Consider the following 262,331-nt stretch of genomic DNA (forward strand, 5'->3'; position numbering starts at 1 on the left):
GACAAGGGACAGCCCCTGCAACAACTAAACTAGACAAAAGTACACTGTTTTTCTCTAACACCTGAAAAATCTATACAGGGAGAATAAACTACTAATCCAGCACTGTGCTATATATTGGCCAGAACTAGAGATCAAACACAGATTACTTTTTTTTTGAGGTCCAGGCTAATGTCTATTAAAAGGCATACTCTCCTTTCTTTTTAGGTTATATAATGGACTGCATGAACGCTCTCACATTCTTTCTAGCTTGCATTATTGAGAGGTGATTAAGTAATAGGACTATCCCTAGAAAACCATTTATTTTGATTAAGGTTTTAAATTGAGATATTACTGTCAGTAAAATACAAATATTTTTTTATTTTTAACTTGCTTTCTACAAGTGGCTGCACACCCCACCCCACCCCCCAGCATTTTAAGAGACAGCCTGTATTTGGTTGTCATATAACAGGACTTCCTTCTAAGAACTGAAATTATGCTCATTTTTTGCTTACAAGCTAATCAGAACAGCAGCAGACAATGTTTAATAATGATATTTATTATGACGTTTTGCTAAACAGCAGATGTGGGTTTGCTCAAGCTTGTAAATGTCAAGGAGCAGAGCACCTAGCAACCAGTTTGCAAGATATTTTCAGCATGCAGAGAAGGTTCATGGAGCCTGTTGACAGATGTACTTTCCTTAGTGCTCAATAACTGTCCCAGCTGCAGCCTCAGATAGGCTGTCTTCCTCACCTTTTTTTTTAATTAACAATCCACCTACTGCAGTATGATAGAAGAGGTGTGCTCCAACCAGATGTCTTCTATCTTGCCCAGGTCTCTGAAACCAGTTCAGAGACCTTTTATGTAGGGAGGGTAGTGGGCTAACAACTTTCAATGTTAAATCCTTGCATTTAACATTGAACTAAGATGGTCATCCAGTCAATTTTTCTGTCCAAAGGCAAGATTTGTAAACCCTGACAAGGGTTTCTTTCTAAAAACTTCCTGTGATTGAGATCCTGCCTGTTCTCTGAGCAGTCAGCTAAGAGAATCACTGTCCTTACTGGTAGGGAGACATTTGGGTTCTCCCTTTCCTCATAACTAACCTGAATTTTTCTTTGTGAAGACTTAAGCCTAATTGTTCCATCTTCTACTTACCATAGGTGTGGAGAACACGTAGGATTGCAAGAGCTGCTCTTGTGGTCCAGAGCAAAGGTCTGTCTAACACTGCAGTTTTCCTCCAACAGCAGTCACAGTAAGATGCCTGAGGAGGAGTAGAGCAGGATAAGCATACATGATAGTGTAATCTTACAAAAGTGTGGCCAGATGAATTTTGGCTCACAGGGTTTTCTGAGCCCGTTGTGGCTTACCTACTTAGTAACCTGTAGTGCATTGCTCTTCTAAGTTCTCAGTTGGATTATTTCTGTCCTTGCAACGGGTTTTTTACATTTTTGAATACTTTTATGTCTCGTCCTTTTTCAGATGACTCCTCTTCAGAGTGAACGCTCATTTCATCTTCCCTCATAGGTCATGGTTTCTAGACTTCTGATTGTTTTCTAGTTGATCTATGCCTTTCTTATGGCATAGTTTCTTACACTGGCCATATTATGTCAGCCAAGCCTTCACCCATGCTAAGTACCTTCTTTATGTCGCACTTATATCTTATTGATCTCATTATTACCATGATGTGTTTTCTGGGAAGCATGTTCTGTTACAGATAGCATAACTGGGATTTTTGGCTATGATTTAAACAGGATCTGTGACTTGCTTTTGAAGATGCTTCCATTCTTATTGAACTAAGTGGGACACAAAAGCACTCACTCTTCAGATGGCTATGTTTGAAATATGTAATGATGGAGAATATACATATCCCTCTGCTTCTGAGACCCATTCTCAAGGGTTTTTTAGCCACACATTCCAGCCTGTCCCTGCAAATTTGGAAGGGATGCTCTTCTTTTGCTTTTTATGTAAAAAGATGATCTCGTGCTTTCCCAACCTGCTGTCAGCTAAGTGGTATGTTCACTGCCCCTGCAAGTGGCATGTCCAACATGTGAGTGTTACTGTATGACAGTGCACTGCAGTGTATTTAGTATTGTGGCTAAAATAGGAGAAGGTAATCTGTAAAAACCCATCTCCTCTTCACATATTTATGTATTTTGTTGTGGGGGACATTCTGTGAGTCTCCAAATGAGTGAATCAATGTATACACAACAATACTTAAATGACTAACTCCTGCTTAGTTTCCTAAGCTTCCATTGAGTAAATAGCTGTTAGACTTCTGTGTTGTAATAGATAGAACCTTGAAAGTATCTTATAGATATGCTGCAATCATATGAGGGCTAACACTGAAAATCATACTTGCTTATGGACACTGGCCAAATAAAGATTTAAAGGGGAAATTCAAATGGCTGCAACATTGACAGAAAGGTAAGACTAGCTGAGTCCAAGGGAGCCCAAATATATGTTTGGGGCTGTTTTCCCTTTTGCCAAAGGAGCTCTGCTGTTCTTCACAGAAGTATTGAGAAGCAACACACAAAAGTTTGTGGCTTTCAGTGGTGCAATGATGGGAAGGATGGAGTGACAACAGGAAAAAGGCTTAGTCCTGGATGCTGTGCTGTGCTCTGTCCTTGTCAATGAGAGTATGTGAGATGTGGATGAGTCAGTAGGATTACTCTCATCTCTAAGCATTGTTCAGGACTGGGACAATGTTCAGTATCTCAAAGGACAGGTGTCTCACTGAGTATCTGTGTGATGGAGAAAGCTTTGTCTCTGAGAGGAATGCAGAGAGGTGAAAGCAGTCAGAACCAGGTGTCCTTGTTCTAAGCGGCTGCATAATTTAGTGGTTTGATGCCCATGCTGCTTTCTCAACAGCTGGCTGGTTTAAGGTGACATTTTTGTTTAGAGCTGTGTACAGATTGTCTGGTCATATGTATCTCAGAGGGAATTTTTTAAAGAAGGATTATGTTTGTGGAGGAAAAAAATGTTGCTGCCTTTTCAACCTCCTTCCTCTCCCTGCCCAAAAGAAATCAGCAGTCAGAAAACTCTGACTTGGTGTCAGTTAGAAAACATTGGCATTATTCTGAATGCCGACAAAATCTTGCTTCTCAGTGAGCTGCAGCATTTTCCTTCGCTGTTCCAAATCAGTTGGTAGGAAGGAGGTTAATAGATCTGACAATTTTGTGGGTCCTGGTCCTTAGCAAGTATTCTGTCCTGGCTTTTACAGCCGTCCCAGCAGCTGAGAGTCTGTCCCAGACGTTAGAAACTCTTTATCACCACTCCTTTCAATCCAAATCTTATTAGCTTTCATTTGCAGAGAGGTTGCCCTGACATGGCAAAGATCATGAGCTGTGTTTTTCAGATGCTGTTACTGCATAGCAGCTGAGTTGGCCAATGTAACTTTAATTTCCTTTTGGCATCCAGCCTGAGGGAACATGCAATGAGCAATTTCCTCAAACATAGTATCAGTAGGTAATTCATCTTGTTCTGAGCCAGCTACATGATCTAAGCAGGGGACAGTATGATTTTCAGCTTTGATACTCTGAAACAGGTATTGGAATATAAAATCAGCCTCAGTACTTAGATGCCTGTATTTCCCCAGGGGGCATTTCAAGTGATACAACTGGTTCCTTATCCTGATATTTTCTCAGAATTTCTTTATACTGCAGCTATCAGCAGGTTCTTTACAAAGTACTGTATAGTCTACCAAACCTCTGCAAATATTTTATTTCATGGTAAGGAGAGACAGTTTAGAAAACAAAACAAAACCAGGCAGGATGGTATTATATTTTCAAGTCTCTAGAATCAGCTCCTCCATTATTAATTGACCTCCTTAGTTTCTAATCTTGATCTCTATAAAACCACACTTATTTTTCTCAATATTTACTTCACTTGTCACTAAATTTTAGTGTTTTTATCTGATTCTTATCTTTACTTCTCTTTATCTTTCCATTTGCTAGATTGTTCTAATACCTCAGTTTTCCAAACCATTCCTCACCTGCTATTCTTCCCATTGATCTTTTTTTAAGCTGTGTAAGCATTACTTGTGATACCCTGGGTAGATTTTCAAGATTTTTCCTGAGCTGTAGATTTTTATACAGCCTCCCCCTCCACCTGCATCATTGTATGTCACAGTTCGCATGAATTCTTTTTCTGATACCTGTTACTATTATATTGCCATGTTCTTTGAGTTCAAATATAGGACTTGCTTTACGATAAGGAGTTTGCAGTAACTGCTACTGCTACTTAGCTGTTGTTCTCACCTCCTCCATCCATTTCTTTCCCTTTAGGTTGGATCTCTGGGGCTGAGACTTGCCCAGGTGAATCCTTGAACCTGTTATGTGTCAGGGACAAAAATGTAGGTCATTATAATAAAAAATCAGCTGGTTTAATCTGATTTCTGTTTTCATGACCAACAAGTGTTCAGTACATTGGTTCTCAGTCCCTCCCAGCTGGAGTATTTCGACTCTGTCCATAATGCACAGAATGTTTGTGATACAGAAACTTCAGTGTAGATTACTTGCCTCTTCCACCTCCTTTCTTTCTTCTCCACTGGTGGGTTCCCCTTTGTGGTGGTAGTTTATTGGGGGTTTTCTGCTCCTTTGTCACTGTTTGGGCACCCACCTGGCTTTGAGTTAGGACAAATTTCATTATCATTGTTTGCTTTGCATAAGTGCACTTTGCTTTTCTTGATAATTGGCCCTGATCATTAAAATCTTCCTCCTTCATGACTCCTGCTCTGCTCTTATCATATGTTAGGTCAGGTGGTGCCTTCAGTTCCTGGGTTTTTTTTTAAACAATTTTCTGAAGTCTTGTTTGGCTTCCCAAGCCCACCTGTGCAAACACTTTTTACAGAGAAAGGTGAGTTTAGAATTATTCTTTAGCCACCTTTAATCTGAATTAAATATGACTTATTGTCACCATGCTAGAATAAATCCCTGACAAATGCAGGGATGCACACTAACTTGATGGTCAGTCTATTCAGCATCACCTGTATTGTCCCTGGCCCCTACCAGACGTTTCAGATGAATTCTGATGCAGAATTGCATATTCATAAGTATCTTTTTAACCTCAGGCAGGTAATAGTTGAGTTGGTCTTTTTTTACTCCAGAATTTGTAAATGCAAATCTTTTTTAATGGGAAGTCTTAGTTCTCCACTGAATTAAATTGTTTTCCTTGAGTAATTTTATAGTGACTTGTAAAATGAAGTATCATCAAGCCATATATAAATATATTTGTACTTGTAGCAACAGCCAATGTATTGCCTTAATTTTTCAACAATGAATTTCTACTTAAGGAAGGTACGTTCTTTACCTTTCCTCCTTCCTTTGAAGCAGCTGACTTGATTCTTCCATATTTATTTTATACTCTGTGTACATTTCCCAATCCAGAGGTAAACCCACATCTTTCATTCATACCACTCTGTAAAATTTTTGCAAGATTCTAATTATTCTTCGTCACTGATTCAGAATGTTGTATATGTTTTTTGAGAAGGGATGTCTACGTTAACCAAGAGCTCAAGGTGGGGCAGGCAACTAATTTATATTCATTCCCTTTCTCCCATCATAATAGAATTTGTGGTTTATATTTTGCTTTATGTTTTCCTCTCTACCTACTATCAAGCCAGTTTTATTTGAGCAGTTCAGCTGCCCTTGGTTTGTGCTGTTCTCTTATTATTTTGGAAATGGCTCCAGCTATTTAGGAGTTGTTAATGATTTTGCTTCTTCAAAAGAGAGCATGAACTAAGTAAGCATGCAGATAAGGCTTCTCTCTATCTAGGTAGCTACTGACAATAACTGGCAGGCAGGGTGAAAGTAAACACAAAAAATCCAGCCCCTCTCTTTGGGTTAGAATTATTTCAGTAGCTGTGGCACCTCTTCAGGACAAGGGAAAACCTACCTCCCAGCAGGAGCCTAATCATAAGCGTGAGGGAATGGGGAGCAATAAGGGGTTTTGGCTGCTAACAGTTTCATTTAAATTCAGCTACTATTTTAAGTACAGAGTGTGAAACACTCTGATGGTACAAATTCTCTGAGGAGTGGAGCAACTGTGTTTATTTCTGTTGTTCCAACAGTCAGTTGTGAGCAAGAAGCAGTATCACATTGCTGCACCTTTTTTCTTTTTTTTTTTTTTTTTTAACAGAAACTACTTCTGGTCTACAGAACTTTCTTGACAAAGGCAGCACAGAGTTCTTCCATTGCTTTTGTTATTAATATCATGCTAAAGAGACCATATGCCTTACCTCTCTTTCTCTCAATTTCTGTGGTTTGACTTGTACGAGCACAAAAATACCAGAAGACATAAGTGTCACAAAAATAATTCAGGAAGCAGAAAAGATGAGGCTTGGGAAGCTTTCAGTCCTTTTTCCAATAGCCCAAACTTTGGACCCTTAGTTTAGTCTTTCAACATTTGAGGTTTGCACATCTGCTTGAGCTTGCCAGTCATCTTTGAATGTTTTCACATCATACTATATTACAAAGCTGTTGATATAAAGTGCATTTTGTAAAATGGTATTGAAAAACGATAGGATTCCATTAAGTAAATGATCAGAATTAAACCGATGACTAATGTTTAAACTGTGTTCCAAAATTAATTTTGAGCTCCAGGCAATAATTGCTCATTATTTTGAATCATACAGACCTCTGTTAATTTGTAGCCCTCAATGCTGGAGTGTGATTCAAGATCAAAGCTGCCCAACATGTGCTAGATGGAAATATATCATGCTAGTATGTATCTGTGGGACAGGGCGAGCCTTTTGTTTGCATCGTCATAGCTCTTAATAACTCAAATTTTTTGTGAAATGGATGAGAGATTAGGAGGAATGATGGAGAGAGGGAGCTTCTTTCAACACATCACTGAGTCAAAGCTTACCCCAGGTGAGGTTTGGTGGTTTTCACTTAAATGTATGCAAAACAATAATTTGTTAGCCCTTGGAATGATTTCTATCCCTTTGCTGCTGCATGTGCTTAAGGTAGAATAGGTACATGAGAAAGTGGGAAGAACAGATAGCTCTCATATGTGTGTTGCAAACTGAATGTCAGTGACAATGTCTGTGCCTTTAACCTCTTAGTTTATTACTGTAGCAGCAAGGAAACAAGAGACATCTGCCCTCTTGGATTCAGAAATATTCACATAATCCACCAACTGAGAGAAACTAGAAGGAAAATAAAAGTGGAAGTGAGGTCTTGCAGCCTCCAACTCCTACAGTATAATAGCAGCAGTGACACTAAGGGTCACTGTGGTACAGCGAGCAGTGGTCTCTTCAATTCAAAGAAACCCAAACTGGCCCATACTCTTTTCTCTTTTGCATGGTGCAGCATAGTCCTTCTGGAGGTTGTAGTCCTTCCTTCACCTTCCCAGTCAAGTCAGCCTGGAAATCGTTTCAAAGCTAAGCTTGCCACAGGAGATTTGCACATGGAAGTACTTCCTCATGGCATCAAACAACTTTGGTCCAAGCCAGTTAAAAATTGAAAGATCAGGTAGAGGAGAAGCAGTGATTTAAAAATAGCAATATCTCTCACAAAGTGTTACAGTGGGTCAGTATGTTTGATGGCTGTAAGAGTTTTAAGCTAAACAATGAGGAATCTCATTCCTTATGATCACAAAAAATTAGGTATAAGAATGTTTAAAGTGTATTCTAATAGTGCCCATCACTTTATGGTACGCAAGCTATATACTCTGTTGTATGCAAGCTGTGTGGCTGTGATAAGACTTTTACTGTCTTGGTTTGGGCTGCTTAATACAACACAATGAAAGGCTTGGGTTTTGTCTTAGATTTACCCAAGAGATTTCCAAACTGAACTGCCAAAATGTATTGAGCATAAACATCAGTACTGTAAATATTCTATATAAAACATGTAGAAAAAGTGCTCTTCAGAGGGGTTGAATGGGTGATCAATTCCTTTCTAACAAACAAAAACAACAACAAAAAAACCACAAACAAACAAACAAAAAACCCCAAACTCAACCAAACAAAAAAACCCCACCCCCAAACCTGTAAATTTAAATTTTCAAACTAGGGAAAGTTAAAATCTGATATTAAAGGATCATAGCCACAATATACACGCTGTAATACATCTTCATTGATCATCTACATGATATAAAGTTTGTAAATAAAGCAGTCACCCTACACCATCTCTGTCTACATGGGTTAGCTTAATTCAGCACTGCCTGTTTCATCTCTTCAGGAATATAGCAATACTCACTATGGGAGTGAATGATATTTCTTCTAAACCTTGTGTGTTGTGACTTCTGTTCAGGCTTTTCCCTGCAAGGTTTTTGATTTTTTTTTTTCCCTTCCCTCCTCATTGGTGCACAATTTGCTTAACACTTTTTTAATACCACTAATTTTGCTCTGTAAATTTTATTGCTCTCCAGCCATTTGGCTTTCTAGCAAGACCTTGTGTTGTGTGTTGATATTGCTCTTTTTTACTGCATTCCGTTTGGTAGAATTATTGTCAACAAGTTTTTCCTCATCCTTTCTCTTGCTGAGTTGAGAACTGTTTCAGAAAAGCTTAAGTTCTGTGGGGCAGTCCTCCTCCTCCCTGGTACACAGGCATGGGATGGTCTTCATATTTACCTTATTCATCCAGCTTGCATTAAACCCACCTAATATTTGCCTTGAATGACATTAGTTGTATTACTGCTTTTCATATTATTTGCCTTCTCTATTCTTGATATTTGCCCATGCTTTTTTTTTAGCTTTTTTTTTTCACAGTCTGTGCTTTTTCTGCTGTTCCCCTATGGTTGTTTCTTATTTGATTGTCTGTTGAATCAGAACAAGCCTGCCTGAGTGTAAAGAAGGTCTGTGCTATATGCACAGCTGCAAAAGAAACAGGCCATTCTTTTGTTATTGTACTTTTCTAGAAAAAAGTGAGCTTTGACAAAAAGAAAAATACTTCTTTTGAAGAATGTGGATTTTGTTTGAAAAGTCAAATTAACTGTCAAAAAAATCAAACTCGGTTATTTAAAAATTGATTTTTGGTGCTCTTTCTGGCAAAAGCTTTGTTTTTCTGGGATGTAAAGAAAATATTTTCTCTGTAAGCTTGCTGTGGGGATTGGTTCCTCATCACATGGGGCACTGTCTGTAGGTGAATGGACAGGATATTTCATACTTCCAAGAAAAGTTTGAAATTTTGCATAGTCTGTCTATCTGGGTGATAAGTGAGGGCCTGGGACTATTTCAGAATGTGAGATAGACCCTTAACAGCTGCAGACCTGTGCTTCCGGGGGTGCTGTTTCTGCTGTTTCCAAGGTTAGTGATCCAAGACAAGCTCCCATTCAAGTCTGTGGGTCAGATCCTGAGCTGATGGAAATGGGGGCATTTCAATGCAGACATCATCTTGGCCTGAGCTGATTCAGGCTTTTCGTCAAAGTTTTCCATTGAAACAGACTTATAAGATATATTAAACCCATGGCCTCTCATGTTGGATTGTAGAGTTGGGTGATAACTGCAGTACACAGCTTAACTCAAAAACAGTTTGAGTTTTTCCCCCCTTTGTGATTCAATTACTTTGAGAAGTGCGGCACAAACAATGTAACATCATAAGGAGAGGCTGCTCCTATAACTGTAGCTCCTTAACTGCAATTAAGATAACTGGCAAAAGGCAAATCTCAAAGGAGTGCTTAAAAAATGTGCATAACTCTACTGTGGGAGGTAAATGGAAAGAAACTCACCCATTTTCTGGTGAAAGGCTTGGTTTTATTGTTTCAGTGCAAACCTTGCAGCATTTCTGCACTGCATATGAATTTGATACAGATGTGCCCCATCTGTCTTCATGTTCAATTTAGGTGTTTTATTAGATGAGGAAAGACTGTTATAAAGGATGGGACAGCTTAAATGACTGATCTTGTTTGTTGTGAATCCACTGTAAAATATTTAGATATTTTCAGTGCAAAAGTCACAAAAGTTAGTACAATTTTATTGAATTCCAGATCACGTTCTCTGCTTAAACTTTGTGTCATGGTTTAGCTGGCAGCTCAGCCCCACACAGTCGCTCGCTCACTCCCCACCGGTAGATGGGGGAGAGAATCAGAAGGGTAACGCTCGTGGGTTGGGATAAGAACAGTTTAATAATGAAAATTAAAAGAAACAACAACAGAAATGCAATGTAAAGGAGAACAACGAGAGGTGCAAAGCCCCGGGGGAGGGGGGAAGGGGGGGGAGAGGGGGAACGAACTGCAGAAACAAACCACACATGCCGCAGCCGCTCGCTGTCCGATGCCCCTGAGCCGCCAACTGCCCCCCCCTTCATATACTGGTCATGGTGTCACATGGTATGGAATGAACCTGCCATTGGCCAGTCGGGGTCAGCCGCCCCCACCATGGCCCTGCCCCTCCCAGCGCCCCCCCCCCCCCCCCCCCCCCCCCCCCCCCCGCCACACGGCAGAGCGCGGGAAGCTGGAAAGGTAGCTGACCCCCACAGTGGGGAGAATTAACCCCTTCTCAGCCAAACCCAGCACACTTTGGAAAACAAACAAATCTGGAATTATTTTAGAGTTCTTAGCTCTTAGAGGCATTACACTTGCTCTTCCAAATTAGTCCAAATGTTCATCCAGCGTAGAAAATAGTCCAAAACCAGTAGCTACTTGGGAAACACACAGGAAAGGAGTATGTGAAACAGGATGTGCCTAAAATATCTCTCCGTATGTATTTCTTTTAGCTTTTGGTATTCTGCTGAATACTGTTATCCAGAGTGGGAGGCTGTGGCTGGACCATCCTGATGAATACCCACCAATGATGAATGAGTCTAATTTCTTCTTCAACCTATTTATAATTTAGTTTCCACAACATTCTGTTGTGGAGAGCTCTGGGATTAAACTATGCATTGATTTGGGAGAAAAAGATCTTGTTTGTTTTCAGCATGCTGCCAAGTAATTTTGAGTCTAAGCACAAGAAATGCAAGCCTCTTAAACCTCACAAAAACCATTTCACTCTTGGGCTGAATCTGCCATTCTGCTAATGCTAATGCTGAAGTTTCACATATGGTTTTGAAGGGCTCAAAACTAGAGGTTTCTCAGTAGTACCAGTAGTCCTGACGCCATCCACCTGAGGGTGTTGAGAGAGCTGGCTGACATCATCGCAAGGCCACTCTCCATAATCTTCGAGAAGTCGTGGAGAACAGGGGATGTCCCAGAGGACTGGAGGAAGGCAAATGTTACCCCTATCTACAAGAAGGGCTTGAGGGAGGATCTGGGTAACTATAGGCCCATCAGCCTAACTTCAATACCTGGGAAAGTTATGGAACGAATCCTCCTGGGGGCCATCACAAGTCAAATGAAGCACGTGATTGGGAAAAGCCAACATGGCTTCACTAAAGGCAGATCGTGCTTGACAAACCTGGTGGCCTTCTATGACAAAGTGACTTGCCTGGTTGACATGGGGCAGGCAGTGGACATAGTCTACCTGGACTTCTCCAAGGACTTTGATACGATCCCCACAGTCTCCTCCTGGAGAAATTAATGCGTTATGGCCTAGACAAGTGGTCTGTGCAGTGGGTGGGGAACTGGCTGACAGGCCGTACCCAAAGGGTGGTGATAAATAGCTCTTTCTCAAACTGGCAACCTGTCGCTAGTGGAGTCCCCCAGGGATTGATATTGGACCCAATGTTATTCAATATCTTATAAGTGATCTGGATAACGACATCAAGTGTAGCCTGATGAAGTCTGCTGATGACACCAAGTTGAGTGGGGAAGTAGACACTCCAGAAGGGAGAGCTGCTCTGCAGGGAGATCTGGATAGGCTGGAAGAGTGGGCTAGCAAGAACCTTATGAAGGTCAACAAGGACAAGTGTAAGGTCTTGCACCTGGGAAAACATAATCCGGGAGTGCAGCACAGACTGGGATCCACCTGGCTGGAGAGCAGCTCTGTGGAAAGGGACCTGGGGGTCCTGGTGGACAGAAAGCTCAACATGAGCAAAGAATGTGCTGCTGCAGCCAAGAAGGCCAACAGGATGCTGGATTGCATCAAAAAGGGCATCGCCAGCAGAGATAAAGAAGTCATCATCCCTCTCTACTCAGCGCTTGTCAGGCCACACCTGGAGTACTGTGTACAGTTCTGGTCCCCTCTATACAAAAAGGATGTGGACAGGCTGGAAGGGGTCCAGAGAAGGGCCACCAAGATGATCAAAGGACTGGGAAGCCTGGCATATGAGGATAGGCTGGGAGAACTGGGTTTGTTCAGCCTTGAGAAAAGGAGGCTCAAAGGGGATCTCATCACCACGTACCAGTACTTAAGGGGTAGCTACAAAGAAGATGGAGACTCCCTTTTCACAAGGAGTCACATGGAGAGGACAAGGGGGAATGGATACAAGTTGCTCTTGGGAAGATTCCGATTGGACATGAGAGGAAAATTTTTCACAATGAGGACAGTCAACTGTTGGAATAATCTCCCCAGGGAAGTGCTTGACTCGGCCACATTGGACACCTTTAAGAATCGTCTGGACAGGGTGCTGGGCCATCTTGTCTAGACTGTGCTCTTCCTAGAAAGGTTGGACTAGTTGATCCCTGAGGCCCCTTCCAACCTGAGATTCTGTGATTCTGTGATTCAGTAACTTGTGATATCTAAACGTAGGGCCTGCATCCATGCTTTAGATATTGTATTTGGTTTTGCTTTGACATTGTAAATATGCCTGCTTTTCTGAAGGAGAGTGCTCTTGCTCATGGAGGCAGAGAGATCCTGTGCTCTGTTGTGGCGTTCTTGAGGGAAATCTTTAGGAGATTGGTTGTGTGTCTGAAAATACCTGCACCAAATGGTAAAAAATAATTAAAGATTTCTAACAAGTCACATCATCCATTATGCAAGCATTGCTGTTTAATTTTGCATTATCTTTTCCTCTGCCAGTTTTGCCTTCCTTCCTCAAAAATATCTGCTCTTGTTTAAAAAAAAAAGTCAGGCCTCTCCTTCGGGTGCTGGCTGATAGATGGCACAGATTCTGCGTATCTGTGTGTTTATCTCTATGGAATGGTGGGTGATGGTGAAAAACAAAAGCATGTCTCAGGAAAAATTGCATGCAGTGGGTCATCGATGTATTCTTTATACACAGCCACTTGATTACAGTTGCTTCTGTAATATAGTATAATAAGGCAGAAAACGCAATTAGCAGTCCACCAGGAGCAGTGATGATGATCTTTGTGTACTGCTGGGGTGAACTTATATCAGGATTTAGTTAGGCTGGAGGCTACTGCATTTACTGGATGTTTTCCTTCAGTAGCAATAGATACTGGCTTTGTTCCTTTAAGGGGAGGAAACAATGTGAAAACCTAAAGAAAGCGTGACTGAAGGTTGTTAACAGCAGCAGAGGACAGATAGGCTCAATTCAGTTTGATTTTGCTTTGACAATTTACTTTATAATTACAGATCTTTTTAACCTAAAGCCCAAATGACTATAGGAATAGAGCAAATATGCTACTTAGAAAACCCCAAACACTGAACTTCACAGTAACTTGGGATTACTCCGTTCTGTTGTTTCTAGGTGCCCTTGAAGTCAGAAATCTCTAGTAAGGAACAATATATTCTTTTCTGTAAAGATATGTTTCTGTACTTAACTGTATCAAGACCTCAATTCAGGTAGTTCACACAGATGCAAGTATTTGCAATATTTGTTTTTCTACTTTCTTACTGATATTTTTCAATCAAGATTGTATTTTCTAAGCAAGAATTTATTCAGAGCACTGTCTTCCAAAATGATTTATTTTATTTCAAGAGATGGACAGGTCTCAGTATGACTGAAGAACTTTTCAGCCTGGAGTAGAGCTATATGTTTGGGAACAGTCGTGCTGGTGATTATTTTGGAAAGTCATGCAACTCTGTATTTTAAGAAGCAGGACAGTGTGTCTTGCTACTGAGCAGCAAGGTGTGTATGTTCTGAGCTGTCTCTCTGCTATTTGTTACTTGTCAGAGTTGTGCTATTTTGTCTTCCATAATAAGGGGATATAACAACAATCAGTCCTAGCACTCAAACTGGCTCCCCACTAACAGATTTCGTTGAGTTCATATGACCTTCTTGCTGGCTGCAGCATTGTCAAGACTGTATAAATCACAAAAGTTTTTGTTTCACAATAGGATGAGCAGTTCAACACAGAATGGAAAATTTCATTGTCTTGAGCAGGACCTCAGTGTTCACTGTGGAAGTACATCTATGGCTGATGTGGCATTTGCTGATCCACTGCCTGTTTCACCCTTGTCAGCTGTAGGGATTTGCACCTTCACAAAGGGAGAAGCCAAAAATATTTAATTTAGATATAGGTAGACAGAGGCTGGTAAAGAAGAATCATTATTGCCCCATTTCACCTTTGGAATGTGTGCAAGCCTGGTCCTCTCCCCCATGCGTAACTACGCAAATGTCCTGCTGCAGGACTGGGAATGAAACCTTGAATTAACTAGAAACTGACCCTTCCCCTTGCATCTTCAGTGTGCTGTTTTTACGCTCTGTGTGCCATTGTTCCCTGACAAACCCAAACCCAGCCTTCTTAGAAAAATGCAGGTATTGAGGCTCTAAGTTGAAAGTGTAAATTGTAAAATGCCAACATAAAGTTGCTTTTACAATTTTGATAGTTTGACAAAGTTGCAACTGTGGAAACAGCAGCTTATAATGGGAAATGTTGGTGAATTCTAGTTGTGGTAAGTATAAACTGGATTGTATATGGTCCCTAGTAAGAATAACAGTAATGGGATTAAAGAACAAATCTACAACGGTCTCTTTATGGTGACAGAAAAATCCTGCTGTCTTCATGAATTATGTTAGCCCAAAGAGTCCATGCGAGGACTAGAACACAGAAATGGCAATCTCATTTTGTTTTATGATATCTGTTACCTACAGCAGTGTTTGTAGCTCCTTTCTGACCCTTGCCAGAGAGACTAATACTTTTTGACATGCCTTGGAGTTTTCAGCATTGCTCAACTTGAGCTTTATTTAGTTAGGATTTTTTTTCTTTTTTTGGCAGTCAATGTTCCCTTGTTAAATTCCGAGCACTCTGGCACTCTCAGTTGTTTCAGTGTAATTTGTTCATGTTCACATTTTTTTTCCTCCATGGAAAATTAAAAGATGCTCTTACTAATGTATCCATTACTCTCTGGAATTGTGTCCAATAAACCTCCTCTCCCACTGGGACCCCTGGTTACAGCCACATCCAAGAGATGCTTACTTCAGTTTTATTGCTCTCTTGTAAAGCTATTCTGTGTTTCTGCAGGTAGGGCTCTCATTTGAGCTGCAGAAATATTGGTTGTGTTGTCCTTTTTGCTGAGTACCTTTGAAAGCATAGCAAAGACTTCTCATCCTCTCTAGCAGTATGCAAGCTGCTGCTACTTTCACACAATGGAGCTCCTCTTGTTGTAGACAGATTTATACACTCAAATTGTTACAGGACTTTGTTAGAGCTTCAACCTGTATTGGATCTGGTTCCTTTGTACATAAGCCTAAAAGAGCGAGCTGCAGGTGTCCTTCCTGTGGGATTTGGCAGCTTTGCAGGTTCCCTCCAAAACATGTAACTTCATACAAATATCAAAAGGAGTTGCCTTGGTAACGAAACCTCTGAGCCTTCATTTAATTTCAGAGGAGCAAAAGGTCATATGCCCAGTCAGCAGAGCTGTGTGTCAGGTACTAATGGTGGGGGGAGAGTTAGTAGGGCAAAAGGCACTTTTGTTTTTAAATGCCAAGAAAATTGAAAACCATGTGAGAAGCAAATGATAAATTTCCTTGTTGAAGATAATGGTCGAAGAAAGTGCTTTGCTTTTATGAGGGAAGAGGAGTCCATTTCCCAGGAAACTACCCTGTCTGCCCCTTTTTAATCTTGCTGTTATTACAGGTGATGTTATCATCAGTGTGGTCATGGGGACATACCCTCATGTCCCTAACAGCAAATGTAAGAGAGACAGCCTCAGACACCACCAGCCCACTGTAGCTCTAGGGAATTATGTTGAGACCAAGGAACAGTCACAAAAATTGGACCAGACCTTTGGCTGGTCTGGTTGGCACTGCTGCTCCACAAAACATGCTAAATCTACCCCACAGTTCAGCATGGAGAGGTGTAACCTCACTTCCATGAATTGTTTTCCTGCCTTATAGTGATTTACTTTGTGTATCAGATAGCAAGTGAGATTTAAAATCCTGCTCAATTAAACACAGCTGCTTGGAAGCTGAGCATATTGTTATCGCATAGAGCAAATACAGCAAATACTGAGGAGCTGGTGGTCATCTCTGCACTAATAGTGTGATAAAATGGGCGTCTCTTCCTTGTTATGGCACGGAATCCTCCTTGCAACTGCCTCTGTATGCAGAGAAGCTGCAGTGGCAAGCCAAGTGGACACTATAACTCTTTGAGGTTGGTCCACAGGGGTTGAGAGTGCTGAGCAACACCTTGCAAAGAGTGAAAAGCCCAGCTCTCTGCCATCCTTTTTTAGGCATTTTTCTGAAGTTCTGCTCTAGTCTGTATTGTTCTTCAGAGGAGAGTTAGTGAGAAGTGATTTGGGGGCTGTAACTAAACTGTATATGCACAGATAAACCAGCAAAGATTAGAGGAGAAGGGCTGTAAAGGGAAGAGTGCTCTGAATATCTCTTCTCAGTCTGCTGACCCACACCTACCTGTCTGGTCAAACTAGAGCATTGGCGTCACACTTCAATTGTTGTTCTTCAAAATCCAGGTAACTTATGTGTGCCTCCCTGCCTTGACCAGAGAAATCAGGAGAAATAGAAAGAGAGGAAAGGACAGACAGACTTGGAGCTATCTGTGTATCAGTATCTATGTATTTTGTTTGGCCATCAACTTGATATTGACATAGCCCTCAGCCCTTTGGCTCTGGTTCCTTATCATGTCTGTTGTCCTGCTTAACAAACAGAAGTGAGCGTGGTTACCATTTAATCTACCACTGTTCATCTGACACTGTTTCTGATGAGTCATTTCCTTCCTCATAATTTTCTGACTCTCCATATAGATTGCCAAGTATAAACACAGATTTTGAAGAAGGCAAGCAAACTTGAAACCACCTGTCGTGGTTTAGCCGGCAGCTCAGCCCCACACAGTCGCTCGCTCACTCCCCCACCGGTAGATGGGGGAGAGAATCAGAAGGGTAACGCTCATGGGTTGGGATAAGAACAGTTTAATAATGAAAATTAAAAGAAACAACAACAGAAATGCAATGTAAAGGAGAACAACGAGAGGTGCAAAGCCCCGGGGGAGGGGGGAAGGGGGGGGAGAGGGGGAACGAACTGCAGAAACAAACCACACACGCCGCAGCCGCTCGCCGTCCGATGCCCCTGAGCCGCCAACTGCCCCCCCCTTCATATACTAGTCATGGTGTCACATGGTATGGAATGAACCTGCCATTGGCCAGTCGGGGTCAGCCGCCCCCACCATGGCCCTGCCCCTCCCAGCCCACCCCCTGCCACGTGGCAGAGCGCGGGAAGCTGGAAAGGTAGCCGACCCCCACAGTGAGGAGAATTAACCCCTTCTCAGCACATTCTCCACCCCTTATTCCATACCATTTACACCATGCCCAGGTCCCATATGATGCAATACAACCGTACCAACCACCACCCCTCCCCTTCCCATCCTTTAACATAATACACAGACATCATTCCCTTAGTTCATGGACCTTCCCTGTAAAATGTCCATTAAAATGTCCATTGAGTTCACCCAGTCCATGACTCTGGGCTCCATCTGTTGTATCAGTCTTTCAGGGTGGGAGAGATGGTGTGTGGCGTTGGGTTGCTGCATACCGAGTCAGTCATCATTCCATCACTGCTGCACGGCTTGTTTCACAGTTTATCTTCCATGGGTTGGGAGGCTCGTACTCTGATATCATTGATACAACACAGAGGTGACACACAGTATTATATAGCAGTTCACATTGTGCCATTCAGTTCATTGACTGTTTTCGCCCAAAATCAAGTCCCCTTGAGGCACACATCGGATTTCTCCATCCTCCCGCATCACCCACCAAGTGCACCCAGGTCCTTGAGCAAAAGCAATCCCACGAATGGGTTTGCCTTTGCCGGAGGCAGGAAGAACCCCGACTGTTTTGCCCAGCATACTTTTTTGTGTGCACTACAGGGGCTCTATCCCCTTCCACAGTATGTAGGATTTCTGACTGGGCAGGGCCAGCTCGGTTGGCAGATCCCCTCGTGTTGACTAACCACGTGGCTTTTGCTAAATGTGTATCCCAGTGCTTGAATGTTCCATCCCTCCATTGCTCTCAGTGTAGTTTTTAACAGTCCATTGTACCGTTCAATTTTCCCAGAGGCTGGTGCGTGATAGGGGATGTGATACACCCACTCAATGCCGTGCTCTTTGGCCCAGGTGTCTATGAGGCTATTTTGGAAGTGAGTCCCATTGTCTGACTCAATTCTCTCTGGGGTGCCATGTCGCCACAGGACTTGTTTCTCAAGACCCAGGATAGTGTTCCAGGCAGTGGCGTGGGGGACAGGATATGTTTCCAGCCAGCCAGTCGTTGTTTCTACCATTGTAAGCACATGGCGCTTGCCTTGGCGGATCTGTGGGAGTGTGATATAGTCAATTTGCCAGGCCTCCCCATATTTATATTTCAGCCATCGTCCCCCATACCACAGAGGCTTTACCCGCTTCGCTTGCTTGATTGCAGCGCATGTGTCACATTCATGGATAACTGTGCAATAACATCCATGGTCAAGTCCACCCCTCGATCACGAGCCCACCTGTATGTTGCATCTCTCCCTTGGTGGCCTGAGGTGTCGTGGGCCCACCGAGCTAGAAATAGTTCACCCTTATGCTGCCAGTCCAGATCCACCTCAGCCACTTCAATTTTGGCAGCCTGATCTACCTGCTGGTTGTTCCCATGTTCTTCAGTGGCCCAACTCTTGGGGACGTGAGCATCCACATGCCGTACCTTTACAACCAGGTTCTCTACCTGGGCAGCAATATCTTGCCACAATGTGACGGCCCAGATGGGTTTGCCTCTGCGCTGCCAGTTGCTTTGCTTCCACTGCTGCAGCCAGCCCCACAGGGCATTTGCCACCATCCAGGAGTCAGTATAAAGATAGAACACTGGCCACTTTTCCCATTCAGCAATGTCTAAGGCCAGCTGGATGGCCTTTACCTCTGCAAACTGGCTCGATTCACCTTCTCCTTCAGCAGTTTCTGCTACTTGTCTTGTAGGACTCCATACAGCAGCCTTCCGTCTCCGATGGAAGGGGGGGGAAGGGGGGGGGGCGGGGGGAGAGGGGGAACGAACCGCAGAAACAAACCGCGTGCAACGCAGCCGCCTGACACCCCCGAGTCGCCAACTGCCCCCCCTTCATATACTGGTCATGGTGTCACATGGTATGGAATGAACATGCCATTGGCCAGTCGGGGTCAGCCGCCCCCACCATGGCCCTGCCCCTCCCAGCCCCCCCCCGCCACGCAGCAGAGCGAGGGAAGCTGGAAAGGTAGCCGACCCCCACAGTGAGGAGAATTAACCCCTTCTCAGCCAAAAACAGCACACCACCTTAAGAGCAGCCAGTTAAATTGTGGATAAGCCTGTGCTTAATAGTGTCCTCAACAAATAGGACATTGCTCACCACCTACCAGCTCTGTCACCATTATGTCATGGGTTGACAGAGTTTGTTGAATCTGCGCAGAGCATTTTATTAAAAAATATTTTATCATGAAACTGGCAGTTTTCTAGGTCATATTATCCCTGCCAGCTAAATGGCAAGATGAGAAACAGGTTTGATGAGAGAACAGGCAGAGAGTATCTGTCAGTGCTAACTGTTCTACAGGTGACTGGATGTTCATTCTCCTGACACTGGCTCTTGACTCAGCTGTGACATTTAAAATAGAGAACCAGAAAACCCTGCCTTAACCACTTTAAATACGGTATGAAGAGGATTGGAAGAAGGCAGTATGTTGTTGTGTTACTCTTGTATTAGAGCTAATGAGAAGAAGAGAGGCTCAGGTATTCCTGCTTGCTCAAAACCCTGATTTACTGCCCTACTAGCTGCTCTGCTCTGCCTCCCTTCTTGATATAACCATGACTGAAGAAACAAATTTCCCCTATGAAGAATGTGTGCAAGTGGTCTGCTGTGGTCATGAGGAACGGGGGAAGCTTTGCCGGGTTTCAGTTCTTCTGTAATTGGGAATAACAGCCTCCTGTGATTCCTTCTCTCACACTGTGGAAATCCACAACATTCTTGACTGTCTTTGCAGCTCAGGACAATCCTGCCTGTCAGGGTAGGTTATGCCTTTTCCTCTACAGCCATTGTGTGATCACTGCTAGCAACCCTGTGCACAAAACCCTTCCCGGCATGAACCACATGTGGCTTTGAGGAACTTACTCTGTTTGTATAGGTGTGGGATTTTCTGTAGCAATGTGAAAACTGGCATGCTGGGTGCTTTCACAGAGTCTTTGTAACCTCACTATGCCAAAGGAGGAATGAAAAAGGCACCTCAGAGTAACTGTGGGCTAGGCTCCCTTAACTGTGAAGTGAAAACCTGTTTGTACAGAGTAGGGTTTCAGATCACCAAGGCTTGCAAAGCCACCACACATTCTCATAATCAGGTTCAGGTTAAGTGGGAGACATCTAAAAAACACCTTTTTGGAGGTGATCATTATTTATAATCCATTAGGTGCTGTTGTCAAAACAGTCCTATTAGGCAGTTACTGTGCAGAAGAAGGGTTGCTTTCTGCTGCTTTGACACCTTGAACTACATGCAGTGCTGCTGTGTTTGGGGCATGAGAGACTTCTGCAAGGCTAGCTTGATGCCTTATTATTTCTTGTAAGTTCTAGATAAATGTGCTGAATCCTAATTACATTTTCTTTCATTTGTAAAAACAAGGAACAGGACAGTACGGTCTGCCTGGCTCTCAAACAGCAGTACCAGCACTATTTTAGTTCATAGTCACAAGGTTGGTTCCCCCCTCCCCTGTCCCCCTTCCCAATTTTTAATGAGACGAGCTTATATAGCACAAAATTGTACTTGGAAAGCATTTTAATTCAGCTTGATTGGAGTATCATAAAGATCTTAAGCTTATATATGTAGGCAGAACTGGAAGCAAAAATTATCCAGCAGCATTATCCGTTAATGTCTGTTTCTATTTTTGTCCTGAATTAATTTGCTTAGAATAATAGCTAAAGTCTTATGCAGTATATGGAGAAAGAAACACTGATGGTTCGGTTATCAGCCAAAGGAATAAATACATTTAATTTAATGGAAACTTTGTTAGATTAATTTGTTTAATGTCAAATCAATATTTTGTTTGTTTTTAGCTAGAAATAATTAAACAGGATTGATGGCTAACAACTTACCAATGGGCTAAAATAAACCATTGGCAGAATAGATGAGTTCACACTGAACAAAGAAGCGAAGTAACTGTTAAGTATCTTGCATATATGTAAAGATAAATGGTTATTCATCTTCTGAGGTATTCCGCTTTTCAGAGCTGAAAACTTTTAGAGAGGGCAGTAATTTAGGGTGAATATTCATGGTAGTAAGGACAAGGAACCTGAAGCCTCTTTTTTACAGCATGCATTGAAAAGAGTTTTTTGTGTTGCTTATGAAATATGTATACAGTTGGGGATATTGCATTATTATTGGGTTTCAGTATATTCACAGTCATCTTTTATTTTTCTTTCTGCAGAAAACCCTACACTTGATGTATGAAATTTAGGCAGGCTTGTAAAAGATTTTGAGCTAAATATCAGATTCTAGAAACTACAAAGTAAGATCTGTCTTCTAGTGCTTTTGGGTACATCTACATTGTCTCATAAAACAAGTGCTGTCTGTATGTGCACCTATAATAAGATCTTCAGTTTGGATTTTCATTGGTCAGGTGTATTATTTGATATTATGAAGATGAGCTGAAATTACTATCTTCTTTCCATCTGCATATCAAGCAGAGACCCATTTTTTATTATTTATCTAGCACATCTTCAGGTTATTTGATAATGCAGCTGCTGGTATTTGTTCCATGAAACCAATTGTTTTCTGAAGGTAAGTGCCATGAGGCCTTGTGCTGGTTGTTTTTTATAATGACAGTTTTCCTGTGAAAATAGCAGCATACATACTCAGGTTCATAAATGTATGCTATTCAGAGCTTTATACTATACAGTCATTTGCAAAGGAAAAAAAAATACCGAGCAAAGCTCTCCACAAGCAGTGGGTAGAGCTCATTCATGTAATGATATCACTTTGAAATGGATGCTACTGAAAAATGCATGGTGTGTAACTAGCTGCCATTTCCAAATGTCATAGAATTCTTTGCCCTTAGAGAGGGACAGCAAAAACTAGATCAGGTTAGCTTTAAATTTAATATGGCTTGCTCTAATGGTACACCCAGGCTTAGAGTTCAGAGAGAAGGAATGGATATTGATTCTGTAAGTCAGTTTTCTATTAATCTTGCAAGATTTTTAATAAACTGGGTAAATTGTTTAATATACATTTGCATATTTTTTAGCCTGTATCTTTTAGTAGGTTTTATTTTTCTTAATCTATTAATGAATAGCTACTGAAGTAATTGCAATAATGTGGGCACTGAATTTCATCTAAAATATATTAACTTTTTGTTTCATGTCAAGAAATGAGCCAGACTTAAAGGAGGTATATTTTGTGAGAAGTCATAAAAGGAGAGATATTAAAAGCTGACAGGGCATGTCAAGCGTGGGGGTGGGGTTGGCATGGAGGGGCCCAAGAATAAATACATGGGATCAGAGGAGGGAGATTGAAAGTAAATTAACCATCTAAATTACCCTTCTCATTTAATCTTTACACAAGTCCCCCATTCCACTGAAAATTTACTCCGTCATTAGAACATAAAATATAAATATCTTTATCTTGTTAAACAAAAACTATTTACAAATAAGCTGGACCTGGGCAGAGTTGAATCTTCCCACTGTTTTCTGCAGCACATCACCAAAATGTATTCCATGGCTTTTCCCTATAAAAGGTGCAGTTGCTTTGATTGTGTGTAACTCACATACGCTCCCATGAATAACATTAAACAAAGGCGTGCCACTTTCTGTTTGCCTTGGCATTCTCAACAAACTAATAAGAAGTATCAGTGGTATATATTTTTAGATAGATACAGAGACACAGATATGGATATAGATGCATGCAATAGCCTAATGTGCATTTTTTTTTTCTGGTGTCTGCGTACCAGAGGCATTTTCTTAATGAAAAATTAAGAAGATTCTGTTCTAAGAGATTTCCAATGGCTACGTAAGGCAATCTGAGCCAAGTGTTCATCTTAGTTTATCAGTACTAGGAGACAATATTATGTGATGTGTGGGCTTGGACAGTGTACTATTTCCTGGATAAAGGTTTATATTAAATAAAAACTGAGCCTTAGTTTCCCTTGGGGAATTTCAGGAGAGAGGCGAAGTGTTTCTAAATCTGCTAAATCCCTCACCTGAGGGACTGCAGATTGCTGCCTGGTTGCACTGAGCCTGCCTCAACAGACAGCATGAGTCGTCCTTTGCTTCTCTTGATTCCTTCACCTTGCTGAGTCAGTTCTTCCTATATTGAAGAAGAAATGAAAAATCCTAGTTTACAGGAGGATTTTTTTTTGTCCCTAGGTAGGCCTTATTTGGGGAAGAACTTCCTAAGTGGAAAACCTATTTGGAGATCTACCCATCCCTTTTCCTTCAGAAATTTCTCATAATATCGTTTGAAGAGACACTTCTTTTTTTTTTTGAATGGACCAAATCTGATGCCTGGATTGTATAGCTTGAGTAGGAATAGAATCTTTCATTTAGGTTGAATGTGCTTTAATGGGATATTTTATAGGTGATTGGGTCCTCTGTTTTAAATTTCAGTCCGAATTGTGGAATGGGCTTTGACCCATACTGCCCTGATCCCCGCTCAGTCAGGTCTGCTTTGGCTAACGCAGCAAGAAGGGAGACTACCTGTGGAATGACCCAACGTGCTAAGTGGACTCCCAAACAAATGTCATTTTGATAACATAATGCTTGTTTATAGCATGCTGTGCTTTTTAGTCTGGTTTGGGATCATGGTGCCAGCTTGTGAGCACACAAGGCATTTTTATCTAAGTTGATAGAGCAGACAAAGGACTAGGAAAGGAAGCAGGGAGGTAAAATGTCTTTTCCTCTACATGGACAGAGACAGGAGTAAAATCCCATAGTCCTGAATCCCAGCCCTGTCTTCTGTCTCAAGACCTCCTCTGCTGGAATCAGCTCCCTTGATATCCCAGATGTCATAAATTTCAAGTCTAATTGACTTTCTTGCTCATCCCCTCTCCTTTCTTGGGCTGGTCGAGGCACATAGCCCGTAGGTTAATTACTTCATCCTGACAAGTCAGTCATCAACTCCTGGGAGGAATGTGTGTAAGAAGGGAAACCGAAGTAGTCTTACTCTAACTTAAGGGCATTTCAGACTAGATTGGAAAAAGGCAGGAGAATGCTGCAGGAAGCATGTAGAAATGGTACCACTCAGCACCTTCCCCAGGGCAGAAACAGGGTACAAGAAAAATGTTGATTATATTTCTTTCTGAAGTAAAGGGAGATATGCTCCTGTATTTGGGGTTTGACAAGTTTTGGTTGAATCCAATATTTATATCTGTGAATTCTGGCTCTGTAGGGATGGTCCAGCAGCTGGGGTACAATGGGGTTAAAAGATGATGCTTTCTAGATGTTCAACTCCAGGACAGAGTAGCTCTTTCAACCTCGAAAGGTCGTCAAACTCAGTTTCAACCTCAAGGCCAAGGATCAAAATGTTTTGATATTTTCTGGTTGGGGAGAGTTAATCGGTGTCAGTACTACCAATTGTCTATTAGAGAGTGGGGACTCTGTGAGGCCCAAGGAGGAGTTTTACCTGGGGTCCTTCTGGATGTTTCCTGCAGTTGCTCGGTATGCTGTCCAGTTTCCTTTGTTTGGGCTGTAGGCTCCATGGGAGTGATTTCATTTTGGAAATGTTTGCATGTTGGTATTTACAGAGTGGGGTGGGACACACACCCCAAAACCCCAAACTTCTTTGGTCTTCCAACTTTGCGAGGAAGGTATTGGGGTTTTTTTTTGGTTTGGTTTGGTTTGGTTTTTTTTTTACTTCTGGCCAGCTATAACTGAGACTAGAGTTTAGCTTCTTCCCTCCCCAATGAGTCTCTGTACTTTCATGGCTTGGGGTTTTTGATTTCTAATTCTAAATCAACATTACTATTATGGGAGTAAAAATGTGGTGTAGCCAATCACATATATTGGCAGCTGTTATGTCAGTGGGTAATGCAAAAGCAAGGATAATTTCTAACTCACTGCAAATCACCTGAGGGCTAACAGTTTTGCTAGCATTTGGCTCTTCAAAAACTGTTGCCTTCAGTCTCTTTATACTGTCTGATGAAAAGTAACAAACTGGGAGTGCAAGCACATTCACATTCTCCACCATTAGTGGATGATGAATTAGGTGTCAGGTGAGGTTGTTTACTTGGGATGCAAAATGGAGGAAAACAACCCTATGAAAGGAGACAGTCCTTCAGGAGGAAGACAACGGATGAAGGAGCACAAAGCTGTCGTTAATTCTTTGGAAAATATTATTTGTCTGAGCTAGCTTTCTGTGACAGAAAAATTAGATTTAAGTCAGAATATAAAAACATACCAGATACTGGTAATTGGATAAATGGGGGGGGGGGAATCTATGAACAATTTTTTTCTTGTGGTGGAAGAGAGATCCATATAAACAAGGCCTAGTGTATTTCTACTACAAACGAACTTTCTATGGACTGAGACACAGTGAAGTCCATAGCTTATTTGGTAGTAGGAAGAGATCAAGGAAATATTAAATATGCTGCAGGGAGAGGCTTGGTAATGCAGGAATTTTCTTCTTCTAAAGCTGGATTGAAACAACTTTCATGTAAGTATTACAGCTGACCCATCTCTTCATGCAGAAAATGAAACCTTGAGCTCTCTGTGGATTAAACCTATGGAAGGTTATATATATATATAAGGTCTTGATGGTTTGCTATATTATTCTCTCTTCAAAGTCTAGCCTAGTAATTTATGTGTGGTCTAACTAAAAATACAGCCTAACTAAAAATACAGCCCTACTAAAATAAATATTAAAAGAATTTTTTTTCCCCTTCCAGAAGCTTTTTATTTTCCTTGGGTGCAACAATAGTCTTCATCTCTACTTTGATAATGATGTTGAGTTATGCTTTATTTAATGTTAAAAACTTTAATTGAGTTTTCCCTGAGCTGGTTGTGTATCACTGCTTAAAAAATAGTTGTTTATACAAGAACTAAAATTATTTTCTGACTGGTTGATTGGATCATTGCAATTATGTTAGATCCATTGTGTACACAGAGAGGTAAGTCTCACATTTGCTGGATACTGTTTTCAATGCATCAGCAATGAGTATATCTGGAAACATTTATTATTGCCAGGATAGTTTCCGAGAGCTGTGACTGATGGTTGAAAGTTGCTGAGCTGATTACCTGGAGCATTAATGTATTGCTGTCCCTTAGCCCAACCTTGGCGCTAAGCCAGAATGGTATTACTACTTCATAAGATAATCCTCTGATAGCAAAACATTTTGAATACAGATTGAGTAGCAGAGTAATGAGAGAAGCAGTCTGGGTCAGATCCTCAGCCATCATAAACTGGCCCCATTGGACCGTGGAGGTACGCTGCATTTTGATATTGTTCCTATGAGAGCTTCCCACTGGACAGGTGCAGGTGAGGAAAGCAGTTCTCTCAAAGTGTAGGCTACAGATAAAAAACAGCAAAAGGTTTCCCCTAATTATTTTTAGGCCACAGGCCTGGCAAGTCAAGCTGGTTTCTGCTGCTCCTGGGTACAAAAACTGCTGTTTGAGGTGTGTTGTGGCTTACCTGTAGCCAGCAACTAAGCACCACACAGCTGCTTGCTCACTCCCCCCACAGTGGGATGGGGGAGAGAATTGTAAAAGTGAGAAGACCCATGAGTTGAGATAAGCACAGTTTTATAATTAAAATAAAATAGTAGGAGTAATAATAATAATATACAAAGCAAATGATGAATGATACAATTGCTGACCACCCGCTGATCAATGCCCAGCCCACGCCCAAGCAGCAATCGCTGCTCCTCAGCCAGCTCCCCTCAGCTTATATCCTGAGGATGGTGTCATGGTATAGAATATCCCTTTGGCCAGTTGGGGTCAGCTGTTCCGGGTGTGCCCCCTCCCATCTTGTTGTGCACCTGGCAGAGCATAGGAAGCTGAAAAGTCCTTGACTAGTGTAAGCACTACTTAGCAACAACTAAAACATCAGTGTGTTATCAGCATTATTCTCATACTAAATCTGAAACACAGCACTGTACCAGCTACTAGGAAGAAAATTAACTTTAACCCAGTCAAAACCAGGACAAGGTGGGAGATAACTGTGGCTGCACCCCACCTCTCCAGTTCCCTCTGAAGCTGCCCACTAAGGCTCTATGTCTCTGCCCCAGCCCTTCCTCTTTTCTCTTACTAGTCAAGTCCTGTGACAGAAGTAGCCTTGCACAGCCTGGCCTTGGTGAACTTTCACCACATGATGAGAGGAAATCTAGATCCAAAGCTGGCTGCTTACGTAAATGAAGAAATGCAATAGCAGGCCTGGTTGAGACAGTGTGTCTAAACCCATGATGATCCCTATACAGCATGGACAGCTCTCCCACTTTTTTGGTTCCGTGGCTTTCTTTTCATAGCAGATGTGCTTTCAGTTATCTTTGAATCAACAACACAAGCTCAAAAGGCATTATGAATGATAGGGAGCTGCTACAACATATTTCTCCCTTATCCAAGGCAGTTGTGACATTTTCGTTAGCTGTAGACACAACAGAAAAGATATCAAAGGTTTTTACCATTCAGGAGATCAATTGTACCTCATGTGGGCCAGTATTGTGCTTTACTTAAGATCACCCAGGCAGAAAGTGAACAAAACCTGCTATGCTTGTTGCATGACCCTAACCCTAACAGAAACGGCTCTATCATATCAGGGCACCATTGATAAAGGGCTATGCAGACTAAAACTTGTCAAGAAAGATATAATCCTGTGAATATTAATCCATTTCACTCAGAGGCAAGAACCTCTGGTGCTTTGTAATTTTTAGAATAAAATAATTGAAATTCCATGGTGCAGGCTAAACAGGAAACCAATTTTCAAGCAGACTTTAGCAGTGAAAGAGATACTCATTTTCTTGTTTTTAATTTAGAGGTTGGGTAACTAGAAGAGAGGCAGAGAATGTAATTTTTTTTCCCCTGCAATTTTTATCCTTTGTAATTGAAATACACCTGGCTGTAGCCTATGTTTTCATAACTGCCAAGTAGGCAAAAATGGGATTTTTCAGAATGGATTAGAGGGACAAGGCCTGTTGAAAGGCACTTTGGGCAAATTGCACTGAGAACAAAGTACGTGCTGAACTCTTACTGCAAATTGAAAGGAGAAAGGCTTTTACTTCTATTTGTGCCAAAGAAAATCCTTCTTAGTGATATATTCAATCTTCAGGTCTCATTCACACAGAGCTGGGTGGGTTTTTCCTTTATGCATTGTGTTTTTACACCTACTTCTTCCAAAGGAAGACTCCTACATTGAAAAAGGGATGCACATTACTTGAGACTGCATCCAGCAAGGGACTTGGGTAATGAGAAGTTGGCCTGGCAGCCTCTGACACGCTCAGGTGGAACCCATGTCCTAGAAAGAGCTTGGTGTTTGAGAAGGAACTTTAATTCTATTCCAAACCAGATAATAAGATTTAAAAAGAGGTGGCATGAATTGCAAATCCGTTCCAGATCAAAAATAAAACATAAAAAGCTCTCTTATGGCACCCTTTCTTGGTAGCTATTTTTATTCTGTTGGGTTGAATGCTCTTTCCCTGCTACCCTGCTTAGTTATGTGCATTTTGCTTATGCTGACAAACCTGCAGATTTAGGATGAAAACAGTTTGCAGATGATTAAGGATGGTGTGCCTGGCAACTTCTTGCTAATCTCTCTTATTGTGCCCTTCATAAAAATGACAGTCATTGTACAAATCCCAGTTTAAATCAACACCTGCAAGTGCTAATCTCTGAAGAGGAAAATGTCAAATACCTCCTGCTGTGTGCAAGGACTCAAATTGTATGACATCAAACATTAATGGCTACCTAAATTGTTCACCTTTTTTCCTTTTCCAATGCTTTGTGCTTTCTTTTCTATCATTCCTTATGCCATTAACCATTCTCACATAAATGGTGTCTTAATGGTGGTAGGTGTCATGAGGAGACTTACAGAGCAGTGTTGTCACTTCTTGCCCTGTGGTGGAGCTGTCAGTGGTCCTAGTTCTCACCTAGGCATAATGTTGTGGACGCTGCCCTGAGCTCTGGAGTCAGCCTTCTTCCTTACTCATGGGGCCTCTTCTGAGAAATGTTTCAAAAAGCTCTGAGTGTTAGTTGCATATTTAAGTGCAACATAGCACTTGGGATGACCAGTGCTAGGAATCCTGGAGCCAAAATCAGTAGTAAGTTTAGTCTCTGTTTTGGGACTGTAAACCGAGAGTTGAACACTTAGAGTCAGCAACCTATCCCATGCCCATGAATGCTTTTCTTGCTGATTAATAGTAGGACACACTGGTTTTAAAAGCCTTTTCTTTGCTTAAAAGTGCCAGAGGGGAAAAGCAAATGAGTAAACTGTAAGACTGAAAAATTGCTTAGAAGCGAGAACACAGTGTGTTTCAAGGTAAAAAGGCCTTACCTGCCCACTCTGCATCTGTTCCATCTCTGCAGAAGTATGTGCTCTGTTTTTTAAATTAAAATTATTGGTTAGACCATATTAGCTCATAAAGCTATTTCAGCATGTAGAGAGAATTTCTGTTCACACCAACATCCTTGGTCCTCTTGAAAGACAAGTTGCTTGCAAACCTTAGTGCATTTGGGACCTTGATTCTAGAAAGTACTGGAAATCGTAGCTTTTTCCGTGATGGAGACTAACAAACTGGTAAGGACAGAAACTCTCTATATAATTTTTACAACTTTTAGCAATTTGATTTTTTTTAATAAGGTACATGCTTTAATTTTGTTTGTCATTGCGTTAGTTCTGTTGCTAAAATACCAAGCCAAATTTCAAAAATCCTTAGTCTCCTTTCATGCTATCGCAGCCCAAGGAAGAGCCAAGGAATACTGTGTCACTAGCATTGTCTAAGTGTCTAATTGTCATAGCACTAGATATGCCTAAGTGCACTGTTTCTTAGTTTCAGACAGCTGCTTCTGAAACGTGTTCTAGAAGCTCTTCAAATACAAGCAGCAGAGAGTGTCAGGCAGAAGCAGTTAGAGCTGGGGGATCCCTGTAATCTTAAGAAACAAATTAACAACGTATTAACAGATCAGAGCCTACAGCTGCAGTGGATGAAAGGCTTCCTAGGAACAGACACCTGAGTTTTAGTTGTGTTCCCTTAGCCATAGAACAGCATGAGAGAGGGATGACTGCTAGGGGCACAGTATTTCCACGTGGATGGCTGCAGATACCCCAGGAATGACTGTGTCTGTGGAACTGACCTTTATGGGGTTTTTGTGAGATAGGGAGACCTCCTCTTAGAGGAGAAGTTCTGTTCTTCTAAAGATTTTTCTGCGTGTTTTCCAGCAAAAGCTGCTTTCAACTGCCATCTCTGAGGAAGTGCCCTTGGAGTGTGCCTACTCACACTGATTTTTCTCCTGTAAAAATACAATCAGAAAGAATATCTAACAACCACCATCTTTTCACAGCTCTACAGCTGGGAGGACTGCCATTGTTCTGTCATTTCACAAAAAAGCTGTAGTTTCTTTCTGTTTTATGGCAACTTTTGGAAGCCAGGAGCAAATAAGTGTTAGAGAAATAGCACGTGCTTACGAGTAGTAAATTTGCACCTTTATACCTAATACTTCCAGTGCCAAATTCTGTTCACATAAACAGTCCTGCTGGGGAACACCAGGTTTGTGTGAAAGCATGCTTCAGGCTGCAGTCTGCTTTAGAGATGTTTACTACCAAATAAAAACAGTGCAGAACTGCAATCTGTTCTGCCTCCATTCCATTGGTGAGATTTCTGTTGACCTCCGGAGTTGTACTGTCTAAGGTTGAAGGCAGCACCTTTTCTTTTCCTGGGTGAGGCAATTTAGTTCATTTTAAGGGATGGAAGCATCTCACACCTCAACATTTTCATATTGCAACCAAGATTAAGTGTAATTCAAGCCACCTCTCAGGAATTTGCGTGGTGAATCTAGTACATGGATTCAACCTTATTGTGGCTCCAGGGAACTGCATGATAAATCAACAACTGTTCACTAACTGGATTTGTTTGCAGAGGCTTAAATGCATCCTGTAATGGTGCTGTACTGAAAAGGTGCTGTATTCCAGCCCTTACAAATGTGCAGAGACAGCACTAGCTGATTATTTAGAGAGCTGGTTTAAGGTGCTTTTCTAATATTTGACATAGTATCTTGCATAGATGTGGAGATTAATATTTAGGCTACTGGACACCGGTACCAGAAATGCAAACTCTTGCAGGGAAGCCACCTGGAAGGAGGCAGATAGAAGGCAGTGGGTTTGCCATGACAAAGAGAAGTACATCTAATTCACACATCCTCTCAGCTTTCGTATTTCCCATGCTGTTCTGTTTGGGCTTTGCACACATTTTGGCCCCACCTCTTCTATGTGTCACTTCTTTCATGCTGTCTTTCTTTTGTATATTGTCTTTGGTTTATCCATCTTTCACTTCTTTCCCTCCTCCATCCTCCTCTTCATTCTCATTGCCTTCTCACCTTGCCTTTCCTTTCCCTCAGTCTCATACGCTGTTTCTCTTCTGCCCTCTTACTTTGCCACTCTTCCTATGTTACTTCCATCTCTACGTTTTCCTGGCCAGCATGCAAGGGTCAACTGGTAGGGTGTAATAACCTCAGCTATATCCAAATGAGAACAGGGCTGCGGTTTCTTGAGTCGTCAAAACCATTGCATCCTCCATGTACCCCTTGACTCTGAGAAAGGAAATGTCCAGCACGTGGTTCCTCCTGCACTAACTGATCCAGGTAGTGTTGTGCAGGGCAGCTCAGAAGGGGAGCTGCAGCTCAGTTTCTTCTTCAGGGAGGCTCTGAGACTTCCATCCCTTCCCAGTGAGGCCCTTCAGGTACAACAAGGACCTGAACCGTGATATTCAGATCAAGGTCTCACTTAGGAGCACTTAGGTCTCCTGTACTGTTTTGTAGAGAATGTCAGGTCATGATGTACTCACTATATATTTGGGGATTTTTGCCCTTGGTCATCTTTGATCTACTCTAGTCGGAACTGGTTAAATTCATTACAGAAGGTACAGGTGCTATCCTGCCAGAGGGGTATGTACTACAGAACATGCCTTAGGAGCAAAGAGGTAGAACACTGTGTCAAAAACTCCCTGATTTGGAGTTTCTGTAGTTCAAAAAAATTCAGCCGCCGTGTTTAGCATTTGCTTAGCCTACAAAACTTAGTTATTATCTATCATGGGCTTGTAACTTATCCATTAGCTGCCAAGCCCTGCTGATAGACTTTTCAGAAATCTGTCACCCTTTGATAAACTGCTTAGTCTTAGCCTTTCTCACTGTGTAGTCACAGCAGATTGTAATAGGGAAATTGTGATGGGAAAAACCAAAGTGTAACAACTTTTTTGCAAACCCCCAAGGGGAAATGAAACTGCTATGCAGACTATTTCATGTGTATGTTTCTTGAAAATAATTTTCTTATATAAGCCCTGCCTTTTTATTTTATTTTAAAAGAAGTATTGGTACAAAGAACTGAGAGTGTTCTACCGGGTTAGCAATTCCAATGCCTTCCTGCTGAATGTATCACATTACAGCCTTTTTTATAAGTTTAGCAAGCTATATTTTAAAACCTATTTCCCAGCTATAAGACCTCATTCCTTTAACGCTCTTCTTTTAATGCTTAATCTTTTAATTTTCAGTGTAATCATGCTTCAGTATGGATTATTAATACTGATTTGTTCTTATAACAATACTATACCTGGTCTTAACTGTCCCTTCCTTGTCAGTGCTTTCCCCTAGATGTGTTTTCCATGATTCTGTAACTGTGATTTTCAGAGCAGCCGTATCCCTTCTGTTCTGTTCCTTTGGTTGAAAAAACCCGTCTGAACTTTGCAGCCTTTGGGCTGACTCTTGGTTCCTATAACTGTCCTCATTGGTTTGGTTTTTTTGTTGTTTGTTTGTTTGAAAATACCTGCAGCAGTTTCAATCTTTCTTGAATCCAAGTGACCAGAATTTTTCACGTTATTCCAGATATTCCTCAGTGCAACTCATCAAATTCTTGACTAAAGAGAGACCTTGCTTTTGTCAGAAATGTTAGGTAGTAATAATTACCAATGACTCTAAGCAGAAAGATAGCTAATAAATATTTCAATCTCAAATGCTCTTTCACTTTAACCTTGCAGCAAATACTGATTTTAAGACACATTTTCCTGTAGATGTGTTGAGTAGTTCCTATGATGTTATAATTATAACTTCTTTCCAGAAGGCTTTCCCCCTTCTAGCATTTGCCTGACTTTATTTTGTGCATTCATTAAAGAAATTCAGATCTGACATCTTAGCCAAATCCTTGAAGGTCAGGAAAACTGCAATAAGCCCATATGCAGGTAGCCACAAAGCCATCCTTCTCCTGCTGTCGTGAGGGCCAGCTCACAGCCCACTCCTGCTTTGATTTCCTCGTGACCTTTCATTTCAGTGCTCAGCCCTGTTGAGGCTGTCATGAGAGATGCTACAGAAATGAATGAAATAATTTCCTAAGCAAAGAAATGCCAGTCCTTAAACAGGCAGACAGGGAGGGTGAGGGATAAAAGACTAACAATGGTCTGTTCTTGAGAAGGAAATGCTAGTTCCTCTGCCAAAAGTTAGAGTCTCTGTAGACTCCAGTCAGTTGCTTCTGGAGGGAGCAAACGTGGGGCTTTGCACTTCCTCATAATCTTTCATGCAAATGTTCCAATACTCGGTGCCTGATTAAATTAGATATGCCTAATTTATATAAATACCCCTATTTTGTAGGTGAGTGCAACACTGGGAGTGGCAGACCTGAGAGGGAATTCAGTCTCTGAATTCATGTATTTGAACCACAGAGCTCACTTCCCTTTGAGGGCATGCTATCATCACGCACGTTTTCCTTTCTAAATCCTATTGTCAGCAGCAGCATCTATCGTGTATATGTGGGTAGTTTTATTAAGATGACTAATATATTAATAGCAATCACTGTTCATTTTAAAGATTATTATCAGACTACTTAATTATTCCCCAATGGCATAACGGGTACACTCAGCCCATGTCTATACAGCAGTCTCAAGCTGTGATAGTCACCTGTTAACCATGGTGATTCAATGTGTGATTTTTTCCAAAGTACATACAAATGAATGACATTGGTCCATCTGCACTGGGCTATTTCAAGAAGAAATGGTACTTGCAAGGTAGTAGGAGTGGAAATAAGATATTAATCAGTGGCTGGCATTTGCTGGATTGGATGAAACAGAAAAGAGAAAAAAACAAAACAAAAACAAACAAACAAAAAATAATCCTGGACCCTTCCTGAAGGAGGGGCTGTTTTCTGGCTGTACCTCTCAGTGAATTTGTTTCAGGAAAGAAAGGAGAGGAGGACGACAGTTGCATTAGGATGCCAGTGGTGTCTCTTGGCCAAGCAGCATACCAGCATTGTGCCATGCACTTCGGGCTGAAAGCTCAGCACACAGCTCTTCCTGCTCCCACTGGATGGTTCAGAAACTGACCTATAGACATTTTCTTGAGAGCTAGCATAAGGGAGGTTTGTTGATTTTATCGAAACTGATTTGGTTAAACTGCTAAAACTTTTTCCCTATTTTTTTTCCAGTTCGTATTCAAGGCCTTTGTAGGTTAAAGACAATAGTTACCATTAGTACTAAGCTGCTTTCATTCCAAAAGCTCAAGTGCTTTGCAAGGATGAGTAAGTGTTATCAATCTGATTGAACACACGCCCAATTACAAAGACCTGAAGCAGTTGTTGGAGAACCTAGTGAATGAAACTCAGGCTGTATGGGCTCAGAGACCAGGGAAAGCTTCCTTGACCCACTCCTGTGAAGCTGTCTCTTGCTTCTCAGAGCTGGAAGATGGCTGTGCATATGTTTATCAGAGTGAGAGGGCATATAAGGAGTATAGGTTGTTTTATAACAATTCTTGCACTTTTGGAAATTAACTCTGTAGTATTGAAAGTGAAAATAGCTATTTGTTCTTCAGAATGACTTGATTTTCTCTACTGAAAAGCACTCTGTCTTTGCCCTGAACTGGTTTAAAAGGAGCTGGAATGGCCATATATTTAGTATAAAACTGAATTATGTAACTGTTACAAGTCACCTCATTCCTAGGATAAAATCTGTTGAACATGAGCACTGTTGGTCATAGAGCTGTCCTGATTTCTTGGCGTTATCCGAGCTCAGGAAAATGGGAAGGGTCATTGCTGCTGACTTAATGAAATTGATTTGTTGAAACAGAGGCTTTTGACAAATCAGCTTGTCAAATCAGTAAAGCAGTGCCATCCAGGCCATTGAGTACATTTTATTAAAGGGTCTGTCTTGGAAAGGAAGAAAAAAATCCAGCAACGGAACTGAGGCTGTAGCTGTTAAGATAGTAAACATGTAGGGATTTCTTGTGAGGGGTTGAATGTCCTCACTTGTTTGTTAGCTCTTGAAAATGTAGATGTGGAAGGATCATGATTTCTTAGCTGGTGGCTGGGGTCCTCAGCTAAGAGAGAGGAGTTCTAGACTCTAGTCTCTTTTCCAAGACCTTGCTATATTTCTTATCAGTGATTCCTGAATATGAAATGCATGTCTGTGCTTTAGATTAATTACAGGCTAGGGGATTTCAGGACTGCATTTCTGAACAGGCCAAATTCTACCTCCTTGAAGTTTTAAACCCTCTTTGAGATATGGTACCATTGCATATCGGGTCATAATGATCAGGAAGAGGAAGTTGACGAGGCCTTCTACAGACAGCTGGAAGTAGCCTCACAATTGCAGGCCCTGGTTCTCATGGGGAGCTTCAACCACTCTGACATTTACTGGAAAAGCACACAGTGAGGTGCACACAATCCAGGAGTTTCCTGCAGAGCATTGAGGATAACTTTTTGACACAGGTGGTGTAGCAGTCAACAAGGTGAGATGTGCTGCTGGACCTTATACTAACAACCAAAGAAGGTCTAGTTAAGGCTGTGAGGGCTGAGGGTAGCCTTGGCTGCAGTGACCATGAAGTAGTAGAGTTCAGGATCCTGTGTGGTAGAAGTGGGGTGACAAGTAGGATTATAACCCTGGACTTCAGGAGAGCTAACCTTGGCCTCTTCAAAGACCTGCTTGGAAGAATACCATGGGTTAGGGCTCTAGAAGGTGGGGGGGTCCAAGAGAGCTATTCAATGTTCACATACCACTTCCTCCAACCTCAAGATCGGTGCACCTGTGTGAGGAAGAAATCAAGCAAAGGAGCCAGGAGACCTGCATGGATGAGCAAAGAGCTTCTAGAGAAACTCAAATGGAAAAAGGAGGTTCACAGTACGTGGAAAAAGGGGCTGGCCACTTGGGAGGAATACAGGAACATTGTCAGGGTGTGCAGAGATGTGATGAGGAAGGCCAAGGCCCACTTGGAACTAAATCTGGAGAGCGATGTCAAGGATAACAAGAAGGGCCTCTTCAAATACATCAGTAGTAAAAGACACAAACTGTGGGCCTGCTGCTGAATGAAGCGGGTGCCCTGGTGACACAGGATGCAGAGAAGGCAGAGTTACTGAATGCCTTCTTTGCTTCAGTCTTTACTGCCAAGGCTGGCCCTCAGGCATCCCAGCGCCCAGAGGTGAGAGAGAAAATCTGGAGAAAGACAGAATTCCCTTTGGTTGAGGGCAATTGGGTTAGAGATCATTTAGGCAGACTAGATCCTCACAACTCTATGGGCCCTGATGGGATGCACCCATGAGTGCTGAGAGAGAGCTAGCAGATGCTGTTGCTAAGCCCCTCTTCATTATCTTTTAAAGGTCATGGAGGACAGGAGAGGGGCCCAAGGACTGGGGGTAGCCGATGTCACTCCAGTCTTCAAAAAGGGCAAGAAGGAGGACCTGGGAAACCACAGGCCAGTCAGCCTCACCTCAATGAGCCTTAGGTACAATACATAGGGTTTAGTTACTAGAGTCAGAATGAGATTTCAGTAGTTTCCAAAACTGAATTAGATACACATTCTGCTTAGGTTGTTTCAATATGGAGTTTTGAGTTCTTGTATCACTTCCATGCTGTTAGAAAGCTTTATTCAGGTTTGGAGATAATAGAAATGTTCATGTTTTTTTACTCCTCTATTTCATGCTGTCACACTTTTCATTAATGGCTTTCACAGACAATTCAACAGGTTAAGTAAAAAAAATTTAAAATAATTTTTAAAGTTTTTTTCTCAAATTCCATGGGCCAATGAACAAACCTAGTAGTGCAGTGAATTGTCAAAAAGTCCTGGCTTTACAGCTGTTGTACAACACACAAACATTAGCTGTAACCAACTGTGCTGTCCCTGGTGAAAAGATTTGTGAAGGAAATTTGGAAAGGGGGAGCCACAGAGGGGGCTGGATTTGTTTTATAAACACTTCTGAGCGTGCTGAGGCTTTCGGATGGAGTAATTGAACATCTGGTTATGGACTATGTTCATTTCTATAGTAGCAAACAGAAAAGTTGATGACAAGGTTAGAATAAAATCTCTTACCATATAGAATCACTGAAGTGATTATTTACATATTTTTTACAGCATGGCTGGCATCACTTCAGTGAAACCTGCGTGTTTCACCAGCTGTTAGAATATTACCCATTCTGAGTAAAGAGCTCAGAAGAGAGGCACTGAAAGATTTAGAGCAATGCCACCTAGTGATAAAATATAATCTCCTGAAATAAGTAAATCTGAAGTAAGTAAAGGTTTTAAGATGTTTACTCCTTTACTGTGCTCTTTGGCAATTCCACTTATTGGCATTGAACTTGGATATCAAAAATGTCTTGAGGCATAGTTAGATCTTTTGCTTAGCACCAGCTTTTATTTGTAGGTATGGCTCGTATCTCACTGAGAGCAGCGGGCAGAGCTGACCAGGAGGAGCCCTCTCGCCTCACTTCTTTTCTCCTCTCTTACACCAGTTAGTGGCTGAATGATGATACCACTACTTAGCAGGAGGGAGTGGATCTGAATCTGACCATTTTTAGCCTTTGATGCCTGATACTGAATCATTTTTTCCCCCTCAACAGCTGCTTGAATAAGGTGACCATCTGTTCCTTATTAAAAAAAAATATCCTTTATTCAGTGCTTAATGTTCTGCAGCCTATATCAATTGAATATAGGGTGTACTTTGTCCCACATTTCATCAATAATCACACAGAGGAGCCTATACAAAGATACAATGGCATGATTTGGTAAGATCCGTGATTGTTGCATAGCAAATAGAACACTGCAGGGTTTTCTTTCCCTTTTCCAGTGTTAATTTTTTCTGGTTTTCATATTTCTTTTCATTTTTGTATTTCCTAGTAACACAAACAGTTATTCAATATCTATAATGCATTACTGTGACCCTTTAATAGCCAAAATTATTTGGGCTTTTCTATATTATATGTCTCCATAAGGAGATTGAATCAACACCTTTCCCACTGAGACTGATTTTGTCTTCTGATGTTCTTCCTGATGTTGGTGATCCTGCTGCTTAATTTACTCATGTAAGGTATCACCATGATTCAAAGGGATGGCTCCTGAGAGCAACCTGACCAGGATATGGCTAAAAGAACCTTCTAAAACAAACCTTTGGGCAAAACAGCAACTCATGTTTGGGGAGCCAGATGCTTTTTCTTTTTGATGTTTTTAAAATAATGGTCTGTGGCTCTGCCAAGACCAGTGTCCTATCATATATATTAGGTGAGATACATGTACAAAGGCAAACCTGTGGTAAAGCCCAGACCTTTTGTTTCCGTTCCCATATAAATTCCTTTGTCTTAAATTTGAAATTCTTGGTTTCAAATGAAGTGTCAGCCTCTCCTTTCTTTGGTATTGTTGTACTTTCTGCTCTGAAGTGAAATTCAAATGGAAAATTTGCTGAATCCCAAGTTCTCTCTTTGGGTGCTGATGCAGCTCTGCTCCCATTAGAGGTAAGCGTTGCAAAGAGCTAACAAATATTGAGAAGTATCTTGAAGGCCTACCCTCTGCATGTCCATCCGTCCCCATCACCCCACCCATCCCTTGAAGCCAGCATGGTAGTTCTGATGGAAAACATGTTCTCACTCCTTAAAATACGTCTGTGTAGCAAAGTAAAAACAAAACCAAAATCAGACCCAAATCAAACCCCCAGATAAGCTAAACTTCAATCTTGCCATACCAAGATGTTTACTGAAGACTTAAACTCTCACCTGCTCCTCATAGCTTCTTTATTTTCTACAAGTAAAATTAAGATGTAGTCAAACACCAGGTTTTTGCAGTGGTTTAGAAATGAGCTCTTGAGAAGATCACTGCACATGTTTTTGTAATAAGTATTATAGTTATCTCACAGCAAAAGTAATAACAGGTAGTGCATTTCTTTATGAAGAGAATGATGATATGAGAGCAGTGATGTGTTTTTCCTAATGATTTATTTGCTCATATTTTTTCCTTTTTTTCTTACACTGTCACAATTGACTTTTATTTTTCAGTTATGAATGTACAGTGGCTTTTTGGTGAATTATTTAGGAAGCCATGATACTGCTTACTGTGACAATATGTGTATATACACTTCATAATGATTTGGGAAAGGACAGCACTACAGAAAAGAAGGTGTAGGAATAGATGTGTTTGTTTTCATGCCAAAAATCTAGACAAATTTATTTCTGCCAGGGGAGAATTTCAAAGAAGAGATAGGCTTTGTCATCAATCTCCCACCGAATTTCAGTAGGCTTTGTATGGCCTGCCTGTTAGAAAATCCTCCATTTTTCTTTACAAAGAGGTTTATTGTTGTTGTCTACAGCCCAGCTCTTCTAAACATCAGACTGGAATGAGGTTTCGTTGTGCGAATGGTCTTAGTAATCATTATACAAGGTGCATGTGAGATGGAGGGGAAAATTTAAGTTTTCATTTCTCCCTATGCCTTTCCCATTGCTAACGTGTCTCCTCTGCACCAGCTGTGGCCTCTAGCAAACAGCTCTTTGAGGCATGATTGGTGACAGAAGGTTGGGCTGGTGGGTGGTGGCAGCTGCACTCAGTGCCACCATGTCGGGATGTGGCATGCTCTGACCCTCCCAATGCCCAAGCCAATATCTGCAGAAGACTATCTGCAGCATCCTCTGAGCTTTGTGCCCCAGTTTCTATCCTGTGCTAGCATCCCAGCTCCAGCACCTCCATACCAGGAGTGTGAGAAGGTCACTGGTTGCAAAGGGAAAGGTTTTTAGGCAGGGCCTGGGAATGAGAGCTGAATGTGACAAAATCTAAAGGTAGCTATGCAGAGATCCTGAAGGAAATGAGCCTTAACCAGAGGTAAATAGCTATTAACATAAAATTCTTATTCTAGCATGATACTTTAAGCTATTTTAGTGGTTTTCTTTTTTTTTTTTTAATAGTGAAAATTAAGACTTTTCTTCATTTGTGATAACATGAAGGAAAAACTGCTGGTCTGCAGCCTTTTCCAGGGAGGGGGGTGAACCACAGGCCTGTAAAATTGGTACAAGAAAGAGCACAGACAAATTCACCTCAGTCATGTACCAAGCTATTTAACTCTGACAGTACTTGGCAGCTGAATTACAAGAAAAGTGACCGAAGGAGCCCAGCAGATATGGTGGAGATTTTTTTTTCCTATCTTTGACTCTACTTTTCAATGGGCTGCAAGGCTTTAATATGAAATAGAAAATACAGAAATTTTGTAAATGCCATAAAAAGGATATTTATATAATGAAGTATTGAAATGTTTATTTTCCTCATTGTAATAAACTGCATTGTTAGTAGACAGCTGTTTTGTCCCATGTTCCAGCCAAACATTCACAATTAGTGCTATACCAAAGTTGAAGAGCTTACTATTAGTTGTGCCACACCTGTATGTTGTCGCCCATTTCTTTTTATCAGAGAGATGAACAATTATAAGGGCTTAGAAAGTTCAACAAACTGCAATTACTATTCTGTCTTCTCCACCTTCCCTAAGCCTTTCTGTAATTCATTTGGGATGCAGCTGGGAGCTTCCTGATGCAAACAGTTAGATTTGTTAGTAATTCATGAAAGTTTTATCACCCGTGTGGGTGGATTTCTTAGACACCATCTTGCTGGATCTTTTGATGTTCCCTTTTGAGCTCTGTTTTCAGCCTTTCTTCTGATGCATGATCTTTGTCCTTATTTCCACCTATCTAGCCATTCTCCTTTGCCCAGTGTTGTAGTTTAGCCCCAGTCAGCAAGCAAGCACCATGCAGCCACTTGCTCACTCCCCCCTGGTGGAGTGGGGGAGAGAATCGGAAGAGTAGAAGTGAGGAAACTCATGGGTTGAGATATAGACAATAGGATAATAGGTAAAGCAAAAGCTGCGCATGGAAGCAAAGCAAAACAAGGAATTAATTCACTCCTGCCCATGGGCTATGGTGTTCAGCCATCTCCAGGGAAGCAGGGCTCCATCATGTGTAACGGTTACTTGGGAAGACAAATGCCATAACTCCGATCGGCCCCCCCTTCCTTCTTTTCCCAGCTTTAATACTGAGCATGATGTTGTACAGTGTGGACTATCCCTTTGGTCAGTTCAGGTCAGTTGTCCCAGCTGTGCCCCCTCCCAGCTTGTTGTGCACCTGGCAGAGCATGGGGAGCTGAAAAAGTCCTTGACCAGTGTAAGCACCACTTAGCAACAACTAAAACTTCTCCACACTATCACCACTGTTTCCAGCACAAATCAACAACACAGCCCAATGCTAACTACTATGAAGAAAATTAACTCTATCCCAGCTGAAACCAGAACACCCAGTCATTCCCATGGTTCACAGACCTCTTTTTACCTTGACTTTCTTTTGCCCTTTTTCCTTAAGTCTGCTGCTGTTGTTGGGTTTTGATTTTGAATTTTTTTTTAACACTAGTATTTCCAGGTCTTGCTTATAAGCTTTCTTTCATACATTGTTTTCTTCTAAAATGTCACTAAGACCATCTGCTCCAAACTGACTCCACTGAGCAATTCTAGTTGTTTAATATTATTTGCACAGACCTCTTTCCCAGACAGATTCGGTCTTCAGCAAAGAACTCAGTAGCATAGAACCCTAACAAGCATGGTAAATGTGACAAGCTTATCCTTTTAATATAACGAACCACATATTTTCATTACTTTTAGTACCTCTCTGCCATGGCTGCCTAAGCTGAACATTTGTCTATGTGGCTATTAAGCAGTGGCTAAGAGTCAGATTCCAGAAACGACTTCAGCACAGGGGTAATCATGTTCCCATTTAGCAAACAGACACGTACATGATGTAGTCCCAGTGAAATACATGAGGCTTTAAGCATGGGCCTAAACTTAAACATATTCAAATGCTCAGTTAAACACTCTCTTCTTACAAGGACTTTATGTTTTCTGGCTTGTGAACATATATTTTATATTTAAGCCATTTTTCTCAGTCTATTTCAGTGTGCAAATTTGTAAAGTAAGCATGGGAGATTACTTTCACTGTTTATATCAACAGTTTTCACCTTCTGACTATCAGACACCATGTTGCTTACCAGCCCCTTGTGGTGGTGCAGCCCACCAGGCCACTCTGAGATCCCATGATGGGCCCTGTTGTGGTGTTATCTTGGCCATAATGACTTGGGCATCAGGCAGCCTCTGTTCACACCTGGGCTATCTGCTGACTGACTTGTGTATCGGCATTGTGGCCAGAATGTCAAATATTGACCAAAGCCAATCATCTCCATTGGGACTGTAGTGGGCTGTGTGACCCTGTATCTCTCCCTGGGCTGGGATGCCTCTCAGGGTAGATTTCATGAGGATTGAAGGATTGTCTGATGAAGATTTCGCGAGGACTCAAAGGTCTGATTTTGTGAGCTTCACCAGCCGTGGACTGATGAATGCCAGCACACAAAAGTGAGTAATTTATGAAACTCACAGAAAGGGAAATTTTATTCACAGGTTAACCTTGGAGGGGGTGTTTGTGTGTGTGTGCAATTTGACTACATATATATATATATATGAAAAATCTGTATTCACATAAACTGTTGACCAAGTCTGAGACTAAGATTGGACGTAGCTGCACCTAGACTTCTCTCTGAAAGGAGTTTAGAAAGCAAGGGGGTCTGTTCTGAACTTCAGTAGGACTCAGCAGAGGGGTCCTCCTTATCCCCTGCATCCACAATCCCTCTGAATCATTCTAACTCAAGTATATCTCACTGTTCCTTTGTGCACTTCTTCTATGTAAGTAATAGAGTGAACCTTGCTACTCCTGAATCTTTAACTAAGCTGGTATGTTGATTGTAAAAAATTCTGTCAAATTGCTGTATTAAATTGGCTGATGCTGTTAAGAATTATACAATCTAATACTGTGATCTATCTCAAAAATATTCATAGGTCTTGAATTGCTAACCAAAGCTGTGTAACAAGTCATATTCCTGTCAGTTCGGTATAGTTGGCAGGATACACAAGGTTGTATTCACAACAATTTGGTGTAGTCGGCCATATCACAGAATCACAGAATGGTAGGGCTTGGAAGGGACCTCTGCAGATTGTCTTGTCCAACCCCGCTGCTTGCGCAGGTACACCTACAGCAGGCTGCACAGGAACACGTCCATGTGGGTTCTGAATATTTCCAGAGAAGGAGACCCCACAACCTCTCTGGGCAGCCTGTTCCACTGCTCTGTCACCCTCACAGGAAAGAAGTTTGTCCTTATATTCAGGTAGAACTGTGTTCCAACTTGAGCTCATTGCCCCTTGTCCTGTCATTGGGCACCACCGAAAAGAGTCTAGTCCCATCCTCTTGACACCCACCCTTCAGATATTTATAAGCATTGACAAGATGCCCCCTCAGTCTCCTCTTCTCCAGACTGAACAAACCCAGGTCTCTCAGCCTTTCCTCATAAGGGAGATACTAGAGTCCCCTGATCATCTTTGTAGCTCTCCACTGGACTCTCTCCAGTAGTTCCCTGTCTTTCTTGAACTGGGGAGCCTGGAACTGGACACAGTACTCCAGATGTGGTCTCACTATGGCAGAGTAGAGGGGGAGAATAACCTCTCTCAATCTACTGGCCACACTCCTTTTAATGCAGCCCAGGATACCGTTGGCCTTCTTGGCCACAAAGGCACATTGCTGGCTCATGGTCAACCTGCTGTCCATCAGCACTCCCACGTCCTTCTCAATAGAGCTGCTTTCCAGTAGTTCAGCCCCCAGCCTGTACTGGTGCATGGGGTTGTTCCTCCCCAGGTGCAAGACTTTGCACTTGCTCTTGTTGATTTTCATCAGGTTCCCCTTGGCCCAGCTCTCCAGCCTGTCCAGGTCTCGTTGGATAGCAGCACAGCCTTCTGGTGTATCAGCCACTCCTCCCAGCTTGGTGTCATCAGCAAACTTGCTGAGGTTACACTCTGTCCCTTTATCTAGGTCATTGATGAATATATTAAACAGGACTGGACCCAGCACAGACCCCTGGGGAACACCATTAGTGACAGGCCTCCATCCAGACTCTGCTCCATTGATCATGACCCTCTGAGTTGTGTTGTTAAGCCAGTTCTCCGTCCACCTCACTGTCCACTCATCCAACCCACACTTCCTTAGCTTGCCTGTGAGGAGGATATGGGAGACAGTGTCGAATGCCTTATGGAAGTCAAGATAGACAACATCCACTGCTCTCCCTTCATTGACCCAGCCAGTCACGCCACCATAGAAGGCTATCAGGTTGGTCAAGCATGATCTTCCTTTGGTGAATCCATGTTGACTATTTCTGATAACCTTCTTTTCCTCTACATACCTGGAGATGACCTCCAGGATGAACTGCTCCATCACTTTTCCAGGGATGGAGGTGAGGCTAACTGGCCTATGGTTTCTCAGGTCCTCCTTCTTGCCCTTTTTGAAGATTGGAGTGACAAATCTGTATTTGCGACACCCTTCTGATGTTACTTATGTCTGGAGGTAATAAATGGAAGGAAACCAAAACGACTTAAGGAGGAAATTACACCTTTCCTTGTCCCATACATCCTCTTTGCTTGGCCCAGCTGGCCTCCAGTCAATGGACACTGAAAACCAATTGTTATACTATTCTTTACTATTTGCATTATCGTGTCACTAAATTAGTACATACCATTCCTGTTCACTCTGACACTTGGCAGTGTAACACTTGTATAGTTAAATGTGTGTTGAGAGGATTGTGCCTGCAACTTTAAGGCTAAGTAACTAGAAACTGGACTAAGCTTCCAGTCTTCAAGTGTCCTTTAAGCTTGAGAAGTCCCTGCAGTCCCACACAGTGATGGCATGAAATATTTCATCTTAGATCTTAATTCCTGTGCCTGGTAACTGCCAACCTTCCTAGGTTCACATATCTTGGATACAAAGTGGTGCCTGCTGTAGTCTTCTTTCTTTACTAACAGCATTTAACAGATATGGCAGATCAGGAGCCATGTGCCTGTAAATAATGCCGCCATTGTTAATACATTTGTAACACTAATAAAGCATAAATATAAATAATAGTATAAAGCAATGAAAATGTTCAGTCAAGTATTTTTAAATAGGGCAAATGATCCTGAAATCATCCAAGGCAGCTGTATACCAAGCTCTTTAATCTACAACCTCCACACAGAAACGCTGGTTTTGCTTGGCTTCATCAGTTGGCTACAGTTACTTGTACATCCATCTTTTCACCATTGTGCTCAAATGGCCCAGATATGTTTTATGAAAACCCTGTTTAAGACAGTCATGGCTGATATGGCAATCAGCCCAAAGAGGGGCAATGGTAGCTGTGCCCTCTCAGAACTCATTTACTGTGGTTTCTGCTTTGCTTTCTTCATACCTGTGCCACTCAGTATCAAAACAAAGCAATTTAAAGCTTGCTGTTACACACTATCATAAGGTGATCCACAGCAAGGCTAATAAATAGACATTCCTTTAGAGTGCTCATTCTGGAATCTTTCTGAAGTTACTTTTACTCTGTAGCTGAAGTGGGCCAACTCATAGCTGGGAGTTGGTCCACTCAACTGCCATGGCAGTTCCTGATAGCACTTCACTCTATTCTTTTCATACGGTACATTCAATTGCACAGGTTCTCTGGTGTTCTTGATATACTGAGAATATAAGGCTCTAGTTTTTGCTTTTCTTAAATTAGGTCTGTTCATACCTTGTCCTAGTAACTTCTAAACAAGATTGTAAAAAAATACTGTTTCACTTTTTCAGCTGTGGGCTTTTTAACATGCACCACATTCTTTCTTTATGAAATCTCCTTTCATGCCTTTTTAGTCCCATTTCTGTTGCTCTAAACACAGGGATTATCTTTAGGCCTGCTCCAGAGTCCACTTAAAGCATGGTCATATGCTCACTTCACGGCTTCAGAAAGATAGGTTTAAGGGAGATTCAGACTTGTGTAAAAGGATGCTCATGTGTTTTACTCTCTCACAACATGTGAAATTTGTTTACTGCAATATTCTGTTTCCAGCTCTTCAGAATGCTACTGCTAGTGCATCTGCTAGGGTAAACAATTAAAGGTGAAAGCAATTTAAATCTTGTACTTAGGACTCAGTTGACTTCACAGCGAGGAAATGAGTTCTTACAATTTCTCTGACATACTAGTCTCTCTTGGCATGGAAGCACCCTCTGCAGTCCCCAGGGAAAGAAACGCCTCCCGTAAATGTTAGTACTTTGTTGACCTCATACTGAATGCCAACTACTTGTTGTAAAATAATCATAGTAGTTTAGTGATTGTTTAAAGAAGTACCTAGCAATCCATTTGGGATCTGGAATTGTTAAACTAATTTTATATCACACTTTAAACACTGTTTAGTTTTGACTGGTAAAACTAGTAGCGTTGTTTATTTGCCTTCTGTTAGGTGAGCCAAAATTTATGGGGAACATTAGTCTTTTTTACTGGACCAACTAATGTAGTTGGAAAAAAAAAGCAGGTTTTTTGATCCATCATTTCTACAACAATCCTTGTGTCTGGGAGACCCTTGATATTGCAGGACATGTCAGTAGATAAACTTGATACAAAATCAAAATGGTCTTTATGAAACAGACTAAAAACTGATATAAATGCTAGGTTCTTAAAAATAGTTGCAAAATGGGAATCATTGCTGAAGCTGATTTGTTTCTGGAGAAGTTCCAGAGGACTGGGGCCAAGAAATTATCTCTAAGATCTTGCTAAATCCATGTAAATCCATCAATATAAATTCATTACTGATAAAGTTTGTAGGTTAAAGGAGGAGATTGTAAAATATAAAACAGTGGAGTGCTGAGTGATCTGGATTGTTTGGAAAGCCACATGCAAGTAAATTGTGTGCATTTCAATAATGTAGGGTAACGTATATCTAGGGACAACGATCGTTGACCATGCAGGATATAATAACTTGTCCCAGAGAGCGGCACTCCTGAAGAGGGCCTGTGGGAGATTAGAGGTGTACGAGTCAGCACCGTTACTCTGCTGCACATCAGGGACACTCGGTGGTAAGGGGACTGAACGAAATCCTTGGCTGGTGAAACACTGGGTACCCAGTAAGAATAGAAATGTGATGTAACATCTGTTTAGCACTGGCTTGACCTCTGCTGAAAAAATATCTGATGCAGCTATGGGTCACAATTCAAGGAGTAAAAAGATTTAATGGGAATGGTTGAAGGGATGGAAAATGAGGCTTACATAAAGAGACTCAAGGAGTGCCATGTAGAAGGCTTTGTCATCACAACCTTAAAGCTACCCTCTGGGGAGGAAACGTTCAGTAAAAGTTCAGTATTTTCATAGATAAATTAATAATAAAACAACACCTCACCTTATTTTAATAATAAAAACAACGCCTCAACAGCCAGTGCAGGACCAACCAGTATTTTAAAGAGAGGTAGAGTTACAACTTCTTACAAATGGCAGGCAATAATTTGAACATTTCCACAATGTCTGTAATAGATCAGTCTTGATTTTCAACTCAAGATTGGTACATTAAGAAGAAAAAGGACTGTGGACCAGAAGCAAGAATTAGTACAGATAAGCCCTACAGTTTACATAAAGCACTAGGCTAGAAATCCCAGTGATCCTGTCTGGCCTTAAACTTTTACAGTCATCAACCCTAATGACCATTTTTCTTTAAATGGCCTCTTTGAACTGAGTTTCCTTTTCTTGGTGTTATTCAGATCTGATTTTTTTAACATAGTCTTTCCTAACCTAATCCCTCTTTTTAAATATTTGTTTTTAAAAATCATCACTGTGTTTATTTTGGCTAGGGTAGAGCTAATTTTCTTCATATGTTTTGTATTTGTGTTGGGAACAGAGGTGATAACAGAAGGATGTTTTTGTTACTGCTAAGTAGTGCTCACACAGAGTCCAGGCCTTTCCTGCTCCTCACCCTATCCTACCAGCGAGCAAGCTGGGGGTGCACTAGGAGTTGGGAGACGACACAGCCAGGACAGCTGACCCCAACTGACCCAAGAGATATTCCGTACTGTATGATGTCATGCTTAGCAATAAAACTAGGGAGAAGGTTAAGAGGGGGGCCCCTGCTCAGGGACTGTCTGGGCATTGGTCAGATGGTGGTGAGCAATTGTTTTCATTTGCGTCACTTGTCTTTCTTAGGTTTATTTCTGTCTGTTGTTGTTGTTATTACTACTATTGTTATTATTATATTTCAGTTGTTAAACTGTTCTTATCCCAACCCACAAGTTTTCTCACTTTTACCCTTCCAATTCTCTTCCCCCATCCCACTGATGGGGGGAGGTGAGCAAGTGGCTGTGTGGCACTTAGTTACCAGCTGGGGTTAAACCACAACAATCACATGGACAAAACCAGCAAAGCTTGACACTGTGAGGTTTATAAGCTAGAGCCAGTTGGTGCTATCTCCTCAGCGTTGCAGTGTCGCTGCCATGTAGTTCTTCAGTGGCACCAATTTGCAGAGTGGTACTGTCAGCCTGCAGTCAGGCATGTCAGAAGATACGCCCTGACTGACTTAGTCACGCTCCTCACCCACAACCTGTGATGTGGTCCTAGTTTCAGAATGTGCACAGGATCCTGTGTTGCTGATTTGAGGGGGCCAGGAGGGCTGCTCCATTGCCTTATGTTCCTCTTTCTATGGACTGGCAACAAAATGGAAAGAGGCATGTCAACCAAGGGAAAAGACCTCTGGGGGGAAAAAAGGCTTATACATATTTTCACAGACAGGAGTCTGAAGTAGAGAAAATCCCTTTCCCCTGCTTCGTTTTTATTTTCCTCTAGTTTCTGATCCCTAGGAACAGCTATGGATGGAAACCAGCAGGGCCTCCATTGGTGGTCAAGCAGTCATTAGCAGTATTACTGACCCAAGAGTCTCATGGGCCCCAAGTCACCTGGAAACTGCTTTAATACTGGGAGATGTGAGGAGAGGTGTTGCTGAATATTGATGAAAACAAAAAACTTGGCTTTAAGAAATAACATTCAAAAGTGTTTTTAATAACTGTCTATGCTTAAAACAGGCATCTAAAAGCTGAATTCTATTGACATAGTCCCTTAATCAGGCTGCAAAGATGTTTTCCTTCTCTACTGTGCCATTTCTAATGTTTTACCTTTCCCTCATGTTTGATTTTTTTTTTCAACATCAGTCATTCATTTACAGCACTTCTGTTGATTTAAATGAGCTTTGGATCAGGCTCCAAGTTACAACTTCCCTTCTGTTTGAATAGGGATTTTCTTTTATCCAGAGGAAGGAAATCAATAATTTGTCATGACAAACCAATGCTCATTTGGATTCACAATCACGCGGTGAGCTCTTCTGTATTTTCTATAGCATTTTAGGATAATGGAAGGGTCTCACTTGTGAACTTTGCTATTCTCCTTTGTTTTCCCAGATCGATTTAAATTCTGTACTCCATTTTACTATTTGTAGAATGGATTACAGTAAATCTATCATTTTGTTTGTTTTAAAGTCAGTACTAACTTTCCATGCTTTCTGTGCCCCAAGTTTTTCCCAGGGGACCATTCAGGGATCCATCAAATCATTAACCTTTGTTATGACAAATTAACAAACACATCTGTAGGAACAAGCTAAACTTTACCTTGATTTAAGCTTGCATATTCTGTACCATTCGTTTCCATTGGGAGTTTTGCAGATAGCAGATTATTTTTTACAGAACAGAGTTCCTATCCCCTTAGGTGCTGTTACCTCTCTGAAATCCCACCAGCTCCCCATCCTTGGCTGTCTCATCACAGGCAACACCCAAGTGCTTTCCTGCCAGCGATTTCCCTGCAACCCCATGTTTGGGGATTGCTCAGGGACCCCACACCCCTGTGTGTCCCTGCATAGCTGAGCAACTTGGCAGTGCAGACTCATGGTCAGAGCAGCGTGGGGGGCCCTGGGCCTGAAGTTTTCCACCAGGGCTGCCTGACCACCTCCCTGGCCTCAGCTTCTGCAAAAAAAACAGGGTGGTGATGTGTTGCTGAGTGAGTGGCTGGTACAGGGTGCAAGCTAGAACAGGGTATGCAGGGGGTTCTCCCAGACACTTTGTGTTTGCTTGGCTCAAAAGAGGAGCCAGATGCTGGCCCCGGCTGTGTGGTTTTTGCCAAAGCGGTTAGCCCTCCTGACCCTACAGCCACGTGCGTGTTGGGTCCTGCTCGGAGGTGTCTGCCTCCACTCGCGCCCGCCCCGCCCCAGCCCCACGTGAAGAAGAGCTGGGGGGATTGCGGCAGGTCCAAGGGCGAGCCTTGGGGGGCTGCTCTTTGTGCTGAACTGGGGCTGGTGTATGGGTTTAATCTGGGGGGCACGGACTGTGCGAAGTGTGTTTGTGAGTGCGAGGCGTAGGTGGGGTGGTGTATGGAGAGGGGGGTGCGAGGGGTGTAGGGGAGGCGTTAGAGGTGTGCGGGGGTGTGTGTGTGCGTGTGAGAAGCGTGCTGCGGGGGGGGGGGCAGGGGCGATCCTTCTCGCCCATGATTGGCAGCGCGGCAGTCTCCCCTCCCGGCTGGTGCTTCCCCTCCGGCCACCGCTGAATGAGCGGCGAGGAGGGGCCGGGGATGCAGCGCCGGCCGTGCGCACACACCCGCGCTCCCTCAGGCGCACCCCGGCGCCCCGCAGCAGACCCGCGCACCCCGGCCAGGCCCCGCCACCCCGTTCCCCTCCTGCCTCTGCCGCTTTAATTTTTTTTTTTTAAATCTCCCCACCCCCCCCAATCTTTTGGGCGCTTCCCCGCCTCGCCCGACCGCCGGCGGCGGGCTGCCTCCGCGGGCGCGCAGCGCGGGGCCATGCCGGCGGGGCCGCCGCTGCTGTGGGGCGCCCTCCTCTTCCTCCTCCTGTTCTTCCTTGGCGGCCCAGCCCGGGGAACCGTCTACACCAACCATTTCTTGGTGGAGCTGCACGGCGGGGGCCAGGCGGAGGCCGAGCGGCTGGCGGCGGAGTACGGTTTCGGCGGGGTGCGGAAGGTAAGCGCCCCCGCGCAGGCTCGGGGTGCCGGGGAGGCGTGTGGTGGCGGGGGGGCGCGGTGCCCTTCACCTTGGGCTGAGGGCATGTGGCGTCCTCCCGTGAGCATCCCGGCGGCGCGGGGGTGGCCCCGGCACGGTCTTGCCGCCACTTACCTAGGCAGAAGGGACGGAGCGGGTTGCCCGGCTCTCCCCGCCTTAATCCTCCCTTCCTGAGGGGACCTTAGGAGTAGTGGTGCCAAAAGCCATTGTAAGTGCTCCTCAGCAGCGGCCGTGAAGGGTAATTTCCTTGGACTGGAAAGCAGAGGAGTTTCCCACATGGAAGCGTGGTGCTTTTTGACTTACGATGTAAACATCCTCCAATTGAGCTCCCATCCTGCCGGGTCGGGAGTTGGGGCTGCGCGCAGGAGCGGCCGGGGCCGCCCAGGGCTTCCCGTGCACGGCTGCAGTTGAAACTGCTCGGAGCACTTGAAAAAATAATTAAAGCCGCATCTCCACGGAGAAGCTTGCACGCAATTTAAATGGAAGATGTCATAGGGATTTTGACACTGAAGTTTGTGAGGCAGGTGGCTTCTTAATATCTCTGTTATTTTCACAGAGAAACGGGATGCCCCTAAGCTGAAGAAACTGCTTAATATTAAGCGCGATAAGCAATCAGTCCTTATGACTAATGAATGTAAGCTGGGAAAGTTTAAGTGTTATTGGAGGTTTTTTTCCTCTCCTGAGGTCCTAGGAAATCTGAGGTAGCCACAGTGGCAGGGAGTCTCTCCCCGGCTCCTGAGGAGCCCAGCTCCCCTAGAAATCTCTCCCATTCAAATAATAATTAGATCTCTAAATATTCTAGGGTACTGTCAGATCTGGGGTGAGGACAGAGAGAAACTAGTAGAATGCCCTGGTCAATATAATTCCTGGCAGACTTAATGCCCAAGCACCACTCGGCTTGGAGGAGCACAGAGGGAAAGCGAGCTGCGAGCATTGCTGCTGCTTGTTTGGGTTTTTTTCTTTCCCTGGTAGTTATGTAATGAAAGCCTGATCCCACTTCCAAGGAAATGAATGAGAATGGCACCCTGACCTTGGGTGAGTGAAATGTATTAAGACCTTGATTAAAAAAAACCTACCTCCCCCCAACCCCCCCAGAAAACCTATATGAAGTGAGACTCCCGTCCTTGGGCTGCCTTGTCCTTATTTCTCTAATTAGCCCCCACTGGAGTTGAGACAAGATCATGGTTGCTTTGACCTAGCCAACTCCTGCTGCTGCTGCTAAGATGTTTTTGTTCTGAGTTTACAGCCTTGTCCTGATAGTGACAGAGCTGGGCTGCTGATGCCCTTGGGAAAGGATCCATTGTGGGGATTAGGTCGTGTTACGTGAAACTTAGATATGGCTTTTTGGTCAACAGTTTCCCCTTTCTATTCCCCTCCTGTTTGCACTCCCTTTCTCCTATCCTGGGGATATCTGACTGATAAGGCCTTGCAAGGAGTGAAAGGTACTTCTCTGCATAGCTGAATTTCTTATTACTTTTGCTAGATGCTTTCAAATGATCCTGTGACCCACGTGGGGAAGAGACAGGAAGAGAGGGGATTTTGTAGTCTGAAGAAGTGCAGTGTCTGGGCTGTTAAAATCTTCCTCCCTTCTACCATGCCTCTCCCCAGAGTGCCTTGAGCACATTAGGAGACATACAGATTCTTCAGGGGTATCAGTCTTGTAGTTTCTCTCGGTAGAGAGCTGGAGGGAAGTCCCTCAGGTGTGTAAAAGAAGAGTACCTGCTTTCCAATACACGCTGCGGAGGTGCTGTCGCCTGTGGATGCGGGTGTCTCTAGGAATGAAGCCTAGCAGCTGTGGCGTGATGTGCGTGTGTGCTTGCAGGGTGGGGGGTTAGATGATGGCGGTGGCTCCTGTACTGAGCACGTGCTGTCCCAAGAGGTTTCTATGTTACATCATCCTGGTCCCTGAAAAGCTAGAGAGCGTCTCAACCCTCCTCCTCAAACGCCAGAGAAAATAGCACCCTACTATCTGCAAGGTGGTAATTTCAGGGAATAGGAAAAGTTCATAGGGTTTGGCATTTAGCTGTGTTTGTCAGAGAGGCTGATAGCAATCTCTGTTCTGCAGGGGAAGTATGTAACTGGGCTTGGGTGGCAAGTCAGGCATTAATAAAAGCTCGTGCCACCTACTCCAGTGTCTTTTCAGCATTGCTGAAGAGTCTCCTAATCTGTTTTGCTACCATCAGGCTTGTCTAGCGTCTCCACTTACGGTCTGCAGACGGTATCATGGCGATAACAACAGTGCAGAAAGTTGAACGTGGCCATGTGTTTGTATGAAAACAGAGCTGTTAGTGGTAAGCTCTCAGGGGAAAGCACCATGTGTAGATATGCTGTCTAATGAAATATTTAAAAAATACCAGGGAAAAACCAAATTATACCATGTGGAGAAGTGATCTTTGCATACTTCAACTACGTGTACTGTCTGGACAATATGAGTTATTTCTTATACCAAATTCAGTTACCTTTTCCCATATCAGAAAGAGCCATTGTCAGAAAATAAGCACCTTTATTTCAGTGCAGGTACTTTCCCAGTAGGAGCACAAGGGCAGATTCAGCTTTTTTCTGTGTGTGGATTTAAGACATGTGAGAGAGATTTCTTTTATGTATGCTGTGTATCACAGACCTCTTTTAACATTACTTTATAGAAGCTGATTTTTAAATCACGTATTCTTAATGCACAAGGTTTTTACTTAACAGTCTCTGAGCAAGTGCATGTTACATTTACTTAACAGATTTCTGTAGAAATAAAAGAGAAAATATTGCCTTGAAGATTAACGTTATAAACTGTGTGATGCGCTTTCTAATTAATTCTTTGGCCATGTTTCCTACCATCATTCTGAAACCACTACAAGACCTCAGGTGGGCTGAAAGATGTCCTTTAAATTCAGTGCTTGATGAATTGATGAAGAAGGGCTTGATACTTATGTAAACAGGTACATATAGGATCCTAACATGAGACAGAATCTCAAAAACACTGGCACATTTTTTGTTTAACCTTGCCTGAATTAATCCCGAACACAGACCTCTTTGCAACTCTGATTCTGTTCTTTAAATTTTTAATATTTGCAATTTTTCAATCCATTTGTACCTGCTAAAATTGATATTTATGTATTCCTAGTGAAACAGATACTGTGATAGAGCATATTCTATTCTTAATATGGTTAGCCATACCGACTTCGAACATTCAGGAGTCATGAGGTTGCCCCCCTAATAGCTACATGTTAAATTGTGAGAACTGTGAAAGGAACAACTTCCCTCCCCCCCGCTTTTTTTTTTTTTTGCTTCCTGCATGGTTGCTACCAGAATACATTTCTTAATGCATGCTGAAAAAAAGCTGCTTTCTGACCTTGCCTTCTAGCTTTTAATTAATTTCTAACAAGGGGAGTTGGAAGAAGCATTTGGAAAGGTCTCCTAATTGGAGATCATAGTTTAGACATCTCTCTTCATTTCATCAACAGCACTGAGACAATCTACAAAATGCCACCATAGCTAAATATTCCACTTCTGGTAGTGCTGAGGTAAAGGGTTTTAAACACTTGACATACAGTGGCCTCAGATTATTTTAAAATAAGAACCAAACAACGATTTCAAAACATGGAGAATTTTATGTGCCCCAAAGCTGGTGTCTTTTTCCCTTGATGATCACCTGATCACCTTTCCCTCTAAATCTTGTAAAACCCAGCATACCTCTCACAGCTGTGTCTTTTCTACTTCCCATTTTCCCATAGGAGGCTGCTGGTTGAGGACCAAGCTTTCTGGAGCTGGCCAGAATTTTCTGGATGAAATGTTGGGAGCTTTGGGTTTTTTTGCATTGCACAAATACAGCCTTATCAAAAGCAAAACTTAACAGATAAAGAAGCTATATTTCTTGCTGCAGCAGCCCGCTTCTCTGCATCTAGGCTGGGTGCCTGAGAGGTGCGAGTTGATGTGATGAAGGCAGACCAGGAAGTAGAATAATAGGTTTGCAGCCTTGGGAGCTCTTTGCAGGGATCTCCTCCAGGTATCCTGAAATTTCATCCTGGTGTCAGCACACTAAAGCTCTGAAAATCCCTTCCTGTGTAGATCAGCTCCTAAATCTGGAGAAGACATGTTTGCCTAGCGTGATATTTAAGGTGGGAGGCTATGCTGCTGCATGGCCAGAATGCACTGTGATGGTCGCACAGGATTCTGTGCATGTAAAAAATGCTGGCTACGAATGTGTGCCTGTATATATGTTTATATGCATGCATGTGTCCCTTTTTCCCTAATTACTGATGCATGGAGCAAAGAAGAAGAAAGGTGAATTCTTAGCCAGGCTCCTGGCTGACCCTGTGTGCATGTGTGTATATTAACCAGCCAATTTGTGCACATATATGATGGTCCATACTTTACAGATAAACATGCTTGTGTTGCCTTCACATGTACTGCTAACCCAAGCGCTCAAAGTGTTAGTTCTTACCAGGTGAAGGTAGCATGGAGGGTGCAGATATGCTCCAGTGTGGAAACAGATGCTGAAGCAATGGAGCATCCCATGCAAAGAGGAGGCAGAGCCCAGGCCTCACCACGTAGGCCCACTGTAGACCAAGGACTTAAGATCAAGCCTCAGACTGCAGTGTTTCTGTGTACTAATATGTGATTAATAATTAATTAGCTTTGTGGTTTATGCTGGCCTAGAGGAAAGGATGTTTGTTGCAAAAGTAATCCTTTATTATGGAAACAGAAAAACCTCTTGGAAATGGAAGGTACAATGTAAATTTTTTGAGGAAACCAAGAGCTTTCATTTCCTAGATTTCACTGTTGCAATTTTGTGTTACTAAGGTAAAAAAAAGTAAATTCCATGCAAACGCTGATTGTGCAACTGCTGAGATTTCAGTAGATCATCTCACCATAGCAGTGAACGCTTCAGTTTCCAAAAAAGAGTCTGAGCTGATGTGTTTAAATTAGGGGGAAGAAGCAATTAACTGGCAGGAAAAGTTTAATCCTGCTGTGGAAAGGCACACTGCTGAGTAGTGAGAGAGACTGCCCTTTTCCTGAAAAGCCCTGGAAGAAAGTAACTGGGGAGGTGCAGAGGGAGTAGCCATCTGTGTTTGGAGGGACTGTTGTCAGCTCCTCATGGGTAGAGTCCAGGCATATCACTGGGCACAGACGGGGAAGTCCCGTTTGCTCCTTTTTACACTTGGGAGAAATGTTAGTGGAATTAAATCAGAGCTTTCCTGTGGTAGTGGAGTTTGACACATATGCGGAAATATTGTGTTTCTTATGCTTTTTGATTTGGGCTTTTTTTAAAATTTTATTTTGCATTCTGCCTTGGATGCAGAAACAGCCTCTGTTACTTAAATGTACTCATTTATGTACGTGAAAGCTGTGAACTATCAACAAGAAGAATAATGTAAACCATAGGCTCAATTACATCCCTAACCCAGTTTCTGTAGAGCTCCTTCTCTACCAGAGACTCAAACTGACTGCTTGTTGGAGGTGAGTGTTCTGTTGGAGGTATAAAATAATTACCTTGTCAGGTGTTCATAGCATTTGTTATGTAAGTGTAAAACAAGAAGGTCAGACTCTCCTACTGTAGATCCCAGCTGTAATTGCTCTATTACTGTCTTCAATACATGATGTGGTTCTGTTTCTTGGCAAAACATGCACATTAAACCTTACCTTTACAGATATGTTTTGTTTTGTTTCTGAGCTACAGCTCAGTAAACAAAGATGTGAAATTCGGGCTATTTATAAATCTGCCTGCATTTATAATTTTTATTTATTTCATATCGCTTGAACTCATGTTTGAAATTGAACATGTAGAGACCCAGGAAATGTGCTGCAAGTAATTCTTTTTTTCACTTGTTTTTTTTTTTTGATGCTGCGACCGAACTGGGGATGTGCGGTTATTTTTTTGATTTAAATTCTCTTTAGTTTTGCCCTGTCAAGGAGAAAAATAGAAAACACATGAAGAATCAAATAGCATTTCCAGAGTGCTGTGATCCCAGCACACCAAAATCGACTAGCCTGCAGTCTAGCCCTGAGTTCCTGCCCAGTAAAAGCTTGGTGTGGTGTGGTGTGAAGGCACCAGAGCCAGCTTTCTGCTATGAGAAGTAGCTCCAGGCCTGAGGGGCTTAAGCAGCTGAGGAACATTAGTGCTTAAAGCTTCAGCTTCCCAGGTTATTTCCCTCCTTTGTACACCTCTGTGTAAAAGAATCATGATGGCATGTGGAGAACTCTGTGCTAAGCAAATGAGGTTCAGGATTTGTACTGGGAGAGACAGGATTAGGAAACGGATCTCTGGCTTTGTTTCCTTCACACCGAGTCTGCCACTTCCTTAGCTATTTCAAAGGTATCAGCACTAGATAAACAAAGATCACTAGTATGGTATCATTGTCCTGCTGTCAATTTGGGATCTCCTTCCTTCTGCCCAGATAGCTTTCTTGTAGATGACTTTCAGGCTATTTCTGGACTCTGCAACATATGGATATGTTCATATGTATGTGTTTGAACTTTGGTATCCTGTATGCTGTGGCTCTGTCTGGGGCCCTGTTTGAAGCTCTCATTCCTCTGAGTAGGGTTTTCACGTGTTGAGAGCAGTCTGAGAGACATTTGTAAGAGCCAATATGGATATCTGTTGCTATTACCTACACCAAGTTGAATTTGTCCCCAGACCTGAGGTTGCAGAGCTGTGCAGCAAAAGGATAACTGTTTTTGTAACAGTATCCTGCCTTAAAGACTTGGTTTTTGGTATCAGGCCAGAGGGACAGATCCTATTGCTGTGCCTACAACCAGATGGTTTAGGTTACTGCGAATGAGGTAGAGCATTTTGTTTCTATCTCGGGAGTTCAAATCCAGAGTAAAACTCTAGGCCAAAATGAATTGTCAATTCACTCCCAGCTCAAAGTTATTCCATTTGAGAACCTGTGGCATCCTTGGCATTTGTTTATTAGCAGGCAAGTGGTCCCAGAGACTGACTGTGCTGCAGGGTTTGGCTCCTTCAGAAAAGTACTGAGGTCCATTGTGGGGTGCTTGAATTTGTTACCTTTTAGAAGAACTAACCTGTGTTTGTAAGAACTATCCTTCTTACAAAATACAACTGGTGACAAGATGTAACACCCTTACCCACTCTTAGAAAACTTTTACTGCTGTAACTGTACTGATGTAGTTAAAAAGGGAAAAGAAATCCACTTGCAGTGCTGTTACTATCAGTGTAGGAATGCTAACATCTTTAACTCATTCCACATCAGAACATTATTCGCAGAAATTTTGCTTAAACTAGAGCTTTTACCAGTAAGACCGTGTTGATTTAAAAAACAAAACAAAACCGAACCAATAACAAAAAGGGAAAAATATAGTATCAGACTTCCTGGAATAGTTGTACTGGTAATACTTCATAATGTAGCTAAGGAGAATTTTGCATGTGACTCTCCCTAATCCATCTATGGAATTATTCCAATTAAAATTAATCCATGCAACTCAAAATTTAAAATGCTGGTAATAAAGTACTTACAAAGTAGTTGTTGAAATATATGTGGAATTTATTTGGTAGATAGTTTTAGTAAGTAAGTCCGGAGAAATGTCCATGCTCATGGAAAATTCTGTGACCTGGAAGTCAAGCCAAAATGAATGATAAATTCTGTCAGCTCTTATTAAAATATTATGCCTGGGAAACACTCTTGAGCAGTTCCAGTCCGCAACATGGGTGGCTAGTTTCTGTGAGAGCTGTAGTAACAAACTCAGTGCTGTAGTTAATGGATCTAAAATTTACCTTTGTCCTGTAATGCTATCCTAGTCATCAGAAACCCTTTTCTTTTTTTCTTTTTCTTTCAACTTTTTCAAATAATTAAATGGGTCAGGTCTCTATAGGATGCTGGCTGCATGGTGGCTATAAATATTGCAGTGAGCAGCCCAGAGCTTCCATCCATCACTGGCCTCTGGTGGGAGGAAGCCAAACTGCTTGACTATTTGTCAAAGACAAGGTTTCTCTAAGTAACCTGAAGCAGTCTGGTGTGTTGCTTTTGTAAATCAAGGCAAGTTCTACACTTAACTCACCTAAGTTCGTTGAAAAAGCTAACCCTGTACTACTGAAATGGGGATTTAATTTCAGCTCAGCAGTCCCAGGCTGTGCTTTGGGACAGAGTGCACTGTCCCAGAGAGAGCTGGTTCTGGTGGTGTGCCGTGAAATTCTTCATGACCATCACACACAGTTTATCAGCCAGCATGAAATCCAATTTGGTCATGGATTTATGACAGTAGCTCAAAAGTCTGAACTCAGCTGAACTCTGGCTGTGTTTAGCAAGTAGCCGGAGCTCAGACCTAAAAAGGGAAATTATGAGCTAGCCCAGTCTTACCATTTGTACACTGGGATTGTAAGCAAATAAATTAGGTAGTGATAGCTGTAGTTTACACACTGAAGGACTGAACTGGCCTGTAATGTTTTTTGTCATGTATTACCTACCTTCTCAAACAAAACTTCTGTGTAAATGTTACTTTCTTAACTTCTTTGTCCACAGAAAGCAAATGGAAGGTGTGACCTCAGTGTTTACATCAAACTAGTCAGCAAGTGTGTTGCAGATATTCATGACTGAACCAGATTATTTGCTTGCCTGATGAGTAAAATGGTAATATGTCAGAGCTGCTTTCTCCTAGCATATAGAATCAAACTATGTAAACCTGAAACCCAACAAGTATATATTTAATTATTATTATTATTAAGTAGAGAAACTGGTACTGTTATTAGATGGGTGTTGGATATCAAAGTAGAGCCAAACAGGTGAATTTCTTCCTTGTATGGCTAGCAAAAAGAGGTGGGGTATAGCCTCCCCTCTCCTGATGACAGAGGATCCTCCTGTCTGCCTGTTCGCTCTTTATGAAACACCAGTGAAATGAAGGGGTGTGATTCTGAAATCTGCTCTATGGATAAGCACTGTCTGTCATGTACTGTGCAACACTGAGTGCAGCAGAAGCTTCTTTTTAAGGCTTTTAGCTGCAGCCAAAATATAGTGAATTAGCCATAACCAGAACTGGTGGATTCCCATCGGTCCCACAGGGACCTTTTGCTTCCATGTGTCAATTAATTTTAGAAATGTGTGTCAACTAGATTTAGTGATTTACAAGTTACTCTGAACCAATTGTAAAGCAGAATTGTCAGTTTTAAATTTGGGTAAAAAATCAGAACCAGAGCATATTTGCAGATTTGTAAGAATGGGTTATTAGAATTGGTGGAATGACAGCTGTGGGTCAGGACATCAACTGAATTTTGGTCTTCACAGCATTTCAGTCTATTAATTTTTGCATTACCATTTACATTCCAAAACTTCACAGGCAAATGTACTTTTCTTAACTGTAAAACCAATTTCTCCTACAATTCAGATATAGTTCAGAGTAAAACCTGTACAGAGCAGCAAGTGGATTATTTTTTCCTCTTTCTTCTCATGAGAATTAAAAAAAATCCCCTTTTTTTCCTTCTAACTGAACATATTAACATTAAAGGAGTTGTGCCTTGGTAGGGAAACTGGTATTCCAGGCTCTAAAGGCTGAAATGTGCTGATGTAATAAAAGCAAGATAACATATCAGCACACATTGGATTGACCACAATTTCTGCCAGCAATAAACTTGTCATTTATTAATTAGTAGTAACAAACAGTAGAAGGCTTACTTCACAGCTGCCTTGAAAGGTCAATGAGGTTGGTCCTGGGCGGAAGAGGTGGTGGTGCTATTTTCTTCCTTTTCTCATCATTATTGCAGGCATCAAGGTAGATTTGGGTCATCCTTTTTCTTCAGTCTAATACAGAGCTCTTGAAGCCACTCAGAGCAGTTAGTCTCTGTTGTGAAGTGATGGTCGTACTGTTGTGTACTGGAGCCAAGAGGAGTGCTCTGGAGTTCACGATGGCATAAGTAATGGAAGAATTTGCCTCTGACCTGGTCTTGTAATAGTGGGGATTAATGTCTGTGACTTTCTCTTAGCAGAGTCAAGCAACTTTACAAAAATAAGGAAAACAGCAGTGTCCCAAAATTTCTCTTTTCCGTGGCTCCACTAAAAATGTTTTTCTTAAAGCTTCCTTGTCTTGCTCTTCTCAAGCCTACTATCTTAAGTTTAAAAAAAAAAAAGGGCAACAGTGTACACCCCTCTCCCACCCCATACTTTAATGTCACAGTTTTGTTTCTAATTGTTACCTATCAGCCCCTCTCCCAGGAAGCACATCTTTTTCTTCAGGAGTTGATTGCTTCTCTGGGAATGGGAGGGCTTGTTCAATGTGGTCTAACAACAGAAACCTCTCTGTGAAGCACTGTCAATCGGCTACGGCTTGGCAGCATAGCATTAAACAGACATGGAGAAAAAAGTAAAGAATAAAGCTTTGGAATAGAAAGAGAGCTACAAATCTTCCTTAAGTGTTGGTAAGGGCTAGCATCTTTGCATTAGTGCAATTCACCTTTTCTCTGCTTCCTTGAATGGCTCATATCAGTAACCAACTAATTTTGGTCTGAGCTGCTTTCATAGCACTACTTCATTATAGCTTGAGTTCATGACATTGCTTTTTGGTGCCACATTAGCTGAGTACTTGCACACATGTTTGTCCTACACACTTTGCTACGTGGACATAGATTTAAAAATAATGCTGAAGTGCTCTGCTAAAACGTCAGTGAGTAGCCATGTCTTGCCCCCTCTCCATTCTTAATATACAAGAACCAGTAATTCTTGGCTGGGACACGCTACAGCTTAATGCTGTTTTGAAAATGGCAAACTTTATCTCATGGCTTTTATCTCAGTGTTTCTAGAGCTGATGTGCCACCAGGTTCCAGTGTGACTGTTTGGTTACGTGCCTAAAAGAAGAGCTGGGTTGTAGATCAGGAATGAGGCAGAGGCCTTTGTTAGCAGTGCTAATTGCTGTCAGCAGCATTGATGCAGCTTAGTTAGAACTGTACTGTGGTCACTTCAATTTGCAGACTATAACTAAATGAAGTTATTTCTTATAATATGAATTTTCCCTAAGGCAGTTGTACTGATATGAAGAAGAGATTTCCATCATGTATTATTTAAACATATTAAAATATTTACTAAGTATCTCTTGCTAAAGAGGTATCTGATTATATACATATATATTGTATGTGTAGATACACCCATTAATATATGTTGACAACGGTACTTGGCATTTTATAATTATAGTTTTAGAGCACAGTCTGTAGTGCTGTGCAAACATTAATTAAATGAATTCTATCAATAAATAAAATAAGTAAACAAGTACGTATTAGGCTATACCATTTTATATGCAAAGCAACTGAAAAAAACAATATTACAGCTGTAATTGCCTGAGATTCTCCTAATACTAGGAGGTGCTGAAGTTACCCAGTGTATTGGGTTTGTGTGGCAAGGTTTTGGTAGCAGGGGTCTACAGGGGTGGCTTCTGTGTGAAGCTGCTAGAAGCTTCCCCGTGTCTGACAGAGCTAGTGCCAGCCGGCTCTGAGATGGACTTGCTGCTGTCCAGAGCTGACCCTGTCAGCGACAGTGATAGGGCCTCTGGGATAACATATTTAAGAAGGGGGAAAATAACTGCACAACAGCAATTGCAGCCAGAGAGAGGAATGAGAATATGTGAGAGGAACAACCCCACAGACACCAAGGTTGGTGAAGAAGGAGGGGGAGAGAGGTGCTCCAGGCACCTGAGCAGAGGTTCCCTTGCAGCCCATGGTGAAGACCATGGTGAGGCAGGCTGTCCCCTTGCAGTCCATGGTGGAGCAGATATCCCCCTGCAGCCTGTGGGGGACCCCATGCTGGAGCAGGTGGATGCCTGAAGGAGGCTGTGATCCATGGGAAGCCTGCACTGGAGCAGGCTCCTGGCAGGAGCTGTGGACCCGTGGAAAGAGGAGCCCACGCTGGAGCAGGTTTGTTGGCAGGACTTGTGACCCTGCAGGGACCCATGCTGGAGCAGTCTGTCCCTGAAGGACTGCACCCCGTGGACAGGACCCATGCTGGAGCAGTTTGTGAAGAACTGCAGCCCATGAGAAGGAGGGCTGTCTCCTATGGGAGGGACCATATGCCGGAGCAGGGGAAAAGTGTGAGGAGTTCTCCCCCTGAGGAGGAAGGAGTGGCAGAGACAATGTGATGAACTGACTACAATGCCCATTCCCCATCCCCCTGTGCTGCTAGCAGGGAGGATGTAGGGAAATCAGGGGTGAAAATGAGCCCAGGAAGAAGGGATGGGTGGGAGGAAGGTGTTTTAAAATTTGGTTTGACTTCTCATTACCCTACTCTGATCTGATAATAAATTAAACTAATATCCCCAAGTTGAGTTTGTTTTGCTCATGACAGTAATTAGTGAATGATCTCTCCCCATCCTTATCTCAATGTACAAGCCTTTCATTATATTTTCTCTCCCCTGTTCAGCTGAGGAGGGGAGTGAGAAAGTGGCTTTGATGGGCACCTGGTGTCCATCAGGGTCAACCCACCACACCCAGCATCTCTGAAGAGCAGACTCTCTGAGCATTGGCCAGGGCTAATCTACAAGGTGTATTTAGGATACAGCTGGAACTCATGTGATTTTTAGTCCTGGCTCTGTCCTACAGCAGAGAGGGAAGGCACAAGTTAAATGGTCCTGGATAAAATTATCTTGGTGAGAAGGTTATTTGAGGTGTTAAAACTTTCACAGAGTATTATAATCTTGGGAGATGCTTTGAAAACAGAAAAGAGCCTTGAAGGAGTGGCAGGATACATAGAGGAGCCCCATTGCTCCAAGCAGGAGACTGGCACGAATAGCAAAAGTTTTGTTCACCTTTGGTCATAAAATGTAGAACTGGCAAAATCACTTTTGGGACACCGTTATTTTTTTTTTCCTTGTTATTCTTAAAGCATTGACTGTTACAAGCTAAATGAACTACAGTTAGGTAACTGGTTCAAACACTGACTGGCTTTCTGGCTGTGATGTTATTAACACTGCACAGTTAAGGAGCAATAATTCCTTGAAGTCACTACTAACATGAGCAAGTTAAGTCTAGAAGAGTGCCCCTAAAGGGTGTTTGGAGTCTTAATTTCTGTTTGTCTTTTTCTGGGTTTTTTTTTGGGGTGCTTTTGCGGGGTGTGTGTTTTGTGTCTTTTTCTGGTTTTTGTTTCTTTTTTTAACAGGGTAAGTAAAATTCTCCCGAATTGTGGAAAAATTTCATTTTGTGCTACTGATACCTGTTTTAAGAATGTAATTGATTCAGCTTCTGATGGAATCATATTTATTTATTATTCTAAATGATGTGAATGTTTATCTGTTATGTGTGTGGTTGTTATGGAGCCATGTAACTGAATGATTGTGGAGGGGTCTGTCTCATTTTCCCAGTGGCTGTTTGTTGCTGCTAAAAATGACAACACAACTCTTAGATGCTCACAGTGACTTTTCTGGGTGCTGACCTCCAGGATTCATCCTGGTGCCTGGGGCTTGGATGAGGTGCTCTTCTTGCAGGATCCTCCACACCTATGTAAGAGGACATGATGATTGCTAAGCCTTCACTTCAGGCTTTCAGCCAAACAGCAACAATCACCCACTCCAGGTAATGAGCATCTGTATTAATCCAGACAGTCCAATGTGAGTGCTAGGGTATAAGCAACAACATTCTCCTCTTCTCCAAATCTGGAAAGTGTCCTGCTTTCAGCAGTGCATGTGGTAGAATTGATAATGGGTTTTATGGTTACTGGGGAGTAACAGATAAAACTCTGAAATACACAGATCCATTCACATAAACTAGAATAACTCTTTTAAAAGCCTCAAATGGCTTCCACAATTCACTGATAAAACTATCAGCAAATCCACAATCTTGTCGCTGATAACTTATATGACTGTTACGTGCTTGCTGGATGAAGCTCTTCAGTGACAAACTTAACAGCAATATAAATACAGTAGAACATTAAACCTTTATGATTCATTCAGTTGCAAATCAAATTCCAAATATTGCAGACCTGCAACCAAACTAATGGAGCAGCGTTCTGTAAGTAGCTGGAAGTACTTTGTGGGATAATGTAAGAACAAAACTGATGAGAAAATGAGAATTAGACATTTAACATCAGAACTGATCTACCTGAATGTGGACAGCTGTGCTCCTCTTAGAGTGTAAGAGGTGCTCCTGGGACTCAACTCTGCTCATTTTAACATGGTGACCTCAAATAGGTCAGATGAATCATGCTCTGAAGGTGCCTCTTTTTTTGCCATGAATTGTGGGGGGGAGCTCAGATGGATTCCACATGGACAGACTGGACGTGTAAGTGTAACAGCAGTCCATGACTGGTTCCATTTCTTCCATTTACTTCCCTGTATTTACTAAACCCCTCATGTCTGACTGTGGGAAAGACTGTTTAAACTTGTGGTTGGTGCATGCAAGAGGGACTAGACAAAAGGCTTTATTTTGGATAAAATAAGATCCAAAGGAATGTACTCTGCAAAGTCTTTAGATATCACATTTGACTTTATATGGTTTCTAGAGGAAAAGACATTTCACTGTGGGCATGAGGGAACCTTTCGGAAACCATTGGAAACCACTTCTACTGGCTTGAGAAAGACACAAAAGGAATTCTTAAGCAAGGTTTCTATGTTGTTACAGGATAACCAATATCTTAAATCACAATAACAGGTAGCCTTGGTACTATGCATAATACAATATTTCCATTGGCTTCTGGAAAAAAGGAAGAACAAACAGATTGATCTCTCAACCAAGTAGTCACAGTCCTTTCTTATTACCATGGCCTGTTGCTGATTCCCTTAAAAGGTGGCTGGGTATGCAAATGAACCAGAGCTGAAAACATATAAGTATCTAAGGCATTCTGAGTTGTTTTGTGGGAGAAATGTTGTACTGTGTGTTAATCAGTTGATTTCACAAGGATCATCATCTGATGATGTTTTAATATGAGATATACATTTTGGGGGTGTTAAAACTATTGCTAGCCACCTCCACCTGCCAGATTTGCCAAGACAAGCAGATTGGGCTTTGGTGGAGGCAGCTAAATAAGACAGAGGTGCAATGAGAAATGAGCCAGGAAGACTGAGTCATAACACTCAGACCCGGACTTGACTGTGCTTCAGGGCTGTTTGGAGCTTGTGCAGATCCCTAGGTCCACCTGAGAGCCTTATGCTGAGCCTTCAGAGTAATTATAGCACAGTAATGAGAAAGTGTGAAATCCTTGCCTGGGGCTGTGGGGACACAGTGGACTGGATTTCATGTTGGGTAAGCTCTGGCACAGCTTTAGTTCTCTCTGCTATTTCGCATTTCTGCGCTAACATTTGAATTAATCCTTTCTTGTTCGTGCCTTGTTCTGTGTTATTTTGATGCCTGGGTCTGCCTGTGTTTCTAGCTGGCTCTACTCTTACGTGGCCCTCACTGCAATAGTGAGTGCCTTTGAGTTCAGACTTGGATCCCATCTGTGTATTTAAAAGTAAAATGATTTCTAAGGCTAATTGGAGTGCGGGAAAATGAGAGAAAGAGTTTAAAAATTCATATTGAATATTTATAAGGATCCTCAGTGCATTTGGTGAAGCTGGGATGAAAAGGTTTCTAAAAGGTTTCTAATTTCTGCTGGGAGGCACTTTGTTGTGCTTCAGCTATAATGGCAACTGAAGGAGTTGTTTATGGGGCCTGTGAAGGCTCCAAATACATTTACTTGTGCCAGGTTTAGGTAGTATTTTCTGTTGGTGTAATTAGTGAGCAGTAATGGGTTGAAAGAACTCACCTGTGCAGATTTATGGCCTCTTTTAAAGTCAGGAGCTGTGCTTGGGTTCTGTGGGGGAGAGATGCTTTGTGTTACGTTTTTTTTTTTTTTTAAATCTGGGGCATGAGTATTGGCTTTTTCCCTCGGAGCATATAAAGGGTTTCTTTAGCACCAATGTTTGTTTGAACCCTCATGTGCCTGGCCACATATTCATGCTAAGGCAGGCAAGGGGCGCTGAGGAGGGCGTTTGTCAGTCTGGTGGGATGAGGGCTTTCTGTGAATCTTGTTCACTGCCAGATCCATTTATACTGATTTTGGTGATGGTTGAACAAGGTGACCCTGGGATAACTTCTTAAAAATCACCCTTTGCTTGTATTATTTAAATGATTTTGCTCAAAAGAAAGTTGTTATAGGCTGTTGTCTCCATTGGTAACTTGGGAGAGGAACCTTAACAATAGGTTCAAGTAAGCTGGTTTTACAATATTACAGTATCAGGGAGAAATAATTGAAAATTATGCACAAAAGCTAGCAGTGTACTGTAGGGGTGCTGTGTTGGATGATGCAGCTTGAAAGGCTGCATGGGAAGACTAGGCAGAGATCAGTCCAATTAAAATAGGTAGGGGCAATCCAATCTGTTCTTAAGCTTTCTGTGGGTACCATAATTTGCTTGAGAGATATATGTAGATAGAGCCCTGAAACAAGTGAGTAAAATTTAATGTTAAAGATCAGCAAGATCAGCCTGGGAACCAAGGTTCCTCTTTATTTTTGTGTTGTATTTGTCACCCCTTAAAACTAGAGACAGGCTGTGAATGCTGGAACTCTCACTGAGATCCAGATAAAGTACCAATGCCACTGGCAGCTTTATTCAACATATTTTAAAATTATTTTTTAATTTTAGCATTTATTTCTGCTTTGTAATACCTTTGCTGTCACGTGATGCTGATGCTTTTACAGTTGTTTTCAGTGTTAGCTCTGCCCAAGGTGGCCCCAGTGCTGCTGTTTTAGAATGAGGAAAGTGTCTGCATTTAGTCTTTCTGTGGCTTCTTTTCTTTAAACCCCTGCACCGCTTTGCAGCTGGTATTGATGTCCTTTGCTTTCACACAGGCAAAACTACATCTGGTGCCACTGTGTATATTGTCCAAGACAAGACCAAAAAAGAAGGGCAGTTTGATTTTTCTCTGTCAAGTAGACAAAATGGGATGGGAGCCATGTGTACTTGCCCAATCCTAGATCAGGTGCCTGTGAGGAGCAGGCTGCCTTATACCTGATTTTTCCTTCTCGGAACAGATCAGTAGTTGAGGGCTCAGCAGTAGACAGTGTCTTCCCCCCCTGCCCCCCTCCTCCCTTTCAATACCAGGGAATGACTGCCCAGAAGCAATGCCTGGCAGGGCAGAATTGCAGCTGCCTATTTACAGCCCTTCTTCCTGGGAGTAGCATCTGGGGCAGCACAGAGCAAATTTCCTGCTCTCTTTTCTTGCTGGGGAAAGATTGTCAGATATAAGGAGCAGAGTGCACAAAGGCTGGGTACCACGAATTTAACTTATTTTTATGTCAATAGTAATTACACCTGGACTTGTCTGGTGGAGCAGTAGTTTGAGAACAGCCAAGATACCTGAGTCGGAGGTATCAGTGCTAAAACTTTGTGCAGTATGAAGCATTTCCTTCTTCCTTCTACACTGAACAGTACATCGTAGCCATTTTGCTTTCTAGTTAAGTGTCTTCCATTTAAAGAGTTTTTCTTTCCTCCATTTAGTTCAACACTGGATTTTTAAAAGTTATTTTCCAGTCCACATCCTTTTCAGGAAGGAGATTAAACAGGATTTTACCCTTACTTTAGATATTATAGTTAATAACCACAACAAGGCTGCAGATCTGAAGAAGGGGAGGAGATAGGTGGATATATACGGTTTTGCTCTACTTGCTTATATGGTTTTGCTTGTATGTATTTTTCATCAGTAATTTTATACAAATATTGCAAGAAATGAACTGCCTGTAATTCCTGAGATTCTCAGAGTCCTACTTTGTACTGGACCATATTTATACATCAAGGCAATAGTAGGCCCTTTTCTAACTCTAAATAATCCTCCTCACTTGAATGTTCAAGTCCTTTCCAGTAATTAGAGATCTTACATAACTGCTAACTTTTCTCTGAGGGCAGGAAGCTTTGCTTCTGTCTTTCTGTAAGAACCTGAGCAACCACGCTGAATGCATTATTTCCCCATGTTACATGCAGAGCCTGCTGCTGAAACAGGAATTTTACTCAAATATGATTCCAGCTTTACAGTAAGAATATTACAGAGTAGCTATTGCTGGTGATACTTTGGAGTTTTTTATGTACAGGAGCCCTTCTGTTTCCATTTCACTTCATTACATGCACTGTTCATTTTGCTGTTTGCTATTTTGCTCTAGCTCCAAATCAGAGTAGACCTCCTGGAAAAGCTAATAGTGGGAATGTAAACCCCACTGGGAGCTACCTCTGTCCTGCTGTTTGGTTGCTGTAGAGGAGTTACTGACTCAGTAGCAGGAGTTCATCAAAACCAGAGCACTCCAGTGGTTGCTTGTGATATTCGCAGTTTCAAGACGTGTGACATTTTAGGCCCTTTGCTGTCATCCAACTTCTCTTGCACGTACTTTCATTAATTTTAAGGATTTATTGAAGAGTTTAGATTCTTCCTGCAAATTGTTATGTTTCTGCTATTACTGTTTTGCAATCCATGGTGTTTGATCATGCCACATTTCAGGTATTGCTTCACTTAGCTGCCTTTGTCTGGCCCCCCAATTTCATTGAACGAGTATGAAAACCATGTGAACTGTAAAATATGAGTTCCTCAAAAATTACTGGAATGTCTGTGGAAAGAGTGGAATAGTTTAAGTCAAACTTATTCATGATTTTGTCCGTAAATCTGGTCATTGTTGTACTACCAGTAATTGCTTTTGCTTATGGTCAGACTTGAATACACTGGCTTTAAAAGTTTACTGTATGATATATCGCTTAATTCCAAGTGGCATTAGAAACTAACCCCATACAAAAAAAGAACACTGACTGTGTGTTATGTATTTCTAGATACCTTCAAAATTGCTGAGAATCTTCCTTAATGGAAGAACATCAAGATCAATATTTGACTGGAATTGATTTGAATGGTTGATAATGAGATAAAAAGAAGGAAAATGGCCTGATTTCATTGAGAGAATTAGAGGGGTAATTGGACTACAGCTTGCGCACTGCAAGATGGTTTTCAAGCTGTAACTGATCTGGCTATTTGGATTTTTTTCCCCTGCATATTTTTGAGTTGTAGAGTTAATATATCAGACATGGGGGAGGGGCCATTTCCTGGACAATCAGATTGCCCAACTCTGGATTATGGAAACATCTTATTATCCACTTGGTAAAAATGACAAGGTTACACTTGTTAAACATAAAACATAAATTTGCTTTTAAAAAAGAAATTACCTAAACCCAGACAGAATTTGAGTCTTGAGAGCTGTGGCTCTGAGGATGGATGTGAAGAGTAGACTTCTGTGGCCACTGCCCGTGTGCTTTCGTAGCCTCATTTCTCCTTCTGCCTCAGCTGTTGTATTCTTTACATGTGTATGGAGCTGATGAAAAATATTCTGGTTGTTTGCCCAGAAGAGCTCTCCAGTCAGCCCTGCAAATCAGCTCTAAGGGATCATAACGATTTTGATGAAATCTCCTTAACCTTTTATATACACACTTAAAAAGAGGTCTTTTTATCGGAACAGAATGCTTTGATTTTTTTAAAAGTTAGTTTTCATTCATGTATTGCAAGTCATAGACAATGGAATTTTAAAAGTGAAAATAGAATGCTTTGATTTCATTAATATTAAATGTTTCAATTAACATAAAAAGGGCTTTGTAGAGGAAAAAATAAAATTTGGTTGCATTCCAAAAATGAGTGAGGTTTTAAACTTTCAGAATTCACTGCAAATCTTCCATTCCCACACCAATCCACATGTACACCAAAATATTTTTGTGGAACTGCACCAGATATAGTGATAAATCTAATGAAACATGAGATAGGTCCATAGAAGGAAAATTATATTTGTGAACTGCATATACCCATATACAGGAACAGAATCTGTTTTATGGCAGCAAGATCCTGCTACCCCTGTTCAACCCAGGTTTTCACAATGAATGTTCTATCTAGCTGTCAGTCTCACTTTTTCAGTAAAGAACTCTGAACTGCTAAGAGGTTTATGTTATCATGAAGTATAGATAATAAAAAGGAGAGGAACAGGGCTGTCATGGCTGTTTTGGAATATCTCTTTGAAGTAGATATTTTACATGCAGGATAATCTAACCTTTGAAGTTGAAATGTTCACAGCATTAACATATAAATTCCCAACAAGGGCCCATTTTTTCCCCAACTATTGCAAAGAGAGGCTTAGTTTAAAAATACGCAGTTACTTGCTTAGATTTTAACATTCAACCAGAATCTCCCTATTAAGTTGGAAAGGGGAAAAAGCTTTAGAATTTAATGGAGCTTTCTAATTGACTGCTGGAGGTGGGGTGCTGTTCTCCTAGCACCGTGTCTTTTAGCCTTCTTAAAGCTAAATGTCTACTAGCCTTCCAGTCACTCCCTGCCAATCCCGTGGAGAGAGATGCATTTAATAATGGATATGCAGCTTCCTTCCCTGGCACCTGCCTTAGGTGGGGCTGGAAAGTCCTTAGGAGGTGTTTGCTTGCTGCCTAAATGTCTTAAGACCATAAAGCTGTGCAAGACTGTTCCCATCTGAACACTGCGAGCTGTCTGCTTTCTTAATATTCTTTTCATGTTCCATTTGCTGATATTTGGAAGAAATTCCAAATACCATATTTTTCAGAGAGTGGAAATCACTTTCCTCTCTGCCTTACCGCTTACGACATCAGTTTGGGTGCATTGTAACAGCTCAGAAAAACACTTGTGAAATGCCTTATTGCTGAAGAATGACTTGTGGTAGTTTCCAATCATTTGCAGTTTATTTTGTTCTTTTATTCTGGCTTTTTCAGGAAATAGGAAATAATCCTGATGTGATTGGGGAAACACTTGGGAAGTATTGGCACTGTTGACCTTAAACATAAGGTGAAAATAGTACCGAGTGAAATTATGCATTGTAAACCTATAGCAAATAACTTTAATGCTGCTGGGCACACTTTTCAAAATTAACTTAGAAGTGACATTCTCAAGAGTGATTTGGGCCCTTTGACATAACTCTTCATGAGTCTTGTTGCAGACTCTTGAGTCACTTCGCAGGTAAAAGTTTTCCATGTCATCCTTATTAGTAGCCAATAGCTCCATGATATTTTTTTCTCTTTCTCAGCTCCCTTTTTTAGATACTGGATACTTCTTTTATCATAATGGCATTGCCAAGGCCAGAAGACGACGCAGTCTTCAACACAAGCTTCATCTGGAAAAGGATTCCAGGGTGAGTGTTTCATTGTTATGTGTATCTACCATGTTTTCTTTGTGACACAGACACAGAATATTTTTTATGAGATCAGAGTGCTGATCAAATCTGTGGTTATGGCTACCTTTTTTCTTCCCCATGCTTGTTGCAAGTCTGGTGACTGCTGTACGCACACACATCGCAAACTACCTCAGCTTTTATTTTTATTTCACTAATACTCTTATGTTCTCTGCAATGTATCCTCTCTCCAGTGAGACTCAGTGATGCCATAGTCTTCAGGACGTCTCTTTACTGTGGGGAGGGGCCATCCAGGATCCCACAGTTGTCCCCCTACGCATCCTTCTAGTCTGTGGGTCATCCAGCCCAGAATTCCTTGTGGTGTGAATGGTGGCATTTTCTCTGCAGTCACACTGGGACTTTTTCTCAGGGAATTGTATACATTCCAGATGCTAAGGGAGTGTATGCTGAAAACCTCTATTTCTTTTAGTCTCTTGCTCGCAGTTGGCAAACAGTGTGCTTGGTTTTCAGAAGTATAAACCACTCAGAAAGGAAAGGCCCCTCTTGCAGAAGGCTATGAGCTGGCCCTAGCAAATTCTTCTTTTTTTCCAGGGTTCTTACACCAGTATAATAATGGGCTGGAGTGGGGCCAGGTAGCACAAAAAGTGTATTGACTGCCCAAAGAAAGTAGATAAGCCTGAGGAATGATATCATGACAGCAAATAGATTATTTGTTAATCCTTCTGTAGGTTTTGACCTCTCTGTATTGTGAGCAAGGGGGGGCGGGGGAATCTTAGTCCAGACAGAATTCAATTGCCAGATATTATATGGTATTGGAACACCTATGAAACTGAAAAACTGAGTAGGAAGAAAAGAAAAATAAGGTAAATAGGATTATAATTGTTGTTGTGACACCAGAGCAAGCAAGGTCTGATGAATTCCTAGCTTAATTTTCCTACTTCTGCAGAAATTTCAAGTGTTTCTGGGCACAGGTCCAACTGGGAGGAACATGACTCCTAGGTCCTGTGGCTGGAAGCCCTGTGAGTGAACTACACAGGTTCCAGGTGCTGCTTGCCCCCATCACTTCATCCTGAGATGCTGAGTGCTGGCAGGTTCCCTGGGCTGCTGCTGATCTTCCAGTGCTCTGAGGTGCCACTTCCTGGTCCCCTTCTCTAAAGCTGGTACCAGCTATGAGGAAGAGACCCATTCAACCTGCTTTGAATAGAAATTCTCAGGCTTCCCTCATTTTGTTTACCAAGGAGGGATCAGAAAGTAAACCATTCAGAAATCATCTACAATTAGTGGATACTAATTAAATGTCCCAAGAGGGGTGTCTTTCATTTCCCTGAACCACTCAACCTTGTTAAGAGCCATTTCAGAAAAAACATACAACTAAGTGAGTACAGTGTGAACTAGTGACTGAGTAGAGTCATTGTGGAGGTGGCTCTGTACTGGAAATAAATATTTCTGTAAGCCCCTGAATATTTTCCAAATATCTGTGATATTTGTTTGAATCCACCAATTCTCACTGCAGCCTCAGTATTACATGGCTGAGCACTCCCATACTAGTTCCAGACTGGCTCTGGCGTTGACTACCTCTAGACTAAGTGTCTGCACTGCTATTAAGAACAGCTTAAATTAATCTACCATCTTGTGCAGAGATGTTCTCTTTTGCAGTCATCTGATATTTGCAGTCTCTAGACACTCAGTTGACTTCTGTCACACGCAATGAAATCCCATTTTTGCTGTTCATCTCCACTTTGTCCTGGTGCTGTGTACCCATGGTTCGTCTCTCCTTGGCTCTTCCTTTGATCTCAGGGAATAAAGCCCTGTGTTTAAATAACTAAGAATATCTCCAACGTGAAGAAAAGGATGATCCTGGGTGTATCCTGACCTTGTGAATTATACTGGAGGATGGAAGCAACATTTCGTTTCTATACATAACATGACATTTTCTCATCTAGCCCTCTTACTTACTCTGTCCTGCTGGATAGTCCTTGAGCTCTTATGAGGTCAGCTGCTTTTTGTAATACAGTTTGAGAGCAATTAAAATCATTACTCTTATTTCCCTTCTTTATTTTTTTTGTGGAGTTTGGAGAAGTCATTAAAATTCCTGTTATATTTGCATATAAGTGGAAACAGGAGTTGTGTTGACAGTACTTAATTTCAAACTTCAAAAATAATTTCTAAATTTAATGGCAGCTTTCTAGACCATTTACATTTAATTTCACTTAGCAACAAATGTCAGCACTGTCAGGGTTAATATGTTAATGCATGAAGCCAAGAATAAAATGTTTCTGTTGTCAGGCTAGCCAGGAAGCAAACTTCCACTACAGGGCCTTACAAATCTCTCAGGAACCACTATGGTAAATGCTGTAGTTGCTTAGCCTTACCCAAATGTTGTGAGAAAGTGGGCTGCAGTTATTCTGTATACTTTCTGCTTTTAAGGAGATGACAATTCCTAGCTAATTTTAATTATTAGTTGAAAAACAGCACAGATGTTCACTCAATTAATTAATGTTCTTTAATCAAGTAAGTCCCTTGAGAAACCATGTCAAATTTTCAAGAGTCTGAGGAGATACATGGCAGAGCATTATGCTAACAGGTTAATGCACCATTTTCATGCTCTGCATGTCTTTTAAAATCCTTGAAAAAGCTTTGTTGTGTGAAAGTTACTGTGTGTTTTTACCAAAATAATTTGGAGATATGCTAAACATACATAGTGGTTGGGCGATAAACATCATCGCTGTCAAGAGGGTGGGAATGGAGCATTATTAAGATGCTTTCCTAGAGATCAAGCAAGAACTCAATCTTTGTTCTGAGGAACAGCCTCAAATTTTATGGATTTGACATTATTTAGCACATCAGTATTGGTGAAGCCTGAAGCAGTACTGGCAGCAGGTGAAGGCATATGTAATAGTGTCATATAGTGTGTTGTGCTATTGAACAGTTCAAGAAAAAAGTGCAGACTCATGAAGCACCATGGCTTTTGCTGGTAGTACAGTCCTCTCAAGGATCCTTACTGTCAGGATGGCAAATGCCACAGTGAATTGAACTACTGCAAATGAAGACTGTTTACTCTGAGGTATGGAGAACCTTCCAGGAGAGGTTTGCTCAGAAACAACTCTTTTGTGTCAGTTGCAAATTCCAATGATTTCCAGGTGCACTTCTATTTTATTATTTTACCATATGTACCTTTGATGCCAAATAGATTTTGGGTGGAAAAAAGTCCCTTTAATGTTTTTACATGCTAAAGCTGGAATTTTTGATAAGACATAGCAGCAAGATATCCAGCATTCTCCATGCAAAATTGCATTTTAATCTGCTTTTATCTGTTAATTGTTTCAGCTGAAATTTCTCAGACCGAAAAGTCAGCCATTAGGCTTGGTTTGCCTTGGGAAGCTTCACTTAAGTAGCTGCTGTACTTTTCCCTGGAGCTGCAGGCAGGGAGGCAGGCCTTGCCATGACCCATGGATGCAGGCAGCTGGGAGGAGGTGACAACAGGGGGCAAGGGCCCCAAGTGACATAAAGCCAATGAGGAGTCTGAGTAGACTGGGATGGACGTCAGCGTGAAGGTGAGGAGGGAGTAAGTGGGACAGGTTGGAACAAGAGCCCAGAATCAGAAAAAGGTTGAGTGATGTGGGTATGGAGCAGCCCATGAGCTGAGGAGGACATGGAGAAGCACAGAGATAGACTTGAGAGATGGGGTGTTCTGCACTGACATCAAAGCATCCTGCCTCCTGAGTGCAGTCATAATACAACCTTAGAGCTAGATGACCTTTTCCAAGGGAGCCTTCCCTGCAAGCAAAGGGAAATACAGCTTCTGTAAGACCAAACTTTGTTTTTAGTTATGAGGAACAATTGTATTCAACAAAGCATGTTTCATCAGCGTGATTGCTCTGGAAAAGTAAATCAGAAATACAGAGGTACTCATACTGTCTTGTTTGTTAGGTTTCCTGCCTCTGGAAGTACAGCAGAGGCAGGATGGAATGCAGAGACCATTCCTGCTCTACCATAGCTGTGAAAGAAAACCATGGGATTTGCTTCATTTTGATGTTCAAAACAGACTCAGATTCTGGCCTCCTATGGAGAGACGCAGCTGTATTATTAATAAATATTTTGAAAAGTGGCCACATCAGTAAAAGGAAAGAAAAAATGCACAGCCTTTGTTACCTTGCAGAGGAATACTTTTCTATTTTGCTGTTGTTGGGTATCTTCTGTTAGTAAATAGTCTTCCACTGAAGGAGCAAGAGTTGAAATACAGTTTATTCTCTCAAAGATTATTTTGCTTTCTTTCAAGTTTTAGATAAAACCATTTTCTTCCCACACAGTCTCTCCTGTCAGACAGCTGCCAAGATTAATCCCAGTCAAGAAAGAGGCTTTAATATACAGAGAAGAGCTGAGTCCCATTACTGGTATCTATATGCGAATGCATCTGTGTTGGTGTTGGGGGAATAAATGTATGTGTGTAGAAGGGGGGAAAAGTGAAATTAAAATCTTCCACTGAGAGTGAGTGAGTTTGGAACTTACATGATGGCTGCTTTGGAAGTAAACATCCCAGGGATGGCAATTGTTGCAGAAAGGAATTAGAAAGGGAGACTTGTCTGATACCCGTGCTGGTACAGGAGTCTGGGGAGGGCAGATGCATAGCTTCCTTAATGTGTAGTCTCTAGGTGCCCAGGGTTAACAGTACTCCCAAACTGCTTTTGTCATGGGACAAGGGAAGGAAGGGGGGCTGTAAATGCAGACGATCTAAGCTTTTAATGAAACAAATAAAAATCTTCCATATCCCTCCTCACCTCAGATCCTTCCCATGTCCCCTTTAACATGACTGGCATGCGGTTGGACCATTGCAACCTGTGAAGGCAGAAGTGTCTGTGATGCCAGGCAGGGGGTTACCAAGTACTGCCAGAGCTGGGTATTTCATCCATGGTCACCTTACAGGGGGGAAGAGGGCTGGCAGCTTGGAAAAAGCTCAGCTTAACAAGCAGCAGCCCTTGGTGATGGTAGTGTAATATAAGTCAACTTTCAGTGCCCTTTCTGGCAGTGTTAATGACAGGCTTTTGCCTCACTCCCTTAGATGCCAGCACAGATCTTCCCCTTTGCAAAAATGAAAATCTTACTGGTAAGATCAGGAGAACCAATTTTCCCTAGTTCTCCAGTAGGTGTAGAATACAGTGACCTGGGGATGCAAGGGGTAGGAGCTCTGGTAGCTTGCCTTGTAGATTTGTTCAGATCTCTGTAATTGCTGTGGAGGTGTAACGTGTTTCTCTAGTCTTCTGGTACTGGAGACACGGAATTCTGTCCCTGGAATGTAGCAATAAGAGCATCTTACAGTTATTTTTATTAAAATGGCTATATTTCACATTTTTACTTCTGCTCCACACCCCACATCTTGATTACCCAGCTTCCTGGCCAGTGGCAATGATTTTTTTTGTCCCTGGTAAGTTTTTGATCAAACTTTGGAAGGTGTCCTAAGATCCTTCCTCCCTGTAAGAAGAAAGCTGTCTCGCTCCCAAAAGCGAAGGGGCAGTGCTCCCAAAATCCATCCCATAGGAAAGGACAAGCATTGACCTGTGCGCTGTTGTAATCCTGCTGTTGACTCCCTTTGTGGGTAGAGGGATTAATTTCTATGCAGTTCACCACAGCAGTGACCCCAGATCTATGCAAAACTTTCAGCCTCTGTGGGGATAAACATTATATGAAGTGAATGTAATGCCCAAGACTTGCTACCCTGTCTCAAATCTTGGGGGAGGCTTCAGGTCCCCTCTCTAGTTCTCTGCCATGCAAGGAGGTATGGATGTATGAAGTAGGATAGAGACAGGAGAAAGTGGCAGAATAAAAAGCCCTTCATTTTTTCAGGTCTTTTATGTAAATTCATGCTGTAGATGGTAGAGATTACAGACTTTCCAATGTGGTTTCTTTAGAGTTTTGTCCTAATATATGCTATTATGGAGCTGGCGTGCTGGTAGGATTATGCCCAGGAAAAGTTTGGAGCTGCCATTAATTTTATGAGACTAGGGCTGCAATACACAAGCATTGGTGTTATCCTTTTGGAAGGAAACGGATCATTAAGTAATAAAAGCTCTGCTTAAGTACCTGTAATAAATATTGAACAGCCAAGGAAAACTCATTAGAAGAAATGTCTTCTTCCCAGTGCTGAAAAAAACCCAGACACCCTCAAACCTATACGCTGTTGGTTGAAGCTGCATTGCCAGCTTGTTCACCAAAGAAGAATTGAAGACATTTTTGTCATCAATCATCTTGACAAAATGAACCATATTGTGCAGAAAACGGGCAGTGTGTTCCATGAATGGATCCCTGGTTTATCCATTTCTGGTGTAAGTGGTCTTATGCTTTATCCAGCGTATTTGAGGAAGGGGTTCCAAGAGTCTCTTCAACTCACAGAGGGAGGCCTGTTGTATTAATAACTTTTTTAGGTCAACATAATCTTAAACTGTGTTTGTTTTGCTTCCTTGTACAGCTCAGGGCCCTTTTTGAAGATTTTTATAATTCTAATTCATAATGAAGCCAGTTGTCAAGCATTACGAGAAAAAAACCTGATTTTTCTTGAGGGAATTCTAGTCACTTGTATGTTATATCATCTGATAATTGATCTGGTGTATGTCCTGTTACTGAGAGAATTTAACACTTAAAGCATTTTGCTTTTATGATGTTTAGACCCTTTGTGGATGTTGGTGGATGGTTACTTAAATGTACAGGTTCATGAGTGGGGTTATGCAAGAAGATGAAAAGGAAGCAGCAGAAGAGAGTAGCAGAGATTACAGCACAGTGTTAAAAAAAAGTCAGATGTACTCATGATCAGTTCCTAGGGAGGTGGAATTCAACCTGCACTTCAGACATGGAAAGAGAAGGGTCATACAGACAGTAGGACAAAGATAAGTAATTGTAGGAAATGTGCTACATGTGTTGTATGATCTTTGTAATTCCAAATAAGAAATCAACAGGGCTGCAAAGAGGAGATTTAGGTGTCTGATAAGTGAGGAAGAAAGGTTTTCCCACTGCTTTGCCCCTCTTGCACTGCTGATGGAAGGGTACTGCTGTGCCTCCGGAGCACAGAGGATAAACTAGTCTTAGGCCATTAAATTGTTTGTCTGTGATGTCAAAAGATAGATGCTGGTATTCAGTGAAGTAGCAAGTCTGGTTCATGACTCTACTACACACTGTATAGTAGCCTGGCTGTTGTCACTGCAAATAATGATTCCCTGTGATTGCTTTTTGAAAATGGAATCTGAGAGATTCCTGTTTCTTGTTGTCTAAGGTCTTTGTAGACTATACATGCACAACAAGGGTTGATGAAGATCTAACTGTTCACAGAAAGCCCTGTTCAACTAGGTTTTGAATGGTTGACCAGCAGTGACTCCAACAGTAAAGCATTTAGCTGCTACTTAATTGAGATATCATGATTATTGCATAGGAGTCAGTTTCTGTAATAAGAATAAAAAGAACACTCTTTCTGATATAAAAAATGAGTCCTGGAGTCCTTCAGATACTTAAGCTGTCACTTAGGTTGACACAGTAATCCCCTTCACTGCAGAGTGAGTGTATGTAAGCATACTCACTGAATAATTTCCCACTTTTCAAGTTTGAATTCCTGATAAGTGCAGCATTGCTGGTTTGTATTTGGACTGTATGCATGTTTGTATTTGTGATGTGCAGTACAGTTCTAATGTGAAATATCACAACACTGCTGAGTATAGAAAATTAAGTATTTCAATTTGCTACTGGAGCAAATGCAGTTATATCCAGCATGATGTCAAAGCTAAGCTGAATTGATCTATTATTTCTATTTGTAAGTAGAAAAAAGAGCTACAAGGAGAAAAAAACCCAATCTATCAACATCAGCATTAAAGAATGTTGGAAATCTTGTATAGTTATATAAAAAAGCACCGTTAACGCCACATAATACTATCAAAATGACATCAAACATAAACATACATGTGTCTTTTATGGAAATAGTGTATAACTAAAATTACAAGGTAAGATAAAACTATTTCTATTAGGAAAAAATATAAATTAATGTACTGCAAGATAATAGACTGATAAGTGAAGATGATGCTGTGCAGATTAATGTGGAATTTTCTGAAAATAGAAGTACTGAGGTACTGCAGTCCTGGTGCCATCAGGGGCTGTGGAGTCTGTGTGGTCAGTGGTTTTAACACAAGGTTAGACAGTGATCATAACTGACTCGGGTGTCGCTGATTCCTCCCTGGGGCCCTGGGACGGTTCAGATGACCTCTTAAAGTTGCTTCCGGTCACTTATTATATAATTTTTATATTGCTAAACATGATATGTGGGGAAAGGTGGGGTAAGGCAATAAAATGAGCTTTATTCCTCAAAAATACTTCTAACCATGTAGAAGTTCAGTAATTTAAAAAAAACCTGTTGAGACAGCTGACCACATTCAGCCTCCACTCTGCTGCCTGTAAATTGCTGAACTGGCATTAGTTAAGTTTCTGCTTTATTTTTGAGGTCTGTTCTCCTGACTGCAGCATCGCTCCCCAGCTCCCTCTGCTTTTCCTGTCTCCCTCTTGTTTCCAGCCTGATGAATAGAGTTTCTGTTTTGTGGAGCAGGCTTTGCCTTTGTTATTTGTGCAATTTTCAGCTTTGACTCATCTGTTTAATATTATAATACAAGCAGTGGCAGTGGTAGGAATATATAGTTTAGTGGTTTTTGTTAGTAGGGTGGTGAGAAGAATGAAGAGTGTGAGCCAGTGACTTTGATTTAATATGGAACCTAGTGTGCTGCAGAAGTTTGCTTTGGTTTGGGACAAGTTTGGTTTGGTTTTGAACAAGAAATGCAGTGCTCTGATATGCTGAGCTAACAGTCACTGAAGGTTGTGACTATCTCCGCATTCACTGGATCCAGAAATCCACAGATGTAATGTTGGTTGTAATTATGCCTTTCTCCCTTGGGAAGCTTGAGTCAGCTGCAGCCTGTGTTGGTGAGATGAAGGAAAGCAGCCACTGGTTGGCTTTGCCTTCTCTGGGCTGTCATCGTATCAGCATCTCCTGGCCCTGTGTGGTGACCCTTTTCCTTCCTCCTGCCAGGGCTCAGTTCAGCACAGCTAGGGTTGACTGGGAAGAGTCAGTCATGGCCTCGAGCACTTGTGCTTGGTGATGGCAAAATATGCAGGGGCTCAAAAGTGCTCTCCCTTCCCAAGTCACCAATATTGGAGCTATGACAGAATCCAGACTGCCCATCTTCAGGATTAACTTCACTTTCAGTTTAGAAAGCATGTGTATTCGGCTATACTTGCTTGTTTTCAATACAAGTAAACTGTGTGCTAGAAAAACTTCCCCAGGAGCAATGGAAGACATTTTGTTTTCATTTGGCAGATCCCTAAGCCTAACAGAAAGTTTGGAGGCTGGAAAACTGCCTTTGAGTTAAACTCTTTTGAAAGATTGTAAATATATTGGTTGACACATACTTTGGGAAGAATATAGAATTGGTTAAAATATTGTACCTGATAATGTATGATGCCCATGTATTTTAGACTGTGACATGGTAGATTTAGAATGAAACAAAATAGATTTATAACAGTGTATTTCTATTCTTTCCTGACTTCCGAAAATCAGCTGTTAAAACAGTGACTGGGTTTCTTCTGTGTACAGTTAGATGACCAGAACAGTTTACTGTAAATGACATTGGCAATAAATAAAAGGATAAATAAAAGGCAGTACAGCTAAGGGTGTACAGTTAAATCAATAACAACATAAGACTGGAACATTTTTTGGCATAGTTTTCTGGGGTATTGAGCATGCTGTGACAGGACTTGCGTCACAGGGTTGTGATGTTAAAAAACCCCCGCCACCTTTTTACTAAGAGACTCAAGCTAAAATCACTGATAGAATGGCATATGTTGTTATATCACAAAATAAATGTATTATATAGTGCATCCAGTCATGCCATTTAACGTATTTAATTGTTCTTTAAAATTTGATGCGTGTTTTCTTTGTGAATAACGTTTTTGTCTATTGGTTTATTGCAATCTGTTCCAAAACACTGTTGCTACAAGCATTCTGTGTTTCCAGATCTTCAAAGTGTGTATGCAATATCTTAAGTATATTAATTTTTTTTTGCCACAAACTCAACAGCCCAGAAGCCAACAAGGAGTTATAAATACACCTGTGAAATCATTGTTTGTATGCATGATGCATTCCATGAATACAAAAAGGGATTTACAAAGATCAGAGAAAGTTGATTGCAGTATTTGGAGACACAATGGAAATTAATCTAAATATAAACCTTTAATTATTTCTGATAACTTTTCTGCAGTAATTATTTGATGCTGCATTGGAATATGGCTTTTCAGCAAAATGGGTACCTCTAACATCTGAGAATAGCCAATAGTAATTAAAATGCTAATATGTATTTCATGGGTTGGCAAAGTTGAATAATGCTTCTTGGCCCTGTAAACTTCTATACTGAGGGGGAGAACAGGACTGGGTAGAATAAAACATTGTGGAAAGACTAAGAAATACTGTAACATGTCCACATTACATATTTTTCCCAATTAGTTGTATAATATCAGCTCTTTACTATCATAAATGGACTCTAGTCAATATTACAACATTGTATGAAGTGATAGCTGAATGGCCGCATTTCTGTGAATATGCTGCTTTATGTTTTATATTGGTAGCCATCTACTGAGTGCTGAAAAGAAATATGTTGTTATTTGTACAGACTTTAACATTTCATAAATGTAAATAGTCGGTCTCCATTCACTTTACTGACTCCAAGGATTATTCTTTCAGAGGAACACAGAGTAAAGGATTCCTGAGTCTTGCAAATGTGAAGTCTTCACAGAAGAACCAGACTTGCCAGATATAATTATTATTTTTGTACTGGTCTCACAGCAGTATCACTAAGCTGATTACTGCTGGGCTGTACCTTACGTAACACTGCAGTTACATAGCTGGTTCTCCTTCACCACCTTTGCACATTCCTTCCTATTCTTTTCCTTTGGCGGAGGCCAGATGCATTGGTTGTATCCTCATCAAGAACCTGAAAAATAAAACCACTGGGGTAGGAGACGCCCTGTGTTTTGTCTTGGAGTCTGAGGCTGGGTGATTGATTACATTTCTTCCCATCTAACTTGGCTTTCTTATCTGGCAGATAAGATAAACTCAATCCTGAGCCCATCTTCTGTGTTAGGCCACTGATTTCCCTGGTGCTCAGCCAGCCTTCCCCTGCAGATATTCTGGATCACTGGATCACTTTTGTCTTAGGTGCGGTTCCACCAAAGTCAGCACTGTTATGCCTCAAGACATTTTCTCTCCAGCTGACAGCTGCTATCCCAGCTTCTCTGTTCTGGAGAAGCCATGTTCTAGTCAGTGTCTGCAGAGTGTCTCAAAAATGTAAGATACCTTTTATAAACCTTACAGGCACCATTATAACTGGTGTTTCTTCCAACTGAGAACAGGCTGAACTCTTCTTGTAATCATGAATTTTATGGATCTGATTCCATAAGGCAACAAGCAATCTCTGGCAGAGTTTGGATAAAAATGCTAATTCTCTTAGGCAAGGAGATAGACATAATTAAACAGTGCTTGCTTTATTTTTTTTTTTCTAAACTCTGATGCTCTCCTGGGAAAACATTCATTGGAATCCATTTTATTTGTTTAGGAATACTAACTTTTCTTGGAATAATTCCATTGATTGCTATAGGAAGAGGATTTCTGTTTGGACTACTTATTTTCTGAAAAGAGGAAGGGAAATTTCCATGTTAAACACTTATTTCCTCATTTCTAGATCTAACCATATGAATATCTCATAAATCTCAAGGGTCCTTCTCCAAGTTGTGCAGGGCATGTTAAAAGAAAGCCTTATGAATATTTTTCTGTCGGTCAATCAACTAAAATTATTACTTTCCTAAAGAAAAAAATAATTTATAAGACTTCAACTAATTTCATTTCTGATAGTGCAATCACAAAGTAACAGAAACAGAATCTACATTTTCATATTTGAAATACTGAATCAGGACAAAAATATTTTATTGCACCAAGTTATTTTATTTAGAAAAAAAAGAGCTTAATTTTATTTCAACATTTCTGGTTGGAACCTTTGTAAGGTTTTGTTTAATGATAATTTTGACTGTTTTCTTCAGTTTCATTATTTCTTTCCAAATGAGCATCTTACTTCCAGACATCCGTAGGTCTGACTCCAGTTTCCACAGTGTGAAAAGTATGTTTCATGCAAGGAAAAACAGCTAATGAGAGAAAACCTCCGAAACAAGCATCTGATTGTTGGCCAGGACTACAGCCTTCTGCTCACTCATAGAAATGGGTAACTTGCTGCTCACTTCACTGCTGCTCTTAATTGATGACAATGTGTTGGGTGGGAGTGTTGATCATCTGGTGGGTAGGCAGGCTCTACAGAGGGACCTGGACAGGCTGGATCGATGGGCTGAGGCCATTTCTATGAAGTTTAACAAGGCCAAGGGCCGGGTCCTGCACTTGGGTCATAACAACCCCATGCAGCCCTACAGGCCTGGGGAAGAGTGGCTGGAAAGCCGCTCGGTGGAGAAGGACCTGGGTGTGTTGGTTGACAGCTGGCTGAACATGAGCCAGCAGTGTGCCCAGGTAGCTAAGGTGGCCAACAGCATCCTGGCTTGTATCAGGAATAGTGTGGCCAGCAGGAGTAGGGAAGTGATTGTGCCCCTGTGCTTGGACACTAGTGAGGCCACACCTTGAATATTGTGTTCAGTTTGGGCTCCTCACTACAAGAGGGACATTGAGTTCCTGGAGCCTATCCAGAGAAGGGCAACAAAATTGATGAAGGGTCTGGAGAGCAGGTCTTATGTGGAGAGGTTGAGGGAATTGGGGTTGTTCAGACTGGAGAAGAGGAGGCTGAGGGGAGACCTTATCGCTCTCTATAACTACCTGAAAGGAGGTTGTAGTGAGGTGGGTGCTGGTCTCTTCTTCCAGGTGACTAGTGATAGAATGAGATGAAATGGCTTCAAGCTGCATCAGGGAAGGTTTAGGTTGGATATTTGGAAAAATTTCTTTACTGAAAGAGTGGTCAGGCATTGGAACAGGCTGCCCAGAGAGGTAGTGGAGTCACCATCCCTGGGGATATTTGAAAGATATGTAGACGTGGCACTTGAGGGCATGGTTTAGGAGGCATGGTGGTGTTGAGCTGATGGTTGGACTTGATGATCCTAGAGGTCTTTTCCAACCTTAATGATTCTATGAATCTAAATGGCTAAGATCAGACTTAAAGGCAGCAGTGCCACTGTGAGGCTAGAGCCTCTCACAGCTGTGCAAACCTCTTGCTCTCTGATGCCAGTTAGCTCTAGCAAACCTCCATGGGGTCTTTGGTCCGTAGATATTTGGGAAAAATTCAAGCAAAGGGGATTGGCACAAGCTAACTGTTTTGGTCACTAATTCACTGAACAATGACAATTTGCTGAACATCTGCATCAAAAGGTTTTTTTTAGTCCTGTTTGGATGATAGTCTAGGAAGTCATTTTTATCCAAAACTGCCTGGAGAGTTTATCACAAACAAATCCAGGGGAGATCAACTCACCCTGCCTTTTCTAGAAACACCTAAGGAGGCTGAGATTTCCTTCAGTTGGACCATGCTTAGTGGCTTCTTAAAACCTCTTCTGAGGAGGTAATGGGAGCCAAGAGATGCAGTCCTCTAGAGCAAGGAAGCATTTTTTACTCATAGGCTATAATTCACTGAAAACAAAAAAAAACAACACCCAGCAGTTGAGACATACAGAAGATGAGCTATGAATAATTTTTTTTTTTTTCTTCCAGGAAGCTAGTTGGAGAAGAACCTGGAAAAGGGGATATAAGTGATAGGGTTTGGTTAGTTGTCTCTAAGAAGGAAAACTTCTGCAGTGAGCAACTCGCCTTAGTGAAAAAAAGGTTGTTTGATTTTGGAGTTGCCATATGCACTCTCAGTAGAATTTGGTGATTGATTATGGAATTTTTTCACTTTCATGTGTCAGGTTTGGAAGAAAGTTTGAGTGTATGAAATAAATGCAAGTTCCAGGTTGAGATTGGAAGGTACGAAAAAGGACGTTTCTTTTATGAGTATGAGTCAAACTGACATCTACTGCTGTCCTGCCGTTCAGTGTGGAATACTGAACACTTCGGCATACAGAAAGACAGCTGTTTATCTGAGAATTTTGTTTGTCTGAAAAATCTACCCATCGTGGTTTTCTTCTTAGCACTGTACTTGAGAAGTGTGTGCAAGGTGAATTACCTACCTGACTTGCAAATAATGAACAATTCAGTGTAAGCCAGAAGTCAAATAAATCTTCCCAAATGCTTTCTATCTGCCTACAAAATAGATGACAGTGAGAAGGGGACTGCTTTGGTGCTTTAATACTTGCAGATCTCCCACTGAAATTATCTGTCTGTCCCTCTGAAATAGTTTGTGGACTTTTGCAGTATATAATGAAATAATCTTTAACTACACGTTTCAAGTCATGTTTCAAATATGGGTTATTCCCATTTCAGAAATGCTGGAAGTAAATAGAGGGGGCTTTACATTTTCCAAAAGGGTCATACAGCAAAGCAGAGCAAAAGTAGGAGTAGATTCTAGATGCCCCATCTACTGTTCCAAAGGAAAAAGTGGTGAGGGGAGAAAAAAAATAAAAAAGGTTGGATTAGAGTCTTTTGTGGTCTTTACAGCACCTGGGCAATAAGAAAACTGAGATGAGAACAGTGGGGAAAAAATAAAACCCAAGAGATTAGCGCAGATCCTCTGAAGCCCAAAAGATTTGCACAAAGGACAGTAACCTTAAACTGTAATTACTGTTGTCATTTAGTGTTTCCGCATGCATGATCTGGAGGCTCAGGGGAAATTACTGTGCTAGAGGCTATCTAAGCATAAAATAATAACAGAATTGTATGGAGGCATTTGTCCCTCAGTATAATCCAGTACTAGCAGTCCTGCCTCTGCTGCTTCTTTGCTTCCCCATGGCTCATTCCGGCTTTTCCCAAGATAGTGCTTCCTCGTCCTGGGTTACAGCAGCAGCAGATGGAGAAACGCATTTACCTCTGTAGCTTTAATAGATATTTGAGTGAGAGGTCTTTGTGCTCAGGAGACTGTAACCTAAGTAACATTTTTTTCATTTACTGTTTCATTCTTTGCTGTTCAATAAGCAACTAATTATTTTCATAATCTATGCACAAGTTATTTGAGTGAACATGCTGTAGTTTATACATTTAAAATATATAGGTGCAGCATTTCCTAGAAGGTAAAATCCAACACCCCCCTGCCTTTGCATTTTCAGATGGAAAGAAATAGGAAGGCAGGGAATTGTGTGTCTTTGTGCTACTTTAGCCCCAAAGATATGCTGATCGTCTGGGAAACCTATGGTCTGTCAGAGAGATGTATCTGATTTCTTAGCAATTAGGGTGTTGTGTAGGTGTTGCACAGTTTTTATTATAATATTTGTTCACGGAAATTCGAGCTCTTTGGGGTCTCTGCAGGTAGGAAGCTGACATTTAGCTCCTTTCAGTTCTCCTGCCCCAATTGTCAGGAGCATCAGTAGAACACCAGGACAAGGCATTTTAGCTCTGATCCCAAACTGCAGCATTGTCTCCAGGCCGAGGTGCTGTCATCTTTGAACACATTACCCTCAGAAGGAGATGTGGAATGAAATGGTAAGTAGTTTTTGTCCCCTTTGTGAGGTGATTTGAAACCTCTTCTAATGTATTTTGCCTGATTGAAACAGCAGTTACCCACCTTTATTAAAGGAACTGGTGATTTTGATGAAGGACATGATGAATTATTTCCTTGAGATTTATGTGGGGTTTTTGTCAAGTCCTGAGTTAAACAGAGAGGGGACAAATGAGGGGGGGTAATATGAGAGAACTTTTCTCAGTTCTGCCTTTTTTTTTTGCTGTGAAAGTTGACAACAGGAAAGGGATTTTTTTCTTTTCAGCCATGTTTTCCATCAGGCCCTCAGATAAGTTTTTACTGGACATCACAGTAGCTCTCCAACACTCTGTTTTCATAACAGATCTCAAGAGAAAACAAACAAAACAACTATCTGCTTCCTTCATCACTGACCAAACCATGACCTCAGTTCCATGATTGTGTAAGGTATGAGGAGCTTGTGCTTTCTTGCTCTCTAATGTTGCCTGCTTTCTGAGTTATGATAAAGGGAAAAGAAATGCCCCTGGACAGTTTTCATCTCCTGTAGGCATCTGTGGATGAAGAGGGTACCTGGTTTAAATGGGAGGGAGGAGAAGTGTGTGAAGCAACATGCCTCAGCTGTGGGGATCACCCTGAATTTTTGCAGTATTTCTGTGGAATTGGACACAGGTGCTTAGGCTGACCCTCCACAAGGTTCAAGGTCGGAATGCTGGAGAGGAGCCACCTGTGAGCCTGAGCCACCACTTATGAGGTGCTCCAGCAGTCTACCTACACTAGGAGGTCCCCAGGCCATGTCCATGTGCTGTTGCTGCTTGCAGAGCCTGTGCGTACTGATTCACCAGGCTCTGCATGCTATGCCAGCTTCGTAGTATGCACCCCTTTGGGAACCCCTATTTACTCATTCCCCCTGGGCATCTCAGCATCTGTTCCTCACCAGTGGGTTGCATATTCCAATTTGATTACTTCTTTGGAAACAGACGTTCTCCCCTGAAGCAAAGAATAATAATTTGTCCTCACAAGTTCAGTCCAGCAAGTTTGAACTTGAGTTCAACCAGAGGGAGGGTTTTAACAGTTTTTCTCCTCACAGGGATGGTGTTAAACGCAAGAGAGATGTTTCTTCAATTTGCAGCAGTGAAAATCTGAAGTAATTTCCCTGAAATGAATGGAGTGAGTCTGTATTTACCCTTGGTCAAGAGGAGGTGGAACCTGGGTCTTTGTACTTCTGGAGAATTGAATCTCAGCCAAGAAGCTAATACCAAATGTGCACTGTTGTTCCACTGTGGTGGTTTCACCTGATGTTTTCCTGGGTAGTGTTCTGAGCTTAGGTATTCCTGAACCCCTCTGTCCTCACTGTTCCTCTGACACCATTCCCACTTCTCTTGTTGCAGAGATAGCTAGTGTTGGGATAGGGAGTATTACTGCATTTAAAAAAATTGTCTCTAAGCTAGAGCATTTCCCTGATCTCATTTGCAATTCAGTCCAGGGTGGCATGTGGAGAGATGAAACAAAAGCGAATAATTTAAACTGGGTTGGCTTTTCCTGAAGGGGAAGTGAGGAATGATGAGGGGCCCTAGCTAGTAGGGAGAATGGTAATTTTCAGTCCTTTTCAGGGACCTCAAGGGTTTTTTTTCCTATTTTTTGTTCAGGTTTTCCCATTTTGCAGAATAGTGTTGTTACCCTCAGTCTCATGAAATGACATTTTGAGCGAAGACTTTGGCAGTTTCTCCCCTTGCATAATTCCACTGTATCTTTGGCAGCTCTTCCTTGTTTGTAATTTTCCTTTCATGATAATCATTCATAAGTACAACGCACCTCACTCTTAAAGAAAAGGCCCAAAACAAAGGACATAATCTCTGACGTCATTGTGTTGTCAACATCTTGCCAAGTCTGTGATTCTGTCATTTAGCACTGGATGTTTTACACTTCTGTAGACTGCAGTGGCCCAAGACACTTGAGTCTTTATATCCCAGTTGAGGCATCTGTTCAAACTGCCATAAAATCAATCATTCTGCAGTAGTTATTTCCCCAGATCTCCCTTTTGTTACTCTGAAGTACTGGTAGTCTCAAGGCACTTCTTCAGTGCTTGCGGTAACACAGGTTAATGCTGGCATTTTGGAACTACGTAGAGCTCCTAAATATCCGTGCATCAGGCACTGTTAGTATTAACCAGAGATTCATCACTTTCATACCAAAGAAATGTAATTTTTCTCAAGGAAGCTTTTCGGTGAAGTTTTCATTCTGTGGAAACCATAACATGAATTGGGTCTCAAAGTTTGGACACAGAGAGTGATTTCCATAGGATTTGCATGCATCATTTTTTATTGCCTCCTGTGTGAAGCCTGAGCAAATGATTTTCTTCCATGACTTGCTAAACATTTGTCTCAATGGCAATAAACCAGGAAGAGCAAGAAGTATATAATGATGATAGCAGTTTACAGGAGTGTATGGAAATCTTCGGTGATAAGCAAAAGCATATTTAGGGTTTAGTCTTTCTCAGTCCCTTGGGGTACAGCCTCCTTTCAATGAGTATGAATAGAGAGGTTCCTATTAATATTGATGCAAATTGTGTATGTGCACTGGGAGGAAAAAATACTCTGAAGTCTAATTATTTTATGCTAATAACTGAACTGAAAAGATACTCCCTCATTCCTGGCCAAACAAGCAGCAATAGTTCAAATAATTTGCAGCAGGATGATCATTTTATCACTTTATTTAAACTAGCCTGTGCTTTGACCCAGTGGGGACAAGGGAAAATTTTGGCACCAAAATCCCTGCTAGTGCACATACAACTCCACTTAACGAATTTTGTAGTCTTTTGGGGCCAGTTTTCATTGCTCTAGGCAGTGGATAAATAGAAGGGCCTGTAACAAATCTGAACCAATTCAATGTCCTGGTCCCTTGAAATCAAGACAGAAACCCCTTTGTTTCTAAGATTTTTGAAAATAATTTTAATTGTGCAGATGGGCTTTGGAGAGAGGGTTGGCCAGCAGCCAGCGTGACAGGATGCTGGAGAACATGGGTAGGGGTGTAAAAAGCCTCTCTGCTAAGGGGGTTGTTGAGGAAATCCACAAAGAATATTCAGACCACACTTCTGTGCTGTGTACTGCTCTGTGATGAGCTAAGGAGAGTTTCAGCTGGGATAAACTGAGTGTATTAATACTTGTCTCAGTTCCACAGGTTTTTCCTTCAGTTAATTCTCGATGTGCTCTGTTACATCAGGGCCGGCTCTGTCCCTCAGCATGACGTCTCTTCCCCTCTTTGTTGACCCCACCACTGCTCTGTGTTAGGTCTCCTGCCTACAGTCATACGCTAGATGTGATCCCTTTGCCAAATCACTCGTGTCCTAGTGACTTTCTTGTCAGGAAAAGAGCTGCAGACTTTCCCTGGGGAACATGGGTTTGATACACTGCTCAAGCCAGGCACTAGGCAGTTCACGGGCAGAAGGGTGGTTTTCTGCCACTTTGTGGCAGCCAGATTCTGGAATGAGGTGGAAAAAGTGCCCTGATGTAGATCTCTCTGCCTTGGCCATACTCTCTCCCATGGTGTCAGGCACCAGAGTGCTCTGCAACTGTGCTCTCTGCAGGCTCTGTGGCAGGAATTGAAGGAGAAGATTTGAAGATTAAAAGAAAGGATTCTGACGTACAGCATGTCATGACAAGGATCAAGATCAGTCCTTTGGAAGTACCAAGTTAAAAACTGGTTTGGGTAAAGGACAGAATTATAGGACATGGACTGTTTCTTTCCTTTTTGTAAACCAATCTCTTATTTCCCAGCTTTTCCTACCTTTCTTCTTGATACAGAAATTGTTCTGTAGCAGCTGTTCTGTTTTGATGCTTCCTCTGTGGCAAATGGCCTGTCCCTGGCAGCTATATGCTGCTAACCCAATGCTGATTTTATTAACGTGCCTTGTGACAGGGATCCGTAAACCTCTGAAGCTAGGAGCTGAAGAAGTGCAATTGCAACCTTTACAGTGTACAGCCCAATGGATATAAATCATCAGTTGCTTCCTACTGGGCTGGGAACATAACGCATGGGAGCAAGATCCCTTGTCTTTTCTGCCCAGTGTATTTAAGGTAATAGAATAAAGAAGTAGCTGTGCTATAAACAGCCACTCTGCTGTTGGGTGTATGAGCAGATACATGAATGTGAGCAGCAACATAATTGCAGCTGTCCCTCTGTCATAAGATTGGCTTCTGGTTTGTGTCTGGCTTCTAGTTATGAAATTTCCTGAGAGAAGACGTTGTACAGCCCACGTAATTCCCACTAGGCAGCACTTAGGAAGATCAGTGGTTTGCAATTCTATCTCATCTCTACTGAGATAGCAACAGAGCTCTAAAGGCTTTAAAAATGGACAAGAAAGGTTCACTAATATATCACTACTGCTTACAAGAACCTTGAAGTTTAAGTATTGCAGGTTTGAAATATTAGAGTTAGCTTAGACTTCTTGGCAGTTGTTGCTATATCACTCCAGGCAGGCAGCTTTGTAAAAATAGGCGCTTTTTTTTTTTTTTTAAATTAAAGCTAAATGGGCCTTTTGCGAGTGTCCTTACCACCTGGCTGGGGAGGTGTTGACAGCACTGGGCAGTAATCAGTGCTCACAACCTGTCTGCATGGTGCAGTGGGGACCTGAGTCAGAACAGTGACCGCAGGAGATGCCGCAAGTCAAGTAAGTGTCTGTCTGTGCAGAGGTGCTCCCTTCCATGTTAACTGAAAGAGATGCCTTTTCAGAAGGTATTCTCCCCAGATTTAAACTGCATCATTTACTTACAGAGCAGAAGAAATAGGGAAAGGAAAAATTGTTTTAACAATGACAGTGCAGAATAGGTTACAGAGAGGAGGATTGTATTCTGTAAGGCACTCACAGAGTTGCAGCCAGGAAAAAAATCAAAAGGCATTTGTGCCATTTCTGAACCCAGATTTGGGAAAGCCTGGATTTTGCATGATGGAGCCAACCTTTCTTCACTGTCATGTCACCCCATGAGTCCAGGTTTTGAGGACCCACAGCTAGTTTTATGTAACTGTTTTCAGACTTCAAACAAATTTAAATCAAATTGATTTCCGCTTGGTTTGTGCACTATATGTAGGAGTACAGCACAGACATTACTCTGCCTTCTTTCCCTCCTAGTGCTATACCATTTTTATTCTGGGAAGTTGCTCTTCAGATGAGATTCTGGTAAAACTTTTGTATGAAAATTTTTTTACTGCCACTGGACCCAGTGGGGCCCATCTGCTTGGAAGGGCCATAAACATCAGAGAAAGCTGTAGTAAACCTCTTACTCTAAGCCTCACTGCATGAGAGTGGAACCTCAAACAGCTTCCACTGCTGTTATCATGACTGAGCACTGTCATTGGACAAGGGGGGCAGCTAAATAAAAATGTTTGGTTTTTTGACTTAGAAGCTGGTTAGAAAAGGAGTACATGTGGAAAGCAAAATAGATCACATAAAGGATGGGGCAACATGCAGTTCTTCAATGAGTGTGACATTATGGCATATTTACTGTTAATGTGGGAAGCGGATAATCAGTGCTGGTAATTCTGTGAGAGAAAATGTGAATTTTATTTTTCCAAGCAGATGTTTCAAGGCAAATGATGAGCTATTAGATGAAATGTGAGTGGGAAGGAGGTTGTGGAGAATGAAGAAGTAGTATGATGAGTTATAGCACAGGTCAGAAGCCAGCTTTTAAGTTCAGAGACTAGGGGTTTATTTTCAGCACATGCTGCAGAATTACTTTAAGGTCTTCAACCTCTGCTGACTCAGTTTCCCTAAGTGATGATGCATACCTACACAGGCATATTGCAAAGCTGGAAATAAGTTTGGGCATTAGCACAAATATTCATACATTTACAAGAAGCCTCTTCCGCATCAGGGTGGGTCAAGGGTATGCTTCAACAAAGAGAATAATTTTACCTGTCAGTTGAGTCTTCCCATACAAACCAAACTGAACAGGTTTTTTTCCAAGTGATATTTTCTCACAGTCTCCACTTATCTGGAGATTTACTTCTTGAAATAAATTAACTTAAAATCAACAGAGTTAGAGGAATCTTTAGCCTATGAGCACTCGTATTCCCTTGGGATGTATCAGATACTCATCACTTCTGTGGAAGCAGCAACCATACTAATGGAATCTTTAAAAAGGAGGTTATATAAAGGTATAGTCTGTAGTACCTCCCTCTTTGTAGCACCAGTTAGCTATTGTGGAGCAAGAGGAAAGTCCTTTGCTGGGAGACTTCCCAGGAATAGAAGAAACAGTCTAAAGTTATAAATTAACAAATGATGACAAAGAGGGAATTATTAAATCAGAAGATTCAGCATCATGTGAGCACCTTACTACTTTGTACTGCACAGATAATCAAAAAGCTAGTCTCAGTGCCAAAAGTTTGCAATCTTAAAGATGAACTGGGCCTGACTCCCATTTAAACTAAAACCCTTTTGTACCACAGATTGGCTGCTTTGGGTATCACCTTAAAGGTTGATGGTGGCATCTGTAATAAATGAAAATCACTCCATGAAAAGATTTTTACTGTTGAGGAAGAAGAAAAAGATGGCTTCCCTCCACCCCCCCAGCATGATGTTTTAAGAAAGGCTTTTCTGCAGTACTTGGTCAAGGGATGTGGGAGAAGGGAAAGCCGTTGACTTACAGCAACTAATTTTGCAGCCAAGAGGGGAGGATCTGCAGTCAAGAGTGTTCTCCATGCACAGCGCCCAATTTTCTTTTCTGTCACCAGGCATGCTGTTGTTTACAGCTCTACCGAGGGGTGGTTAGTCTGATTGATTTGAAGAGGCTGATTACTTCTGTGGTCCAGTGTAACTGGTGAGACAGCAAAGTGCAAAAGTTACCTACAAGCTGCTCATAAAGTATCCCTATGGTTTGCAATCTCTCCAGATCCACTGGAGAGACTAATGCATGCAGTTATAGCCCATCTCTAGGGAATTTATTTCTCACAAAGATCTTTGATTTTGTTACTGAAGTGACTATCCTTCTGTCTTGCAATGAGACATTGTTTGAAATATAAACTGCTTTGACTTTTCTGTCATTATATACAATAAAGTGTAATGTCAGCTTCTCATGTAGAATAAGAAGCAGATTTTCATTCCTTTGGAAACTTCTTAAGATTCCAGAAATGCTCCTGCTCTCTTTTTGGCTCATCTAAGCAGTGAAAAAATTGGAAATAAGAACAGTGCTCCTAGAATAGTCAGCACTTGTGGTAGTATATAGATCCCAATATGGCCCTTGCACCAAACTGATGAGAGAGCAGAGGCATGAAGCAGTTTGCTTGTTCTTGAGGCAGTATAATGCATATCAAGTTATCCAGAGCTGCTCTGTCAGTCTTTCCTCTTAATAAATTCTATCCTAGAGGAAAAAAACTTTGTCAGAGGGCACTGTCCTATGAAAACTTCTGTTTTACCAAATTGGCATTTTCCATTGCAGACCATCCATACTCAGCATTCATTTTATATTGCAGCCTAACAGCTCACTTGCATTTCAAAGTAGAAGCTAGAGGAGCACTATTGATTGCTTAGCTGAGCAGGTTGAATATGATTTGCAGCCTCCTTTTGCACATTGATTCCTTGTCTCTTTACTCACTGCTTCCTGAATGTTACTGAACTGTGAGAGGACTGCTAAGTGGACAAAAATATTGATTTCTTTCCCCCTTCTTTTATTTTTGAAAGCTCTTTATTTACCAAGCACTGAACTAATATCAGGAAAATGAAAGGTCACAAAATAAGGCAGAAGCAAGTCAGTTCTTACATATTTTTTTCCAAAAATATGAACTTGGTTGAAATGTGAGTTCTTTAAATTGTGTTTCCATCAAGAAAGGTTAATTGCCTGAGTGGAACCTTTGAGTTCAGGCTGTTCACCTTCATATTTTATTATTGCCTGATCGATGTTGAACTTCTGGGGTAGTTTCCTAAATGACTGTACCTCTGGTGTTAATGATTTTCAGTCATTTTTGCAGAGAAGTTAGTGAGCAGCCCCAAATATGCCAGATTTTCCCATGCAGGGCAGTCAGTAACAGAGCTTAATGGTGGCAGTACTTTGTCCCTGGTTTATTCTGCCAGGAGTGTGGCATTTTTGCAATATCATACCCAGAGAGAGGGGAAAGACATTCTAAGAGCAGAAGCTGGAAAACTGAGAAGACAACCCAAGAAGGATGTTTGGGGACAGCGTAAGGTTCCAGAGGCTTTAGTACTGCTGATGGTCTGTATAAACTTAGTACTGTTTTGGAGACAAATGGGGCTGGTTAGAGAAAGGGGAAAACTAAGTCTGCTCCAGAACAAGCAGGTCCTTGATATCCAGTGCCACTGCTTCAGCTAGTAACAAAACAAAAAAGAATCAGGAAGATAGAAGAAGGAAGGCTGAGAATAATGAAAAATGGATATACTTTACAGTGGACATGACTTTCCCTAGAAATCAAAGCAATTCTCATGCTGTCTATGCTTGTGACTATGAAAATAGCCATTTAAAAATGCATAAAACAAGAGTGATACAAGTATTTTAATGAAAAGAGATACATTTTTATTTTCATGAAGTCTTTCAAATGGAAAACAATTTTCTTCATGTGTCCTCATGAGAGACTGATCTTCAGTACAATTCATAAGGCCTAAGACCAACCATCAGCCTGACTTCTTAAAGAATACAGGCTGTCAGTTTCCAACATCAGACCTTGCCTTCAGAAACAAACCTGTGTTGATCCTGAGGCTTTAGAGGAAAAAGAACCACTACTTCCTTTGGTTGATCATCTCACTGCCTTTTTTCTTTTTTTTTTTTTTTTCTTTTTTATAAGCCGTGCAAACCGTGCCTACTATAGATATCATCAGTGGGACTGCCTTTTTCCTCTGGAATTTGTTCTGAAGTTCTTGATTCTTGAGGTTGGGGGTTGTGTGTACTCTTCCACTTTTGTGCACCCGCTGGTATAATTCAGTAAATCTGTCATTTATGCTCAATATAACAGAGTCATTTAACTGCAGGAGCTCACCAGTACAATTAACCCTGTTCTGTCAAAACGAGGAGCTGATTATCTTGGCATTCACAGGAGCATAGTGCACAGTTAGAGTGCTGTGGTTTCTGGCCCCCCCCGGGGCAGTATTGCAGTCAATTGATTATTTTGTTAATTTGTTCTGTATCAGTATCCTGCTGGTTTATTACCATCCAAGTGACTTTATGAACCATGCATAAGTACAAGTATGTTAAAAATCAATACTTGAAGCTTTTTTTTCTTGTAAGGATCTTATCATCCGTGGGCTACCTTCCTTGATACATGACCTTCATTCTGATTACAACACAGCTAGTAACTTTTACATGATTTAGTAGATGCTCAGATTTTGCTCTCTACTTAATCCTCTATCCTAACAAAGAAGGAATAAACAAATTAAGAATGAAATAAACAAAAGGCTGTTATTGCTGAGAAATAAGCCTAATTTTGAGACAGTAAAATTCATGCTATTTTTGTACAAAAATCTAATTTCTTCACTAGGTTCTAATAAGTATCATGCTTCACAGGCTCAAGTCATTTAGAGATGCTGTTATTAGAAGCCTGAGTCTTACAAATGCTGCTTTTCCTGCTTCAGTTAGAGTAACAAGTATTTAAAAGATGGCATGAGGTTGCACTGTGCATTGGTCTGAGGGCTGAATTTCAGGTCTGATCTTGACACAAGTACATGGAATTATAGCTGTTAAAAGATCAGAATGTTTTCTAATGATCTTCTACTGTTGCACATGCAAAGATGTTCTCTTGTGTGTGTGTGTTTGAAACATATTATCTGCGATGTGATACTTAATGCATTTATGTTACTGATGTCACAGGGAGGCCTGCTCTTCTTTAAGAAGAAAACCGTAAGATAGAAGCAGAATCAGATGCATTCCCTCTCCTGATCTAGACTAGATATGAAAGCACAAGTTTCTAATGCAGATACACAGTTGGCAAGAAGACTAGGATTCCCCTGAGTCAGCTGTCTACAGCCTTAAATGGGCACTTCTCCACTCTAATAATTGGATTTGTACCATCCTTTTCCAATTATAAGTTTGCTCTATTGGGTTTTTTTTCTGTAATATATGATTGTTATCTGATCTTGGGATCACTGCTTTTTAGACACATTTTCATCAGGAGAAAGGCAAGTTCTTTCTTCATGCAGGGTTATACAAGACAACTGAATGAGGCAATTTGTAGCTTATGTAAGTGAGAAGCTACCATGACCTTACCCAAACCTTTAAACTCATTTCATGAGAGAAGTGCCTAATCTTTTCTGGATGAAATTGTGTGAGTTACCATCATTACTGATCACAAGTAAAACCCCCTTGTTTCTGCAGTGAAAAAGAGGCCTCAGAATTTCTGAGACTGTTACTTCTGTGAATGGTAACATTCTCTATGCCTTTTCTCCATGTGAAATATACAGAAAACAGCCTACAGAATGGTTTTAGTTCAGATAAGGTTATACCTCCTTGGGTATATATTTCCTTGTCTCAGGAAATTATACTATAATGTAATATAATATGAAAAATAAATTATATTTTATTTTGAAGACGGAACAAATCGGACAAGTGAGATGATCCTGAAGAGGGAAACCAGCCTGTGCTATTTCTACAGATTGCTCCCCCATTTCCTCCAGGTTGTCTTAAAGAAAAGCCAGGGCTCTGAAGCATTGCTTTTTAATTAGTAGAAATCGTTTTGTACTAAATCCTAATTCAGTGCCTTAATGCAGCAGGTCCTGCAGAGCCAGCAAGCTTGTGTGGGAGCACAAGCGCATTAAATCTTTTTCTCTGGCATCCCCCTAAGTGAGGGTTGGCTTCTATTTGTAACTATTTTCTGCGGTGACAGCTTGGGTTTGCAGACGCAAGCAGAGAGGGAGGGGTGGTAACAGAGGAAGGCATAATGACAGGTGATTGCTCTGTTGTCTCCATGGCATCACTGAGCCTTATCTTAGAGGTATCAAACAGTGTGCTTATACGTTTTGTGACTCTGTTCAGATACCTGGAGCCACTAAGTACACCTAGTATGGGTCCTACTTAATCACTGCCCTCTTTCCAGCTTATTTTGTGTTAGGTTTTTTCTTTATTTTCAATCTGCTCTGCTTCTAATGAACTTCCACACGTAATGGAAACACACATATAAATGAAAGAACCTACCAATTCAATATTTTATCCTTTGGTACCTTTAGTTAAGGGGTTAGAATTCATACAAGTAGATTTTTAGAAATGTTTGATACTGCCTTTTCAGGGCACGGTGCCCCATACTGCTCACTATGAATTGATATTAGGTTTTCAGAGTTGTAATGAAGCAATATAGCTGTGAGGAAAATAGCTTTTAGCCCCCATCAGTTAGATCCCAGTTTTCATCTCAGCCTTATGCACCTCACTGAGCACTATCTTTTGAGGCTTCTGCTTTAATTAATGGAGACAGAAGGACACCTGCAAGAATGACTTAACTGACCTAAGATCTGATTTAGCCTTTGGATTAATTTTTCCTCTGTTGATTTTGACTGATACTACATGAGTTCCTGTGACACAGCAGTGTAGCTCCTGTATATGTTGTCTTAATCAGAAATGCCAAAGCCACACAGGTAGAAGTGGTTCTCAGAGTTACTAGATTTATTTAGTAACCATGCTTTTTTTCTCCCGAGAAAATGCCTAAGGAAATGTTAAGCATTTTGCTGCTGCCTTACTGCACATCCAGATGTACTCAGTTCATGGTTTATGCATTCCTCTCTGATGAAGAAGGCTAGATTTTTTTTATTTATTAAATGCTGGGACTCATGCTACCTTACTTCCAGGTGTTAGGCTAAAGAGTACAAAAAGCATATGCCAAACTTGGCAGCCCTTCTGCAAGGTCTAGGAATGTGCTAGCACCTACTACAACAACAATTACCACTGTTCAGTGATCTCCTTTAGGAGTGCTTTTTTACATGGGTACAAATAAGATGGTTATTGTCTGATATTTGTAGTTCCTGCCTCCAAAGATATTTGTGTGTCTAACTTTTCTTATTTTCTACAGTGCTTAGTTAAATGTTTTTGTGGATTTGCTGTTCCTAGAGGAAAGGATCTCTGAAAAACTATGGCTATCTGTGTTTTATAACCAGTATTTTTATATCTTATACTTTAGCCAGTCTGGTCAGTTTAGTGGCTTTTCTGCCATTTAATTTTTCTTGCCAATGTATGTATTTATCACTTAATGCAAGGATGATCCCTGAAAGTCAATTACTTTACAAGACATGTTTTTGAGAACCACATGAGTATGACAAAAGCACACAATGCCAGATATTTTTCTCCCAACAAATCTCTTTTTGGAAGGAAAGGCTATCTAATATTCTGGAAATGCCCTGGAGAAAAATCTGAAAAAGTGTGGTTGAAACCTGCATCCTCGTTTCATCAGATGCCTGTATCTTGGAACAGTGACATGCTGGGAATTAGTTAAATAATTTTAGCTTCTAACAACAACATTTTGATATTGGTGGCTATGAAGAATAAAAGTATGGCAAGAACATCCATGACACTAATGATACCTGAATAGAGACTTCTTCTTACGCAAATTCTCAGGTATCTAAAACATGTTCAAGCTGTAGGTTTCCTCCAGATTAGAACACTTATGGCTGTCTCTCCCCCACATAGCCACTGTAGTAGTCCTTGAGCTCTTTAGGTCTTTGCAAATTTTGACAAAAATCAGCCACAGGTTTAGAACTTGCAAATGATTGGCACAGACACAAATGATGTGGAAACAAGGCTAAAAAAATTTTTGTATGTGTGCTTAAGAATGTTGAGCTAAAGATGTAAAAATAAACCCTTCCAGGTAAAGAAAGCTGTGCAACAGGAAGGCTTCAGCAGAAAGAAGCGAGGATATAGAGACATCAATGACATTGACATCAACATGAATGATCCTTTATTTACGAAGCAATGGTACCTGGTAAGTTTTGAAAGGAAATCACAACAATCATAACTAAATAACTACCATTCAAGCCATTCTGTGCTGTTGCAATGTTTTGCAAGAGTTCTTTCCAAATATGTCACAAGAACTTGGGAATGGATCCAAGGCTCTGTCCTGTTGTTTTTAACTGTACCTTTTTTATGCTGGGAAGACCCAGCACATTTCAAGAGCTAAATTTCATTTCAGTCAATGGAAAGATCCTTAGAAGGCTTGAAAGAGAACTGTATTGGTGTCCTGTGGGCATTCCTCGTGTGCTGATGTGACCCCTAAAACTGCATATGAATCATGTCTTTGAGCTGTTGCCAGGTAAAATGTTATTATAGAATTATAACAAAAAGTTCTAGTACACTGGCTAGAAAAAGTTGAGGGTTTTTTGTCTTATGGATATTTAAATATTAATTTATTTTCTTCTGTCAAAAGCAGAACAGCTGAAAACTGATGGATGTTGGCTTAAGAAATTTGTCAAAAGAAAATAATATTTTGCTAAATTGTTTCATTTTTAATGTGTTGTATTTTATAAGGAGAAGTCTTTAGTTATAAAAGAAAAATTGATTTTTTACATTAAAGTAGCCAAAGTGATATTTTTCTATTTAAAAAGTTGATAAAGTAATTTTGGTCAGTTTTAATGTTGCAACCTGTTTAAGATTAAATAGTTAGTAAATGCAGTGCTGCCTCGTTAACTTAAGGGTCTTTTTGCTTAAGAATAGTGTTTCTTATTATCTTTCCTTTTAATCCATTTTTTCCATTTCTTATGTTTTATGAATCTATCCAATATGGCTGGGGTTGTTTTTTCCAGAACGAGAGTTTTCAGATGAATGAGGGCACATTAGCATGAATGGGACTTGATCCTTGATGAGACAATAAGCTAAAGTGTGGAGTAATTAACTTCTTTCTGGTATTTCAATGAAAATGTTGCAGTGATGAAAAGAAAATTTTTATGAAGCTATACTTTTTTAGATCATAAAGTACACTAAAATGTGTTTTGAAATTAAATGTGTCTGCCACAAAATTGGAAAAAAAAAGTGGCATAGTAAAAGCCTTATTAATTTTCCCATGGAACTTGAGAAATTTGTGAGTGAGGTTGGTGAACATGAGTGCCTGAAGATACAAGGGATTGCCTATACTGAAGAACCATAGAATCACATACACACAAGATTGGAAAGGACCATTGGAGTTCATCTAATGACCTTTCCTGCTTAAATAATGGCTAACTTGGTTATCAAAGAAGTTGTTTCTGGTACTAAACCCAGTGGTCATGAATTTCAGTAGATCCCTACTTTCAAGAAAAAAAGCATTTCCTGCTTGTAAAAGTACTCTGTAGAATCCATTGGTCTACCTTTAGTCTGGATTGACCCACTGCCCTGACATGGTTAAGTAGAAAAGTCCTTTTTTGGGGCCAAAAGATTCAGTCTTTAATCAAATCTTGTAAACCACGAAGAAGTGGATTTACCCAGGGTTGGTGTGTTTTTGGTTTGGTTGGACATGTACTCCAAATGGGATATATTTTCCACAGCAAAGATACATGCAAAGTTATATAGCAAAATTCAGTGGCTGTAGAAATGTGTTTATCAAGTAAAAAAAGCTATTCTTCCTTTTTCACTGATATATTAGATTAACACTGGTCAAGCAGATGGGACTCCTGGACTTGACCTTAATGTAGCTGAAGCATGGGAGCTGGGATACACAGGGAAGGGAGTTACCATAGGAATTATGGATGATGGTAAGTGAAGACTGCATGCTAATTTAGTATTTTTAAGTAGCTTTTTCCATGTAATCAAAATAAAAGATTTTAAAGTATTGCTTATATTGGTGAGACCACCAGCCTCTGTAAAGACTTTGAGATCTTCAGGGAAAATATGTTATAAAGACATCACTAGGGATACTGAAGCATGGATATCCAAGCATTAAAAGTAGTTTGCAGTTATCATGCAGGTGTCTTCCATGAAACGCTATAATGGCCATTAAGCCAAAGGAAAGACTCTCCTTGACTTCTGTAGGCACTGACTGGGGGACATAATTGCTGTGCAAAAAGTACTTAAGAAAATGTTTTCTGGGTTACATTATTCTCAAAGTCATACTTGACAGCTGAAATAATTAAACAGTTTCATGCTGAATGTCGTTAAGGACCTGCATATTAAATATAATACTAATTTGAGGCTAAGTTCAGGGAAGATGAAGAGAAAAGGCACAGTTGAAGTCACAGTTGTTCTACTCACGGGTTCCTTGCTGATGTACAGGAATTCTGTGCAGTGTCTTGATGCTTTTCTTTGGGCTAAATTTTGAATGCTTTCTTTTTATGTTGATTGAACAATATTTAAAATAAATAAATAAAATCCACCTGTTTTATAGGGTCAACTGAGATCTGTCCTTGCTTGTTTCTTTCCCTCATCTGCTTACTCCTAAGACAAGGGTTTTGTCAAAGTAAGAAAGTAGACTTGGACATCTGTATGTTGATAAGAGGTCAATCTCGCGTGAGAGATTATCCTGTGATGTCATGAGAAATTTCACTGATCCCATAGAGGCAGGACTTAGCTTTCAGAATAGCTAGGCATGACCGATGGGGATGATGATGACAAACTATTTGAGCTTCGGGTCAAATAAAGCTGTTGGCCTATCAGATAGAGCTTTTAGAGAAGGGACTACTTTGCATTATATTCACTTCCAGTAACTCTGGAAGAGAGTATGTGAATAACATGATTCTTCACTGAGACTTTTGTTGTCTGTCTCTGTTTGGATCAGTAAGGCTCTCTACAGTTACAAGGGGTCCCCTCATGCAAACCTAGTGCTAAGGGACCCTACATGATGGGAGGTAATGATTTCATCAGAATAACTGCGATAATATGACATTCTTCTTGCAGATAGAGTTGTGCATGTAATAGTATTGTAGTTGGAGACCCAGGGTAGAGTAGTGATCAAAATGTAACATGAGATTAGAGGCCATTTCTTTGTATGTTTTGACTGGATATATAATAGGTCAGCTTAACCCATCTGAGTATAGATATGCTGCTTCTGTACACCATCCGCTGGGATTTGTATATTTGCCACATGTAGAAAGGTACGGTGCATTAGAATGAGTATGTTCCACACCACTGCCCTGTTTCAATCTTTAGCACACCGCCATGGTGCAGAGCCTGTGCTCACATATTTGTTAAAATGGTCCAATCCAACATTAAAAGTTTTGTACACATAATCCAAAATGTTTGCCTTAGGGACCTCCCCAGGTCTAGTTTAGGTAATTTTCTGTCTACCTGGTTTACAATTTTCGCTAGTTAAAAGTACCCCTTTTTATATCCTGTACTGATCCAGTGCTTACTGATCTTGTTAGTTTTGGTATGCTTTGAGATGATAGAACTTATATGAAGATAAATTGTGATTTAAACTAATCTTAATAAGTAAATATGATCTAGTCTACAAAACAGGTCAATAAATTTTGTCACTGAGCTCACCTTTTCAATTGGCACTTGGATTTTGACCCAAATGGTTGAAATGCTGGGACTGCATCAGAAATGGTAAACCAGTTTAAAAGTCCACATTTAAAAACTGGAACCTCAATTCAGTCGGTTACATTATTAACCGTAATCATTTTCCTATGGTTGCAAAGGATTCTTGTTTTGTTCTGTGATCACTAGAAAATCTTTTCTGAAACTCTTAACCTTTGATTCTGTTCTGTCATTATCTTACTGCAGGAATTGATTATCTGCATCCTGATCTTGCATCAAATTACGTAAGTACATGCTGACCTTTTCTGTAAAATGTGGCTTTTCTTATTACAGTCCTTCTGCTACAAAATTTTAAACGATGAGTGGAACAGCAGTACAGCTGAACTGCTGATCTTACAGACGATACATTTCACATTGAAAGAAGCAGACTAAAAATGGGACTGCCTCTGCAGGGAATGGAAAGGTGACAAGGCTCTTTGTGGAGGAATGACAGTGCTGCCTCACATTAAATAAGATGGAGCTTGCAATATTGGATTTAGGACAGAAATGAGTAACCTGAGAATTGCCTCTAAATTCTGCTATTAAGATGCAGAATGCAACTGTCACTTGGAGGGCCACAGAGCTGTGGGCTGTGGCAAGGCATGTGTTAGCCTTTGAAACGTCCAGGAACAGCTTAATTCCTTTATAACAGTGCTTCAAAGCATGTGCAGGGCAGATTGTGTGTTCTCAGCACACACTGTGTCAATTGATCATTTCTCAAACCTAACTCAGGCTTCAGACCTTTGGACTAGAGGATTTTTATTTTCCTTAATTCTTCCAGGCTGTCCCCAACCCCATGTTGATACTGGCACTCCTATCTCCAGGTGTCTACAAGGGCTCGCAGCACCCATGGACTGTGGTACGCTGCTCTCACACTGTGCTTGTGGCAGTCTGTTGGGCAATGGGCATCAAGAAGCTGTGGCTCCTTGCTAGGGTGGGACATGCAGTGTCTCTGCTTTAGGTCTTGCTATTCTTCTGCAGTCAGTGGCTTCCTGACGGAAGCCCAGGCTTCTTCAGCTGAGCAATATGGTGTAGTTTGCAATTGCAATTAAATGAAAAGAACAACAAAGACATCTGGAAATTTTGGTAAAAATGTGAGCAATTCAGATAGAACAGCTCCAAACTGAGAAAGAGTAAGACAATTATTTTTATGAACTTGCAGTTTGGAAAATAATAACACACAGGATGAAAATCTATTTGTTGTTGCAAGTAGCAAAGCACATTTGGTAGAGGATAAATGGATATAGAAGGTGTTTACTTTGGGGAAGGAGTCTGGGAAATAGCGGACTATAGAGGTAAAGTGTAGGATGCCAGTTCACTCCTTATGAATGGCCTTAATAACTTGATAGCAGCTAATTAAACCCTGTGCCCTGGCTGCAAAATTCTCTCCCAAGAGGAATAACTCAGTAGGATGTTCCCATAAATTGATACAGATGAAGAAGTTTGTAAAAGGCAGCCTTTTTCTTTGCAGGAATTGTGCTGTGTGTGTATGTTCTGCATATGATCTGGACAAAGCACGCACTCTTTACTTGCTTTTCAGCAGCAGGTGTGGACAAAGTACGTGGGAATATTCTGGTTCTAAAACTAACGTTTCAAATAAACAAGCAAAAAGTCTGTACACCGTATCTGATGTAAGTCAAATAGGAACAGTTCTGTTGTTAACAGCAAACCTAGGATCATGCCCAGAAAACAAGAATAGGTTTCTCAGTAATACAGTGTTTTCCAATTCTAAAAACATTTTCTGTTTTATGGATAAATATTTGCCAGGCTTAGCAGAAATGTATTGTTTCTAGAATGGCAAGTGAGTGTTCTGGAAATTAATAGAAAATGACATGGAGAATGACAATGCACAGACATAATGCTAGAAATCAGAAAATAGTGGAGCGGGCCAGAAATCTAGGAGTCCAGAAAAGAAATATTGGCATGAAAATTGGAGAGGAAAAGCTGTCTGGGTATGGGGACAACAAACCTTTAATGTCAGTAGTGAAGGACTTGTAAGGAGACTGATCTTGAGATGAGAATCTGGAAAGGTTTGTTTAGGAATGACTTTGTTCAAGCAAGGAGTGGACAAGTGGAGCGAGGATCAGGCTGTGGAGGGACAAAAGAAGATTGTCTGGCCAGTGCAAAATGCAGAATTAGGCATGGCTTGTGCAGGGCAGATCAATAGCCAGGCACGGGGAGAAAAGGCTGAGGAATGAGTGGTTGGTAAGACAGTCATTAAAGGAACAGCAGAAACCCCAGCTGAAAGTGCACAGCCTTAAAGGAGATACCACCCCAATACTTCTGATACACAAAGATATGAGCAATCACATGAAATCTGTGGTTCTAGGCTGTCACAGCACTGGGCGGGGGGGGGAAAGCTTGAGTTTGTATAGTTTATCTTTTTTGCCTACGGCTCACTTTTAATTCTGTGCTGAATATACCAAAGGACACAGCAAGGAAAAGTACTGATAAATTAGCATATTATATGCAAGGTAACCAGTGAAAGGGTAAACTTGGTAACTGGTAAGAGGTGCTGGCACCTCCTGACACAGAGCTGGCTGCAGTTGCTGCGTCTGTGAGGTGGCCAGCTGAAGGGCAGGGTTGTCTCCTGCTCCGGCTGCTAAAATGTGCAATCTCCTCCCTTGCCCAAGTACAGCACAGCAGTTGCAGTGCTTGGTTCACCTGCACTTTGCCTCTCCTCCTCTTGCTGCAAGGCTGTGTTAGGCCTCCGTGAGTCCTAGGAGATGCTCTGACAGCATCTGCTGTGCCTCAGGAGACCTTGGGGGCCTTTTTTCCCAGTAGGTAGTAATTTGGGCATGAACTAAAGACAGGACTTAAATTCAGCTGAAGGAAAGATCAGTTTAGACCTAAAAATGCAATGAAAGAAGTCTCTTGGGAATGAGCTGTTAACTTGCTTCGGGCTGTCACAGCAATTGCAGTCACCCTTGGAAAATGCCACGTTTTTGGTATTTCACGAAATTTGCACTTTGAGGCAGCTTTCTTTTAAGTTATATTGTTTATTTTTAGGAAATGAAAAGCCTACAGCTTATGTTTCTCAAGTGTGCAAATGCCTACCTACCCTGGCAATGTCTGTATATCTTGCTTAGAAAATTGGGAACAATTAGAAAGTCTCTCAAAGGTGGTGCTTTTGGCACTGGAGCGTTTTCAAGTATAAAAACTTGGCTTTGATTACGTGGTTTAATTTGGCTTTTATGTTTTTGACTTGCTGGTTTTCTTGCATGAATAGTTTAATGGGGGTTTGCACTTAGACAAAACAGGGGGTCAGGGAAGAGAAAGAGCTTTCTAAAGAAAAAAACATTTTGCATTTTCTCCTAAAAATTGCTGAACTATGACCTATCATATGGAGTGCACTCTGTCCATATTTTTTGCAGCTTCTGAACTTCAGTGCTTGAATCAACCATTCCTCTTTTTAATATACTTCATATATGTGGAAAGGAGTGTGCCTGCTCATGGTCCGGATGGACAGCTCTCACAGCTTGCTGCAGCATAGCTACTTGCTTTTCTGGGATCAGGGGGTTACGGCAAAGCTGGAATTTTCCACTCTGCACCATGAGTGCAGAGAGACTCATTGTCAAATGATCAACACTTTCTTCCAAGCCTTGGAAACCCTGCAGAGGTTCAGCCTTCAGGAATTTTTTTTTTTGCCACAAGGAGAACCCTTCATTATGAACTGATAATTAAAAAGCTGAATCCTAATATATAATCCATGGTTTTCTTTCAAATATGTACATACAAAACCAGCAATTTTCAGGACTGACTTCTCCAAGATACAGCATCTGACTGAGAAAGAAAAGTGAAGCAACAAGGGCTGCATGTTAGACGAAACATGCTGCTTTGACCCTGATCTGCCCCACAGAAATCCCAGCTGATGTGATTGCCTAAGTAAAGTAGAGTTCACCTATAACTGGTGGCAAGAAAAATATCGCCCTTCCAAGACAGAAATTTGTTGGAAACCCTCTGAAGACCTTGAAAAGCTCCCAGTGTCTTTGCACTCCACAGGGAATGTAAAGCCAAACCATAGCAGAGTTAGGTTCACCCTTGCCTTGGCATCAGCGAATTATTTCAGTTAGCTTTATGAGATCCTATTCCTATGGCATGATTTTCAGAAGAGCCTGAGGTGGTTAACACTGCCATTTTCTACTGCGTTTCAAAGCATTATTGAGCACAGGCACTAGACTCTTAATGTCAATAAAGCTTTACTTCTTATACATCAAAGGTGTTTTATGGACAAACTCTGAATGCTGGCCATTGATGCTAGCACCTATTTTTAATTGCAGTATTGAAATAATACTTACATTATCACGAAATAAGGGACAGAATAAACTGTTTCAGATGTTTCAACACTAACTAGTTTTTAGATTGTTTGGTTTCAGTTGGTGTTTTGGTGTTCCTTTGGGGTTGGGTTTTTTGCTAGTAGGTTTTCTAAAATCAACACTAGCATACCAATTAAAAATTATCAACCAAAAACTGGGATAAATTCACAAACATCCTCTACTAGTACACTGAAAACCTAGTAAGCACACTGTTTGATGGATGCTGTTAAAGTAGATTGTGGCAGAAATTTCATCAAGAAATTGTTGAGACAAAATGAAACCTCTTGCCATGATAGAAGGATGGATCAAGTGTTTAAATGCCAGGCTGACTGATGCCTTAGCAGCTGAAACTGATGGCCTTCTATTGGGCTGTTTGCATTGCTCAGGTGGTTTCTGGCAGCTAGGAGGCTGGTTTTAGTATTTAGAAGATGATCGTTCAAGACATGCAAGACAATGAAGTTTCACTGGCATAAATTAGAAGTTACTGGGAAGTGAATGAAGTTATCTATTTCAGACTTGTCTATCTTTTTCTGTTATTCTGTGCAGGGTCAGCTTCTGGGCTCATCTCTCTGTTCTGTGCAATCTGTTTTTTTTCCTCTGAACATACAAAAGGCTGAAAAAGAGATGATGCCTCCCTCTGATAAGATCAGACAGGCAAATGAGGTACTCTGTGTACTTGGAAGGCTGTGCTTGGTTTACCACGTACAGAAAATGCTTCACATCTTGGAAAACATAATGGGATACAACAAACAGTCCTCTCCTCTTCCCCGGCTCCTCTCAGAAACTGTTTTTGCAGGTACTTGTTACAGTGGAGTTCATGTGCTGCACTCTAAATAAGATGACTGTATAGTTCCTCTTCTCTGTTTTATAGCTACTTAAATGAGCACTGCTAACGGGAAAGAGAAGCCATGGTGCTGTGTAAAGGAGATATCAGTGTCTTACTTCGTGAAAGATAAAAACGTTTTGTAATTATAGATGTTATCAAAGCTTTCTAGCTTTCAACTCAATTAAAAAGGTGGAACAGCAAGAGGAATTTGATGGCTCTTTCTCCTTTGGGTCATTTCGTATGGCCAGAGGGCATAGCAAGAGGCTTCTCTGCAAAGGAGGTTGCAACTTGTGAAGGAGATGTGATTGCCTTAAGGAGAGATGATTCGTGTCACATACAGAGCTGTGTTTGCAGCTGAAAACTGGATTTCTCACATGAAAGATGTTACGCTAACTGCTTTGCTATAGCCCATGGTGAGAGATCTGAATGCTGGGAAAGTTCTGGGACTTGATGCTTAGCACCATCTATACAGCTGGAATTGGCATTGCTCCACTGATGTTGGCTTCTTCAGAGAGGTGCAGTAATTTATATTGGCTATAAAATACCCCTCGAAGTACGAGTCCTTTGGAATCAGAAAGACACTAACATATTGTAGTTGCATTTGCCTGAGATTATTTTCAGAGCAATGAATGCTGCAAAAAGTTTCCAGCTTTAGTCTGTATTAGAACCACCTGAAAGGTATAATCTTCAAGTTAAACGCATGCCTGGTGTGCAAGCAATGTGAGATGGTGCCAAAGAGACTTGCTTTGCAAGCTAAAGACCGCACGTTGTCCTCAGCATTTATTTTTCTCTATAATCAATGTATTTAATCAGCTGCACACTGTGAAAGTGCAAGGTGGCTAATCGCTTTAATCATTAAGCAGTGGTATTAATTTTCACTTAAGGCATCATCCATGGAAAGTAAATTAAGATTGTTGAAATGAGAAATGCACAGGGTGGAAGAGAGCAGATAAGGACATTTCTGCATCAGTTCTGGCTGGTGGTTTTGAAACTGGCTTGTGCCTCTCTCCAGGGCTTCTCCAAGTAAGTTTCCGGAAATACCTTCTTGTATTTGGACAAGAAAAATAGCGGAAAGATGTTAGTCCTCACTGTTTGCCATGCAGGGACCTGGCGTTGCTTTGCTTTGTTTTGTTATTACCTCCCTTTCTGCAGACCAATTAGCTTTAGGAACTGGCCAGAAATCTTACATTAGAACAATATTTTTTCTAGAAAATGTGAATATTTTATAAAATTAAAGTGTCCATGCGAAAATAAAATTGAAATATTCTTATTTTTGATCAGTTCTGTCTCATTTTAAATATTTGAGTTCAAGAACATGCTGAATTAAAACAGCAGCAACAAAATCCCGCTCTGGTGCATGGTCCACTTGGGAGAACAGGGTCAGATACAGGGTCCCCTGGAGGCAGTGCACACCATGTAGTTTAAAAAACAGTTTCAGCAAAATTAAATAAAGATATTTTGTTTTCCCAAAGTGAAAATACCACATTTTGGGTTGAAAAAGGCAGAAAAATATTTGAAGTTTTTGCCATTTGGAAGGGGTTGTGGTTTTTTCCTCTATTTTTCAAAGAATTGTTGTTTTAATTGCTCATACTATTTAAGACACTAACCAGTGTTGAAATCCCTGAATATCCATCAGCACTGAAATAGAAGTTAATTAAAATTCATGCTGTAGTTACGTTTTGGCTACCAAGGTATCACCAGGGAAGTCTGAATTAAATGGTGTGTGTGGGGAACACTAGTCCCTCACAAAGCTTCATCAAAATTTGACAGGTGTTAGGGAGAGACTTTCAGGTCCAGTGAAGATTTTGGCAAGGGGAGTCTCAAACCCCCTGTTAACTAGTGGGTATGCAACTGGTTTTAAAAGTAGAGTTTCAGCCAACCCCTCTGGATAAGCCAAACTTGCAGAAGAGGAGAGCAGGGAAACACGAGGAGTCCTCTTTCTTCTGCAAAACAATAGCCTAAATACTATAAAGTTAAAGATGCAGATGATCTCTGATACTTTACACACCTCTCCTTCATTGTGCCTGTAAATTAATTTGGTTAATTTGAAGTTATTTAAATTTTTTCTGTCCTGATAGTTCATCTTGACATGGTGGTTTGCTTTGCGTTGTTTGATTTTAGTTTTATGCATTTATGTTCTCCATATTAATATTTTACTTCTTAGTAGCTATGTAGGTGGTTAAGATATTTTAAAACACCTGCCCTATTTCAGATTGCTTTGATTTAAATATAATGTTTTCATTTCTGTTGCATTCCCAACAAGCAATAAGCATAATATAGGAGACAGAACAGCAGTGCACAATGTTGGCCTCACTGAAGCCAATAGTAGTTTTTCCATTAAGTTCAGAGCAATCAGAAATTTGGCAGAATATGTGAATAACAGGTTTGTAATATTTGTTTTACTGTATATTCCTTTTTTTTTTTTTTTTAATCATCACAGTAAGAGGCATAGGCCTTCTAGCTTCCACTGAGCAAATAATGATACCAAGACCTTTGGAAACATGACTGCCCTGGATAACATATTTTACTATAGCACAGGAGCTTGTATTTAATGAAGCCTTGACCACTTCCAGTGCTGCATAGCTATTGTTTGGTGAAAGTTAAATGGGTATGGTAGTGCATACCGCAGTCACACATTCCTGTGCTGTCCCTACTCATAAGCTTCGACGTAGATTGGGGATTGCTGGAAACGTTCTGCAGGGAGACTGTGGTCTGGATCTTATTAAAAGAGGTGAATCTCTCTTTGAATATGTACAAAGGAGAGCAGAAAGGCTGTCTTATGTTCAAGGACTTCATCATTTCAATGCTAGCACGTGTTCTTTAGCATTACTTGTGAGAAACTAGGTCACTTTAATTCAGTGGCACTTAATTCAGTTGCAGAATTAGTCAACGGTGATACCATGTCTGACTGATGTGATCATGAATCTTTCAGTCAGCTAATGATGTCTAGGACATTTCTTAAATTTAGCATCCAGTAAATTACTGTGAAAACATTAGCTGTGATCAAATATACAAATCTTTAAGAGAAGAACCTGGGGTGATCATGTACTATTTAAAAGTATAAACACTTGCAAAATGTAGTTTGTGTGGATTTACATGAGATGAGAATGCCTGTTCCAAAGATCCCACTTTCTTGCCCCAAAATTTTGGATTTAGCTGTCCATTGGTTTTGATGATTCCATAGGGAGTAAACAATGCAAACTTTTTAATTAATGCAAAAGCATATGAATTGATCCATTAAAATCCCTGAGAACCCAGCATGTCTTGGCAGATATTAGTGGCATTATTAATACTTTCCTGGATGTTCTCAAACTATGCTAATGAGTTCAGCATGGAATTGGAATAAAACAGAGTAGATCTTGAAGATCTTCTAACTCTAAGGCATGTAGGTCAGCCTGTGTTTGCTTTTTGTGACAAAAGAAATGTAGATAATAGTTTGCAGAGTCTCTTCTCTGAAATGTTCACCTGCTTTTGATTCACCTACCGTGTCACTTTTATATGTCCATTCATCATCTTCTGTATTCATGTATTTTAGGTGAAACACCAGTTGAGCAGTTGTTAACCGTTGCTTCTCTTGTCAGCTGAGAAACCTTTCAAAAGAAGGAAAATACCCAGCCTCATCTGTTCTTACTTTCAGTTCCTCTGTATCACCAGAATAGCTCTCCCTGTCCTCGCCTTTCCATAACCACCGTGGACCAGGTCGGTCGGTCTGTCATAGCTAACTCCCCAGACAAACCAAGTCACTTTGACTTCCCTCTTCTGCAAAGCCATAGTTTGCCTGTTTTGTAACAACATGATTGGTGTAACCTGTTAAAGTGGTCACCCTTAATATCAGCCAAGTTTGTTTTATGAGTGTGCCGTTACAACTGCACGCCCAGTATTCATGCACTTTGCTGTGAGCACTGCTGATAATTGATTAGCTTTTAATGACTCTGACTGTGACACCTTTGCAGTCAGTGAGTGATGTTGGTGCCAGCTCCTGCTAACCACGCACAGCAGCAGGGAAGTGTTTGCTTTCCCAGAGCAAGTGTCCGCTCTTTGCCCAGAGCATGTCATGCTAAACAACTGGGTTCAAATGACTGCTGAGTTGTACTGCAGACTCCGAGCTATAAGTTTTCTTCCATTGATGGACAAAATTGTCCTCTGTCCACCACATGATGCCTAAGAAAGAGACCTTTATGCTGGGTGTGATGTGAATCCTGCCTACTGTGTTTGGTGGGACAGCCTGTAACAGATTTTGGTAGGCTTTGACAAGAGCAAGAGGCCTTAGCTCCTGTTCTCTTCCAGCTCATCCCTTCAGAGGCTGTAAGTACTGGCTGCCATCAAAACACTGCAAACGCAGCCTTTGCTGCAGCTCAGCACCCAGCACATATTTGATATACTGGCAAATTTGTCAGTTATTTCTTACAGGAATATAACTAAGAATAATGGACCTGAACCTCATTTCTCTGCTGCCAGCTTTATAACTCTATTATTCTCTCAACTTCAGTAGGTTACACTAATACATAACCAAAGTATATGAAAGGCGGGGGGGGGGGGAATCCATGTATTGGAAAGGGACTGTGGGCCAGGTTTTTAGAAAATGGAGTACTAAAGCTAGATGAAGTGTGTGTTCACAGTATTTTTCAGTAAAAGTCATTGCACTCTTTGTATTTGCTATTATGATGAAATAATTCAAGGGCTCATGTATCTCTAGATACTCAGATGCCTTTTTTTGTATCCCCCCGCCCCCCCGCTCCCCGAATTAAAGAAATCAAGGAGTTCATTCCATAGACTGAAGCTTTAAAGCTGTAGATTTACTACTTGGCCTGAAAAATCTTTAACTAGTTGCTTAATATATTTTTATTTTATTAATTTAATTGTCTTAGCAACGTGCCTCCCTAATGAACATTCAGTACCTGTTCAGTATGTTGCAGGTATAGCTTAAAGATTCTTGTGCACCCCCTCTGAAAATTAAGGAACTGTTGGCTGAGCAGAAATAGGTTTCATTTTTTTATAGGTTAACTTGCTTTTGCCTTTCAGAACTCTGGCTCTAAGTAATTAACAACTGGTGATGTGCTTCAGGTTTCCTCCACATCAGCCTGGCTAAGAATGCCAAGAGGTGAATTGTGAAGCAGCCTGTTTATTATAAGCACAAGTTCATTTGGCTGCTTGCTTTTTAATAAAGTCTCATACCTGCCTCAATTCCTTATGTTTTTTCCTATGTTAGGTGAAGATGCAGGGAAGAGGAAATGAAGGGTATTTCAATAAGCTGGTTTTATTTATAAAACTTTGTTAGGAAAAAAAATCTCCACTTCTTAAAAAAATCTACCCAATATAAATTTTCTCTGAGCCTCTGTGATTCTTTTTTTTTGGTCCTGTTTGACTGTGTACCTTGGAGCCAGGCATTAGTAAGCAGCCGCAGAGAGTTAGATGGTATTTAGCTGGATGCATTTGGACTTTCACTTGGTTTACTATACTGGGAAAACTTTCAATGGTCTTGGTACCAAAAATGGAATCGAAAATTTTGTGTCATCTTTGAAGCTTGAAAAAGTTTGTGCTTAGATCTACCTGTGTGGTATGCTTTACTGCTGTACTGCCTAGGTGCCTTATCCCCATGTGAAATAGTTTGTTTAGCTGCAGTCGTCTTTTCTGAAGATGCTCACACACTGAAGAGCACCAGCCAGCAGTGTAACTTGTGTTGGTTTCCTGATCTTGTCTGCAGGGGAGACAGGGAAAAGTAAAATAAGAGGTGGTGTGACACTGTAGTGCCAAGTGATATGTGGAGAAGATCATCAGTTACTTGACAAAGGAAATCTGTCTAATCTAGAGGAACAACACAATGTAAGATGATCTCAGTGAAGCAATTTTTCTGTGTAACTGTTACTTTAAAAATACTACTACCTTAATGATGATAAAAATAAATGTTAACAGGAGACTCCATGTCTTTTTCATCTGTTTTTTTTTGTTTTTTTTAAACCTAAGCAGTGAAAAAGTTTCAGCTTTGAAAAATAAGAAGCTGCATCAGAGGTGAGACAGTGAACATGTCTTCCTATAAATTCTGTAACTGGATTATTAGAATTTTTACCACTTGTTACCTCAAATATTTCTACTGTTAGAAATTAAGCAATAGTCACCTCTTGTTTGTAGTGATTTTATCCTCTTCTGTCTATAATTCCACTAGGGTTTGGGTTTTTTTTTGACCCAGATGCTTGATGAGTATTAAGGAAATTGAAATAAGAGCTTTTTCAGTGATAAGTAGAAAATGAAATCACCACTGCAGTGTGCTCTGTACTTGCTCATTCTGTGGCCAGGCAGAGCCTTTAATGAATACCTGAAAAACTGGACTATCAGGAGGGCTTACAGGCACCTCAGGTATTATTCAGGACCCAGCATACTTCTGTTTCATCCATTTCAAATGATACTCTGATGTATTATTCTGTGACTGCTTTGAAAAGGAGGATGGCAGAAAAGCGTGCTGCTGTCTTATTCATTAATTCAGGATCTGGGTAGTGTTGTCTGGCTGAGTATTTTTACTTTTATGACGTACATATAAGAACTGGGTAAAAGGCTTATGTTTCTGGAGGGAGGTGATGACATTCACCAGCAGGGACATCGGTCTTTAAGGTTAATATTTTTTAATATAACCCATTGCTTTGTGAATATATTCTCAGTGTTGACAAGGTCTTGAATGCAGCTCTGAATTCTCTGGATAGTAAAATAGGTCATGTAAACTGGTTCATGCAGAGGCACAGCCATTTAAGAAGTTGCAGGTGTTTTTTCATTTCCATTTAAAAAAAACCAAACCCACAAACCAAAACAAAATAGAACAGTGTGCTTCCCCTGGCAGAGAGGAGAGGGCTTACTGTATGACTACTGACTTAGCAACAGTGCCTCTGTTTTTCATTAATGACCTTTAAGCCTTAGAGCACCCCTCCTAGGCAAAATACCATGTTGCCTTCTTTTTCACCTCCTGGTGAACATATTCTATAGTCTTAAGCTTGTGTGTACAAAACTGAATTTCATTTCTTTTTCTACCACATGAGGTTGGTGTTATTTTAGTACAGTTATTCCAAGATGTTATATGTTGTAATTTGAGCCCAGGGGTTTGCTCGCTCTTTGGATCAGTAAAGTCGTTAAACAAGCAAAAGGTATCTTTCTGCCTCAGATCTCTAAGGATTTGCAGTTGCCTGAAAAGGGTGGGACCAGATGCCACCTGTATTAAAAATATTTCTCTTTTTTTAAGAAGATACAAATCTTTGGGCTCAATTCACTAGTGCTTTAATGTCATTGATAGAATCAGACTGTGACCGGGGGGCATGTGTCTTTAATTGTTTGTCTCCTGGACTAGCACGTGAGGATAAGCACTTTTCTTGAGTTTCAGAGAAAAAGAGAAGTATATGTGAATTACTCTTCAGAGGCTTGTAAAGCCATATAAAAATTTATGGGCTTGCTGCATTATTCAAGATACATAATTTTATTACATGTCTGAGCAGCACACGGGACAACTGATTTATTGTTATTGTCATATTTTACATAATGAATGTTTTACACAGAAGATTCTACTGCATGTATTTTAAAAAGTACAGGGCAATTATTTGGAAAATGCCAGTCTAAGCTTATTTTTAAGGAAAGCAGATTATACACAGGCAAAAGTTATCTATTTGTGTCATGGTATACAAGCCATTACTTAATGGTTGAAAGAATCTCAATCTGATCCAGTACTCTTCTCTTAGGCTCTTATTTGGGGTAGAGGCTAGAAAGCAAAAATAGAGATGCATTAAAACACAACACCATTCCTCTCTGTAATAGCATTTTTATTATATAATAGACATTATTTATAAGGAATTGTGTATAGGTGGTGAATGATAAGTATCAGGTTCAAATTGCTTTGCAACAATGAACTGGTTTTGATTGAACATGAGGGATAGGTTTCATCATGTTCTAATAATGTGTGCCTGATGACTAGTCTAAGCCTAGACCACAATCTATGATGAGTGCCTAAGACTGGTGGCTTGAGTTCCTCCCTGGAGGAAAAACCCCATGCAAATACCTTAGATATTGAAAACCAAATATTAGACACTTCAAGTTCAAGAGGAGTAACTGCCAGTAGACCAGTTTGGCATTAAAACTGGAAGCTGAATCGTCTGAATTGAAAAGCAAAATGTTTTCATCTCAGTGTGCTGTTGTAGATCCTCATCTGCACTGGCCTTGCTTGCCACCTCCCAGGTTCCTACCCTGAATAAATCTCCACGTTAGCAATAAATTCCCTCTTGCTACCTGCTGGGGAGTCCAGCCTGTGGAGGAGAATGGCAGACCACAGATTTTAATATTCACTTCCCAAAACACAAGATGAAATATTTTAGCTATGCACTGAAGCAGTTCCCTTTTTGCTCCAGCATTGAAAGTGATCTAATTTGTCACTGGTTAATGCTTTAAAAGAACTTTTAAAAGCTTGAGGCTTAGATATTTGGGGATTTGATCTTTAAATTAGGAACTTGAAGCAGTCCATTTGTACTTGTCGTTGCTGTTTCATTACCCGTTCCACTGCTTCCATAGTGTGGGTGGAATATTCCTTCATGAAGCTGAAACTCGCTGTCTTTTCTCAAAGACCCTAATGAAGATAAATTGTGCAGTCAGCAGTTGTTTTCTTTCCAAGAATTCTTCTTAATTTTGCACTTTGTGGATGGTTCCTGCTGCATTAGATACCTTTTTCCTTTGAGTGCAGTGATCCAAAATCAAGGAAATAAGAGCTATAGGATGTGTAAGAGTGCTGTACAACTTTGTTTATAGCCAGCCTAAAGCAACCTTTCCAGAAGCTGACATTTGGTTACATGGGACGTACAGCAGAGCTGCAGTCTGCTGGGGGGTGGCTGAATCATTCATACTGGAATCCTTTTGCCTATCACTGCTCTGGACACGAGTGGTACATCTGCACAGCTAGAAGGGCTTTTCCATCCATAATTCTTTGCACAAGGGAATTCTAGAGTCAAGAGGATTTGATAGCTACCACAAGGTGCCTGCATGTCTGATGTCCTGAAAAATCAGCCTCACCAAACCCCCTTTGAGCTTAGGGCCTATATAAGTAGGACTGCATTTCTTCCAGATGGGAAAAAACCCATAGCTGACCCATGACTGAGTTTAAATATTCATCTGTACTATATATTTAGAGTGAAAACAGAACTTCTGACTGAATAAGAGGCTGGCAATATATTGAACTAATTACATTTAGTACTGAGTTAGACCATACCTACCTGAAAGAAATGGTATGAAATCACTGGAACGAAGCGTAGTTATTTGCAGTCTTCATAGTTTCCTGGCTATGTCTAGTCCAATGCAGTAGTGTAAGAAAGTTTCTTTGTGTTTGAAATGCATTTCTCTGCAAAGGTTGTCAAGCTAGACTCTGACAGAGTATGTTTTATCTGCTAATTAAATTACTCAGGGTCATTGTTTCTATTTTAACTTTACCATAGGATGTGGTTTTCCAGCTTGCCCTGCTAGGAGTAGAAACTGCACTTGTTAATAAAGAACAGGACTGGATCTTCTGTTGACAAGCTCATTTCTTTTTACTGCCATGTGTTGGAAGAAACCTGGCCCCTTGCACAAATCCTTGTTACAGCTCCCCTGGACACTGCAGAATCCAGACTTCATCTGTTGCATTAAGATGGGATGTCTGTGCCACATGGCTTTTGCCAGGCACTGGGTGAGGCCCAGAGTTGTCTAGCTGAAGATCCTACCTCCAACAGCAGCCAGTAGTGTGGATGCTTGGGAGCAGTATGGTCACCAAATCAGAGATTGTGTGGTATCTACCTGATTATGGCCTCCCAGCTTCTAGCATTCACTGTTTTATGGACTGTTGGAGAAGGATGAAGCACAGCATCTAATACCCCTTCCAGATGTATCTTCTGTTAATTTGTCTAACCACTTTTTGATTTCTTTCAGGCTTTTAACCTCTGTATTGCAGGGGGGCAGTCAATTCTGTAACTCATTACATGTTCAGTGGAAAAGTACTTGTTTTCTGCTGCTTCTAAATCTCCCCTCTGGTAATTTCTATGGAGTCCCACTAGTTCTTATATTATGAGAAGTAGTCAATAATAACTCCTGGTCCACCTTCTCTGTGCTATTCATGATTTATAGACTACTCACAAATAGCCCTTCTTTCCTGGGCTGAAAAGTCATGTTCTGTTTACTCTTAGCTCGTAGAAAGCTATGCCATTCGAAGTGCTGTATAAGCAGTTGTGGTAATTAAAAGAGGTAAATTAAACATACACCTGGGCACAGAGACATAGAAGCACTGAGAATTTGTGGATATAGCTGACATTATTGGAAGGCATCTTCAGGCTGAAAATTCAGGGCCTTTATTTAGAGATATGGAGAGATCAATAAGGATGCTCACAAAGGGATTCAGCCATGTCTGAGCTGGAGAACAGCATCAAGCCACATGGTAGGCATTTTGCAAATCTCTGCTCCATTCAAATGCTGCAAAATATTTATTGTCGTTGCTGAATATAAGCAACCAGGCTTTCTGAAACTGTCACCCCAAAGTATTACTGTACAGTAACTTGAAAGATACTTAGTTTTACCCTCCAAGGGTCAAGGACAACGTTGTTCCCGTTCCATTCTGGCACAAGAGCTTTTGAGAGTTACGGGTTTTGAATCCAGAACCCAAAGACTTTGGTGCTACCAATGGACTGTCTGTTCCTGTACCCCAGGAACTGTGAAACTGCTGAAGGGGAATGTTTTTAGGAGCAAAGCTATTCATACACGAGTCTCAAATTATCTTCAGTAGCATGCTCAGCCAAATCTGAAAAAAGAATACAAGTACACATTAATTAAGAATTAACATAATTCTGTTCCTTGAGTATGGTGTTTATTAAAATATAAACTCTGTGAACATACACTTGAGAAGAAGCTTCTAAATATTTTTAAAAGCTTAATTTTCAGTCACCCTTTAGTTATTTTTTCATTAAGAGAGAAAAAGAAGATGGCACTTGACTTCCTGAAACTTTCCATTTGCTTCTCAGCTATAGCATCACAAAGTTGCTGAGTGTCCTTAACTCTGCTGATGAGGCAAAATCAGGAATGATTTAGATTTATATGAAAAGCAGAGACATGGGATGACGTTTTTCAAAAGCGCCTGAAAGCCACATTTGTTCAGACAACTAAAGGAACAAGAAAATATGCAAAGGGATTTTAAAGCATATGTGCTGACCACCAATGCCGTTCTCACATTTGAATTTTGAGAAACTTACATTCTTAGGCATTGAAATGCTGTTAGAAATATAACTGTTTATTGTAGTAGCACAAACAAGTTTTTAAAAAATAATTGTATGATGGAACACCCAGGGTCTGGTCACTTCCGCCACTGCTTGGAAAACAGGGTTTAACCTTTGTCCTGCCACACCAAGTAGCATAACACCTAAATACTCTCCTAAGTGTTGATAAACAGTCCCTCAGTAGTAGCCTGAGCTCTCACACCACCTCACAATTACCCATGCTATTTGGAAATAGTAATGGTCCACAGGAGGCTTTGCATCCCAGAAACCGTCTTTCCCCAGGCTTGCTGGTGTGGGAAATGCACAGCACAACAGGGACCAGTTTGACTCCAGATGCATCTCACAGAACAAAGAGGGCAAAGTTTACTAATGATGCTCAGCTCCCCTTCAGTTTGTGTTCCACTTTGCTCTGCACATCTGCGTAGCTGCTAATTTACTGAACTTCTTTGTGTTTTGCAGAATGCCAAAGCCAGCTATGACTTCAGCAGTAATGATCCCTACCCCTATCCCCGCTACACAGATGACTGGTTTAACAGGTAAATGGGTTTTGATCAGCCTGCTCTTCACTTTGGTTTGCTTAAGAAATTATAAGTATCGGCTGATATTTGTGGCATGTCTGGTTTCTGCTAAATTCCGTGGTTGCTAAAACAGAAGTTGTTGTCTCACTACTGCTTGAAAATTAGAGGTTACTTCTCAGTTCATTTTTTCAGGTAGCCTCTCGATAATGCTGAACAACCATTTTATGGCTTATAAATAAAGTTGCTGCTTCAGAAAAGTATATGTGTAAGTTGTTTGAATGGATGATAGCCAATTACCATTTTCTGTCAGCTATCCTAGGGCATTATGATAGTCCAAATCTGCATATGCTTAATACAGTTTTGACTGGTTTCCCATCTGCTGTGTGTGAAGCGGTATTGGTGCTAGGTAATTTTAAAGGGAGTAAGCTGGAGACAGGAAAAGGCTTTGGGGTGGGGCGGGGCCGGGCCGGGGGGGGGAGTCTTGTCATCTGGTTATAGACTAACAAGGCAGAAAAACAGCATGGTGTAGAATGACCAATTTAAAAACAATTAAATCTTACATAAGTCCTGAATCATCAGTCTTTTCACCATGATTTAAAGACATGGATAGGATTTCAGGGCTCATTCTGAGATATTTTTAGCTGCTGGAGGAGTCAAAGTCCATGTGCTCTGACTGGGAACCTGTTCTGTTGTGTTTATAAACCTGGAATCAACAGTGCACCTGTGCTTTTTATCTTATTTCTCCTCAACACATCATGATTGCCCAAGACCCACTCCTCCTCCAACGTGTTCTGAACATAGCCAGTTTCCAGCAGGAGGTCTGGTCCTCAAGGTATGGTGTAAATAAGGATGGCCCAAAAGGGGAGGCGTCAGATTTTTAGGAAACGTGACCTTTTTTGTTTGCCAAAACTCATTTTTGTTTAGAATGGAACAGAAATGTATGTCAACAGTTTTTTAAAAACTCTGTGCCCTGGATTTTGCATCTGTCTCATGAAAAAGCCTGTTCTGTTAGGCTAACTGCTCCTAGCAAGATTTAATGTAGCCAAGGATTGAGTGTCCAAGGCACACCCATAAGTTCTGTGAAGTCTTCTAGATGCAAGTATAATTGATGTTGTTAACAAATATAATACAAATAATAAAGAATGCTTTACATTGCAGCAGCACCGAGGATTTGAAAACTTCTAAGGGTTTCAGGGCTCAGTCTTAGTGTTTATCAAAAAATATTTTAGGCCTATTTGATGTGGTTTTCATCTCTAACTTAGTATGGATGTTTGGATGGCCTCTGAGTATTGTATGGGTATATTGTTTTAATTTCTAAAGAAATCAATTTTAGTTCTGTCAGAATGGCACAAGTGCACAAGTGTCTGACTGCTTCAGCCTCAGACACAGGCTTCCTGGAACAGATCAAACAGAGTTAGGAGCTGTGATGTCCTCCTTTGTAGTCCTGCCATTTTCAGCCAAAGTAAGATGCCAATGAGATTTCTCCTTCGTTCTGGGAAAGGACGTCTGATACTTTTGAACTAGTATAAATCCAATTAGTGAAGGGAAGTCAGTGAAAGACCAGAGCTCATCTGCTGCCTTTCTTGCTTTATTTATGCAAAGGGTCTTTGGAGGAGAAAGAGATCACTTAGCTCTGGAGCAGGATGGAGGAAAATGAAATTTACCTTCAGTGGGTAATGATAGTTTCTATCATTTTCAGTGTGGAACTTCATAAAACTAAGCATGTTCTATCAAACCCCATTAACAGTGATTGTGCTATTATCAAGTATTTTATAGTGGGGCACAGTTTGCAGTCCTCACGTGTTCTGTAAGGTGGCCCTGGAGGCGGAGGTACCTCCTAAAGTCTCTTAAAACAGGCCTCGAGCATACTGGATGTGTGGCAAGGATTATGGTCTCTGGCCCCAGGTGCCTCTGGCTAACTTCATGCACCCAAGTGAAGAATCGAGGGTGAGCAGCGTGGTCATCTGTGACCTGATCTGTTATTGAGAACAATGCGATTGAGTTTTTCAGAAAACAGCAACACATTCGTCTATTACTTTTCTTGAGGGAATGAGGAGCTCAAGTCGGGAGAAGAAAAGCAATGCAGAAATCGCTCTGCCGATTTCCTTCATTATTCTTTCCAGAAAAATTTGATACCTCTGAAGTATAGCATTCCTTGTCATGAACCTTGAGGTTTCTTTAGTGAGACAGGAAATTTTCTGCCTTGCGAGGTAAATCACAGGACCGGCCTATTCAGTAAAGCATCCCTTTGCTGCCTGCACAATTCAAGAAGGCTTTAAGATGCAAGATCTCATGTTTTCTCCAGGCTAAGATGCAAACCAACACACCACATCCAGCTGTTCAGGTGTAGTAGTGACTATGTTTTAATTTGCATATTTCTTGGCTATACTGTTAATCAAGAGGATGTGCTCATATATAAGCTATTGTCATAACTTCTGACTCCCGAATTATTATTACTGGTAGGTTATAACTGTCTGCCTATGAATGTCTATCTGTATGTGTAGCTGCAAAGGTGCGTCTAAATAGAGAGTAGTTACACAGAAAAGCCATTCAGAGAAACCTGCAATAAAGGCTCCATTTGCTCAGTTCACAGGCAGTGATGTTTCTCCCATTGACTTTTCGGCATGCAGGAGGATCATACTCAAAATAGGATAGCGTAATATCCCTTTTTCCATAAAGAATATGTTGCTATGTGAGCAATTCAAGTGATTTGTGGAACAAGAAGCAGAGGACTTTTTTAAAGAGATGAACCAGGGGGCTTTTGTGAGCTGCCAGCTGCATGTGCAAAGTGTCATTAGACTTTAAGAAAAAAAGAAGAGGTTTTTGCATGGAGTATTTCATTAATCGCAGCTGCTCTGCTTGTAAGCACAGATCCCCCTTCCACTTTGTGCTTTTTAAGGCTGCAGGAAGCACTTAGGCCCGTCCATCTGACAGCCACTGCCCTGTGAAACCAAGCAGGGTGGGTTTTGGAAGGGGACAGTGTGGTGCCTCAGGCATGGAATTGCAGTCATGTAGTTTGGCTGCTGTTACAGGGAGACGCACATAGATGGCTGGGCAGCCAAGGGATTTATTTATTCCCGTGCTTTCCATACTGACTGCTTGACTGAGTTCATACCCACAGCTTGGGGACCAGGGCAGGGCACGCTGGGTGCAACATGGGGCAGGGCTATGTTTGAGCTTGAAGAGCCATGGGAGGAGTGAAGGAACCTGAATCAAGCCCTGTTCCCAAAAGCAGAGGCAGCTCCACAGCACTCAGTCGTTTTTAGGAATCACTTTGGGAACTGCCTGTGATTTTTAACACCCACTCCTCCTGAACCACATTCAGTACCTTGGCATGTACCATGTTGTGCAGGGTGGAAGTACCCAGAGGAGTCAGAGATAGCTTGGCCTTTCTGTACAACCCTCTGATTTCTTGTTGTGAGCATGCAGAAGGCACAACTTATGGCTCTGCGTCTCAGACCATGGAGATTACGAATTTATGCCATGATATAAATAACTAATAATTATATTTCCACTCCTGTAGGCTTTGTATTTTGTATACTCTCTCACCCAGATAAAAGTTAGCTGGGCAAAAATTATTCGTTAACTTGGAAGCCCATATTCTTCAGAAGTAAAGATGTCCTTTACTTATTATGGATCCAAACAAATACCATTGAGTCAAGGAAATAACTTCCCTTGGCTTCCAGACAGTGCTTATTAACAGGGTAAAAACACCTGCTCCCCTCCCTCTCATTTTTCAGTCAATACAATGGAAACAACATAATAAATGAGGATTTGTATAAACAGATTTAGCAGCTCTTTCTACCTGCAGTATTACGACACAAGTGTCCAGGAAGAGCCACAGCAGTACTGCTGGTTCTTGGTGTGTTTGGATAGAGGCAGAGTGACACATCCCACAAAGTAGGGGAATGCTTTCACTTGCACAAACGCTGAAATGCTCAGAAGCTGACAATGTCATGTGAGTGAAAAGCGGACGGCACTTGCCCCACATAGGTGTCCCTCTGAGCTTTGCGTATTTAACTGCTGCCCACTGCAAACAACTGAAGTGGTCAAGATAGGCAGATCATTCCAGCTATTGAGACTGCAGCTCTGCATAGCCCTCCCCTGGCGGACAGCTGAAGTTAGGAAGAATGAATCCTGTCCTTTGCTTGCTGTCTGCAGAAGCATTTCAAAGCAGATGAAAAAGAACCCAAATGCAAATCTGTGGCACCTCTGACTCTTAAAAAATGTGTCTGTAAAAGGGATGCACAATAGCATTGGCAATGAATTTTAGAAATAGTTTTCAAAGACAAAGCAGGGTCAAAATTTCATAACAGGTACATTATTTAAACCAGCTGAAGGCAAAACTGACTTTCAGTTGAATCACTGTCTCCCACCTTAGGTTTTCACAAATGCTCATGTAAGATGTTTGCATTTGTATAATGTTCGTGGAAAGCTTGCTCTGCATGCTACCCTATGGTTTACCTTTGAAGTAATTTGTAAATAGGTGAAAATATTCTTAGTTGTTTTCTATCCCCTTGTTTTAAACATTGAAACGATAGTGAAGAGGTGAATGTTGGAGAGAAAAGCTGTGATTTTTGTCTGTGAAATGGGTCACTTCATAGAAGCCACAATGGATTTATCAATGATACATGAGCAGCAAATAGGGCTAAATTGGAAAAGTCTGCAATTTGCCATTAATAATTCAGACAAATGCATTTCCACTAACTCACATGTGATTTTTTTTTTTCTCTCCAGTCAGCAGCACAGTGTCTAAACCCTAAGCTGCTGGAACCGGTGGTCTTGCAGTCTCCATCATGTGGGGAATCCACTAGGGAGGTGAGGTGGGGGAGAGGACCTTCTGATAAAATCTTTTTACCAGAAAGGCCCTAATACAGTTTTTTCCCTCTGAGAGAAAGGGCTCACCCGGCAGTGTCACTGATTTTTTGCACCCTAACATCAGTCAAGACAATTTTTTAACAAAGCCATTTATTCTGCTCCGTGGCTTGTAGCTAGCCCACAGGTGACTAGATAATGAATGCCTAGCAACAGTATATTTTTTTCAGTTCCTTGAACAAGGGCATGAGGGAAAACCTGCTTGATTGTTGAAAGAAATTTCTCCAGCAGCTGAAAAAGAAATCTGTATCAGTCTCCTCTCTGCCCCCTTTGTAAAAGGAACTCGCATGACATCTTCATCCTTTCATGATCAAGACACTCTGTACATTCAAGGCCAGTCATTTTCTTTTGCAGAGCTGCCTTTAAAAATATATTATTCCAAGTACAGCAGGAAAAACAATGTGTTGCTTCTCACGCCTTTATTAACATGACACTCTTGCTGGAGATGCTTAAAGGGAGAGAGAGAGAGAGGAAAAAAAAGATGGTTAAAACAAAAGAATTCTGCTGCCTCCCAGAATGGTTCATTTGGTTCTCTGTAGTCTTTATAATACAGCACTGCTAATTGCATGAATCCTTGGCATGCTACAGGAGCAATGCCAGTTTTAATGCACAGAGTGGATTGATGTGAGCAGTAGGATGGATTCATATTGATTCAACATCTTAAACTCAAAAAAACCTGACAGCAGCACAGGTTTCACTAGTTTCTCTGCCGCTGTACTTTTTTTTTAAAAAAAAAAAACCACTAGATTATGTTGTCCGTGGTTTATTTTCTGTGATGAATTAGGAGAAAGGAAAACGCAATCTGCCTTCCTGCAGGACTGCCTTAGAGCCACTGCCAGTTAAAAGGTCTCTGTTAAGAGCTTTAAAGCACTTCAGAGATGCAAGTATTCTTGAAATGCCATGTGCCAGCCTGAACCTGGACCTCTGTGTCAGAGCAGAGACATTTCCCACTTGAGCGGAAAGCACTGGAGGAGAGGGATGCACGTACCTTGGGTCTTGGCCAGCTTTGGGCCTGGCCAGCCAGGCCACAGCTCTGCTGCTGTGGAGTGCAGTGACCCCTGTGTCTCCCTTCTGCTACTCCAGCTTGATGTTGCACTCACCTCTTTCCATAGCACTTTTTTTGAGGGCAGGGATACACTTCTGATACATGTTTGAATAGCAAAAAGGCAATCGGACTTTGTTCTGTGGAGTTCAAAATAACGGGTATCACACTGTCAAGTCACAAAAATAAAGGGCTGTTTCTACTGACTAATAGTTGGTAACAAGGCAGAAGCTGTTTGACAGAGTTAAAAAGAAAAGGTCTGAATAACTTTACAGCTAAATGAGGTGCAAGTATGCATGTTAACCTCAGAGCAAGCATCATTCATACTGCAGAGGGGAAATGGATTATATCCTGCTTCAGGAAGGAATAAGCTCACCTGAGTATCCAAGTACAGCACTCAACAGTTTGCCATGGAACAGTCTTCCTGTGAAGTGCTGGGAGCTGACTGAGGCAAAAATAAGACCCTGGTGATCCAGCTCAATTCAGTGCATGCATTAGCTTGGGTTCACGTGGTGTCTCTGTCTTCTCTTTTGCAGCCATGGGACAAGGTGTGCAGGAGAGGTGTCTGCTGCTGCCAACAACAACATTTGCGGCGTGGGAGTTGCGTACAACTCCAAGGTGGCAGGTACAGCAGCAATTCAAGGTGTAAATGGTCCTTATGCCACTGTGCCTCAGACAGAACTTCTGCAGAGACAGGGAGCTCTGCTCAGGACAGGACTGCAGGGTGGCACTGGGCCATGTGTTTATTACTTTTCACATTAGCTGGGGAGAGGAATTTCTTCATGGCTTTGCCTTTTCAATTGAGGGCCTCTTTAATAACATTGCAGAGGAACAGCTTTGCTCCTTCTTATGTCAGCTCCTGTTTGTATACAGATTTTCAGTGCTTCTTCCCTGTGTAGTTGCAGAATAATTTGTGAGAAATCTCATTTTGCAGGAGGTAAAATATAAATTCCTCCTGCACTTAGAAACTATTTGAAAAGGCAAATCCTATGCTGCTCTTATTCTTTAGTCTCTCACAGTGCAGGGCCTGCAGTGCTGTAAATCTCTGTGGTTGTTGGTTTCCTCTATTTTAACAAACAATGCAGAGTGGAGGAGCAGATGCACAGAGTAAAAATGGTGGTGCCTAGCTCCTAGTGTTCACACCTCAGGTGTGTTGGGTATTTTTACTTCTAACTAGCTCTTGTCTGCACTGATAGAATGAATACAGTGCTTGGAGTGAGTTAGGCTCTTGAACAGCATGTTTAGTTTATTATGAAGAAATCCAGTTTTCCCACTCTTAAGATTGTTTCATGGTGAGAACCAAGGCACAGCAAGGAGAGATAGATGCTTATGAATTTCACTTTCATCCCCCGATCCACACCAAAACATCAGTGTGGATGCACCCATTACTTCATGGGAATGGTTCACAGTGTGAGGGCACAGGTAGCTCTGCTCTGCTTGGCCTGTTTCACCACAGTGTCAGAATAATCTGGGGAAGGCTACATTTTACTTGTCACCTACGCAATCAAAAGCTGAATCTCCATGGTAGAAGGACACCAAGCAACATTTGCTAAGCTGTTACCCCAAGAAATATCACTGAGAGTTAGTAACTGGCCAGGCAGGTCTAGTGCTTGTCTCCTTTCTTCAGTAATGGCAACGTCTCCTTCGGGTATGGGACGGTTCATAAAATTTACATTCTGGCAATAGCTACTTTTAGAAGAATGTGAATTGCAGCATGGGATTTTGGCTGGACCTCATCTGTATTACTAGTATAACTCCACAACTTCAAGCTGGTTGCTTAAAAGTCAAAGAGGTGAAAGCCTTTTCTGATGACCAACAGTCTACAGATAGTCTTCCATACTTGTCCATTTTGCAGCAAAATCCCCACTGATTTTTAGAAAAGACAGCCTTTCCTGCCCGAGGCCAGCGTGTACCTGTAGCACCACCGTGTGGTCAGTGGGAACTTGGAGGCTCATTAGAGCTGAGAGTCTGCTGCTGACATGATTCAAAGTCCATGTTTGCAGGTGGAACTGGAAGTTTGTAGCCATGGTTCTGGGGAATCATGTGTTTTACTTCCTGTACCTCTTTTTTTTGCCCTAAAGTAAAACCAGATGGCTTGGCTCCTCCTGTTGTTCCCCCACCTCCCCTGGGTCAATAATTCTGTGGTGTCAGTGCAGATCTGCATTTTACAAGCATGTGAAAGGATTTCTCACTCATGGAGTTTGACTTCATAATTTCTAGCTTGAATTAGTAGATCAGGAATATCCAGCTTTGGTCTGGTTTCTATTTGAAGTTTATACCACTTTTTCCAGCTTCACATTTGGCACATGGATTTTCTATTGAATATAGTAAAAGCACTGGCTTCTAAATCAGGGTCCTTGCTGCCATTCACACTGTTTGGCTCTGTGGTATTGAATTCTGTTCCATCTGCATCCTAAAACTGTTGGGAAAAACTGAACTTCAACACAAGGCTGCTACACATGAGAGTTGGAATGTGTCCCTGCTTACTCAGGTCTCATCCAAAGGCCACTGAGAGGTTGGCTATCAGTGAAACTGTCCTATGCGTGGGGCATGATGCATATGAGGGCTTGTGTTGCTGTCTTTGTTGCACTCTTTGGCCTGCTTAGGGCCAACACTTTGACATTTGATGAGGTTGGCATTTCCTAGGATTGTATCGATTAAACTCTAACTTGATTTCTACTGCAGTATGGGTTAAAGGAAGCAGGTTTTAGTTTGCTCTTTTCTCTAAATACTGGTCATATTTTGCTATTGTGTCTGCATGTTGACACAATGATATTTTTCCAGGAAATTGTTGTGTAGTGTTTCCCCTCTCTTATTAAATTCTGGAGAAGAACCAACATAAACAGAAAAATGACTTGAAAAACTAATGAAGTGTCAACACATCACTGAGTGAGGATTAGAGATGTGGGAGGGGCCTTAATCCTTTTACCTAGTTGTTACGAAATACTATCTTAAATACTATTAATAATTAAGTGCTATGAAATGCTGAGATTGCTGAATACGACTGTTTTAGTAGTGTTTTCAAATAGTAGATGGAAAATACTATGTATTTAGAAAGCTAACAATAAAGTGCTTTCTCTTTCTGGGCCACGCTGCATCGCTGTGGCTGGGTATTTAAGTGCTGCCATCCTGCTGGGTAAGCACACCCTGGTGAAATGTGAATGGCAAGTGCGGAATTACTGAGTAGGTGAAACTGCCAGTGAATTAAAATACCTGTAACTGGGGGACTTCTCCAGGTGCTGAGATTTAATCTTGTGCTGGGTAATGCATAACTCATGTTTATGTTGATTAAATCTACAGGTATTCGAATGCTTGACCAGCCATTTATGACAGACATTATTGAGGCTTCCTCTATCAGTCATATGCCTCAAGTCATAGATATATATAGTGCCAGCTGGGGACCAACTGATAATGGAAAGACTGTGGACGGACCTAGAGAGTTAACACTGCAAGCGATGGCAGATGGTGTGAACAAGGTAACAGTCTTATTAAATAATCTGGGTACTGGGACAGAACGATATGTACACACTTGCATTGAAACCAATGACTTAGGAATACATGTTCCTCCCATAGATGTTGCAGAACACAATGCAATTGTGTAAACTATCCCAACTTTCAGCATATTTCAAGGTCTGTTGATGTTCTCTCCGCAATATTATGGCATTGCTTTTGTTGTGTAGTCTCAGGATACTGTGCTCTCTTGCATGGAACTGTGTTTATCTCTAGTCAGCTTACATATGCTTCTCATATGCCATCGCAGTCAAAATGGAAGAGCCTGATCCTGTAAATATTCCCCAGGTTGAAACATCCAGCTGTACTACTAACACCATGTTGTCTGTTTTGGTGTGCTAACAATGTAATTATTGTTTTGGATTTGTAGTGTCTTTCAGGTCAGTCACATCACATATGGTCATTATTATAGCTGTGATTGAACCACAACTGTTCAGATGTCCAGGGAGTAATATTATTCCCCAGCAGCAGAAGCCTCTGTGTTTATTCCCACCTTTCCTACCTCCTTCTAGGAACAGTCTGTGGTCTTTGTTAAAGACACTCAGTATCATCCTGGAATCTGTTAAACAAGTACTCTATTAGAAGGTTGAGTAAAATATCTGTCACAACTTAAAAAGCAAACAAATCAGTCCAAACAAACCAACCAACCTTGCATGGCTCTGTCTCCATCTCTTCGGTCTCACACAGCCAGGACAACCACAGCTGCTCCTGGTGCTGTAGGGAATGAGCCTACTCCCCTTGGTTGATCATAGATGGGTTTCCGTACTCAAAAGATCTGAAATTCCTGAGAACATCTGGGGTGGTTTTGCATGGGAGCTCTGTAATTACTCATTTTTTCATCCAAATTATTTCTTCCTCTTACTTATGCCAGTTTCTCCCACTCTTCATCACCACCTCGCTGTGAGCAGTACATTCAGTTTACCGTATTTTGTGACATGATAATTAAATCTGCTGCTGTGGTAGGTAGTGAAGCATCTAAAGCTTTCTCAAATCCTGATCCTCAAATGTTTTGCCTGTAATAGATTAATTAGAGTCATCCTGATGCTCTTGACCATAAAACTGGCAATGTACTGCAATAACACAGGAAGACCTGTCACAAATTTTTCCTTAGTCTGCTCAGTTTTGTAGTATAAACTTTACAAACCTCTGATGAGCTCAAAGTCCCTCTGAAGTCATCTTACAGAAACTGTGTTTCTTCTCATGACTTTCATTTATCTAGTGTTTCTGTAAACATCCCCTTAAATACTCCTGTCCTGGGGAGAATCTTTCTTAGGCATGTGACACAGTTGCTATATTTTTAGCAACACCTTGATGACTTATAGTTAGTGGATACTTGATCTTCCTTCCACTAATGTTGGTTGGAGCAGACATAAACTCTGAATATAGAAAAATTGCTGTGTAATTTTTGTGTTATTCTCCTCCCATGCAGAACTTGTCTAAAAGTAACAGAAAAGGCACTAATAACCTTGGCAGAGGAATGCAAACTGAACTAAACAGAGGTATTTTACCCACTCAAGAGAAGCAGATTTTAAACTGTAGTCATGTTTTTTGTTTCAGTTTGGTATTTAAAAGCGCTTTCAATTAACTTGCTATCATATCGCCATATGCTTTTGTTTGTGGAATTACACTGGAATAAGCCTTCTCTTTTAATGTTAAGTATAGGAGAAGGGATTTTTCTCAGCTGTTTTATTGTCCGGTCACAGTCCCATATTTGGGAGTGTTGGATGTATTACTCTTTTAATGCCTTGCCCTCAGAAGTGTTTGTAATTATCTTTAAGAGATAATTTGCAACATTGAGATCAGAAGGGGACCCGAGATCTCTTGGGCTGAATCCTTGCAAAGGACAAAGAATGGTGACAGCAAGCTGTGCTCTGGGAAGGATTGCTTTTGTACCTTATCAGAAAGTATAAAATTAACAGGAGAGCCTTCAGTAGGAAATCAGTTCTGTCAAAGAGCTGTTGCAGAATTAGAGAGCAGAAGGAATGATATTGGATTCTACCTGAGAAGGATACTGTTGTCCAGGGACAATTACACTTAATTTTATAGCGGCAGTATCCCAGCTATCTCCTGGTAATATATGCATGCGAGAAGAGACAGCTCCACCCCAAATAATGCCCTTTGCATTGTTATCATAGCTTTAACCTTATTTTGCTCATTACATTTCCTGTCGTAGATGGGGTTTTTGGATATAGTTTGTTCTCCTCTCTTTTCATGGAGAACCAGATTTCCTAAAGCTATTTCAAGATGTCAGTGGATGCTGGGTACTCTCCAGGGTGCTTTGAAAAGCCCACTACAGACTTCCCTGCATGTAAAGGAAGACTAACCAGCCTTTGATATAATACCCTTTTATCTAGTTTAGGTCTATAATATATGCACCAAATTCTCTATTGACTGTACAAATGTAAATCTAATTTGTGATCATTTTTCAGAATAAACCCCCCCCTCTTATTAAAGAGAAAAGTGTCTTTTATAAACCAAGAGACAAATAAATGTAGGAATCCTTTTTCTCAGTCTAGTGATGATTCTCACCAGAGTGATGGTTCATGAATTAGTGATGAAGCTGAAATATTGGCAGGGAGGAAGCAACATGCTGAGAATAAAAATGTGTTATTAAACTAAAAACAATACTTTCAAATGTCCTAGAAGGAAATATAAGATCTCTTGCACAGAACAAGATTAATATCCTTGCTTGTAATACAATAAACTAAAAACTAATAAGTGTGAGTGATATGAAATTCTTACGGGGAATACGCAGTTAACTGAGTTGACAAACACAGGTAACATTTACCCTGTTGCCAGCATACTTGGGAACCCAGCTCAAGGAAAAACTTACTGACAAGAGTTTCATCCCTTCCCCAAACTCCATTCTACTGTCATGTCCTTTTGAAGGCCGCCTCCTCCTCCCAGAGCTGCTGGGATGCTGGGGGTAACTAGTCACCTGATAACGATAAGATGATGTTAACTGCAGAAACTGTGAGACTTCTTGCTTGGAAGTCTGGTTTTATGGCTTGAAGATATGCAGCCATAACCAGGTGGGCTGAGGCTGATATATCTTCTTACCTTTCCTCTTCCATTTCCCGTTCCTGGCATTTGTTAAGCTAATTCTTACCTTCTGTCTTAATCTTACCTTCACTTCAGTGTGCTCTTTGCTTGTAAGGTAAATAGCATAAATGAAGGCAGCCACTAAAATAATGTAACTAAGGAAAGCAGAATCTGTCCATCACATTGGCCACTCCTTTATGGGCTCTTTTACTAACTACTTTCTAAGGCTGAACACAAAGGGGATGGTGTGTGCATGAACTTGGTGTCAGTGTAATACATGTAATCAGAAGGTATTGGGGACTCAAGGTGCTCTTTGTTATTAAGCCACGATTTCACTCATTTTTAGTGCAGTCTACACTTTGCTATCTCATGACTTTTGTTCAGGGGCAGTAGTCAGCAGCATGACTGGGTCACTGAATAGTGGTGGTTGCACTGCAAAGATAAATGAGCTCACAGCCGGTGCTTGAGCATAGGGATTGAAAGAGTTTCATACACACAAACATCCACAAGCATTTTGGCAATTACCAGCACTGGTTTGACACAGTCAGTCTTACCTAATGCAAATTTCAGCTGCTAGAAAACACATATTTGGGATGTAATCAGAAAGGACTTAATACAGCTTCTAGTTTTTAAAGACCAGGTTGAAACTTGCAAGTATCTAGTACCTGCCTAATGAGGAGGTCTTGTACTCGCCCTTGGCCTGTGAGGCTCCCAATACTGTTCACCAGCTGTAACAGGGGACTGTGCTAGACTGCACCTGAGTCAGGTATTCATTAGGGTAGTCTACAACAGGCTAAGGGACAAATGCTGTTCTGTCTAGTGAAAGAGAAATCCAGAGAATGCACTCTGTTACTTGCTTTCTTTCTCTAAACACACTTGCTGGGAGCAAAATATGTATATCTTTAATGAGATTTTATTATCTGGCCCCTAGACTCCATCTGAGCCACATCTGTGGTTGGCAGCATGTTACGGGGCCTAGAGAGAAAAGGTATATGTTTCTTTACAGTCTCCGTAAATCGCCAACCTAACATTGTTCTGGGCTGTCCTGAGATATCTCAGCCCTGCACCAAGACCAGGCTGCTCATGCTCAGTTTCCTTGTTTCTAATAATTCTGTGTGACTTATTTGCAGATATATTTCTTTGATGAATTATGGAGGAAATTCATTGCAGATGCAGAAATATAAACTAAAATTTAGAGCAGAGCAACAAACCAGGATGATGGACTTCAGAACAAGCAGCCTGGCAGCACTGAGTACAGCTAACTATCTCCTCTGATTGGGCAGTACTTTCATTTCAGAGAGGGGGGAGTGAGCCAGTAGTAGCATTTTAGATATAGTATGGTTGGACAAAGCAATGTTTTGTGATTTACGTATCCCTTGTCTGACCTGTGCTTTACCCACTTTCAGGGCTAGACAGCTTGGAGGGGAAGGCAGGGATGGTAGATGGGATTCCTGTGACAGCACAACTCTCTTAAATATAGACATTTTGTTCTCTGGTACCTTGCATCCAGATTTGTATCAGCAGTAATCCTAAACAGAGAAGGTAACTAGCTCAAGAACTAATTCCACCCATGATTTATGGTACAGCCTTTCTTTAATGCAATATTCAGTAAATGTTTCTTATTTGCCATTTTATGAATCCAGTTCTTTCCAGCTTCAGCTGTTGGAATTTAAGGCAGTAAAAAAAAGTAATCAAGATAAGCTGGTCTCTACCTATTGCATTTTTATGATGTAAGCTTTTGTATTAGTAGGTTGTGAGGAGTTGCTCATGGACTGAATTAATTTCTTGAAGCTTCAACAGCTCAGCCAGAATATATAAGGCATGATCCATTTGTGCTTGTGCTGGTGAAAACGTTATTGCTTCCATAATATGGTTCTACCTAAGAAAATCCTGCACAAGTAAGAATTGCCAGGGGAGCAATATTAAGAATTTATAGTCTCATCATAGCTCTGTAATTGGGCTCACCAATGAAAGAAGACAGGATGGTGTTAAAAATGAAGGGGAGTATTTCTCATTTGCTTCTCTCCAAGGCTACAGACATTGTGTTATTGTTCTCTGAAATATGCTGAAGATAGCATGTTAATAAAGTATATGCAGTTAGATACCTCTAACATCGTTTTATTTGCACAACAGCGGAGTGAGGATAGGGAAATTAGTTTACAATCTGGCAGCCATCTGATTACTCCATTTCTGAGGAAGCCTTACAAGCTTTATAACTTGAGAGCCCTTTACTATGGTATTGCTGTTGTGACTGGAATATGCATTATAATTCTGTCCCATGTCATATTTATGTAAGCTAAAATCAAACCTTATTAAAACACCACATGGGTATGTTATGTCTGCTCGTAATTCTGAAGTCACCCTGTTCCTCTGTTGGGATATTTTCAGGCTTTTGTAAAACAGCATGACCAGTTTTTCTGACCTGGTGATGGGATACACAACCTCTCACTGAGTACATGACCCAGCTTTGGTGATTAGTCTGTGACCATCTGCTTTCCTGCCAGAGACAGAGGAATGGGCATGTGCCTCTCAGGGCAGGATGGGAGCAAAACCCCACTGCTACTGATTTCTGTTGTGATACCGGCCTCTTCAGGGATGTCTTGGTCAACTCAGGACCTTGGCTGTTGTGGGTTTGTGCTTTGCATGGGCCTATGACAGGGTTAAATATTGCCCTTCACAAAGACTCAAATGACTGTCACATAAAGAGCAGAAAGCTGCGGCATCAATAGGTTGGGCCAACATGGCAATATTTGTAATCTCCAAATGTAAATATTTTCTTTATTGACATGTAATTTACTGTTTTCTAAGGAGGCAAGACAATAATGTAGTCTCAACAAGTATATTTTGCCATCTCACTCTGACCCCAGGAGTATTTTTGCCTAATCTCTGTGCTGCAACTCAGCAGCCATGTGCTTTTGCTTCCCATCAAGGCTGATGCTACAAGCGGGGAACTTTTGCACAGTGTTACAACAGCCACAGGTGAAGCAGTAGTGAGGCCAGGGTTCATCACACCAGTTGGGAGCTCTGGGCAGAGAAACCAGCATCCACTGGTGGGAAGTAAATTGGGTGTTTAGAATCTTTTTCTCAGTGATAATCTAGCTCAGAAATACTGAAGAAAGGATGGGATTGATTTTTGCAAATCTTATTGATACCAGAAGTATGCCTGCAGAATTACTTGGACTAGAGTAATGCATTACTACTTGTGGTATGCAGCCCAGGATCCAACAAAAAAGGAATGGATAATTAAAAGGTTTTGTCTCAGCATTTTCAAAGTTCCCCCCAATTTCCCTGCTGGACTGAACCCTAAATGAAACCTAATGCTCCCTCTCTTCACCAAAAGTGTAATTTTCCATTCTCTTCTCTTGGCTAACAGAAGTCCATCCAGTTTCAACAGTAATTTATACATAGAAAATGGCTCAAGCATTATTTTTAGCCAAAGGAGGTATTAACAATTATGCAGTTAATTGGGGGCTGGTGGCCAGGAGTTCAGTACTCTTCTGTGACCAAATCTAGAACAAGTTACATAAAGCCTTTTGTTAGGGTTTAACAACTATAGGGCTTAGTTCTTTAAGAATCTCATATGCAGCAGTCTCTTGTACTTGGGTGATTATTACTTGACCCAAATAGTTTCAGAAATCTGCTAGGAGGAAACAGGCAGCCAGTTATTGAAGGCAACAAAAGATGAAAGGGACAAAACAAGAAGCATGACTGAAACATGGTTCCAAGTGATGGTCACCCTCTGCATAGCAGCCAAGTGTTTAGCTGAGTTCTTGCTCCAACCAAAACAGCCTTTCCTCCTTCCCCATTGAATGCCTGAGGGTTAGACAGGCCAACAGCAAAGGGACACCACCTTTCAGCAGTGGTGAATTTGAGTCAGATAATCCAGCTGCTGTTTCTTCTATATTGAACCGCTCACGGGTGAGGCCACACCTCGAATACTGTGTTCAGGTTGGGCCCCTCACTACAAGAGGGACATTGAGTTGCTGGAGCATGTCCAGAGAAGGGCATTGAAGCTGGTGAAGGGTCTGAAGAGCAGGTCTTATGAGGAGAGGTTGAGGGAACTGGGGTGGTTTCGTCTGGAGAAGAGGCGGCTGGAGAGAGACCTTATCGCTTTCTACAATTTCCTGAAAGGAGATTGTAGTGAGGTGGGTGTTAGTCTCTTCTCCTAAGTTACTAGCCATAGAACAAGATGAAATGGCTTCAAGCTGCATCAGGGGAGGTTTAGGTTGGGTATTTGGAAAAATTTCTTCACTGAAAGGTTTGTCAAGCATTGGAACAGGCTGCCCAGAAGAGGTGGTGGAGTCACCATCGTCGGGGGTGTTCAAAAAATATTTAGACATGGCACTTGAGGGGATGGTTTAGGAGACATGGTATTGTTGAGTTGATAGTTGGACTTGATCCTAGTGGTCTTTTTCAACCTTAATGATTCTATGGTTCTATGACTTGTGGGTGTGCTGGGCAGGACAGACATCCTGGGCTTTTCCAGGGGCACAGTACAGCACCTCTAGTCTTTTGGAAGGGGCTGGACATGTGAGAAGTGCGAAGGCATTCAGCTCAGACAAGACAGCTGTCCCCCCCTGCGTGTGTGCAGTGGCAAACTTTGGAAATCAAAATATGTTTCCTGCTTAAAACTTAGGTGTCTGTGTGGTTAAATTGAGATTACTTGACTGGCTGTCAGGCATGTGTTTCTGCTTAGATTTTGCTTTAGATTTTAGCACTCCCTAAGAAATCAGTGTAGGAAAGGAGCAAAGGGATCCAGGAAGTCACAGGCTACCAGATTGCTCTGGGCAAATCAGCCTGGCAGATGCAGAGGTAGCTGGAGGAGCCAGAGGGGTGAGGGTTCAATGGGCTGTCCAGCTGGCACCATGACAGGGATGCAGGAACATGTGGGCAGGCTCCAGAAAACCCTGCCAGTGCAGGAGATGAGCAGCAGTTCAGTGACGGCCAAGGACTTGCTGCCTCCAGCTGGCTTATGCTAATAGCTAGACTGCGCATGCACAGGAGTGGTGGAGAGACCAAGGCAGAGCAAGGCCTCTGCGTAGGCTCCTGGATGTCTTGAAAGCCCAGCCCTGTGCTCCCTAGGCAAATGGTCTCACAGCTCTTCCACAGTCCGTCCTTGCCTTGGTGTTCCCCAGCCGGGGGGCAAGATGGCAATTTTGTGTTGCCTACCTGGGCTGCAAACTACACTTTCTGAGATAATTAGCAATCATTACTGAAGGATGCAGTTTTTAATTACAAAACACGTAAGGATTTTCAAGTAATTCAGTCCTGAAGAAAAACAAATGCTCTTTTCAGAGGATAATACAGTCAAAATTAATAGGGATGGAAACCGAGTCCTATTCGTAAGTCAGTAGGACCCATGGCAAAGACATGAAAAAGCTATAGGATTTATCGCTTTTCCTGGAAAACCAGCTTATCTCTGCAGACACATAAATTGCTATTAAATTATATAGGAGGTGTGGAAATGCTCTGTTTTCTTAAGGGGAAAAATTACAAAATAGCTATCGTATGTCACGCATACAGCACAGGCTGCAGTCCCCTGCCAACTCACCTTTGCAAGGTAGTTCAGTTAAAAAGTTTTTGTGGGATTAATGCTCTTCAGAAGATGAGAAAAGGGGTAAGAAAATTTCTCAGTGATATTTTTTGCTGGTAGCACAACATCTTAGGAAGGACACTGGAAACAGAAAACCTGCTGTTTCTGCAAAGAGATCTTCTCAGTACCTGTCTGTGTCTTTCCAAGCATATAGCCTTGCCCAAGACTTAGTTCTGCTTTAGCCTGAATTGAGCAGTGGGTCTCTCACCAAGATCTGTTTTCAGCTCTGAGATACAGCTTCAGATGGCTCGGAAGCATGGGTGCCACGCTTTGCATCACTTTTAGGGGAAATGAGCAGGTTTCGCCCGGATTCTGGAGGAAGGATACTCTTTAAAATGTGTTGTCCTGCCGGTCTTCTCTGTTCTTCCCGAATCTTTCTTCAAGCTCCCTCTGGTGTTTGTAGTGTGTATTACTACCAATGTTTCCGGTCCTGTTTTTAGCCTAAATTTAGAACAACCTGAATGACATCACCGAATTTTTTGAGGTTCATACAAGGTTGAGATGCAAATAGGAGTTTTCAATTGGCTCTAAATGCGACCCTTATTTGACCCAACTTAGATTTTTCTGGTTTAGACTACTGCCATCCAGAGAATTGAAAATTTGCTTCCCCTGCAATTCCCCTGTATATTTCTGCCTGGTAAATGAAACGATGCCTGAGGACAGCCACCAAACAGTGTGCCTGTGCAAACTATCCAACGCCTGTAGGTCTGGCTGTGGGAAAGGCAAGAAGCAAGTTGCATCACTGCAAATAATGCGCATAAGCTGCTATCAGTTTATTTCAGTAATGTTTCTCCTCTTTCCAGCCCTGGTTAAAACTGAAAGACAATTGAAATTAGAGTGCTAAGAGGTGAATTATGTTTTTTAACACTAAGCCACACTTGTGGATGTGACCTAAGGCCATTCTCACGTTACAGTAATTACATGCAGAAAACCTGTCCCCTGCAGCACTCAAGCAGACTAACTCCACCCACGAACTTGAGCTCAAATTTCAGTTCCTCCATGGATTGCCCCTGCTCCAGCAATCTGTTACACCAGTTTTCTGCCATTCTGCCACAAATCCCACTTATGGTGTGAAATACTGCACAGCAATACCCCCTTCTGGTAGCCTGGAACAATTTACCAAGGAAGGATAAGTCTGCTTCTCTGTGCCAGACACTGCAGAGGCTAACTTCCAGGCCCAAGCTACTTTTGTGAATTCATGACATGAAAATGAAGTGTTTCCTCTCCCTTTAAAGTGGCTGGAAGGGAAATATTTTTTAAGAACGGATCCATACATGCCAAACTTCCTATTCCCGGCACCGGCAGCAACCTGCCTTTTTGGGGCAGAACTGTGCTCGAGCTGCCATTGAGGTTGTCCAAAGGAGGAAGATGGTGACAAGGTGGCATATGTATGTGGACATGATGGCAAGCTTGGGATGTAGCCTCTGAAGTGAGTCCAAAGCCCAGGGTTGGGCCCTGTAGGGGAAAAAGTCAAAGGGGAAAAAAGGCATAACTGTTCTTGTTATGCTGATCTTTTTAATTTCTTTAAATCACTCGCTGTGATTATTTTGTTCTTAGAGTATATATTTTGCAACAGTATCCTCCTCCCTTAAAGCTCAAATGATTGATCTCATATTTGTGGGAGTTCTTAGACTGATTTCAATAAGTTTTTTCATAGTTGTCATCTTTACTATGAAAAATCTATGTCCTGTGACTTTATGTACCCCAGTGGCAGCAAACCTGCTGTGCAATTCAGTGGATTATAATGCAACTCACTAACATGCTTGAAATAATGAGGTTGCTCTGTTCAGTGGGGTATGGTGAAAAATAGAAGCTGCTGCTGGGAGCTCAGATTTGATTTACATTACTGGCAGAAACGGTCCCCTATTAAAATACCATTGCAGGTTGCTATGTTTGTATATTCTTTGATTTCCATTTCATGCTGGACAACGAAGAGGCTGGAGGAGATTTTTTTTCTTTTCTTCTGCCCAATGCATATAAACAGTATGTTAAACTGAGGCCTTGCGCCCTTCTGGTGCTGTTGGAAGTAAACATCAGATTACATTAGACTAAATGCAAGAGAAATGGTGGCTGTGCTGGAATCAGTGGGAGATCTGAGCTTTGGGTTCAGTAGCACTGATCTTTCCCTGAGTGTCAGGGTACTCAGGACTAACCCTCTTCCAGGCAGCCCCTACTTCTTTTAGTATGGGATGAGAAGAAGGAGCTGAGTTGACCTCTTGTGAGATCAACTTGCCTGTCTGGAAGTTGGGGAGAGGATATGGATTTCTTTCCTTTAACCAAGGGGGAAACCTTATAGCTGCCCTTAGCTTCAGTCTCTCCCATCCATCTCTTGCCTTCTCTGTGTAACATATGGTCCCATAACTATATTTTCTGTAGTAGGAGCTGGTTTGTCACAAAAAATAGCTCTGAGTCAGTGATACCTTTGGAGAAAAATCTATTGAGAGGCAGTTTTACAGTTTTTTAGCCATTGTCTGAACCTAATTGGATCTTACAAACCCAGTGTGTGAGATAGCCTATATCCCTTTTAAAAGGACGCTTTTCTCAAAGCACTTAGACCTTGACATAAACAGTAATGAATCCATAAAATATCGTAGCATCTGGCACCAGGAGCCTTCAGGGTGTCAAGCAAAACAGGAGATAAGTGGAAGAGCTCTGTGTACATAAGGTTGCAGAACTGGCTGTGGCTGCCAATGAACTAGATTTAATAACGTGCAGAAGTCACATTATTTCAGCTTAAGTTTGATTTCTATTTTGTTTGAACCAGTTTTCTCCTTTATAGATGCCTAACTTGACAATTAGGTGTGCAGTTTAAAGTAGGTGCAATCTCCTATTTGCAATTTAACCCAAGAGGGTCAATTTTCCTGTTTCACAGGGCCGAGGTGGCAAAGGAAGCATCTATGTCTGGGCCTCTGGAGATGGGGGCAGTTATGATGACTGTAACTGCGATGGTTATGCATCAAGCATGTGGACAATCTCCATCAATTCTGCTATAAACGATGGACGGACAGCTTTGTATGATGAAAGCTGCTCTTCAACCTTAGCCTCCACCTTTAGTAATGGGAGGAAGAGAAATCCAGAGGCTGGCGTGGTGAGTCCAGATACTGTTGTCCTGTTGCTTCTGTCTCTGTGCGGTCCCACAACCTATAATGACTCTGTCTGCTTTGGAGCAGCAGATGGTCCTTTGTTGAGATGGATATTTTCTCATCTGCAATACATGATCGTGCCAAAACTGTCAGCCGAGATGTGGGATTAATATTGAGAAAAGCAATGATCTTCCATCTCTTAGAGCTTATATAGTTGGTGTTTTCTTTTATCAGAAACCAGATTTAGTAGTTCAGTTGCAATCTGTAAAAATCTAAATGAAAAGCATCAACATCTTAGATCATACTTGCTTGTACTGGCAGAGCAGTCACGAACCAGACTTCTGCTATACTAGAAGCTGCACAGAGCAGAAAGACGTTCAGTCACCTACAGAGGAAATGTGATGGTTCAGATCACCCTCAGTCTCATACTGAGCAATGCGGAGCATCATACTCAAGTTCCCTACGGGGCCGTACCTACAACTGGAAAATATGCAATTTCTGTTCATGTGTAACTGGGATTCTCTTCTCCTGTACTGATCGCTGCTCTTCAGCACCTTCAGACTAGCCAGGACATAGTCTAATTAACAGAGTGGAAAATTCAGGTGTAATAACTCAAGGTCAGTCTTTGCAAGAAGCCTCTATACATTTTCCTTGGCCCTGTGTCAAACCCAAATTCACATTGTAGCATCCTAAATGCCCCTGTGTAGTAGCAGATGGAAAAATACTGCTTTCTGTCTTGATATCAGCTCTCTGCTGATATCAGCCAAGATGATCTGTGGCACCTCTGTAATTATCACCATAAAATGTACTTTTAACGTTTCCTTCTGGTCTCTTCTAGTAACTAATCTGCACAGAAGATAGCAGCCTGGTACAGCTGTTGGTTCTGGAGTTGCACAAACGTTGGAGGGCTCAATACCACTAATAATTCTAGTTTCAAATCCTTATGATAACCACAAGGGAATTCAAGGCCTTTGGTTAGTCTGTGTTTGTAGGAAATAAATGACATCCATATGAGTTTATGCCCTCTAAGTGGTAATGAACACTGTTTTCCTACGTGATAATTTATTCTTGCGTTCACACATTCTATAACTATGTCTCACTGTGTTTTTAAATTGATACACTATTCTAAAGAAGAAAACAGATCCTAGGAACAAACACACAAGTACTCTAAAGAGCAAGGACACAAACTCTGCTTTCTGTAATTTTCTGAGTCTGTAAGCTAGTTTCATTAATTATGTCTAATATCATTGCAGGCTACAACGGATTTATATGGCAACTGCACCCTGCGTCACTCAGGAACGTCTGCAGCTGCCCCTGAAGCAGCTGGAGTGTTCGCCTTGGCCCTGGAGGCTAAGTATGCTGTTGAGAAATTCCTTGTGAGCTCTAGAGAGGAGAAGGCCTGTAGTTTGTTTAACGTTGTTCATCATAGAAGTTGGCTGTCTGTGGCATGGGGCTAGAACGAGCAGCTAACAAGCTGCCTGCTACAGTAGTGACAAGCTTGGTAACTTAAGATGGAGTGACAGTCTTGCCAAAGCCATGTAACAGATATATTTTGGCTGACTCACTCTCTGTTGTCCTCACCATCCACTGCTTCCAAGGGTTTCTCTTCCCCATTACTGTTTGGATTATTTAATTTACCCACTTATCCAGTGGGAAATGCTCAGCCTACAAAAACATACACAAAAACCTATAGTATCGTACAGGAGTTAATCTTGTGCCACATACTGTCTGCAATGACAGTATGTCATTGTACGACAAGCAGAGATTAAGAGCAATCTTTTAACAACAGCTTTGGCGATCAGTGGTTTAGAGAGAGAGCAGTCAGTCTATCGTCTTTAATAGCCACAGGCAGATTTATCTTTTGTGAATTTTTCTAACTCTCAACTTGTCTGTATTTGGCATCTGTATCATCCAGTGGCAATCAGCTCCCCAGTAATAACAGTTTTTGGCGGTAGTGAGGAATGTTTCCTTTGTTTTTTCTTAACCTATTGCTGGTAATTTGTTTCTCTGCTATGTAATTGCTCTGTTATGTGAAAGAATAAATATCCATTGTCTATTTACCATCTCCATGCTATTCGTGACATTGGAGAGCTCTTGTATCTCTTGCTTCATTATCTTCTTCTCTAATGATTAGGAGAAGCTTTCCTTTCGATAACCTATACCATCTTTTTACTTTGTGTTAAATTATTTTATGAAGTGAGACATTTGCTCAGGTATGTAGCTTCAGTTGCTATAACCATGGCATGAAGTGAGCACTATGTATATGATTTTCTTCAATGGTATGCAGAAGAATGAAGATTTGGCAGAGGAGACAAAGTTTCTATCATTAGCAGAGCAATGATTGTTGTGCTCAGAGCATGACTTGGGTCAAGTGTCATTTTTCAGGTTTTATACACGTAAAACACACGTGCCAAGTGTTTGGGTGATCAATCTTTCTACTATCAAATTCATTCAGTGGGACAGCCACACTGTAATAAATAAATCCGGCCGTAAAGATATAAAGGTTTAATTATTTTTTTGACCACTGCATGTTTAACCTGGACTACAGCCTTAGTATTTCAGTAATAATTACCATTCCTCTTCATTTGGGCTATCCATGAAGACTGGAATTACTCTTGCCAAACTATCATGAGTAGAAATTAGACTAATACACCTGGTTTGCAATTGGGTTTCTAGCTTTTGCTGAGAAGGTCAGGGAATGGAAGATAAAGAGAACTGTCAGTGTCTCCTGTCTCCTTCCAGGCTGGCTCTATTAAACCTCCATTTTAGTGTGCAGAACTACTCTGGATGAGTTACAGTAGCCTTCACAGGAACGCCTAACAACTCTCCATGCAGTTGAATGCTGCCTGTCATATGTCTCTCAGCTCATATACAGTATAAGTCTGTCATGTCTCTAAAATCAGACCAATATGTGAAATGGGAAGTACAGTTTTGAGATATGTAGCAGCTCTTGAAATGTTTCAATAAGAATTGATGCAAGTGATATCAGTTTTTCAGCTATCTTGTGTCACCTTGGAAAAATGACAGTAATTGGCCATTCTGGTGTACACTCAGCGTGCACACATGCTTATTACTTGGGGCACAGAAAGCTGAAAAGGGGATCCTTTTTGGTTGATGGTTTGAATCAGACATATTGTAATGTTGAAAGAATTAATCATAAAACAACTAGAATAGCTGTAGTTAGGTAGAATTAGAATGTCAGTTCTAAAGCTTCCAGAATAATAACTTAAGTGCCCTTCCTGTCATCATAATCGCTGCAAATCTAGGAAGACAAGAGCTGATGATGAAAAATGATCATTGAATCTAGACAAATGTTATTTTACTGTATCCATCTGTGCTAATGTATCACAGGTGACAAACCTCTACCATACCTTATAATGCAAAGCTACAGCCACCCACAGTCCATACACCCATATTCACAGAATACTGAAATTCCTAACACCTTGATTGTTGTGGGTCATCGGCTTCATCAGACTGGGGCTTCCCTGGGTGAATCTTGGAAGGTCCATGGGAGGAGCAGGCTAGGAAAAGAGGTCAACAATTAAGAGGAAGGCTAAGCAAAATTCTGTCGTCATCCTTTTCTTTTTGTATTCCTTTCAGGATCTGGTATAATACCCTATTCATTTTATTTGCTTAAAAAATGCATGCAGGATCTATAATGTGTAGGTAAAAGTTGTTGTTTCCAAGAAGAGAGAAACAATCAGAAATGATTTTGCAATTTTGGGGAATATATTTTGGGGAAGTACTATACAATTAAAACCTATTCTTCCCACTGAAATCAGCAGAAGCTTTGTTATTGATATGTGTATAGATACAATTTCTGTGTGATTCATAGAAGCAAATTTTACCAAAAGGCTTACTTAAACACATTGTCTTTCTTCAATATCTGCTTGGAAATACTGTACTGTTTGTTTTCCATGTTGCTGTTCCACAGCTTGGATCTGACATGGAGAGACATGCAGCATCTGACAGTGCTCACCTCCAAGAGGAACCAGCTTCACGATGAGGTCCATCAATGGCGTAGAAATGGCGTTGGCCTGGAATTCAACCATTTGTTTGGCTATGGTGTCCTAGATGCAGGAGCAATGGTTAAGATGGCAAAAGACTGGAAGACTGTTCCTGAGAGATTCCATTGTGTTGGAGGGTCAATACAGGAACCTGAGTAAGTGAATAATCTAGTATATGGGTTTGGCTTCTTGTAGGAGATCACAAGTATGCAAATACATTGACAAAGACATAGATAGTCAAAGAAATGTAATGAAAATTTTTTCTAGGAAAGTCTAACATTACCAGTAGCATTCCAACTATTTCAATAAGTTGATAAAATAAACTACATGATCTTTCAGTTCCTGGTTGGCTGGAGGAATTCATTCTACAACTCATCTGTGTCATCATTGCTAGTGCCAGCAGTGTTAATAGCAACATCCATTTCTCCTGAGTACTTACAGGTATGTTTGTGCCAATGTTTCCGTGAATAAAGAGCCTCTGCAAAAGTGAAAATCTAGGAGGCTGGCACTGTAAATTACATGAACTGCTGGCACATGAAATATCTGGTCAGCTAGGTCATATCTCTGTGTGATGTATTCCAGCAGACAGTTTTATCTCCAGAAGACTGAAACAATCATCTACAGGTACCAGTGATTCAGTTTGAATGCTACAGCATTTAATTGTGTTTGGTTTATGTTCAAATCTCTAATTGCAGGCTAGGCAGTCAAATTATTTTCTGATTTACCTTCCTGTGCTAAAGTGAATGAGTCAACAAGTGAATTAATTTATACTAGTTGACTGCAACGGCTATAGTTCAATTCAATTATTTGAAATACTAATCTAATAATGGCCAATTTATGTCTATACCATTTGAAATTTTACTTCAGTGCCTTTTTGAATCATTATTCTATTGGAAAAAGAAAGCAAACCAATATGCCACCCTGGCACATAGCTCAGCCAGGCAAAACTTAAGTTTGTTCCCAGCCTCCAGGTTTGCATTTGCTGGATCCAAGGTTCTACAGCTGAAATCTGAGTTTTAATTTATCTGGCCTACATGTGGTCACAGGTAGGAAACCAACCAGAGTGTGCTGAAGCTAATTTTGAGCTATCTCTAGTTTGTTTATAATTTAAAGGCAGACAAATCATCTCATTTATCTTAGTGCAGCCCCACTTATTGAAATGTGGATCATCCTAGAGATCCTAGAGAAAATTTCTTTCTGTAGGCTTGGCTCCATGCATTAGACAATGTGGTAGAGGTATTCTGGGAACAGACTGAGCCAGAGTCGGGCAAGTGCTATGCAGTAGTACTGTCTCCTTCTGCCTTTGTTTTTCTGTCCTGTTTCTGGTGGTGATCAGATAGAAAAGCAGCAGTGATGGTGTGTTTCCTCCAGCCCCCAGGGATCTGGAACTGCAGTAAAGCTCCTCTATAGCTGTTGTGGTTGCCCAACAGGCTCCAGAGTTGAGACATACATTGCTTTGTATTGGGGTCTTTTATTGAGAACAGCATCCAGAACAGGCTTTGTGCTTAGAGCACACAGATTTGTAAAGAAGAGATTTTTTAAAGCATATAACAGCAGCCAGTTATTTAAACCAAGTCAGTCATGGCCTCAGCTTCCTAGCTCTACTGCAGTGAGTCTCAGTGTGCAGTCTGTATGGGTGTCCCACTGTAATTACCTGAAACATCTGTATGTTAATAGTACTGCTGTAATATTTATGTACCCAAATGAAACATTGACAGGAGATAATAAGAATCATAACCTGCAACATCTCCATTTTTTGAATTATACTGTAAATAAAACTAGTGAAGTCCCAGCTTCTCAAGAGGTGCCTTGGAAATGAAAACCACACTGCACTTCTGCAGGGATAATTGGGTTATTTTTCCAGTTTGGCCTTGCTGGAGCAACATTTTCTATATATTATATATGTTTATCTAGATATAGATATGTGTAGATATAAAATACATATTCAATATATATTTATATAGCTGAGTAGCTGATACAGAAGTGTGTACCATAGGAGCATTGTCAATTAGCAGGAACAGGCCAGGAAAGAATTGACAGGCTATAATATACAGGGTACTAAATACGGATTGCTTTCAAAGTGTAGCATTTCTCTGCTGCACGTAGAAACACTTCTTAGCAACAGGAACTGTGCCTGAAGAGGGATTTTTGTTGGGTCAGCAAAAAGAAAGAAATGGACAAGTCTGAGCCTGGCTGGTCCAGAGAGATACAAAGGTGATTTAGGACAGTCATAGTCCATTAGCTGAGGAACAGGAGCAGGAAAGTATGCTTCTAGAGAGCAATTAGCTCCCCCTGCTCACCTTTAAGGGGTACTACACTTCATGCAAAAGTGAATATATTTTTTATGTTATATATATCTATATATATCTCTCTCTCAATTGGGCAGCGGTACACTGTGAGGGTGTGGAAAACCCCTCTCCTGTTCTGCTCGTGTCAGGCTTTTTCCACCACCCCTGGTTCTTTTTGTGTCTTTGGGGAAATTCACCTGGACTATAGTAATTGATCTAGCAAAGCAGAGAGTATTGGAGCCTAATTAATAGGAAAGGAGGAGACAGAGCAAGCTGTTTTATCACGTGTTTTAGAGAGCTGAGAACTTTTGCACTTCAGCATTTATGAAGGTGGAAAGAAAAGCTGTCTGCAGCTGGCAGGCTGTCTGCAAAGCCGGTGGAGTGGTAATACTGCTGTTATTTTGGGTTATGGTGTTATTATGGGTTTTGGTGTTGATAGAAAAGACTCACACTGTGGTGTCCTCCCTCATTTACTGGAGGAGATAGAAAGCACTTACCACCACTGCTGGAATGAAGCACTGTTTGACAAAGCTTTGTCTGCTCTGTGAGATTGATGTGAGACATGAATTCAGATTGCTTTGAGGACAGTGCTTCCCATGCAAAGAAATTGCAGGTATATGGCAACTATGAGATTATGATCCTTCACCCCTGGCTGGCGTATAGTACATTTCTCTGTGCTTTGGAACACAAAATATGTCTTGAGGGTAGTATAATTTTACATTCAACTATTTTAGCTGTACAATATTTATGTTATTCCAGCTTCTGCTCCAGGGTATCCATAAGGTTCAGAACAACATAGGTTTCAAGCCTGGAAGCTAGGCTTAAATGAAACACTTTCACTGGTCTCTGAAGAATGCACTTTTTCATTACCAAATGGAAAAGGCTGGTACTAATTTCTTTTGAAAAGAAGCTATTCATTACCACAGGGTGGTCAGTGCCCTTTAAAAAGGACTCTCTTCCTTATTTTAATGCAAAACCTAGGTCATGTAGAATCCACTGGAAGTGGTAATGACAAGCCAACTGGAGTCTTTTGTGACTTACTCCCTTGTTTAATGATTGCAGTAATTCTTGGCTGTCAAGTATTTCTTTTAGAAAGAGGAAAGTATCACACTGCTCACAGCTTGCTGATGGGAAAGATGCAGAGACTTTTGTTTACGCTTCTAGTGTAGTTTGCCAGCCAGTTTTGGAGGCAACTGGTATCCTGACCCTGAGGGGTTTAGCAGGCGCTGGGCTGCTGGCAGGGCACTGCTCCCAGGCCAGGCACCAGCGCCCTTGGACCTGCACCGAGATCCTGAGCAGGACTACACAGGTCGCTGTGGCTCTGGCCTCCTCTGCGAGAGCTGGGAAGACTTGGATGCACCTTGCACAGGATTGAGCCTGTATTCCATCTGCAGGTCTAGCTTTCTGGTAATACTCGGGACTAATGTCCTTCAGTTAATTGTGAGTTTGCCTTCATAAGGACTGACTTACAATCACTAAGAAACTTGTGACTTCAAGGTGCAGCACTTGGACAATTCAGTAAACAAGTGCAACTTCTTTCCTCTGTGTGTGCATTCCTGCACAGGAGCACTTCAGGGATAGCGACTTTAATGGAAAAATATTTTTCAAATGATCTGAAACTAGGATCCCATGTTTGTGCTGGTTTCCAAGTCAGAACAAGGATGTAGGCTTTAACGTGACTGCACTGAAATTCTGTGCAACTGGCTCCCCTGACTCCAGACAGCCATTCACTGCTATCTTTTAAGGTGACTGTCTGACATGAATGAATACTCACGGTTCTACTAAATGTTCAGATTATTATGCAATTACCCAATATAGTAGTGATAAGTAAAGGCAGCTATTAAATGTTAGTAGTTCTTAAATAGCAGTGTGTACTTCTTAATTGTATACCTTCTCTTTGTGCAGGTGTACATTTCATAATGTATTTTCAAATTAAGGTTTTGATATAATTTTCTAAAAAGAGAATGTTCTCTTCCTGGCTAGGATGGCACCTATTATTTCCTTGCTTTTTAATGTATTACTAAGGAAAATAGTATGGGTTTTTCTGTGAGGCACCAAAACCCAGTAGTTTTAGAATTAGCCATGTCATGCTGTCTATATCCATTTGATTTGCTTAATTATCTTTTGAATTGCAGAAAGATACCACCAAGTGGCAAGCTGGTCCTCACACTTACAACTGATGCTTGTGAGGGGAAAGAAAACTTTGTCCGATACCTTGAACACGTCCAAGCAGTTATAACTGTGAATTCCACTAGGCGAGGAGACCTCAACATCAACATGACTTCGCCAATGGGAACAAAGTCCATTTTACTGAGCCGGCGTCCCAGGGATGATGACTCCAAGGTGGGTTTTGACAAATGGCCTTTCATGACCACACACACTTGGGGAGAAGACCCTCGAGGCACCTGGGCTCTAGAGATTGGGTTTGTCAGCAGTCTGCCACAGCGGGGCGTGCTGAAGGAGTGGACACTGATGCTGCACGGGACTCAAAGCGCACCATATATAGACCAAATAGTAAAAGATTATCAGTCCAAACTGGCCATGTCCAAGAAGGAAGAGCTGGAAGAAGAATTAGATGAAGCAGTGGAGAGAAGCCTGAAGAGTATACTGAGCAAGAACTAGGGCTGTTCTGCATGACAGTGTCTTTCCTTCCCCAGATCCCTCTACTCACCTTTCTACTATCCAAACCGCTGTTAGACATATTACAATGATCGTCTCTGTAGTCTAATTATCACACTTGATTTTAAAGTCTTATATCTTGTCAATAATTATTTTAATTACCACTGAAGCAATCCCTTTTTTACTCTAAACCACAAATAATACTGTCCCCTACCAAATACTGTGTACAGTTTGTGACTGTAAATTATTTTTCTTTTGTGTCATACAAAAAGGTAATAACCTGCAAACAAGTTGATGGCTTTTCCTTTCATATTTTTGTGGTAAATGTTGTTTGTATTTAAAAAAAAAGAGTGCATTTTAATATTGGCAGTTGGTGATAACGGGCACATTTTTAAAAACTACTGTGAGAGAGGGAATCACAAAGAGGTTGGCTGGAGAGATCTTTGAACATGTAACAGCTCCTTTCACAACATTGACTTCAGTGGGACTTTCCCCATTGGGTTCAACCAAAGTAGCACTAGGCCCTACAAAAATAAGTAATCCAGAGGTGAAGAAAATTTACTAATCCAATTTGCAGAAATCCACTTCTCTTGAGTGTTTTCTTTAATATATACACTTACACAAAACACAGGCTAACACTTCAGCCACAGAATGGTTCAACAGGCATGCAATAAAGAAGCCAAGTGATGCCTAAGCCCAGTGACAGGGGGAGGTGCTTTGCAAACCACAGGGTCAGGACATTCTAGAAGCACAAGTTTCAGTTTGGGTTGTTCTTTTTTAAATTTTGGCAAATTAAATCAATTCACCATCTTACAGCAGAACAAGCACATAGGGAATGAGCTGTATGTGTGCAAAAGTGCACGTGTTTGTCTCTATACTAAGATGTACTGTACCAGCATAAGACAAGGCTGTGTCAGCATTTCCAACCACAGACCCCTGTTTTCTGGGGTTTACAACCTGGCTGTTAGTAAATTGCTGTGGGAGAAATCTAAAGTACACAGTTTCAGTCCCAAAGCAATTTTTTATTCAAATTTCATTTTTAAAAATAGAGTTGTTATTTTTATGGAGAAAAATATGCCTAAGTTATTAATGTGTAATGCAAAGTTGGCTTTCTTGGGAAATAAAATGTAGCTTTTGGGAAGATTTGTTGGTAATCATTGCTATTTGCTGTTTAAAGAGTCAGTCCCACCCTCACATTTCATACATAAGTAAAGTCAGTCGCTCTCGCCCTTGGAGTCTGCTCTGGCTATTGCTGCAAGACATAACTTTCTCCTTGGTGGGGATTACTTATGGTAGTAGCCACTACATGTTCTCAGGTGTGAGATCCCAAATTTGACCTTTGAATAATAAAGGGTCTCGGTTGTGCAAATATTTAGGCACCCACTTACAGCAAAGGCTATCAGTGGACCTACTCAAATTCTAATTTTAAGCAGGTGCTTTGGATCTTTGCAGGATCCAAGATCTACCTTTTAGCAGCGACTAGTTTCAGAATTTTATTAAGTATTTTTAAAATGCAGAGTATTAATCTAAAAACGTTTTAGTAAGAATTGTCGTGGTTAATTAGGTGCATAGTAGTAGAAATGCATTCAGTAAATAAATACTTATCTAACAAATTGAAAACATAACCCAAAGGTTATATGGTGCACGTTTCACTTAAGAATGTACAACCTATGCTGTTATTCCTAGTGAATATCTATCTTTCCACAAATGGCCTGTTCTTTCCTTTACAAATCCAAATGCAAATAAACAGCTCAACTTACTCAAAGTGTATGTGAATTACACTCCAAAGCCACGACAAGCAGCCTTGGCAGACTGCTTGCAGGGTCCTTGTTGCATGCAGCAGTCCCTTTGGACAATTGAGTCACACTGGGATAAAACAGGAGTTGGCAGGAGAAGAAACAGGCCCTATGCGTTGTTTTTTTTTTATTATTTTTGAAGTGTTCTTGGTTATTTGTTCAAATACATTAAAGTGCCAACTGTGTTTAATTTGGTGATTTAAAACTTAGCTCAAGGACAAGATGGGTCCATTTCAAAGCATGAGGCATGAGCCAAAACTCACTGAAGTTAAATGGGTCAGGGACAGGTTTGCTTGTGCCTTTGGAATGAATGCATTGCGCTGACACCAGCAGGTTTCTATGGGAGGCACCCAGTTCGCAGAAAGAGCAGCATATACATATCTGAGGGAAAAATTTATTATATATATATATTTATGCGTATACCTGTATATCTAAATGCATATGACACATCTGTGGTATCTCTCTCTCTCTGTGTATACAATATGTATATTCAGAGTATGTTACATATATTTGATTATATATATAGAATTACATATGATATGTAACATATAATACATATACGCACATCATTACTTTTTTGTGTGTATGTGTTCAAAGAAAGAGGTAACTGGAAGCTTCTGAAGCACTTCTAAAATGTGGACAAAGTTTTGGAATACTAAAAGTCCATGTGGAAATCTTAAATGACCATGTACATGACTTTCCATTGCATTCATGTAATTTTGCAGTTCTCTGTTCAATCATTAAATATAGTAAAAAGCAGCAAAATAACTAGATGGTTGTTCATATTTTCATAATGCTGACATAATTTATTAAGTGACAGCTCACGATGGTGAGATACAGAAAGGGTGAGTTTTGATATAAGGATATATAAAACTAAGTGTATATACAATATATAGCTCTACTTCAAATTCTTCACGATTTTTGCATCGGGATCACTGAAAAAATCTGTCCCGTTAGACTAAGTTTTTATGGTATTGCTGATGGAAAATAAAGTTAATTTGTTAGTATTTATAATAAAGGGGAAAATGAAGCTTATGACTTGAAACAGGTGAACACTTCAACTAAAGCCCTGTGATGATGTTTTATAATATATGTAAAATAAAGAGCTGTTGTAAACTGGCAGGTCCTATCATCATTGCCTGGCTGAAGGTACATGGGAGGTAATATGCTGCAGTAAGTGGGATGACGTCCTACACCTCTGCTTTTTATACTGGTAAGGAAATTTGTATCCCATGTACACTGGATACTGAGAAAATAAACATGATCCTCCAAAAGAATTGATAGCAACAGATGAAGACTAACAGGTTTTATATTAACTTTGTGATACGGTGGGACATAGACGACTAAGGTGGCAGGCTAGGAAGAGCCTTGGGAATTACTTACATGGTTAAAGCCTGCTGGCTCCAAGGGCAGCTCTGCAGAGGCATGCAGTGATCCAGGTGCCAAACTGCTGCCCTCATTGGGGAAGGGGACACTCAGAGAGAGACATTTTCACACTGCGGTTCATAAACAGCTCTGGGTCCAAGGAAATACTACAACAGGTTGTTTTTATTTGTTTGGTATTTTTCCTCTGCTGCTTGGAGCCTGTTGAGCCATAAAACCCCTATTGCCTCTTCCTGCCTGCTTCCCACCCACACTATTGGGTACATTTTCGTTCACATGGTCCCATGGCACAGCGTACTGTCATTCTATAATTTCTTACCATGCCTGCAGCAGTGGAGGAAGGCAGGAACCTCCTGATCTAGGGCTGATTGCCACTAGGTGGGAATCTGTCTGTTGTAACCTAGGGCTTATCCCAGGCTCTGCTGAATAGCTGGTTGTATTTCACGATTATGCCTTAGCAGTAGCAGTTAAAGACTTTGCTGAGCATTTGCAGTTGAGAGGCTGCATGTAAAGCAGCGGCTAGCCCATCATGACATGTACTATACCTTTCAGCATTGTCATGGTGACAATAAAATACTAGTGTTTTGCTATCTATTTTTCCTGAAAAGTTACAGAAAGATGCGGGTAAGCTGTAGTCTATGGGTCATCACCATGTCTGTAGAAGGCAGGTCAACGATTGTAGCCGGATTTAGGGCTTAGTTCGTCATGTTCCTTGACAGCTGCTGATGGTGGTGCCGCTTAGCACCAGCTTGGGTCATCTTGCACCTTGGAATTGCTGCCTACGCAATACAGTAGGTGATGGCTTCAATTATGGGTGCCAATAAACTCACTTTAGGCATGATATACACACATGCTGCCAAGCTGCTGAACACATTTACAAACATGAGAAAACTATTTCTATGTCAGCAGTGTAGAGTGGTACTACCGGAGCACAAAAATAGATGAAGGGGGTGGTGGCTATTCACACAACCACCTAAACAAGGCTCTCTTGAAGTTTTGCCTCTTTGCCATTGACTAAAGTTTGCTGTATTCCAAACATTAAGCTGTATTGCCGTGAAATCACATGGGTGGGGGTGAATCCTCGGTTCTGTCTAGGTACTGCCTGAATCTGGTTACACCATTTTTTGCCAGAATTATTAAACAGCCTTCCTAGTGCAGCAGTTAGGCTTTTTTTTGGGGTGGTGTTTTCTTTTGGGGGGGGTGGGGGTGTTCTCCCCCTTTTTTCCACTTGCAGTAGTCAAAACCTGCTTTTACCAGCAGTTATTCTGAGCAGCTGCTGCCCCCTCACTGGAGTGGAACCTGCATACACATTGATAAATTCCTCCTCTGTGGTTATTTACTGTTAGCAAGAAAAGTCTGGCATAGACTCCCACAGCATTTCAATAAAACAGCATTAAAAAAAAATCCTGCATAAAAATGTGACTATGTGGGTCACCTGTCCCTGTTTCAAAGAAGAAGGTGCCACTTTACCAGCCATAACAGTCAGAGTAGATGCTACAAACACATTGAAACCCACTAATTAAAAAAAAAATAATATCCCAACACATTGAAGGAAAGTGTTGGGTGATATGAGAAGGTAGTCCTGAAGCACAGGCTCATGAGCTCAGGTAACATTTAGACCTGTCCTTCACAGCTGACAGGAATAATCAGCCAGGAAGAAAAAGGCATAACAATACCAAGAGCTGAAACAAAAACTTTGAGAACTGGGATGGGCGAAGACACATGTAGAGCCCAGCCTAGTAAAGCACTTCAGTCTGTACCTTGCTTTAGTGGGATTATTTTTATGCCTGAAGTCAAGCTGAGGCCTAAATGATGCACAAATCTGTAAATAGCACTCAGGATTTGCACATACACAAGGGAAGGACTTCTTTCCTTTTTTTTGAGTTGAAGATTTCTGGAAGCTGCAAAAGGCTGTTGGCAGAAGTGTTGCTTTTTTGCTTCCCCAGGCAAGAGAACATGGGAAGGCACCTCAGTCTAGCAACCCCCTGGAGCTCCATGGGACTGCAGGTGGCTGGGCTGCAAGAAGATCACGTGGCAGTATTAAACTCTGTTAAACACTACAGTCCAAGGAAATACCAAAACGCACAGTCTTTTGAGCTGGCTGCAGTCTGCTCAAAACCTTGCTGGCATTTGTAAATACCTTAGTTGTGCTGGTGAAGAACAAATAATGCCTTTAGTGTCTTTTATAAGGGTTAGCCCATACACACACTTTGGTGGAATTTCAAGTTTTAGGCTAAGAAGTTATGCAGTAAGAGCTTCTTTCAGATACAGAGTGTTTGTCTTTAGCTCAAAAAAAAAGGTCTGCCAAGCTCATCTCTATTTAAAGACTGCAAATAAGAAAGCTTTGGAATAGGTTATTTAACAGGTATCCAGCCCTTCCCCTGGAAAAACACCTGCACACCCGGACAGTTGATGCTTACTAGTAGGGACTATCAGTCCACGGTAAAGGCAACACAAACCCACAGTGGGTATCTTCTGTAGAAGGCAAAACTTTTATTAAATGAACCAGATGTCACAAGTTAACATTTGCATCTGTCTGAGAGATGGGGAACCATATGGCAGCTATAGGAGTGGTAGAGGAATATGCAAATTTGTCCCAGATACTGTGGAAAGCCAGGCAGCTCTGTAAAAATAATTACTTTCAACTTGTACTAATCATGAAAATCGGTTGCATAGGATGTGCCTATTACTTGTTGCCCTGGAGTGTTCTAATGGTCATTGCACCAAAGCTGAGCCTACATCAGACAGAACTGCCATCAAGGTATCAATCTGTTCAATACCAAACAGCAAAAACCTCACTACTGTATCATTCGGTCAAGAAAACAAACAGTCATTTAATAACTATGCCAGACAAGTTGACTATCAAGGGGGTATGTACCACTTAAGAGCCCTTGTCACCTGGTTTCTTCTTGCTTGTCTTCTCTATCATAGTCTCCACAATCATCGCTGTCTCTTCATATGTCTGAATTCTGTCATCTGAAAACTTCTCGATGGACTCCACCACCTCCACCTTCTCGTAGCTCATGGAGCGAGGCAAGCCTGCTTCCCTGAACAAAAGGCCCTGCTTATCTTCTTGGTCATATTCTGTCTCTTGAAGGACTCCTGGCTCAGTTGGGCTTATCAAACCAGGGGAAGGAACTGGCTCAGGCTCAGAGATGTCCTGATACATTGTGATCTGCTCTATTTTTCCTCTTGTTTTTTTGCCCCATTCAAGTATGTCTTCTTTCTCTTCCTCTTTCTGTTTATCTTCGAGTTCAAACTCTTCCCTTCTTTCACAAATAACCCTTTTCTCTTTTTCTGATGGTTCAGCAGGTTCTGGCAGCTCAGGTATGGGCTCCACCTCACCACCGTTCATCACCTTCCCTTTGCTGGTAGAAACTGTGATTGCTCCGGAAGCTGGGACAGAGGGAACCAAGATGCAAGGTTCTTCATAGCGTTCCTCCTCTGTTACCAGCACATAACGCCCTTTGGGATAGGCATCGGGTTTAGGCTCTGGTCTCTTGCAGACTCTTATTTTCTCCCTCACAATGTTACACAATTTATTGAAGGCTTTACTTATCTGGGCTCCATCAGGTACATCCTCTGGGCCCATTTCTTTTTCCTCAAGTTCTAATCCTTCCTGCCCAGGTTCACATGTGACTGAGTCTTCATGCCTGAACTCCAGCTGATCTTGGTCAAAACTTTCCAGAGTTCCTTCATACATTCTTTCAGGCGAGAGACTGTCTGTTTTGTCTTTACACATCAGCTCCTTTTTCCTGGCAATTTTCTTTGTCAGAGCTTTTTGTCTGGGCTTTACACTGGCAATGTCTTGCATGACCTGGGTGATATCTAGGGAAAAATCAAAACAAAGCAAACAACAAACAGTGCTGAACACAGTCACTGCAAGTTCTAGAGCTGCCTCTCACCCTCACTGCTGCAGGTGGAGAGCTGCTGAATGCAGCAGCAAGTGTGAGCACAGCTGCTGTCAGTGCATTATCCCCTTCTGTTGCACGTGACCTCTCGGCCAAGTAGCCATTTTGCATCTGAGGTCGCCACTGGCATACACAGTGTGACGACAGGACAACTGTGCTTGTAAGAGAGGCAGCTGCACAGAGCATTCACCTATCAGGCCTGCATTAATGCTCCTGCTGCTGTAGTCAGGCTCAGCACCTTCCTAGACAGGAAACCTCACCTCCTAAGGCAGGTGCCCAAAGTTAGGGGCATGGCCTGGCAGTAGGACTAAGTGGAAATAGCTTCTCTGGTTTTTACAATTCCTGCTAGTGTTTAGGGAGGACAAAAAACACACAACTAACAAAAAACCAAAAGCCCTATTTAAAACCTTCATGCGGAATGCAGGGTTGCTGGGCAAGTGCTCCAGGCCTGACAGGAAAAGTTGAGTGTCATCACCAGCTCTTCCAGTGCTTTTCAAGATAGGCTCAGCAGGGGCACACTGTGCCTTTGTGTCCCAGGGAGGGTTAAGAGTGAGCCAGGCACCTCCTATCATGGCAGTTTTGGGTATGGGCAGATAGAGGGAGGTGTGTCAGGAGGGAGCAGCAAGCAGCTGGCACGCACAGAGCTAAGCAGCCGCCCAGCCAACACTGCAGTGCTGAGGAGCAACATTTTGGCATCACTCAAACACTGACATTGAGCTATAGGTCCAGGTAGAAGGAACAGCCTGCAGGCAGTCAGTAGCCACACACCCCATGACAGCTCAGCAGCAGCAGGTGCATGGGCAGACTGATTATTTCCATGGCACGAACAGCTACAGCAGAGAGGCAGAGGTCGGTACTGGGAATTAGGGGAACAAAGGGATAGACAGATATTGTTTTCCCCAATGCACCTGTTTTGTGCAATGTCACAGCTACAGTGACACACATAAAATGCTCTGCTCGCCTTACAGGTAGCTATGTGGTTAGAGTTGGGCCAAATCCTCAGTAGATATAACACAACCCTTAGCAGGACAGTAGTTATTTACAGCTGCTGAGGATTTGGCCTCGTGTATTATGGACCTGTTTCATATAAAATTGCCACAGTTCACAGAGCAGTTAGAAAAATTACAGCTGCACACTAAAGAAAAACCTCATTTGACAGTTTATCTCCATTCTCAGGGCAGTTTACGGCTAGTAAAACCCCATTGAGCCTTAGAGTTAAGCTACAGTAAGTCATCCCATATGTTAGTATGTATAGCAACTTTCTATGAACCAGTTCCCCTCTTTGTTACAAGTGGCCTCACTAGTCTAGTCCTGGCCATTTGCTTGTCACCAGCTTTACAAGCATCCTAATTCTAACAAGCAATCATATAACACAGAGGAAACACCATTCGGAGGAAAAACCATTCAGAGGAAGCCAGGCCATGGCACATAAACTGGCCCAAAAAAAGTGTCCTCTGCCTGCTTGCAGCACTCAACACACCCTGATGCTCTTTGCATGTGGCTAAAGTGTGGACCAACAACTTGCAACAAGTCAGCACAAGATCCCCCAGCTCTTTCTGTAGTTTCAGGTGCCTTCTCACTTTGCTCTATTGATTGGCCTAACTAATAAATTGCAGAAATTAGCAAAGAAACTCTTTTGTTTGTGGTTTTGGCCTTTGACAGCTTGTCCCAAAGCTGAGGTAAACTGAAATCATTGCATTTAACCTCGAGCCAGGCTACCACGGCTGGCTCATATGTAAGACAAATGGAAAAATATCTTAAAATGTGATGCTGCTCTTGACAGACACAGAAAGACATGTCACAGATTTACCTCTTCCCCTCGAAACTTGAGGCTGGACAGGTCTATAGATCTGCGTGAAGAGTGTGACTGGCGTTCCTGCTATAGCAGAGTTTAACCTGCCAAAGAAGATGTGCATCGGTCAGATCTCTCCCCCTCACTTCCAACAAGAGCAAGTGAAATGTCACAAAACAAAGCATGGAGGTTAAAGAAATTATTTCTCTGTGGTGATGAGTCAAACAGAATGACATGAGCCTGTTTCTTGTCTGGGGAAAATCAATACAGCCACAGCACCTTTGCAGGAGTCAGGCTGGTTTCCACCAGCAGGAGATGTGGGATGTTCCATTGAGTAAAGTACATCAGTAATTAAACCCTATAGCAACAGGTTTGCAATTTAGCACAGCAGTTTGAAAGGATGGGAAGATTTTGGCTGGGCAAACAGTCAATCCATGCCTACCAGAGGTCAGCGAGAGCTGTACATGCTGGGTAGTAAAATATGAAATTTGGTAGCTGTTACAATGTCACCTGCATAAGCCTGACTTCAGAAAGGCAAGAATAAAACTAAGCAGTCTTCCTTGGAAAATATTGGAGGAGTCAGTGGTATTAAGGGTTAAAAATTAAAACTGAGCGGCTGGCCTATATGCAAACCATTTACTGTATCTGTGGCCTTTCCAGTCTGCTCTGCTAGAATTTGAGAGAATATTTTGGCCTATAGGGAGGATACACACCTAGATATGCAAGAGATGCACATTTTGATTTTTGGCACTGAGAATTACCCTGATTAGATATCCCTAACCCGAAAGTAGTGTCCAAAATGAGATGTTGAAAATTGATGAAATATCTGTTCCCCACGTATAAGGTTGACTATTAGTGACTGTTCTTCCCCTGCACCTTCTGGACAACCCAGAGCAGCAGTTTGGGCATGCAGGAGTCTGGCCCTGCTGCACCTGCCTGCACAGGCAGCACCGGGTGCTGCTGTGAAAGCCCAGCTCCTTCTCTTGTGTGAGGCTGATGCTCGACATTAGAGGGAGCCAGCGCTCCTCTGCAGGTTTAAACACAACCCAAATCCCTGCAAATTTCTTATATTTTGCTCCTTTTCATCCCCTTGCCTGAAGAATGGGATTGCTGTGAAGAGTGTTTTGCTTTACAGGACATTTGCCCTGTCTGAGCTGTGTGAGGCCAACCTGCCTGTAATGCCCCAGCAAGTTTCACTAACACCCAGGCAGTGGACAGGGTGGTTCAGCTTGCTTTTGTATGCTCATTGACCTCCGTGCACCAACACCAGGACAGTACGTGGAAAGGAGATCGTATGGAAAGCAGGAGCTCAAAATGGCTCTGACCCTTTTCTGGGCAGAGGCTTGACCAGGTTTTGCACCTACTTAGCTTCCTTGTCCCTGGATATCTGCCAGTCAAAGGTGTGAAATTGCCGTGGCTTTGGGCGGTTCAAAGGCCCTTAAACGTACATTTTTTTAAAGATGATAAAGAGACATCACTGGCCCCTTTGGGACAGTTCAGAAATCCAGCCTTACCGGCTGTCCTCGTTCTCGATGATACGTTTGTACCGTTCCAGCTCATTCTCCAGGGACTGCTGGTAGATCACCAGCTGGCGGCAGTCGGTCGTGTACTTCTCCAAGGTCCTCTCGGCCTCCTCTATCCCCTTCCTAAGGTTTTCAATCTGCTCATTGTAAAGCTGAATTTCATCATCGTAACTCTCCTGGGTGTTTTTAATCGCTTGCTCCAGCATGGTTGTCTGGTAAACAAAATTGGTGGTTGAAAGAAGCAGGTCTGAAGCATTCAGCATACCCTTATTTCAAGGGTAACTAAAGGCAAGACATGGTTTATTACGATGTACAGTGCTGCACTACTGAAACACAGTGGCAGTTTCACTGCATTTCTTTAGTTATTCAAACCCAGTAACTCCCTCCCTGTCCCCTTATCTATCCAAAGGTTTCTGTTTCACAACAAGCATGACAGGATCAGCCTGAACCAGGGGACCAGCTGTTTGATGTCTTCTTCCCCATGCATGCGAGGCTGACATATGTCTCACTTTGTGACCCACAGCTCACTGTGGATGGCCTCGACAGAGCAGGTAGTGTCTTACGAAGACAACAAAAGGGCTTAACTGCAAAGATGTGCCCAGGCAAAACCTGTTCTTCCTTCTCAATGGTCTGCAGACCAAGCACTGAAGGTTAAGGGTCTTTCTTCAAATAGAAAGCTTCCCTTTTGAATTAAATTCCTTGGCTTTTTTCCTTCAGCAATAAAATGAACTGCTGTGCAGTTAAGGTCTCAGCGCCAGTCACTGGAGCGCATATCAACCAGGAGGTGGCGATGAATCCCTTGGAAAAACAAGGAGCAGGAGTTACAGGTGGGATATTTGGCAGTGTAATTCTGCTCACACTTTATTCTGCTATTTTTGGCTATTTATTATAGCTATTTTATTACTTAGGATTTCTTTTCCCCTTTCAAACAGATTTTAAAGAGATGCACTCACAGAGACCTAAGGGGGCAATAACTCACTAATGGATGCTTTAATTATTTATTTATTTCTGTATGCTACAGGCAACATTTTCAAAAACCTTTTAAAAGCCTAAATATAGGGGCTAAGTCCCTTGGTATTAATTCGGTTATATTGCAGTGTACCAACAGGCTCCATAGACCCCTTTAGTGTCTAGTGCTCACGAGGTGGGGTCAATAACCTCTCTGTGACACAGTTATCAGGTCCAGACACAGGAAAGCACAGAAGCTCAAGGACACCTCAGTCATCAGCTCCATCCTCCACTGTCACAAACAACCATGTCATCGACCTCCACTCACAAAGTGATTTAACTCTTTTAATCTCAAGGCATGATAAGGAATGAATTAATAATAAACTCTTTCTAAATGGGACATGAAGATTTTATTTTGAAAGCAGCAGAATTAATTCCCCAAAGAGGGCCTCTCTCTGTCTGCCACCAGAAGGATGATTTTCTCCCCTTTTTCCTATATTAATTCATTATCTCACTTATGACTGTATTGATTCTTGCCCTTCCCAGAGTGGATGTGTCCTTCCCACTGAAGCATCAGACATGAGAAAGAGACCAAGGAGAAGACCTGGGGTTAGTACTGTCCCTGAGTGCCTTAGTGAGAGAAGTTATGCTCAGGCAAGTTAAGAGCTGCTGCTCTGACTGTCCAGAGGAGTCCAAAATGCCACCAAAAGCTGTTTCATGGCAGTGTATCACTCCCTCCACCCTGGATGGACAATTCAAGGCACAAAGGAACCTGTATTTGGGGAGCATAAGGTGGTCATTCTCCAACCCTATCCACTAAGAAACATTCAACTGCACGTAGGCAGATCTGCCACCGGCAATTATACAAGACTGGTCTCTATTCACTGTAGTCTTTAGCTGCTCCTTCATCTCCAGCCACTCTTGTCCCTGGCACTGCACACTTGCTTGGAGACACCAGCTAGAGGAAAGTTGATTTACAGCAAGTTTGGCTGGGAGATGAGCAGGAGTGAAAGTCTTGGCCAGTCATTTTCTGCAAATCAGGAATTGGCAAAAAGCAGGTGGTTTTGGTGCTGGTAATGTCTAAGCACAGGAAAGGTGTTGATGTAGTGCTTAGCAGTGACAGGGATGAACCAGGATGCCAAAAGTAGCTTGACACCTATTTAAAAGGACATTCAGTTTTGATGACCAAGTCTGCCCAGTCCTTCTCACAGCAAGCTCAGCATTGCATGTGGGATTGATGGAAAGGACTGGGCAGAACCCTGAAGGTCCCCCATCATTTTTCATGGAGCCAGTTTCCAGCCTGACCTCAGTAAATAAGAAAGGGAGACCAGCCCCATGTGACATTTCCATCCACAGCCTCCTGCTGACTCCATCCCACGGAAGTCTAGTGACAACATGGAAACCGTCTCCTACTAGCTACTCTGCTAAGCAAACATGGCTTCATTGTGGCTACACTACCTACAGCCCTCCTTGACCATCTAAACCTGATGACTTGAGACCAAGAGAATGAGAATGAAACAGCTGATGAAGAAGATGGAAAAAGGAAAACACATCTCCAAGTCAATTGAGTTCACCAGATCCTCTACACCATGTGGCCATAAAACGAACAGAATGCATGAGCATCATGGTTGTGTTTATGGCTAGTTATGGCAGTACCTCTGTCTGCAGTTTGTATTTTTGTGCCTGTAGCTGGCAGAGGATGCTCTTGTATTCCTCCAGCTGGCTCTGCAGAACAGGGATCTTCCTCTCTGCTATCAGTTTTTCCTGGTTGGAAGAAAACAATGTGTGTACAGGAAAGTATGTTTCACTCTTTTAAAAGAGCCAAAAGAAATTCCACTACTGGAAATAAACTGTAAAGACAAATAGAAAATTATAAAAGACAAATAAAAAGATGGGTATTGAACCTCAAGTAAACCCTTGTGGCATTGCTTTAATAATAAAAGATGTCAGATGGCAGAACTGTAGAAGTACAGCTTATGTTGAAATTAGACCCTGTAGATGTAGCTGTTCATGTCTTCTTCCAACTAATATACTTTCTTGGCACAGCCACTCACATTGGTGGGAATCGCCAAGTTTTCATTTAGTCTGTACCAATTTATTTGATTTACAAATTTTTCAGCACATCTCACTCCTTCAGGACAAGATTTACTCTCTCTGTAAATACTTATATCCTGTTAGTTCCTCCTCAGATAGGAAGTACAACTATTTCAGCTACCTTTCAACTAGTCATTTTGGGGGCTAATACATATTTCCAAGGCCATAATTAGTTTTCCCTCTCATATTCAGTACTTACAGTTGCTGCAGTTTTTGTCTAAGCTTGGAGTGGGAGTTAGAGTCTCTGGGATGCTTCAGGAATAAACATTGACTCTTTCTTACTTGGAGCAGCGTGTATTTACTGACAGCAATACTTACCTCACATATGCCAGTTGTTATAGGGGACACGCGAGGGGTTGTCTGGATGATCTGCTGCAAAACATTGACATAGGTCTGGATTTCCATAAGGTTCTGTGGTAAAGTAAAAAACATTTTATCAGAAAATGCTATAGAAAGGTGTGCCCTACAATGTGCTCCACTTCTGGGGCTTATTCCTAGATATTGACTTCCTTCAGCACATAAAAGCCCAGTTCATGTTCAGACTTGGTTTTGGAATGTGGTTTTAGACCTGATTTTGAGTGCAAGTGTGCTAACAGTTTCATCATGCTGAGGGTACATTTGGCTAAGCAACAATATAGTTCATAGTCTTAAAGATTCCATGATTTCTGATTTCATGGGAGATTTTCAAAATAAGGACCAGAAATACCTTTGCATGTGGTCCACAAAAGTGAGCCTCTTCTTTCAAAAGCAGCAAAGATGGGGCAGTGGCCTGATACTAAGCCTTACAGCTGAGCCAGGAAGGAGGGGGCTGCATGTGTTAGTTGGCTGCAGTGTAATTATATGGTCACAGGCTTATTGCTGCTGATAAATTGGAATGCTCTGGCCCAGGAAATTGGAATCCCCCTCTGACGAAAGTAATAGTTCTTAGCATGAAATAGAAGACAGCTTGACCAGCATGTTAGGTTGCATCATGGTAACAGGTCAACAAATTCAAGACATTGCTACAGGTGTAGGCATTGAACCCTGAGGGAGTCAATTTGGATGCTTGCAGCCATCCAGCCGTTGGGCTTTACCTCCACACTACAGCTGTTGTGCCCACTGAAAATATATAGTGCTATATTTACCCACCAAAACACAAATCGGGTTTGCTTTAATTTGCCACTGGAACAGATCATGGAGAAAGGCAAAGCTTCGCACATGTCTCTACAAGGAAGATCTAAAGAAGATGGCAAATTCAGCCTGTTACCTTCTTGCATCTGTCCTTTGTGGCATTAATGTCATCCTGCAGGAACTGGGACTCAATCTGCAGCTCCAGGTTGCACAGCAGTGCTTCATCAGCTTCCTGCAATGCAAAGATGTGTGGTATGGTCAGTACATATAGCTGGAGTGCCAAAACCACAGCAGCCACTTACCCATAACATGAGTCATTGTACATGAGTGCATGAAGAATTAAAGCCTATTGGGAGAAACAAAAGTATTATGAAACCAACAAAGAATAGGCACCTTATTCATCATGTTCTCCTATTGTACATGCTGCTTTTCAGCACAAATACAATTTATTATACAGTTAGGCACTGGCACTGTCAAAATATGTTTACTATATGCTTTATGAATGCTGGGAGTCAAGTAATAGATGCTACGAAATACCAGTCTTTGATGCTAAAACTTGCAATGTTGCACGAATCTTAACAGATGACACCAACAGATTAAGGCACTGATCTCTCTAGTGTTTATGACAGGACCTGTGAGGTATCCTGACACCTTTTTGATATCCCCAGTAGAGAATCCCTTATTAAAAAAACACAGGATGGTCCAAAGTATTTTCACTTCTTTTGGTGTGTTCTCCAGATCTCCAGACCTTGAGTGACACCCTGCCACCACTGAAAGCAACAACAAACTCTGCAGTTGCACTGTCTTTGTCAGGGAATCACGATATAATCATTTAATTGACAGTAACACTCAGCTGAGCATGAAATCTCTAAAAAATATAAGACAGGAGTTTCAACTGGTTCACTCACTTTTGGTTTGCTAAGGGAAATGCTTGTGAGCTTACAAGTACCTCTGTTTTCAGCAGGATTTTCCTAGAAGCATAAAAGACACTATAGAAGGTAGAATGATGTCTTTTTTCTTTTTTTTTTTTGTTGGTTGAGCATTGCATTGGATAGGATTTGGGGCATTCCATGCTCTGGTTTCCCGCTGCTATAGCAGTATTTCAACTATTCATATAGTTCCAGACATTTTGTAACTTTTTGATTCATATGTATATGTATGTATGTGGCACCTCAGTGCCATAGGTAAGAACAGAACAAGAAATCTGAATTCCACTACCAGTATCACTCATTGTAGTCTCAAAGATTCTACAATTACTATTTCTCAGAAAACTTCGGTGTATTTGATGGAAGACCTAACTGGAAACGACCACATAGTTCATGTGATTGAAAAATGGTGGATATAAGTCCTGACTGTGATACTTTACAGCTGAAAGATCTCTACTGCACTCTAGGACATCTTACCAAAATATCAGATGTTGCTTTTACGAGCAGGAGATTTAAAAAAACAGAAAAATATTTAAAGGTGTCCCTTTAAAATTACCTATGTGCCATTACCATCTGTAAATACCTCAGTGAGTGGGTCACAGGTTGCAAATAAAAGACTGAGATCTATGGCCGCAGTGTATGACTGGTAGAAGGGGATTTTTCTTTTTGCACGTGCACAGCATGTGCTATTCCAAAAATGTGTAGATGTTAGCTGTCTCATTAAGCTGCTGAGCCTCCCAGCCAGAGGCCTCTCCAGTGGTCTCTCTGCTTTGTGAGACAGATGCATCCAGACCAGCACATTCAGAACCAGTCATCAGGGATGCCTGCTGCTTTTCTGCACTCCTCTGCTTTCCTATTGAGAGGAAGATCAGCAGGACAATGGCCATTTTGGGACGTTTGGGGGGAAGCCAAAAAAAAGGCCCTAGGCCCCTAGATAATACTGATAAGCAAATATTTCTGCATGTAATAAGCAAAAGCAGCATTTGGCTTTCCAAATGTTCCCTCAAAGGGGAAAAAATACTTTTGCTTTTATTCCCTGCTTTCAGATAGACCAGCTGCATTCATGCTGTATATCAGAACAGTGCACTGCCTACACATTTTCTTCTGAACTTTGCAGTATTTGCTATTCACTCAACTTCAAAAAAAACCATTTGGCTTTATGTGCTGATTCCAGAAAGCTGATCCATGTGATTAAGCAGCATTTTCATTTACCATGAAAAAGAAATCCCTTAGATCTCTCCAGAACCTCTGTTCACTGATTTTCCAAACTGATTGTCCATCTGTTGGAGAATCTGCACATGCAGGTTTCAGGGGACATCTTGGGCACTGACGGAAAACCAGCTGTGCTCCCTCCAGCATTTGGTGCCCAGGGAGCTGCTGCAGTGGAGTCAGCCCAGAGCAGCCCAGACAGAATCTGGAATAAAAACAGCTCAAGATCTTGTCAGCTGAGCCTGGGGTTGTCAATTCAATCCACTTTTCTTTAGCCACAGATTGGCTGAGAGGAACTGCAAAGATGGACCCATCAGCTCCAGCTACCCCTTACAAAATATTTGCCCCACAAATATCTTTTAAGAGCTTGCAGGGTGTCCAAGAGCTCTGCTAGTACACTAGAAAATAGTTCTGATGCAGGATACCTAGCACTCATTGGAGATAGAAATGCTAGAAAGCAAAATTTTTGAAATATAAAGCATGCATATTATTAATATGACAAACAGAACAGCTCCTGCCATTTGTATCAAAGAAATAAAAATTAATCTCTATTTAATCCACCTATAATAGTTTCCCAGTACAGAAGATGAAGGATAAGCTGTGAAAAATATGACTGGGGAAAGATATAATACCACTTTCTTCACTCAGATAAAAGCTAGTAGCAAGAGAGGATGAATCAGGCTTTCTCAGTTTCACAGACTGGTTTGGAAACTTCCTAGATATGTTAGTAAACTTTCTCTTTTCTCTGAACATTATTATTATTATTATTTCTCTTCCTATGGTATTAGTTCAGGAAAGTGCAGCTCGATATAAACATTCCTCATGTTTCACTGTGAAAGGAACCAATCAGTAGGGTTGGGGCTTCTTGTTTATTTGGAAACCTAATGGAAAGCTGAGAGTCTGTTCACGTATCATGCATGGGACTGAGGAGCTTTGAGGCCCACCAGACTTGAAGACTTGGACACAATCAGCGTTTTCTCATGCCATATCAGTTCTAAATATACTTTAATACAGTAACTGTATTAAAAAAAAGGATTAAGCCAGTATTCAGTAACAAACATGTTTTCTCTGGTCATATTCCAGACTCTTAGATATGTGCTGCATGGTATGATTAATAAATGGGCTCCTCCTACCTCTTTGGGTAGACTCTAATTCACTCAGAGAGAAATTGTCTTCCGAGTTAAAAAAAAAACAGTGTTAAAAGAGTTAAAAAGAGTTATTAAAGGCACCTACACATGTGCCAGATCTTCAGCAAGGGTGAATTTGCAAAGTTTGCACTGGATGTGGAAGAAGGAACACGTATTTCAACGTCAGGTCCCAAAATAAATGCAGGAGCCATTTGCTGATGCTCTAAAAGGAGTGTCATGCAGTAGATCCTCCTAGTCCTTGGTCTTACTGAAAAACTAATGAAGCTTTTAGCACAGCTGAGGCTGTGGGCTGCGATGGCATGTGCTACATAAGCAAAATCAGCAGGACAGTACAGAGCAGGGTGCTACACAGTACATACACACTGCGGCTCCGCCATTTGCATGAGGCTTAGGGAGGGGGATGGAGGGGAAGAAGAACTATTCTTCAGTGCATAATGACAAGGAATGTCTTGCTCTGACATATTATCTTTCCGCTGCTTCTTCAAAGCACATTGCTGTAGTAAATGAAACCAAAGGAAAAAAATTATAATGACCCTTCTTTTTCCATTCTTCCAGGCTTACCTTATTAAGGCGTTCAAGAGTTTCTTTTAGCCTCTGCTGATATTCACGTTCATTCCTATACCTGCAAATAGAACAAAGGAGACGAAGTTCAACCACTCATCCTTCTGCAAACTGTATTGTAATCTACACTATCATGCACAGTATATGCTTTGCATTAAAGCAGACTATGAATCCTGAAAGGGCCCAAAAGATTTATTTATGCATTAGCATTAATTTTTTTTTTTGTCCCAGACGCTGAGAGTAATTCCAGAATTGACTAACTTCTTGTCCTCAACTTACATGGCAGAAGACAGAAGAATGCAACACATTTGCTATCACTTTCTCATAGAAAGCCCAATAATAGATTATTTACAATAAAAGTCTATTCGATTAGTGTTGGACTACAGTGACAGCCATTCATAAGTCGTTACTATGTGAATATTTGCTGCAGTGGCACATTAGCGTGTAATTACATTGTACTTGGTTTTCTGTTCTACCTGATGTTGTTCAATAAGCGTTTTCATGACAGACAATAAACACAAAGGTTGCAATTTCACATATTGATTGTGTATGAATAATGTTGTATTAGGCTGTTTTGATAGATCAAGCTTTATGTTCTCTTTAATAGCAATTCATATATCAGTTTGGTTAAATTCACATGTGAGTCTTAGTAAGGACTGCATTCAGCCAAACTATTCTTATGCATTTATAAAATGTCCACAAGTGCATAATGTGCATGTTCCTGTACCGAGTGAACAATGGATGTATGTTGTGTTTATCTTTCATTTGAGGAAACGGCACCTATTCTTCAAGAATTAGGGTACCGTATTTGTATGCTAGATACAGTTATCTTCTAGGAAATCCTTTTAGCTGCAGAGTACCAAACTTCATAACTGTCGATTGTTGTTGTTTATTCCTTTCTCTAAATAAACTATATATAAAATGTTTAATAAGAGATATGGTTTAATGACACTCCATTAAATAAAACAAAACCAGCCAAAAGCATCTTATAGTACAAGGCAATGAGACTTTGCCATCAGTACTGAACAAGTGGCTCACTCCATCTGCTGCCAGTGACAAAGTACATAAATACAGTCTATTCCTGTTTATCCCTTTGCTTTTCCTAAAATAATAGAGATACAGAGATATAAAAAGCTGTGATTTTCTCACTTTCTACAAGAAACTCACGGTGGGTGAAATCAACCCTGGTGGCAAATGTCCTTCACTTGCAGTACAAGCAATAGGCATCAACACAAGTATGAACATGGCTGTAATTCAGAATTTAACATAAACCCTCGCCTGCCTTCTGAAATCATTGATTCAGCCCAGATATGCTGATGGCATCTAACGGACTTGCTCCAGTCAACAGGGAACTTGTCAGTTCCTGGACTGAACACAAGTATCAAGTTATAATGGTTATATCAACCTCAATTCTTTCTTTTTATCTCCTGAAGGATGAACAGCCAATGTTATTCTCATCTCTTTCAACATTTCACTCATTGACTGACCAGGACCACATAGGAAGAACTTGGCAGAACAAAGTAATGGACTCAACTTGGTTCTCTGGTTTCCCAACATTCCCTTCTTTTGAAAACCCATAATACTAGCAGGGTTGGTCACTGGTCTGTTTTCAATTCTTACCATGAACAGTAAAGAAACAAGTGAAAATTATGAGGTTTTAGTTTATTATCACTCCTACAAATAGCTGGATTTCCTCACCTGAAGTGCCATTTTCTGACGAAACAAAAACAAAGTCTTTTTGCCAAATTGCATTAACACAGGGTTCACTTCCAAGGATACAACCAAGAATATTCAGCTTCAAAAGACAGACTGCCTTTGTTTCTGTTTATTAAGTATCTCACCTCCAAACAATTTTCTATCCATTATAAAATTTTTGTGTGCAGTTGACGATAAACACTTCTTTAACTTAGATACTTTCTGACAACTGAGCAGGAGTGAAAGAGATTGTGACAGCTTGTGAAATAAATATACAGCTACAGTAAAAGGCTGGATTTACACTTCTAGTAATATACAACTGTCCAACAGATTCAGGGTCTGCATTTCAGCCATAATGTCATTCAGACCTGCTCAAACCTGCCAAGTTGCTAGATCTTCACTCAAAAATTCTTTCAGTGGCTGAAACACTCAGCTAGCTTTTCTTTCACTTTCAAATAACTCAAATACCTGCTATGACACACAGCCATAAATCCACTTGGCAGCCTTGAGAGAGTTAGCATTGTTTGATTATCCTTTGAAGGAGGATTGCTTTTAACTGATGTTCAATCTACTCCAGAAGCTTAGTGCAAAAGGGCTAAGGATCTCTTACAAATGCTTCAGAGGTCTCATGATGCCTCTGCTGAAACGTATCTATGTAAGTGCAATGGCTGAAAAATTGCAGCCCTGTTATGCTTCAAACCTGATTTCAATGTTCAAGTAATTAGCTAGACATGTTTAAAAGATGCCATGTTTTTCTTAGTTGGTTCCTGGTCAGCCTTTCCTGAACCTGAAGAGCCATGAGCCTCATTTGCTTCATTTAAAAAAAAATAAATAAATAAAAACAAAACCAAAGAACACCAAACCTTCTCATCTAGTCAAGTAGCTTTAGGGGTGCAACCAACCTTTTTGGACTGTTTAGAAAAATGGGATATTAACAGTTTTTAGCATAGGGGAAAAGAAATGGAGTGGAGGGGGCTGCCAGGCTGAAACAAAGATGGGTAAGAGCTTTAAAAGTTCCCATTACCTCACTTCTCTTAGGTTAGCAGCTCTCTATTGGGGCACTAACAGATTTACAGGTATATGTTAAGCCCCTCGTGCCCCCCTATAGCTCAGGGCACTAGCCTGGTTAGAACATTGGGCATGCAGGAAGGAAGCCTGCTAGGCTTGTTTCTCCACCTGCGAAGCACAGCTCCAGCAATGGTGTAAATCTCTTCTTCCACCCCCGCTTGCTCTTAAAAGATGGGGTCAGGGCAAGGCCCTTTTTATTTAGACCCTGCCTATGCTGCAGTGCAAGAGCTAGCTCACCTCCAGACAGAAAACAGTCACAATACACCCTCGTGATGCTCAATGTGGTGTCAAGCCTGTGCTTTAATATAAAGAGAAACGCTACCTCTCTGTTGAACCCTACTGAACTCTTCCAGCAATATATGAAGACTCTTGGCTTGCCACAAGCCGAGGCTAAATTTTCTACTACTTTTGTCCTTTACAGTTTCCCTGAGGTACTTCGCTAGCCTTTTCTTGTTAGAGGCTACAGTAATTTGGGTGCCAAAGAGAACACAAACTGCAAAATACTGGTCCTGCAAACATGATGGACAGGCTGATAATGCTTGTATTTTATACTGTGAAAGCTAGGATGAGCCCTGTGAGGGCTCTGCTCTGATGATTTATGAACAGATTTCTACCTGCATTATTGAGAAGCTGCTATTAAGTGTCTGACAGCCACGGGGCAAGATTTCAGCAGTCTGAGGAGGGGGTGGAGGGCAGGCAAGACATCCTCACCTACAAGCTGCAGTAGAATAAAGCACTCCCTATCACCAGAGAAGTAGAGGCAGCACAAAGACAACACCTGCAGACAGGGCTTGAAGACAGCTTTGCTAATGGTCACCAGCTATGGAGTCCCTACTGTTCCCCATATCCTGGCTATCGTGTTTTCCTACTTGTTTTTGTTTTCTCTCACAGGTGTTGGCTCTCCACTGCAGCCCCAAAAGGTGTCAGCTTGACTAAGCATCGCCATGCGGTGCAACTTGGAGAACACTGTGACAATTTCTGTGACTAGTGACTTCCAGGGAATCATACTGCATGCAAAACCCACAAGATTAGCAGTAAATGGATTTTAAATGAAATGATCAATTAGCAAGACTTTTAATTCCTGAAGTTAATTAATCCTGTTCAGCCAAGGGTGCTAAAATCTAGGTTTCAGCATCTTTCCTAATATCATAGAGAGAGAAATACAGTCCTTTCCCACAGCCAGATGCAACATTGCTATGATAATGATGCTCAATAAAATTAGCATAATTAGTCTTTTTATGAGATGCATCCAAACAATTCCTAGTGATGCTTTTTTTGCAACTTCAGGAGAAAGAATTCACCACTGGTACAGAGCCTGAATTATTTATGTTAATGTGAAAAATCCATGAATGTGGCTACAAAGGATTTAAAAATAGATTTTAACATAAGATTTACTTTTCAATGGTTCATGCACATTTAATTGCACAGACCCAGTAGTCCCAGGACCCACTGTGTTTAAATGTAGCTTTAAAAGCTCTACTTACATAAATGTAGCTTTAAAAGGTTACTTATAGATATAAATCTATTTCATTTCCCAAACTGTGAATCTGAATAAAAGAATGGCTTGTAAGAGCTAAAGTTCTTTGCATTAGTGAAGGACACAGGCATTTCTCAAATAATTGGTACACAATGCTCCACTCTAAGAGATTTTGTTAATCCTGGTGTGCCAAAAGTAGATGCTTTACGTTTCAAACTGAAGCAAGAAACCCAGACATTGCTAGTGCGATGACAGCACTGCCTGCTGCTGACTGAGCATAGACTAAGTTAGGAGAGCAGGTCTTCAGCACAGAAATACCCCTGGTTTCCAGTAGCATGGCAAGGCCCTAACATGGCACAGAACATGGCAAGGCCCTAACATTCCTCCCATATTTTCTTTAGAGACCTCAATTTATAAGTTTAAGTAGCTGAAACCATAGCCATCAGGATGGCTTTGAGCTAGAAACAGGGTGAGAAGGCAGAGTACGCTGTGTCAGAGAACTGGCCTTGTTTTAATACCTGTAACTTCAAACCCAACAATTTTTTTCAGACTCTGAAGAAACTTTCCTGTCTTTAGGTCAAATTCAACAGCTCCCAAGAGAAAAAATAAACCCAAAATTCAGTTCTTGATGTAAACTGAAGGCAATTTGGTTAAAGAGCAGCCACTGCTTTTCCATTGTTATGGCCCCATGTGTCTTTAATTTTTAAATTGCAATGTTGTTGGCTCAGATATAGTTGAAGTTTCCTTTTTACTTTCATTTATGGCTGCTGAGTGAACATCCGGGGATTGTATGACAAGGCATCATCCATTTGTTTTTTAAGAATTCACTAACTACCCCTGTAAAAGGTCCTAAATCTCACTTTCAAGAAGCACAGACCCCTTCTCTGGGTTTTTCTCCCACAGGATTTTCAATGTCCTGTATTCTTCCCCACCTATTTACAGCTTGCATAAAGCACCTCTAATAAAAAGTAAATTATCTTCGTGTCAGATAGCTAATCCTGCTGCTGCTGAACTATACAAGCAGTTAATCCACTAACTGCTCAGGTGGATGCAGAAATCCATTAAAACATTGCCAGTACAAACTAATTTTTTCTTACCAGTTTTTCTGATTTTTTTTCCTTGCCAATTTTTCTTGCAAGTTGTTGAAATCAAAGTTGTGTATTTCATTGCACTGGCTCTTCCCCTGCCTGAAATACTCCAGACAGAGATAATGCATTTTTGCCGAGCTATACCATAGCACTATATGCTTCTCTACAGTTTGCACATATGTTTAACTAATATGCCGCTGGACGTTTAAGTACTGACTTTAGTCAAAATCTCATGGACACAGTGTAATAAAAACATATGAACAACAGCTAAATTATATCATTGGCTCATAGCTGAATTTCCTGCTCATAAATATTGGAATACAGAACTGCCTAATCAGGTGCTTCTTACTCGCTGGCACTGAGTCAGGGCATCATGAGCATCTGACCATTCCCAGCATTAAGTCTCAGTGCATCTGGATGGGTTATTCTCTGCTGTCAGATGAGAAAGAGAGATCAGGGCTTGGCAATTCTACAGCTGTGCCATAGCTCACAGTCCCCACGGGCTATCTATGTGGCAGCCCGCTGAACTGGGTTGAAGATAGTGTTTTTTAAATTTTATTTTTTAGCTGACTCATTTTCTTGATTCACATCTCAGGGTGGCCCCAGGAATAGCTGTGGTGGCATGGCGGATCAGGCAGTGTGCACTGAGCAGCATGCAGGGCTGGGGAGGGCAGGATGAGGGTGCATTAAGACCGTTCAGCTGCTCATAGTGATGCATCATCAGACTATGGCCTAGAGACAGAGATGGCCTCGACATCAATTATCATGCATCTGTTTTCTGGCTCCTTCCAGTGGAAAAATGACTGGAGACAGAAAAGGAAAATATTATCAGTCTTACACTTACTAGTCCAGAAGGGAAAATCAGTAGAGGATCAGACAGAAAAATCATGTCATTTGGGCAAAGTTGGACAAAAAGTCTGTGACAGAGACAAGGGAGGAAATCTTGAGGGATGTGGAGGGTTTCTGCAGTAGCAAGACAGTGCTCCAGATGATTTACCTTCCGCTGTATTAAATTTTTTTCCGACAAGGGTGCTAAGCATTGCCTGGGAGTGGCTGCATTTCTACCAGGTCTGCATTTGTTGAAAATATTTCATTTTTCTCCTTCCCATCACTGTTGTTAAGAAGTGTTTCTACGATAAAGCATGTTATACAGAGTTAATCCCTCACCCTTTGGTGGGGAGGATGAAAAGCTCCTCTTCAGCCTCCATGCTCCAGCCAAATTTTCCTGGGTGAACTAGCCAGATAGACATTTTGGGGAAAAGAAACCTGACCCATAAGTAACAGGAAGCCAAGAGAATTCTCTCCTGTGAGCAGTCCTTTTATGAGCAATACTCACCGAGTTTTGTTATGTAATTTATTAAGCAACATCACCAAAACTGCCTGTTGCTGAAGGGAAGGGACCAGATGTGTCTGGAGGCACTCATATGCCTCAGCCTCTAAGGCTCCTGCTCTTTGATTTATGGTGCCACTGAGGTTAAAGACACGTGATGTTAGGGGAAAACTGTTCTTACAGCTATTGCTTTAGTAGCATGAGATGGAAATAGTGGGATGCAAGGAAGAAGAGGATGATAAGGCAAATTCCACATACCAGGAAAAAATTACTTTCTTTTCATCCTACAATCATAGTGGCTGGCACAGACTGTCCCAGGTGTCTCACAATGCCTGTAAATAAGGGTTTCTCAGAGATGTCCCACACATTTCTGGAGATGTTTGGGGTTGTGTAACTCTGCACTGCTCAGACGCAGATTTGCTTTGAGCTGTTTGTTTTTTAATTGGGTTATTCCCTCTTTGCAGCTCAGAGCACAATCCTCCTAAAGCTAATGAGCAACAACGTGTGCCACAGCGAGGATCCGCTGCCATGGAAGGAAGAGGGCAATTACCCGTCTAGTAGCAGTGAGACCATGAAATGCAGAGCTGGTGCTCCCAAAGTCCTGGCACCTTGCTTTTCATCATAGGCTTACATGCCATCCCTGGCTACACATGGAGAGGCATTACCTGTGAATGAAAAGCAGCCAGTGACACCAAACCCATCCTTACTACAAATATTAACTATGGAAACAATACCACCTATCTTCCTCTGTTCACAATCCTTACTTGTTGCGGTACTCATCAAGCATGCGCTGGGCATCCTTCTCCTCCCGCTCCAGCTTGGCTCGGTCAGATGCCAGCTCTCGCATTCGCTGGCGGTTGAACTCAATCTGCCCGGCAAAGGCTTCGTCCAAGCCCACCAGCTCATCCATGCGCTGGAAGGTCTCCAGCTGCTTGCGCAGGATGGTGTTGCGCTGCTCCAGCACACGTGCGCGGTTGATGTAGCTGGCAAAACGTTGGTTGAGCTCCTGCAGGTTCTCCAGGCCCCGGGCTTGGGCCAAACTGTCGAATTCAGGGGAACCTCGCAGCTCATCGTAGGCATCTGACCGCCTATACTTCTCCTTGCGCACCTCACGAAGGAAGCTGCTCCTGTACATGGCTTCGGGGGGGCTGTGCGGTGACTGGGTCCCCTCTTGCGTGCCTGCCTGTCTCTCCAGTTTGGATCTGAATTATATCTGGGGGCTTTGGGGAGGAAGAACTGAACATAATCACCCCCCAAGATGATTAGGACTTGTCTCCAGGGTGGTTTGTGGCACAAAAGGCATCATCTGCAGCAGTGAACTAAATAAATCCCAATGGCCCCGCCTTGGGTCTGCCTGTCTGGGTGTCAGCAGTTCAGAGGAGCAGCAGGTGTGGGAGGGGTGGTGGTGAGAGGCTTTTCTTTTTGAGCATTGCAATTGTGTACAGCCAGAATAAAAGAGAGCAATGTCCAGCTTTCGCCTGGCAGATTAAGGCATTATCCATGGACAACAAAATGAGCACTTTGCAGTTTTGGAGGCTGAGCTCAAAGCCTTTCGTGGCTGTGCTGGGGGGACAAGCTTTGTCCCACAGTGGCTTCCCCAGGGCTGAGTGGAGAGGCATTCTGCTGAGCCAGAATTTTGGTGTGAGTGGATAGCACAGCTTGATTTTTGTTATTTGACAGTTTTGCAACCGTTTAGGATGATGGGATGGTGTATAAAAGTCAGTGTGAACCCCGATCCAAGTACAAGATCTGGCTGTTTGGTTCTCACTTCATGCTTCTTTATCTCAGCCTTTTCTGCAGGTTATTTCTACCTGGCATGAGAGGCATCAAAGCAGCAGTGGTACTAAAAGCCTCATGGCTTAACAGGGCCCTGTTGCAAGGCCAGTTTCCTTGGAGATAGCTAAGCGCCATGCCCTCTTGTGACTTGGAAGACATACCATATTATCCCATGGGGACTCACCATCCTTCCTTCCTTTCACTCCAACCATAATGAATTCTCATGTGCTACCATTCCCTGAGAGGCTTTAATTTTTCTGGAAGTGATGGAAGCATTCCCTCTAGTACTTTTTTTTCCCCCCAGTCTTTTGCTTTGCAAAATGCTGTTTCTTGGGCCTGTTATTCCAGAAGCACATCTACTTGCCCAGCCAAAAAGCTCAACACCAAGACAGTCCAATGTTGAGATCTCTGTTAATAATTAATGTAATTAACGGACACATCTTATACAAATATTTAAATTGCACATATTGGAACCTTAATGGACAGGGCCTCACTGATGGTAAGTGCACGGGCAAAGAAAGAAGCTGGGTGCTCAAGCAACTTTAAAGTTTGGGTTCTGCATTATCGAATCTGAATCAGAAGGAAAAAAAGGTCACTAGAAGTTTTCTGCATCTGTCCTATTCTGCTTCAGATTATTTGGAAGTGCAATGGGGAAAGATCAAATGACCTTTCAGAAAAATCAAAGTAGTCTTTACACACACATTGTGCAGCTCCACATGCAGTCTCTGAACTACACAAATAGCAAAATGGGTAGACTTTTTAGAAATGTTTGGGATATTTATATTGCAGTGGACATGAAACCATGGCTTTCTATGCTGCACAAACAGATTGGCATTTGCAGTGCTCTGGCTGGACAAGCCTGCCCAGCTGAACAATGTAGCTAAGCTTTTTCCAAAGTTAGTCTTCCAGAAGAGATCAGAAAATAGATTCTGCTAGATTGTGGGTAGTGTATTTTCAAGAGTTTTTTAGGCTTTAGATAGACAGACTTTCAGTGCAATAATAGCCTATGTGAGTACTATACCTTCCCTCTCTCTGAGGCTGGAAGGAGCCCTGACTTAATGCTGACCACACACCTTAACTCCTTAGTTAATATAATGGAAATTTCCAAGAGGCCTCTTAGCGACCCACCATGTCCCTAAAGAGAGCAGTCCATCTGCAGTGCCAATTTTTAGTATTAAAATTCATCCCATGCTTTCTACTAGGAAAATCTGGGTTTGCTATGGCATGTATTTCTATATGCTATAGCATGTTTTGCTATTACATGCATTTCTCTAAGGTAGGATTCCTGATTCAAGAAGATCTCACCTTGGGCTGTTTTCCTTGCTGACTTGCTATAGACACTGCTTTACTGGGGCCAAAGCAAGCTTACATGACTCGGGGTCTGTGTTAGCGACTTTTTGTAATGGAGGCTCTGACTTTTAATTAGGTGGCTTAAAGAGACACCCTGGCCTCCAGACAGCTCGTGAACACTCCAATGCAGCAAACCAGAATGAGACAGCCTATAAGTAAAACCAGTGCAACCTAGACTGCAACTGTTATTCTTCTTTTCAAACAAAGAACATCATAAACACCACAGAAAAATCAATCTGCTCCTGTTATGCACTGAATTATTTGGCTAATCTAATGAACCACCAAGGTGAATTTCTTGCAAAGGGATCCTGCACACTGTTTCCTATTTAGAGGAGGCTTAAAGACTGAAAGGTTATCTATACACACATTAATGAAGTGTCTGACAAACTGCTTGGATGCTTTTTAGATTTAAATCAGTGAGTGTTGCATACAAAAACAATATATACAAAATATGCAATCTTTTTAACCTAATGCCTGCAGTATAAACAAGGAGGAACATAAAGAAACAATTTGTATCTTTCACTCTTTGTCCCCAGAATATGCACAGCTTGTTCTTCTGAGACAAAATCTGAAGGCTCTTTGCAGTTTAAATGCACTACATAATAGATCACCATTGCCCCAGAACAGGTGTTTACCTACAGCTGCACAGCTCAGTAAATCCCTGGTACAAGTGGGTTGTTTGTTTCTTCTTTAACCGCTTGTATTGCTATAAACTCCTTTGCAGGCTAACTTGGCTATATACTTTATGCACAATATTAGTGTATTTTGGCAGTGCCATCAACCTGCTTGTACACCTTGCTGTTTGGCTAAGCCAACACAAGCTCCTCATGCTAAATCAAAACAAATTGAAAAAACCCAAACCAATCAAAATGAAACTATTTTTTCCTGTGTAGAACAGGCCCAGCCCTAGTTGTAGTCTGCCAGTTCGCAGCTGATCTTGTGCTGGCCATGGCTGCAGGGCAGCCCTGGGGCTCCTGTACCCTCCTTACCCAGGAGTCTTCCAGCCCTGCTCCTTTCCTTATGGGGAAACCCCTTTTGACATTGTTGGGTCAAGGCAGGGGAAGAGTCAAAACAGAACCTCACAGGCAGCCTGCTCAGCTTTTTCAAATTAATCCTCCACACTCAGTAATGACACCTTGTCTGTCTATTCAGCTGCCATGAACTGATCATGGACAACGGTAGGGCTCTACCAGTTACAGTCCAGCTGAGGCACTCAGTTCACCGTTGCTGTCTTTTCAAGTTATTTTGCTTTATTCAGAGCCTGACACTATAGCCCAAAGTTTCCTGTTTGTAGTCCACAATGAAACTTCAGAGCAGGGTGTGCTAACAAAACGCATCATGAGCATTTCATAGCAAGGTCTTATTAGATGGAAGTTGAGGTTATCTTTCATTTAGAGAAATGATGCTCAAAAGGCCATGCCCAAGTACATTATGTCATGTGGCTGACAAAAGCTGCAGTGAAGGCATTCAGAGCTGAACTTCTTTGTGAATATGACCAATGAGGAATAATAAATGAATTTGGGCTGATTAGCTTTAAGAACAACTCAGAGACACATACATTCAAACATGAAAGAGTCCAGCACACTGAAAAAAGGTTTGTGGGGTTTTTTCTTTTCCATGTTCATGGTGAATAGGAAAAGAAATAACGAGTTTAAACAGTGTGATGTAAGATACAAATGAGTTATGAGGAAAATAGTCTAACGCTTCCTCTAATGAAGCACTGGAAATAATCTCAGTCACTGAAGCACTTTAAAGATCAGGCTAAGCAAACGTTTTCCCAGGAGCAAGGGATTTTTTTTTTAATCCTACCTTAGGAAAGAGTTTACTGATGACTGTCAGGACACTCACTACAGGGAGGTTCCTCACTGGACTTTTAGTGCCCCCAGGGCCCTGGCAATGATTCCCAAGGTCTCTCCCAGTCCTGTGATATCCATACCCTCCAATTTCTTAAGCACTCTCGCATGCATTTGTATTTGCTTCAGAAATTTTTCTCTGGTGGGTGATTTCCAGTGCATCACAGCTGGATGCTTACTTGTGCCTTGCTTTTTGGACTTTTCCCCCCAGAGATATTCCTATCCCTCCAGGCAACACCATAAATGTCACAGCCCAAATATGAGTTCTAGCTATAGTTAGGCAGCTTTTTACAAAATATATGGTTAGGTACCACCAGAGGGCTGTAGTCCTACAGCAGGAATAGGCTGTGAGTCGGAGATTCAGTACCATATACACCAGTTCCCAACATAAGTAACACCAGTGATTCTTACAGGGAGTTTGCTCTGCAGTATGAAACAAGCTGGGTTTTTGTCCTTATTGCAATAGTAGATGTGCTGCAACAATTATTGGCCTCAATTATTATGGGGCCAATAATATACTTCACAGTGTATATAAAGAAAGAGAAAATAAAGACAGTTTTCTCCATGAAGAGTTCACAATACAATGAAAGAAAAGACATAACATGCTTCATAAATCATATTGCCTTTGCTTCCACTCAGGAAAAATGGAATTGGAAGCTGTTTTCTGATGGGGTGTTTGTTTGATTTCTGGGGTGGGGGGGTTGCTGAGGGGAAAAGAAAATGCAGTTGAACTGAATCTGGACTCCTTTTGAGCCCTGCAGGCAATAATCTGAATTCCTGTAACAGACAGAGCAAGGAAAACAGGAGCTAGAGATGTGCAATCTCTGCTGGAAAGAATACCTTGAAGGAATGAAGTAGCAGACTTGGGGAAGGAAGAGAAAGAAAGAAAATCCTGAAAAGGGGTCAAAGGATGAACTTTAATTAGGGGCTAGCATTCAACAGCCACCTGCCTTTGCCAACCTGGGTGTTTAGGGAGTGCTATTAATGGTGATATAGAGCTGGTTGCATCTCAACGGTGATGGTGGTGGGAGGTCCGGCTTGGCAAACAGGACCAGAAGCCTCCAGCACTTGAATCCCCACTCCTTTCCTGCCCCAGCAGTGGCTCAGGGTAAGGATCTTGTTAAGGACAGAGGTTGCCTTCAGCCACACATGTTCCAGCACTCACAAATCTGAAAATCTGTCTCTGACCCTTGCAGCTACCAAAGTCATCTGCCACCAGGCTTAAACCAACATTCAGAGCTGATGAGTTCTTCCTGCCCCATGGACCAAAAATAGGAGTTAGGCAGAGGTCAGACACTGGTCCCTTCCCTCCCCAACAGCACCAGAGCACACACAGCACCCCTTCCCTGTCCCTGAGTCCAGCAGCTGTTCTTGTTTTTTCCTGCCCAGGAACCCACAGGCTGAACCCAAACAACTGGCAAGTGATGATGTTTTTCCTAACAGCATCCATGTGGGGGGGGTATTTACTCACTTCAGGGAGCTACTGTCAGATGTGTCTTCTCAGTGATGTCTCATCATGCTGCTGGCACTGAATACATAGTCACAAAGTGAAGCATTACACATGCTCAGCACAGAGAAGACTTAATTTTAAACATGTGCCATTGATTCCCACACCCCCCGCCAAATATTTAGCAGAGAACAGCTAAAATCCTACCTTAACTTTCTGGAAGTTAGTAAAACTAGATAAGATGCTTGAATTCTCTCTGGTAGTAAGTATATAATGAAAGGTACTGAGCAGGGCTGATTTCTACTGAATCACATCTTCAGTGCATAATCATGAGAGTGAACCAGACAGCTTCTAATTCAAAAAGCAATTTTTAAAACCTCCACTGTCTTTCTGGACAATCACTCAGCCCTCAGAGTTCTCAAAGGCAGTCTAGCAACACACCAAAACTTAGAGAGGGAGAAGTGAACAACCCAGAGGTTTGTGAACTCACCAACTGCCACAAAACTGATCAAACTGAGAAAAGTTTAAAAAAGCACAGACCAGGCACATGGTTAGTGTTGTCTTCTGCTCTTTCCCTGATTTCTCTTCACAGAAAATGAAGGGGAAACTGTTATAGCATGCAATACATGTAGAAGAATAAATTAAGGGTTTTGAGTAAGCAAGAGCTGAACACAAAATAGTTTCCCTTTCTGTTTGAATAGTTTTTCACTCCTGCTTGCCATGAATCCCGTTAAACAGAAAACACTATAACGCACTTTGTTAGTTCTCCCTCACTAGAAATTCAGAAAAAAAAAAGATAATGTCTGTGACTGGAGTAAAAGACCCAAAATGGTATTTTTTAGAAATGAAACCTCTGCTATTATTGAAGCAGCAATACATTTGTTCACTGCATCAACACTGGTTGCAATGGTACAGCAATCAGCTTGTTATTGTTGCTATGGCATAAGACTGGTTAGAAAACATGCACGCTACAAATATAGGAAGAAATTAGTTGATGCATATTGGCAAAAAAACACCAGCTATCACCATAAATCCAAGGTTGTAAGTGGTTTTATAACATGGAGGAAGACTCTTTTTTGTTTCTTTGTCTACATCAGGGAGAGGTTGGCCATGGGTACAGCATTAACCACTGACATTCACAGGTACTTAAGTAGAGAAAGAGAGCCCTTTTTATTACCAGCCTGCTTCTGACTGGTTCCTGCTGGCAGCAGCTTGCCATGAAGGGCTCGGGTGACTATTTCAGATTTGGGGGAATAATGACAATCCTTGCTTGACTGGACTTCAGGTATTTGAAGAGCAAGCTCCTGGAGAGATACTGAGTGTTTCTTAGTCTCTCTGGCTGCTCCCTCCTCCCAACAGGTTATAAGGTCGTTCTAGCAGCTGAATCACCGTGGTAAAGCTTTTTAGGAACCCCCAAGCATGTACACAGGGGCCTGAAAAGAAAAAGACCACCCTATGGGTTCGCAGGTCCTCACAAAGGCGGCACAGCAAAAGGAGACCTGAACATGGGATTTCACCTTTGTACCTCCCACTTTCAGCTTCTCTGTCCTGCTCTGCAGGGCTATCATCACTCTTCTGCAATGCAATGAAGGGGTCACTCCTTGAATGTATCATTACACTCATTTCTGAGCTGTGAAAGAGCGAGCATGGCCAGGAGTTACTTCATTACCCTGCCTGGTGATTGCTCCCTGCTCATCTCACAAATAAATGGCCACTTTGATTATTTTTTTATTTTATTTTATTTTGGGCAGGGGGGGAAGGGGGGATGGTGTGTGTGTGTGTCTTAGTAACAGCCTGTTATGAATCCTCTATTTAAACACCTCACTGTCTCTGACTAAAATGCACTTTAAAGCCACTGTACTTTGCAAACAAAGTGCTTATTGGAAAACTTAGGAGTAGCACTTATAATGCAAAGTGTATACTTTCATCTGTCTCTAGATTCAGAACGGTGCTAGAAAATGCCTCTTCAAGGGGCGTGGTCCTAATTAGCCTTTTAACTGACCTGCTCCTTTTCATTGAATCTGCCCAGTGCCGGTACTGCTGTGGCCTGAGTCATGGAAGATTTCCTTGCTGGTACCCTTGGCCATCATCAAGCCTCCAGTCCTGATTGCATCTAGATACCAACAGCAAGAAGCAGAGTAGCAACCTGGGGTGGCTCTCAGTTGGTTCAAGCTTCTGAAATGAACTCAATCATTATCAAGAAAAATCCTCTCAGCAGAGAGAAGCACCACAGTTTCCTTTTTGAGATCCCCCAGACAGAGGAAAAGACTGTTTCTTTAAGAAAAGAATTAAATAAAAAGAATAGGCTACCTTACCCTACAAGATCAGATATGTGAATGAATGTAGGCTATTAGAATACAAGTATTTCTCTAACTGGGCTTTACCAAGGTGCCTCTCACACTGTGAAAACACACCTAAATCACTGCTCCACTGCTGAGAAAAATCATTAGTTGTTTCCCTGATTAGACTAAAATAGGTTGTCCTGTGACTACTTGCTTATCATAAATCTTCTAGAACATAAAAAATGCTCAATATGTTAAAACACAAACTACTTGTAACAAACCATCCAGCTTGAGGCTACAAGCACAGCATCATCTGCTGTGTGTCTTTATAAAGTTAATAAGGTGCGCAGAAAGGCTCACACAGGACATTTTAATTCAATAAGTCTGCTACCAACTTTACAGCACAAAACAGATCAGATCATTATGCAAATAAGTCCTAAGGTCGATTTATGGCTGTTTGCAGCTAGTGAGGGACCAGTTGCCTCTTGAATTAACATGACAGTCGTCAGCACTGATTTTGTGCAAAACAGCAACGTGATTCTCAGTCGTCTTAGGGTGCTGGGAGAAAAAAGCCAAAATGTCAGGATCCTGCAGGTTGGATTGAACATCACACAGACTGTACTGGAGGAACAACAAAGCAATGCCAAGATTTCCAGCAAGGGGAGGCCCTGTTTTAGAAGAGCAATACTGTACTGTCTGCCCTTGCCATTAGCGATGTTTGAAGCAAAGCAGACATGCTGAACTTCAAGGCACCATCACATGAAGTAGTGCTCCTAATGCCATGGCCTTTGCTTTCCAAAGCATGAAAAAATGATGCTCAGCATTCGCTGCAGGATTACTCAGTTGCCTCCTGTACTGACTCTGTCTGAACACCAATTTTCATGTAAACAAGCTTTGGTCTCAGGTTAGTGCTTTGAACTGTCTGACTTCTTGAAGCACATGAAATAATTGTGCCCTGAACCATTCTAGAATTGATCAGAGTCTAGTACCTGACGAAAGGAAACCAGTTAAAATTTACTCTGAATCCATTGCATCAGCATTTAGATGAGTGTTCAGGAAATCTTAAGACAAATGCTCCAACTCTGGTCATGCATTTCTCTGGGGTCACTGCCAGATGCCCCAAACATGGTATTCTTTTGTAAGCCCCTAACACAAATATAGAAAGTTGTCATTACTATGCATTAATCTGTGTGATTTAAATGAGGTATATTAGGAACAGAGAGATCCCCGGTACCAGCTGGAAGAAAGGACACCAAGTACCCCATGACAAGATGCATTTCAGGATTAATTCCCGTTTTCTCCATGACACCACAAATTCCCTCTGATGCTTGGCAGGTTGAGTCAAGGATTTAGGAAGGACCTGCCAGGAAAATATGAATTCTCATTGCTGTGGAGAAAAAATGATGTTGAGGGAGATGGTAGGGAAAAGCAGCCTTTAAATCTGCTATTGGCTCTCAGGCACATGGTACAGCTCTTCCCCCGTCATACTCCTTGGCTGTGGCCACCACTGGTTACACCTCCCTATGGAAGGATCTGGCTCAGCAGTGCCAGCATTTGCAGATGCTGGTGCTGCTCCTCTCACTGACTCCTGGTCCAGGCTGTCACTGTTGTACCCCTGTTGTCCTTGGAAGCAGGGGAGGGGAACACTTCATGTCACTTGCTGGCTGCATTTCGCTTATCTTCCAGTGCCTGCTTCACATCTGAACAGACTGTGCTCTAGTTACATGTTCCCAGTTGTCTGAGGTGTCTGGACCAATTTATCCTTGTGTCTTCACTTATTTTTAGCACATTCCTCTCCACCTCATCCATGTGCTCTTTGCTTCTTTGCTCTAAGATCACAAAATTCCTGTTTTGACCCTAGCTTTCTGAAACACAATCTCCTAGCTCAGGGCTAGCTTTGCAACTTTCCACATATATTTTTGTTGCATTTCCTTTGATCAGCCTTGCTATTGCCACATCCGCTGCAATGCTGTAACTTCACAACTTGCCAAGCCTGACACATAAACTATAACCCCATTTTCTGCATTCTGCTACTTTTTAACGCTCAGTATTACTATCAATTTCGCATGTACAAGCAATTTGATATAAAAAATTACTTCCTGCTGTAAAATAATTTATATAAAAGTGTGGCTATCATCTTCAGAAAGGACGCAATTTATTAGCACTGGTAGTGTTTTACTGTAAATCTCACAAATCATTAGGAACCAGGTGCTGATGTACAATTTTCCTTCCAGTGTCTCATCCAATTCATTTAACACCTTCACTGAAAGGTCCAAATCTAACAGGGGCCAGATTGAACTGAACTACTCCCATTTCATGATCTTACCCTTTCTATTACTGCAAAGCTTTTTTTACCCCACTTTATCTGAAAACTACAACAACATGAAGACATAAGACCAATTTCTCTATAACAGGCATATAAATCACAGAACAGATATTAGCAAGAGTTTCACTGGCATTTTCTGTGGCCCATCTCACAATGTTTCTGGCATTATTACAAGGTTCTGCAAAACAAAAAAATACCAGAAAAACAACTCTTTAGAAGCTTGTATCAATACAAAGCTAACAACTCCAATTAAAGATTAGTGGCTGAAATATTCTTCCATCATGTTTCACTTATGTAAAGGTCTTGCAGTTCTGAGAGTGGATTTCAGATTTCTAAGGGATAAAATAAAAGGTTGAACCAAAGCCTATAAGAAAACAAAGTCCCACTCTACACCATAGCCAGTTACTCCCTGGCAGAACACTGTTTTTCAGTATAGTATGTGTGTTAGAAAAAGCATATGTCCAATAAACTCAGAGACCAATTATTTCCCAGTCACTTCCTGATCTCGAAGCGTCCCCTACAGTATCAAAACACTAAGTCATTAAGTAACGAACTCTGATTTTCATACATAATTAACAGTTCATACTTTTTTCCCCTTAAATAGCTTCTCTTTAGTTTAGCATGCAGCACTTCAAGAAAAATTATGCCAGAGTGGAGGCTGCACATTTACCAAAAGGAACGAATTTTCAAAGTAGTAATCTTTTATGTTGCTTCCTGCAGTCATTTAATGTGGTCTTAGCTGTGGATATCTCCTGTTTTAATAAGTGTATTTATCTCCTCCCTGTGAAAGGTTTGTGCAGGGCTGGAAGATCACAACTATTCTAAATGGCATGTTGAGGCACAGTTATAAAACTCCCCTGTATGTGTCTTTTAATTTTACATGGCTTACAAGTGTTAAAAACCTGATGTAACAAAATAGCAGAAGAAATTATTCTAAATTATTACTGCAATTGTGCGCAAAAAGCTAGTTGCCCACAGCTATGCTTAACTCTCAATTTATGTCCAGCTCACTGCAAGGTAATGTCAGATAATATAAATTAATCTAGCTCTAGGATAGCAAATGTGTGCCTGAACATACAGAGAATTCATACATACTGTCCCAGTTTGTTTCTTGGGTTTGAGAGAATGCAGTAATATTTTACCATGTAAGCAGTAAAATAAGGAAACAGATCAGGTACCATGTTTTGGCAGTAGGAGCACAGTTGCTGGTACTCCCAAGTTCCTGGAAGAACAGAACACAAATCAGTGTTCCTGCCTGGTGCTTCAGGTCATTGCAGCATGGGCGACAGCCCCCGGCTTACCCTGCTCAGGCCAGCTCTTCAGCAGGAAAAATATGCAGTTTACAGTCCTGCTTTTTGTTTAAATGGTGCATAAATACACTCTGCAGATCACTTTATTAGCCACAGGGCTGTTTTCTGTTAGAATTGCCTAAGGCCAAAGCCAAACTGCAGCGTTAACATGGAGCTGTTGCACCAAAACCAGCAACAATTCCAACACTGGGTCCTTAAGACCAAAAAATTGAGAAAAAAATGAAGAAAAAAGATACATACATATATATATATATGCGTGAAATCTACCACTGCCTTTACCAGGAGTGAGGCTTCCTGTTCTCCACACCAGAGAGCAAAGTAATTCCAAGGTGTGCCAAGGTTTAGCCAGTGGTTTTCTGTAAAGACAAAGGGAAATATTATCCTTGTACATGTAAAATATTTACGCATCAATTAAAAATCTTGCAGCTGTTTTCCTACACTGTGGAAGATCTGGTGCCGTTTCTGTTAGCCTGCAGCCTAAGATGGCCTGTGAGTGCCATGAGATGTCAGTTTTACTATGTTTTTCCACTTCAAAGTATCCAAAGTACCTTATATACATCTGGTGGTATGACTGAAAGCATCCCCAGTAATACTTTACAGCACAAGACCAAGCTGTGGTTTGCCCACAGTGGGGTTCAAAGCACAGTGATAGTGTTGGAAGGCTGTGTAAGGCAGGCAGAGCTAAACCTGGGGCCATCAGATCCCACTGTCACTTGGGAGTGACCTGACCCTCCAAACATCCCCTGTCCTTGTGAAAAGCAAAACTGTTCAGCATTCAATCTGCTACAGCAATTGCTGGGTTTCACTATTCCCTTCACCTTGCCCAGCATGCACAGAACAATGCCATGTTTCAGGTAACTACAATCTTTCTCTGTTCCCCCACTGCAGAAGCCACAGCCTGATGCACTTGAAATTAGCAGCATGCCCATACCAGCAGATCGTATTTCCCTTTCTCTTGATTTATTAGCTGCTTCTGAAGCAGAGCTGAATCGAATCAAATCCAAGGGTAGGCCAGAGTCACTATGGCTGTAAATACATAGTAATTCCTACACATACATAATGTTATTGATGGCACAAGCATAAACAAGGCATCCTTGATCAGACACACCCTTTTATGCCTAGTCTCTCTATTGACATCTCTATTTGGCGTCAGAGAACTATTTTATGCTTCAGGTAATATTATCTTGGTGCTTTGCTGCATCAGGTGAAATGAAGGTGAGGTGGTTTGTTTTTTTTTTTTTTTAGCTGTATTTTCCAAGCCTGCTCACACCCTCACAGTCTGGGAAAGGAGTCAAAAAAACAAAAGCTGCAATGGAGGGTAGATCTGGAGCTAGGTCTGGAGCTAGGTCTAGGGTGCATGTAAAGACCTCCTCAGGTAGCTTTTTTACAAAAGAAACTGTTTCACAGTCTTTCCATAAAACATTAATTTGTTTCTTCCTCACCAATTACTATGACTAACATAATGATGCCTTTCCTTCCCAAGCACAAACCAACCCCAAATCACAAAAAATTAAATCAGTTGAAAACAAATAACTCTGCCAACAATAAGTAGCCTTTAGCATAATAAATTAGGAACTGCAAGCCAATAAATGTCTCACTTCATCCTTCCTTTTCTGCTGTAGATATCAGTGGGGACCTCATATGATGATTTCTTTCAGTAGTCAGAAGTTTTCCCCCCTCCTTTTTCAGCTAAAGAAAAAGGACACTGATTGCATTGGACATACTAACTTTGTGCAGTAAGCTCACACCAATATCAGCGGTTCAGTAGACATGAATGAAGTCAGCTACATTTATTTTTAAGGGTAAAAAAAATAAAATCAATGGTTTTGCTTACATATTCCATTCTTTTAGAAGAAAGTTCTTTACTACCTGGTCTAAGGTTTGGCAGAGACATAGCTGGGTCCTCTTAGACTACTATAATTTGGATCCCCACAACTGCCAATGAACAGACATCAGAGGAGTTTCATCTTTCCTCCCACGTCTGTTGACTGAAAAGGTTGAACACATTGCAACTAGAAAAGCCACAGCAAGCAAACTCTTATGAAGCAGAAAAGTGTTACCATGACACCAAACTTCATTAACAAGGCCGATACATGTAGGTTTCTCAGGAATGTTTTTTGTCCCCGATATTTTCACACCTATCTTGATTCATTCCAAGTACATGTTTCATTATCAACTGATCCTTTATTCCTGCTTCCTTAGCTTCCGGTTGGTATCGTCTAAAAGTGCAGATGACTGCAGCTTTGATTTTCTCCTGTGATGATGTATCCTGTTATTGCTGCCTTTTTTAAAATTTTTTTTAATGAAACTACTTAGAAGTATTGTTTCATCAGACATGCTCCCTGGCTAATTAGGTTTGCTGAGTGTTTCACAGCTTCAGTTTTAGGCCCTCCATCTCCCCTTAACAATGACTCCACTGGGTTGTTCTGCAGTGATGAATCTCCTCAAAAGTTCTCATTCTGAATGTGCATTTTGTCTAGACTTTCCCAGGCCTATTTAGGACAACAGTCAGAACACTCTTGAGAAGTTACATGAATGGACTGCAAAAAGTGCAAATAAAGATCCTACATTTAGTTCGTAATAGCCATCTACCCAAGTGTGAGATAAAGAGCAGTTAGGTGGCTGCAGAAAAGGATTGATGATAATGTCAAATTATCAAAATTATTATGAACAGGGAGTCAGCAATATCCTCGAGTTTGTAAGAAAGACACATCAGATGGGGACACGCATGAGCGTTAGATGTTCAGAGCAGTGAGGGGGAACCAGTAATAGTTTCCATATACGAGAAGGATTTCTGTATAGAAAAGGAATAACATGATCTCTGTGCCCTGTCTAGGGAAGATGCCCATAACATGGGCAGAACATTCAAGCATCATTCACATGAAATGCAAGAAGCTTACTGCCTGGCTTGACATGCATCTCAGGTAATGGATGCCTGCATTCTGATGAATGAACACCTGGATGGATGTGTCAATACACTAGGACATATTCCCCACAACTTATGTTTGGTCTCTAGTTCCTTTGTTTCCCAAATAGTAGATCGAATTAGCAGAATATTTTGCTTTATTTTGATGCAGAAAGTGGAACTTGAAATGCAGTAATCAGTCCCATTGCATCCTTTCAGTCAAGTAAAGGTTGAGGAATTCAGAACAAATTCTTTGGGGAAAAAAAAGGATCTGGATGATAATAAAAAGAGAAACACAAAGTCAAGCTTCTAGGAAGGTTAAATGTCAGAAGTCAGCAGGAGCTAGTTAATAACTAAACCTCCAAAAAGGAAAAATAAGAAAGTAGTTTAAATTGCCCAGTATAGGTAAAAAAAATTATCTTCCTCCTGACAATGAATATAGCAGATAACGATGAACTGCTGAGGGAAAACACATACACAAATCCCTCCAGGAAAAAACTTCATCTTCAAGACACTTTCAAAGAGATGCAGTAATGACAGAAAAGCAAGTAAGAAGGTACTGAAAGGATCTAAGCAATCTGACATTTCACATTTAGTGAAAAAATACTGACTGGATTAAAGAGGATGTTCCTATCTGGAACAGACCCATATCTGGTGGCTTGATCTGGGTTTTAGCATCCGCCTTCCCCCTCGCCCCCTTCCTCCCAGACCTTCAGCTTATGTCAGTTTTCCCCTCAGCCCTCTCAAAGTTGTTATTCCTCTTCCCAGAATATCCTCTAGCCTGTCAGTATTTTCTTGGTAATTAAACAGCAAGAAACTGTTGTGCCACTGCAGGGTGGCTGCTGTGCAGAGAGGTAAACTCATGATTGATTGTGATCCATGCACAAAGCCACTGCTGAAACTGTTCTCTGTTCCCTGCTACTTTTTTTGTCTGCTGCAAGGCATTTTTGCGTATTTGATTTACATGCTTTTATATTTATGAAAGAGAAACAGATTTGCTTCTCTCAGTGTCCCCAGCTCCCTCTTGCCCAATAGTAAAATCTGTAAATGTGCACCTCCTGTTTTCTGGAGGTTCCCAGCTCATATTCCTTTCCTCTGTTTCCACCTGCCTCCTCCACAGGGTGAGATTTTTCCACTCCTTTGCAGACTGAAGCATCTTATCTTCTGCCAGTCTTCATCTCCTTTTGAATTAACTTTTCCATTTGTAGCAGTAGGTGTACTGTAGGATCGCCAGGCAGTTCCATCACACTCCGTACTTTCTCATCCCTTTTGCTAGGGAAGGTATTAAAAAGGACAAGAGGTATTACCATTTTCCACAGCATCTCTTTAGATACGTTTTAGCCCTGTTCAGGTCTGGCATTAGTCATCCTTTGCCAAGTCTTTCAGCCATTCACTAATACAACTGAGAAAGCTCTTGGGTCAGCCAATGTGAATATTTCATGAGCTACTGCATAAAATAATTCACTCAAATTCAGTTATAAGTAGATCAGGTACAAACACTTCCTATCAAAGGTGTTTGACATTCCATATAAAAAAGACCTTGCCTTTACCTGGTTTATGACCTTACCAAAAGTTTGAACTTCTTGGAGTTGCTGCTTGTTACTTCATTTTTCCTTCTGAGTTTAATTACTTGTCTTTTTGTTTGTAAGTTTACTACTTACACCTGCAAGATCTGTTGACACTGATCATTAAAGCTGTGGCTCATCAAGAAGCCCAAATAACTGAGACAATTCACTTAGAATTACATGTATTCCATAATGCCATTTCATAATTAATTGCCTTCACTACCATTAATGATCTTTCTGTAAAATCAATGAGATCCCTCGGTGCCTAGGCTAGAACAGAACTGTTAACTGAATTCCAGTTTTAAGATCTGAAGCACTGGTAACTGCATCATACTGAAAAACATATAAAGATACCAGAACTCAGTTAAGCCTCTGAAGGGCTGAAAGCAATTAATTTATTTCACAGTCCAAACTGAGAACACGATGCCAAGGAGATATTAGAGAGTACTTGATATCAGTAAAAATTTAGAAATAAACTTGCAGTTTCACATCTTCTCCTTGAGGTGCAGAAAACCAAGACTTTTGTTTCAAAACTTTTTCAGTTGATATTAAGAATTTCATTCTTCATCATGCACTAGATGAGAGATAACTACCAAAGACACTGGAAGAATAACTATTTCAATCTCTACCTTGCATAGTGAACTGCCATGAGTTGCAGCCAAGTGCTCTTTACCTCCAATTTGATTAACAGTGTCACAAGCCAGGTACCCAAGAGCCATTCATAATTGCATTACAATTTGTTATAGTTTTAATTCTATACAGAGGAAAAGCTAAGTTGGACAGATGCCTTCTCAGACAGTCTCAGTAATAACCTGTTCTTTTTCAATAGATCTTGAAATTCTCAAGGACTCCATAAGCTTTCAGCTCAGCTACCTCAACAGAAAGCTGAAGCTTTCCAACAAGAGAAGGCCTGTAAACTTCCAGGGCTTTTCATTTTGTGTAAGGCAAAAAGGAGATTTTAAAAGTTCAGTAAGAATATTGGCTTCAACCAACTTAGAAAATTTTTTGCTCAAATTTTTAGCTCAGAGCCCCACACTGCAAATTTCACCCCAAATTCTTAAAAACTTCAACTAAACTAAGTAAATCTAACTAGGCTATTATAGTGGGAAATAATTATCAACTTTAACAACAGGGATCTTACCAGTCAAAATGTAGTAAGTCTATTCTGTAATAAATTATCAATCTCTGGTTTTCCTTTCAGAGCCTTCCCTTTTCCATTACGATAGTCACCATATTTGAGATTTCTGTCTGGAACACATAAAGGACCAATAAATGACCAAAAGCTGATAAACCAGTCACTGGCTCCTCTTTCTCTTCTGCCAAAGTGTTGCTGATATCTTTGATACCAACCTTTCTCAAAAAAAAGTCTCTCTCAAGAAGAGTCTACCAAAACCTGACAACAGTTCATTCTTTCTTCTTAATACATTCTCTGGATATTTATACTATGGCATCTCTGCCTGCCAACCTTATGGTTTATCTATCTCTCTCCACTACAGAAGCCAGAGTCAGAGCACTGAAGCTGAAAGCTTCTTGTGAGAAGCAGATAACAAAGAGAAGTAGCTGAAGCCTCTCAGAGCAGCCTTCTTGAATGACACATGGCAGAACAGGACAGGAAGTCCTCATATAAAAACCCATTTCTATGCAGGTATCTGTATGCCTTAGCACACCACCCCTACCTCCAGCTCTTAGAGCAATACTGTGTTTTCAGAATCAGCCCACAAGTTCTGCCAGTCAGGTAGTGTTTAGCAAACAGCTGCAAACACTTAGATTTCTAAATGCAGGGTTAGATCAAAATAAGTATTTCCAAGCCATTGAACTCAAACACTAAACTCTAATAATTACAACATAAGCCAGCTGGAGCTGTCAGGCACTCAACACTTCCAAAAGTCTGGGTTGCTAATTAGTGATCAAGAAGCTTAACAGCAGATGTCCACCCACTGTTGAACATCCAGGCTGCTGCTCTCTCATGGATTTCCACACCACCAATCTCTGCCTGTGCTCAGCTAAAACACCACACTCATAGCATGCAGTTACTAAGCCCTTTCCTGATTTCCAAAATTATTTATGTATTGAATTCAGAGTGCCTTTGACTTTTTTTCCCTTTTGTTTCATCAGTTACTTAATGGGGGTAAGAGTTGTGGGAATAATTTGTTCTCACTCCTCCCTATCTATCTTTATAAAGTCTCTGTGTAATGCCTGCTTCATGTTTATCATGATAATATTAACAGTCACAAGCCTTCAGGTTTTGATAAATAGCCAGGTTATTAAATAGCTTATTAGTAGATACGTATTTCTCAAGGACAGGGGTGGGAGCTACAGGCCAGTGCTGTTGAAACAGGAACTACAAATACTAATGGTTTCCAAAGCTCAGTATTTTAAATTACTATGTGTATAGCCTGTTCCTTATACCGTCAAAATATCAGTAGGAAGCTTTGCGACCATTTGCCCTTTAGAGAGCGCATGGTGGAGAGTGAATTATTAAGACTCAAAAGTCACCCACTGCATGGACAGGTACATACATAGTAACAAGCAGTATTTGGGCAAATGTGTGGTGACTGACCCCACACTCAAGAGCAGCTGCTCAAACGCATGCCTACATAAGACATAGGTCCAACATGTTGGGCTCCTGCTCATCACGCCTTCTTGGAGGAGGCCCTACACATCTGAAATAACACATTTCCTCTGTTGGATATGCAGTTGCTTTAAGCCTTGTGTCTACCAGTGAAGTTCATTAACATGTGTCATTGCTCTGACTCTCACCCAGCTAATACTCCACATTGCTTGCTGACACACAAAAGCCAACACTGTGTGGTAGACAATGTTTTAGACACAGCCTGATACACCTCGTGCTTGGTATTCCTCTTTAAGGTATGCAACAAAACTTTTCCCTAGCAGTGGCATTGGCAAACAAAAATATTCCTTAATGAGGCATTTCTGGACCATTGTGTTGCACCTGTGCAGACTTACTGATGTTTCATGATGACTTCACTGATGCTGGCTGACTGGATTTGTGTTCTTTGGCTTAATGCTTCTGGACACAAGCCCCATCGTTGGTACAGCAAAGCACAGCAGCCAGCAGAGGCAATTCTCCAGTTGTATGGCTGGCTGGCACCAGCAAAAGGCCTAGCTCTTTACTTAGCAGATGTCACTTTGTATTAGTCAATTGTGAGGGTTCATGATTTTTTTTTCCCTGACAGCACTGTTCCTATTACAGTTTGTGTGGCCTCTGCAGAGGGGTCTGTCCTTGTTTGCATTCATGTCTGCGTGAAGCATTTGTAAGCAGAGTCACATTTAGTTGTTCTTTTAGCTGAACCCAGTTTTCACATCATTCATTAATGATGCTACAGCACCATCTTGAACGATTCAGACATCTCTCAAACACTGCCTGCTACATAAAGTGTGGCTGCAAAGACATATGTTTCTTCAAGTAAAGATAAGGAGGGAAAAAATCCCTTTACTAAGCCTTCCATATATGGGTTTTTTTGAGGGGTTGGGTTTTTTGAAGGTGTTTGGTTTTTTCTAAGTTCTGCACCACAGTACACAATTGAGTGTCTCAGAAAAGGCCACCTTCTTCCTCCACCTTTCCTTGCTCAGGTGCCACCTTTATTTTGTGGGTTTGTCTGCTGCTCCTGCCATGACAGCAACCATACACAGCCCATGCTCCACTGCCACAGAGGAAAAGCACATCTCCATTGGTAAATTTTCAGTTTCTCTAAAAAAATCTGGGGGGTGTTTTTCACATTAGCCTGTGTACCTCTTCTACTGACATGAGCAGAACACTTCATTTATCTTCATACTGACATGAACATGCAGCTCAAAACACTGAAGCTGTCTTAAATCACAGTACTAAGAAGTAAACTAGAAAGTCATTGTTGCACCAATAGCTTCATCCTTAAATCAGCTCTAGGAAAGGGTGAGAGAAGGGAAAGCAGTGAGAACACATGGTAATTAGATTCTCCCCCTCATCAGAATTGTATTACTAATAAATCAACCTAGACAACTGGCTTCTTTTTACTTTCCTTGACTTTAGCCATTGCCTGATAACCTTGTAACAACACAGCTGCACTATGATTAACTCATAGTTAATAACTACAGCATTTCAACCCCACTCTGCATGCGCTTAGCCCATTATGGTCAACCACAGTCCTCTCATGCTCAGAAATCAGACCCCTGCCAGACACATAGGAGAAACGGAACAGAGTTACAGGTCTGAACAAGGTAGGTTAGTCCATATTTATAGACACTGATCAAGAAAAAGCGCAGTAGCACTTTGCATTAAGGAATAACTGGCACACAAGAGTCCAATAAACAAACTTAATGTTTACTCAGCATGTTGCCTTGTTCTTTGTTCCCAATACCCAGTCTTTTCAGGGTTGTTAAAAAGCCATGAGTTTTAGTTTTGCAAACGCTTCATGTCAATTCCTTTCCCCAAGCACTGCAGATCAGCCCTTTCCGATCCCCAGACTCTGAACCTTTTAGCTCTGGCAGACCATACGTATATTGTATTTATTTATTTTGAAAGAAGAGAGCATGTTTGGTTCAGATAAAATTACATGTTGCACATTCACCCATAAAAGTGATTTGTGAATGACCCAAGCTTCACCTTAAGTGTGAGTTGGGACCAAGGTCTCTGTGTTGCAGGTGGTTAGATGGAGAGAGTATAGAGAACTCCACCCTGCCACCACACAAAAAACACAATACATCAACACCTTACCCCCCTTACACACCATACACACAAAAGGACCTCTGGAAACTACAGTCTGTCCAATTTCATTTCATTAAAGTTAGTGCAGATTCCTTCAATGAAATTAGACTAATCAGGGTTTATCAGTGAACCAGTACTAAAATCTTTTGCTGTCAAAAGAGAGTTGCTTGTTGCAACACACACTGAATTACAAGGCAGTTATGTGGATAATAACACATCACATGCATTACCATGAGATTCCAGATAAGTTACCAAGATAACAGTTCGCAATTCACAAAAGCTAATTTAAGCAATTCTCTTTGATGCACCTTGTTAAACACTTACAAGGCAGTCATATGAGTTATCAGAAAAAAATAAGCCCCCCTCTTCTCCTGCTGCTAGGCTCAAGCCCAAAGCTTTGCAAAGCTTTACTACTATCACAGGTGAGTTACTACCAGGCCAAAGATCACCTTTGTGCTGAAAGGCAGTAACCTTGACAAGAACTATAGAATCCTAGAATGTCCTGAGTTGGAAGGGACCCACAAGGATCGTTAAGTCCAACTCCTGTCCCTGCACAGGACAACCCCAAATTTACACCATGTCTCTAAAGGCGTTGTCCAAGTTCTTCTTGAATATCGCCAGGCTTGGCACTGCGACTACCTCCCTGGGGAGCCTGTTCCAGTGCTCCACCACCCTCTGGGGGAAGAACCTTTTCCTAATATCCAACCTAAACCTCCCCTGGCACAGCTTGCTGCCGTTCCCTCGGACCCTATCGTTGGCCACCAGAGAGAAGGGATCAGCGCCTGCCCCTCCTCCTCCCGTTTTGAGGAAGCTGCAGACCGCAATGAGGCCTCCCCTCAGCCTCCTCTTCTCTCGGCTGGGCAAAGCAAGTGACTTCAGCTCCTCCTCATACAGTTTCTCCTCTAAACCCTTGCACCAACTTCGTGGCCCTCCTCTGGAGACTCTCTAGTAGCTTTATATCCTTAATGTACTGTGGTGCCCAAAACTGTACACAGTACCTGAGGTGGGGCCTCACCAGCACAGAGTAGAGTGGGACCATCACCTCCCTCACCCGGCTGCAACGCAGTGCTCAATGCACCCCAGGACACAGCTGGCCCTCTTGGCTGCCAGGGCACACCATTGGCTCATGTTCAGCTTGCCATTGACCAGAACCCCCAGGTCCCTCTCTGCAGAGCTGCTCTCCAGCCTCTCGTTCCCCAGTCTGGATGTATGTCCAGGGCTGCCGTGCCCCAGGTGCAGTATCTGGCACTTGCCCTTGTTAAACTTCATACAATTGGTGATTGCCCAGCTCTCCAGCCTGTCCAGATCCCTCTGCAGGGCCCCTCCACCCTTGAGAGTGTCATCAGCAAACTTAATTGGTATTCTTTCAAGTCCTGCAATCAAGTCATTAACAAAGAGATTCAAGAGTACTGGCCCCAAGATGGATCCCTGCGGAACCCCACTAGTGACTGGCCACCGGCCCAATGTAACCTCATTTACTATAACCCTTTGAGCTCAACCCATCAACCAATTGCTCACCCACTTCATTATGTGTTTATCCAGCTGTATACTGGACATTTTGTCCAGGAGGATACTGTGAGAGACAGTATTGAAAGCTTTACTGAAATCCAAGAAGATCACATTGACTGGCTTCCCTTGGTCAACTAGGTAGGTGACCAAGGAAAACAGACTTGTTAGGCAGGACTTTCCCCTCATGAACCTGTGCTGGCTAGGACCAATGACTGTGTTGTCTTTCAGGTATTTTTCAAAAATTCCCAGAATAATCTTCTCCATAATTTTACCAGGCACAGAAGTGAGACTGAGGGGCCTGTAGTTATCAGGGTCATCCCTCTTGCCCTTCTTGAAGATTGGGACATTTGCCAGCTTCCAGTCAACCATGACCTCTCCAGATTCCCAAGAGCATTAAAAAAATCATTGAGAGAGCTCTCGCTATGACATCAGCCAACTCTTTAAGTACTCATCAGGCCCCATCAACTTATAGGCATCTAGCTGGAGCAGCAAGACCTGTACAAGTACAGGGTATAATAAGAGTTTATCATTCCCACAGTTGTGGATCACTAGCCCAGGGCTCTGGGGGTCCTTGAGCCCACCATCGGTGTTGAAGACCGAGGCAAAGAAAGCATTAAATGCTTTAAATTAAATGCCTTATCTCTATCCTTGCTTGTGAGGTGACCATTCTCATCAAGCACCAGGCCAATGTTATTTCTAACCTGCCTTTTGCCATTAATGTATTTTAAAAAGCCCTTCTTATTGTCCTTCACAGTAATGGCCAGCTTCAACTCTAATTGAGCTTTGGCTGCACGTATTTCCTCCCTGACAAACAGCATCCCTGAAGTCCTCCCATGTTGCCTGACCTGGCTTCCACTGGCCATATACTTTCTTTTTTCATCTTATTTCAAGAATATCATCCCTGGTCAGCCTAGATGGCCTTTTGTCTTGCCTGCTTGACTTCCTACACCTTGGGATTGCCTGCTCCTGTGCTTTTAGGAGGTGGTACTTAAAAGGTGACCAGCACTGATGGACCCCAGAACCTTCAAAAGCTTTTTCCCAGAGGACCTTACTAAGCAGTTCCCCAAGCAACCTGAATTCTGTGCTCCTCGCATCCAGAGTTGAGGTCTTGCTGGCAGCTTTCCTCCTGTCAACATAGATTTTAAACTTGACTGTGAAGAAAAAGTTCTGCCCCCAGAAGAAAAAGAAAAGTGACTTACACCATTAGCTTGGCTGAGGTCCATTCAGGAGAGAGAGCTGGAGCAACACTTGCACACACAGCTCAGCTTAGAGAAGGTTCTAAGTGCCTGGGGCTGAGCTTAAATAGAGCCTGCAGGTGGAGCTGAGCCCCAGGTGAGGATGCCCAGGGTAATGAAGCTGTCAGTGAGCCCAGGGCTCCCACAGCTGCTGCTCCACGAAGCCTGTGAGGAAGCTGGTAGAGGCATTGACTGGTGGCAGAGGTTTGGCAGTAAAGGGCTGTGAGCTGAGCCTGGTGTTAGGGAGAAGCAGGCTGTGCTCCAGTGGCGAGAGGCTGCTGGGGTTTTGGGGGTTTGACTTAAAGCTGGGTCTGCAAGGCAGGTCTGTGAACTTTTGTATTTGGCCAGGCTAACTCAGGAAAATACCTCTCCAGAGCTCCAGGTGGCATCAGTGACTGCTTGGATCCAGACAATCTATGGATTCATACTAGGCCTCTGCTTAAAGGTGACAGTTACTTGCTGACATCCAGATTTCTCTTAAATATTGGGAAATAAAACTGCTTTATTCTGTAAGAAAAATGGATTCCTATTTACCTTACAAAAGACTGCAACTCTTACAGGAGCTTCCCAGCTGTGCAATGCTGAGCCTTAGGTGGTACCTCACCCTGACTTGTTCCCATATATCAGTGACTGCAGCATTTTGCTTTTGAAGGGGAGAAGTTACATTAGCAAGGATGCTATTCCATGACAGGGTGGGTGCATCATGCCAGTACGCTCCTTTTTGCCAGTGGTTATTTTATATAAACCTGTCTTTAAATGTCCCTTGCTGTGAGGGGGGGAGAGGTAGAGGGAAGGGAAAACTCATCTGGGCTTAATGCCATATTTTATATAAATAGGTGAAGGAGAAACAATTGACAAACAGCCAATATTTTTTAGCTGAATAAGGAGAATGGCAGCAGCACAAAAGTAGCATATTGTGTCTGGCAGATCCCTTGATTAAAGAAGCCTTGTCTTTAATCTGACTCAGCTTGTTCTGAATGCTACTGTATTTGAACCCCCTCTGTGTACCCTGTTCCTGACACCTTGAAGATCACACATGGTGTTTGTGACTTTCCTGGAGCACTGTGTGCTTAAGCACTTAAGAAGTGACACATGCTGTGCATGCCATTACAGGCAGTGAGGCTTAGACATGGACTGACCCTAGTCTGCATGCAGAATAACTCAGGCTGCCTTTCTGCATGGCAATTTCTCATAATTGCTTTAAGAGCACACATATAAAAGGAACAGGCAGCCATTGGGGCCATCTTCTGCGCAGATGCGCAGCTCCTGCTCTACCACTGAACTGGCTGGAGTTGCCAGGGGGAAGCAGTGCCCAGCACTGTTCATTTCTGGCATGCACATCATCATATTAAAAAAAGCACTTTAATACTATGATAGATTAAAAAAATATGTATCTCCTGCCTTATAAAGTTTAGATTAACAAAAATAGTAAATAAGCCATCTTCTGCTATGTGTTTGTACAATGCTTGGCATGTTCAAGTTGTAAGCATAGCAGAGGTCCCTAAGCACTGTGCTAAGTGAACAAGGAACACTGACCTCAGAGAAATCAGTGTCTCTTGTTAGTGCTGAAAGGGAGAAAATTATTCATATTCTCCAAGCACTCCATGCACTCTCAGGTGGGTGGCTTTGCACTGCGACCAGTGTTTCCCTCACTAGTGAGTCACGGATGAAACCACAATCAATAAATTTTTTTAAGGGAAGTGGCAGGGGGCCTTGCAGAAAAAACCACAGTAACTTAAAATGAGACTATGTCAAATTTCAGGATGTTTCCACTGAAATCACCATCATTTGCAGTTTTTAAGTGCTGTGGTAGGCTGGCAATGGAGAGAAGTGGGCAGGAGGTTTTGGAGCCAAGGGGACCCCCACAAACAGGTTGCTGAAAGAGGATGCAGTAGGCACTGTTTCTGCAACTAAGCCAAACCAGCTCCTACAGTCCCCATTCTCAAATCGCAGCTGTTTCCTTCCATCCTATTCTCTGGGCTTACCTCTAGCATGGTTTTGTTCTGTTGCCCCCAGCAGGAAACCCAGCCCAGGGTCTCCTTCCCTTCCTACCTGTGGTCAGCAGCAGTCAGGCAAGGCTAACCAGTGCTGCCCCGGGTACCTCCATTGTGATCCTCAGCTCAGCCCCGGGCCCCCTTGGGATGAGATGGTCTGTCTCCAACACAATCCATCTGATTTACGAGCATACCAGACTTCACAGTGTCTATACAGCCTAGTTTTGATTTGAGTTGAGGATGATGCCACCAGCTTGGAGGAAATGCAAAAACTTCTTTATATTATTTTAGCTACCCCTTCCATTCCTTATCTCCTCACCCCCTGCCTCACATCTTCCCCCCCATTTTGGAGTACCCAGCCTTAAGCTCTGCATAGCATCAACAGCAAAAATTGTAAGGTAAGGACCCTCCATTAAAACATCGCCCTTGACTTCTCTGTGGACCCTTACCCACTCACATTAGTTCTGGACTGAACAATTAAGGATTGCACTGTTAATCTTTACTGGTTAATGAGCACTGAAATACCGCCTGAAAATGAAAAGGCATTTTCCTTCTGCGACACAAACAAAATAGAAATATTTTCCGATGTAAACGGTCCTCTAAGTGTTCAGCGTCGCCCTCAGAAAACCTCAGTTATGTCCCAATCTTTGAACTAAACTGAGAAGTGGAAATCTTGTGGCTGATAAAAACTGGCCAATATTTTAAAGACAAGAATGTTTAATGTACAATAACAAATCACATGATTAATGTCCAATTGAACAGGTTTCTTTCAATGCTATGCTCTCAGAAGCACAGAAATTAATCGTCACTTTGACTTGGGAATCAGACAGGCAATTACACTGGCACATTCTTACAGAGTATTTTTTTTTAAAAAAAACAAACAGGAACTTAAAAATTCCCAGAAACATGCAGTGGTTTCTGGTCACTGCTTTGAACCAATGCACCTTCACTTCTTCCGTGCTACAAAAAAAGGAATGTGGTATTTATATTTGTATTTAACTCTGAGTGCATCCAAACTAGCTTACCTTCTTAGAAAGGAGAGATGGGAAAAGAAGAGCAAGAAGACACAGATACAGGATTTTTAATTTCCATGGGAAAAAAAAAGTAATGAAAACTAGTATGAAGGGGGTGTTATGCTCTCTATGCACTAGATTTCATCACACTCAGGAGATAGAGAGGGGATACTTCACCTCCGCCTCCTCTTACGGACACAGGTATTTCATGCCTTTGCAGTGCTCAAAGATGCAAATGCCTTTTGTAACCAAATCACAGACAGGCAGGTGGGAGAAATATTTTGGTGGACAAATATTTCTTGGGCAACACCTTCTCCTGACAAAAAGCAGAACTGCTGGCAGGAAAAACAGCAGGCAGGAGCATGAAGCAGCTGTGATGACCCATCCTGCACCCAACCAACTATTCATTGTATCCACAGCTTTAAACACAAGAACCAGTTCTGTGGAGCTTCGTTCCTGCGCCACTTGCTCTCAGCCGTGAATGGCACATTGAAGCTGGTGATAAGCAACTTTGCTGATTAATAGTGAGGAACACCATCTGTTAAATGTTGTTGCTCTACAATTACAAAAGAGTAAATAACAGTGCTTCTGTGGAGATAACTGAAGGTGAATTCATCCTCGATATTATATCCAAACCACTTTCTGCCGTGAGATTTAAGACTGGCATATAGCCATGATCCTTAGGTGTCTGATTCTCCCTTCAAGGATGTAAACCCATCCTGAAAATAATGGGATTTCCCAAGCATAAGAATAAGGCAGCAGTGAGGTGAGGCTTGAAGAGAAGACACCTAGTTTGTATTGGGGTTTTTTTGATCCTTCTTTCTACGAAGCAGGGAACAAAGTTGATGTAGGTTAACACCAACTAAGAGAAAATTGTCTTGCAGAAAGAGACAGTGAGCTGATGAGGGCTGCATGCAGCTGAGGTCCGCTTGCGGGGTTGTAACCCCTGCCATGGGAGCTAGACCCCAGCCCAGGAGTGGGACCACAGCCCGGAGCTCTTCTCATTAAACCACACCCAAGGTGATACTACATTCACATTCTAAGAAATGTGCTACTTCTTGAACACCATGCTATCTTGAACACTTTGAATACAGGTTAAATCACTCAGATGAAAAATGGCGTTGTCTGGTTCAAATACAGACAACTCATAATCAAAGCTTTTTTAGGGCCAGGGAAATTACTTTTATGGAAAAAGATTGTTTAAGAAAAGGCTGATAACTGGGATGCCTGAGATCAGGATCTTGCTTTGAGAGTGGGATCTTGGTTTTGGCTTGCTGTGTGACTGCAGATGCACCAGTTACAGTGATGGTCTGACCACACCTCATTTCCACTACTGAGACTTGTTATGGATTCAGCACAGCAGCATTTTGCCCAGCAGTATTCATGTTTTACCTATTCATAAGCAGGAGGCAATGACTGGAAGTTTAGCAAAACATTTTAAGAGATTAGGAATAAGGCTTCATTTTTCTTTTATCAAAATTGAAGGGAAAGCAACTCTGTAATTTTAACAGGTAGGATCAGAAAGTCTGATTCTATTGATCAACTTATTATTTGTAATGCCACTTAAGACGAAATTAAACCTGGGTAATTTCAGCAACATTTTAAAAGAGCACAGGAGAAATGTTGATTTAGAAAGAAAAGTTCTAGTACTCAAAATCCATGTTTTATCTGTTTTTACCAAAGGCTAAAACAATCTCGCATATATGTTAAGAATATTTCTTTTGCTTTTAGGCCAGGAATAAGGATATTGTTTTCCTAATAAATTCATTTTAGACCTCCAAGGTGTATTTCTCATAACTGCATCCTGAAGAATATATTTTGTGAAAATGAAAAATGAACATACTATTTAACTATCAATACTGCAGCACATCCATCAATGCAAAAGAGCAGCTTGCTTCCCCACTTCCAACATTTTGAGACACAGGTTGCTCTGTCAGGACCATGTTGGGACTTTGTCTGTAATAAAGAGCTTTCAACTGCTGGGCAGACAAAATGCCTGTCTGACAGCCAGCTGTTAATTACCATTGTCTGAGTCTAATTCACTCCTCCCACTCCCTCCTATGCAGAGTAGCTGTCTGCTATTTTGCTGGCTGCAGCAGCATTAATTGAACTTGCTTCCCATTAAAGCTGCTGTCATTCAGTAAGTGCTACCACATTGCAGCTGCTGGGTTCAACCAGGTGTTTCCAGAAGATAAGCCACCCTTGCACTACCCTGCCTTTAGCATTTTTAATTCCAACTGATCCATAATGGGTAGCATGCTTTAGGGGTTGTTTTCTTTCATCCACCTCCTAGGAGAAGTACTGCTATGTGGCAGTGTCAGGCTGGGCTGTGTGATTGGAGGTGGGATGCTGCTGTCTGAGCCTCTTTCGCAGGGTTATGTTGTGATCCAGAAGGTGCTCACTGCGGACTACATGCTAGTAATCCATCAGAGGTGCAGGCTTGGCATCTGGGTATGCCTCTTCCATTTACAGACACACTCTGACTGCTGCTAGCCTGTGCTGGCCATAATAGGGCATGGCATCACTGTCCCTTGCAGTAAAAATAAATTATGACAGATAATACATTTTGTCAGACAGAAGCTAAGAGGCCCATTCAGAAGTATAGCAATACTTCTGAATAGCAAACAGCAGAAGAATTCCCAATGCAAACACCTCATCCTTCCCATTAGGAAGCTGATCCACAAACCTCTAATCTGTGTTATGATTACCCTTGCTTTTGGAGGAAGGATATTTTGGGGAGCATTTTATGGTGGAAATATATTGTGATTAACCTGTTGGATCTTGCTGGTAGACTAAAATCCTTTAAATGTAAGGGAAGAAAGCAGAGGTTGTGGGCTGGGCTCTCATCTCACATGGCCGTGTACTCTGAACATGCCACTCTTCTTTCACCTCTATTTGCCTTTACTGTTAAGTTTTCTGCCTTCAAAGTTTCTCTTTCTCTACACTCCCAGTGAAAGCAACATTAAACATTTTCAATCAACTACCTGTTTCTGAAAACCAGAATTTTTGAGGAAAATTAGTCAAAGTTCAGATTTTTAAAAGAAGTGGGATGAGATAACTGAGAGTTATTAGAATAAAATAAGGTTCCAACAGCAACCTAGGCATTCTGGAGGTCCTTAAATAGTTGAATCTGTTAATATTTTGCAATCAGCAGGCACATATTTCCTGAACACCAAGGCTGAGCAATAGAAAGCTGTATTGAAAGTATCAGTGTGCAACAGACCGCAGTCGAAATCTTCAGACCCAGGCTGGAGTAGGGGAAGTCAGCAGAAATTTTGGCATTGATTTTAATAGAATTGGGGTGTCGACTTTAACATTCCCACCTTGTGGCTTCTGAGATGCTTTCTGTAGGGAGCAGAGCAACTTTTAAAATTGTGGGGATAAGCCGAGTTCCCGTATGTAGCTGCCTGGCCATTAGCTTTTGAGTTCATCTACCTTCCCAGGCAGTGAGAACAGTGTGCATTTCTGAAAATTTAAGCCACTGCAGCCCGCCTGCTCCTCAGAGCTCCTGCAGCAATCCAGGGCAACGGTCCCATCTCACTCTGGCTGAAAGGATGAACTTCCCAAGTAGACTTTAGTTTGATAAAAACAAAAACATCAGTTTCAGGACAGAAACTCCCTGATGAGGCTGAGATATGAGGAACCGCATCCTGCTTGCTGCCCTGGGCTGGGGTTTGCTTCCCTGCAGCATTGCAGACAGAGAGCAGTTACCTATCAGTATGGAAAAAGCTGGACAAAACCAGCAAAGGGAGGCCAAAGGCTGCAGTGAAGCTAGTCAGGAGGGAAAATCCACTAACAGATGAGTAACTGGCTTGCTGAGCATGAAATTTATTCTTATACTCTTTTTGCTTTAGAGCGGGAAATTGATAGCTCACTGCTTGCATGCAGGACAGCTCCTGGTAGAATTGCTAAGAAATGGGATAAGAACTATAAGCAGAATGAGCAGTTTCTGTGTACACATCCTCCATCACATATGGGAAGAAAGGATTCCCCATAAGCATTTCTTTGCAGTAGAAATGGATGGAGGGTGGGGGGGGAGATGGGGCTTCCAATTAATTTTCTCCATTTCCTTCCCCATGCCTCCACTGTGTTTGTTTCCTTCCCAATTATCATGACTTTGCTGGCATGAGAAAGTCAGCAGATGCTGCCCAAGCTGTGGAGATCCCTAGGTCCCTTCTGTGCATCACACATAAACACCTCACCCATCCAAATCTTCAGAGCTTATGCACTGTGGAGAACTGCCCTAAGCTAAACCTGTTGCACAGAAGCTTTAAAAACAGTCATTTTTAAGAGTGGCAAACAAGAGTCAGGATACACTTGCAGAGAAATAAAAGCCCATCATTATAAAATATGTTCATTCGCTCTTACCTACAAAAATTTCCAGGACATGAATCTACCAAGGTAGTCCTGAGACCTGACGACCTCTCAATCCTGCCATGACAGATGTGAGAAGCATGTACAGGTATTTCCTAGCAGGGTCTGATGAAATGCAGAATCCAATATCCCTGTATCTCTTCTACAGAAAAAAAAAATCTCAATGAACTAATGAAAGACTTTGGCACTACAGAAGCAAATGTGCAATTGGTAACAAGTAGAAGTATTTAAAAGAATTGCAGGAATAATATTTTTCAGGACTTCCATCTTTCTAAAATAATTTAGGAGTAGGAATTCCAATAACTTTTAAAGATACTTCAGGGTAAAAGTTCAAAAGTGCATTTCTGTTAGATTCCAAATTGATTTAAGCATCTGAGAACAGACAGGGTTTATGATGTTACAGAACTATAAGGGAATTATACACCTAAGACTAAAAACAGGCAGCAGTAATTTTTTAAAACTTTCCTAAGTATTAATAGCCTAGCTACATCTTTGAAACAGCAATGTTTTCTGGAGCAATCCTGCTAATCTTGCTTGCTTTAAAAAGCAAAACTGAAATCACAGCATGTTTTGGGACAGCTTTTGGGAGTTCATCATGCAACTTCACCAGCCAAGGCATTTCATAAAGGATCCAGTCTGTCAAGCCTCAGAGCAGCATGATTGCTCCTATGAAAAATATATGGAGAGTACATTTGCAGATGCTCAAAACTGAGCACTATTGTAAATTCTGCTACATTACTAAAAAGCTTACACAACAGCTGAGCAGTTCTCAATGTCAAACCCCAACTGCCAGCACCAAACATTTTTCAAAATGTAATCCAATATAAGATAACAAATTAATCACAGAATCACAGAATGGTAGGTGTTGCAAGGGACCTCTGGAGATCATCTTATCCAAACCCCGTGCTTGAGCAGGCACACCCAGAGCAGGGGGCACAGGACCACATCCAGGTGGGTTTTGAATATTTCCATAGAAGAAGACTCCACAACCTCTCTGGGCAGCCTGTTCCACTGCTCTGCCACCTGCAAAGTAAAAAAGTTTTTCCTCATGTTCAGGTGGAACTTCCTGTGTTCCAGTTTGTGCCCATTGCCCCTTGTCCTGTCATTGGGCCCAATGAAATGGAAGTCCTTGAATATACTAACCAGGGTTTCTGCAGAGAGAATTTGAGGCCTGAATAAAATATATCTTGAACCTGAAAATCAGATTCCTACTGACTGCAAAAGGCTTAAAAACAATCCTAGTAAAATTTCCATGTCATAAAATTTACAGGGGCAGTGAGACGAGAAGTGTGTTGACTTAGGAATGGCAAAATAATGAAGTGTAAGAAAATGTCTCAAGGGCCAAATTCTGCGCAGGTCAATAGCATCATATTACCCTGTGTGCTTAAATCCTCAGTTACTGACACTATTCACCACCAAATTATCCTTGTCCTCTGAGTGTAGTAGAACAGATTTTTTTTTATGCACCCAGTCTAAAGCCATCACAATTAACCTTTTCGGTGTCTGGTACCAAATATAATTTTTTGCACATTTTGTATTTTCTGGTCATTAGGGTCAACCTTAATCCCCTTCAGTACCTGATCAGACACATCATCATTGAGAACTAGAGAGGAACTGGCACGATCAAGACCTTGGTGGGTGCTGGGCACCCTCCCAAAGCTGCTGGGTGTCCCAGAGCTGGCCTGCAGCCCCCTGCTCTTATAGTGAGTTTAACATGGGAAGACCTGAAGATGAATGGACTGGAGGCCAGGAGATTGCCAGTGTTGGCACCAGATTCCCAGTGACTTCTGAGACCTCTGTGGCTGTTTCTGTGGCACCCATTACACAGAAATGCTTTCCCAGGCATCAAAGAAAGCTGCAAAGAGAGATGATTTTTTACCTGGTGTGGAAAGTGTGCTGGACAGAGTCCCCGGGTACTGGAAGAAGAGTTTCCAACATGCCTTGCAAGTCCTGTTGCCTGCCTGCTGTATTTATTCCTTCCAGAGCTTACCTCCCCATGCAAGCTGGTATTTTCTCTTGGTGACAGCCAGCAAGTGACTGCCCATGTGAGGAAAAAACCCACTTCATTTGGGACATATAGAACCTGCCTTAGAACAGAAGAACAATAAAGTCTTGGAAAGATTTAGATGACACAGAGATTAAATGCCAGGGCAATTATCTTCCGGAAAAATAAATTTTCAGGTATCATTTTCATATACTTTGAAATTACAACAGATAAACAGACCATCTAAAGAGAAAGACTATTTAATTTAAAAAAAAAAAAAAAAAAGGTTTGCCGCCAGGGAGGACCAGTCAGCTGGTATTTTATATTTCTAGCACATTTGTCACTAATGTTTTTCTTTGAAGCTTTCACTTCTCTATTGTTGGCGAAATTACTGTCACCATTCAGTACACGTAACATACCTCACACAGATCCATCCTGCACAGACAAAAGTGACTTTCACGCTTGAAACAGGTGCTCTTGCAAAAGGAGTCCCACAGGAAATTTTTATATGATTGGAAAGTAACAGTTCAAACAGTCTGGATACAGCTTAGTCACCCATAATGAGGTAAACTGATAGTTTTTCAAAAAGTTTACATGAAACTAGCCTTTCATATTTTAATAAGCAGGTGCAAAAAGAAAGAATTAAAATGTCCCATTTTGTTGGGATACATTAAAGTGTGTGTTGCAGAGGATGCATGAATTAGTTGAAATGCTTAAATCACAGCTTTGGGAAATTCATTTCCAAGGCAGTTGAAAAGGAGCTCCACAGAGAATCATAGAATGGTTTAGGCTGGAAGGGACCTTTAGAGGTTATCTAGTCCAACCCCCCTGCAGTGAGCAGGGACATCTTCAACTAGATCAGGTTGCTCAGAGCCCCGTCCAACCTGACCTTGAATGTCTCTAGGGATGGGGCATCTACCACCTCTCTGAGCAACCTGTTCCAGTGTATCACCACCCTCACAGTAAAAACTTTTTTTCCTTATATCCAGCCTAAATCTACCCTCCTTTAGTTTAAAACCATTGACCCTTGTCCTGCCACAACAGACCTTGCTAAAGAGGTTGCCCCCATCTTTCCTATAGTGCCCATTTAAGCACTGGGAGGCTGCAAAAAGGTCTCCCCGCAGCCTTCTCTCCTCCAGACTGAACAACCCCAACTCTCTCAGCCTGTCCTCATAGGAGAGGTGCTCCAGCCCTTGGATCATTTTTGTGGCCCTTCTCTGGACCCTCTCCAACAGTTCCATGTCCTTCTTGTGTTGACGGCTCCAGAGCTGGACACAGTACTCCAGGTGAGGTCTCATGCCTGGCTTTGGATGTCTGAAGTTTGTTATATGCCCTTTTTCCCCTCCATTTTCCCAGTACTTCCTAGTGATCTGTATCCACTGGACTTTTCTATACTCTGTAAACCTCTTATGAGGAGGACTGTCATCTTACTCAGTGCCACAGGTCCTATTCCGTAGACACAGATATTATGCATTTTGCTAATACAAGTGCTAAATAACGACTGCTGTTTCTTTGATATAAAGTATGCCTGGGGATCTGAAAGACAGAAGATAATGTAATACTCTTGCTTTCTCTTTCCCTGTGAATTGGCCAAATCTTAGCGAACACTGGAAGAATTTTCAGCCACGTCAAATGAACAGGATCAGAATCTGTGGTCTGTTGTTTCTAAAAGGTGATAGCTGTTAGCAGCAGTATTTTTATGTCTACTCTTGGCTAAATATGATAACTTACGCTGGAATGACTTCTGTAAAGATGCACAGCATGAACAGATTGCATTTGTTGGTTTAAAAAGAAGTGGAAAAATCAGATCTCGGTACACCAGCTAATGAGAAATGCAAAGGATTAATTTTGTGTTCTGTTTTGCTTTTATAGGGGGTACAGAAGCACAGAGAAGTACAGAGAGGAAATTAAGAAAAGCCACCAGGACAGGCTCTTTTAGCGCCTTTTAAGGCAAAATGCTTTTTCTGTCTCATTTTTATAACCTTAGTTTTAACCACAAGGCAAGGGACCAATCAGTAAATGCGTTAATGCAAGAGTCATTTTCAGTTTCACATCTCCTAGGTGGCAAAATGCTTGGAAATTAGAACATCAGTGGCTAATAATTGCTAAGAAACACATGGGTCCATTTGGGGTACAACCACACCCCACTCTTGATAAGGCGTATCAGCTTTACTCAGGTACAACAGACTGCTGAAAGCAGCTTGGAGGGTAGGATTTAACACAAAGGATCTCTTTTTTTTGTTTGTTTTCTCTCCCTTAAGAAACTTCTTACACCTATGTGAAGGTCACTGTGCACAGAAGAGAAACCAAGAACAGGATATTAGGTTTCCTGGAGTGTATACTCCTAAAAATAAGCATGAAAAAGGAGAAAAGGAAAAGTATCTCACCAGGTCCTGTACTTCTGTGGGAAGACTGGATTTTTTTTTTTTTAGCCTCCTCTGAAGCTCTTAGTAATCGGCTGCACTGCACAGTCACATTATAGAGCCACGATGCATCTTACTGCCTTTGCAAATACGGAGCTGGTGCACTGCTGCCTGCGTGGCAAACCTTTGTGAAATGACCTGGGTAGCCCACCACCAAAACACAACTTAGATTTAGTCACAGGTTTCTGTTTCTGGCTGTTCCTATTAGAAGCTTTGCACTCACAGTCTGTTCTCAACACTTTTCAGGCTCCTCTTGTTTCTCACTGTGCTGGTTTTGTCTGAGAAGGGGTTAATTCTCCTCACTGTGGGGGTCGGCTACCTTTCCAGCTTCCCGCCCTCTGCCGCGTGGCGGGGGGGGGCTGGGAGGGGCAGGGCCATGGTGGGGGCGGCTGACCCCGACTGGCCAATGGCAGGTTCGTTCTATACCATGTGACACCATGACCACTATATATGGGGGGGGGAGGCGGAGCAGGTTCCAGCTCGGGAGCGGCGCCGCGTCGGGCCGGCGGGCGGCTGCGGCGCGTGCGGTTTGTTCTGGCGGTTCGTTCCCCCCCCCCCCCCCCCCGGGGCTTTGCGCCTCTCGTTGTTCTCCTTTACATTGCATTTCTACTGTTGTTTCTTTTAATTTTAATTATTAAACTGTTCTTATCCCAACCCACGAGCGTTACCCTTCTGATTTTCTCCCCCATCTACCGGTCAGGGAGTCAGCGAGCGGCTGTGTGGGGCTGAGCTGCCGGCTAAACCACGACACTCACATTGCTTTATAAAATCAAAATTCTTTTAACTGCAACTGGACAAGTGCTTGAAAGGCTGAGATACACTGGGAAATCTTAAACAGCCAAACAATTGCATAAAAACTCCAATCTGAAGTAGCTGTAGTCTGGAAGAGAATTAGGGGACGGTCTCCTTTATGTGAGCCTCTTTTCTATGTACCTGTTTAAAGGCCACTGCTGATGACAACACTGACCTCGAACTACAGGTTTGTACCAGCACAGATGCTCTGAGGTTGTTTCAGAGGGAACCACATTTGACAACAAGCCTTACCCTAAAGCAGGGTGCCTCAGCTCCTGTAAAAACGAGTCACAATGTTTTATTTAATCCCCTCAAATATACGCTTATCACAGCTGACAGTGATCTTAAAACTTCTTGAGGCCTAATCAGATGTGTAGCAGTGATCACCACTGTGACTTGGACATTTCACTGAATTGTATGGTTTTTTACATTTGTTTTTCCCTGGCACATGTGATAGCTTATGGGTGCAGTGTTCCAGAGTATTAAATTCACTGCAGAATTTTGGAGGAAAATAAAACTCTACTGCAGAAAAGGCAATCTTATAAGATTTCTCTCTTTGGACAGAAATCTGAAGGTTTTAAAACCTCTTCATCCTCTTACCCCTTTCTTGCTCTCATCACCATCTTCCCCCCAGCATACTCCCTTCAAGTGTGTTTCTCCCCAAGACTTTGGCTCAGCTCAGTTTCCCCAGTCTCCCTCTCTGAACCAAAGCTCCTTTTTATTCATCTACTTTGGTGTATCAGCCATATCTTTCTCAGCAACCCAACACTTTTATTTCCCCTTCTGTGAACTGAGCAGACTTAGATCAACCTGCTGGTGCTGGGTGCACAGTCTGAGCTATGTTTCAGCTATAAATTCATAGCTGCATTGGCTAAGCTGTGATCAAAAGATGTGACAAGAGGTAACAAAGGCCAGAAGGCACAGAAGTTTGCCTCACTAGTGGTGCAGCTAAGCTTTTATCCATGCCAAGGGCTCTTTTTTGATAATTGCTTGGCAATATTGTCTGACCTGCTAGACAATGTTATTTCTAAGGCAGAACATTTTCAGTCACTGCAAACGTCCAAAGAGAGAGGGGGAGGAAAGCCAATTGAAATTCAATTTTTCATAATGAGGAAGGAAATTAATTTGCAATTTCTTATTTCCCAGTGAATTCCTTGCTATGGACTGTGAGGCTACAGGCTCAGTCCATTAAGACCCTGCATACAAACTGGAGCTCTCCCACAAGTCCTTTTGGGGAACAAACCCTGAGGAGAGGGCAGCTGGGTCATCCAGTGGGTGAGATCAGATTTGTAAAGCCTGCATTTCTCCCATGCAGTGTAAAACAAATAGGCTCATCCCAAAGCTGAAGCTTTAACCTGGGCACTAGCTTCCTGCATGAGTAGTTTTCTGAATTCCGCAGGCCAAATTGAGCCACTTATTTTGCCATTGCACTGTGTCCTGTGCTTTAATGAAAACCCTTCATATTTTGTTCTGCTCCTGTCCTCAGCTGCTGTCAACAGGCAGAGCATTATTGATGTTCTTGAGACAGCCAGGCTGTGAGTCCTTTAACCATGAGAGCAAATAAGGTCAAAAAATGGCTTATTGGGCAATGGTCCGTCACTGTCTACCACAAAGACCAAGAGATGGCAGAAAATTATGAGAACAGGTATTTTGTGATACTTCCCCCATCCTCCAGTAAATCTGTGGCTGAGTAACACCACAGTTGTATCATGTCACCAATTAAAGGTGTTGAAAATGTTAAAACAAGTATTACCAATTCTTGAGGGCCTGGAGCTTTTTCCAGGAAATTTCTCTGAGGGAAATGTGGCCTCTCTCCTACTTCGGAGGATAGCACTAACCATTCAGACATTTACTTTTGGATCAATGGATCTTCCATGCTTTGTGGCTGTCCTTTTGGTTCTGGTTTATTTGTTTTCATACAGGACTATGAAAAGACTGAAAGGAGTACAGGATGCCCTTGCCAGAGCTGCAGTGTAATGTTTATGGTTTTCCTGAGAAAAGTAATGATGATTTTGAGCTTTTTTTTAGTAATTTCAGGGCATATGTACACATGCACACACATACACATGTATTTTTAAACTTAAGCTTCTGGAGGAATATACTCAGATGCATGTCTGCCCTCCTAGATTTCAGTATTGCTAGATTAAGAAAATTTTCCCAGAAAGTAGGGTTACACATCAGGATGCTGCTGAGCTTAAAATGACCAAGCCCTACTTCTCGGGCTTGCTTTTGCAAACTACTTCAGAACAAGATTCTTTGCCCCAGAAAAAGCTTTTTGAGTATTTCAAGACAACATGCAAAGGTTGGCAATATTGCTTTTGAAATAAATTGCAACCCTAACCTTGCAGGCAGCTATCAAAGATGAGCTGAAAGAGAGCTGCCCTGCCAACAACCCAGCTTTGAAAGCAGGGAAATCACCTTCCTGTGAAGTTACAAGACACAGCTTTCATTAAAAAAACCTCATGTTCACTCTAGAGAATAAGAAAGATGATGGCATGGTTCAGGAGAGATCACCCAAAAAGCACACAGGCTTGGCTTAGGTGAGACAGCTCTGGAGATGGGGCCCGGCATGGTCTATATGGAGGGGATATAGGGTTAACATGGCTCAGGTAAAGGATGTACTGGTGGGGTAGGGAAACTACAGCCGCCATATGGGCAACTTCCTTTTATCGTGGTACCCTCTGAACTCTCTGTTTCATGAACAGCCAAACCTTTCTTCAAAACATATCCTTCTGCGAGGCTGCGCCTTCAGATTGACACAAGCACAGGTTTCTTGTGTAAGATGCATTTTTAACAGCCTTTGAAAGCTGCATCTTTTCCCTTCCCCACAGTAAAGATGGATGAGTACACCAAATACCTGGACAGATAACATTTCAAGGTAACATAATTCTTAAAGCTCTAATCAGATCTAGCCTTGCTCCTTGTGGTGAAATTTCAAAGGAAATGGTAGTTTCCTCATGCCTGGGATACCCATTCAATGAGGGAAGGTGAGAGCACCTTTAAGTCCATTGCTTTCTGCATGAAAGAATCAAGGATTCATTAGTGCTGTCCACCTTCCTGTCAAATACCTGAATGCCAACTAATCCTTGGAGAAAATGAGATTTTATCATTTATTGCTGAAAAGCAATTCTATCACCTTGCAGGTACACTACTCCTCGTAAAGTTGAGGCAAAGGAAGTGGTTAGAGATGACTCTTTTTCCTTTGCTTTCACAGCAGATTTTCTGGATCATTTACAGAAAATTTCCTGCCTCTTGGCTGAGGAACCTGAACTTCCAAATTTTAAGAACAGGGCATGCCCTAAGGCCTTACATTTGCCAGGAGGTGTAAAATCTCTATTTGGAGGGTAAACTGAGGCACAGTCATAAGACCCAGGAGTTAGTGTTACCGAAAAATGCGGTAAAATCAGAAACAACTCTTTAACACCAATTTACTATTAAAGAGCAGGCATTCTTTATTCACGGTGCCGGATGCACGGGGGATCGCTCCTCCTAACGTGCATGCCTTACACACCTTTCTCATCCAATTTATAGACCAAAAATTTACGTATTCATTCATATTCATTATTGTTCTTTCTACTGATTGGTACAAACTTGCTCATTCCATATTTAGATTAGTGTGCAAGCTCAGTTGTCCTCTTCTATTGTTCTCTTTTGAGTAGGTGGTATTACTTAGGCCGGTGGTCCGTGAGTCGGTGGTCGTGATCTCCCCCTGCCGGAATTACCTTTTACCTTTTTGGCTCTCAGTCCTGGCAATCCTGGCCAGTTTTCTCAGTCCACTACATGAAACCACACTCTTATCATTCTTTTTGACAGAAATGCATTCTTCTACTAACAAAACACATTGTCTATATATAAATGATTACCTAGATACTGAAACACAAATTGTTTTTGATAACAACACAGATCAACGGATACACTAATTCCTACACTCCATGTTCTCATATAACAATTCTAGTTGATTTGGTTACATTAGTATTTTTGCTGTTTCAGTGTAGACGTAGGTACGTGCTCACACTGAATTCAGACTGTAACAGAATTAGGGACTCAGCATATTAAGGCTCTACAGCACTCAGTCAAAGTGGAAAATAAATTGTTTTCTACTAGGCCAGCATTTGATCAGCTCCTGTCATGTTTGTGATAGTTTTGAATAGCAAAGTATCTTGTGTGTTCTGTGTGCCAGGTATCTTTAAACAGCAGACATTTGTGTTTTGGCAAGATGACACATGGCTATTGATGCTTGAAAAAGAGCAAGACCTTGGGTAAATTTGGACTGTTTGTTCCAAAGCTGCACCTGAGCCAGACCCTGAGAGATGCTGAACACCTGCAGCTTTTACTGACCTTCCCTTTGCTAATGTAACTGTGCTGCTGACAGTGCAGTGCTTCCGTGTTACTCACAACTTCACTAAAAGCCTTTATGGTATCTGGTTAGTTACAGCCTACCTGAAATCTAATCATGGTACACATGGGAGCAAGAGTGTTCATTGTGTATTGCTGAGTCTGTCTTCTTTGGTCATGAGTCCCCCAGGTGTCATTTTTTCCAGACTTGAACAGGAATGCCTTTGAGTGTCAGTGCACTCACAAGCTCAGCAGTGTTCCAGTGCATCATCTATTGAATGTGCCTCATTTCTTTCAGCTAATTCATACCGCAATCTAAGTTTAACCTAATGAGTTCAGATAATTATACAGTTTAAGAATGTGCAGGGCCTTCAGGTGGTGTAAAGCAGCAGCAAAAGACTGAAGTGATTTTCAAATGCACCCACCCATGAACTGCTGTTGTTTGGAGTAGATATCCTGTCTCCAGTATGACCGCTTTGATGAGACTACCTTAATAAGGTGCAACCTACACCAGCATCTGCTATCACAATGCTCAGCAAGATTTTAACACTCCAAGGATCTGTTAGCTGGTGTCCCTGTCTGTGACTCCTCAGGCAGTCTGCAAATGAGCATATGAACCATGACAAGCAATTAGGCACCAGCATGACTCTGTTAATGATCGGCAGTGAGACGTGCCTGTCTTGCTGTGTCACTGACTGCTACAGTTTCAGGGTATTTGCTCCTCCAGCAGGGGAAGGGAGGTTTTGTGTGTGTTAATAGAAGCCAATAAATTATAAGAAACAACCAAATAAAAGAAAGATTATATTGTCCTGCCATGCAAGTATTTAATTCCATTCTGGAAAATGGACCAGCTTCAGCATGATGGAATGTGAGGGACAACCCTCCAGAGCAGCCTGTGGCGCTGGTGTGCTATGGCAGTTTTCTGAATTTGCCTGTCATAGAATCATAGAATCTTTAAGGTCGGAAAACACCTCTAAGATTACCAAGTCCAACCATCAACCCAACACCACCATGCCTCCTAAACCATGTCTGAAAGCACCACGTTTACATGTTTTTTGAACACCTCCAGGAATGGTGACTCCACCACCTCTCTGGGCAGCCTGTTCCAGTGCCTGACCACTCTTTCAATGAAGAATTTTTTCCTAGTATCCAATCTAAACCTCCCCTGATGCAACTTGATGCCATTTCCTCTTGGCCTATCAATTGCCCTCCCCTGTCAGGGGTAGAGGAGGACATATTGTCCTCTCCTATCAGGGCAGGTGACACTCACCAACAGGTGAATTTGCCTCGTATTTCTTCCATAAGAGACTTTACAATACTTTCTGCTTGCTCCCCTCCTTACTTACTTACTTTGTATGGCTCTCCCCTGCCATATAATCAAAGGGACTGAAATCATTGCCTTAAAGGTACCTTTTGACTATGTAAAAGTTCTGTACTAGTACATTACTCACTAATAATTTTTCTCTTGGAAGTTTCAACTTCTCATGTTTTCATTTGGTTTTGTTTTCCTTCATCCTGTGTTTCACTACTCCAACTTCCCTGTCTTTTACAAATGTCACTCAGTCTTTTCCCTCATCCATCTGCCCTCTCAAATACCTGACCTTTGATTTGCAGAGAACTCTTAAGTTTTATCTGGCCGTTCCTTGGCAAGAGGTGCTTTGAGAAACTTCTCACATTCACATTTCACTGCTTTCTCCAGGCTTTTTATTTTGACAACCAGCATAAATTCTAACAGTCAGTGTACAAGTGGAGTCAACCCGTACAGGAATCTTACCAGAGACACTGCAAAATATTTTGATAGGTATAAAGTGTTTTAAATAAGTTTTTAGCTTAGAAATTTTAGACCTCTACTAGCAAATCCAGAACATATTTTTAATGTTCTTGATTTTGATCTAGTGAATTCCAGCACTTCCAAACAGGTTTAGAATGGAAAGCTCTATTTCATCTGGTCCTGGAAACAGTTATCAACATAGTTTGTGAGCATAAACCACAAAGTGAAAGTCTCTCAAGTGAAAAATGAAAGCATAAGAAGGTGCAGTAATACCTCCTGGAACCTGAATCCTGATCCTATGACTTAACCATCCAATCACACTTTTCTGCTCCTAAGCTGCTTGTGCTTTGTCTGTGTGTCTCTGTGGGCAGCCCTCATGGATGCAGTTGCAGCCAATAAACGATGAATGCTTAACAAATCAACCTCTTAATGAACACTTAACTACCAAGAGAAGAAAGGTCCTTTATACTTGGAAGTTTTTTTTGATGTTGTGAGGAAAACCAATACTGTGGACCTCCAAGTATGGTAGAGCTAGGAGAAAGAATAAAAACATTACACACAGAATAACCCCTAGGTAGTATAAAGCCTGCCATGAATTAAAATAAGCACCACTTATAATTTAAACTTTCCATGGTATGTAGTTTTGGGCTGTATATTAAAATCGCTGTTTTGCTTCATGTAATAACCTTTTGATAAATCCTTTATGCAGCTTTTAAAAAGGCAAATGGGCTATTTGAATGGTGTCAGAACATGATAGCTGATACTTCTTATGTCATTTAGGCCCTGCCGAAGTAATTTAGGCTCTGTACAAAGCCTGCAGAAGTCAATCCTGCTGATGTGAAGTGAGCTGCTCATGTAAATCTGCCACGGACCTCTGTCATTGAGCTGCAAGAGTTTGAGCACATGGGCAAAATGACTCTCCTAAGTAAGTAATGGGGCTTGAGCCATTACAAACAAATAATTATACTCAGGCTTCTTGCATTTCTCTTCTCAGCACAATTGGTTGTCCCATGGGAAAGGATTTAGTATGTGTTCTATAATGACACTGAGAGTGAACATTAACAATTAATGCAATTCATTATCACACTATTTCAAAATGAGTGCCAATTGTTTTTTGAAGGGTATCTGAGCCAATCTGATTTAGAGTAACTGCTAACAGTAACTTACCTCTTTGTGGTGCTTACCATTTACTGAAATAAAAATGCACTATTCTAAAATTTATGGTAATTTATTTCAATGCTTTAATGAACTTTTCGGAAAGTGCAAATGTCTTGACTAAGCTGCTTAGGCTGGGATTCTGACACTCTAACTGGCATTCAGGAGACATATTTTATTCCAAGATAGTTATTAAAGGTCCATCAAGGCCATCTGAAGTACCTAAACAAAAGTGTGTAATTCAGTATGAGTAAATGTATAAAAATTTTGTATTATGCAGTGTTTCTCAGTTAGCAGAAGCCTTGCTGTTCTTATATTGAATCAAAAGCACTCACCACCTCTGACCACCTATTTACAACCCCACAATCAATTAGCGCATCATTACTGGTTAATGTAAGAGTTACAGGAAAGCAATGATAAGGAAAAATAAATGCAAGCAGGAAATACACAATTATTGAAAGCCCCAAACTTGCTAATGGCTACTTCTAATTAAATATAAATGGATGAGAAACATCTGGCTCTCATTCTCTTGCCAGATCACCAGAGGGTAACAAAATGATAGATCACTTCACTTGGGCAAGCAGTTTTTTATGCAAGAAACAAGCCAGATGATCAATTAACTTATTTGGATTCTGCTGAAGGTAAGAGATCAAAATGAGTTTGACAAACTCTAGAGATGTGAACCTGAACACCTGTGACAGTTCATTCACTTGCAGATAACAACAGGGCTTCTTTGAACTGTGCAATGAGCCAGATCAGAGAATCATCATGCTGTCATCGTGCTAAGAAGGTGAACACTTTCTCTCCATCAAGTAAAGTCAATAATATAATAGATTATACTGTCTGCACCTAGACATTTTTGTAGAAGTGAGTTTGAAAACACAGAAATGGACTTTTTGTTCCTGCTAGTCAAGGAGTGATCCTCAAGGTTCAGAAGTTTGCCACGTGTAGTCAGACCTTTTTAAAAACAGATGTGTTGGTCAGCAGGGACCAAGCTCTATCCAGAACAGTATGCAGCAAAATATAGTTTGGTAATACATATCAACTAAATATGACACGGTGAACAGAAATATTTTTAAACACTATCAAATTTGAGATTGAATAAGTTAACTGGTTATCTCATGGGAACAGACTAGTTAAATGTCTTGTAGTTTACTGGACTTGCTAATGAAAGACATAGCAATAATAGGCAGGAAAAACCAAAATGTGAAGCATTTTTAATATCCATTAAAAGACAGTCTGGTCAGTGGTTCACATTAATTTTTACTCAATATCAAGGCTTTGGCCAGTTCTACTTTTTCTTCTCCAGTTTCCACATACTCCTTTTGAGAGAAAAAAAAATATCCTCTCACACAGTTTTGATTTAAGCCTTTCATTCCAGCTCTACCATTTTCTCATCTGGTCCCAGCTGCCTTATTTTGTCTTCATATGGATTTTTGTCACCCAGCAGTAGGTAAATAAAACATTGGTGATTACCATTTGAAGAGTATCATTCATGCTGGAAGAGAAAAACATCTTCAGTTTTTGCTAGAATCCACAATACTGACTTTCAAAGAAACTGCCAACACCAAGAGCAGTACAAATAGGAATTTCACAGTAAAGGCACAGAGCGCATATCCTGTCGCGAAGTCCTCAGCTTCCAGGATATCGCTGACCATGGCACTGCAATGGTTTCAAACCATCAATTTGTGTAAAGTCCCCCCTACCCAGCAACCCAACACACCAACACAGAATCACAAGTCATGCTCGGAGGACAGGAGTGGAAAAAAATGTCCCCAGCTGGCTACATCTGACTCCAGCACTCACTCCAATGAGGGTACCACATGCCCTTACTCCCTGCCTTTCCCAAATGTGTTCTTTTTCCATCCCCTTGAAAATAACATCTGTGATGCTACAGGCACATCTATAGGCCTTTCTATACAATGAGATCTTAGTGCAGTTAAGAAGCTACTGAGCTGCAGTGACAGTATGAGGGCTTATAATCCACTTTGGGGCTAACGTGATAAATGACACTATTCTGTTCTGGATTGCACTGAAATGGGCTACAAACGCTTATTTGCATTGTGCAAGCTGCAGGATGGTGATGGATGAGGGAGGTGTGGTAACTGCTTGGTTGGTACTTCTGTTCCTCCGGGTATAATATAAGAAGCCACTCTCACCCCAAACTTACCACAGCATGGGTACTTTCAAGACCCATCTACAACTACAACAGGTGACTCACAGTATTAGAAATTATCTTGAAAACACTCTCATACCCTTTGAATTGCACCCTTTAATTCACCTTTTACTCAACGATGTTTCTTCACATGCACTGTAAGTCCATCCCCTTGCTCACAGTTTTCTGCAGTGCATTCCCAGCAAAAGGCGAATCTACTTTTTCTTGTTTGAACTATAACCTTTTGGAGGCATTAAGTGGCCCACAAGCACAGGGTAAAAAGCACAGGGTAAAAGCAAATGACCATTTATAGTCTGCGAATGAGGTTCAAACACTGGATCTTTCTCAGAAACTATTAATCACTGGTGCTTCTCTCATTCACTCCTAGTTAGCTAAATCTTGGATCTTTCTGATATGATGAAAATCAAAACAAGTATCTCCTGCTCATAAATTTTAACATGTTCCCAGCAGCTGTGTGATAGAGGACTTAGCTGATATCTCATGTGAATCTGAAAAACATTACAGTCATCTTTCAAGTGCTAGCAGTTAAAAACTAGAGTCCCTGAGCAGAGAAACACTTTATATAGGTTTTAAATCAGTGGGACTACCAGTGGAAAAAAAAAAAAATAATAAAGTGATAGCAGCAGGCTGCAGTTTTTGCTTTTAGAGGAGGGAGATATTTATGGAGACTACATTCAAACTCCTGTTTTCTGCAGAATAATTTAAAGGCTGTGTGACTCCTTAGCAGAACCATGACAGATGATGGTTGCTCTTGACTTTTCCTGGAAACCAAAGGGACCAAAGCTTTTCCCAAGGAGCGCTCAGCTCTATAGAAGGTCACATTTCTACACAGGAAATACTTCCATGTTCCCCACAGGCTCCCCATACATTTGCTGTGTTATTTACCCATCCCTGTTTAAATAATAAATCTCCTAGGGCAGGAGCTGCCTCTCACGGCATGTTAGTACAGAACTTTGCTTTTAATCTCAGTTGAGGCTTTTACCTGCTACTGCAAGACAAATGATAACAGATAACTGCAATATAGATGCTTTGTGGTCTCAGGAATGATCACCTATCTAAAAGATTAGTATTTCAGATGTTTCAACTGAAGTTTATTTGTTTCTTGCTTATTATGAGTTGAAAATAACTGTGCCCAAAGAGAAGTAATCAAGAATGATTAGTTCTCCTTTGGAGGAATAGATGTCTAAAATCCATTTTAACCCAAGCTTTTGATGTTGGCTACAGTTCACAGAACCTTACGCAGAGGCACAGTTTTTTTGTTTGTTCTTTTTTTTTTCAAGTTACAGATTATTAAACATAGTAACAGGCAAACCTGGGGAATTGGGAAACTTTATAGAGAATTCCTCCAAAATATTTCTGGTGAAAATCAGGCAGAAAACACCTTTCACTTGTTCTCTCTGACCAGCTGACTCAATACACTGAGCAATTTAAAAGGTAACTGACGCCAGCATTTATGGGTACAGATAGGCAGTGTACTTGATGCTACAAAGAGCAAAGATGATAAATTCAGTTTTAGGGTCACAAAAAGCATCCTTCTTTTCTTTTTAATGATTTCTACCAAATAGGCTTCTTGCAAAATGCACTTTAAAAAAGTCTTTCTGTGAATTCGGTGCTCACAAACAGTACAGGATTATCAATCCTGAGGCATGAGATGCACACAACTGATACTTGAAAAACAGAAGCTTAAATCAGAACATAGGACACTAGTTTTGACACTCAAGTCAAGGCAAAATGCTGACATCATGAACGGTGAATTGTCCTGTTTTGATGTGTTTCATCATACTTGCTCTTTTTATTATATTCTGTAAAAATTTAAAGTAAAATAAAAACAAATATTAAATTTTGAAAGTTGTTCTCTTCATGAAATAAAATTCTGACAAAGACTTTGAGGGGTCAGATTATAGCATGATTTCCTGCAGCAATGAAGCTTGTACAACTGCATTCTCTATGTGACTGCCAGGCAGCCAGTCCCAGTACTTCCTTTCTCCCAGTAACTTAGAAACCCAGTTCCCGGTATCAGCCAAATTTGGGTAGAGGTTTTGCACACCTATTAAGCTTGTAAATAGACAGCTGGGTAGAAAATCCATTTCTTTTGCAGAATGTGTTATGTTTTCATGCTTTGTTTATGACATTAGTTTAGTTAGGGTAAGAACATGCTGCTGCGAGATATTTTAGTATGAGAACAAATAACTGTCACTGGACAATGGATACATACAATATATTATGGGCTCAAGTTTCTTTCTGCAGGCTGTTTTCCTTCTCCGCCAGGCTTGTGAGTACAAACGTGTTTTTTCTGTCAGAGGGCCGCAGTACAAAAAAAGTTCATCATAACAACCCAGAGAACAGAGAGATCCTGGCTTTGAAGTTGCTGAGGATGACAATAACAGTAGTAGAGAAAAAGTTACATTTGAAGAGGGCTGTGTTTGGGTGATGCATCTTGATTTCAGTAAGACAAGCTAGTGAGAAGACTGGGAATATATATGTGGTGACCAGTGCAGGGAGAAATCTGGTACTACTGCCCTGCTGCATCACTCATGGTTCTCAAAACAGGAACCTCAACAGTCTTGGCACGGTTTTGCATGACATCCCTCTGATGCTTAGCAGCCAGGAGTGAATTTTGGCAATAATAATCCATCACAAAACTAGCTTGCATCCCCTCAGATGATAAACCCATTTGAAAGTGCAATTGAAACTGATTGACGTCAAATTTCATGGGAGGTGGCCTAAGGCAGAGCACTGCACACGAATAACAATTGCTCCACAGCACACAGCAGTTGGCTTTTGCTATTTTTTTATTAACAAAAAAAAAAAAACCACCCCACACCAAACAAAGAAACAAAAAAGAACAAACCAAAGAGTTCCAGGATGGGTTAAGTAAGTGACACTGCAGGAAGAAGCAGCAATGGCTATCTGCAGTAAAGGGTGGCTGTACTCCCTCCTCCTGTCCCTTCCATGCTGGAGAACACAGGGAAAGCCCCCATTTACCTCCTATATTATTTATTCCATTTATTCTTAAAATACATATTCTTTAAAAAAATTTGTTAATAACTGCAAAAGAGGAAGTGATCCACGAAATCAAGCATTTTGTATAGAAAGAGGCATAACCCAACTTTTGTCTCTAGAAATTAGTAAAATACTTTCCTTAGAGGGCAAATTTTTGCATAAATATACAGTTTCATTCTGCCCACCTCCAGACTCAGGGGTGATAACTTGAAAGTAGGTAAAATGTGTCAAACCAAAGGTCCACACAGGTCAATATTCTCTCTCTAATTGCGTATATGGAAATAGACCATTCTGTATCCTCTTTATCATTGTTATTTTTTTATCCCAATATCAGTTGTTTTTCTCCTTGTTTTTTCTACTTTCTCTTTTTGCACTTGCCTGCCCCAGGAGACTTCATTGTTTTCGTTAGGTTTGTGCCTGGCCTACAAGGAGGATCCAGCAGGGACCATAGGGAAGAGCACAGGAACAGAGCAAATAGTCAGACTTTTCCACAGGGGCTAGAGCCTAAGCCTCACCTTCCCCCTGTGCTTGCAGCATCTGGGTTTATTCTCTCTCAAGCTGCAAAGCAGAGGTTTGTGCTACTGTGCATCAAGCCAAGTGTGAATACAGGCTGCAAATCATGACCTGAATCTATAATGGGTGACTTCTGAAACTGTTCAGAGATACTCCATGAATATTTTAGTTAGAAATAGGTAATAACTCAGCCTGTGAACGTAATATATAGAGAGTTGCCTGTTACAGGGGCAATGAACAGGTATGGTGTTGTGCTGGTTTTGGCTGAGAAGGGGTTAATTCTCCTCACTGTGGGGGTCGGCTACCTTTCCAGCTTCCCGCCCTCTGCCGCGTGGCGGGGGTGGGGGCTGGGAGGGGCAGGGCCATGGTGGGGGCGGCTGACCCCGACTGGCCAATGGCAGGTTCATTCCATACCATGTGACACCATGACCAGTATATGGGGGGGGGGGGGGCAGTGGCAGCGCCCGGGCGGCGCGGCGTCGGGTCGGCGGGCGGCGAGCGGCTGCGGCGCGTGCGGTTTGTTCCGGCGGTTCGTTCCCCCTCTCCCCTCCCTTCCTTTCCCCCTCCCCCGGGGCTTTGCGCCTCTCGTTGTTCTCCTTTACATTGCATTTCTACTGTTGTTTCTTTTAATTTTCATTATTAAACTGTTCTTATCCCAACCCACGAGCGTTACCCTTCTGATTCTCTTCCCCATTGTTATAATTAATTTAGCCTTCAACGGAATTTCAATCAAAGTTTACAATTTATTGAATAGAGACAAGCAAGCAGCGCTGGATGCACGGGGGATACTTCCGCCTAACGTGCATACCGTCATACAAAATTACAGGGTTTATATAACAATTAGTAAAAACACGCCCAAGTTTACACTCATTGGTCAGCGACAAGCATCCCACTTGCCGTTGGTCAGCCGTAGTTAAATTAGCCACGCTTGCCATGTAGATTAGCCCGCATGCTCTTTACGGGGGGGGGGGGGGGGGGGGCAAGTCTTTTTGGTCACTCTCCTTTGTAGCAGGGTGTTAATTGTATCTTTTTAGAAGGCTTCTTGTCAATGCAGCTTTCATTGCTAACGCCCTCTTGACTGGCCTAAACAGGTGTTAGTTTCTACTCCTAACTAAAATTCTTTCTTAACAATTAACTTAAATCGCCAATCAACATTCCAACCATTACGACAATTGAACGGCCCTCGGTTACACAAGCACAAACAGAACAGTCAAATGCTAGAGGGTCACACTTCACCGTGTGACTCTAGCATTGTTCCATATTGACACGAATCAGATGAACACATTTTACACCCATCTACCGGTGGGGGAGTGAGCGAGCGACTGTGTGGGGCTGAGCTGCCGGCTAAACCACGACAGTCATTTTGGCGCCCAACGTGGGGCTCAAGGGTTGGAGATAACAACAGCTGCTGGTCACAGCACCATGTTGTCCTTTTTGCAGTTGGTGTTAAAAATCGGTGTTGGTTTGTTGAGTCTGCTGTGTTCTGCTGTGATTAGTAATGTTTTGCCTACAAGATTGGTTATACAAACACTCGTTTTCAGCTTTATCTGGTATTTGGGGTTTTTTCTGAAACCGTTACTGTACTTCGGATACCACCTTGTTGAGGCAATTATACCTCCTCCTCTGAGAGATTTTATATGGAGGAAATACAGAATAGTACCTTTGCAACTTTGTTCTATGATGTCTGTGCCTTTGTTACAACAACGTTTTTGTATCTTGAACATCCTTGGGTGGTTAAGGTGCACTTATTGTTAGTTTTTGGGCATGTTGTTTTGGTTTTGACTAAGCAACTTCAGAATATCACCCAGAAATTTGCCCCGAGGCTTGATAGTTACGAGTGGCAGGGCATGTGGGATAGCATGGGCAAATACCTAGGGCAGTGGGCACCCCCAGTGTTTTGGAGTTTCACCCCCGAACAAGTGCAGAATCCTAAAAAACTAGTAGAATATTTGGAGAAAGTATGTTGTTACGCTGGGAACTCCAGAGAGACACAGATAACTGCAACATGCTGGGGTCTGGCCCATGCATACCGAGCCCTGCTCAACAGTATTCAGTGCCCCCAGGGGGAAGAGAATGTCTCTGGATTGAAATGCAAAGTGACTGGCACTGTAGACAATCCAGCCCTGACAACAGGCACTGCAGCCACTCAAACCCCCACAACAAGTACCGGAGCTAGCTCAGAAAATAAACCCGTACCAGTATCAGTTGCCCTCATACACAAGACGAAATATTGGAAGCGGACATCAACTCGTTTAGAACGGGATGATGAAGAACCAGGGCCATCGCGGGGAGAGGAGGGAGAAGTAATAAATGAAATAGAGACCACCCGATCCCAGTCCTTAAGCGAGCTGCGAGATATGCGAAAAGATTATAGCCGTCGTTCAGGTGAGCACATTGCCACCTGGCTGCTCCGATGCTGGGATAATGGGGCCAGTAGCCTGGAACTAGAGGGAAAAGAAGCCAAACAATTGGGATCCCTTTCTGGGGAAGGGGGCGTTGACAAAGCAATTGGATAAAAACCACAAGCCCTCAGCCTCTGGAGGCAACTCCTGTCTGGAGTGAAGGAAAGGTATCCCTTTAAAGAAGATGTTACATATCGCCCAGGAAAATGGACAAATATGGAGAAAGGCATCCAGTATCTAAGGGAATTAGCTGCGTTTGAGGTGATTTATGGTGACCTAGACGATCAACGGTCATCCAAAGATCCAGATGAAGCCGAGTGCACACGACCCATGTGGCGGAAGTTTGTACGGAGCGCACCATCTTCGCATGCAAACTCATAGGCAGTGATGTCCTGGAAAGGTGACGAGACACCAACGGTGGCAGAGGTGATAGATAGACTCCGGGATTACGACACAAATATCTCTTCCTCGCTTGTCTCTGCTGTGGAGGAACTATCCCAAGAGGTCCAGCAACTCAAAGAAGATCTGTCCTACTCCCCACCTCGACAGAGCAGTGTCTCAGCTGTTAGGAATAAGCGTTCTTTGGCTCAAAGAAGGGGATACACACCACGGGCCACCCTATGGTTCTACCTGCGTGACCACGGAGAGGACATGATGAGGTGGGATGGCAAGCCTACTTCGACCCTACAGGCACGAGTACATGAACTGCAAGGAAGAACAGTCACTCAGGGAGGCTCTTCCAGGAAAGCTGCTGCTCCAGTTTCCAGCGAGCAAGTCCCCAGACAGAGGAGTAGAAGCGCAGATTTTATTTCTAAGTGTAATAGAGGGACTCCTGATTCACATTTACAGGAAGTGAGTTGTGACTGCCATGATCAGGACTAGAGGGGCCCTGCCTCCAGCCGGGTGGAGGAAAGGGATAACCGGGCTTACTGGACTGTGTGGATCCGATGGCCTGGCACATCCAACCCACAGGAGTATAAAGCTTTAGTGGACACTGGCGCACAGTGCACCTTAATGCCATCAAAGTATATAGGGGCAGAACCCATCAGCATTGCTGGAGTGACAGGGGGATCCCAAGAGCTAACTGTATTGGAGGCCGAAGTGAGCCTAACTGGCAATGAGTGACAGAAGCACCCCATTGTGACTGGCCCAGAGGCTCCGTGCATCCTTGGCATAGACTACCTCAGGAGAGGGTATTTCAAGGACCCAAAAGGTTACAAGTGGGCTTTTGGTGTAGCTGCCTTGGAGACGGAGGAAACTGAACAGCTGTCTACCTTGCCCGGTCTCTCAAAGGACCCTTCTGTGGTGGGGTTGCTGAAGGTCGAAGAACAACAGGTGCCAATCGCCACCACAACAGTGCACCGGCGGCAATATCGCACCAACAGAGACTCTCTGATCCCCATCCATAAACTCATTCACCAACTGAGGAGCCAAGGAGTCATCAGTAAGACCCACTCACCCTTTAACAGTCCCATATGGCCAGTCCGGAAGTCTAATGGAGAGTGGAGACTAACAGTAGACTATCGTGGCCTGAATGAAGTCACTCCACCGTTGAGTGCTGCTGTGCCAGACATGCTAGAACTTCGATACGAACTGGAGTCCAAGGCAGCCAAGTGGTATGCCACAATTGATATTGCTAATGCATTCTTCTCAATCCCTCTGGCAGCAGAGTGCAGGCCACAGTTTGCTTTCACATGGAGGGGCGTCCAGTACACCTGGAATCGACTGCCCCAGGGGTGGAAACACAGTCCTACCATTTGCCATGGACTGATTCAGACTGTACTGGAACAGGGAGAAGCTCCAGAACACCTTCAATACATTGATGACATCATTGTGTGGGGCAACACAGCGGAAGAAGTTTTTGAGAAAGGAGAGAAAATAGTCCAAATCCTTCTGAAAGCTGGTTTTGCCATAAAACAAAGTAAGGTGAAGGGACCTGCGTGAGAAATCCTGTTCTTAGGAGTCAAATGGCAAGACGGTCGTCGTCAGATTCCAATGGATGTGATCAACAAAATAGCAGCCATGTCTCCACCAACCAGCAAAAAGGAAATACAAGCTTTCTTGGGCGTTGTGGGTTTTTGGAGAATGCATATTCCAAATTAGAGTCTGATCGTAAGCCCTCTCTGTCAAGTGACCTGGAAAAAGAATGATTTCAAATGGGGCCCTGAGCAACGACAAGCCTTTGAACAGATTAAACGAGAAATAGTCCATGCAGTAGCTCTTGGGCCAGTCCGGGCAGAACGAGATGTAAAGAATGTGCTCTACACTGCAGCCGGGGAGAATGGCCCTACGTGGAGCCTCTGGCAGAAAGCACCAGGGGAGACCCGGGGTCGACCCCTAGGGTTTTGGAGTCGGGGATACAGAGGGTCTGAAGCCCGCTATACTCCAACTGAAAAAGAGATATTGGCAGCATATGAAGGGGTTCGAGCTGCTTCAGAAGTGGTTGGTACTGAAGCACAGTTGCTCCTGGCACCCCGACTGCCAGTGCTGGGCTGGATGTTCAGAGGAAACATCCCCTCTACACACCATGCAACTGATGCTACGTGGAGTAAATGGGTTGCACTGATCACCCAGCGGGCTCGAGTAGGAAACCCCAGTCGCCCAGGAATCTTGGAAGTGATTATGGACTGGCCAGAAGGCAAAGATTTTGGATTATCACCAGAGGAGGAGGTGACACGTGCTGAAGAAGCCCCACTGTATAACAAACTGCCAGAAGATGAGAAGCAATATGCCCTGTTCACTGATGGGTCCTGCCGCCTTGTGGGAAAGCACCGGAGATGGAAGGCTGCTGTATGGAGTCCTACATGACAAGTAGCAGAAACTGCTGAAGGAGAAGGTGAATCGAGCCAGTTTGCAGAGGTAAAGGCCATCCAGCTGGCCTTAGACATCGCTGAATGGGAAAAGTGGCCAGTGCTGTATCTCTATACTGACTCCTGGATGGTGGCAAATGCCCTGTGGGGCTGGCTACAGCAATGGAAGCAAAGCAACTGGCAGCGCAGAGGCAAACCCATCTGGGCTGCCACATTGTGGCAAGATATTGCTGCCCGGGTAGAGAACCTGGTTGTAAAGGTACGGCATGTGGATGCTCATGTCCCCAAGAGTTGGGCCACTGAAGAGCATCGAAACAACCAGCAGGTAGATCAGGCTGCCAAGATTGAAGTGGCTGAGGTGGATCTGGACTGGCAGCATAAGGGTGAACTATTTCTAGCTCGGTGGGCCCATGACACCTCAGGCCATCAAGGGAGAGATGCAACATACAGGTGGGCTCATGATCGAGGGGTGGACTTGACCATGTATATTATTGCACAGGTGTCGTGGTTTAGCGGCAGCTCAGCCCCACACAGTCGCTCGCTCACTCCCCCACCGGTAGATGGGGGAGAGAATCAGAAGGGTAACGCTCGTGGGTTGGGATAAGAACAGTTTAATAATGAAAATTAAAAGAAACAACAGTAGAAATGCAATGTAAAGGAGAACAATGAAAGGCGCAAAGCCCCGGGGGAGGGGGAAAGGAGGGGAGAGGGGGAAAGGAGGGCAGAGGGGGAAAGGAGGGGAGAGGGGGAACGAACCGCCGAAACAAACCGCACGCGCCGCAGCCGCTCGCCGCCCGCCGACCCGACGCCGCGCCGCCCGCGCGCTGCCACTGCCCCCCCCCCATATACTGGTCATGGTGTCACATGGTATGGAATGAACCTGCCATTGGCCAGTCGGGGTCAGCCGCCCCCACCATGGCCCTGCCCCTCCCAGCCCCCCCTGCCACGCCACGCGGCAGAGCGCGGGAAGCTGGAAAGGTAGCTGACCCCCACAGTGAGGAGAATTAACCCCTTCTCAGCCAAAACCAGCACATTCTCCACCCCTTATTCCATACCACTTACACCATGCCCAGGTCCCATATGATGCAATACAACCGTACCAACCACCACCCCTCCCCTTCCCATCCTTTAACATAATACACAGACATCATTCCCTTAGTTCATGGATCTTCCCTGTAAAATGTCCATTAAAATGTCCATTGAGTTCACGCAGTCCATGACTCTGGGCTCCATCTGTTGTATCAGTCTTTCCGGGTGGGAGAGATGGTGTGTGGCGTTGGGTTGCTGCATACCGAGTCAGTCATCGTTCCATCCCTGCTGCACGGCTTGTTTCATAGTTGATCTTCCATGGGTTGGGAGGCTCGTACTCTGATATCATTGATACAACACAGAGGTGACACACAATATTATATAGCAGTTCACATTGTGCCATTCAGTTCATTGACTGTTTTCACCCAAAATCAAATCCCCTTGAGGCACACATCGGATTTCTCCATCCTCCCGCATCACCCACCAAGTGCACCCAGGTCCTCGAGCAAAAACAATCCCACGAATGGGTTTGCCTTTGCCGGAGGCAGGAAGAACCCAGACTGTTTTGCCCAGCATACTTTTTGTGTGCACTACAGGGACTCTATCCCCTTCCACAGTATGTAGGATTTCTGACTGGGCAGGGCCAGCTCGGTTGGCAGATCCCCTCGTGTTGACTAACCACGTGGCTTTTGCTAAATGTGTATCCCAGTGCTTGAATGTCCCACCCCGCATTGCTCTCAGTGTGGTTTTTAACAGTCCATTGTACCTTTCAATTTTCCCAGAGGCTGGTGCGTGATAGGGGATGTGATACACCCACTCAATGCCGTGCTCTTTGGCCCAGGTGTCTATGAGGCTATTTCGGAAATGAGTCCCATTGTCTGACTCAATCCTCTCTGGGGTGCCATGTCGCCACAGGACTTGTTTCTCAAGACCCAGGATAGTGTTCCGGGCAGTGGCGTGGGGGACAGGATATGTTTCCAGCCAGCCAGTCGTTGTTTCTACCATTGTAAGCACATGGCGCTTGCCTTGGCGGGTCTGTGGGAGTGTGATATAGTCAATTTGCCAGGCCTCCCCATATTTATATTTCAGCCATCGTCCCCCATACCACAGAGGCTTTACCCGCTTCGCTTGCTTGATTGCAGCGCATGTGTCACATTCGTGGATAACCTGTGCAATAATATCCATGGTCAAGTCCACCCCTCGATCACGAGCCCACCTGTATGTTGCATCTCTCCCTTGATGGCCTGAGGTGTCATGGGCCCACCGAGCTAGAAATAGTTCACCCTTATGCTGCCAGTCCAGATCCACCTCAGCCACTTCAATCTTGGCAGCCCGATCTACCTGCTGGTTGTTTCGATGTTCTTCAGTGGCCCGACTCTTGGGGACGTGAGCATCCACATGCCGTACCTTTACAACCAGTTTCTCTACCCGGGCAGCAATATCTTGCCACAATGTGGCAGCCCAGATGGGTTTGCCTCTGCGCTGCCAGTTGCTTTGCTTCCATTGCTGCAGCCAGCCCCACAAGACATTTGTCACCATCCAGGAGTCAGTATAGAGATAGAGCACTGGCCACTTTTCCCGTTCAGCGATGTCTAAGGCCAGCTGGATGGCCTTTACCTCTGCAAACTGGCTCGATTCACCTTCTCCTTCAGCAGTTTCTGCTACTTGTCGTGTAGGACTCCATACAGCAGCCTTCCATCTCCGGTGCTTTCCCACAAGGCGACAGGACCCATCAGTGAACAGGGCATATTGCTTCTCATCTTCTGGCAGTTTGTTATACAGTGGGGCTTCTTCAGCACGTGTCACCTCCTCCTCTGGTGATAATCCAAAATCTTTGCCTTCTGGCCAGTCCATAATCACTTCCAAGATTCCTGGGCGACTGGGGTTTCCTACTCGAGCCCGCTGGGTGATCAGTGCAACCCATTTACTCCACGTAGCATCAGTTGCATGGTGTGTAGAGGGGATGTTTCCTTTGAACATCCAGCCCAGCACTGGCAGTCGGGGTGCCAGGAGCAACTGTGCTTCAGTACCAACCACTTCTGAAGCAGCTCGAACCCCTTCATATGCTGCCAATATCTCTTTTTCAGTTGGAGTATAGCGGGCTTCAGACCCTCTGTATCCCCGACTCCAAAACCCTAGGGGTCGACCCCGGGTCTCCCCAGGTGCTTTCTGCCAGAGACTCCAGGTAGGGCCATTCTCCCCGGCTGCAGTGTAGAGCACATTTTTTACATCTTGTCCTGCCCGGACTGGCCCAAGAGCTACTGCATGGACTATTTCTCGTTTAATCTGTTCAAAGGCTTGTCGTTGCTCAGGGCGCCATTTGAAATCATTCTTTTTCCGGGTCACTTGATAGAGAGGGCTCACGATCAGACTGTAATTTGGAATATGCATTCTCCAAAAACCCACAACGCCCAAGAAAGCTTGTGTTTCCTTTTTGCTAGTTGGTGGAGACATGGCTGCTATTTTGTTGATCACATCCATTGGAATCTGACGACGACCGTCTTGCCATTTAATTCCTAAGAACTGGATTTCTCGTGCAGGTCCCTTCACCTTACTTTGTTTTATGGCAAAACCAGCTTTCAGAAGGATTTGGACTATTTTCTCTCCTTTCTCAAAAACTTCTTCCGCTGTGTTGCCCCACACAATGATGTCATCAATGTATTGAAGGTGTTCTGGAGCTTCTCCCTGTTCCAGTACAGTCTGAATCAGTCCATGGCAAATGGTAGGACTGTGTTTCCACCCCTGGGGCAGTCGATTCCAGGTGTACTGGACGCCCCTCCATGTGAAAGCAAACTGTGGCCTGCACTCTGCTGCCAGAGGGATTGAGAAGAATGCATTAGCAATATCAATTGTGGCATACCACTTGGCTGCCTTGGACTCCAGTTCGTATCGAAGTTCTAGCATGTCTGGCACAGCAGCACTCAACGGTGGAGTGACTTCATTCAGGCCACGATAGTCTACTGTTAGTCTCCACTCTCCATTAGACTTCCGGACTGGCCATATGGGACTGTTAAAGGGTGAGTGGGTCTTACTGATGACTCCTTGGCTCCTCAGTTGGTGAATGAGTTTATGGATGGGGATCAGAGAGTCTCTGTTGGTGCGATATTGCCGCCGGTGCACTGTTGTGGTGGCGATTGGCACCTGTTGTTCTTCGACCTTCAGCAACCCCACCACAGAAGGGTCCTTTGAGAGACCGGGCAAGGTAGACAGCTGTTCAGTTTCCTCCGTCTCCAAGGCAGCTACACCAAAAGCCCACTTGTAACCTTTTGGGTCCTTGAAATACCCTCTCCTGAGGTAGTCTATACCAAGGATGCACGGAGCCTCTGGGCCAGTCACAATGGGGTGCTTCTGCCACTCATTGCCAGTTAGGCTCACTTCGGCCTCCAATACAGTTAGCTCTTGAGATCCCCCTGTCACTCCAGCAATGCTGATGGGTTCTGCCCCTATATACTTTGATGGCATTAAGGTGCACTGTGCGCCGGTGTCCACTAAAGCTTTATACTCCTGTGGGTCGGACGTGCCAGGCCATCGGATCCACACAGTCCAGTAAGCCCGGTTATCCCTTTCCTCCACCCGGCTGGAGGCAGGGCCCCTCTAGTCCTGATCATGGCAGTCACAACTCACTTCCTGTAAATGTGAATCAGGAGTCCCTCTATTACACTTAGAAATAAAATCTGCGCTTCTACTCCTCTGTCTGGGGACTTGCTCGCTGGAAACTGGAGCAGCAGCTTTCCTGGAAGAGCCTCCCTGAGTGACTGTTCTTCCTTGCAGTTCATGTACTCGTGCCTGTAGGGTCGAAGTAGGCTTGCCATCCCACCTCATCATGTCCTCTCCGTGGTCACGCAGGTAGAACCATAGGGTGGCCCGTGGTGTGTATCCCCTTCTTTGAGCCAAAGGACGCTTATTCCTAACAGCTGAGACACTGCTCTGTCGAGGTGGGGAGTAGGACAGATCTTTGAGTTGCTGGACCTCTTGGGATAGTTCCTCCACAGCAGAGACAAGCGAGGAAGAGATATTTGTGTCATAATCCCGGAGTCTATCTATCACCTCTGCCACCGTTGGTGTCTCGTCATCTTTCCAGGACATCACTGCCAATGAGTTTGCATGCGAAGATGGTGCGCTCCGTACAAACTTCCGCCACATGGGTCGTGTGCACTCGGCTTCATCTGGATCTTTGGATGACCGTTGATCATCCAGGTCACCATAAATCACCTCAAACACAGCTAATTCCCTGAGATACTGGATGCCTTTCTCCATAGTTGTCCATTTTCCTGGGCGATATGTAACATCTTCTTTAAAGGGATACCTTTCCTTCACTCCAGACAGGAGTCGCCTCCAGAGGCTGAGGGCTTGTGGTTTTTTTCCAATTGCTTTGTCAACGCCCCCTTCCCCAGAAAGGGATCCCAATTGTTTGGCTTCTTTTCCCTCTAGTTCCAGGCTACTGGCCCCATTATCCCAGCATCGGAGCAGCCAGGTGGCAATGTGCTCACCTGAACGACGGCTATAATCTTTTCGCATATCTCGCAACTCGCTTAAGGACAGGGATCGGGTGGTCTCTATTTCATTTATTACTTCTCCCTCCTCTCCCCGCGATGGCCCTGGTTCTTCATCATCCCGTTCTAAACGAGTTGATGTCCGCTTCCAATATTTCGTCTTGTGTATGGGGGCAACTGATACTGGTACGGGTTTATTTTCTGAGCTAGCTCCGGTACTTGTTGTGGGGGTTTGAGTGGCTGCAGTGCCTGTTGTCAGGGCTGGATTGTCTACAGTGCCAGTCACTTTGCATTTCAATCCAGAGACATTCTCTTCCCCCTGGGGGCACTGAATACTGTTGAGCAGGGCTCGGTATGCATGGGCCAGACCCCAGCATGTTGCAGTTATCTGTGTCTCTCTGGAGTTCCCAGCGTAACAACATACTTTCTCCAAATATTCTACTAGTTTTTTAGGATTCTGCACTTGCTCGGGGGTGAAACTCCAAAACGCTGGGGGTGCCCACTGCCCTAGGTATTTGCCCATGCTATCCCACATGCCCTGCCACTCGTAACTATCAAGCCTCGGGGCAGATTTCTGGGTGATATTCTGAAGTTGCTTAGTCAAAACCAAAACAACATGCCCAAAAACTAACAATAAGTGCACCTTAACCACCCAAGGATGTTCAAGATACAAAAACGTTGTTGTAACAAAGGCACAGACATCATAGAACAAAGTTGCAAAGGTATTATTCTGTATTTCCTCCATATAAAATCTCTCAGAGGAGGAGGTATAATTGCTAATTGCCTCAACAAGGTGGTATCCGAAGTACAGTAACGGTTTCAGAAAAAACCCCAAATACCAGATAAAGCTGAAAACGAGTGTTTGTATAACAAATCTCGTAGGCAAAACATTACTAATCACAGCAGAACACAGCAGACTCAAACAACCAACACCGATTTTTAACACCAACTGCAAAAAGGACAACATGGTGCTGGGACCAGCAGCTGTTGTTATCTCCAACCCTCGTGCCCCACGTTGGGCGCCAAAAAGACTGTCGTGGTTTAGCGGCAGCTCAGCCCCACACAGTCGCTCGCTCACTCCCCCACCGGTAGATGGGGGAGAGAATCAGAAGGGTAACGCTCGTGGGTTGGGATAAGAACAGTTTAATAATGAAAATTAAAAGAAACAACAGTAGAAATGCAATGTAAAGGAGAACAACGAGAGGCGCAAAGCCCCGGGGGAGGGGGAAAGGAAGGGAGGGGAGAGGGGGAACGAACCGCCGGAACAAACCGCACGCGCCACAGCCGCTCGCCGCCCGCCGACCCGACGCCGCGCCGCCCGCGCGCTGCCACTGCCCCCCCCCCATATACTGGTCATGGTGTCACATGGTATGGAATGAACCTGCCATTGGCCAGTCGGGGTCAGCCGCCCCCACCATGGCCCTGCCCCTCCCAGCCCCCCCTGCCACGCCACGCGGCAGAGCGCGGGAAGCTGGAAAGGTAGCCGACCCCCACAGTGAGGAGAATTAACCCCTTCTCAGCCAAAACCAGCACAACAGGTTATCCACGAATGTGACACATGCGCTGCAATCAAGCAAGCGAAGCGGGTAAAGCCTCTGTGGTATGGGGGACGATGGCTGAAATATAAATATGGGGAGGCCTGGCAAATTGACTATATCACACTCCCACAGACCCGCCAAGGCAAGCGCCATGTGCTTACAATGGTAGAAACAACGACTGGCTGGCTGGAAACATATCCTGTCCCCCACGCCACCGCCCGGAACACTATCCTGGGTCTTGAGAAACAAGTCCTGTGGCGACATGGCACCCCAGAGAGGATTGAGTCAGACAATGGGACTCATTTCCGAAATAGCCTCATAGACACCTGGGCCAAAGAGCATGGCATTGAGTGGGTGTATCACATCCCCTATCACGCACCAGCCTCTGGGAAAATTGAACGGTACAATGGACTGTTAAAAACTACACTGAGAGCAATGGGGGGGTGGGACATTCAAGCACTGGGATACACATTTAGCAAAAGCCACGTGGTTAGTCAACATGAGGGGATCTGCCAACCGAGCTGGCCCTGCCCAGTCAGAAATCCTACATACTGTGGAAGGGGATAGAGTCCCTGTAGTGCACACAAAAAGTATGCTGGGCAAAACAGTCGGGGTTCTTCCTGCCTCCGGCAAAGGCAAACCCATTCGTGGGATTGCTTTTGCTCGAGGACCTGGGTGCACTTGGTGGGTGATGCGGGAGGATGGAGAAATCCGATGTGTGCCTCAAGGGGATTTGATTTTGGGTGAAAACAGTCAATGAACTGAATGGCACAATGTGAACTGCTATATAATACTGTGTGTCACCTCTGTGTTGTATCAATGATATCAGAGTACGAGCCTCCTAACCCATGGAAGATCAACTATGAAACAAGCCGTGCAGCAGCGATGGAACGATGACTGACTCGGTATGCAGCAACCCAACGCCACACACCATCTCTCCCACCCGGAAAGACTGATACAACAGATGGAGCCCAGAGTCATGGACTGGGTGAACTCAATGGACATTTTAATGGACATTTTACAGGGAAGGTCCATGAACTAAGGGAATGATGTCTGTGTATTATGTTAAAGGATGGGAAGGGGAGGGGTGGTGGTTGGTACGGTTGTATTGCATCATATGGGACCTGGGCATGGTGTAAATGGTATGGAATAAGGGGTGGAGAATGTGCTGGTTTTGGCTGAGAAGGGGTTAATTCTCCTCACTGTGGGGGTCGGCTACCTTTCCAGCTTCCCGCCCTCTGCCGCATGGCGGGGGTGGGGGCTGGGAGGGGCAGGGCCATGGTGGGGGCGGCTGACCCCGACTGGCCAATGCCAGGTTCATTCCATACCATGTGACACCATGACCAGTATATTGAGGGGGGGCAGTGGCAGCGCGGAGGCGGCGCGGCGTCGGGTCGGCGAGCGGCTGCGGCGCGTGCAGTTTGTTTCGGCGGTTCGTTCCCCCTCTCCCCTCCTTTCCCCCTCTGCCCTCCTTTCCCCCTCTCCCCTCCTTTCCCCCTCCCCCGGGGCTTTGCGCCTCTCATTGTTCTCCTTTACATTGCATTTCTACTGTTGTTTCTTTTAATTTTAATTATTAAACTGTTCTTATCCCAACCCACGAGCGTTACCCTTCTGATTCTCTCCCCCATCTACCGGTGGGGGAGTGAGCGAGCGACTGTGTGGGGCTGAGCTGCCGCTAAACCACAACATATGGTTTGGTAAATCAACATAGCAGTTGTCTCTGTTTTTCCAAAGAATGCCTAAACTTCCTTTGTAACTTTTGAATACATGGAAAAAAGTGTCTTTAATCTGGTAAAGCAGTTTTTACTCTGCTCCCACTCATTTCAGTGGTGCTGGGGGATGTTCCGGATTTCTGAAACATTAGATCTTGCATGATTACATTTGAACTTTTTTCCTCTGTGTCCCTAAACAGAAAAGTTTTATCTTAATCTACACAAATTACACTTTCTCTTTTTTTTTTTTTCACCAAATCCAAGGTTTGATTGATAAACAGAAAGTGAAACCAGACAAGAATTTTCACACTATCTACATTGTTTCTAGAACTTATGACAGGTACAACATTGCTGATCTCTCCTCCTTATGTTGCCAATGTCTTATAGAAAACATTTTTACATGGCACTTTCGCCTTAGGAACAATCTTCCAACCTATATACTCCACATGTAACTTCTGTTGACTTTAATATGTCTTGTCAAAATTTGTATGGTCTCCCTTACTCAGTTACACAAACACAGGTCCAGAGTAATTTCACTGAATATACCAGGATGATCTCAGTTAGGATCTAGGCTATGGCAGTATGTTCCTGTCACTTGACCCACAGGAACTATGGGTAGGTCAGGAAATATGGGTAAGACAGAAATCTGACCTTTCTAATTGAAATCTTGCTCAGAGTTTTCTGCTAGGAAGCATTCTCCCGTTTCTCCTATTTGATTTTGCCATTGACTTCCGAAGTTGAAAAAGCCAAGACAAAGAGGTGAGGTGGTGATCACAGGGATGGCCTTTGTCTATTGTAAAAATATCATGGCCAAACAATGCCACTGGTCAGATGTCAGCTTTGTACATGTTAACAGAGATAAACAGATAGGATTTTTTTCTTTACGGAAATTCCAACTGGAAGGAAGCCAGTTTAGTTCCGTGACAAGAACAGACAATGTAAAGATGAGGCATTTACTCATATAAACAGGTCAAAAACTTGCATCTTGAAGTCCATATTTGAAGTGTGCAACTTGAACATTACCTCCACTTTTTTATTCAGGAAAGCTGAAAGGACACCAAGGATATCGGCGATCAAATGCTCCAGCAGAGAACTCAGTATTAAATAGAATCAAAGCAATACGTAGCAAGTACTAAAGCTCAGCAAAAAATTCAGGAAATACCAATGTAATTCATATTCCTGTGCATTAAGACATAGCCTTTTAAAACATAATCTTGCACTATTTTATTAAAGGTCCCTCATTACTGAATACTTTACTCTTCTCACTAAACACCTATAAACGCCAGAGCCTAAATTATTTAGCATTATTGTAAGTCCTAAATTGAATACAAAGTTTCCTTGTAGGCACTCCATGAATTACTACAGCATAGCTCTACATCAGACTGACAAGGTCTTAGTTTTCAGATTAGGTGGCATTTTTACAGTATTTTATACAGTCACTGTACTAGTCCCAACCACAAACAAGTTTACTCAAAATTGCTGCAGACTTTTTACCCTAGGTGTCCTGTATTAGCCACTCATTATGCATACTCAAGATTTGTACTTGACAATGTAATGGATCAAAGTGGTCCTGCATCTCCCTCCTCTTTGCTTATATTAAGTCTACTGATGTTGTAGCTGCAGGGCAAGTCAAATCAACAAGGATGAGTTGCCCACTGGCCTGGTGGACTGATTCCACCTGTTTTGCACCTACCCAAACACAAGAGCTGAATCGGTTGGAGGACAAAGCCTGGGGTATGGGCAGGAGGAAATAACGACCTTCGAAGGTGGAAGGTGCAACATGAAACCCTTAGGTCAGCGTGTGAGAACATGGTGTGAGTGACTATCCATCGGGGTAACTGGCATCTGCACTGCACAGAGCTGCTTTGAGCAAGGAGGGAAGCAGCCCCAGGAAAACCTCCTTTCCTGAAACATTGTCAGTCTGCATGGATGTGCAGACAGACATGAGTCTGCCAAAAGAAGAGCTGTTAGTGCCCTCCACTGAGAATACAAGGAAGGTCCAAGCAGCAGTTGTGACTCTGAGTCCCTGTTTTGCTCTAGAGTATGTGAAAGACCATGGGGCAATGGTGGTCCTCAGCAAAAAGCAGCAATCCAGAAGTAACTGGGCATCAGGTATGCTTAAGCTCAAACAATATCCACTTGCCATCTGACTTCCAGGAGCCAAGTGCCTGCCTCCCTGATAGCATCTTTGAAAATCTCCCCAAAGCAATTTCTCAGAAGTCTGCAGATACTCAGCGCCAGTGCCCCCCTTCACAACATTAAGATGCTGAAGTGCATTATTTATGGATTCAAATGGCACATTCTTCTTCCAAAATAATCATTGTATAATTGGGATAATGCCCTTGATTGTGTGCTATGGCCTAAGTAACAATTGGGTAGTAAATAACTCTTGGCTTTCAGCCATTTGATCAATAGTCAGAGCTAACTGGAGACTTACCATCAAGGCATTCAAGAATAATTTAACTTTTCAAAGAAATGGAAAATTTCACAGCCATACCTCTCTTCCATAAAATACAGCATTTTTTAGGTCAAAAGAACTAAAAACCTTTTCCCCCCTCTTTTAAACTTTTGCAACAATGTACAAAGCAGTTATGAAAATCTTTTCCACGTTTTTCTCCCCATTAACCTCTTCTCATCATTAATCCCCTCGTATAAGTAGACAACTGTCAAACTGCAATAGTGAGTTATGACCTGTGTGTAGGCAATAAGTCTAGTTTTCACGCTGCTGCAAACTTGTGAAGGTTTCAGAAGCTAACAAAAGGCCTCCAGATTCCAAAGAATATGCTTTATAATGTGAATCAGAGGAAACTGAATCGATTTAGCATCTAAAAGAGGGAGTTGCAAGTATGATAATCTTATCCAATAAGTCCACAGTGCCCTTGTTGAAGTAAACATACCCAAGTTATTGTGGCACTGCTGTATCTGTACAGCCACAGTAACATGTCGCTTGGCTTGTTAATTAACTCTGTGTTAACACAGCTTTAGAGCAAATTTTGCAGACAGTGCTGAGCTCTGGTTTTGTTAAGCTGAAAGGGCTGAGAACTCTTTCTTCTTGTGAACTTTGAAGCTATTTGCTACACTGGAAAGCTTTGTTCCTCTTGACTTTCATGACTAATTTGGAGAGATTCTCCTTTTGATACATGTATGAAAAGTGTCCTTCCGCCCTGCACTGAAAAATAAGATTTTAGATCCAGTCCTAAAAAAAGCTTCGCAGAAGCAGACCCAAGGGCAGGAACTGCACCACTGAAATATCACATTTGTGAAACACCAGATCAACAGCTACACATCTCTAACACACAGTACCAAAGACCTGAGCAAGGGTGAAGAAAATGGCTCAGGCATCTGGATATGCCTCTTCAGGCTTACTGGCTCTGGCACCATTTGAATGTAATAAATCACTGCCTCTCAGTACAGAGTTTGTTACTGCTTAATAGAAAACTCTTACCTCTTAGTAAACCTCGCACAGATTCCCATTAGCAGAATTGTAAAGATCTTTTCCCTTAAGTATCTAGCATTTCTATTGACAGGGCTGAGCCTCCATCTACATAGCAGATATATGTCCCATGGAGTTTTCAATACCTCAAGGCATTTACAGGCTTCTGTTTCATTACTACTGAGCAGAGCTTGGTTTGAATCTGTTGTTGTTTGTCTGTGTGTGCAGGTACTTTATTTTCCCATTAGTGAAACATGATTATTGCACTTCTTTACATCACAATGTCATTTGGCTAGGTGGTTTCAGTAGAGTGAGCAGCCTACAATTCAACAACATTGTAGGAGAGATCTCCTAGATAAAACTGTGATATAAGTATAGAAAGATTCAACAACCAAAAGAACCCCCAAAACATTGTTCCATATGTGACACTCTGGTGGGCCAGATGCTCCCTTTCTCCTCTCTTTAACATCTGAAGACGTTAAATAATTCATAAGTAATGAAGACTGAGAAGGGAGCAACTAGCAAAAGTGAAACAGAGAATTAAACAACAAGGAATCAAAATATGTGGATGGATAGTAATTTTCTGAACTTAGAAACCTGCACATACAAAAGGAAATAATTCTGGGTGAATTAAAGCACAGTCGGAGAGAAAGTTAAGTGGAACAAGCAATTTGGTAAAGAGTAGTAGCCAGCATCTATTTGGGTTAGGAACCTGACTGCAGTATTACATAGCAAGTGACTGCTATTTTTCAGCTCAATTTTCAGCTCAGATTAGGAAGTTAAAGAAAAGAAATCACAGAAAATAAAATTATCTGTAGCAAAGTGGTTCTGTAGGTTTCTAATCTAGTAAGGAAGCAGAAGGAAGGAAAAAAACCCCGACTAATCAATGAAGTGTTGCCGTTTGCCTTATTGATCTGCCAAGAAAAAAATCTACCTCAAATATCAAAAATACTTATTTGTACATGTTGACAGAAATTATACTGTAAAATACCATAAATCTTCCTGGCTGATTAATGTGGTATTTTAAAATATCATGATAAATGTTAATTACATGCAAATGACAACAGTAAAGTTGCTACAGCAGGACTGGGAGCTCAGTGATTAGCACCTAGTTCCCTTGACCTCATGTAGTAAGCCTGAAAACACCAATAAGTAAATAACATAATGATTGATACACACTGAATCCTTCCCGAGCTGCGTAAAGATGGTGAAAACAGTGCACTTCCTTGCATTGCGTGAGATCGAATAAAGACAGCAGAAACCCAACCCATCAAGCAGAGGGCTGTGGTGCATGATATTACAAGAAAAATGGACAGCTGCTCATTTTCTTGCTTTTCCTTCACACGTTTTCTTTTACCCTCCAAGCTTCCTCTGCAACAATGTGATGGAGCTCACCTACTCCCTAAATTTTCAGCTTACAACAACATAAGGAAAACCCCTCCAATATCCCTGCTTTAAAAAAAAAATTTAAAATCAAACTGAATTATTGTGTTTGCATCTTCCTGATTGTGCCATTGAGATTTCCCAGCATGAGTAACTGCAAAGTTTCAGCTAAGCATAACCACGAGACTCCCTGAACATAAGATGTTTGCCCTTTCCTTCCCTCATGAAGGTATCTACAGAGTGATGGGTAGCTCAGACTGATGTAGCAGAACAAGAATTTGGCATTCAAAGCATTCTGAAATACATTTGTTTAGTATTTACTTGCCTGAGAGATCAGGCATTCTGTGGTGTTTCTTTTGGAGGAATTTTGTATTTGTTCTGATTTCCAGAAGGCCAGAATGCACCAAGCACACCTCTCTTAAAATACCACAGGCCAATGCTAAATAGGTTGTTTCTGAAAAAATAGATCTAATCATACCTTGCAGGCTCATAAAGTATTCAGCTTTTTAGATTGCTAAATAAATGTTTAGGTTCTTAAATGACTTGCCATCCTTTCCTGACTGCTTTTCTAGTTTTTAGTTTGGTTTTTGGTTTGGTTTTTCATTTGTTTTTTTCTGGTATTTGTGGTGTTTGGGGTTTTTTTTGTTTCTCTTTTTTTTTTTTTTTTTTTAAATTAAGGCTTCCCTCTAGCTAACCTTCCTTTAGTTGAGACAGGTTGGGTCAGCTGCTTTTCCACAGTTAGATAACAGTTAAATGGCCAGTGTAGAGTACGAAGAGAGTGCATGCAGCTGAGGTGAGATGCAACAAAAGCCATGCATATGCTTACTCCAAAAGTATCATCTGACACCTGACGAGAATGCCTGCCAAATGGAGCACTGTGCCAGGGTTACATGCACCTCCTGGTTACCTCCTGCCATTTCAGATACAGTGGACAGCCTGACTGCAGCAAGTCGACAGCAAGCAGTGATGCAAACACACAAGAGCTGATGGAAGGCACTGGAGACTTCTTCTATGGAAGTAGGGCATATCCTGGCCTTGTGTAAAAGAGCATAGCTGTGAATAATACCAGTGGCTCTGTGTGGTTTTTATATGGACTAGGATCTCACTCCCAGAAGAACCTATCAATATATTTACATGGGATTACACCAGCTAAAATGTAACCCCAGCTGCTCAGAGCTGGACAGACTGAAGTAATTTGGAAAATCCAAGTTTTGTGGCCAATACCTCCAGGGGCTGACACACAATGGAGTTAAACAAACACTTTCACATGTCCCCTGAGCTGTGGAGTTTATCCTTGTGTGTCCTCTTCAGCCTCAGGAAATGTCTTTCTGCTTATTGCAACCCACATACTTTATGGCCACAATGGTGCTCATGGAAGCTGTCAGCTGGTACCCAGATGACATACGTGCAAAGCTAGATAACATACATACACAGCTTAAAAGTTGCTACAAGGCAAGCTTGATAGATATATCTGCCTTGGAGACAGTGGCAAAACTTGAATTAATACAAATTAAATCAACATTTCCCATTCACTGCTTTACTAAAAAAACCAAACTCAGCCTCATTGTTTTTTGTTGATCTGCTCTGTCTGCTAGGCAGTGACCATGTATGTCAGTGAAAAAATAACTGAAAACTGATTTTCTGTTTCCTGTGCCTTTCTCACATCTGTTTTCCAAGGAAACACAGATAAATGGCCTTCTGTGACTGAGATTTGCTCTAAGCTACAGCATATAGTCTAGGTGCCAACTTCAATCCTGTTTTCAAGGCAGCTGAACTTCTTAAGTTCCCCATGCTGCTGCTGTCTAGAAATCTGAACACTTCTGAAGACAGCTGTGAAGTTCCAACTGATTTACACAGATCCAAGATATCACCTTGGACCTCTTCATGAGTACACAGATAAACAGGACTTACTGAAGCAAATACAGTAAATTTCTAGATGGTAAATGGACGTTTGCATCATTTGCAACAGAACTTGGATGAAGCCTCTGATTTGCCTCTGAGTGGTCAAAGTGCTCTGCTGGACAGAACCCCACATGGTGAAAAAGCAACGTAAGAAGGATATATGGACAAAGCAAACATGTGGAATCAGACAGCTTACTATTTTCAGCGTCTTGTTATATTTAACTGCTGCCAAGTCTGTTGTTTACTCTTTGCCTGTTGCTATACATAGGCCCCAAGTATTTATTAGAACAATGTATTTCTAATAATGAGAGGCCATACAGGAAATCAATACAGACTCATTTATGAAAAAAAAAATATGCTTACTCCCTCTTCTGATAAACAGCCAGGCAGGCAAAACTGAAGGATCCCCATGTCAAATGAATAGCTGAGGCACTGAAAAATAAGTTCCTGTAAATTACAGCAGGTTCACCTAAAAGGATGCTGAATGTAGTTCCATTTTTTATTCCTACCTGTTGTGAAAGATGTTTATACATAATGAAATCACCACATGAATCTACAACATGTATGTGATGTAAGCTTATTAACTTGCATTTCTATCAGTTTGCCCAATTTAGATAAAGCAGTTAATCACTATACAGTTGCCCCTTATTTGGAATAAAAGAGCTCTATTTCTATCAATTTTTATTTCTTTATTTCTCATGTTTGTCTTCTTAGAAAGAGCTTAATTGCTCTTAACCTTGCACCATTGATGTCACGGCAAATATCTATCAGGCAATCACTTTTCCCTGGCACTGCCCAGCTCGCAAGATTAATAAAGGCTGACCAAATGGAAGTCCTCCAGTCATTTCATGGCACTCTAAAAAACCTCCTACCACAAGGCACCCTCCAATTATTTGCTTTTTTCCCTCGCCTTACTTTTTCTTCATTTCTGAACATTATCCATCATCATCAAAGTTCACACATGTTGAGTTTTTTCCTATGACTTTAAAGATATGTGATGGGGTTGTTCTCCCCATTTTATAGGTGGGGACACTAGTGAGATATGGTACTCAATGTGAAGATGAGGAAATGTGTAGGCAGCTATGGGCCTCTTCCAGTCCATAGGAGGAAGAGGATGACAAACATTAAGATACAACAGAAAATTAGGATCCCATCCCCACACACATGCACAAAAAAAAAAATCTGGATTTGGTTCGGGCATTTGAGGAAACTAATGCTTTGGGTACTTTCAATGCACAAAAAGCATAAATTGTAGAAAAGTTATTAATAGTGATTATAACATCACCGTATGTTATTCATGTCCCTGGTGTGTTTTTCTCCACTAGATGGTAACCACAGAAACCAGAAATCAAACAAAAAAAAGAGCTCTCAGCAATAGATCCAGGGTGATATGGCACAGAATGATACTCTAAGCATCTGTTACCTGAGACTGCCAGAAAGACAGAGAGAAACAGAGAGAGAAAAATAGGGTTGCTTTAAGATGCCTATTAACTCTCAGGACATCAAGGCACAAAACCAGAAATATAGCATCTGCTACAAACTTCTGAAGGGAGAAAAGCAAAGAATTACCCAGTGAAATAGCTTCAGAAGATGAGGCTGTGTTTTTTTCTCTGTAAATACAGCTCCATATTTAGTCTTTCTTAAATGTTGAATATAAGCTGTCAGCAGAGAGATGGCTTTAGCAAATACTTAGCTCTCTTGTTAATGGTCTGTAAGCTGCATGCACAGGTCAGTATTGACTACTTGTGGCAGAGCGTCTAGCACGTACACTCAAATGGGAGTGAGATTCATCCCCTTGTTACACAAACAAAACTAGCCCTCCTGGTCCCACAGATAGCTAGAATATAAGGAAGAGCCACATATTTAGCCTGTTGTTGAATAAGCCTCCACTTGCACAAACACAAACTTTTATATCCACCCATATATAGAACCTTTAATTTCAGAGGTAGAACTACCCAGATATTCATTACTTTCTATAGATAAGAAATGCAACCAGTATTAGGACTGCACATTAACCTCTTGTTTAGGTAAATGTTGATCCCTTCATACTTTTCTAACTTGGAATAGGACAGTCACCAACGTGAGCCATACCTAAACAACCTATAAAAGTGTTTGTAACCTGGTTTACTTTCCACACATTCTAGCAGATAGATTTACTTACGTTCTATAACAGTGAATTTTAATTAGACAGACAGAAACTACAAAGAAGCACTTCCAATTTGTGTTTTCATAGCTCTGCTGCAAAATAGTCTTGCACTCTCCCTTATTCACTGAGGCCTGAATTTCCTTGTATGTGTGGCAGGGGAGGCAATTTCTCTTCACAATCATTTGAGGTAAAAACCCAAATCTTTTAAAGTCTAGACTACCATTAAAAAGCCAGCCTTTATAAAAAGCCATCATAAAATTGTTAAATTTATTGTAAGTTTGTTGGGTTTTTAATATATATTTTCAGCATGCAAAAGTCTCCACTTAACTCCATCCATTTTCAGTTTTCTTAATTTTGCATCTCAGTCCTCTCCCCACTACACTTCACCTCATTTCAGGGATGAGCTTATTAGACTTCTAGATTCCTTCTCTCCAGACAAAGTAATTACCAGCCCTGAGGAGTCAAGGGGGCAACTCCTTGCAGAAGCCATAAGAATGACAGATTTTAAAAATTGTATAACAAGCTATTATAGAAATTATAATTACATTTTCCCCAAAGCCATAAGGTTCGGAAGATTGAAGTTTCTTCTATCACAGGTTTCTAAGAGACAGTGCTCTGACAAATATACTAAAGATTTCTGCTGAAGTCATGTGGGTTGTGCAGCTCATTGCTGGTTGTTTTCTTTTCCATTTCATAATGAGACAAGATGCCCAAAGTATAAAACACTCAATTTTTCTGAAGCACACTGCATTGGCAGAACTTCAACAGGAGCAGTTTAGACAGATGTGGAATGTTTTTGAAAAAAAGACATTTTTCTGATGCAAGATGAAGTTTCACATCAATGGGGATTGCTGCAGCTTAATAGGAATAAGTCCTATGTCTAGAAGTGAGATAGCAGCAGTAATAACTGTAACATGGCTCTTATCCCATGTTGGCAGTAGTAATAGCAATAGTTTTTATCTTTTCAGTAAATACAAAGAGTAATTCATGTTTATGCAACACATTAGAAATTTCAAATGACATTTAGGTAAAGCTAAGTGATCTTCTCCCTTCAGTTCATTTAATGTTGCTACATGCCTCTTCACACCACACTCACAGAGGGCTACACTGGCCCTTCCAGCATAGGGCACATGCTGCTACATGGGTAGACAACACAGCCCATGAAAAGTCCTACCAGTACATCAGGGCTGAGTAGCCTTTCAAATCAGATGGCAATGAACAGATCCTGTGTTTCGCCATTTAGGGTGTGCCCCAGCTTTTCCTGCCTACAGAAAACTGCATCCAAAACATGCATGGGATGAGTCCCCTGGGAAAACAAGCAGAGATTTGCAGAGGCTCCTTGGAAAACAAGGGGACCATGCACATGCACAAGTTGTGGTACTTTTGCTTGTCTTTTTAGTAGATAGTGTTTATTGGAAGATGTTGGGTTTTTTAACAAAATTAATTACAATGCAAGTCAGTTTTGAGGAATTTCTCACTTGAGCTTTAAGCTATGAAGCTGTAGAAACAGTTTCTCTTAATTTTTCTAATGAATTCTGCTTTCTTTCTGTTTTGAAATAATTTTTTGTTTTAAAAGAAAAGTAAATGTTAAAAATGAGAGTGCAGAATTAAAACAAAATATTTCAAATTAGTCAGGTTTTTTAAATTTTTGATTTATAAAAATGCTCAGCACTGACTTCAATTCAATTAAAAACATCATAACATGAAAAATGTTTCTGCCTGCTCTATTAAAAATATGCAAAAGTACTTTGTTGAATATGAATATGAATCTAAGAATTTGCTGTCTCCAAAGAAAGATATCTATCTTTTGATTTGTGTAAAAAAAAAAAAAAAAAAGGTGAAGAAAGCATTTAATTAAAAACATCCATTTGAAATGGAAGAGAAAGGACTGACTTAAAAGACTGGTTAAAAACCCCAGATATCTGCTATGAAGTGACAGGTTTGAAACCAAGTATTATGTTAGCTAGGAATAATTGCCACTTTTCAAAAAGCTGGTTTTATAAATATTATCTCAGCTACATCCACACAGATGGCATGCCACAGATATCTGCTCCAATAAGTCTGTGAATGATTTATTACCTTTCAGTGATCCTCAGAGAAAAAAATCCATGTGCAAGTGTAACACAGACTTTTTCCCACTGCTCTGCATGCAAAGGCTACTTATATTCCACTCTTCCCCAGCTCAGGATGGGTTAAGAAGCCTTCATCTCCCTCACACAAGCACCTTCTGTATTCAGAAGCTGAAGTGCAGAGAAATTCCCCTCTGCAGGGGGAAACCCAGGCTCAGGACTTGGATTTACTCCAAGTCCTCCAATGTTACTTGGTGCAAGATTTGTCTAAGACTCCCTTGATCCTGGACAACTTTGGTTCCTGACTCCAGCCTGTCTGATTTCCTGGGGTTGCAAGCCATGGATTAATACTGCATACACAGCAGAAGAGGAGATCTCACTAACCGTGCACTTTATTGAATGACTCTTTGATGAGACTCAAGCCTTGCCACTGCCCAGCAAGACCCCCTATCACTCACACACTTATTTAGCATGGCTGTGTGAACCAAAGCTTTTTTTTTTTTTAAGTAAAATAGAAACAAAATTAAAAACTGAAAAGGAAAAAAAAAGGTCAAACTATTTAAAACTGAAATAACCTGACCCTGGTTAATCTCTGCAGCATCGTACCACTGCAGACCTGAAGACACTCAGGTGTCAGTGTATCCATGCAGGCTGTGACTCAACTACCCATATATTGCATAGGCGTGAAAAAATAACCTCACCCTTCTAGCCTCAGAATGCTGCTGTCTGCAGAAGACCAGTACCAGCATACGGGCTGGAGGGAGGGGTCAGGCACAGAAAGCTCTCAGCCAGTTCTGACAGAGCTTCTTTGCAGACAACTGACTCCCTTAGTGGCTAACAGTGGATTCATCTGGTACTTGGTTCCCTGCTGGGTATACTGTGAGGGTAAGGGTCAAGGTACAACATTCCCTGATTTCTGTGGCTGTTTTAATGTTATGCTTACTTATGTTCTTGATTTTTCATGAAGAACAAAGGCATGTTTCGTATTAGGCAGAGTATGCTGTTCAGAGTGTCTCAGTCCAGCTCTGCCAGGATATTTAGGGCACCCTACAGTGGGAACCTGTTTGTACATGCCCTTGATGATTAAGATGCTCAGATCTCCTTGTCAAAAACAGCAGCACACCCTGAGTCCCACTGAATGTCATTGTGTTAAGGAGCTTTTAAATGGCTTTGTTGGGGTTTTTTGTTTGGTTTGGGATGTTTTTGTTTTGTTTGTTTGAATCAATGGCATCAAGTGCCTGAGGAGTCTATATGTGTAGGGGAGAAAAAAAAAAAGGTAATACGAAGGATTTATGCTATAGCCATACACAGATGCCCGGCATTTCAAAGATGACTAGAAACAAAGCCAAGAGATTCTGAAGGACTGTCTTGTAGTCCCTGTCATTTGAACACCCTCAGGGATGGACAGGTAAGTGCACTTTGATACTCTCTGTTTCTAAGCCTGCCTGTGACCATGCACTCATGTTAGCATTAAGGATATGTGCGCTCTGAGGAGAGCATTTGCTCTGCTCACACTTCTAAAACAGGTAGGCACAAGCTGCCCTGGCTGGCAAGCTGTGCCACTGCAGTATTTCTGTGCTGCTGGGAGGTAAAACATATTTGCTTGGGGGACCCAGCACCACACCAACCCGATTAGTTAGCTTCTGGACTGAACCAGTTCATAGTGATGCAAGATCAGAACCTGGACTGAGCAAATGTTTGACAGCCTACATGTTCCCACTGAGGCACAGTCCATTCATTACCTGCTCCATCCCAGGCATGACTGGGAAGGAAGAATTACATAGCGCAATGGATACATTATTTTTGCAAACCCATTTTTTGCCAGCATTTTATCCCTTAAATTACTGTCTACATCCACATCACCACAAACCAGAGCAGAGAAGCAGAAAGAGAAGCATTCCTGGGTCATATAGCTTTGATGTAGCTCCAGAAATTTGGAGTCTCTGCAATTTATGGAAAGTGTGAGGACCCATAGGTCCCCCATAGGACCCTGTCCTGAGGGAGATGCAGCACTGGAGTTATGAATTCTGGCACAGACATGGTACTTTCCATTCTGGCAAAGGGCTTTCAGGTCTGCTGATGGAAATATATTTCACCTAAGCAGAGGCTGAAATTTAAAAGCTATTTCAGCAGCCAGGAATCACAAGTGCAAGACATTTTCTGACATCTCCGTTCCTGAGTGCCCCTTTATTGTATGTCACACAGTCTGTTCTGTCTGACTAATATCATGGTGCTCCTGCCTTCTGGGGCATTAGGGCCTGCTCCATCCACACAGAGTTTAATGTGTAGTCAGGGAATTAAAGGACATAATTGGCTTATTTGCCATTTGCCATTTCATGTATCCACTAAAAGTTGCGAACTGTTCATTGATGGAAACTGAGTACCATCTCCCCAGTGCTACCATCACAAAGAAGTACTCAACACACTGACACCAACAATAGAAAAATATGTCTCTCTCAAACAATTTTAGAAATCAAGGTCAGTTTGTGCTGGGCAGAGGATACTACATCTATACAGTAGATAAATACTTATGTTATTTCTTCCCTGATCCTCTGCAACTAGATACCAAGTAGAACTGGTGTGTCTTCTGCTGGGGTGGGTAAATGAGAAATATCAACTCTAAATACTCCCTATATTTTGGAAGGTACCATAAAGGAAAATCACGAAAGGGCTTTATACATCTATTAAGTAAATACTCCTCATGTGCTTCTAGGTCAGGAAAATATTTTTTAAATTAAAAGATTTTAAATGTATTTTTAAAAAATGTTAGTGATTTTCTAAAAGGGGATGAAATGCAAGACCACAGAATGCACTATATTATTTTCATGCTCTCAGATAGACTGCTTACCCCAGCAATGCTCAAGGCTTTTTGCACTCAAGGCCTTTTGTTGTACAAGACCACCAGTGGAAAGAGTATGGCAATGGCATTTCTTTGGTGAAGAAAGATTGAGGACACTATACAGGAGACTAAGATGTATGGTCCTTATTTCAAGAGCTCTGTGCCAACATGCACTCAGGCCTATGTGATCTGCTAAACTGGACTGAAGTTAAAATGGACCTGATTAACATTTGCTGGCCTAGCTAAGTATCTTTCACAGAAACAGAGACGTTCAGCTCAGCTGCTAAAGCAAAGCTGTTTTGTTTGTTCTAGGCCATACTGGGTTGACAGAAGGAGGATTGCAGAGTCCTGGAATACCACCCTGAGGAACTGAGGAAGGCAGCAGAGAGTTCTTAAGCCTACTCAGGCTAAGCTACCTTCAACTTTCATTATCAATATAATAATTTCATTAGCTATTATTTTCACGTTATTTAGCCATAGTATTGTAGTTGTATTATTATAATTAATCTTCCTCTTTGTTATCCAGCATAAGAAATTCCAGAAAACCACACATTCCAGCCTCAAAACCCCTCCTTATCCCCCTCTTTTTAGTCATTGTGATCTGGGTCCTAGGTAACTTCTAGCTACAAAAATTTTTTACGCTAAAATCCCTGTTGATCAAGTCTGTAAGATTTAGTTTTCCCCTTTGCATTTTTGCAAAACTGTAACAAAACAGGGTTGACAGAGAAAGACCAAAGGAAGCAAATGTTGGGGTGGGTGTCCAGACAGCCAGCTTCACCTCTACCCAGACCTTTTCAACTGCTTTAACATGCAGTACATTCAGGCAGAAAACTCTCTCACTCCAGTCTAACAACTACAAGCACAAAAACCTGTGGCAAGTTTGGGTAAGACTAATAAAGCTTGTTATTTTATACTAATCCAGAGTACAATCAAGTGCATTTTCTTGCATAAGACAGAAAGTGTTACGATCCTGAATTGGCATAGAAAAATGGATGGAAGTTTCTGATTTACTAGAAAGCAAAGTTAAAGAAGGTGCACCTTGCCAGAAAATTTTAGTTATTGATTTTGCCTCCTGCCTCACTGACAGTGGTTAAAAGCTTCCCTGGTCTACTGAAGAAGATTATGTAGTTTTTAAAAAAAGTTCATTCTAATGTTCATTTTTAAAGTAGCACTGTATGCTGCAGCTGAGTGACATAAAAGCCTTTGGGTTTTAAACAGATCAAGAAGGTTTAAAGGTAGCAATTTTTTGAAAGTCTGCAAGTCATACTTTCTGCCTTTTGTATGTGAGTGGCACCTAGGAATATATTGAAGATGAAAATGTTTTAGTTTTAAAATAACCTATTTCAGCCTTTAGGGTTCCCTATGAGAAGCATCATCCTCCTTAGAAATGAGAGAGATGAAGACCATACATTTATCTGAGGGAAAAAAATTTACTTTCTACTTGGTGAACACTAAATACAGCATTTAAGCCTCCAGCAGATCCACTTCATACATACCTTACTGTCAGTTTGCAGCCACTTAAAGCTATACAGATAAGAGTTGAGAGCATTTGCCATTGCTGCTTGACATATGCCACTCAACTGCTCTGCAGCAGAAAGATAGCAACTGAGAATGGACCTTTTCACAAAGCAAGCAACCTGCCTTCTTTTGAGTCAACCAACTCAGTGGGCACCTGCGAACGTTGCTTCATCTTTATTGTCTGATGAGGACTATCATGGGATGACATGAAGTTTTGGCTAAAATGTCCAGCCTAGGACAGACTGCTTAGGGTTGGGCATCTAATCTACAGATGTATAAGGTTATGGGAGACCACTTTCACCTACAAACACAAGGCGCAGGCAAGAAAAGGAGAACGGGCCAGACCTTATCAGCAGCACCCAAGGGAGTAACAGGATGACTGTCCTGCTGGGATAGCCTCCAGGACACGGCTGGGACATGAGCAGGACACCTGAAGGAACCTAATGTGGCATGCAGGGCAGGCACTTGACAAACATCAGTCCCAGCAAGTCAGTGTTTGGAGGAAAACTATCAGAATAAAGTAAACTCATTCTTTCTGACTACATCACAAAACCCTTCCCAGAAGTACTAAGGCATTAATTGACTTGCTGTTTTCAGTCACTTGTTTTTAAAGACCAACTTCTTTTCTGGGAATACTGGGTTTTTAACAACCTTAATCTATCAGAGCAGCATATAGTTAAACCAATCTCACAGCAATTTCCATCTGACAGCACAATCCCTGGGCAGTCCATACCTTACTCACTATCTGCTTTTTGGTTAGACTGCACTTCATGATGGTGGAGGGAACATTTTGGCTCAGAGAAGAGAGAGAAAAAGGTGAAATTCATCCTTTCTTGAATGCCTGGTCCCTCTCCCCTCCCTGCTACCAGCTTCACATCCAAAGGCTACGTGGCAAACCTTATTCCGTCATTTCATAGAATCCTAGAATGTCCTGAGTTGGAAGGGACCCACAAGGATCATTAAGTCCAACTCCTGTCCCTGCACAGGACAACCCCAAATTTACACCATGTCTCTAAAGGCGTTGTCCAAGTTCTTCTTGAATATCGCCAGGCTTGGCACTGCGACTACCTCCCTGGGGAGCCTGTTCCAGTGCTCCACCATCCTCTGGGGGAAGAACCTTTTCCTAATATCCAACCTAAACCTCCCCTGGCACAGCTTGCTGCCGTTCCCTCGGACCCTATCGTTGGCCACCAGAGAGAAGGGATCAGCGCCTGCCCCTCCTCCTCCCGTTTTGAGGAAGCTGCAGACCGCAATGAGGCCTCCCCTCAGCCTCCTCTTCTCTCGGCTGAGCAAAGCAAGTGACTTCAGCTCCTCCTCATACAGTTTCTCCTCTAAACCCTTGCACCAACTTCGTGGCCCTCCTCTGGAGACTCTCTAGTAGCTTTATATCCTTAATGTACTGTGGTGCCCAAAACTGTACACAGTACCTGAGGTGGGGCCTCACCAGCACAGAGTAGAGTGGGACCATCACCTCCCTCACCCGGCTGCAACGCAGTGCTCAATGCACCCCAGGACACAGCTGGCCCTCTTGGCTGCCAGGGCACACCATTGGCTCATGTTCAGCTTGCCATTGACCAGAACCCCCAGGTCCCTCTCTGCAGAGCTGCTCTCCAGCCTCTCGTTCCCCAGTCTGGATGTATGTCCAGGGCTGCCGTGCCCCAGGTGCAGTATCTGGCACTTGCCCTTGTTAAACTTCATACAATTGGTGATTGCCCAGCTCTCCAGCCTGTCCAGATCCCTCTGCCCTTGAGAATGTCAACAGCTCCTCCCAGTTTTGTGTCATCACCAAACTTAATTAGAAAGTTGAGATGCATGACCATGGTTTACTAAAAACTAGGCACAAACGGCAATTGGATGCAAGTGAGGTAGGCCAGTGGTTCTGTGATTGTCACACAGCACAGTTGGAATAAATCAAAACAACTGCCTTGAAATTAATTGGAAGTATATCTGTGTACACACTAACTTGTCCCTCTGACTTAAACAGATTTTGGTTTATTTCCCTTACTTCTAAATTCAGAGAGATATAATTTAAATCATTTACTACACTTTAAATCATGTCCCTTCTTGAAACTAAAGAAAACAAATCCTTAGCTGTTATTTACTTCCCAATTCCTTTGCAGATACTGCAGTCCTCATTATTCAAGCAGAATCACAAGAGGAAAAACATATGTTCTTCATGTAATTATACTTCAAATTCTTTACTTTCACTTCATTAAATCTCTGGTATCTTCCACTCTTCACACACTGCGCTGTTATTTTTTTGCTCTTCAATGGCTGCTGCCTATGTAGCAAGACTTTCTGACTAGGGAACCACTAATACTGCAAATATCATTGCACTGCCATTAATATAATACCCAGTAAGGTGCCCAAGTAGCTGAAGTTATTTCTTGTCAATTCTAATCTCTTTAATTTATTGACGGTGAACTTGAAGCGACACTTGCTGTTGTGCTGCTTGCCCATTTCTCCCTAAGAAAGGCCATCAGTCTTTTTAAAAACTTTTTTCCCTACAAAATGTTGCAACAGGCTTTTTTAATTTTTCTTCTCTTTCACTACTGTGCTGCTCCTTTGTTGTTTTTTTTTCCTCACCATTCATTCATTGTGAGATTCTCCCACAAGGCACTAAAGCACTACCTTAAAGAAATCTTTAGTTCTAGATTATTAACTTCTTTTTTAGAAAAAAAAAATCTGATGAAAACTCCCAAATATGACCATGGATATAAATCAGGATTATCAGGATCAAATTATCTACACTTCTGGGTTTTGGTTTGTTTCTATTCTATTTTTTTCCCCCCTCTCTCTCCAGAGAATATTTACATTCGTGTCCTGAGCTTCCATCAGTGTCTTCCAATATGGTACTGACAGACAACAATACAATGTTCATCACAAGGACAATGTGACTAGTGCAGCTTTCCTGAACTAGCGATTCATGCAGAGACTTGTAAAAGGAAATTTTTCAAATGGTACTATGGAGATACAAATAAACCGAATAAAGAATGGGAATAAAGGTGTCTAGTAAGATTTTAACATGCTGATACTGGAACCCTAAAAGTAGTAACTTGTAAAATAAGGTGATTTCAAAGCACCCGAAGCAGAAGTAATATATCAAAATAGGCATTGGTTTGAAGAAGATTAGAACAGTATTAATGTAGGAGCAAACCTCCCTCCTGCTTTAGCGCACTATGGATTCTGAGGGAATTGCACTGGCTTCATTCTGAAAATCTAGTTGTCAATTTGTTTAACCAACCATGCATTCAATGCAAACAATGTTTTCTTCCCCAAGTGGCTAAGCCTCATTGCAAAGTGGATTAATTGCACAGTTAGCAGTTTTCCCTGATTGTTGATAAAACTCCGAAGTTGAGAAACGATCAGCAGTTAAAGCACTGCAGCATGTTTGTGTGTATGAAATCAGGGAGTATAGAAATGATGTCTCTGAAATCAGGAGGATTGTTCTGATTTTTGTTGAAGAATGATGATGTTGAGAAGGATTTGCATAGCTCCCCAGGAGCAGCTCTGATGTGCTGGTTTTCTGGGTGGAGTCAGCTCAGTACATCCATAACAGAGAATGTCACTGATTTCCTCTCTTCAAAAGGACGGACTGACAAGTGAAAGAAGTGAGCTAAAATACACTCAGAAAAATTACAAAAAGTGAGGCAAATTCTATAGAAATCATTGTTCTGTACTTTTAATTAAACTGTATATACTTGTAAAAAGTTGTGGCCAGCTGTTTTTCTTACACATTAAGTGGTTATCACTGTTATGATGAAAATTATGATAATGAGTTCCCTGACGTCAACACAAAGCTTAAAACACTGTCTTCTAAAACATACAAAAGAACGAATTGAATATTTATTGCTTTAAAAATGGCATTTTATATGAATAGAGAAAAAAATATTGTAAACTGGTCTGCATCTTACCATGCAAAATGTTGGATCAGTTTTGAAAACATAGTGGTTAGAGATTTTAATTCATATCAAATATTAACAGAGGTATTTTGATGCTACTATCAGAAGTGGAAGTATGTTTAATATCAGTATGAAAGAGCATTCAGAAAATAAGAGATTAAGTGTATAGAATTACTTAAAAAGTGAAGAACAGTTATTGTCTGAACTTGGTAGCCTGGTGTTACTTCACTATCTGTATCTGCTATATTGAGTGTTGAATGTTTATTTCATTAAGTTCAAGACAAAAAGATAAATTCAACTCCTTTACAGGTGTATTGGTCAAATGTGCTTTACTCTGTCAGAGCAGGAACATGGGAAATTACAAAAGCAATGTTGCTGAGGTTTGGTTTTCAGGGGTTCTTTTTGTTTGGGGAGGTGATCAGTGGTTAACATTCTGCATTCTTTTGCAATTAAATTTATCTCAGCATACATGAAAAAACTTTGCCATTTTTGAGTGGAGGAGCGCAGGTTTAACCTAGCAGTAGGCAAACTGCCACAGCATGAAGCAGGAAAATAACTGAGGAAAAGCATTGAGTGGGATAATGAGAAAATAACTGTGCTACTTGTAAGTGATATTACAGCTATTTTCACTGAAAATAAAGGCTGATTCTAACCATGTACAGAAGCACTTTCTACAGACACTGAAAGGTGCAGCTAAATACTGATAGTCATCTGATACCAACATTTCTTTGCCTTGTTTTTATTCAGCTTTTAATCCTTAGTCTGCTGTGGGGGGTGACACCTCTTATCCAAACAGGAATAAACCTCAGCTGGTTTCTTTCCCAGCCTATATTTTGCAAGCCAGTCTGAAGGATTCTTTCACTTATCCTGATTAAATCATTCAATTTTGCTGTGACCACACTTACTCTCAAATAGCATCCTGAGAGTGAAACACTGGTCCTAACCACAACAAACAGCACTAGACTGGGAAGGAATTCTATCACACATGAGACCACTCAAAGTCATTCAAGTCATAATTCATAACAGCACTGCAGATCCTTTCCTATCCTCCCTGCAAGACAAGGTATATTCTGTTATGAGCACAGACTCTAGAAGCCTAGAGAGGCAACAGACAGAACATGATTACCACAAAGAGCTTCCAAAATATGATCCTACTATTTTCCAACCCTCTCTGCCAGAAAATCAATCTCCCCTAAGAACTGCACAGGCCAGTGAATGGCACAGCACTTTAGGAGCTGGGTTCCTACAGCAGAGGCTGTGAGAATCCATTCTAGGAAGTGAAAAAAATAAATCCCTTCTTAATAACTACACAACTTTGAAGAGAAGATCATCATGAATTTACAGTGACTTAATTCCTGCTAAAATCACAACAAAATTGATTCTCCTTTATACGTAAGTCTTTTTATGGTAATCCATCAAAATGAGGCAGTAATATTTAAAGGCCCTTTATACTACTAAAGTAGCTTAGAGTCCCTAGGGCAAGAGAATCAGATGTCATATGCACACAGGCAAATAAGAGCAAAATCCCCTTAAGTGCCTACATCTATTTTTATCATCTATATATAGGAAGAGATAACAGCTGCAGGGCTGAATAAAAAGAAAACTGCGGTCAGCCTATCCTGCCTGGGTTTTTTGATCAGGAAGGCAGCTGAGGTGCCTGAATGTTTTAAGAACTGTAGCATAATCTTGGTCTGTGTGTGAGAACTGACAACAGAATTGCAGAAAACCTGAGTTTTGGCAAAGCTGTTAGAAAGGGTAGGTGTTCAGCAATGAAAAATGCAATATTTATAGGCATGAGTCATGGGCCTATCTTTGGAAAGTGGCCCTACAAGCTGTACTTTTTGAGAACTAAATGTCATAATTGAAGTAGGGTTTCTATAGGATCTCTTTGAAGCACAATAACGAATATATTTGCTTAAAGAATTAATCATAAAAATCATTCATCTTCTCACTTGAATACAGGATTAAATGGAACAGTTCTATCCCGAGCTATAGCCAGCTTTCAGAAGTTTCCCACATCCAGTGGCCATTTTAGCAAGGCCATACTACTGAAGAGAGCAAGTGTACCATCAACACTCAGCAAGAGACTGCTGGTAGGTTCAGAAAGGAGCATCTAATGACCATGCCTTATTACCGAGGGAAAATGCTGAGACAGATAAGCCAGACATTACACCACCAAAAACCACACTAAGCCCACAGGGACCAGAGCTGCTCGTCTGGCAGAAACAGTAATTATGAAACACCACATATTTTATAACTGAGTTTACTCCCAAACGATATAAGCAGAGCAGCTCACACAATTAGAATGGAAAGCCCTTCAAATCAGTGACACCACCTGTCTCATCTAATTTATGCCAGTTCAGCTCTGTTGCTTTGCAATACAAAGCTTAACAGAGAGACTCAAAGCATATTAGTTTTATTACATGGTCCATCCTATCAACTGCTATAAAGTAATTTAGTCAGCTTTATCTGCACAGTCCCTCATCTGCTTCAGTACTACCCAACTCATTAGAAGACCAATATTTTTCTGTTTTTCTCTCTCTTTTCTATGGTGCCTGTTCTGTAATTATTTTTTTTCCTTTTCTTTTACATAAATCAGAATTATACCCTCCTTTGACTTATGTTGTAGGTAATGGTTTTTTTGTTTTGTTTGGGGGTTGGCTTTGTTTGTTTTAAAAACAGGAATGCATAAGACTAAGAAGGAATGTAAAGATCACATTTCTATGAAACCATACATTCTAGTCAGAGTAATGAAAGGAAAGGCAGAGCAAATAAACAAATTGGTGATTTCTTATTAA

At 41.8% G+C, this 262,331-nt stretch overlaps 2 protein-coding genes across 5 annotated transcripts; one reads left to right on the plus strand and one right to left on the minus strand.

Moving 5' to 3' along the window:
• The first annotated feature begins 50,865 nt into the window (after window positions 1–50,865).
• On the plus strand, window positions 50,866–154,420 carry PCSK2 (proprotein convertase subtilisin/kexin type 2). Of its 4 annotated transcripts, XM_075088298.1 has the most exons (13): window positions 50,866–51,407; window positions 72,404–72,508; window positions 100,915–101,028; window positions 102,661–102,769; window positions 104,736–104,773; window positions 121,385–121,461; window positions 127,897–127,985; window positions 130,661–130,836; window positions 142,378–142,593; window positions 143,842–143,942; window positions 146,523–146,750; window positions 146,935–147,036; window positions 151,019–151,139. In XM_075088298.1, exons 1-12 carry the CDS (start codon window positions 51,231–51,233, stop codon window positions 146,987–146,989), a joined length of 1,485 nt encoding a protein of 494 aa, XP_074944399.1. In that variant the 5' UTR covers window positions 50,866–51,230; the 3' UTR covers window positions 146,990–147,036; window positions 151,019–151,139. The 4 variants fall into 4 exon arrangements, with proteins under 4 accessions (XP_074944399.1, XP_074944396.1, XP_074944395.1 ...); XM_075088294.1 differs by lacking the exon at window positions 146,935–147,036 and having other exon boundaries at window positions 50,870–51,407; window positions 151,019–154,420; XM_075088297.1 differs by lacking the exons at window positions 50,866–51,407; window positions 72,404–72,508; window positions 146,935–147,036 and adding exons at window positions 88,492–88,578; window positions 89,219–89,298 and having other exon boundaries at window positions 151,019–154,420.
• A 2,741-nt stretch (window positions 154,421–157,161) lies between these two features.
• Window positions 157,162–177,696, minus strand: BFSP1 (beaded filament structural protein 1). The gene is made up of 8 exons (XM_075089872.1): window positions 177,326–177,696; window positions 169,904–169,964; window positions 166,196–166,291; window positions 165,268–165,360; window positions 164,512–164,619; window positions 161,899–162,119; window positions 160,403–160,488; window positions 157,162–158,509 (listed from the first exon to the last, which is right to left on the minus strand). Exons 1-8 carry the CDS (start codon window positions 177,694–177,696, stop codon window positions 157,563–157,565), a joined length of 1,983 nt encoding a protein of 660 aa, XP_074945973.1. The 3' UTR covers window positions 157,162–157,562.
• Window positions 177,697–262,331: the final 84,635 nt, after the last annotated feature.

Source organism: Phalacrocorax aristotelis, chromosome 3, assembly GCF_949628215.1.
Source record: "Phalacrocorax aristotelis chromosome 3, bGulAri2.1, whole genome shotgun sequence".
NCBI classification, from domain to species: Eukaryota; Metazoa; Chordata; class Aves; order Suliformes; family Phalacrocoracidae; genus Phalacrocorax; species Phalacrocorax aristotelis.

Coding starts and splice junctions, on each gene's coding strand:
- BFSP1 (XM_075089872.1), bottom strand. CDS start 177,696: ATGTACAGGAGCAGCTTCCTTCGTGAGGTGCGCAAGGAGAAGTATAGG. Junction 166,292..169,903: donor CTCTTGAACGCCTTAATAAG/GTAAGCCTGGAA, acceptor TTTGCATTGCAG/GAAGCTGATGAAGCACTGCT. Junction 158,510..160,402: donor TCAAGTTTCGAGGGGAAGAG/GTAAATCTGTGA, acceptor ATTTTTCCCTAG/ATATCACCCAGGTCATGCAA.
- PCSK2 (XM_075088294.1), top strand. CDS start 51,231: ATGCCGGCGGGGCCGCCGCTGCTGTGGGGCGCCCTCCTCTTCCTCCTC. Junction 51,408..72,403: donor GTTTCGGCGGGGTGCGGAAG/GTAAGCGCCCCC, acceptor TCTCTTTCTCAG/CTCCCTTTTTTAGATACTGG. Junction 104,774..121,384: donor CTGATCTTGCATCAAATTAC/GTAAGTACATGC, acceptor TGTGTTTTGCAG/AATGCCAAAGCCAGCTATGA.